The 288,358-nt window shown below is 39.9% G+C and overlaps 1 protein-coding gene across 3 annotated transcripts; it reads right to left on the bottom strand.

Moving 5' to 3' along the window:
• Positions 1-111,820: 111,820 nt before the first annotated feature.
• Positions 111,821-258,916, bottom strand: phf2 (PHD finger protein 2). Of its 3 annotated transcripts, XM_062969955.1 has the most exons (23): positions 257,997-258,916; positions 188,323-188,408; positions 166,013-166,127; positions 161,976-162,136; positions 158,647-158,788; positions 153,678-153,864; positions 149,918-150,080; positions 148,939-149,026; positions 147,674-147,780; positions 146,377-146,468; positions 145,621-145,710; positions 141,428-141,844; positions 140,065-140,184; positions 139,268-139,386; positions 137,980-138,158; positions 137,428-137,501; positions 136,369-136,526; positions 125,601-125,878; positions 122,244-122,339; positions 120,757-120,866; positions 118,722-118,983; positions 118,453-118,475; positions 111,821-116,023 (listed from the first exon to the last, which is right to left on the bottom strand). In XM_062969955.1, exons 1-23 carry the CDS (start codon positions 258,092-258,094, stop codon positions 115,967-115,969), a joined length of 3,222 nt encoding a protein of 1,073 aa, XP_062826025.1. In that variant the 5' UTR covers positions 258,095-258,916; the 3' UTR covers positions 111,821-115,966. The 3 variants fall into 3 exon arrangements, with proteins under 3 accessions (XP_062826025.1, XP_008113777.1, XP_008113778.1); XM_008115570.3 differs by lacking the exon at positions 118,453-118,475 and having other exon boundaries at positions 137,449-137,501; positions 257,997-258,903; XM_008115571.3 differs by lacking the exon at positions 118,453-118,475 and having other exon boundaries at positions 257,997-258,897.
• Positions 258,917-288,358: the final 29,442 nt, after the last annotated feature.

Here is a 288,358-nt window from a genome sequence, read left to right as displayed (position 1 = left end):
CTTGTCCACTTTACAATATCTGGGGCCAGTTCTGTTTAATGGGGGAGATCATGTCGTGTCTTCATAGAAAGCTTTAGCCAAGTTAAGCAACTACATGGACCCCCCTGCTTTACTATATAGCAGGGTAATGCACCTAATTTTTGGAATCTAAAGCACTGACACTTTGGAACAGAAACTTTGTATGACTTGGTGAGTCAGGGGGAAAACCAGATGGAGTTTCAGGATGCCTATCTTCAAACTGAGAAGGAAAGTCATACTGCATAGGTATTCAAACACTTTCCCCATTCCACTCCCCAAAGCAAATGGGAATCAGTTCACAAAGTAGAAGTGTACTATGTTTCAACACTAACCAAAAACGAAATCCACATGCATTAAAAATGGGAGTGAAAGATAAAGCAATGTGCTTAAGTAAAGGTTGCCCTGAGGCAACTTGAACTTACATGCTGACAAGCCAGGTATACATTCTTGCCTGCGCATTCATTCCAGTCTTGACAATTCCCTCATTGAATGGCACACATGGATAATCCTATACATAAACTGAGATTTATATGCCTGTCTTCATGCTCTTCTCTTTACAACGTCATTTCATTTATTATAACTCCAAGCATTAGAAAGACCATAAACGTTTACATAGTTTCCTCAAGTTTTGTTCATAGGTGTGAAAATAAACCTGGTTTGGCAATGCTTATGTGACTAACATATAATGTAAATTAAAAACAGAACTTATCACACCTCATTTTCCTTTTACACATAATCATCTCAACAGCACTAACCATTTTTTATGGTCACTATTGTGATCACTGCTAATATATCAGTAAGATTTACTTTTAAAAGAGGCATTGAGAAGTTGTTTTTAAAATGTGAGGGACGTGGGAGAAGGAAAAATAAAAAAGCAGTATTCATTTTTTTCCATGTACAAACAAAGCTTTGTACATAAGAATGGAACTTCCATAATCATTCTGTGCAAGAGGTATAATGACTTTCTGCACTGTAAGAAGACAAGACACAACAAAAATCAATATAAGACCTGATTTACGGGACGATAATTGACAAACCAACAAAGCATAGAAATAAATAGATACATTTTGTATACAACGTATCTTCCGTATTCATAGTTTCATCTACCCAAAAATATAGTCTTTTTCCCCCTAGAAATATCTATGGACCTCTCTAGGTCTTCCGGTGCCAGGCATGTAGCTGGGGGGGGGGGGGGTTGAGGGGCTTGAACCCCCCCCCCCCCCCGAAATTCTTAGGTTGGTCTGCGAGAAGGCCTTACATTTATTATTTAAACTGTTATGTTTATTCATATCATGATCTGATCACCATGCTCAATATATCCCATATGCATGGAGGTATTGGGATAACAATACAAAAGGTTTGCTAGGGTAGATCCTCTCTCACCCAGACTCAGCCCCCTCCTCCCCCGAACCAAAATCCCAGCCCCTCCCGAATCAAAATCCTGGCTATGGGCCCATCCAGTGCAATTCTATGCTGTGCTTATGGCCCAAGTATAGCCAAAATATAGGATTCACTATTATCCATCGTTTCATAGGCAGTCTTGTAACATATCCTCCATGGATGCTGAGGAATATGACTTCCACATAGGAAGGAAGTCAATAATCTACAATGAATATGTGATCATTAGAGGGTTTTTATCTCATGTCAAGAGCAACTTGAGAAACTGCAAGTCACTTCTGGTGTGAGAGAATTGGCCTTCTGCAAGGACGTTGCCCAGGGGACACCTGGATCTTTTGATGTTTTTACCATCCTTGTGGGAGGCTTCTCTCATGTCGCCTGGAAAAAAAAATAGAGTTTAAAAAAATAATATTAAGGGAACAATAATATTAAGGGAAAGTTGGCTTGGCATTCATTTTTGCACTGGTAGATGATGGATAAGCACTTGAGCAAAGAAGCTAACACTTGAACAAATGCCAGACTGTGAGTGATGAAAGCAAGAGGGTTTTTAAAATTACTATTATATCACAGCCTTTCGATCAGTGTTTTTGGTTCTGACTGCCTGAAAGACTCAAAAGATTTCTAGAAACAAAGTAATTCATAGTTTCTGTACATATTAAGACAATTGTAAAAACATATCAAGTCATGGAACATAATGTTATCCGATGGCCTACTACTTTTTAGTCTACAGATGAAAAACCTGCAGCTATTCATGTTGTTAGATTATCATTCCCACTATCCCTGATAAGAGGACTTGGTGGCTGGGACTAATAGATGTTATGGCGCAGGGATGCAGTTCTCTTGCTGTGTTTTGTCAATGTACTGCTCTGTTATACCAGGTGAAAGCACTTATTTGGAATGAGCATATAACGCTTGGTGTGGGGGAGATAATCTCTGTTATAAAAGGAAGCTGCCCTATTCCATTCTCTGCTACTGTTGGAGTACCTTATTTATTTATTTATTTATTTATTTATTTATTTATTTATTTATTTACAGCATTTATATTCCGCCCTTCTCACCCCGAAGGGGACTCAGGGCGGATCACATTACACATATAGGCAAACATTCAATGCCTTTTAACATAGGACAAGACAAACAACATAGCTCCGAGCGGGCCTCGAACTCATGACCTCCTGGTCAGAGTGATTCATTGCAGTTAATTGCAGCTGGTTTGCTCTCCCGTCTGCGCCACAGCCCCGGGCTTCCCACAGCTTATGGGAATGGTGTCCAACAGGATCACAATCTAGCTTCTCTACCCCTGGTTGACAGGACTAATATAACTGCCACTCCATAGCAGCTATGGTCTAAGTAAAACTAGAACAAGGACTGAACATTTTCAGCAATTTGGTCACTTAAATTGGTCCAGGTATACACCTGCTCTGTGCAATAATGTTTTACTGACTGATGTTTCAATTTATTGTTTTTTCTAATGTGGAATTTTTTATTATAACATGTATGTTATTGTCATTTTATACTTTTGATATTGATGAAGAAATGGTGGTATTGAATGTTTGCCATTTATATGTATGCCAACTGCCCTGAGTCCCTCTGGGGAGAGAGAGAGGTCTAGAAATAAAGTTTATTATTATTATTATTATTATTATTATTATTATTATTATTATTATTATTATTATTTTGTCAGCCAGGCAGAGATCTTAAGTAGCCATCTGAGATCTCTGAGATCTGGCAAGAGGCATGTGCTTTCCAAAGACACCTGGAAATTGTCCATGGCTACCATATAGTTTAAATCCAGTATGGCACCTTCAATATTATTGGGACTCCCCCCCCACACACACACACACACATGTGCGCTCTCTTTCTTTCTCTCTCTCTCTCTCTCTCTCACACAGAGTCTTTCCTGGTGGGGTTTGAGCTACCCAAAAGATGACATGAAGGGATTATCCCTTCTACTTCATGTTACATTTCGTTCTTGCACAACTGGATACAGAGGGTTAGGGAAAGGGTATTGCATTTGCTGAGGTTTGGGGTGCAGGACTCCTGCAAAAGCGGGGAAACTATAAATTTAAAAAAACCTCTTTACCCAAGAGAACACCTCTTTGGGAATCTCTAGGTCCTCAAATTGGTCACAGAGTTCCATTGGAAGGCCTAGAGATTCTTAGAAAGACCATATTAATCAAATCTGTGACTAATCAATCTTCAAAAATTAAACCCACAAATATGGAGGGTCAACTATATATCTCAATCGTACAAATGAGGTATTACTCCAATGTGAACTATGATTAGAGCTGGACTATCTATTTACTCTTTGCACACACAAAAAGATTTAGAATAGCTTATAGTAGTTTTTAATATAATTTACTCACTCTCTATTCAGCTTGCTTCCTTTATGCAGAGCATCTCAGTACTGAAAGAAATACACCTGTTAAATTTTGATTCAGTATGTTCCTGTTTTCGAGAGCTGGCACCTGACCTCAAGCCTTTTTATAGCTTGTTCATGAGTCCACCTTATTCATCTCAGATCCAGAATCTATGGTAATTTGTTACCAACTAAGACCCAGGCCTGATGTTCAGCATAAAGGTTGCTAGTTTTTGCACATTTGTGACTTCTCTAGCACATGTGGAGGGTCACATGGCAGCTGGTAGAGTTATTGTGAAATTCATCGAACTCCTGTCGGTTCAGCTCTGCAAAATAATGCCTCACTTCATATAAATGGCCATAACTTAAAGGCATGTATGTATTACAAAGGTGCTATAATCTGGCCCATAATGGCAGACATTTTGGAAATCTCTTGTAATGTAATTAATGTATGGTTTATGGGCTCTTCCTGTTTTCTTTTTATCTCTCCAGCTTATTCCAATAAACCATTTTTCAAATAAACTGCTTCTCATCACCACCTTCCTCAGTAAGGGAGCAAGGCAGAATGCAGGCTATTATACTCTTGTACGTAATGTTTGTACTAAAGCTGTCATGATTTTTAAAATTGAAGTAATGATTTAGTGTTCTGGCTTTCCCCCAAAATTCTTTGTCATGATGTTAGGGTTTTCCCCTGCCCCTTTTAAAAAGCCAACTCAATTATTATTAAGCATTTCATATTTCTTATTAAATACAATGGAATGGGGCATTTCTAGCACTGAAAGCACCCCCTGATTTATGAAGCTATATAAATCAAATGCAAACAAATGGGGTTAATTATTTTGATAACTCGTTTTCAGCATTTTGAGTAGACTAGAAGGTTTTTCTCAATCTCCTCTGGATCCATGTTACATTCAATAGGAGGTTTATGCAAGCAGATGAAAAAAAAAGTCAACCCTTTGATGTTTATAAGACACCTGTGAATACATTTTCAAAGTGATATTTACCAACAAATCACCCTCTGGAGCAACCCCAGTTCTATGCCTCAAAGTACTCTGCTCAACTTAAAAAACATATCCCTTGGATAGAGAAAACAGGGCTCGGGCCAGGAGGAGAATCCCTTGGGTGGAAAGTGCTTCGTTTGAAAGAAATCACAGCTATACACCCTTTTGCAAAAGCATTTATTAAGTGTTACTCGGAGTGTACAAATGAGTTAATGACCAGAAACAGAGTCTCAAATATATGCTTATTTACAATGACGTTTTTATAGGATTGCAGTAAGTTAGGGAAAGTTTATTGCCATTTGCCAAGGGAGGGGGAGGAGAGCAGAAAAAAAGAATGTTCTAAACAAAAGAAGCTTCCCAGACTCTTTCAAAGGAGGTGGCCCATCTCGGTTTTAAATTAAGTCTCTGTCATATGCTACTGAATCTTGGAAGAATCATGGGCAACCAAAGATTTAATGGAATGGTTTTAGTATTTCAAAGTCATTTATATTCTAAGTATAACCACATTTAAGTTGATATTCATACAGAGATGAAACAGTAGTAATAACACACAGCTTTTCAACTGTTCTATTGACTCTTTCAAGGAAGGACTTGTTATTTTAATCTTCTGAAGCAACACTGAGATTAGTTTTCCAAAAATCAAGGAATAACACAGGTGTATCAAAAGAATCTCCCTGAAAATTCACTAAAGAAGGTCAGAAGTTTGTACATTTTATCAGTTTATATCCTGCCTTTCTTCTGAATGGAACTCCAGGCAGCTCACAGCATGAATTAAAACATGGGCACATGAATTAAAACTTAGTAATAAAAGGTTTTTTAAAAGTTAAATAAGCCACTATTTTAAAACACCAGTGCTTTCAAACAATATAAAACCATTAAAAATATTACAGGAGCAGTAACATTTAGCTGACACCCTTATTAAAGTTCTTTCTGCATAGCTATTTCATCAACAAGAGCTTGTTCAAATAAAAACATCTTTACCTGCTATCAGAAAGGAAGGAGTAGCCTATTTTCTGGCTGGATCCACACTGCCATCTAATGAAGTTTCAGAATGTAATTTAACTGTATTGAACTGGATTATATGAGTCAACACTGCCACATAATGCAGTTCAATGTGGTCAAACTGCATTCTGAAACTGTATTATATGGCAATGTAGATGGGGTCTCTGACAGAGTTACACAGCCTGGGAGCAACCACCAAGAAGGCTCCATACAATGTCTTCATCAGATGGACCTCCAATGGTTGTATAACCATGATAAAGCCCTTCTGTGAAGAACTTAGGACTCAGACAGGTTCAAATATGAATAATATGGTCTTTCTGATCATCTGCAGTAAGTTGTGAATTTTCCAGGCTGTATGGCCATGTACCAGAAGCATTCTCTCCTGACGTTTTGCCCACATCTATGGCAGGCATCCTCAGAAGTTGTGAGGTATCAAAACTAATGAGGATGCCTGCCATAGATGTGGGCAAAATGTCAGAATACAATGCTTCTGGAACATGGCCATACAGCCTGGAAAATTCATAACAACCCAGTGATTCCGGCCATGAAAGCCTTCGACAACACATCTGCAGTAAGTTGTGTAGGTGACCTTACATCCAACCTATATTTTGAGTTAGGGCCCACTGAATTCATCAGAGCTTATTTCCAGGTAAATGTGTGCAATATTACAGCTATAACAATAAATGTCTGCATCACTGAGTTATTTGAGTGTGTTTATCCAATAATTCAACATCATCGGCACTGTTTTTGTAGATTGATATATAATCAATCAACCAATGTCTAGATCTTCATATGCAAATATAAAGTACTAGAATCAAAGAGCAGTACTTGCATCACATATTCTTGGTGCAAAAGAATTTGTACAACACATGCATTAAACCTGAATTGGTGTAGTGCAATCCTTTCGCATCTCAGGGAAGAAGAAACGTCTATTTTGCTCTTTAAATTTATTCATTGGAAAATCTTGCCTAAAAGCAAAACTCATGAGTTCTGAACGAAAGGAAACAAATGTTTTGTTCTAAATCCTATGTTTCAAAGCTCTTGGGGATGAAAAATGGTAGTCCATTATCAGTGTTCAACACAAAATGTTGCTTCTCTCCTCTGATTATCCATGTTTATATCTGCTTTGGTCATTTTTCTTTCTACCACTATTTCAATAGGCAGTGCCATCTAGTGGTAGTATATCTCATCTGATCTAATGTCAGTCAGTGAAGGAAAAAAACTGGGTTACTGCTGAATATTAAGAAAACAAATACAATGATCACAGATTATTTATTTGACTTTGTTTAGCTTTAATGTGGGTAATACAGATTTTGAAACAGGTAAGGATTTTCTATACTTTGATTCAATCATTAATCACAAGAAATAAGAAGAGGATTTGAGGATAAAATTTTTGTGTAAAGTTATGTCAATAAATATCAGTGTTAGTATAATCATCATAATATTTCTGATTTCTATGTACAGTTGTGAGAGCTGGACCGTAAAGAAAGGTGGCAAGAAAAGAAACAACTCATTTAAAATGTTGTGCTAGAATAGAGTTCTGTGGATACTATGGACTGCCAGGAAGACATATACTTTGATTGTGCTTTTCCTGCATGACAGGCAGAGGGTTGGACTAGATCAGTGGTTCTCAACCTTGGGTCCCCAGCTGCTTTTGGCCTACAACTCCCAGAAATCCCAGCCTGTTTATCAACTTGTGTGGGAAGAGAATCCAGGAGGGTGTGAAGGGATTTAACTTGCAAGATGATATGCGCAGCTTTGGCCTGTAAATTAATTTATTGACAACACATTGGATATTAATCTTATTAGAAGGACATTTGGTTAGTTGGTGGCTTCTAGAAGTATATCTTGACACAGACTTCCTTAAATGGGGCCCAAGCCAATGTTCATTAAATCAAAGAAACCAGTTCAATAATAATGAAGTTCATATATCCTTCAACCATCTGTGACTTGCTACACACACACACACACACACACACACACTGCAACACTTCACCTCAAAGGGATGTTATGAATATAAATACAATAAGGATTGTAAGATACTTTGATCAAGTTGTCCAAAGAAGTAAGTTGGATAGTGTTTGAATAAAGATGTTGAATGAGTTTTTGATTGCATTTTATTTCTTCCAGATGTATAAATTTTATGCTGGCCAAGTGGGATACTGAGTTTTCAAAAATTCATAACGTCCCTCCATTATGCAAAAACTCCATATTTACTTTAGTAAACTGTTTTGATTTGTTTTTTGTATTTTCTGAAGTGTCCCTGCCCCCAAGAGGACTCAAATCAATTTCCATACACTCAATGGCTTTCTTTAAAAATGAATTCTTTGTTTAATGTAAAGAATCTAAAAATATCTTCTACTACAAGACGTGAGTGTGTGCAAATAGAAAACAGGCTGAGTTGGTTTGAATGACCATTATAGGCCACTTGATTCAATTCTGGTATGAATTTGCAGCTACCTGACCCCACTCTTGGCTGTTTTAAAGAAATCATCAAAAGTCTGTAATATTTCTGTTTTCCCCCCATTAAATGAAGGTTGCCATGTTTTTGACAATAAGAGAGTTAAACTGCTGAACTTGCTGACCAAAAGGTTGGCAGTTCAAATCCAGGGAGTGGGGTGAACTCCCACTGTTAGCCCCAGCTTCTGCCAACCTAGCAGTTTGAAAACATGCACACATGAGTAGATCAATAGGTACCGCTCTGATGGAAAGGTAATGGTGCTCATGCCGTCATGCTGGCCACATGATGTTGGAGGTGTCTAGGAATAATGCCGACTCTTCGGCTTAGAAATGGAGATGAGCACCACCCCCAGAGTTGGACACAACAAGATTTAATGTCTGGGGAAACCTTTACCAATTACTTGATTCATCAGCAAACAGGAATAAAATGTGCAGACAAGTACAGTTTTGGAGATAAGAAAAATTGATTAATTTACTCTGTGTTATGAGTGGGTCAGTTTTTATGATGAATATTTACCATGTAACAGTGTCCCTCTGCAAAATTTGAGAAGGATAGGTGCGGAAATGTTATGCTTTAATGTTGATCTGTAGTGGGAACTAAAGTCAGATTAATTTACAATCCAAGCATTTTAGGACAATTTATATGTATGCAACATAATGGTGTCCCTGCATAGTTATTAACTTGCAAATTTCAGAAATATAGGGAGAGAAACAAAGAATTATGGATGTATGAATTTAAATGATTAAAGGATTGGATAATTGAGCAAAAATATATGAAAAGTGTGTGCTGTATAATGTGTTATATTGTGCAAAAGGAAACTTTAAAGTTCAGTATAGTTGAAAGGGGGATGTCGTCCTCTACTTCTTTTGTCGGCAATTTGTTGTATTTCTTCTTATGTGATTGCAACTCTATGCTGTCATTTATTTCCAGCATCAGTAGGGCTAAAGGAGATATGGACAAACCACTCGAAAGTATCTCTGTGTCATAGATCTTAATGCATTTACAAACATAAAAGAAGGTTTTCTGTTCAATCGATCTCATGACCTGGAAACTTGATAAGACACATTTCCTAATCACTGAAGTTTAGTGATCAGAAGAATGTGCTTGCAGGGATTTTTTACATGCATAATGTGTGGGATGTTTGAAGGGTTGAACTTCCTTGCATGTCCTTGCACTTTAGATCTATGCACAGTTAAAAGGAAAAATAGCATAGACCTCTTTCTCTCCCCTTGAAGGCATAACCCTCTATAGCAGAGCTTTCCAAACATTTTAGACATGCATTATTTTGTGACACAAGGAATGTATAGGGGACACAGCATATTAAAAATATATGATATGTAGGATAATAACACACATTTCCAAGATTTTTGTCATTTCTCATTACATTCGTGTGACACACCAACACACTACTGTGTCACAACATACAGTTTAGTGCTCTTTAGGATAAAGTTTATCAAGGTGTATATTTGAATTGGAGATTTACTGGAATATTTCAGTTACTCCTATTTTCATGGTAAGTTGTGAAACAGAAGCTTGTGGAGATGTAAACTAGGGATCTGGTCAGAGGTTCTTTCTTAGTTACAGACTTGGTCAAACTAGGCTCACTATTATATTTGCTTTTGATAAATCAAAGAGTAGGGGAACAAATGTGAAAATGCTTTCCATTCAATTCTCCCCAATAAGCTCAGTGGGAGTCATGCTCTCTTCCCCCCTTTCCTATGTTTACCAACCTGACCGCCCACATTTCTGAAAACTGTTGTAGGTCTCCATGTTTGAGAAAGATGATGAAAAGGGGCAAGCATTTGCTCCTTTGGTCCATTCCGGTTAATTTCAGGGCTATGAGTAGTAGCAGCTGCATGTTGCTATCAGACATTTGGCATTTTTTGAGCTAAAAGGGCAGCTGTAATGGAAAAACCACAGAAAAAAATTCCCCATCAATTTGCCTGCTTAACTTCAGCACTTAAACCATCACTCGGGTCAACCTCAAGAAAAATGAATGACATCAGTCAAAAAATAGGATATGCATATCTCTCGGCAGTGATTATCCCCATGTAGCACAAAAACTTAAAATAATTCGTGCTTGGAAAAATGTGATGATTGATTGGCTTCCATTAAGCTGGGAGTTTTAAAACATTCCATGAACTCTTAGATAAAATGGCACTAAAATGTTAATGCAATAACCAAATGAATCATATCTGGCTGTGGTGTAAATAAGTACTTTAAAACATTAGAGGGGTGACCTTTTGTGTATAATAAAAAAGCAAAGAATGTAATCACTGGAGGATTTTTGAAAATCCTTTTGCATTACCCCAGTGGATCATACATTCTTATTTTATGTTTAGCCTTATTGGGAAACCACTGTAATTCACACTTCTGCCACATATTCATACAAAGTTTTTTTTTAAAAAAAGATAACTATAATTTTACTGGATTCTTCACTTTTTGGGGTGAGTGAGATATTTTTTGTTCTTAATCACAATTATCCTGTGCTTCACTGTTTGTCAATATGTAACAAAGGACCCCTTCAGATGTGCCACCGGCATCGCTGTGGATCGTGTCGATTCTGGTGGTACATGTCCAGGGGTATGGTAATGCGTCGCCCCATGCCCCTCACTGTACTGGCTTCCCACATTGTCACACGGTGTGGGGGGGGGGAAAGTTGGCATTGCCCCCCCCCCGATGTGCGACGGGTAGTTGCTGCTAACTGTTAGAGAAATAAGGTCGAACATTGTGAAAGCCACCCACTGCATGACTATCAGCACCCTCCCAGTACACTCAAAGCAAGGAAAAGCTTCATTAGAACCACCACTCCTTTTTAAGTTCCTCCAGCAACAGCAAGAGTATCCCTCTGGGCAGCTAAACCAGGCAATTCCAACTGGATGGCCCCCCATGAGAGTCTTCCTCCAGGGCCAAACCAAGGATGGGCAACTTGGAAGTCCCTGAACAGACTGAGAAGCGGAGTGGGCAGATCAAAAGACAACCTGGCAAGATGGCACTAGCTGGAGGAATCCTCCTCCTTGTGTGACTGTGGAGCAGAACAAACAACTCCTCATATGTATGCTTGCCCAGAATGTCCTGCCTCTTGCACAGAGGAGTTGTTGTTTAAAGCTATGGACAATGCGATTGCTGTTGCTCGCTTTTGGTCCAAAACTATTTAGCTGTTTGTGATTCCTTTATTTTATCACTTTAAAACTTATTTATTATGTAATGCTTTTGACACAAAATAAATAAATCACATGGGGGGGAAATCCACCAATTAGCTTGCCCTTTTGAGGGCAATACAACCACGGGAAGCCTCACCTGTTTCCGCTGCTGGCTTTTTTGGAGACAACTCTGGTTCTGCAGCAGTTTTGGCATGGAGCCGCTCTGGAAGTACTTCTTCATTGTAGGCTCCATGGCAAAGCTGCTGTGAAACCAGAGTTGCCACCAAAATTATCACTAATCCCAGAGAATGTGGAGAAATAGCTGTATTGCCATATTTTTAAAAAGATCCTTCTTGACTAAAAACCAAGGGTTTTTTTTTGTGCGAAAATGTCAGGATATAGGTGGCACCTAAAGAGAAGTACTAGTATATTAGCACTTCCTACAATCCCTTAAAGTGCACTTGATAATCTTCATCTGTACTTTAGATGTATAGTGCCTTTTCTAAATACTTGCATAGTGGATAATAATAATAATTATTATTTATATCCTGCTTTTCTCTTTCACAGGACCCACAGCAGCTTAAAACATATTAAAATCACATAAACAATAATCAGGGCACATCACAATAAAAATATAAGCATAATAGAACACACAGATTAAGAAAAATGACTGTGCCACCAAATAGGTTGGTGAATCTTGAAAAATGAAGCAAACCTGGTGAATTATCAAAGTATGCCATTTGGGGCAAGATTTTCATTAGCACTTTCTTATCGCAGTGTTTATGGAAGAATATTATGTAATGTCATTGAAGAATATTATGTAACTTATGGCATCTCATCATTCTGTTTCAGTAGCAGATCATGTTGTGGTGAAAGATAGGTAACTGATTGTCATTTGATTTGGTCATGTTGAGCATTTGTTTTGACAACTATTTTACTATAATCTTCTGTTTCCCTTGGAAGCAGGCCATATGAAGCTGGATCTACACCTGGATCCCAGGATCTGATCCCAGATAATCTGCTTTGAACTGAATTATATGAGTCTACACTGCCATATAATCTGGGATAATCAAATAATCTTGGATCAGATCCTGGGATATAGGGCAGTGTAGGCAAGGCTGTAGCCAAGGTGGGGGGTTAGGGGTTCAACTCCCCCCCACCAAAATGTTCAGGTTTTTTTTAAAAAATCTGGTTTACTCATGAATTTTAACTGGTTAACCAAATCCCTATGAGTGTCCACTGAACTTTATCTGTCTTCAGTGTCCACTGAAATTTATCGATGGAGCCTGATTTCTAAATTATTTTGTATTACGGAACTACTCTTCACAATTCGCTAAAACAAAGAAAAAAAAAACAGTTTCAACCCACCCCCCTTTTTCTAGCTTTGGCCCTGAGTGTAGAAGAGGCCTGAGGGCCCCTCCAGACAGGTCCTATATCCCAAGATTTGATCCCTGTCTTTCTGCTTTAACTGGATTATATGAGTCCACACTATCAGATAATCTGGGATAAACAGAAAACTGGGATTGGATCCTGGGATATAGGGCCTATCTGGAAGGGCCCTGAGTCACCTCAGAACAAGCAGAGCATTGTCTGGAGTAATTATAACATGGCAGTAGACCCCAGGATTACTGTCTGCCTTCACTCTAAGTATCCATGCACTCAGGAAGGGCAATCCCCTGCCCCCAGCTTTACATTATCAGCAGCCTGTTGTAATACCTTAAGGTGTCAGGCACTGTATATGCCAGCTTTTACACTAGAAGACACTATGATCTTACACTATGATCTGCATGATGATGAGATATTCTTGAATCACATTTACGAGTACAGTTGGCCTTCTATCCATGGATTCGGCATTCACAGATTCAAGCATTTACAGCTTAAAATATATGTTAAAAATCCAAGAAGCAAAAGGGACACAGTTTTACAACACCATTGTTTATAATGGGACTTGAGCATCCATGGATTTTGCTATCCATGACAGGACCAAATCCCCATAGATACTAATGGCCCACCCTACTCTGCTTCTATGTTTACAAGCTGTGCTGCATGAGTTCCAGATTCTAGAGTTATCGAATATCAGAATTAATCCTCAAATCATTGATTCTTTTAAATCAACATTAAATTTTCAGATTCATAGATTCATGAAGATTTTGATTTTGTGGTCCATGAAACCCTTAAAAAGAGTTATCTTATATAGCTGTGTGTGCATAGCTACACCAGGTTTACCTCTCTCCAAGAAGTCATGTATGGTAATTCCCTAATTTTTCAGGGATTATATTGTGTCCTAGAGGAAGCCATTTTTGGAGGCATCCAAAAAACGCCTCAGGTAAAAGAGAATTAATTCAGCACAAAGTAGGAAAACCCTGCTATGTGCCAAATTAGGTACTGGATTAGACCCAGGTCTTCCTGAAAGACCCGGGTCTAATCCAGTTTGGCTGTTGTCTGGACTGCCCCCTCAGAAGTCTTAGGACTTTGAAGGGGGCAGTCTGCACAACCCTCTCACATTTTCTGGGTTCCATGAGCCCAGAAAACCCACAGGACTGTAACCCCCTCCCCCAAACACCCCAGAAAAGCCTTGAAAACTAAAAATTACTTACCCGGACACCATTACCCTGTTGACGACCTTCTCCTGGTATATTACTATGTTTCCCTAAAAATAAGATAGTGTCTTATATTAATTTTTGCTCCCAAAGATGCACTAGGTCTTATTTTCAGGCAATGTCTTATTTTTCCATGAAGAAGAATTCACATTTATTGTTGAACAAAAGAATGAACATTTATGGCAGCCAGGTAAGTACTTTTTAGTTTCTAAGGCTTTCCTGGGGGGTGGGGGGTAGTCATGCTGTCCAGGTGCCTTGCCGGAAGGTCCAGCAGGGCATCTGCGCACCCCCTCCCCCAGGGAAGCAAGTGTTTTCTACCAATGTGGGGGCAGAAGGCTGCCTGGGCTTTTTAAACCTGGGTCAGACCAGACTTTTCCCCTGTGTGGAACCGGCCTTGGTTTACAAATGTTGCATATACTGGCTCTGTTCTCCCATTTTGTACATCAAGTCTTTGTTTTTATAAGGAGACAAAGAAAAAAAATAACAAAATGTGTTACAAAATATTCACTTCCTGTAAAAAGAATAATAATGATTGAACTAACATTTTGTATCTATTAGTAATCATTCTCTCTGGGGTTCTTTTAGGGTCTTTGAAACAGGTTTCACGAATGCTGAATTCTTTACTGTTTTGCTGCTGCAGGCTACATCTTAACTCTGCACAGAAATCCACTTCTGATGGGAATTAGGATAATATGTTCATAGATTACTATCAATGGCTTTATGGGGTGATTATCTGTCCCAGTTGTCTGCCAAATGGCATTAGCCTTAACGTTTCCGCCCGCCTCATCATTAAGCACATGTCAGACTCAAAGTAACAGTGGGTAATTTTTGCAATTAAGTCCCCCGTTATTGTTTCCATTACTTAAAGGGTGAGTCAGAATTGCATGTATTAAATGTAACCACAAGTTGCTCCCACACAAGCAGCAGGATAGATTTAAAAATATAGATACACCTAATTGACAATCAGTTGAATCTGCTACTGAAAGTGGCCAATCTCATTATATAAAAAGAAAGAGAACTAGATACAGAGGAGTATGTTTTTTTGTATTAATGAGATCCACTATTTTCAGTAGCAAATTCAACTGACTGATTGTCAATTAAAAGGGTATATATTTTAAAGATCCCAAACCCTACTCTGGAGAAAAATGATTTCACTTAAAATTTGGACATGTCTTTATTGAACTCATTCAATGCAATATGTATGGGAGAAAGGAAAACTAAAATAATTTTAATAATTTAACCCTTCCATATGCCCCACCAATTTGCATTCTTGTATCTCTCCCCCTTAGTGGCTGCAGCACTATATCTAAGTCTGACCTGGAAATGACATTGCTTCATTAGATTTTGGAGTCGCTTTTAATTGGGGGGAGGGAGTTGGAATTGGTAGGAGAAAGATACTGTATTTCACCACATAATAGTCACACTTCTTATCTTTTTTTGGCTGAACAGGGGGAGTGCAACTATTATGCTGTAAAAAAAAAAAGCCTCCTTTCACCAACAGTGGCATATTTCATCAACTACATGTCGAATGGTTTGGTATGATAAGAAGCGTGGCTCCAACCCAAAGCAAGGCAGGTTTGTAATGTCACCTTGAACAGAAGATCCAGTGGGCAGTGCATACAAAGTAATGAAAGGATGTATTGTGTATACTAAGCATGCCCTCAGTCATGCAGTCCTGTTGCCACTATTGAAGCTGCCCCTTAGTTTCTATAAGGGGGGATGGTTGTGGATGGGCATTTTCTTGTCCTTTGCCTCAGAAAGCAAAATCTCTCTGGTGGGCCCTTTGGAATTAAACATGGGGGAAAAGAAACCTAGGTCACTTGCATACTATCATGCTGAATTTCCAAAGGTTTGGTCTTCACAGCTGAAGTTATCTGATCCTCACCTCAATGGGATCCACATTCTGTTTTCTTCTTATCTCCAGGAGTGACTCTTCCAATTCATGGCTATTTCAGAAATCAAGAGATGGGGAAGAAGCTGAAAAGGAAGCCATGAAAGGTGTTTTTTCACATTGCAGCCTGTTTTTGTCTTGGTTTTGTTACATCCAGTCTGAAACACAAATTGATTGATATTCTGCTTTAGGTATATGTCCAATTTTCTTGGACACTAGGGCACATTTCCCACTTTCTAGAACCCTCCACATAATGATTTTTAAAATCCTTTTTGTGCTACTTTGTAGGTGGCAAAACAGCCTAGTGAAATACTCACTACCATTTTGTCTTAGAACTCCCTTTGCATAATTTGAATGCTTTAAAACTATTCTGAGGAAATGGGATCTCAGCAAACTAGCACTGGTTGACCAGTATGACCACAGAAAGAAAAATCAAACCACCTTGAATGCACAAGGAAATGTTGTTTCATTGAAAGGAACTGGCAAAACCACTTTTGCATATTCCTTGCTAAAAACTCCTATGATTCATGGGATCATCATAAATCAGCAGATGAATTGAAGGCATACATACACAAGGAAATAGTTCATTGAAGCCATTTGGAAGTACTCTTATACTTCCAATAGGGCTGATGAATATTTTGGAGATAAAAATATTATAAGATACCCAGTCTTGTATCTGCAAAATGTGAATGGCAACAGTATAAATTCAGTTCTAGTATCTAATAAAGTGATATGAAAGTTCAAAGAGAGGTCTTCCTAGCTACATTCATATTCAAGTCCAAAGTGCTGTTTTCTTGGTTTACTGAGAGCCTGTTATCTCTCACTTTGAAAAAGCAATGTGAACGTCTTCGAATTATGTTTTCCCCCTACTTAATGAAACAAGTGCCTTGCTAAAGTGGTCTGCATAGTGCCCCTCAGCTTTGACATTGTCATTGTGGTCTGTAATAAATTAGAGCTGTGCTTGAACCCAAAGAGCAACAAATTAACAGTTAATTAGGAGTTGATAAATAACAGTCACATAGGACCTCCGATTGAGCCTGTTTTCGGCAGCACCCTTTCTCTTATATCTTGATGCAGCAAGTGTTTATGTGCTTGTAACAAGTGCCTGAGTGGCCTATTATGCCTGCATTTCGTCATGCCTTGGGATTGTTCTCACATGTTCACCTTCCCCTCTGCTTCTCTCCGCACACTTTGGAGACTCTATCTGTCAGAGCAGTTTTATCTGAATTTATTCCAAGATAAAGAAACATGGCAGCTTTTTACAGGAATTACATCATTCTTCTCCTCTTAGAGAGGGAGACTTTGTTTTGCTCAGCAGACATGGTAGCAAATGTTCTGCTCGTTTCCGGAGGCGGGGGGGGGGGGGGGGCAAAGCTAAGCAAAGAAAAAGACCAAAGGAAAAAGAAAGCAAACTATGTAATCATTTTAGTCTGGCTTGCTCTTATGATAAGATGTTCAACTTCAGATAACAGTTTGGTTTTGAGTGATGTAAATACAAAATAAAACAAAAACAAGGACTTCTCCAGATGTGCTGGGTCAAATGAGGGAGATGCTGGTTTTTACTCCTGTATTTGCTGCTTCTTTTTGTAAGCTGCAGATGATCGTTCCTTCTAGCAAGCTTTTGTTAAATAACAGCCTCAAAAGACCATGGCTCAGAAATGGAAACCCACTGAGAGTTGAAGTTTGGTGAGAGAAGGATAAAGTCCTTGTAAAACCACAACTCCAATGATTTCATAACCTTGAGCCATGGCAGTTAAAATGGTGTCAAACTGCATTCATCATACAGTGTGTTATCAAACTGCATTCATTCTCATAGTTTCCCAGCCAGAGAGGAAGAAAGTGACAAACTCCATCTGAACAGAAACATATTAAAGGTTTACAACAAGCTTGTCCATTACATTTGTGGGCAGATATTGGTTGTGACATTTGATGTGCTTGCCATCTAGTCCAGTGGTTCTCAACCTGTGGGTCCCCAGGTGTTTTGGTCTACAACTCCCAGAAATCCCAGCCAGTTTACCAGCTGTTGGGATATCTAGGAGTTGAAGGCCAAAACATCTGGGGACCCACAGGTTGAGAACCACTGCTTTAGTCCTTTCACTATTTATCAGCTACAATATTTATGTCCTTCTGCTTCTGCCACTTTTTGATCTAAACTAATAATTCTTGAACCCCACAAAATACAATTAAATGGTTCCCTAGCTTTTATGAAACTGCTGAACTATTTTCTCTGATCAAAATAGATAGTTTTTCAATTTCTACCAATTTAAATGTTTTCATTACCCAATCTGCTTGTGTTCTAATTTTCATTTCTTTGCATAAAACAACAATCCTGCCTCAGTGAAAATTTTGAGCATTGCTTATTTTCAGCAGTTGATGTACATTTTGTTTTAATTTGTTGTGTGCTGTTTTGGGTCCTAGATTAGGGGAATGGTGACATATAAATAAAATATGTAAATCTAACTTGAGTCAGCTGTTGCATTTTCAATCAGCAGATCATATGCTGGAGTATTATCAAGTTCTAAACAAATCCTCAGTGGATATTTTATCTACATATACAGATGTCCAAGTCATCTCTTCAAGTCATTTCACATTTTAATTGTGCATTGACATACTTGGCCTTAACAGGGCCCAATTGCAACCTACTCCACTACAACAGTTGCCCTTCCACATGTATGGGTTTAACTTTTGTGGATTTGATTATTCACAGATTAATTAATATGTTGTGTAGACATCTGTTGGAAAGGAAGAAGTTAACCATAGAGCTATGCTGAAGGACCCAGAGATTCTTAAGAGAGCTTTTTTCTCAAAAAGAAAAAGAAAAAAAGAAGTGTGGGGGTGTTATTTGTGGTTTTTCCACTTTTGCCCTTAACTTTAGGGAATGTGAAGGGATGGCTGCGTATATTTTACTGAGTATGATAGCTATTTAGCAATATATTATACAAAACTGACAGGCTCTGTTCTGTAAGATGGGAGTCAAAAATGCCTTGTGGAAAGAAGCCCTGTAGCATGAAAAGCCCTGTCATAGGTATTTACAATGCAAACGTATTATAGAGCGCTCCCAAACTTGCCACTTCATATCCCCTTGTTCTGACACCTAGTTAAGGTTTTCCCTTTATGGTGTTTTGGGCACAGAACACCTTGTTAATGTCAAACAGCACAATCTCCTTTGCTATGGTTGGCAGCTGTTCACTAATTCAGGTTTAAATGTGTTCTCACTTCTTGGAGATAATGATTTTTGTTGGGGATTGCAAAATAAGAAGTTTTTGGGGAAAATGTTTCTGGTTTTATGGCTTTGGATACTTTGATAACATAAAATCACTTGATTGTTTACAGTGCTACTTGACAGGTTGCTGGCATTTTTTATTTAGGGCTGGGGGCTTTCAAAGCCAAAATGACTGTTTTGTTGAGAACTGGAGGGGGGGAGGAAAGCACCTAACTGCAACATAAACACTCATTTTTCTCCAACGTTTCAGTAAAAATACCTCAACCGCTTAAGGGGTGACTAAATCCTGCCCTTCCTCCCTCTTTCACACATGATTAATTATCTGTTTTTGTGAGTGGTGGACCTGATTCAAAATGGAGTAGCTAAGGCATGAGACGAGGTCTGCAGTGGTTCAGTATATGGAGCCAAATAACACCCCTGAGCACGGATTTGATAAATTGCTTAACATTGGAAAGAAACCAAGAGTTAATATTTTGTTTCATCTTTGACAGAATTTTACAACTAAATAGAGAAAATGCACAAAATTTGTAAAATAATTTGGAAGAGAATCAAGTCTCCTTGCAGAGTCTAGCAATCAGCATCCCCATAGCTAATCTACAAGCAGAGAAAACACGCGAGACTTCAAAAATGTTACTTTTGAAGTAAAATAGACTTGGATAGTCGGAGGCAGTTCAATTTATAAGGCAGCAATGGACAAGCCGATTCATCAATGACTCTTTGTGACAAGAATCTTACATGACTTTGAAAGTGATACATTTTTTCCAGAAATTGATTTAGAAAAATATAAGCTGCTACCTAGCTATGCAGGGGTCCCCACTGATATTCAGGAGGATAATGGCATTCACTACAGATTTGAAGTTTATGAAAAGAACATCTAGACTTATTTGATTTAGCACCTCTTGCCTCAACATCACTGTCTTATGCAAAGTTAAATAGCAGTAAACCATGCTGAAGCCCATGAAATTAATTTCCAAACAATACACACAAGGCTCAGGCTGTAACCAAGTGTCTCTCATTCTCTTCCCATCTATATATCTTTCCTTCTTTTTCCTCTGTTTTCAAGGGCTGTTGATGTAGAGGCTTCAACCCAAGAAACACAATATGGCATGGAAACTGCAATGTACAAATTCTATAGAGTTTTGCATATTTCTGCTGAAAATTGCATTTAATGTTTTATCTGAGAGAATAAATAGTTTATAAATGTCAAAAAAGTTACTTTTTTCAGATTGTAACCCCTCAAACTCCCAGCAATTTATTATACTGCCTGGGAATTCCCAGAACTATAGTATAGCAAGTACTTTTGAAGAGACGTTTGTAGATAAAGCAACTCCTGATTTCTGGAAAATGTTTAAGAAAATATTGGATACCGCAAGCAGAGCAATCAAATTGGCAAGGCAGAAGCTGAACAATAGCCAGTCCTACATCCACCCAACTATACAGAGAAAAGAAACAAGCTTAGTCTTCATTGCAAAACACATAAAAGTAATTTTACTTACAAATCAGTTGTTCATAATGAAATACATGGTGTACAGTAAAAGAAAGAAGAGGAAGAAAATGTTTGTGGGCTAGAGGATGTAGGAAGAGAGGAAATGATAACGTAAACCAATAGGAAATATGAAAACTAGCAATTGAGGCATATAGATATAGAAAGGTTGCTAACTTTAACATAAACTATATACTACATACTTGAGGAATATATGAATCTTTTTTGGATAATGGAAAGGCAGTTGTAGCTGTGCCTTCAATCACAGAAGTTGTAGCTGTGATTGAAGGCATATATTTCAGTGTGACTCACTGAGCAGAACCTTGTTTGTGTTACTGTGTAAGTGTAGTTTACATGTCTTAGAAGAAGAGTAGTTGTAGTAATGTCTATTTGGATGGGGTGAAAAGGACTGCTATCTGTCCATCCACAGCTATCAAGCTCTGGTAGAGGCTATTGATGTTTCTTATTGATGAGAAGAGGAAAGAGGCCAGAGGCCAGAGGCAATTCAGGGGAGAAAATACAGTTGGATTGGACTCAATTCATAGAAGAAATGATGGTAAGAAGCTGAAACAACAGCAGCTCCACCCAGGGCCTGACACCTAATGGAAGGGAAGAGGACATAGAACTGCATGGATGGGGGAGTTACCTCAACTGATGTGTGTATACAAAATGCTATTGTCACTAAAGGGACTGTCTTCAAGCCTGAATACTGTTGGTGGAAGCTCAGTCAAAGGAGGACCCAAGCACTCCCAGGCCCCTTCTACACTGCCATATATAATCCAGATTATCTGCTTTGAACTGGATTATATGGCAGTGTAAATAAAAGGTGAAGGTTTCCCCTGACATTAAGTCCAGTCATGTCCAACTCTGGGGGTTGGTGCTCAACTCCATTTCTAAGCCGAAGAGCCAGCATTGTCTGTAGACACCTACAAGATCATGTGGCCAGCATGACTGCATGGAGTGCCGTTACCTTCCCGCCAGAGCGGTACCTATTGATCTATTTACATTTGCATGTTTTCCAACTGCTAGGTTGGCAGAAACTGGAGCTAACAGCGGGCACTCACTCCACTCCCCAGATTCGAACCTGCGACCTTTCGGTCTGCAAGTTCAGCAGCTCAGTGTTTTAACGCACTGCACCACCGGGGCCTCCCATATGGCAGTGTAGAATCATATAATCAAATTCAAATCAGATAATGTGGATTATCTTCTTTGATAATCTGGATTATATGGCAGTGTAGAAGGGGTCCCAATCACAAAGTCCACCCAGACCTCCAGTGACAGCAACAGATCCAGGAGTACTCATGTTCCGTCCCCCAGGACGATGGTTTGCCTTACCTATTGGTCGTTTGTTTGTTTTCCCTCCTTTACATTTTGTTTGAGCCTCTGGCTGCAAAAGCCTAGGAAAAGTGGCTTGGAATCTGCAAGAACTGGCTGCAGTTTTCTTTGCAGTGATTGGTCAAAGAATGCAACATCTTAGGACCGCCCTTTTTACCAGGGTCTAGTCTCCATTTTGGAGCTTCATTCTGGCTATAGTCTTCCAACGTGCTGGAGCTGTGCAAGGCTAACTGGGACAAATCATCCTCAAAACCAGGCCAATCTAAGCCTATCCAAATTAGATAAGTATTGAATTATATTGATATGGAATAGGAAATCTAGTTAGAGGAGCAGGATTATTCTGTCGCTTCTAGAACTAATCTTTGCTGTAAAGATAGGGAAGGAAAGAGTTTCTCCTTCTAATATAGGCAACGTGATTAGGGTATAGTGGTTTTATAATCACCTTTGCCTTCTGGAACCAGGGATAATTCTGCAACTAAAACCTATGGAAATTTGTTTCATTTTCTGCAACTTTAAGATCTGTGCCAGGTTTACAACCTTGTATGAATAAATATCCTTTTTTGAAGTTATCCAGACTCAGTCGTTCAATATCTATAGGACAGCTTATAGGGATTTGCAGTTCGCCCGGATAAAGGACAGCACGTTTCAGTTTTATAGTTTTTTATTGTCCGGCGGACAGCACAGTTTTGAGGTCGATCAGCGGTTTTTCCGCTTCAGCTAGCTTGCACGGCTTTATAGTTTTTTATAGTTTAGGAAGTTTTAGTATAGGCTGCGGCTTTTCCGCCTGAGCTCAGTCTGCATACCTAAAGACTCTACCAGCGTCTGAGGCAGTGGAGCCCGCTCTCAGACCTGAAGGAGTCAAATAGTGGGGCTCTATTTCCTTGCTATTTGGCTCGCGTGTGCGCACGTAGCCCAGTGGCTTTCTGGGTTTGCACAGGCTGTGCAGTTCCCAGCAACGTCCAGGGCTCCCTCGGCGGTAGACCTCGAGCCGCGGAGCACCAGCGACAGTTCTTTGGCTGGCTCTGAGGCGTGGAGCCCACCAGAACCAGGCTAGAACCTGGACAGGCCTGGCAACGCTGCTGCGAGTTCGGCCGGAGCACTCAACCGGCTTTGACAGCCTCTTCATCAGGAGTTCGGCCGGAGCACTCGGCCAGCTTTGACCTGCCTCATGGTCCGGCGGTGGTGACCTGCCTCATCGTCCTGCGGTGGTGACCTGCCTCATTGACCTGCGGCGGTGACCTGCCTCATCGTCCTGCGGTGGTGACCTGCCTCATCGTCCTGCGGTGGTGACCTGCTTCATCGACCTGCGGTGGTGACCTCCCTTCACAGCGGGGAGGAGGCGTCTCTTCTCCTTTCCAAAGCCAGCCTCGGTGCTCCTTCGGCGGCAGGCCTCGAGCCGCAGAGCACGAGGTGCTTGAAAATTTGGCGAAGTCGCCATTTTGGCAGTTTACGTCACTCGGGCAAGGGAGGTATCAAGTGGCAAGTTGCTGTCAGTTGACATTTTGCAGCTTGCCCACCAAAGTCTGGCGCCAAAGGTCACAATCTTTGTAAAGTATAGTTACTTAGTGATATATATTGCTATGGTTAAGTGCTGTGAATTGTATTATATATTGAATTTGCTTTTATTGTAAATTTACTTGCTATTAAGAATACATAATGTCTATGCAATTTCAAGATGATACAGATGGCGTACCTCCTTCTGAGGCTGAAAATAGGAATGAAAGGCCCCAAAGGATAAAGCACCCTTCAGCCAAGATGCTAGCCCATCTAATAGATGAAAAGGAGCTCCTCCATGTGAGGTTAGGTTCGGCATGGGAGCGCATTGTAACATTAATGGACAGAATAGAGAGCTTGGGTATCACAAGGGTGCCATCCATATTACAGACAGACCTTGAAGAGACCTTCGGTCTTTGGAGGGGTTTGGTGTCTAAGATAGTCCAGGTCCTCGAGCGCATTAACGCCAAGGATTCAGAGTTAGAAATAGTGAGTGTTTTAGCTGACACTAATGAGAAAGAAAATAGGGTGAGGGCAATCCTAGCTTCCTTATGCAGCCATGAGACCAATCTTTTAAAATCACCTGCTGTGGCACTTAGTCTTAAGTCCAACCGCTCTAGCCAGGTATCTAAACTAAGGGAGCGTGCATCGTCTAAACACAGCCACTCTAGCAAGTCTTCTGCTGCTGGGAGTGCCATCTCTTCCCTAGCTGCCTTGCACATTAAGGAGGCTGCACGTCTGGAGCTAAAGAGCAAGGTAGCGGGGGCGGAGGCTGATGCTAAGGCAGCTGATCTCACCCTTCCCTTTAAAGAAGAAGAGCAACGACTGCAAATAGAACAGGCCCGTAGACAAAGCGAAATGCAAATGGAACAGGCCCGTAGACAAAGCGAAATGCAAATGGAACAGGCCCGTAGACAAAGCGAAATGCAAATAGAACAGGCTCGTATAGAGATGCTTAGAATAAAGATGGATGCCGCAGCCAAAAGGGTAAGGGCTGAGACTTTGGCCAAGGCCCTAATTGAGCCACTCACAGAAGAAAATGTAAGCCAGTTACCAATACAGGACCCTTCTGCCAAAGTGTTTGCGCACCTTGGCAGCATGTACAGCCAGTTTTCGGATGAGGAACAGGGAGACTTCTCTCCTTACCCAGAGCAGGGCCCCAAAGTCACTTTTGAGTTTCCTGCAGAGCAGAGCGTCATAGCGGGGAGCTCACCTTTGCTCGAGCTACCTGTGCCTCCTGCTAAAACCCTAGGTCAGTCAATCAGGGCCTCAAGGCCGAGCGCTAGTTGGCCCCTACAGACAGCTGCACAGGGAACCATCGATTCGTCAGTGGTCGATGTCATCCCTCCAAGAGGCCAAAGGTTGACGCAAGGTACACGGTGGGAGTCCACTCCACAACAGCAAACTCCTCAATTGTTCCCTTCGACGCCAGAGTCCCAGCTTGTCTCCATCATCAGAAGCCCCAGAAGAGATCTTAAGGACAAGGGTGTCGAAAAGTTTTCGGACAAGCCTGAGGAATTTCTTCTCTGGAAGGCCACCTTCCAGAGAGCAATCAGAGACTTAAAGCTATTGCCTGAGGAAGAACTGACTCTTCTGGCTGCATGGTTGGGCCCAGCCTCATCCTCACAAGTTAAGAAGATCTACGCAGCCCACGTAGCCGATCCCGACAAAGCCCTGGAAAAGGCCTGGGCCAGGTTGCAGCAGAGGTATGGGGCCAGCACAGAGATTGAAGCATCTCTTATGGACAAGCTCCAAAGGTTCCCAGCTTTGAAACTCAAAGACTTCAAACTCTTGTGGGACCTCAGCGATCTCCTTACGGAATTAGAGTCGGCCAAGGAGAATCCAGAACTGCCCGGTTTGAAGTGCCTCGATCAGCACCTGTCCCAGAGGCAGATCTTGACCAAGCTGCCCTTCACTTTGCAAGAACGCTGGGGACAGGAGGTCTTCAACTACAAGGAGGCCCACTCCCAGGCATACCCTCCATTTTCTCATTTGGTCCAGTTCATCACCAGGGCGGCCAGAGAAAGGAATGACCCACAGACGGGCCTCCCCACCTTATACCAAGGGACCCAGCCAGAGAAGGCACCTGAAGTGGACAAGAAACCACCTAGAGAGGCCAATAGACCTGTCAGCGTAAAGGCAGTCGAAACTCAACACAAGGCTGACGAACCCAGGTCGGAGGTAAAAGAGTTGCTTTGCCCTATTCACCAAAAGCCTCACAGCTTGGCCAACTGCAGGGAGTTTAGTAGAAAGACATACAAAGAAAGGCAACAGCTAGTTCAAAAGCAGGGAATCTGCTTTAGATGCTGTGGAGCAACTCCACACTTTGCATCCAACTGCAAAGAAAACATCAAGTGTGAGAAATGCAACAGCCTCAAGCATTGCACCGCAATGCACAACTCCAATATCATCTCCCACCCCAAAGGGAACGTTTCACCAAAAGAAAAGTCAGCAGTCGAAGACACCGACAAGCCAGTCGTACCAGAGATGCAGGTGGAGGTTTCAGCAGTCGCCTGTACAGAGCTGTGTTCTGACTCGCACCAGTACAGAGTTTGTCATCCTATCTGCCTAGCGGATGTATATCCAGCCAAGAGCCCTTGGCTTAGAAAGAGACTCTATGTGGCCCTGGATTCACAGAGCGACGCCTCCCTGGCTACTCCAGAGTTCTTCCGCATGTTTGACCTTAAAACCAAGATGGTTGACTACACTATGACTACGTGTGCAGGAAAAAAGAAGTTGCAGGGTCGCATAGCATCTGGCTTTGTTGTCTCCTCTTGCGACCAGAAGAGGCAGTTCAAGTTGCCAGACCTGATTGAGTGTTCCTCCATCCCTCGGAACAAAAAACAAATTGTAACTAGAGAAGTTGTGGAGGCTCATCCACATTTGCGACGATTAAAGAATGCCATACCTGCTTTCTGTCCAGATGTGGACATTGCCCTTCTGCTTGGTGCGGACTGTCCGAACTTGTTCTATGTGAACGACCAAGTTAAGGGACCTCCAGGGGCGCCCATTGCTCAGCTGCTACCACTAGGCTGGACAGTTACAGGCCCAGTGTGCATAAACAAGATGCACCCACCATCGTCGTTGGACTCCAATCAAGCACAGGTGCTTAAAGGTGGACGTCCTACACTTGTGCGCAGTTGCCTAAGTCACATCTCAGTCTACTGCCAAGCAATAACTCCAGAGTATTCCTCCATCTTCAAAGTCTCTGAGAGAGACGAAGCCACAGCGCTCTCGAAAGATGAGCAAAGGTTTTCGGACATTATGAATGCTCAAGTCTCACGAAGTGCAGAGGTGAAAGCCTGCAAATCAACCGCAGAAATCAAGATGGGCCAAAGATCTTGTCTGGAACGACACCATTTTGAACGTTTTTCGGAATGGCACAGTCTTCTTAGAGCAGTTGCTAGGCTTATACATCGCTTAGTCTGCAAAGATAGTCAGCCTTTGCAAGTTCAGGACATGTTGAAGGCTAAGGGAGTAATATTCAGGTCAGTTCAGAGGCATGAGTTTAGTCTAGAAATAGCCAGGTTAGAACAAGGGCTTGACACCCCCAGCCGGAGTTTCTTGCGTGAGTTAAACCCATTTCTAGACAAGGAGGGCATTTTAAGAGTGGGAGGGAGGTTAGCTAAGGCTAAACTCAAAGTGTGTACAAAGAACCCCATCATTGTACCCCCCAATAGCCATATTGCTTTGTTGTTGGTTCGTCACTACCATGAGAAAATCCATCATCAGGGTAGAACTCTAACTGAGGCAGCCCTTAGAAATGAAGGTCTGTGGGTAGTTAATGCCAAAAGGTTGGTCAACAGTTGTATTTTCAAATGTGTTAAATGCAGGTGCCTTAGGCGAAACTGTCAAAGTCAGTTGATGGCAGAACTACCTCAGGATAGGACTTTGACAGACCCACCCTTTTCCCATGTGGGAATCGATGTGTTTGGTCCTTGGGAAATTGTTACCAGAAAAACCAGGGGTGGTGTTGTAAATAATAAAAGATGGGCGGTTTTGTTTACTTGTTTGTCAAAACGAACTGTCTATATTGAGGATGTAGAGGGAATGGACACTTCATCATTTTTAAATGCATTGAAAAGGTTCATAGCCCTCAGAGGGCCAATTAAGTCAATTCGATCGGACTGTGGCACCAATTTTGCATGTGCAGACCTTAGCCAACCACTTCTGGAAGAGGTGGAAGGCCGAATACTTAAGCCAGCTTCCAACCAGAAGACTCTGGCAAACCCCAGAGGACAATTTCAAGGTGGGAAACCTTGTGTTGCTAAAGGACAAAGACTTGCCCCGCTATGCCTGGCCTATGGGCATTACACTAAAGACCTTTCCTTGCCCTGACGGTAAGGTTAGAAAAGTTCAGGTAAAGACTCATAGTAAGGACAAAATGTCTGTCCTGGACAGACCAACCAGCAATCTCGTGTTGCTTGTCCAAAGTGTGTAAGTTTTATACTGTTTTATTGTTGTGTATACAAAGGTGTTTGTATGTTTTTGATTGGTAAATTCCCACATCCTGGGAATTTAGCGGGGAGTGTTCCGTCCCCCAGGACGATGGTTTGCCTTACCTATTGGTCGTTTGTTTGTTTTCCCTCCTTTACATTTTGTTTGAGCCTCTGGCTGCAAAAGCCTAGGAAAAGTGGCTTGGAATCTGCAAGAACTGGCTGCAGTTTTCTTTGCAGTGATTGGTCAAAGAATGCAACATCTTAGGACCGCCCTTTTTACCAGGGTCTAGTCTCCATTTTGGAGCTTCATTCTGGCTATAGTCTTCCAACGTGCTGGAGCTGTGCAAGGCTAACTGGGACAAATCATCCTCAAAACCAGGCCAATCTAAGCCTATCCAAATTAGATAAGTATTGAATTATATTGATATGGAATAGGAAATCTAGTTAGAGGAGCAGGATTATTCTGTCGCTTCTAGAACTAATCTTTGCTGTAAAGATAGGGAAGGAAAGAGTTTCTCCTTCTAATATAGGCAGCGTGATTAGGGTATAGTGGTTTTATAATCACCTTTGCCTTCTGGAACCAGGGATAATTCTGCAACTAAAACCTATGGAAATTTGTTTCATTTTCTGCAACTTTAAGATCTGTGCCAGGTTTACAACCTTGTATGAATAAATATCCTTTTTTGAAGTTATCCAGACTCAGTCGTTCAATATCTATAGGACAGCTTATAGGGATTTGCAGTTCGCCCGGATAAAGGACAGCACGTTTCAGTTTTATAGTTTTTTATTGTCCGGCGGACAGCACAACTCACAAACTATGAATCTCATTCAGTGAGCAGGTTATTTGCCTAAATAACAATAAGGCCCCCATCTTATTAAAATTCTGTTTAAATTTCTAGACTCTCATCCAGCCCATTGCTGCATCTGGTCATCTGCATGCATCAAACTAAACGAACCCAACAACAAGATGTAAAGCCAAGAGTTGCCAACCCCAAAACTCTTAATGACTTCACCTAGTGGCTTCATACAGATATTAAAAACTATGAGAGAACAAGGTAAAACCCAATAGCATGAACTTGGATAGGATCCCTCCAGTGCCATTCTCTGTAATTGACTTGGTTGGTAAGAGCAGAACCAACACCACATAGTGCCTCCTATCCTCATCTAACCAAACCATTTAATGATCAAGACTATGTCTCTTGCCCACTGCAGTGTTTATAACATTTAGCATGTTTATTTGTATTCTTTACTTTCTGTATTTAGCAACTTATGGATTTTGTATTAATTTTTGTATATTATATTGGTTTTGTGTTACTTCGTTGGGCACACTATATTTGTTCATTCAATAATATGTGTTGCATATTACAGTTTTTAGACAAAAGTTAGTCATTTCAGCATTAATAGTTATATGAGATTTTGCATGAAACAGAAGCTCCAGTTCTCAGAATGTTTGGAAAAATTACTATTTGAACAGTAACTCTAGAGTGATTCTAGAATTGTAGTTCAGGAAATTAAACAAACTGATAAGATTTAGCAATGCCATTCCTGACCACTATTCCCAAAATGAAATTAAGCCCTACTCCAAAACAGGTTGATTTCATATATTGGACTAAATATTTAAGTTTTATTTTATTTTTCCATACACTTTTAATTTATTTTTCCACAATTGTATTACAGGCAACACATGTTTTTTTTTCCAAAGTAAAGTGTAATACAATAGTACAATTGCTTTCCCTCCCTCTACACTCCCACATGTCTTTTCTGTTGACTTCCCATTTCCTAGGTAGGAGACATTACTACTCCGAACATCATCCAAAATGACAATGCTAAGTTAAACACTCTAGCTGATTGTTGTTTCTATATATTTTTACTATAAATATTACTCCTGCTTCATACTTATTTGAAACCTTCAGTCCATAGTTGTGTGTTTTTTTCTTTTTCAAATAAAGTTTAAAAATGCTTCTCAGTCCATTCTGTAGTTACTTTTATTTTGTTCTCTGACCATCACTGACAGTTTATCAATTTCTGCCATTTTAAAAACTTTTATAATCCACATTTTTGCTGTTGGTATTTCAATTTTGTGGATACAACAATTATTGTTTTGCATTGTATTGTAATGTTTTTGCGTTTATTGATTTCACCTGTTCATCTTGTAGTTCTGACAAAATGTGTTCAGAGTCTAATTGGATTGTGATTTAGAAGATTTTTTGCAGTGGCTTTTGTATACATTCCAAAACCTTTGCTTTAGTGCAGGTCCACCATATGTGAAAGAAAATTCCTGTTTGTTTGCCACACTTCCAGCAAGTTCTGCTCATGTTTTTTGCATTTTAGCCAAGCTGTCAGGAGTCAAATGCCATCGGAACATCATTTTGTTAAAAAAAAACTTTTAAATCTTTACATAAGTTTTCTTTTAGTCCTGACTTACACATCTTTTCCCATCTTTCTAGTTCAATATCATCTGCAATGTTTTGCACTCATTTTACCATGCATTGTTTTACCAATCCTGGTTCTACTTTCAATCTTTTTGTATATTTTTCTTATCAAAGGATTCCCATTATACTGAGTGGTTTATTTTCAAATTCTCATATTTCTTTTTCAAGGCTGTTGTTTTTATTAACTGTTAGAAATTTTTCTTTTAATTGTCTAGGCTTGAACCATTGCAGTTGGTATGCTTCTATTTTTAATTCTTTCTGTGTTTTAAATATATATTGACCTTCTTTCCATATGAGTAGATCTCTATATATTAATCATTTTCTTCCTTCCTTTTATCAAATTTGGTGATTTTGTAAGTAGCAATTTTGGATATAATTTAAATTTATATTTGTTCCAGATTCTCAAAATTGAGTTTTATAAGACCTTGCCTCAGGTTTTAAAGGCCAGATGGTTTCAAATATATTACATTATTTTAAATTGTCGATGCTTTAATGTATCTTATTTAACCTTTTTTAAAAATCCCTTTAATATTAAGATTTCACCCATATACCTTCTTTTGATTCCTCTGTGAGTTCCCTGGAGTCTCATTCAGAATAAAAGTGAGATGTAAAATAAATAAACAAACTCCTAGGAAGCAGGTCTCCCCTTTTTATAATTAATTTTTATTTAAACAAATTAATACAAAACCTACATATAAATGTACAAACTAACAAACTAACTTAACAAAAATAAGAATAAAAGAAAACATACTGCTATTACATCCAAAGCATCAGAAAACATTAACTACATACAATCTATGTATTGTCGAAGGCTTTCACAGCTAGAATCACTGGAGTGTTGTGTGGTTTCTGGGATGTATGGCTGTGTTCTAGAAGCATTTTCTCCTGACATTTCACCCAAATCTGTGGCTGGCATATTTGTATCTTCAGAGAATCTTCAGAGGATCCTCTGGAGATGCTCGCCACAGATGCAGGCAAAACATCAGGAGAAAATGCTTTCCATACATCCTGGAAAGTACGACACCCTACATACAATCTACATTATCTAATCTAAAGGCTTTACATTATCTGTCCGATGGTTATAGTCTCTCAATATTCTACACCCATTAAATGTAAAAGAATCATTTATACATCCTTTCCCCACATAATAACCCTCTTATGGTCCAAAAACACCAGTGATTGAGGTCTGACCTATCTTTGCTAGAGATCCCAGTACTTCTTAAAGTTGGCTAGAGATCTCTCCTTGATTAACATAGTAGGTTTATCCATTTCTGCAAGTTCGCTTATTTTCATAAGCAAATCATTGAGTCTTTCCATCTTTGAGCATAGATAATTCTTGCTGCCATTGTCATGTATAGCAATAACCTTCTACATCAGTGGTTCCCAAACTTATTTGGCCTACCGCCCCCTTTCCAGAAAAAAAAATACTCAGCGCCCCCGGAAATTATTTTTAAAAATTTTTAAATAGCAATTAAACAGAAAGATATATGTATTAATGTTTCTATCTTTTTTGTAAAATATAGTAAAGAAAGGTGTAAATTAGTTTGAAATTTGAAATTATGAAAGTATTTTTTGAACTCAGAATAGAAGGGTAATACAAAAAAAGTTAAATCATTTGAAATCATCTTAATGAGAAGGATGAACCTGATATGCTGTTACCAATTTAGTAATCCTCGGCTCTATTTTTGTCAGCAGTAATCTTAAATCACCACGATTGACTATTTGCAATCAGTTTCTTTCTCTTTTTTGTTAATAAATTGGTTACCGTGCTGAATCCACATTCCACTAAATATGATGAAGGAAATGCAATTAAGAACTTTTGAATTACAACCCATATTTCAGGATAAGCCATAGGGATCTCCTTTTGCAGCCAGAATTGTTGGTAGCCGCTTTTGAATTTAAATTTCAATTCATCATTTGTAGGTACTTCCATCAGTTCTTCTTGTAACTATGGAGATTCTTCTGTGTTTGCACTTGAAAAAGGATCCAAAATCCAATCAGGTATGTTCATTTTCAAAATATCATCAAATAGTTGATTAAAATCTGAATGGAGAGCATCCAAGTGCTCACAATAAGAAAATGTCTTTGAGTTGAGTTAGTCTGCAGTGCCAGGCTGTGGCACAGGCTGGTGACCAGCCTGCTGCAATAAATCACTCTGACCATGAGGTCATGAGTTCGAGGCCAGCCCATGGCGGGGTGAGCACCCGTCAATTAAAAAATAAAATATAGCCCCTGATTGTTGCTGACCTAGCAACCTGAAAGATAGTTGCATCTATCAAGTAGGAAATAAGGTACCACTTATAAAATGGGAAGGCAAATTTAACTAATTTATGACGTTGGAATGAGGAAGTGCCGGCACAGTGGATGATGAAGCAGCTGCTCCCCCCTGTGGCCAGAAATGAACATCCCCTCAGGAGAAGGTTAAATTGCCTCTCTCTCTCTCTCTCTCTCTCTCTCTCTCGGTTCTATGTGTATATGGGCATTGAATGTTTGCCCTATATGTATATAATGTGATCCACCCTGAGTCCCCTTTGGGGTGAGAAGAGCAGAATATAAATACTGTAAATAAATAAATAAATAAACTCCAGCAGAGACTACGTTCAGCGAAGGACAAGAGAGATCCTCTCACCTCTGCAGGAGTCTACCATATACCATGCAGCTGTGGATAAGTCTACAGAGGTCTCCACTGACAAGAGTTCTTCTTTCACCCTGGACTTCCCACAGATATATAAACCTTCCTTGCTTAGTTTCTCCATATCTCAGAACCTCTGAGGATGCCTGCAATAGATGTGGGTGAAACGTCAGAAGAGAATACTTCTGGAACATGGCCATACAGCCATGTTCCATACAGAAAACATGCAACAACACAGTTTCCCTTTACTTGGTTGCACAACCACTGTTTTAATATTATGGTTTTGGCTGAAATATCTTTGGAATTTCTCCAGCATTGTGGTGAATCACAAGAGTCACTTTGCTGTCCTTATCCACTGACTATTTCAAATATCATTTTTTTCCCATTTGGTAGTCCCAGTCTGCATGCTACGCATGCGAATAGTTCCACATAATTTCCGCAGTCATGTTTTCATGCAAATAATTTAAGAATATTATTTATTTATTTATTTATTTACTACCTTTATATCCCGCCCTTCTCACTCCGAAGGGGACTCAGAGTGGCTTACAAACTATATTTACATACAGTACATTATATTATTAGCATAGTACAATACTAGCTTTAAATTACTATATTGTACTATATCAATTATATTGTAATATTATTAGGAATATTACATTTAATATATAATATATAATTAATATTATTACATTGTATTATTATCAGTATTATATCATAATACATTATAATATTATCAATATTATATGTACAGTAGAGTCTCGCTTATCCAACATAAACGGACCGGCAGAACGTTGGACAAGCAAATATGTTGGATAATAAGGAGAGATTAAGGAAAACCCTATTAAACATCAAATCAGGTTATGATTTTATAAATTAAGCACCAAAACATCATGTTATACAACAAATTTTAAAGAAAAAGTAGTTCGATACGCAGTAATGCTATGTAGTAATTACTGTATTTACGAATTTAGCACCAAAATATCACGATGTATTGAAAACATTGACTATAAATATTTGTTGGATAATCCAGAATGTTGGATAAGCGAGTGTTGGATAAGTGAGACTCTACTGTATATACAATATATTATTACACACACACACACACACACACACACACACACACACATAACCAGCATAGCATGCTACTGGTGGAAGGGGCTTCCAGCTGATTTATAATTAAATCTGATTGGAAACACAAACCCTTCTTGGCAAACCGGTCTAGGCTTGCCTCCATCTTTAGGCCTCCTCCCTCCCTTTCTGTTTGCGGACACCAGGCCTACCTTCAAGGCCCAGCCCAGCCTCGCCTCGTTCTCACCCGACCTTCCTTCCCTTCATGAGTTGTTATACCCCATGCCCTGACCGACGCAACGTAGGCATGCACGTACCCCAAATGCACCTGTGGCCTTCACCGCCCCCCTTGGATCGCCTCAATGCCCACCGGGGGGCAGTAGCGCCCACTTTGGGAATCACTGTTCTACATTTTCTATCGAGTTGATCACCTAACATCCCAAGCAGGTTACATTTCACATTTGACTTCAACAATTTCTTCTAAAATTGTATGTATTTGTGCCCAGTATTTCTGGGCTCTTTTACATGACCACCACATATGGTAAAAGGTGCCCAGGCTTCCCCCTTGATGCAGCTCTTGGTGTAACAGTGGTGTGGTTTAATGGAAAAACAATTAAATAGCTTCATTTAAATATATATTGTTAAAAATTGATCAGCTTTCAAATATTGGAGACCTTGGCAAATTGGTCAGTTTATTTAGGTTGTCTTGCAGTCTTCCTAAACTATTTTAAACTGATGTTAATTGGTGACATAATTTGAGATATAATAATAAATGATATTAGAACAACAATGGAAAGAGATTTAAGGGTTATGGACTAGTGGAATGATTTTTCAGAATTGTGGCCCATGTATTGACCTCTTCACCCTCTTTTTATGAATGGTGAATATAGCATTGACTTCCTACCATATTAACAGGACCTCACATGGTAAGATGTATATTTAATCATGCAGTGAAAAACAACTTAATAAACAAATCATGGGGACCAGTAGGGAATGACATCAAAAAAGTTACTTGTATTTACTCAAATCTAATGTGCAAAATTTTCAAAACCATAAAAGGTACTTGCTGTCGAATGTAATGCACAGCAGCAAAAAGTGCACTCTTTGTAATTATGCCATTAGTGTTGCTGCCTGCTTAGAATTCCTTCTTTAAAAGCAAAAGTTTTAAGGCACCCAAGCTTTCAGCAATGGAACAGGAAACTTTAGAAAAGAAAACCTTGGAATGCATCTATGCTGTAGAATGAAACCATTTTAATTGCCTAGGTTCAAAGCTGTGGAATCATGGGGACTGTAGTTTTACAAGGTCTTGAGTCTTCTTTTCCAAATAATGCTGATGCCTCACTGATACCTCACCAAACTACAAAACCCAGGATTGCATAGCATTGAGCCCTGGCCATTAAATTAGAGATTACATCCCTCTAATGGGATCTTTAATTGCTCTTAAAGCAGCTTCTCCTTTTGCTTTGACTCAGCACTAAGTACTGTATTACGAAGATCTGATGTGTACCCTAGTTTTTGAGAGGTAATTTACCAAAAAAAACAAAAAAAAAACAGGTGAACATTAAATTTGAGTAAATTAAATTTGACCACCTTGCCCTGTCCTAAATAATTTGATAAAGTAACTTTTGGATAAAACCCTGAAGAACAAAATGATTGTGGGAGCAGGAAATGCCTACTCATCTGAAATGCAAGCCCTATCCTTTGTTTTAATGACATTTTGAGCAGAAGTAGAGACTTACATCCTTTTGCATGCACCTGCATGGGAATATGGGAGATGTGAAATAAATGCTATGTGTTCAGCTGCCTTTTCATGTTACACATTGTTCTTATGCTTGGAGTTTGTGTGAGAATGGTTTCTCAATGACATATTCTGAACTGTGTATGTAAAGGGGTGGGGGGGGTGTCAGTTAAATGCCTAGACAAATTAATCTTGATTGGTTGATAAGCTCTATGCACTGATTGCTTGGCTATTGGCTCACAGTTCAATTTGCTTTTTTATTCAATAAAAATGTGTTCTTTCTAGGGTGACATTCAACAGTTGGCAGTCTCTGTCCCAAGTCCTTGTTCTATTGAATATGGCCCAGTGTTTCTGCTTCGGAGACTTCCCCTAGGTAAACATCCTATGAAAACACAGAGGAACTTTATATTCTGACCAAAACCCCTTTTACACAGCAATATTATGTACCAGGTAGTCAAACGGGATACCTTGGCTGCCCAATCATTTGGGTAGCTGGTTCCACAGCAGTGAGTGCACTAGTTTCCCAGTTGTTGATCAGCTGCCACCCACCAAGTCAAATGTGATAAAAAGGGTTACAGGTGTACTTGCAAAAATGATTGGCTATATTTGGGTCCACATGTGTGCAACTTCTGAGAAATTCAAACATTTGTGCAACTATTTTTATGCTAGCATAATGATACATTCATATTTCAGTCTGTGTTGTCATACCATAAGGATTAATTTTAATACAGGGTAAAATGTATTGGTGATGTATTGCCTTCCAGAGATAATCTTGTTTAGTGTAATATGCACTGAGTTGTGAGGTATAACAATATGTTACACATTAGAGGACACTGGAAGATAATTAGTAGGGATGTGTGATTTGTCAAAAAACCATCCTGTTTTTGGTCCTGTTTTTGCTTACCTCCCCCTTATGTTTGCTGGGAAATTCCCGAAATCGAGAGGGGGAAAATACTGTTTCATGATCCGGCAGCCAGAGGTTCGATTTATATTCCAGGAAAATCCGGCCCTTTGGCAACAATGGGAACTTGCGAGGCTCCTTTCTCTGTCATTTTCATGGCTATCAGGTTGAAAATGGCCACTCTTGGAGGACATATTTATGACTACAAGCCCCACAAGTTTCAGAATATTTTGAGCTTTTTTGTAATTTTTAAATTTGGAGGCGGGGGAGGAAGTCTGCTGGTGCAGAAGAGAGTACAGAAGCCAGAAGATAAGACTAGGGAGGGATTGAAATTGAAATAATATTTTCCCCATAGGGACTCAAGGGATGTAGGCTATCCCTTCCTTCCCTAAACCTATCTTCCATCATAGTCTTTAGAACCAAGTTAATGATCTCTTTTAAAAAGTACTTCCCTGAGAACAAACACAGAGGAATTCTTCACATTTAATTTCCAAACGGGGCATTCCTGTAGGTGGTCTGCTAATGCCCCTTCAGCCAGTGTGACTCCCATTGAAATACGTATTTAAAAAGGGTGCCTTAACTCTGCTTCAGTGGAAGGGTGTTGAGGGCAAACAACCGCAGAGAGAGTGGTGCCTTAAGACTGATGTCTTAACTTTGCTTCAGTCGAAGACCAGCTTTGCTAAAAAAAAAAAAAAGTGATCCGCTTTCTTCTTCTGATTGGCTTTGGCAAGGATAATGGGAAAATACCTTGTCAATCACAAGGCAGCCAAATGCAGCCGAAGGATCCGGCGCCACATATTCCATTCCGGCTGAGCCTTCGGCTGCCCTCCACTGGTCCATTTCTGGTGGTTCGGCTGCTGGACCGAATTTCTCTGAATTGCAAAACAGAATCCTGCACACCCCTAGTAATCAGAAATGTCCAATTCCATATTGTTTAACAACTGCATTGATCAGATGGTCTCTGTGCTCATCCTAATTTATATTGCTGAGATTAAGAAAGCTGGAGTAAACTACAATGGATCTTTATGTGGAAGAACATTGAACTCCAAAATATCTAGCTCCAGAACCCTTTAATTCTAAGCGTACAAACATCTGGCTCCAACTAATCTGATATAATGTTCCAGTTTTTTTAAGCAGACCCTGAAAGCCTGAAATTTGATAATCAGAGTAAAATGGCAGCAAAATCTCTACTATTTTTGCCAAAACTGATTCCTATATAGTGTCAATTCACTTGAATATGTTTTTCAGCTAATAGAGGTACTTTCATTCTCAACCACAGACAAATAGAAATGTGTAAATCCTATTTAAAAGGTGTTCTGCTTTTAACACTGTCTCCTTTGGATATTTTCATATCAACCCATGATTCTCTATATTTTATACGGAATAAAGTAGATTTCTTTCAGGAAAAAGTCAATGTGGAAATTGTCAGATCTGGAAACACTGTAAAATTAATGCAGTTTGACACAACACTTTAACTGCCATGGCTCAAGGCTATGGAATCATGGGAGTTGTTGTTTTACAAAGTATTTAGCCTTCTCTGACAAAGAATGTTGATGCTTCACAAAACTACAACTTCCGAGCTATGCAAGCACTGAGCCATGCAGTTAAAGTAGTGTCAAACTGCATTAATTCTGCATTATAGCTATACGTGTGTTATATTCTAATGTAATTGCTGATGTAGGGTCTCCCCTGTTCTTTACTCTTAGAATTCTAAAAGTGCAAAAATACGTAAATATCACAGCATAGAAAGCAATTTTTAGACTACAAGTCCATACTGGCTGAGGCATTTGAAGATTTACAATTAAAAATAGAAAAAAATATTCCAGGCTCTGATATAGTTATGGAAGGCATTATCTAACCTATGGAAGAATATGAAGGTCATTGAATTTTCTGATATTTTAGATCATTTCCCATCCCTGAAGTACATCATTTACAACTAAAAGGAAAAACCACAAGCAATAGCCCTTGTCTTCCTCTGCCTTAGCTGCCCAGATCCCCAGCATGCTTCCCATTAATGTGTTAGGTTGACAATGAGCTGCAGACAGGATACAAAAAGTGAGCTATGGTCAAATAAGCTTCTAACTAGGTCTGATGACAGCAGCTGTCACCTTAATGGAGTTCAGGACATCTGAAATGTAACTGTTGACAGTCATGCATTTATGATTATGGAACAATGGTACTCCCCCATCTGCGCAATTTCTACTGACTAAATCAACTCTTATCTTTTTCCAGCTTTACACATTCATTCAGCAAGTAAGAGTCCTGTAGCTAAGCCACCACTGACATCCATCACCCACAGAGTGTGTGAGAAAGCAGGTAAATTGTTACTGAAACTTTCTGTTTTCTAAAATCTAATTTTGTCTGTACATTGTTCAAACATTTATGAACATGTCATATGCAAGATGTAGGACATTGCTATCCAGATGGTGGTTTTGAAGTATTTGAACACGAGATTTACTTTCCCATCACTCCCCTACTCAAAGGTGCTTGTTGTGTATCCAACTCTACCTTAAGGTGAACCTGTAATAGCTAAACAACAAGGTGTTCTCCAAAGTTTTATCCTCCTCCTGCACAAAAGTGCAGGAGGAGGATAAAATTATCTACAGAAGAATGATTCATTCTTGTTTAGATTCAAGGAAACCAAATCCTTATTTCCACTTATTTCATAGTGGTGTTGATGCCTTATTGGTGAATTCCCAAAAATCATTTAAAAATCAAATTACCTTCCTAAAGATAATGTCCTCAGTGCAGTTCATAAGTTTTCAACACTGTTTCTGTAAAAATTAAGCGAGATGTGGAGAAAAATAGTCATTAATTGCATAATTAAAATAAATCTTCATAAAATGTTATACAGTCATTCATTTATCCAACACTGTTCCCATAGTTAATGATATTCAGAATTAAAAGCAATACTCAGTTAGATCACCTTTCCCAAAAACATGGATTAAGGTTGGTGATTACCTCAAGTCAAATAATTATTTATGGCCCAATTAAACAGTCTTTCATGTTATTTTGGTCAGACCTCATATCTAAGATATGACCCTTTCTACACATTTTGAGCTACATTTGAAAGCTGCTTTTAGATTTTTCAGAAGTCTTTTGAAAAAACATACAGTTATCTCCACCATCTTTGTTCTACCTTTATCACCGTTTCAATGAATCAAACATGTTATTTTGTGACTCCTCTCAACTTGTTTTTCGGTTTGCCATCCTTAAAGAAAGGACACTCTCCTCTGTTAAGTTGTTGTTGTTGCTGCTGAATTTAATCAGAACTGAAAGTAAATAACACTTTGCAATTATGAGTGTTTAAATTCCAAATTTTTCAGGCTAATCACTTTCAGAAACAAACAAGAGATTGAATTTATATCGCCTGCAGTTGTTATTGGAAAGGTACAGCCCGGGATTGCTAAATGAACTCAGTCCCACTGCAATTATGACCACTCAAGCGTGCTTTCGATGTATCGTGCCAAATTAGGTAGATTTGAGCAATTTGACTTCCTGTAACAAATCTCCAGGGCACCTTTGAGAAAGTACAGACTGTTTACAAACACTCTCGGATTTCATGAGTAACTCTGGGTAAGAACCGTCTCAGCAGCGCTGGAGCACACACCTGTCAAACCATGACAGCATGAGTTTTCTATGCCACATGTGCTGCAGAAAGACCCCCCTTCTTCTCTCAAATGTTTTGTTATCTTTTCATAACTATTTGTGAACAAAACAGCCACCAAAGCTTTTGTGAACTTGTGGCAAAAAGAAAAAGAAAAGAAAGAAAAACACATATAAAAGACTACAATCAACAAAATATAAATGAAAAAGCTCACAAGATTGCAGTTTGTAATTGCAACATTAATTGCTGCTATTTTGAAATCCCAGACATTCTTTAAGTTATCCTAATTGAGGATGTTTCCTTGCTTGAAAAGCCATTGCCATTTGGAATCAAAACTACTCTCACTCTCATTTTCTCTGGAAATAGAAGGAAAAAATATGCCAGAATTAAGATCAAGTTACACAGTTTAAATGTTTTTTTAATTGATGGGATTTAGTTACAACAGAAATGCATCATCATCTCTAATGGCAAACTCACCTATAGTGCATCCATCAGCTTGCGGTCAAAGCCAAAGCCTTCTACTGTCTCAATTTGTCAGAGTGTTGCACTAGGGGTGCAGCTACACTGTAGAAATAATGCATTTGTCACCACTTTACCTGCCATGGCTCAATGCTATGGAATCTTAGCATTTGAAGTTTGGTAGAGAAGGCTAGTGGCCTTGTAAAACGATACGTCCACCTTGTTTCTTGGTCAAATATATCATGGTTTTCTTCTTGTAAATGTTGGAGGATATCTAAAGCAGGCCCGCTGAGAAACAATAGAAGCGGTGTCACTGTCAATATGCTCAGTGGCATAAGGTTTGAAGAAGTACAAAAATACTTTGTGAAAAACATTTACTCAACATAATCAAGTGAGGACTGAGTATTAGAAGTGTGATGAGGTCCTTCAGGGTAGAAACCAAAAATGTAAGGAAGAGAGAGAAATAAAATGGAGTATGCTGGGTTGTCGTTTGGCTACAACTGAAACTGAGACATTTCACACTACAACCTTTTGTTGTCGGTCCTAACTATAAATAAATTTCCCGTTCAAAGCAAATTTTTTCCAAGTGTATTCTAACAACTTGGATATAAATTGTAAGTACAACAATCTTAGGTTGTGGTACTAAATTTTGTATTTCATAGGAACATTTAATAATACAACATAGCTTGATGATACAGTGCCTGGAGCTCATCTATGGTAATCGCATAATTTCTGGATTCCTAAAATGTACTTTAACAATGATGGAAGTTGAACTCTCTTTGACCTCCCATCTCATGTTGCACATGTAAATGGAACCCACCTGCAAGCAAACCAAATGTCCAGAACAGTGTCTGAACCAGCCTATGGAGAGAGGAGATGGAAGAGGTCTGCATATTTCCACAGATAAAGAACCAAGAAATAGCTAGTTCTGGAGATATTTTCAAGATTACTGCCTCTTGGGGGACATCAACCTTTGCAGATCCTGGTTTATCAAGTGTAGACTTTGGGGAAATTAACTTTTCAGGATCAAAACTTCCAGAATCCTTTAGCCACTGATCATGCTGGCTGTGAGAATCTGGGAACTGTAGATCAAAAGTAGCTCCCAAAGCTCTAATGAAATGCATTATTATACTCAATAGTCATACATGCATACATCCTTACAGAAGAATTAAAAAATAAATAAATCAATAAACAATGGGATGAAATTAAAGAAGAAACAAGCTGTGATATATCTATCCAAACCAAAAATGCATGCATAGCTGACACACTGATCATTTAGGCAAATTGTAGTTTATAGAGTCACAAGCCTATATTATGTCAAGATGTTTTTGTTGTCAGTTAAGGTAGTCTGAAGGGATCAATTCAGGTTCCTCTCCCAATCCAGTCATTCTCTTCTTTGACCACAGGAGTACTGGGAGAGTAAGGGCACATCTACACTGACCATTTAATGCAGCTTCAAGGCTCCAAGCTGTGGCAGCTAGAAAACATATGCGGCCAAGACGCACTGCAGCGTGGATTCAAGGGTTTAAAGTTCATTTGATGAAACTGATGAAAAGTCCCAGTTAGACCCCGGAATGTGCTTCAGTGAGCCCCAAATTTAAACCATGTTGGCTAACAAAATCAGCTTTGTTGAATGAGGAGCACTTTGTAGAGAGCCGTGTGTGCTCAAGTGTTTGTAAAATTTGGAACACAGTGGTGGGGTAGTGGTGAGCTGCCAGACCTCAGCGCCCCCGCCCCCCCGGTAAGGGTATAGTTAGCAATGGGCTAACTAATCACCTCCACTTCTGACAGTCAATTTCCCTTTCACAAGCCCCCTGTAAGAAGCAGACATCCCAGGCACTTCTACAGTTACCTTCCAGCAGCCCATGATGACCCACAGTAGGCAGGCACCCTGAAAATAGGCCACATTTTATATATGGAAATAAAGACATTCCGAAAATTAAGAAAATAAAAAAATCATAAAATATCTGGTTCCTAATATTGTGGATAAGAGAGATTCAAGTTATGGTATATATAACTGGCTAGGTGGCAGGTGACCCCTCTCATCCACCGCGTGTCTCCTCCTCCTGGCATAAGGACGGTGTGAGTGGCCCCATCCTTAAGTCAGGAGGACAGCTTAAGGAAGGCATGTGGCAGCTAAGAGCCCTCTGGAGCACTCTCAGCCAGTGCCTGTCTCACCCTCCTCCTGGCTTAATGCCAAGAGGACAGCCTGAGGATCGGGGGAGGAGGAATGGGGCAGTTGCCACATGATCCACCTTCTTCCCGTAATAAGGATGTGGTCAGCAGCCCCATTCTTATGCTGGGAGGAAAATCTGAGGATGACCCAGACCCTGATTTGCCCCCTCCTGGCCCTACCTTGTGGGCCCGCCCCACCCAGCGTGCAAACCCAGCCCCTTCCCAGCCCAGCCTTTATGGTCTGCCATGCGGCCCCAAGGCAAAAAAAAGTTTGCCCATGCCTGGTCTAGCAGGAGATCCAGGAGAATAACATTTGCTTTCTCTTCTAGACTGGAGAATTGCAGTTTGTGGCTGCCTGAATGTCTCCTGATTTTCCAAACCACAGAATGGATGTGGCCAGATAGTCCTGGGATTACAATTAATCTCCTGGGAAAGAAAGTTGCACAAGGAGGCATTTAATACCTCTTTTTTACAATGCACATGGGGAAAGGCATATGCTCATGTAATCCCAGGTTGCATATATGTAATCAAGAAGATACCAGCCAGCATGTCCTCCTCTGTTCCTGAAAACTACAGGCTAATTTAGGAGATACCATCCACACGGTGTTCTTCTATTGTTTGATAGTTTGCTGCTATAATTGCAACATTCTGTTTAATGACAGAATCAGCTCTCACAAAATGCCAGTTTTGAATAGATGGGACAGTGGGATTACAAACATGTCTCTAGTGTTCCTCACACCAATGTGGAAACAGTTTAAGATATATCTATACTCTATTAAAATGCTTAATATATCTCAATCCTAGAATGCAAACCTGTGGATTCATCAGCACATCAACATAAGTGTTTCCACTGCCTATGAATTTTCCAGAGGTTGCCTCTGAGATCTCCTGGACCGTTATAGAGATATGTTGAGCAAATTTGCTCAACATATCTCTATAAAGGAAGACAATATGTGACAGAGGGAGAGCTGGCATATATAATTTCTTTCCCATTGCAACCAGTGGACAGAAAATCAAAAATAGGGGGGACAGGAAAGGAATGGGGAAAAAATCATTTCTCCCTTCCTTGGGATCACTTTCTGTATCCATTTACATAATTGTGTTGCACTTATCAAACCTTATTCAGCCAAACAGGTCTACCATTGAATCTCTAGGATATATATACATAATGTACATTTGCTTACATACATGTTTGGATGTGGATACATGGTCCCATGAATCAGAATGGGCTCTAGCATCAAAATACCAATGAGTAGGGGAGTGGTAATGTGTCCATGTCTTTCTGGTTGGTTTCCCATAAGCATTGATTCACATCATAGCTTTTGGTCTTTAATTCCACACAGAGAGTTCTTAATGGCTAGGGTTGCCAGATTAGATCCAGAATGGGATTCTTGTAACTGTATATGCGCCTTCCAGTTGACTTCTGGTGACCCCATAGTTTCCATAGGCAACTAATTTTGCCAAGGCCTTCTTCTGAAATATAGCCTATAGCATACAGATCTGTAGCCAAGGAGGGGGGAGGGTTAGGAGTTCAACCCCCCCCCCCCCCGAAATTTTTCAGTTTTTTTTAAACCTGGTTTACTCATGAATTTTTACTAGTTAACCAAATCCCCATGAGTGTCTACTGATGGAGCCTGATTTCTAAATTATTTTGCATTATGGAACTACTCTTGATGATTTGCTAAGTACAAATAAGAGCTAACCATCTTCCACTTCCAAGATGAGTCAAGATCTTGTGCTTTTGGAGCAACTTAAAAAATCTTGGAGCAAGACAAGGTACATTAAAGCTCCATCAAATGGGTTGAAAGTACCTGTCCTCCCTCACTTTCTGAACCCCAATTTTCAACCTTTTCAACCCAACTATTGCCTGGTGGATGCAGGGAAAGGGAGTGTGAAGGAACAGCCAGCTCTGTTCTTATCACTGAATGAGAACTCACATACTTATGTCTAATGATTTCAGTACATCCATATTAAAAATGTAACAAAACCCTTAATAAATCAGAAGTCATAATATCTTTTTCAATGTGTGAAGCATTAATAGTTTTACTTTGGGTCGCTTAAATGTTTCAACCTCCAGAAACATCTTGTACACACCAAAGACAAGCTGAAAACATTTTCCTGTGAATTAATGAACTCATTTATGGATTACACTCAGGGCTGTTGGTAGAGAGGCTGGTTTAGTTCATTGTAATATATTCTGATAGTCCCTCTAGAAGGAATAAAGGAAGTGCACAAACTACAAAGAGTTCAAAGCTTTTGATTGCATACAGGTCCTTGAAGCTTCCAATCAACTGCTTTCTCGTATGCTTGAACTCAGTTGTGAAGGAGCACCCACATGACAGAAGGCTGACTCCAGACTTGCGAGAAGGGCAGCTCATGCAATTCTTTCAAGATGTCTGTAATCAGCTAACATCAGTCACTGAATCAATTTCTCACAGTTATTGCTGAAGAGGTTTTATTTCTTCTGTGTTCCTTTAGAAGCCATTACAGTTAATCTCAATGCTTTGGAACATGAAGCTCTCTAAATGTTTCAAATAGAGAGCCTCTAATAAATAGTTCCTAAGGGGAATATTTCCAATATATTTTCCTCTACAAATCTAAGAATTCTGTGGTTCTGAAAATTCCCATGGCACTCTTGGAATTCCCATAACAGATTCTTAGAATGTTTATAATAATTCTTAGATTTCTAAACAATGAAACCCAAGGATATTTCCATATATATTTTCTTGCCATTGGTATCATAAAAATATAAAGATTGTAACTGCTGGAAGTTTTATGCACATACAGCTAATGCTTTTGTACAAATTAGACTTGTGCACAGATTTGTTTTAGCTGTTTTCCTTCGGCCAATCAGGCTTCTTTGGCTTGGTCAGCCATCAGGGTTTCCCATTTGTAATGAAACCACACAGCAACCTTTCACGACTCCTCCTCCCTTTTCGGGAGCATGCAGCACGCAAATAGACTGCCGCCATGTGGTCCTTCTCACACAGGCTTTCGCTGTGAGCCCTGTCTGTTGGGCCAATTGGAGTAGAAGAATGTCGTGACGTGTTTTACACAAGCTGTGTCAATGGGGCAACCGCTTCCATTGCTCTCAGTTGCATCCTGGCTCTAGAGAGGTGCTTCAGTCTAATTGCCTTGCCCCTTGCTCTCAGCAGTATTTTTTGGCTTGCCCTGACTTGGCTTGGCCTCTCTTTCTCTTTATATATCTCTCGGTGCTGCTTGTCTCTGGTTTCTGAATTTTCTAGTAAAAATATAAGTATTGGTTGGCTGACTGTTGCCACTTGCCTGTAATACAAAAAACAACCACAGCACTTAGCTGGGCTTCAATCTGTGGAGAAACATGGCCAGAATCTATTGTCTCCTCTCATCTCTGTCAGAAAATACTTCTTAAATATAATAATAATAATAATAATAATAATAATAATAATAATAATAATAATAATATAAAAATAAAAATAATAAAACTCAGCCGCTATCAGGACCTCAAGACTGAACTTCAAAGACTCTGGCAGAAACCAGTGCAGGTTGTCCCGGTGGTGATGGGCACACTGGGTGCCATGCCAAAAGATCTCAGCCGACATTTGGAAACAATAGACATTGACAAAATTACGATCTGCCAACTGCAAAAGGCCACCCTGCTGGGATCTGCACGCATCATCCGAAAATACATCACACAGTCCTAGACACTTGGGAAGTGTTCGACTTGTGGTTTTGTGAAACGAAATCCAGCATGTCTATCTTGTTTGCTGTGTCATACAACGTCGTTGTGTCAATAATAATAAATAATAATTACAGCAAACACAAAGAAAACCCCCATTCTTAGAAAACTACTACCTACAGTTACCTACCTACCCTCACCCTAACCCTAACCCTAGTGACAGGACGGGGAGTCTGGGAAGCCCCCCCCCCCATTGTCACCAATGGGCCATATCTAGTTGTATTTTTTGGCTGCAGTCCAAAAACAGTAATCTGGCTACGCACTCATTTTCAGGACATGGGAGAAAACGGATATGGAAGTCTACCGGTATCCGGCCAGCAGAATTGGATCAAGGTTCAGCTGAAATGCACAAGCCTAATACAAATAGTTATTTTGCCCCCCACTCATGAAAATGTGCAAGCAAGGTTGTATTGGGATGGGCCAAGACTTTGTTCTGCGTACAGGAGAAAAACAAACAATGCCACCGTCATCTGCATACACCAAGTCAATGGGCAGAGTACCCAATGCCTAGCAAGTTATTTTAGTTTATGACAGATGAACTCCAATAAGAACCACTCCCAGTAAAAATGTACCCAACTTCAACCGAGTTCCACACTGAGCCATATTAGCATAGGTTACTCAATACTGCTGAATAGAGAAAGGATTAAACTAGAAGAAAATTCAGAAATCTCAAATTGTGTGACTTGATCAGAACTGGTTTTAAAAGTCACTGTTTTAAACATTGGTTTGAACAAACCCAAGTCATGTACCAAACTGTAGTAGTTATTTGGAGATCAAATAATACCTCCACAATGAAGAGAACTTCATTGTGTGTTAGGAATCTATGAGCAGTTAGACTCAAAAATAACCCTCTCTTGGGGTGATTCCACCAAAAATATAGCAGAGTGCCAGAAGCACACTTCACAACCAGCAAAAACTTACGTGTGGTGAACTGGGATATGCCTCTGTTGCTTAGGAAGGCACAGGATTACAGAGCCACAAATATAAGTGCAAAAGTATTTACTGAAGTAAAAGAAATACATTCTGGATAGGAAATTTCTTGGAGCTAATTAACTTTCTAAATCTCATATTCTAAGGAAGGCAAAAGGTAAAGATATCAATAATGTGTATGCAGCTACATCTTGCCTGGACAATGGCAAGATGCGTCTTCACAGGAGAAGACAAAAACAGAAGAAGAGGAAAATGAAGGTGGACCATGTGGTCAAAGCCTAGGCCCAAAACAAGATGGCAATACAGAGGAAGTTACCTCATACCTCAAAGAGCTCACATTGCTACATCAACAAATGGGAGAGGAGATAGTAGCTAGCAGGAAGAGAGGAGTAGAGACAGACAGCCCTTTCTAGGAAGGCATGCATAGGAAGAGAGAAAGGAATCCCTCATTCTAATCCTGTTTTCTTAGTCTAGCTACTCATTGAGGACTGAAGACTTGTGGAGTCCAGAATGACAACCAACATTTTGATGGACTTATTATAACTATCACAATAGTCTTCAAGGGGAAGTGAACACTGAAAGACTTCTGCTGCTGACTCAAGAGCCTTCTGCCACTTATAAAATCTTGACAACTGATTGTCAAGCATTTTTAAAATGCTACAACCTGAGTTTATTTTTTAAAAATAAATATAGCTTCTGAACTACACAGGAATTGGATGGAGAAATTATTTGCAAGCTATTTTTGTCAAACATATAGACACCTGAAATATGCTATTCTGGCACACATGTTCGATTGAACATGTGCAGGAGCTAGAACTAATAGAAGAAAACAGCATTTCTGGTTGTAAGAGAGGAGAGATAGATCCGAGAAGCATAGTTCTGATTTGAAACAGACATTTTGTGCATTTGAGTATAGTTTGATTCAAGCTCAGATCTATTTCATATGCTACTCTATCAGCTACTAATTACTCTATGCATCAGAGTTTATGACTGCATCTTAAGATTTGCCTTTGATGGTGGCTTTCTATTTGCTCTTTTGTTGAAAGCAGCATTAATTTTCCCAGTTCTGAAGGATTCTCCTTTCAATCAAAGGACTTTAGCAAGAAGTTATTTATATCCAATTGGTCCCTTAAATGGAAAACAATGCTGTTGCCTTTGTGTAATGCATTTATAATTCCTGTCAGCTGGTGCAGTGTGTCTGGCTGTATGTGTTTGAACAGTATAAACCAACTGCTGATAAATAAAGCCTGCATTTTGTATATGCTTCGGAATATACTTTTTTTTTTTTTACCAAGAGTTTGAAGTCATACGATTGGTTTGGTTTGCAATTCATTCACCTTGGAAAGCTGGGCTCACATATAACATCTGGTTTTCAGTGTGTTTCCATTTTTTGCTTTGTTTGGGAGCAAACTGATTGAGACATAAGGACACCAGTTGACTTAAGGTCACATATTGGGAATGAGACACAGCTGGTATTTAAACCTAAGATGCTTCCAGTCTAATCATTAATGGCCATTTTTGATTCCCCTCCTGACACCGGAATGTAATTACTTGCATAAGCAGTACTGATGGAACCAGTACGTTCAGGCAGTGTGGCAAATAATCAGTGTGGCAAGTAAAATACGTTATGTCTTTGACTATTTCTTTACATTTTAATGTTTTACATTGATTGATTGATTGATTGATTGATTGATTGACTGATTGATTGATATCAAGGAATAGAATGTAATTGTGCAATCTAGACTTTTCAGGGCAAGGTAAAGTATGTTGTGAAACCTTTCCATACAAACTCTGTGATTATTTTTCAAGAACTTTTCATCTTTCTTATGACCTTTGTAATTGTTGTATGCATTGTGGCTGTGTGTGATGGGTACACTGTGGGAGAAATTTGTGTTGTGCATCTTCCTCAATAGCTTCCTCAATAGCTTCCTCAATAGTTCTTTCCAATGGGTTGCTGTCAACATTTTGTAATTTATCACTTATTTCATCTGGTTTTCTTAATGCAAATAATTTATTTTATAAAGTTATGGGAATAGCTACTTGGCTACATAATTATCTGAACATTCATTGTGTAGCCAAGTAGAATGTTTCTGCCATTTCCTTCAGATGCCATTTTTGGATTATTGATAAAAGAAGAAATACATGTCCAGAACAGAACATAGAGCTGCATTAAAAATGGCATAAACTGATTTATATACATGCATATTTACATATACATTTACATTTATATACGTAGATTCATATTTACTTATTAGAAACAAATGTGGTGGAAGCTCCTTCCTTGGAAACTTTTAAACAGAGACTAGATGGCCATCTGTCAGGGATCCTTTGATTATGCTTTTTCTGCACTGCAGGACCCATGTGGTCTCTTCCAACTCTATTATTCTATTATTCTAATGGGGAAAACTTTAATGGAGTGACCTGTGTCTGCAATCCAGATAGGACACAGCATATGTATACCAGTGTGGGAGCACCAGAACAGTCTCAAGGGCTCTGTTCTTGCTCTTTTTCTTTAAGTAGTTCTGGACTGGACAGCCTTCCAGCAGAGACTACCTCAGAGCTCTTCAAATAGAGAACTGCCTTTGCTCTCTGTAAAGCAGGACATATTTATGTATTTATTTATTTCGTGTCAAAAGCATTGCATAATAAATAAATTTTAAAAGTGATGAAATAAAGGAAATCACAAGCAGCTACATAGTTTTAGACCAAAAGCAGGCAACAGCGCCTGCATTGTCCATAGCTTTAAACAACTCCTCCTCTGTACATGAGGCAGGGCATTGTGGACAAGCATATATATGAGGAGTTGTTTGTTCTGCTCCACAGTCACACAAGGTGGAGGGTTCCTCCAGGTAGTGCCACCTCGCCAAGTTGTCTTTTGATCTGCCCACTCTGCTTCTGAGTCTTTTTAGGTACTTCCAAGTTGCCCATTCTTTGTTTGTCCCTGGAGGAAGACCCTCATGGGGAGCCATCCAGTTGGAATTGCCTGGTTTAGCTGCCCAGAGGGATACTCTTTCTGTTGCTGGAGGAACATCAAGAGGAGTGGTGGTTCTCATGAAGCCCTTCCTTGATTTGAGTCTGGTGGGAGGAGGGTGATAGCCATGCAGTGGGTGGCTTTCACAATGTTCAACCTTATTTCTCTCACAGTTAGCAGCAACTTACGGTCGCACATCAGGAGGGGCAATGCCAGCTAACTTGTAGAGTTTATCAACAGGTGTAGGTTTAAGGCATCCTGTGATGATTCTGCATTTTTCATTCAGTGCTATGTCCACCTGCTTCGCATGGGCAGACTTGTGCCAGACAGGGCAGGCGTACTCAGCAGTTGAGTAAGACAAGCAGTTGAGTAAGACTGATGTTCTTATTAATTGTGGGCCTGCACCCCATGCGCAGCCAGTAAGTTTCTGCAGGATGTTGTTGCGTGCAGCTACTTTGTGCTTGGTGTTCATGCAGTGTTTCCTATGTTAGTGTTTGATCTAAGGTGACACCAAGGTATTTAGGATGGAAACAGTGTTCGAGTTCTTGGCCTTCCCAAGTTACTTTCAGTTTCCTGTTGGCTTCATAGTTATGTAGGTGGAAAGCACACACTTGTGTCTTGGAAGGGTTAGGCTTCAGGTGGTTCTCTTTGTAGTACCTGGAGAGATATTTCAAGGCATTAGTGAGTTGCTTTTCAACTGTTTCAAAATCTTTTGCTTGTGTTGTTAGGTCAAGGGCCTAACAATACAAGTAGTGGTTGTGGCTGATCGTTTGTGAAGATATTAAATAAGGTCGGTGCAAGAACGCTGCCTTGGGGTAGAACATATGATCACCCTATTTAGATAGCTGATAACACTCATTTTTTTAGACTTTGTCAAGGAAACAATTGAAAGATTGGTTTTTAAAAGTTAGCCCTTCCCCCATTATTGGACTGGAAATGAAAACTGCTGTAGAATGTACTATATAGAATCATAAAGTTGGAAAAAACCTCAAAGACTGAGAGGGGGCATGAAAGCCATTTGAAAGGATGTCAAATTGAAGCTTGTTTTATACTGATCTGGAGACTAGGGACCTCATCACATGGATGGGGCCAGTGTTGTGATTTCCAGCTTCCATGGTGAATTGCGGTGGCAGTGGGGCAATCCTGGTGTCCCGGCTGGCAGCTGACACTTCCCCATCACATGTGAGGAAGCGTCACCGCATGGCTTAATCCCATGGTAGCCCCGTTGTTCCTAATGGAACATGAATCATAGAATCATAGAGTTGGAAGAGACCTCATGGGCCATCCAGTCCAACCACCTGCTGAGAAGCAGGAAATTGCATTCAAAGCATCCCCGACAGATGGCCATCCAGCCTCTGTTTAAAAGCCTCCAAAGAAGGAGCCTCCACCACAGTCCAGGGGAGAGAATTCCACTGCCGAACAGCCCTCACAGTGAGGAAGTTCTTCCTAATGTTCAGGTGGAATCTCCTTTCCTGTAGTTTGAAGCCATTGTTCCGTGTCCTAGTCTGCAGGGCAGCAGAAAACATGCTTGCTCCCTCCTCCCTATGACTTCCCCTCACATATTTATACATGGCTATCATGTCTCCTCTAAGCCTTCTCTTCTGCAGGCTAAACATACCCAGCTCTTTCAGCTGCTCCTCAAAGGGCTTGTTCTACAGACCCTTGATCATTTTTGTCACCCTCCTCTGGACACATTCCAGCTTCTCCTTTCAATTGTGGTGCCCAGAATTGGACACAGTATTCCAGGTGTGGTCTGACCAAAGCGGACTAGAGGGGTAGCATGACTTCCCTGGATCTAGACACTATACTCCTATTTATGCAGGCCATGAGGAGGCTATGTTATTGGCAGTGCAGCGTCCTACCATGCTGCTGTCCCAGTTCACCCACTGAGCCCTACCAGAAATCAGTGTGGGTCATCTAATGTGCGGTGTGGGGCTCTGTGAGTGAACAGGGGCAGAAGCATCCTAGAACAGTTATTTTTTTTTATTATGATGAGGGCACAGGACACAGAGCAATGGAATCAAATTGCAGGAGGAAAAATCCACCTAAACATTACAACAGCTGTTTGGCAGTGGAATATGTTGCCTCAGAGTGTTGTAAAGTCCCCTTCTCTGGAGGTTTTCAACAGCGGCTGGATGGCAATCTGTCAGGGGTGCTTTGATTGTGTGTTCCTGCATGGAAGAATGGGGTGGGACTGGATAGTCCATGTGGTCACTTCCAAATCTATTATCCTTTATAAGTCAGACAGGCACTTTGTCTTTCCCCCTTATGTGTGGGCCTAATAGCAAATACAGAGCCGTTCTTGGAAAAGTTACTTTTTAAAACTATCTTTTAGATTTTAAGGCATAATCCAAAAAAAGGTAACATTTCCAAACTCTGGTTAGTGCTGTGTAATTTTGACTGGAGGAAATGGCACAGCAGGAAAAGATTAAGTATATCCTCCTGGTTTCCTTCCTGATGCCAATTCATCACTATTATTTATTTATTTATTGTAGTTCTAAGGGGGACTTCAATCAAAGGAAGAGTCAGATACAACTAGGAGGCTAGTGATACCCCAGTGAAAGTAGAATTAAAATAGTTAAGCCACTGCAGAGACCCTCATTTGGCTCCTACCCTCCAAGCATTTTATCCCCTAACCCTAACCCCCTCCCCAATCCCTTTAAATTATGCTCTAGATTGTTAAAAAGACAACACAATTTTTCCCAGTGGAAGTATGCAGATTTACACACTTATTTCATTATCTCCTTATGGCCTTGATCTCTGCCAATAGTGAAACAAAATCATGCTACTTTCCCAAATCAACACATTCAGCCATTGCACTGTATCTGCAACCAATTAGCCCAAAATGGTACCAATTTGAGCTATAATCATCTTAATCTTCCTATGCTAGTAAATTCCTAAATCTCAATTCAATATTTTGACAGTTCATTTATTTTATTTGAGGAAAATTAGCATTCTGTATAGCAGCCATGTGTGACAAGTAGTGTCTTTTAATGGAAAATAGAATTAGTTTAGTGACCTTTTAAAAAACAAATATAAATATGCAATAGTTTAGCATGATCTCAGTTTAAGAAAATTATATTATTTTCATTTCTGCCCATTGCTCCATTCCAGTTTTAATTCCCTTTACTGTGTTCCCTCACTTATCGTGGGGGTTACATTCCAGGATCACCCGCGAAAAGTGAAAATCCGCAAAGTAGGTATGCTATATTTGTGTTGTTTGCAAGTAGCATCTCTGTCCCCTCTTTGTTTCTCAAGCACGTGCATGCATGCTCCTGCCGCTGCCGCTGCCTTGTGAGGCAAAAACAAAGCTGCTTCAGCCTCCTTTTCTCTTCCTTCCTTAGGCTTCTCCTTAGGAAGGAAGTAGAAAGAGGGATTTATAAGGGATTTATAATATTACTAGCTGTGCCCAGCCACGCATTGCTGTGGCGTTGTCTGGTGGTGTTGGTGAGAACTTGTTGAGGTAGTGGTGGTATTGAATGTCTGTTGTATGGTTGTCTTTATGTTTAGTATGCATTTGGTTATTTGTGTACTGTGAAAGTGGTGAGGGTAGAGGGGGGTCTATGTCCCTGTGTAGTATTGTATAGTATTTATATGTTGTCCATGTGTTGTGAATGCTTGGATTGTGTCCTGCTGCATAGTAGAAAGGGTTGGGCTGGATGGCCCTTAGGGGTCTCTCCAAACTCTTGGATTCTATGCTGCTATTATGATCATCATCATCATCATCATCATCATCATCATTATGTAGAGGCTGGATGGCCATCTGTCAGGAGTGCTTGGATTGTGTCCTCTTGCATGGTAGAAGGAAGTTGAGCTGTATGATCCTTAGGGGTCACTCCAAACCTTAGGACTGTATGTTGTTGTTGTTGTTGTTGTTGTTGTTGTTGTTGTTATTATTATTATTATTAGTAGTAGTAGTAGTAGTAGTAGTAGTATTGAGAGGCTGGGTGGCCATCTGTTGGGAGTGCTTGGATTGTGTCCTGCATGGCAGAATGGGGTTGGACTGGATGGCATTTAGGGGTGTCTCCTAACTGTCTGATGCTATGATTCGATGTGTATTAATATTGTGCTGATATTGGATGTCCATCTATCAGGAGTGGTTGGATTGTGTCCTCCTGCATGATATAAGAAAGTTGAACTGGGTGATCCTTAGGGGTATCTGCTAACCTTAGGATTGTATGATATTCTTATTCTTATTGAGAGGCTGGCTGGCCATCTGTTGGGAGTGCTTGGATTGTATCGTCCAATGGCAGAGTTGTGTTGGACTGGATGGCCTTTAGGGGTCTCTCCTAACTGTCTAATTCTATGATTCGATTTGTATTATTACTGTGCAGATCTTGGATGGCCATCTGTCAGGAGTGCTTGGTTTGTGTTGTCCTGCATGGTGGAAGGAAGTTGAACTGGATGATCCTTAGGGGTGTCTCCTAACCTTATGATTGTATGATGTTCTTCTTCTTATTATTATTATTACAGTAGAGTCTCACTTATCCAACATAAACGGGCCGGCAGAATGTTGGATAAGTGAATATGTTGGATAATAAGGAGAGATTAAGAAAAATCCTATTAAACATCAAAATAGGTTATGATTTTACAAATTAAGCACCAAAACATCATGTTATACAACAAATTTGACAGAAAAAGTAGTTCATTACACATTAATGCTATGTTGTAATTACTGTATTTACGAATTTAGCACCAAAATATCATGATATATTGAAAACATTGACTACAAAAATGCGTTGGATAATCCAGAACGTTGGATAAGTGAGACTCTACTGTATTATTATTGAGAGGCTGGGTGGCCATCTGTTGGGCGTGCTTGGATTGTGTCCTCCATGGCAGAATTGGGTTGGACTGGATTATCACAGTAATTATTTCATATTACAGTAGAATCTCACTTATCCAACATTCGCTTATCCATTGTTCTGGATTATCCAACACAGTCTGCCTTTTAGTAGTCAATGTTTTTGTAGTCAATGTTTTAAATTCATTGTGATATTTTGGTGCTAAATTTGTAAATCGCCTAAAGCATCTTGGATGGAGGGTGATTAATAAGTAATTAGATGATGATGATGATGATGATGATGATGATGATGATGAAATTTGTTGTATAACTTGATATTTGGTGCTTAATTTGTATAATCATTACCTAATTTGATGTTTAATCGGCTTTTCCTGAATCCCTTCTTATTATCCAACTTATCCAACGTTCTGCCGGCCTGTTTATGTTGGATAAGTGAGACTCAACAGTATATTTATAATCTTATATTATCTGCTTAGAACTGGATTATATGAGGCCCCTTCTACACAGCTGTATAAAATGCACACTGAAGGGAATTATCTGGCAGTGTGGACTCAAGATAATCCAGTTCAAAGCAGGTAATATAAGATTATAAATGGGTAATATAGTTGTGTGGAAGGGCCTTGAGTCTACACTGCCATATAATCCAGTGAAAATCAGATAATCTGTATCTTATAGGCAGTGTGGAAGAGACCTGAGGCCTAACTGTGCCTGTCCCCTGGGCTGAGTAGGTTGCTAGGAGACCAAGTGGGTAGAGTTCTAACTGGCAGCAATTGGATAAAAAGCAATTATTCCTTTCCCTCTAATTAGGACTTTATTTTTCTTTTCTTTTTGTTGTATGAACATAGAGGCATGAATGAGGGGTTGTGTTGCCAAGTTTAGTGTTTCTGGGATGTGTAGTTTTGTTGTTTTGTCCTAGGCTGAAATTTGTTTATCCTTTTATATATATAGACTAGCTGTGCCCAGCCACGCATTGCTGTGGCGAAGTATGGTGGTATGGGAAATAAAGTATTGAGGAATTGATGGTAGTTAAGGTAATGGGTAAAGGTTTTCCCCTGACATTAAGTCCAGTCGTGTCTGACTCTGGGGGTTGGTGCTCATCTTGAGTCTACACTGCCATATAATCCAGTTGAAATCAGATAATCTGTATTTTATAGGCAGTGTGGTAGAGGCCTGATTGAAGTGGCCCTGGGCTGAGTGGGTTGCTAGGAGACCAAGTGGGTGGAGCTTAGCCTTCTAACTGACAGCAGACCAAGTGGGCAGAGCTTAGCCTTCTAACTGGCAGCAATTGGATTAAAACAATTATTCCTCTCCTTCTAATTAGGACTTTATTTTTCTTTTCTTTTTGTTGTATGAACGTAGAGGCATGGATGAGGGGTTGTGCTGCCAAGTTTAGTGTTTCTGGGATGTGTAGTTTTGCTGTTTTGTCCTAGGCCGAAATTTCATTACCCTTTTATATATATAGATTTTATGATTTATACTATTATTTTAGTGTTTATTAAAAACCCGCAAAAGGGAGGGAGCAAAAAGTGAACTGCAAAGTAGCGAGGGAACATTGTATTTTGTTCAGTGGTGTCACTCTATGGAGCTCCAAGTGTTATGGGACTCTTGTTCCCATCATCCTCAAAAGCCTGACCAAGAATGATGAAATGTAATCCAACATTATTGGGAAGAGCACAGATTGCTCACCTTTTCCAGGGTGATGGAATAAATGGGGCATTTGTTTTCCTTTTTATTGTTTGTCTCATTTTCATTCTCAATCTTTTGTCTGGCCATTGTCAAAATTTTCATAGGCCCCATGACTGTTCTGTGTTCGGTAAGAATATGTAGTCCTACTGCAAAAAGACTATGGCTACCTACATTGGAGGTCTGTTGATCTAAGGAGGTCCTTAGATCATCTGGGGAGGCCCTGCTCTCGGTCCCACCAGCCTCGCAGGCACGGCTGGTGGGAACGAGGGACAGGGCCTTCTCGGTGGTGGCTCCTCGGCTGTGGAATGCCCTCCCCAGCAACATTCGGCAGATTCCAACTCTCCAGGGCTTCAGAAAAGCCTTAAAGACATGGTTGTGCACTCAAGCATTTAATGAATGGAAACATTGATTTCACATGGTCTGGACTAAGATTTATGTATGAGGATTTTGGACAAATGGATTTTAACTTGAGTCCCCTCGGGTGTGAAAGGCAAGGTAAAAGTGCTGTAAATAAATCTGTCAACAGGGGCACAAGGATGGTAATGTTTCCAGGCCCTCCTGCCATCGAGAAGATGGTGACAATCAGAAGCAGGACCACTGTTTCAATTTCTCATTGCAGCTTTGCTCATGTAAGGGATTCAGAAACATACTCTTCCTTGTGGACTAACTGGCAGCTGAGCAGACCTCTTTCATTTGATGCAGCTGTCGATTCTGAAGGTGGGTTGATGGGTGGGCCAAGATCTGTTGCTTTGTTTGCATACACAACTCAGTCACAAATGTAGAATATTGATCATTATGTTTATTTACACCCCAGCTTTCCCCCCAAAACTAGGCATTATGTGACCTCTTGATTCAATAAACAAATAGAAAGATTAATAATTCAGAATGATAGCAACTCAACATTTCTTTCATTCACTTTCTTTTCTGACTGTAAAATCTGAGCTTTTGATCATTTCCCCTTCTCTCTGTAAGAACAGAGGATCATGACAAGAAACTTTTTTCCTCAGGACTTTGAACTCCTTTTTGATGGAAAACACTTTATACACTTAGAGCAAGAACTTGCATCCAGTCCAATGTGCACCACAATTGCACATATGTTTATCTTACAGTCTGTACAAGCAGTAAAATACAGGCATATGTGCAAGGCATGTGTGGTGATCTAAACACAAGCTGTATGCAAGTGAAAATGCCTGCAGGAATTTCACTGCATCTGGAAGAAAGAATGCAAAAATAAACTCAAAAGAATGCCATATTTGTTTTAGAAATTACTTTCTGAGGCTGCTTGATACTTTTGGCTGGGCTCAACTTCCTACATTTTGTAAGGGCCAAGCTACACATTATATGGGAGATCTGCCATTTAGTCTCCAGTATTATTATTTTTTTACTTTCATTCACTCACTGGACATCTGCCAGTATGTTCCCAGCATCATTGCTATGGAAAAGAGTTCTTCTGATGTCTAAGCTCTTTCCTACAATGAGTTTTCCTGAATGAAATCTCCCTTCTACTCTCTCTGTCACTGAGTCTAGGGCAAGGACTTGGAGAAATATTTAGAGTCTAATAAGGAAAAGAGGAGGCGAATGAGACACCCTTACCTTTCCTTGGGAGATCTATCTGCAGAGTTGGCTGGTGATTCTCATGTCAGTGGAACAGTGGATCTGATCTGAGGTTTTGTATGAACTTTAAAGGAAGTATCCAAGGTGATTAACTCAGTTTTCAAAATAGGTTCAGTAACTTGGATAGCTCCTCAAAAGTTTAGACTGAAATCTGGAGCAGATTCACTGCTCTCCAGACTTGTGAGGCACCAATTACCATTGTCTACCTTGTCATTTTCTATCTATGGTTCGACCTGCAGCTATCATGAAAAGCGGGTGGGGAAGAGACACTGGAAAAGCATAATGTTTTACAGCAGTATGCTACCAATTACTTTTGCCAGGAATCACAGTAATTATAAGTAGACAAATAAGGAAGGAAAACCCTGCTCTTTCTTCTCAGTAGTGGCACTAGGACAAGGACACTGGGAGACTAGGGTTGAATCCACATTCAGCCATAAAAACCTACCATAGACAAGTCTCACTTTCTCAGGCTCAGAGGAGGCAAAGGCAAACTTCCTCGAACAAATGTTACCAAGAAAACTATGATAGGTTCACTTTAGGACCACCATAATTTGGAAATGACCTAAAGGCACACAACAACGACATATAAGTCTAAATACCTACATGCAATTGCTGTTAACTTTTCTGTGAATATGCATTTTGTCCTTACATATATAATATGTATCTGCACCCACAACTACACACACACACTGTAGTAGCTGTTATGAGAACAGGAACATCTTTGCATTAGAGTATGCAAAGATATGCCTGGTAGATACTCAGATCCAGTCATTATATGTTGTGTTCCCATCTGTCCCAGATTTGGTGAGTTTACAGTTAATTTAATAGACTTGCCACTGGCTTTTCAATTCAAGATTTGTGGTATTTGTCCATTTTCTTCAAAAGCATGAAATTATGCTGGCACAGTGTGACTCTCTACAACATAGCTATAGGCATTTGGCAAAGTGACTGCAGTTGTGTAAGGCAGCCAGAAGAACTTGGACACAGCTCCTACTCAGCCTTTTGGGGGCACCTAGGAGCTGTTCTTTGACACCTGGGAGAAGTGGGGAAAGCGGCAACTGCTTCTCTCCAACACAGTCTTGCTTTGAAATTTCAAAATAACTCTGGTATCTGGTAAACATTTAAAAGTCAAGAAAATAAACCAACTTCCATATAGGACACATTTTCCAGTAATTTCCAGTAATGCAAAATTGACATGTATTTATACCAATTTTGGAATCAATATTCTGTAGGTGTTTCCACAGTTCCAAAAAGAAATATATTTTTTGCCAAGATCCCTTATAAATTGCAACGATGCATTCAAATGCCAAGTGTGGGTTTAATTTAGATTTAATAAGGTATTTGTAGTGTAGCACACTGACTCAATAAAAATTATTCCAACCTGTTGGGAATTAGCACCTCTATGACATTTTACTGAGGATATTATCACAATTCAGATCCACAAGCAATATTAAACCAATATGCCTTTTTATTTTCATCTAAGATAAAATTCACCCTATTTATTTACACACAATCAAGGTTATGTAGATTACCTGAAGAAGGTTGTAAAGAGGAATATATAATCAGAATGAATCCATCATTTTTATGAGCTTGTTGCAAAATGGAGCAAAATTCATATATAACCACTATAGAAGTAGAAATACTCACATACACACATAATAATAATTACTCGATGATGATGATGACGACGATGATGATGATGATGATAGCATTTGTTACCCACCTCTATTAAGCTTGGGATACAACATAATTAAAATACACAGATAAAATATAATTCCACTAAATACATATATTAAAATGCACAGGACAAATATTAGCACCAATACTAATAAAATGTAATGTTAAAATTCATAAATTAAATGTGGCTGGGTAGGCTGCTAGAAGAGATAGGTTTTTAATTTTATCTTATATTTTGACAGCACAAAAGAGTTGTCAAGGCTCTTCCAGCAGGTCATTCTGCAATTTTGGGGAGGCCAATGAACATGGCCTCTGGGTGACAGTCACCAGTCGGGTTCTGGATGGTTGGAGTAGCTATCCCACAAAGGACCTAAGTGTCCAGGGCAGATTGTACTGGAGAAGGCAATCTTGTAGGCAACCTGGATGCAAACCATGTAGGGTTTTAAAGGTCATAACCAACACTTTATACTTTGCCCATGTAATTTATCTGGATTTCAGTAAAGTAAGGTCCTGCATGATATTTTGATTAGAAAACCAATTAATATGGAATAGATATATCACATGGATCCACAGTTTGTTAGAAAATTCTAGTCAAAGACTTGTCTTCATTGGATGTGCTTCAGATTCGAAGGAGGTCACCAGTGGCATCCCCCTATAGTTTGTCCTGGTCAGGCCGGTCATATTCCGTTCGAATACTTAACAGACTATAGGCTTCAAGATTACATCACAGAAAGGAAAAATAAATTTACCAATGGATAACCCAGGGGGAAATGGGAAGAGAAATGGAGAAAACTGATAGCCAAGGCAAAGGGCAACAGAAAATATAAGAAATTAAAACAGACTATCCTTACGATCCAACAAACAGAATGAACAATAAAGGAAATGTATTACTGTTCCCGGAAGGAGGTGGGTGAACGGAAGAGGGATGGAAGGAGGGAAAATAGTGGAAAAGGGATGGAAACAAGTAGGGATGAGGGCGATTGCATATGAAACTTTTAATCTCTTTTTTGTTAAGTTGTTAAAATATATATACTTTATAAGTCACCTATGTTATCTTCTAAACTTCCTCATGAGGAAAAGTAATTATGTTATACTCTACTTGTTTGACTCAAATAGCTAAACTTAAAAAAAAAGACATTTCTTGTGCCAGGACATATTACTATATAAAGTTCTAAATTGTTTTTCACTGAATAACAAGTATTTCTTTCATTAGGAATCTAGCTTTAAGAATAGCAGTGAAGTGACAATCCAGAATTGTCTAAATAACACAAATCTGTCAACTGTTTAATGACTAAGTTGCGAGTTGCCAAATAGATTATATTCTGCTTGTAAGAGACCCACCATGCTTAGACAAAACATTAGGACTATCAGACAAAACAGTGGAGCAAAACTTACATTCCCCCCTTGCACAATATCTGTTTTCACTGTTGATCTTAAACTGACAACTTCTTTTAGTTTGCTGCTTGAAAAATGGAGATTTTTTTTTTTTTTGCTCTCTTCACTGGCGTGGGATATGGCTCTTCTATATAAATCAAATAAGTCACAACATGCAAAGCTCCACATGACCATTGATAACATCAAGCCATTGAGTCTTCAAAATACCTGCTAACAAGTCAGCAACAGGAAGCTGTGTGACCACTGAGTGAAAGACGAGAGAATCACAGCACGATAAATTATTATTTTAACCTGACTCTTTTCGAAGTGGTATTTCACTAATGAAAAAGGAAATAAAAGAAGGCTTTGTTTCAAATCTGGAACAAAGTGTGTAAATCATTCTTAAATTATAGCCTGGATATGATAGGTTTAATCCACAGACCTTCAACAATTGTGTCTTTGGGTTTTAAAGGGGCTCTTTTAATGGCTATGCTGCTATACAGTTTTTTCAAGCATTAATAATAATAGGACATGATACTCTCATGCTGGCTTCTGAACTTTTAACCACTTTCTGAGTTATTACTAAAACCTCTCTGCAATCTGCTAAGTACATGTCATTATTTACTGTGCTCTGCATAATTTTTGCAAAAGAGATTTAGCACAGATTAACAATAAAATGTCCTTTAAGCACAGTCTATTTAATATAATAATAATAATAATAATAATAATAATAATAATAATAATAATAATAATAATAATAACTTTATTTATATACCACCCTATCTCCTCGAGGGACTCAGAGCGGTTTCCAGCATACAAGGAAATATACAGTCAATTTAAAACATACAACAATTAAAACATTATACACATATCCAAGAATACTTAAAACTAATAATCATAAAACACATAACCCAAGTTAAAACCTAAAATGTTGTTGAAAGATACTATGAAACTATTTTGGGTATTAGTGTCTGTAAGAAGTGTTTTTATGGTTTCCCAGCACGTAATGTAAATAGCAAAATTATTTCAAAGTTCATCGCTTTTCATAGCTCCAACTGGATTATATGACCCTGTGACAGCATTTACAAATGTGTGTGAATGTTCAATATCCTTCAGCTGTCCTGGTTGAGCAGAGACTATCACGGTTAATCTTTTGCTGTCTCACTTTCTTAGCTGCATTTAAAATGCCCCCGTTTATTTCTATCCACTTTCCCCTTCACTCTCATTTTACTTCCAATTGCTTTAAGCTGAGTTCAAAGTCCAAAACCAGTTTGTGTTTAACTCAGCAGGGGGAAGAAGGGAAGAGGAAGCAGAGTTTTACCTTCCCTAAACTAAGTATAGTAAGACTCCCCAAATCCATGGGGACATGTTCCAGGATGGACCACATTTATGTGAAACCATAAATATGACCAAACATCATTGAATTACCTCACTTCTGGTCAAAGCCTACCACAAAGTTGCATTGGAGGATCTGGAGATTCCTAGAGATGATTGGAGAACCTAGAAATGTATAGATTCTCTAACACAATTCTATGGTAATTAATTACTGGGGAAAATAGTCTCTTTAGGAATTTGCTAGGTCCTCAAATTTACCCGGAGAACCTAGCAAATTCCTAAAGAGACAATTTTCCTTTGGATATCTGAAACCATAGATATGGTTTCCATGGTTATAGGGTCTTACTGTATATAAATGGGATTTTTTTCTGCTTAAAGTATTAGTTTTGAATGTTCGTCTTCATCGATAATGTTTGCTACCCTGTTGTCTGGATGCACCTTTTGATGTGATTCTGATTCATTTTGCAGTTTTCTTATGTGAAATGTTGGATGGTAAGGTTTTTTGTTCCAAATGTTTAAAACAAAATGTTTGTTACTGAAGCACTTGGATGTCGCACTGGAATGAATAATCTCAATCTGTTTTTGTAGGTCATTTACAAGAGGAGCACAGACAGGAAGCGTATCTCTGTACTGGATGACAGATATTTTCAGAGGGTGGCTCTTTATTCGAAGGCCTGTCAGTTTATAGGTAAAATGTCTTCAGAAGAGAGAGCAGAAGAGTTGTTGCACTCAACCATCAACCACCACCCGAACAAGAGTGTGAGAGTTGGCAGACCATCTAACTATACTCTCTCTTGACAGCAAAATCCATACATTTAAATTACATTTATCTTCATAAAACACTATGTACATTTTTGTTAGGCAATAAAATTCTAAGATGTAATTTTTAGACAGTGTTTCTCAAACTGTTCTCCTCCAAGTGTTTTGGACTTCAGCTCCCAGAAATCCCAGCCAGGGGAGCTAAAGTCCAAAAGAGCTGGAAGAGCAGAGTTTAAGAAACAGACAAATCTGTGCTCTGCGTGTTTTTTGCTTCTCTTGTTAGATGATGTATTGCTTCTACATTTGGTGGTGTTGTAGGCCCATTCTACACTGCCACATAATCAAATTATCAAAGCATATGATTCACATTATCTGCTTTGAACTGGATTATATGTGCCTAGACTGCCATATAATCCAGTTCAAAGCAGATAATGTGGATTTTATATGGCAGTACAGAAGAAGCCTCAGTTGCCTCCTGTCTGTGTGACAAGTCTTCTGATGCCCCATGTCTGCAACAATCAAAAGAGAATTGTGTGGACTATCTCTTAAAAACCCAATGGAGTATTTTCTTTTCCTTTCAACATTAGGAAGACAAACGAACATGTGCAGAGCTAAAATGTGCCAGAGGGCTGGGCTAAACCTTGGGAGGCCTGCATTTCACATACCAGCCAATCACCACAAGTGAACTCGAATGATTGTATTTTCTCTTACCATAACCTATCTCATATGAATCATTTGAATATAAATGGAGAATGAATGCATACCCTCCAAACTTTCACAAATGAAAACTGGGACACATGTGTCCAAGCAACATTTGAATATGGTCAGGATGGCAAATATTATACATAAGGAAGAACACACAAGCTAGGAAAAGCCGAGTAGCAGTTTGCTTTTGCCTGAGTTTACTGGGAAGGGCAAGATTCTGCCTCCACCTTTCCTCTCCTCACTGCTAACTTCTCCTATACACTCATGTATAAGTTCACATCTGTCAGATTGTGAATTCCTCCATGGCAGGGTATGCAACTAGATGGCACTTGTGGTATCTTCCAAGTCTATGTGATATTGTGATGAACAGAAATCCTGTTGATTTTAGTAGGACTGCTATAAGTATAACTAAATCTGCATCTGACATGGGAAAATGAGAAGCTGAGAAGTAGTAGTGAGCTTGGGAGCACTAGAAACAGCTCTGACACTCAGCCATATCCCTTATCCTTATCATTTGGACCAGCTACTATGTTAAAATGTAAAACTTTGGCAAAGAATGGGGGGATTGCAATCAAGATAAAGTCTTGCTATATCAATTAGTTCTGGGTCTCTTAGAACCTGATGGGAAAGGGTGGATAATGCCACATCACATGGCATCTGTGCAAACCAGTTTGCAAGACCTGAGACTGCTGTTTCTTTCGGTCATAACAAATATTGATATGAAGTCCTAGCAAAAAGCACACTGTGTACTTGGAAAGCATGCCACAACTTGGACAATGTGCTAACAATTGGAGAATTCCATTTATTATCACATCTTTATAGTCTGTTAGGAACCATTCAGGCATATAAGTTCCTTTCTTTTATTTGGTAATTGGAGCTGCTTCAGAATGTCATTCCAGTACTCTCTGTCAACCTTGCTGAAAAGCTTAAGGAGGTGGACAAGCTTTTACCTTTTCATTTAAAAAAAACACAAAGAAAAAAATAGAACCATTAAGCTATGTGACTGAAATTAGTATATCTGGGTTTGGAGTGACCTTATCCAGCTTCTTAACAACAAGTTTCTTTCATTGCTCCAGCATGTCAGTGATCATTCGAACGCTGATGCTTGATGGGTAAGACTGAATAATGACAGCAGGTACTTGCTGGAGGCAACTGTGTTCTTTAAACTGGCCTCCAAGTAATTATGCTCAGCAGGTCCAAAGGTCAAAAACATGGATGTCTGTGATTGGGTACCTTGCTGAAAATGCCTGAACCTCAGAGGAGCAGTTGACATCTTTGATTTTTCCCACACACAAACTGTTGGTACAAGATTCAGTCTGTAGTATGAAAGGGTTGGGCATGGCAATGGGGACAGGTCTTCCTTGAAGGCTAGAGCTGCTAACTGCACCGCAGTGTTCCCTTTCCGTGGCCCCAGGACAGGTGAGGTGTCAGGCTACAAAGAGGCACACATGGAAGCAAATAGGATTACGCTGCCTTGATTACAAATACTATCACTGCTGGAATGACAGTGGGGTTGAACAGAGGAGGAATGACATCCTAGTTAATGTTCCATACAAAAAAAAATTAACTAGAACACACAGAATTTTTTTTCATTCCATTTCTTTTTCTCTGTTTTTAAAGGGTGGTCTGGCTTTTGCATGCTTAGTCTCCTTTATGGACTTTTTGGTTCATTTCTTTCTTTCTTTACATATACACATCTTGCTTATTTGAAATCTAGTACTGGAATTAATATCAAGATTCACTGGCTTCCAAAATGTTGAGTTTTACTGGATACCAAGTAGTGTTATTCAGTCATGGTGTTCGGCTCAGTTTCAATGGATTTATTTAAGCAGAGAATAGAGAAGGGGAAAAAATTAGAGCATCCAACAGAACCCATTTAAAAATGGGAGATAGTATTCAAGGTACCAAAGGTTCATTTTATACATATATACACACACATTACATACATTACATACACACACAGAGGTAAGGTGGAATAAGAAATCACAAAACTGTGAAGTGTGAACCTGGTCTGTTCCACAAGGAGTTTTCAAAATCACCTCTTAGGTTACCATAGAACTTCCTTCCAAAGCTGGCTATCTTCCTGAATTCCTTCCACCAACAGGCAAAGAACTTTTTATGTAGATGGGCCTTTGGCAATTCAGTGAAAGGAGCTTTTAATCCAGAAGGATGCTGGTTTGCTGTGAAATGAGCTTTTAATCCAGAAAGATGCCTTTTGGATATCATTTTTAAATATACTTTTTAAAATGTACTTATTTTATAATTTTATTTTTAATGTTAATTACTTGGTTTTCAACTGTCCATTTTATATTTGATTTAATTATTAGTTGCCTTGAGTCCCATGCAAGGGGAAGAGGAAATGAGATGCAAGTTAAATCAAATAAACATTTATAGTATACACATTTATACTACAGGCCAGTCCTACACCTCCATCAGCAGACATACTCTAAAGTCCATCACAGTAGAACTATAAAGTGTTCCCCTACCTTTCCTCCCAGAATTTGCCTTCCTGTTTTACCTCACCTCCAAAACCATATAGAGCAGTGGTTTTCAACCTGTGGGTCCCCAGGTGTTTTGGCCTACAACTTCCAGAAATCCCAACCAGTTCACCAGCTGTTAGGATTTCTGGGAGTTGAAGGTCAAAACATCTGGGGACCCACAGGTTGAAAACCACTGATATAGAGGCTGGTGAAGCGTGGAGAGCGAGGGCACCTGGGGAGCATAGCCAGGCACACAACAAGAACCAGATCTTCCAGGACCCCAGGCAAATCTAGAAGATGCTTTCATTGTTACTGGGATGATATAGACACCCCACCAGGAAAGCCTGGATTTTTAGGGGGTGTGAGGACTTTAACCTGAAACAGTAAGGACTTTAACCTGAAGCAGGTTTTTAAAACCCTCTTTGGTGCGAGTTAAAGTACTGTCTGGAAGCGTCATCTGACTGACAGTTTCACACAATACAGGATTAATGGACAAGATTCCTGTCATCTCTAAAGTTACTGATTTGGTTCCGTTTTGCACAGCACTTAAATGTGAAACTAATTTAAGTATTATATCTACTACTCAGACTAAAATTCAAATATAAGCAAAATCCTTGTGATGAACACTTGAGTGTGAGTAAATTTCCTATTACCTTCAGAATATGTTTTCCTGAGCCATCCTTGTACAATTGTGCTTTGATGGAAATAACGTAAAGATGAGATACTCCATTGCTTTAATTCTAACATTTCACACACACTCAAGAATGGGAGACTTTTGTCCTTGTGAGAGCATCATTCTTCGTCAATTAGCCATGTGAATGTTTAAAAGGTTGGCCTTTACCATGTTCCACCTGGAATCTATTTTTCTGGCTCCCCTTAATGTCATAAGCATTCCATAAGGAGGAAATAATAAAAGGGATTTTCAGTCTGTTTTTATTTTTTATATTTTGCTTTACAAAGATACAGTAATCTACATTTTGATAAATTGGTACCAGTATGTCTGACATGCCAACTCGAAGTAAAAGCAAGAAAGAGGTCTGAAAATATCATTATTTAATCATTATTTATATAGCCAGTTGAATTAAACAATAATATTCTTGTTAAAAAGCAAACACAATTTTTATTGAGCCAGGATCAATGCCCAAATATATGCTGAATTTGAAATATGACTGAGCACAACCACTTAAATCAAAAAATTCATTTTAAAAGAAAGAAATTAGCATCCTAAATATGTGCAGTAAAAGCAATTATAGCTCCTAAAAACTCAAATTATATCCATAACAATATTAGCGATTTCAGCAATATCTAAAGGCACACTAAAAAGGGACAAAATCTGTTTTGAGTGCAGACACAAAAAATACTGTGCACTCCCAAGTACTGTAAATGAGCAGGTGTTTATATGGCAATTCCTTCTGCATTAATATTTACACTACCATCCAATCTCATCAGGATTAGTAACAACTTCCCAGAAATAACCAATCAATCAAATTGGATTTTTTCTTTCTTTTTGGTTTTGACTGGATTATATATCAAGATTTCTAAATGAAATGTATTTGTTTTGACATCAATTTCATAATATGCCCAGTGATAATGTCTCCCATATTTTGATATTTAGTATTAATACGTCATTTCCCTTCCCTTATAGTGGTAAATTTAGTTCTTGTGAAAGCATACTTTTACAATATACTCCCAATAAAAAGCCCTCAAAGGAGATAGAGAGTGGATACATAAATATGTCTGAGGCCTGATAACAACAGACAAAATTAGTATAAATTTTAAAAGTATATGAAAACATACTACACTGATAGTGGGAGCTCAGTGATAGCACATGGTTTGCACTGAAATAGGTTGGGTCCAGATATGGCAGCTTAAAATTACCAAGATTCAAAGTGTTCTCATCAAAAATCATTCTATACCAGTTGTACAGAGTTGGTCTAGGAACATGGATAACTTTTGTAAACATATCTTGAGCAGGCTGTACCAATACCAGCTGGCGTAAACTGGTTTTGCCTCTGGTGGACAATATATTTTAAATCCAGTAGAAAAATTTAATTCATGTGATTTTCTACTGTATTATTATTATGTTAGTCTCTTAAGTTTTGAAATTGCTTAAGGAATTGCTTAAGAAATTGAAATTGAATGTTTTTATTTTTGCCTTGGTTTTTGTAGTGTTTTATTTTCTGTTAGGTTTTTGAGATTGCTGTTTATTTATTATGTTTTATTTTTGCTTTGGTTTTTGTACTGTGTTTTATTTTCTGTTAGGTTTTTGAGATTGCTGTTTATTTATTATGTTTTATTTTTGCTTTGGTTTTTGTACTGTGTTTTATTTTCTATAATCCTCCCCAAGTCCTTTTTGGAGAGGGGGCGGGATATAAGTAAAATGTATTACTATGAGTATATTATATTATATCATATTATATTAAGGATATGACAGCTATAGGACTGAACAGAGGTAAGAAAACCATAAGTTTGTATCATGCACACATATATGAATAGTAGACATGAGGAATGATGGACCCAAGTCAAAAACCTTGAATGTTTTGGAGTAACTTGGCCTTTCCTCTCTGTCTCTCTAATACTGATTACTTCACAGATGGCAGCCATTGTCATATTAGACAGAACCTATCTTTCTGTTATGCCACTACTGTATATTAGAAGGCTTTTGTTTCCTGATGCTGTTTCCCATATGTTACTAAGAGAGAGCTGCTACATATTGTCTGCAATTAGTAATCCGTGTAAGCTTTCTCAAAAGGCAGCTTTTTAGAAAACAGGTGTGTTGCAGGCATTTCTCAACTGGGTCACTAGGGGGATTGGGTTTCAGACCAGCATCTATTAGGATAAAGCACTCTGCCATGTTAAAGAATTCCATGTGTCATTTCTCTACTCCCCTGCCTTAACTTACTGCTTTTCAGAAGAGTGAAATAAGCAAGCTAGGGAATTTCTCAGAACCGGAAAGAGCCCTCACATGGAGACAAAACTGCATGAAATGTTTTACAGGCAAATCATATAAATTATTATTTTTGTATTCTTTATTTTTTTAAAATCACATTCCCTTCTGAAACTGCAATCTCCCAGCTTTACCTGCCATTGCCTGAACTTTATCTTTTAACAGGAGAAATTGTTTATTCATGCTGCCAAATCTAGCTGGCCAGTTGACCAGCTTTTCAGATTGTCTAGGGAAACTATTCACCCACAATACACAGTGGGAATTAATTGTCTAATAAATAAGTGGAGATCAAAGGACTATAAATCTGGTGCACAGGTGCAATCAATTTAAACCACAAGAACTGCTACCTAAAACTCAAAAGTACAAAGGAATAACACCAGAGTTTAAAAGTAGGTATGTATGTTGGAAGGGATGGAGATTTGTGCCTCTTCTTGGTATATATTGGAAACTGACAAAAGTATGACACAAAGTATATAAACAGGTCCACTTTCTATGTTCCCTTTCATTTTGTAAGCAGGGTTGCAAGGGTTGAGAAGTGAGAAGGTTGGAAAGGATGGACTCCAGATGTTGACTTTAAAAACAACGATCCAGGTTAATCCCAACAGGGAATGTTCTTAATCAATAACCTACAACATATTCTGGTGCCCCATGAAACGTACATCAGACTTTCAGTCCCATTTAACCCTGGCATTATCCGTGTCAGCAGCTATGCTTTTTTCTGACTGTATTTGTATTACAACCTTATTCATATTCAGAGGAAGTGCCCTAGGTCAGTAAGTGTTCAGCTAGGTAACCCCAAGGTCGGGTTTAATTGCCCTAAAAGGTGGCACATGGCAATGAAGGCTCTCTAATGATTTAGATAGTATCTATTTCACATCAAGATGTTGGGACTCTAAAGAGACCTCATCGAAAGTAATCTGAAAATTAGTGTAAATAAAAACCATGCACACTGTTACCTAAATACCCATTTCCTTTCATTATATGCCCTAAACAACCTTGTCAAAGGGACATTACCTCCCCCCCCCACTAATATGCAATTGCCTGAGAGAAACGTTAGCTGATAGTTCCTCATTATCAAACTCTGACACTAAAAATATTATTTTTCCAATTAAATGTCAATGTGAAGAAAGGGGGAATTGTTTTGAGAACATTCACTTCTGAATCCCCCACTTAGAGTGCCTGCTGTAACTGCAGTCATCTTATATTCAAGACAGAAGATGGAAACTCCATGAAACCTGTGAAAAGATACAGTGCTTAAAGCTGTCGTTTTATCCTCTGTGACAAATAAAATTAGCAATTGCATTTCTGATGAAAATGGAGTGCCGGGGAAGAACAGCCTGGGAAAAAAGTTTGGATTTTCAGCAAAAAGTTGCCTCAAGAGTTCCAGTCTTGTGAAATTTAGTAGGCAGCAGTAAGGCGTAGGGTATTTTTAGTGGCTGCATCAACTTTATGGCAACACAGATTCATTTCAGGTCCAGGCCATTTGAAGGATCAAGTCTTCCAGTACAAACCTACCTGATTGCGGGGCATGGGCTTTGGAGCTTCTCATGATCCACTCACTTTTACAAGCATATTTGGTGGGAATGCTGGAGAAGGCTATCTCCATAAGTGTGGGTGAGGGGGCAATATAATATTCTGATGGGGAATTCTAAATGACCCTCTTTAAACTGCTAATCTTAAACAAAAATTAAGCAATTTCTTAATTAATTGGTAGACCTAATTAAGGGCGCTTCCAAGCAGCCCTAAAACCCACATTGAAATGGGTTAAAGTAAATCGCTTCAGTGCGGGTTCCCGTCCCCACTCTCCAACCCAAACCCGGGCTTTCCCAGTTTTGGGTTAAAGCTACCCTAAAGCCTCCATTTATCCCCTAAAACTTACTTTAAAAGGTCCCTGGTCACCATGAAGTCTTTCCTTGCATCCTCCTGGCATGAGAAAATGACATCTGAGGAGATGGAAGGGTGAGGGGGAAAATCCCTTCCCCCCCCCCCCCCCGTCTCCTCATGTGGCATTTTTTCGAGGAGAGGCTTCATGGTAATCAGGGACCTTTTGGGTAAGTTTTAGGGGGTAAATCAGAGGCAGGGGGTGGATGCCTTCCTGCACATTTGGGCTTCAGGAGCCCAAAAGGTGCACGATGGCTGTGGGGACTCAGTGTCACAGAACATGACATCAGAAGTCAGTCCCCACAGGCCCATTGTCTTATTAGACCTGGGCCTTTCAGGAAGGTCCAGATCTAATGATGTATTTAATTCAGACATTTTGGTTTATTCCAAATTAATTTGTTTTTACTTGAGGAGTCCTGCGTTTTGGGCTTGTCTGGATGGGCCCCAAGTATAAACAGAACTAGGGGTTTGTCTGCACTGACACCAAAAAAGATAATAATAATAACAACAACAACAACAACAACAACAACAACAACATTCTCTGACTAACACTGTCCAAATTTTTAGCACTGATATCGGCATGGAGTTTGGTTTGGACAAATGTTTGACAGTGGCATTGAAGCAGGGAAAAATCACTGAAAGTGAGGGCATAAATATGCCTAATGGCCAAATGATAAAGTGTCACCAGCCAGAGGCCTATAAATATCTGGGCATATTACAGCTGGACAACATCAAGCATGAACATGTGACAACTGTGGTCAGCAAAGAATACACACAAAGGGTCAGAAAAATTCTCAAAAGCAAGCTCAATGGAGGCAACACCATCAAGACCATAAACACCTGGGCCATACCTGTCATAAGATATACTGCTGGCATCATAAACTGGACGCAGGTGGAACTGGACAATTTGGACAGAAAAACAAGAAAACACATGACCATTCATCATTCACTGCACCCTCGCAGTGATCTTGACCGGCTATATCTGCCTAGAAGATCAGGTGGCAGTGGACTCTTACAAGTAAAACAAGCAGTCAAAAAAGAAGAACATGCCCTGGCAGAATATGTAAAGGAAAGTGAAGAACCTGCTTTGATTGAAGTCAAAAATCAGAAACTCCTCAAAGCACAGTAGACAAAGGATCAGTACAAGAAACCCACACTACAAACTAGAGCTGACAGCTGGCACAACAAAACATTGCATGGGCAGTTCCTTCACAAAACTGGAGGAAAAGCCGATAAGGAGAAGACCTGGCTATGGCTCATGAATGGGACATTGAAAAAGAGACAGAAGGCCTGATCCTTGCAGCCCAGGAGCAAGCCATCAGAACAAATGCAATTAAGGCCAAGATCGAAAAATCAGCTGATGACCCAAAATGCAGAATGTCCAAGGAAGCTGACGAAACCATTGATCATCTCCTCAGCTGCTGTAAGAAAATTGCACAGACGGACTACAAACAGAGGCACAACTATGTGGCCCAAATGATTCATTGGAACTTATGCCTCAAGTACCACCTCCAAGCAGTAAAGAACTGGTGGGATCACAAACCTGCAAAGGTAATGGAAAATGAACATGCAAAGATACTGTGAGACTCTGGCAGAAACCAGTACAGGTGGTCCTGGTGGTGATCGGCACATTGGGTGCCGTGCCAAAAGATCTCAGCCAGCATTTGGAAACAATAGACATTGACAAAATTACGATCTGCCAACTGCAAAAGGCCACCTTACTGGGATCTGTGCCCATCATCCGAAAATACATCACACAGTCTTAAACGCTTGGGAAGTGTTCGGCTTGTGATTTTATGATACAAAATCCAGCATATCTATCTTGTTTGCTGTGTCATACTATGTCATTGTGTCAATAATAATAATAACCTAACTTTATTTTTGTATTCCTCCCCATCTCCCCGAGGGGACTTGGGATGGCTCACATGGGGACCAAGCCCAAAAACATACAAAAAAATACAGCTGTATAATATGCACAGTATAAAATACAGCAATGTAAAATACATAACAAGCACAACAGATTAATATATCTAAAACACAGCTTCACAGAATTAAAGCATGGCCATTGAAAAGAGGCGATATCATGGCACTTCAATCCACGATCTTGAAGGAGGAATAATTATAATTTGCAATGTATTAGGAGAACTGATTGTAAACGTCTGCGATAAAGTGCAGAAGACTAGGATGTAGGGACAGGTAGGGACTTTATCAACTGTTCATTTCAGTCGAAGGTGGCTTGAAAAAAACAGGTTTTCAAAGCTTTTCTAAAGGATATCAATGTAGGGGCTAATCTGATTTCTGTCTGGAGTGAGTTCCAGAGCCGGGGGGGGGGGGGGGGGGGGAGGATGACCAAAATGTCCCCACCAATCAGGTTTGAGGCGAGGGTGGGAACGAGAGTAGGGCCTCCCCGGTGGATCACAGAGTTTGTGCAGGTTTGTAATATGAGATGCGATCACAAAGATAGACTGAACCTGAGCCATTTAGGACTTTATAGGTAATAACCAGCACTTTGAATTGGGTTTGGACATTTATCAGCAGCCAGTGGACCTGTTTCAATAGGGGGGATAGTCCTCTCCCTATAGTTTGCTCCCGTTAACAACCTGGCTGCCGTTCGTTGCACTAGTTGGAGTTTCCAAGTTGTCTTCAAAGGCAGTCCCACATAGAGTGCATTACAGTAATCCAATCTGGAGGCAGCCCATTTGTTTGGTATTCCGTTTCCTCGGTTTGCTTACTTCAATTGCTGCAAAGTATAAAATTTCTTAAAACTCAACACAGCAGGAGAGAAGACAGAAGGAGGAAGCTCTTGCCATGCCAATAGGGTCAGTTAAAAGCAAAATGCTGCAGCCTTCCTTTCTCTTATCTCTTTGTCTTATCTATTTTTGAAATGTGTTTACTTCCTTGAAATCCCTTGCAGAGAAACAACCAAAATAATGAAGTTTGAAAGAGAAGGACAAAAGAAATCCAGCCTCTTCTTACAGGCTCTATACAACTGCTGCTTGCTTGCAGTTATTTTTGTAGCTTTTTTTTTAAGACTTAAATTTGAAAATTATTTACATAAATTTGCTCTTTCAATATTTATTCATAACTGACTTCTTAGAAGTCTGGAAAGAGGGTTTTTATTGTGTCAGAAGCAACTCATTTCTGGTGTGATAGAATTGGCCGTCTACAGAAACATTGCCCAGGGGAAGCCCAGATGTATTATCTGGGAGGTTTCTCTCATGTCCCCACAAGCTAGAGCTGACAGATGGGAGCTCACCCCATTTTGAAGATTTGAACCAGCAACCTTCAGTCAGCAACCCAACCCTCAGGTCAGCAGTTCAGCCGGCACAAGTGTTTAACCCATTGTGCCACCATGACTCATTGGAAAGAGGTACAAAACTGGCAATCACTGTGGAAGCAAATCGACCACATGAGGGGATAGCATTTAACATTATTTTCTATCACCTTTAATCCCTTGCCTCCAAAAACTAAAATCCATTCCCACCAAATGTTTGTGTACAAGAATGTCACCGAAAGCCTCAGAAATGTAATTTTCAATGAGGACCATCTTATGGTTGCCCTCAAAGGGCCAGTTGTAATTGTAAAACTGTATAAATGTAACTGTCTTGCCCTGGCATTGAAAGCTTCATGGACCACATAAAATTATGTGAAGGGACAAATGTGTGCTCTATATGGTTTGGGAGGCAATTTTGTCAAAAGCATGTCAATATGAAGAAGCCCTGTCCTATGCTTAAAAAACCTGGGCATTAAAATATAGAATCATAGAATCATAGAGTTGGAAGAGACCATGTGGGCCATCTAGTCCAATCCCTGGTCATATAGGAAAAGCACAATCAAAGCACCACCAACAGATAGCCACCCAGCCTCTGTTTAAAGACCTCCAAGGAAGGAGCTTCCACCAATTGCTTCCCATACCCAGTGGAACAGGGCTTTTGGGGATAAAAACATCCAGAACCTTTCTTCTATATTTTGCGGGGGGCCACATGTGACCTGCGGGCTGACCCTTTCCCATCCCTTTTCTAGATTGATAAGTTCCTCCCACATCTGAGGATTGGTAAATAGATTCATTGATGAAAATGTATAGATTCTCTCTCTCTCTCTCTCTCTCTCTCTCTCTCTCTCTCTCTCTCTCCCTCTCCCTCTCCCTCTCCCTCTCCCTCTCCCTCTCCCTCTCTCTCTTTTAATGATTATATGCCATAACAATCAGATACGAAGAAGGACATATGTGTAGCCAAGGAAGATCAGAGTGTAAAGACCACAAAAGTTAAAAATGTGGAAGAACGGACAAACTAGTGTCCCTTCTACACTGCCATATAATCCAGATTATCAAAGCAGATAATCCACATTATCTGATTTGAACTGGAATGAGTCTCCACTGCCATATAATTCAGTTTAAATCAGATAATCTGGATTTTATATGTTAGTGTAAAAGGGGCCTAGAAAAGGTTACAGAAGATTGCTTTTGCCTGAACCTACTGAAGGCAAAATATTTGCCCCCGCTTCCCACAGAATATACTGTTTTCATTTCTATGGCAATAATTTTTTCCTGACAATGATGATTAATATTTGAGGAATGCCAAATTCACATCTGAAAAGTTCCAGCAAGCAAGTAAAGAGCATAAACCTTTCTCTCTCTCTCTCTCTCTCTCTCTCTCTCTCTCTCTCTCTCTCTCTCTCTCTCTCTCTCTCTCTCTCTCTCTCTATATATATATATATATATATGAAATACATGCCCTGCTAACTATGAAGTTATGAACCCTGCAAAAAGACAGGCAGAAGAAAAAGGGAGGAAAGAACATTGAACTCATTTAGTGTGCTTGAATTGTAAATTATTTGAAAATCAAACCATTTAATGTGCTTCAGTGAGTTCTCTGGCCCTCGAGCATTAGAGAAAAAGTCTCAGAAATTCCTTGAAGATGCCAAGAAATGTTGAATACAAGAAAGCAAGAATGTCAGACAGTCCATCTGAGAGAGGAAAAGTAAAGTAAAATAGAAGCTGTCATATTTACACAGAAATGGACAGTTGTGTATACACAGGACTGCAAGACCATTGGACTCTTGTTACATTTTTCTTCCTGTAATGCTGAACTGATTTCAGGAGAGCTTTTTTAGCCTTCCATTTGTTGCCAATGTTATTGCATTTCTTCAAATTAAAGAATAAGTATTCATAATTGGCAAAAGTAAAGCGTAACTTATGGTTATTATGATGTATAGAGGGATATAATGCTATGTTGTCTGGCTGCCAGTGAACTTATTCAAAAAAAGTTTCTCTCCATCTGCTGATGGGATTTCAGTTGGCTGATTCACATCAATGTGAAATCGTTTTGTAGAAATTGCCAGCCTTTTTTCATGGTAATTTTTGAGGGAAACTAGACACCATTATGTTTTACACCAACATATACATTACAGTAGTAGTTATCTATATTAGATAATGAGAATATAATAAAGTTACATGGAAAAAGTAATGCAACAAATAGAAACAACGTTGCTATATTGGTGTAATTAGTAATTGTTTCTGGTTTCTTTCAAAAATTATCTTTAATGGGCATTTAAGTCATTTGTGAAAGCATCTTGACAGGATTTTTCATAGATCATGTTATTCCTTTATCATTCTAACTTTTCTTTTCCATTAAATGCCAGAAAATTAAAGAAACCCAGTTTGACAAGTAATATAGTATCTTTTCAAACACTATTAAAAGTAAATTGAATTGATTACTTTTAAAAACTCTGCCATTACACCAGATATGGTTGGAGCAGTGCGGACTTGCATCATGAAAACCAAAACTTCCACTTTAGGGTGCCAAAAAGGACCTGAGTTTGGTATGCATGTATAATATGTGCCTTCAGGTTGCCTGTCAATTTATGAAGACCTCATGAATTTCATAGTTTTCTTAGACAGTTCCTCTGAAATATAGCCTGCAACACTGGTGATCTCCCATCCAAGTTGTAACCAGAGCTGATTTACTTTATTCCAAGATTAGATGGAATCTGGTCCCTTTAGAACATTTTGATCTAGTTTGGACACATTGTAAAATTATTGTAGCATTCTTTAATTTTGACTTCATTCAGCCAGATTATAGAACTGTTTATAGTTCTACGTGAAGGATCAAAAACTAGCCCTTTCATAGAACAGGTTGGGCAGCTAATCCAAAAGACACTTGTAGGATCCCTGTATGAACAGCCAAGGATTATAATTTGCCATATGCAGTGCTTCCTTAGTGTTAGCTATTAATCATGGGTGATCACTCGTGGGCACGTATTGTCTTCCAGAGGTAGAGTCTTGGTGGTGGATCTGTAAATGACCGTGAAAACGTATTCTGGATTCACATGGTTTTTCACATTAAGGACATAGAACAGGCGGATGATAACATGGTGCTAGCTATTAGCTACATATCAAAATGCATCAGACACATTCTTATTTATGATTATTTATTAAGTGTATTTGAATACTGCTTTTCTCACCCCAGGGTATAATTCATATAACTATGAATTAAAATCAATAAGACCATTAAACATAAAATATAAACAACATTTAGATATGAAAACATAGAATTAAAACATAAACATTAAAATCACATGATCCAAATTCGTAGACCAGTTCCAATTGTCAGTTGCACATATTCCATATTTATTTCTTGCACTGCATTACTTTAATGGCCAAAAGCTTGGTCCCATAACCATGTCTTTACTTTCTTTCTGAAGGCCAGGAAGGAGGGCGTTGATCTAACCTCACTGGAGAGAGTGTTCCAGAGCTGAGGAGCCACCACTGAGAAGACCCTATCTCTCATCCCCACCAACCACACTTGCAAAGCAGGTGGAGCTGAGATCAGGGCCTCCCCAGAAGATCTAAACTTCTGCTATGGTTCATAGAAGGAGATACGTTTGGACAGGTAAGTTGAGCAGGAACCATTAAGGCTTTATAGGCTAAAGCTAGCACTTTGAATTGCGCTCAGTAGTAGACTGGCAGCCAGTGGAGATGACGTAACAGGGGGGTTGTGTGCTCCTTGTATGCCGCTCTGGTGAGGAATCTGCCTGCTGCCCTTTGGACCATTTTAAGCCTCCGAACAGTCTTCAAAGGCAACCCCGCATAGAGCGCATTGCAGTAACCTATTCAAGATGTGATTCTTCCTGCTGAATCACACTATGCTACATTTTCCAGCACATTACAGCATGATCCACATATCTGCTGGACAGGTACCCATGGTTTCACTTACCTGCACATGAAATATATATTATCTATAAGCATTTTCTAAGTCCTCCAGCACAATTCTATGGTCTGCTTTCCCTAGGAAGTCATCCGTTTCTATAGGGTTAATAATTATCCATGGTTTCTCATTTCCACAGTAAATCCAGGAATGTTTCCCCTGTGCTTTTGGGGGTTGTACTGTGCATTACATTGTGGCACAGTGCTCAGACAGGTATAGTCATAACTGCACCACACAGATTCATTAATAGATGTCAGGTCCAAGTGGATGGTATCACAAATAAGGAAGATTTGCAAATTTGCTGTTTCATGACTTCTTTTGCTTATTTGTTTTATATTTTAAACAGAAGAAAACATGACACAACTGTGAGAACGAAGCTACAAACTGAGGGCATATAATATATGCTTTTTGTGCAGAAGGTCTCAGGTTGAATACCTGGCATTAACATGTAGAAATGGAAAAGATTCTTGTCTGATACTCTGGAGAGCTGGTGCCAATCAGCTTTATCTCTGTGACAACAGAAAGAATGTGACAATATTATATTTCATTATTGACTAGCTGGAATGGATAGGAATAGGAGTCCAATGATATCTGGAGGTCCATAGATTCCATAGCTAGATAGATCAATCGCCTGGCTCCTACCCATTTTCCTAAAAAAGATGAATAAGAGTTGGATGAATGGAACATCCCAGCCATTGGTGATAAGAGGGATTAGGATATATCTTTCTCCTTTCTCTAATCATTCAGAAGAGTGAAATAATCACCAAAAAAGAGCAGTGAATCCTTATCCAGAGGTTATTATTTCATCTAAAAAAAACCCATACCTGCTGCTATTTCTGTCTTTTATGTTGTGAGTATTTGAATGCAAAGCAAGGACACTGTAAAATATAATTTGCATTTGTTAAGATAATGATCCCAGTTGTACCACTTAAAGCCCACAAGTTTCCCCAAATTCAATAACTATGTTTACATGCAGTAGTCAAAGAGGAAATTGCATGTGAAAGCACTTTCTAAAGAGATGGTATTTTGTTGCAATTATACGTAAGCGGTATGTTTATATGGGTTTTTTTAAAGAGAATTCAAAGCATATCTCCTTTTCGTGATGCATCAACAAGCATATCAAATGAGTGTTCAAACGCTTTTTCGTTTCATAAAATAAGAACCAAATGGCTGAGTAATTTCCAGCCTGAAAAATTGCTACAGCAATTCCATGGTCTATTTAGAATATATTTAGAAAACCTTTTAAATAATAAAACTCTACACTCATCTTTTAAAAACCTACGAGATCTATTGGGTTCACATTTCCAAACAGGGTCCATTCCAGAACCATTATGTTTAATGTAATTGTTTCCACCACAGATTGTACAGGCCACACTTTCTCTTCATTATGCCTTTGATATCTCTAAAGAAGGCTTTTTCCTCCTTTTTTCTCTCAATGACTTGCTTGAAGGGGAAATAATTTATAATTCTAACTTTTTGCAGAAAAAAACAACCCATTTTGCCCTCACTAAGGCCTCTTCTACGGTGTCAGATATCAAAGCAGGTTATCATAGCAGAAAACCCACATTATCTGATTTGAAGTGAATTATCTTAGTCTGCACTGCCATATAATCCAGTTCAAATCAGATAATGTGTAGAAAGGGCCTAAGAGATAGATGGTGTCTTAGTATTTATTGCTTCTTGGCTACAAGCATGTTGTAGTAGAACAAATAGTTTGTCTCAATAAAAGACAAGCTAACAGGCATTGCCTCCTCCCCATGTGAAACAGGAAGTTTCTGGTAATTGGGAGAGAAATAAGGTTGAACACTGAAAGCCACCCACTACATGGCTATCAGCTTCCTCCCAGTAGACTCAAATTAAGGAAAAAACTTCATGAGAACCACCACTCTTCTTAATGTTCCCCTGGCAACAGCAAGGGTATCCCTATGGCAGCTAAACCAGGAAATCCCAAATGGATGGCCCCCCATGAGGGTCTGCCTCCAGGGGCAAACCAAGGTTGGGCAACTTGGAAGTCCCTGAACAGACTCAGAAGCGGAGTGGGCAGATCAAAAGACAACCTGGCTAAAGGACAACCTTAAAGAATCCTCCACCTTGTGTGACAAACAACTCAGCATCTGTATACTTGCCCACATTGTTCTGCCTCATGTACAAAGGAAGAATTGTTGAAAGTTATGGACAATGCAGTTGCTCATTTTGGGTCAAAAATTATTTAGCCGCCTGTGTTCCCTCTATTTTATCAGTTTTATATTTATTTATGCAATGCTTTTGACTCAAAATAAATAAAAAATGAAAGACAGTTTCTTATCTTCCTGTTCCTCATGTTCGTTTTTCATTTAACATTTTCAGGTTACATTTTTGCCAAATTTAAACTTCATTGGGTTCAACATTAAGATGTGTGCTTGTATCTATGGTTGCATCTGCAATGCAGAATTAATGCAGTTTGGCATCCCTTTCACTGCCATGTCCCAATGTTATTTAAGGATGGGATTTGTCATTTTACAAAGTCTTTAGCCATAGCTGTCAAAGAGTGAAAGTGCCTTCTCAAACTACAACTCTTATATCATAGGGTTGGTGTGAGTTTTCCGGGCTCACATATAACTGCCACCACTACTCTATCACATTACACCAGTTTTGAAACAGCTTGATTTTATTGGCTGCATTTCGTGAGATCACCAAGCCTTGATGAAGGTCTCTAGTTTGTCAATCTGGTTTAGAGAATGCCTTGACAAAAACAGTCAATTTCTCAATCTTGGCCTGTCTTGTTCTCTATGTGATGTTCAGATTGATCACAATGGAAAATCACATTTAAAAAATCAACTTTTCTTCAGATTGAGAAGTACAGTGCAGAGGTTTAAGAAAAAGAAGATTCCTTTCCTTTCTCATACTTATAAATCACTTGAAAATAATCTATAATCAGGTGTTGTTATTGAGAGCTGGATTTTTCCAGAAAGGGGGAAGGAGAAAGAAGGATAGCAACTTGCTATGAATCTGAAAAACCTTGCTTCCTGGAAATGCTTGTGAACAAGACCAAACAGGAAACTTGAGGAGCTTATGGTTTGTTTTTTTTAATGAAATAAAAAAAGAATTGTTTAAATTAAAAACAAAGGGGGAACAATGTTCAGGGTTGTATGTCTGACAGGTGGCTTATCTTTTATCCAGCCTAATGTCTGTTTGATTCAGAGGTGTTTTTTTTAAAAAAAAATCTGCTTTAAATAGATGTTTACACAGACACCTCTCTTAATAACATATCTGCATTTACTTCTAATAAACGAATTACTTTCTTTCTTTCTTTTTTAAAAAAAGCAACAAATGAACGTGCTTGTTATTTCTTTGCCTGAACGTCTAGGAATGTAACAAAGCTAACATTTTGCATGGTCTGTTGGGTTTAGGACTACGGTTGTGAAGTGTTTTCAAAATCACATTACTTGCTATGTGCTTAACAGAAGAGGATCCACAATTGATCTTGGGGATTCCAAATGGCTTGTACAGTCTCTTCCAAATGCCAACCATCCTCTTTCACCCTCAGGTAAGGTGAAAAGGTAAAATTTTATTGTCATCTTTTTTCATTACAGGGATAATAAGCCTTTTCATAAAGTATTTTAAGCAAATGATTTTTGGCTTGCAGTCAAAAGCTGAAATGCCTACAGATATCTGTCCATTTGAACAAACACAAAGGGGGTGGAAAGAGACAGACTCCCATTACCAGCAGCAGGCCCATAGCCAAGATTTTGGTGCAGGAGGGGCTGGGATTTTGGTTCGGGGGGAGGGCTGAGTCTAAGCGGGAGAGGGTCTACCCTAGCAAATCTTTTGTATTGTTATCCCAATACCCCCATGCATATGGGATGTATTGAGCATGGTGATCAGATCATGATATGCATAAACATAACTGTTTAAATAATAAATGTAAGGCCTTCTTGCGGACCACCCTGAGAATTTCAGGGGGTGGCTGAAGCTCCTCAAGCCCCCCCCCCCCCGCCTACATGCCTGACCAGCAGCAATATAGCCTTTTTCACTGCTAGTTAACCATGAATTTAAAGAGAAACCCAATGCTTTGCTTTCTTTTGTGACAGACATATTGTGGCTCTCATTATTCTTGTTCAACAGGTCAAACTCTGGCAGATCGTCTCTCCTTGTATGAGCTGGGCCAGCCTCTGATGTCCCCAGGAATGGCCTTTCTCTCATTCTCACTGCCATCACAGTTGGTGGGAACACGAGAAAGGACCTTTTCAGTGACTGCCCCTCATATCTCAATGTCCCTGCTCAAGGAAGTCAAAATGGACCCTTCATTGCTAGCATTGCATTGATAAACTAAAATCTTTTTGATTTCAGTCCCAGAAAATCCTGTGATAGATTGCCTCAGGATTGCTATAAGTCAAAAGTGACTTGAAGGTACACAATAACAACAAAAACAATGACAACAACAACAAATGAGAGACCTTCAAGAGATCCTGTTATTTCCATCCCTGCTCAGGTCTTGAAAGGTCAGGATAGGGGCTTCCTTGAGGGAGTCTATCCATCTTTTTCTACTGCCTTGCACTGTACCAAGCACACACTCCTTTGAATCCACAACAATTTACCAGTATATGCTACAGACAAATCACAGGTACAGTGACAGCAGCTGGGAATGTAATGGTACATTGGCCAGCATAATGTTTTTTTAATTATGTGGAAAAAAGAATATTCACATCTGTTTCCAGGGCTCTTTCCTTTGACAGCTTTTTAATCCTTTGCTTGAATAGGGTCTGAAGCCACCAAGGGCTTTTGCCAGCATCTGCTGAATTGTTTTTGTGGCTGCTTGTGCTGAACAGTGGCCAGAGAATGGATTCAGTTCATAACCTTTCATAGGATAACAAGGGTGGTTAGAGTTTATATTTCCCTGTTAAGTAGTAGGGTCTATTTTAGCCATGACAGGTTTTTTCTTCAGGAAACCAGAAGCCAATGGTAGATCATGTATGAAGGAAGATGTTAATGGAATTCCAGAAACAAAAGCTCAACCCAATGGGTGACTTTTCATTCTCCAGAGAGGCAGGTGTGAGGGAAAGAGCCTCCATCTCTTTTAGTCTCATTTAAGGCCACACAAAGTGGTAAATATCATATTACATTGCTGGCACAATTAATATTTCATTCCATCATTCTACTTCATTTCATCAAGAAACCCCTTGAGAAAGGTTTTCAGGTTTGAAGTAAAAAAGCTGTATAGGCCTCAGTGTATTAATATAGATGCTAGTAGGAGGAATTTGAGCTGTTGTTTTTGTGAGGTTAGAACAAAAGACAAAAGATCAGTATTATGCTATGCAGTTTTGCACCTTATCCCATGTTTTATTTCATGAGTTAGCTGATATGTTTACTATAACTGTTGAAGAAAAAATATCCATCGCTCTCTTTCTTCTCATCCTGCCCACAAATTCCACCTTTCCTTTCTCAGAGTGTGTAATATTTTATATTATATTGGGCTGTTCATTTTTCACTCAATTAATACTCAGTCATCAACATTTCCAGCTACTTTTAAAATGTCCCAGTTTTTCTCCCCTTCCACCTCCCTTTTTTGTCCTTAGCTTACTTCTATTGGTGCAAACTAATGTAAAAGTAGTTTGCACTCAATCATTATTCATACCTTTCACTGTAGGTTCAAGCAAAAGTAATTTGCTGCAGCCCTCCAAGCTTGTTTGTTCTTCAAACAGGTAGTGATTTCTCCTAGGACCACAGTTAGAGAGGTCCATGTCTAGTGAGCTATGCACTAAACAAGATCAGCCAGGACAGCTCTTCGGGTTGAAGGCAAAACCACAAAGGGTTATTACAATTCTTCCAAAAAGGATGCAAGTACAAGCAATACAATTGAAAAGGTACAAACATTAATATTGTACCATTCTAATAGCTATTCAGACTTCCAGCTCCCTCCCATAATTGGCTGAAAAAGAGCCAGACTAGGATCCACACCCATATTGGCCAGAAGTTCCCTTGGCATCATAGTCTGCAGGAGGAAATTCCCACGGCAGGAAGGAAGACAGCTGGTCAGCTTAAAGAGTCCATCAGTTGCAGTGACGCCCCTTGGGAGGGTGTGGTCCGGGAGGAAATAGTGACATGGGTATGCTGATGAGTCCTTGATTAACTCAAATGTACAGTGCCATGTAAAACAAAGGGTGTAAGACCTAAGAGACAAAGGTTGAGATTCTAGACAATCAAGGGCTTGACTGAATAGAGAGTTAATCTATTCATATTTGCTGAACCCCTCTCTTCTGTGGGAGTGACAGAGTTGCAAGTTGAATTATCACCCTGAACTTATTTTGTTGACAAGGAGTATCATCTATCTACTACACACACAAAGATTCTAATAGTTATCTAGCTTGGGAAATAGCTGGAGGGATCCAGGCCATCATCTCCTTTCTCAAAGTATTATGTAAACTGAGGGCACAAAAAGGTGTTTGCCTTCAAAAGACATTTTGATAAATGCATTTGATACAGTTTATATGCTTCTATACTTTTAGAAACAGACCCAGTACATAAGCGATACAAGTTACACATAAATCATCACGTTGAAACATTTTATTAAAGGGTTAGATTTAATAGCATTTGTAGGGTACAGCTGCTGCTAGGTCCATTCGGGAACCTCTAGCGGCTTTGGTATTGGGCAATTCTGCAGGAATTGTAGGAGTTAACATTACTGCACAATGGCATAATTGTCTAAAGTAATTTTTTAAAATGCATGACAGGCATTATGACACTAAAGAAGAATCAGAAATGTGATTAGTACTCCTAATATATTGCACAATTATAATGTTATTCCTCTCTTCTAAGTTTGAAGATTGAAGTGCCATTAGGTCACCTGTGGCCACTGCCTACACTTTTATTTTATGATGTTGTGTTTTATAATTTTAATGGATTGCTGTGATTGATACGCATATTACACTGTTGTGTTTTATTGTATATTGTATATTGTTGGGCCTGGTCCCCATGTGAGCCGCCCTGAGTCCCCCCAGGGAGATGGGGCTGGATACTAGAATAAAGTTATTATTATTATTGACACAACGACACAGTATGACACAGCAAACAAGATAGACATGCTGGATTTCATATCACAAAATCACAAGTCGAACACTTCGCGGATGATGCGCGCAGATCCCAGTAGGGTGGCTTTTTGCAGTTATTATTATTATTATCATTATTATTATTATTATTATTAAATAGAGTGGAGCCCTTCTATATTACAACACAGTCCTCTATCTACTGTTGTTTGACTGCTACTCATAATCCAAGCTTTCATTCAAAAAATAAAATAAAATAAATTGGTGAGTTAATTTTAATGGAATCTCCCCAAAGTTTAACAGAAAAGAAAATAATATTTCCTAAAACCATGACATTTTTAAAAGAAGAAAATCAGGACATTAATTTAATTTTTCTTGATATTTTTCACATAATTTCCTTCAAACTGTTTAATTTTTAAACAAAAAATCACTTCACTTGCAGAAAATAAGGAACTCTAGTTAGTTAATTGCTCTTCTGACATTGATATAACACTTATTTTCATTCTCTTGGTCAGAGATATCACGAAGATGTCTCCGCAGAATCAGACCCCTGTAATGCATCATCCGATTACATTATCCATTCTGTTATGCTAAGTGGAATACTTAGGCTGAAATTTATGTTACAACTGTATAATGTAAGCCTGTCCCATAAACAAAATTATTTTACTAATCCAGGCTTCAATCCCTGTAGATGTTTATGCTGGACATGGTTTGTTCTTGTGAAAGCTCAGCTGACTTCAATAGGACGAAAGCTAGTTAGACGCACTGAGAGTTTGAAAGATCAAGTTGTTTGTGATGTCATTGTCATCATTATTTATACCTAAGCTATCATTCTTGTTAATGTTAGTGTTCCCTAATGACTCCTATTAATCTAGTGTTTGGTTTTTGATCTACATATCAAAGCATCTGGGCAGTTTATACTCTGATTTTGTTTCTTTTAATCAATCACTACCTACTTAATGCTACCAAATGTGGTGTCTGTTTTTTATTGTTTTTGACAAGAAAATTGGGGCAGAGAAGTAGCTGGTGTAAAAAAGTTCAGAGCAATAGTACTTCTCAGAAAAACCCTCCTTCCTTCCTTCCTTCCTTCCTTCCTTCCTTCCTTCCTTCCTTCCTTCCTTCCTTCCTTCCTTCCTTCCTTCCTTCCTTCCTTCCTTCCTGTGTAAAATCCAAATATCAGCATATAAAAGTTGCAGATGAAGTGCAGTTTTTTACTTCTTTGTGGTTTATGTTTAAAAACTTGGGAAAACGTTTTAAAATATCAGGTAAGAAATGATGCACTATGGTTTTCAGCTGTGAAACAAGTGTCATTGATCAAGTACTGAACATTAGGACTTTTCAACAAAAATAGATCAAACGTTAAGAGCAAGCTCACATGTTTTTCTTGGCCTAAAATCAACTGTCTCACCTCAGTAGACCCATTGAATTAATGGGGATTTGATAGATGGGTCTGTTCTAGTTGGAAGTAACAACTGGATTTAGGTCTTTACCCTTGGACTATACAGAACATTCCCTGGATTGTTCTTATTTGCTTGCATACACATGCACACATACATTTAGAATGGATTATTACCAGAATAACCACCATCATATGGGAAGAATCCACTTCCCTTGGTCATGGAGTTAAACTAATGGAAAAATGTACTGCTTTTAAACTAAAGTATAAAACATTGACTGAACAACAAATCACTTTTTTGATATGCATTTCCTGGTCTTGATTGCCATATTCTTGTATTTGGCAAATAATGCAAATATCCATAGAAGTATTCTTGATCATATTAAGGATGGTATCTCTCACGGTTCATCTATATGGCCCCAGTAACTTGGATTCTAACCCACCACTGCAGCAGGTTCAAGACAATGCATGGAACCACATTCAGGGCCAGGTTGAAGCATTTCCACTTTGCTCTAGCTTCAGATTAACCAGCCAGTGTAAATGAATCATGTTTATGACTGAAAATATGCTGCTTTTTTACATTGTTAATTGTCTATTTGTTATTTTTTTTTCAATTGTTGTTTTTAAATGCTTTAAATTTTATTGATAACTTAACTACAGTTTACATTCCTATCAATGCTTGTTTAGATGTTCTAAGCTGCCCGGAGTCCCAAAATGGCAAAAAGCTGGATGATGATGATGATGATGATGATGATGATGATGATGATGATGATGATGATGATTGGAGTTCTGTTGAAGTTAATATCTCAATGCCCTTCCACACAGGTCCAAAAGCCATGATGGATTTCAGGTTAAACTGAGGCATCTAAATGACTCCTCAGGTTAATCCAGATAAATTCAAAGTAAACCGGTGCTTCCTGATTTATTCTGGATTTTAAAAACACCTGAAAAGATCTAGACCTTACTGTAAGGTCCAGATTTTTTCAGAAGTTGGACCTATAGGGATTGACTCACGGGACTGTGTTCCGCAATCCCAGGGGCCAATCCCCACAGTCATCCCAGTTCTTTGGACTCCTGGAGCCCATAGGAGCAGGAGGGTGCCCACCCTTCTCCACATACCCCCCAAAACTTACTGGGGGGGGGCTGTCAGCAGCATAGGCCCCTCCGTAGAGACCTCCTAATGCTTGAAAATGACACATCAGAAGGTGGAGGGGAGGTCCCCCTCCCACTTCCTGATGCGTCATTTTCAAATGTCTGGAGGTCTCTATGGAAGGGTTTATGCTACCAGCAGGCCCCTCCAGTAAGTTTTTTTTTGGGGGGGGAGGGAAATGGGGGGCTGGAGAGTAGCTGGATGATAACTTTCCCTTGAGGGAAAGCCCAAGGTTGTGGGAGGCGGTAAGGACTGAAAACCAGAAAGAAGAGGGTGTTTTAACCTGCTTCCTCTTGAGATTTAGTTAAGTGTAGAAGGGCCCTAAGTTGACCTCATATAAAAGTCAGTTTTGGGGCCTAAAATCATGGAATTTGATATGACCCGTGGATAAGTCGAGGGTTATTCTGTGGAGAAGTCATCTCATGGGTCCAGGTGCCCCTGGTCACTACTCCCATTTCCCCACTCAGGCACCCAAAAGGCCAGGATTGGTGCCACAGCAAGGAGAGTAAATGGAGTCAATGTTTCTTTTAGGTTCTCTTAGGATAGACTAAGAGAAGGGGATAGTTCCTTTTCCGATAAAAGTTATCGTACAATACTCACATTGACCCATGGAGAAATTGACCCCAGGTTTTTGAGATTGTTTTTTTAAACAAACTTTCTAGACTTATACATGAACACATAATGGGACTTCTGGGCAGTTCCATAATATCTATATAGTAAAGGGCAGGACTGCTGTTATATTGCCACATAGAGGAGCCAATAAAGTCACCGATGAACAATGGGACCAATATGCACCAGTGCATTGCGAGCTGTTGTGCATTCATAGAATCATAGAATCGTAGAGTTGGAAGAGACCTCATGAGCCATCTAGTCCAACTTCCTGCAAGAAGCAGGGGGACATCACTTAATGATGCTCATTGGTAGAGCCCAATACCCAGCAGGACACATATTCCAGTGTATTGTCGAAGGCTTTCATGGCCAGGATCACAGGGTTGTTGTGTGTTTTCATGGCCAGGATCACAGGGTTGTTGTGTGTGTACATCTGTATGGCCATGTTCCAGAAGTATTCCCTCCTGACATTTCGCCCACATCTATGGCAGGCATCCTCAGAGGTTGTGAGGTTGTAAGGAATATACCTCACAACCTCTGAGGATGCCTGCCATAGATGTGGGCAAAATATCAGGAGAGAATACTTCCGGAACATGGCCACACAGTCCGGAAAACACACAACAACCCCACTTCTACCAGTGTCGCATTACATATATTTGCAATTCACTAACAGGCTTTCTCTGCTATGAGGCTAAGAATTTTTAAAGTTAGATAAAATACACTATGATAGAGGAGTCTATTGTTATTATTGCAAATGATCTTGTTTATATTTGACTGCACAACACACAACGTCTTAAAAGAAATTGCTAGGAGCTTAATTTGTGCGCATGTGTGTATATGTGTCCTGATCGGATAAGAGCCCATTGTATATAAATCTTTAGTGAATGCAGTAATACAAGAGAAGGATTACTTTGATTTTGAAATAACATGACTGTACAGTTTGCTCTACCTTATACATCTGCAGTCTCTGAAAAGCCTAAAGCATTATAATTCATTATCACTATTACACATTTTGAAAAAAACACAGATCATCTGATAATGTACAGAGAACAAGTTTAAACTGTTTACTGAAATGCTGTGAAATCTACTCTTTCAGTATTCCAAACCCTTGTCAGATGTTAATGGAAATCTCATCATTTTTATGGCAAAATGGCTACATGCCATTATTTGAAATAACAAGCATGCTTTCTTTAATTCAGCTGGACTGCAAAGATGGATGCAATGTCTGCAAAACTGATGTGATATGGTGCCAAGTGTCATTTTTGGAATGGTTCTCATTGGCCTAAAGAGAGAAACAGTAGAAACAAAAATTTTATTAGTTATAATTTATTTACAGTAACCGACAGCTCCACCACATATAATCCTTGCAGAAATTACCTCCTCACTAATGGCATCCTTTGTTTAGAAAGCAGAAGATTTATGAAGTGTTTCCAGTTGCTGGTCACCATAAAAGTCAATTGCAAAGTGCAGTTTTTTCCCTCTAAAATGCTGCAATTTCTAATTTAGCAAATAATTAATGAGTAATTATTTCCCTGAGAATTTAAAGGCCATGTTCTTTCCCTGAAATGGAATGTAACTAAACTAGTTCTCTGAAACTATTATGTATAAGGCAGATGGACAATGTGGGAGGAGTATTTTTCTTCCAAAATAAGATAATCCTATTTTTCCTCTTACTGTGCTTTGCCACTATTTCAGTGCCTTGCACAGATATACCAAAATATAGTATCTTAAGAGAAATGTTCAGATGCGATGAACAAGCAATGATTAGTGTTTTGCTACTGAAATTCATTTGGAAGCACTAATATAATTAAGAGAGGTGATAGGTCCCATCAACATTTCTAAATAAAATCCAGGTCATCTGTTTTGAATGTGATTATGTGGCAGTGTAGACTCATATAATCCAGTTCAAAGCAGGTAATCTGGGTTATCTGATTTGATAAGCAAGGGATTCATCTGCCTTATCTGAAGTACAGAGAGGAAGAGCAACGTCTCTACTGCATAAAAAAGACTGAAGCAATACATCATTGAACAAGAGGAGCAAAAAACAAGCCAAGCACAAATTTGTCTGTTTCTCAAACTATATTCTTCCAGATGTTTTGGACTTCAGCTCCTACAATTCCTAACAGCTGCTAAACTGGCTGGGATTTCTGGGAGCTGAAGTCCAACACACCTGGAGGAGCAGAGTTTGAGAAACACTGATGTAAGGGAATGCAATGCATATCTAAGCTTCTTAATTGTGGAAACACATAGTAATCAGAGTGCTATATTAAGACTGGAGAAATGAAGATTATTGTTCCCTAATGAGCCACAAAAACTGACTGATCGGGAAGGCCCTTTGCACAGTTAAAACTTGTGTGCCAGATGCGACTGTCTCTCGAGAAGCCTGACTTGGCCATGGTGGTCCATGCCTTGGTTGCATCTAAATTGGATTAATGTAGCACATTCTACATGGAGCTGCCTTTGAAGATGGCCTGGAAACTGCAACTGGTGCAAAGATCGGCAGCCAGGTTTTTAACTGGAGCTAGTTACAGAGAGCGGACAACATTTCTACTGAAGCAGCTCCATGTCACGCCCAAGGCAACGGAGCACTAAGAACCGACACACGGAGGCCAAAAACTATCTAATATCTTTATTAAGGAAATATATAAGAATAATAAAAACAAGTAGGAAATGTAGTCCAGTAAAAGACCTTTCAGGGAAGGTCAAATATAGTCCAAGATTATTTTGTCCAATATTTTATATTAGAGTCCAAAGTTATAATCCCAAACCGAAACACATTCTATTTACAAGCAATAGAGTGGGGAAACATCCAACGATCTTTCCAAAGTTCAAAGTAAGTCCACGGCAAGAACTGGGAACAAGGCTTGATACTAGAAACAAGGTCCAAGGCTGGAAGCAAGGCAAGATAGTTCTTGAATACTTGGCTAGGCAAGGCAAGGCAAGGCGAGGGAACTGGAGTTGCAGACTTTGCGAAGTCCACACTTGGCTGGAAACACGAAATCACTCCTGAAGCTGATCTGTTGACTCTGCACGGAACCCTCCGTGTCGGGCACTTTTATCTAAGTCCCATTTCTCTGCAAAGCAGGTGTCCAGAGCTTCCTTTCCCAAGGGAAAGGGAAGCGAAACACATCTCCCTCCAGATGCGTTCCTCCCTAGAATTTCCCAGGGGAACATAGCTAATTAACATCTTGTTTAGCTGCTAATCTCAAGCTTCTCCGAAACTGCTCTTTTTCACCCTGACTCGCAGCATAGGACTGTTTCCTAGCAAAGGAGGGGAGACAGTGGGAAAGGCCTGCTCAAGGTCTTCCTTAATGGGCTCTTGGGTAGAATCATCAACAACAGGCATCTGGAAAAATTCCGCCTCTTGCTGAGCCGGCAAAAAACCCATGTTGTCGTCATCATCAACCACGATGGCGCTGGGATCAGAACTCCAAGGCCCATGGGACATCACACTCCACTGGCTGCCAATAAGTTTTCGGCCCAATTCAAAGTGCAGATTATTACCTATAAATCCCTAAATGGTTTGGGTCCTGCTTATCTTTGTGACTGTATCTCCCTCTACAAACCGGCACGAGCTCTAAGATCTGTTGAGGAGTCCCTCCTCTCAGTCCCACCTCCCTCATAAGCACGGTTGGTGGGGATGAGGGAGAGGGCCTTCTCGATGGTGGCCTCCCAGTTTTGAAACTCTCTTTGGAAGGTTAGGGAGGTCATATTTGGTTGTTAATTACTGTAAATGTGAATTCCAACACTTATATGATGGGTAAGTCCAACCTAAGACCTCGTAACTACAGAACAGGATGCCAGCCAACATTTACAATAATGAAATAAATTTAGTCATAATTATTCATAGTGTGCAATGCCATTGCACTCACTTAATACAAAATTGTAAGATAATGTAAAGGTGGAATTACAATATCTGATTTCAGAAAAAGACACTTTGGAGAGTCAGAACTTAAACTATAGGAGCTCCTATAAAATAAGCAATTTCTGGCCATCTTACTAAAAAGTTGCCATGTGCTTCAATCTGTTATGTGCTTGCCTGTTTTCCAGATGTTGGAAAGCTAAAGGGAGTTCAGGGTTAGGGAAGGTTAGGAAATATCTTGGAACTAAATACAGGTTGTCCCTGAACATATCTATGAAAAGCAGATGGCAAGAACAGTTGACTTGTGTATTATGTTTTGCCACTGACAATTCTGCATTTAATATAGTGCTGTCAAGTTCATCATTTTTAACTGCTTTAGTTCTGCAGAGCACAACAGTGCAAAGACAGATTTTTGGTCATTCAAAAAATCAGTTATGATCGTAATTCATTTCCTTGCCAAAATTCACCAAAATTATAGTATAAAAGCTAAATAGTCTCTAGATACTTCATAATATTTTCACTCAGTAATATATGGGATATAGCAAACATTTGATCATTTATGTATGAGCAAATTAAATAGACTTTATTTGTTAGCTGAAATACAACTGTATTTATTCCATTAGTTTGTTGTAGGAATATTTTGTTAAAAAAAAAAAAGAGTATCAGGAAGAAAGGAGACTCATCACATGCATCTGATGCTATGGGATGGAGTCCATATAAAGCTATCTATCTTATCTATCTATCTAATTTCCATCTATTTCTTACTACATTGTATTAAAAAGTGTGGATTTTAAACAAATTTGGTGTGATGTCTCATGGGCCTTGTAGTCCCGTTCCTAGTGCTATTGTGGCAGACGAGGAGGAAAACATGGGATTTCCACCGGTTCAGTTTGAAACGGAGCCTCTCCACCTGGAGGATGTTTGTCCTCAGGAAGTTACCCAAACAAGCTTTGGGCAGAATTCTCCCCCGTTTTCCCGAAAGGACAATTATAATAGAGATAGAGGAGTCAGGGAGGCTAATCGCCGGAGTCTCAGAATCGCTGCCAAACAACTAGCTGATTAAGTCTGCTTCCCTTGGGAAATTCTAAGGAGTCATGCATCTGGACAGAGTTGGGTTTCGCTTCTTGTTCTCCAGGGAAAGTGTTCTGTTGGCGGGAAAACAAGACCCTATATAGGGGTTTTGCCGCAAGGGGAACCTTGCGGAGTCAATTGATCAGCTTGAGAGAGAGATCGTGTGTGGACTTCGTACTCCTTGTTCCCTGCTTCCCGGATCTAGTTTCAAGTCTTGCCTTGTCTCACATTTTGCCACGGACCTTGTTTCATGCTCAAGTTGCCACGTTTCAAGTCTTTGATCCAGCCAAGAATCAAGCTCATGATCCAGCCTTGTTGTCAAGCTTCTATGGACTAAAAGACCTTGTCATCTCCCCACACTATTGCTTGGCAAAGTGTGTGTTTCGGTTAATGGATTATAACTTTGAACTCTAATATCTTATATTGGACAATATTTTCCTGGACTATATTTGGCCTTTCCTGAAAGGTCTGCTTCTGAACTATATTCTTCACTTGTTTTTATTGACTTTATATAATTCTTTAATAAAGATATTAGATAGAATCTGGTCTCTGTGCATGGTTATTGGTGCTCTGCAGCCTGGGTCCTGACATTTGGATAGTCTGGCTTAAAACGAGTCTGACTTACATGAAATCCTCCACCAACACTCCTTTCTATTGGCTTCCCACTAACTTTGGAGAGGTTGTTTTTAACATATGTGACACATATTATATTCATTTTGGTGGGGCCCTAGGAAGCACTCCAACAAGGTTTTTCATTTTCACAAACTAGTTAGTTGGTGACCAGTTGAAAGAGGCATGTTCTCTCAAGGACAATTGAAAATAATGCAGAATGTGAGGAACACTTGGGTCTCCAAATTGACAGGCACTCTTTCTCCAGAGCAGATGAAACTGAACAATTATTACTTATTAATAATTGTTAATAGTTCTCCCAAGCCATGCTGGTTGCAACAGGTTGTCTGTGTATATGTGAATTGGGGAATGATCATTTTGCTCTGTACCACAATTTCAATTACCTTCACTACTCCAGCTACTATTCCATCTGGAAATGAAACTGCTATTTAAGAAGTTTATTTCCAGAGGGACTTATGGTGTAGGAAGAAAATGTTAAATATCTATCCCGTTGTGTCCTGTTCCTGATGATGATTATGTTTTTCTTACCACAGTGCTTTTTTAAAAAAGGAAAAAAAACTAGCATGTAGGATTTCATCACACACTTAACTATCCTCTGGCTTAATACCTAAGGTCAACTGTAAATAAGAAGCTACTTAATTTAATTACTTTGAAGTTGCCTTGCTTTCTGTGGACCATCACAACTGAGACTGGGTAAGCTATCTAACATATGCATGTCCACCCTTTCTAAAACAACACTAATCCTATTGCTTCCTAATTATCTTTGTTCAAATTCTGTTCAAGAACAAAAGATTGATTCCTTTCCTTTGCTAAATAGAAACTGTATGCTATCAACCGGAAAGTGTTCACATCAATAGACAGCTTTGATAAGACACTTGGTGACATGTTTTCTGCCCGCAGATAAAGTGTCCTCACTTTGCTCTGTCAGAAAGCTGATCGAGGGCCACTCAGGTTGACATTTGCTGCCCTTTCTGACTTGTCTATTCATTTGCAGAATGAGTGCTTTCACATTACCTCAATAGATTTGCCAGCTCATTTATTGTGGAGCTCAGTGCTCAGCTATATCCTGCAGGCTGATGAATGTTGTGAGCAGCAGACAATTGGGTTTGAAATTTCAAGACCCTTCTTAACTGTCAGTCTCACTCTGTGGATGATCTTGGATATGAGGCACATATGATTTTTCACTCTGATCCGGTGGGGAGGGTCCAATTGGATGATCTGACTCTTTTGTGTGCTGTTTAGAGCTTCTGCGCTAGGATGCAAATATGATAAACATGAAAGAGATGTTTTTTCTCAGCATTTTTCATATTCTAAAGCTATGTGATCATTCCTAGGACAAGGTCAAATAAACATCCTGTACTCCTATCATGACCATACACGTGCAAAATCTTTTGTATAACACCTATGCAGTAAAACGAAGAGTGCAACCCAGTGTGGTTTAGTGGCTTGCAAAGTGGGTCCGGTTGTGGATGACAAGGTTGCAGATCCCCACTTGGCCATGAGAACTCACTGGACAACCTTGGACAAGTGACACCCTCTCAGCCTCAAAGCAAGGCAATGGCAAACCCCCTGTGGATAAATCTTGAGCTCCTTGATAGGTTTGCTTAAGGCAGTGGTTCTCAACCTATGGGTCATCAGGTGTTTTGGCATACAACTCCCAGAAATCCCAGCCAGTTTACATCTGGGGACTTAGAGGTTGAGAACCACTGCCTTAAGGTTGCCACAAGCTGGAAATGACTTAAATGCAAACAACAACAACATGGCAGGGAACTTATCCCCTATGAATACAATAGCCATACTGTATTTTCATTTTAAAACAAAGTGTGCAGAACTCATGTATTTTATTTTAAAGACTCCTAGAGGTACTAATCAACCTCGAAACCTGGTATGCCTTCTTCATCAGCTTGTGTTAAAGTTAGAGCACTCCATTTTATGAATTTTAGTTTTGTTTTGTTTTTTTCCTTTTTGCTACTATTGCTCTCTGATCAACATTTTGAGCACTATGGAAGTGTTTTGTGTGTGTGTGGTCATCAGTAAGCTGGAGGGGTGGCTAGAGCTGTCATTTTTCCTCCATGTATTTGTATATGCATCGTACACATTCTATTTGTCTGGCTCATCTTCCAGTCTTCAAATCCTTTTCATTCTGTTTTCTGTTTCCTGGCTCTCCCTCCTTCCTCTTCCTGACTGCTAGGTTTGGCTGCTGCTGAAACTTTACCTTGATTGAGAAGAGCAGCTTTCACTCTTCATTCTTAAGCCTGCAATCTTAAACCTACTATTAAGCTCTATTAATGGATATGGGGAGTATACAATTTTTAAAAATGTTGCCACACACACACACAAATAGACACCCAAGCTTCTGAGAACTAACATTGAAACTGAATTTCAGGCTGCCTCCTGCTGTTCAAAGGCTACAAGACTGTTATTTTGAAACAAATGGGCAAAGGCAGGAAAAGTAAATGCATGAGAGATTAATTTAAACTAAATGGGAACCTTCATATTTGGCTAATTCACATTCCAAGAAGAAAGACATCACTTTTGAAAGGCTTCAACATTAGAGTGGAGAAAAGGTCTTCTGGAGAACTATTGCAAAGATCTCTAGTGATAATGTGAATCACTATGAAGTAAATATGTGCAATGAATCCTTTATGGATTAAAATATTATCAGATGGACAAATCTAAACCACAATAAAAGAGAATATAATTGTGGCAAATAAATACCATTGCTGAAATGAAGTTCTAATTTTATATTTGATTTCTCTTCTTTCTTTAGCTTTCTTCATGTAATAATAAACAAAACTTGCAAGATTATACATTTAAAAATATAAATATAAGTATATTCAAATCTATAAGTGTCAACTTCACTTTTTTCATTTCCTAACATTTTGTAACTGATCCTTTTGTCTTCATTCTGTACCAGATTAGAGGTCTCATCTCCTTGGTTTGTATATGTGTGTTTTTAAGTGCCTTTCTATACTTTTAAAAATACTTTTTATACTTTCCAATGTATATTCATTTTTAATTTATTTCCACAGTCTGAAGCATTTTTGTGTGCCTTTTTAAATTGTATACGTTTTTTATCTTGAGCATCTGGCGCATCTGACATACTTTATTTCCTTTGGGACAAATCACAAATCTCAGAAATGTGCAGACTCTCTATCCAAGAATATTTCATTCCATTGACAGCTTCAGAAAGGAACTGTAGCAAACTGAATGTGTCACATGCCTTTATGCTGTGGCTATGGCATTCGCATTGTGAAGAAGATATCAGTCTTTGGAAAAGTAATGAGATTGCAGTATTTATAGGTCAATGTAAATATTGTTTGAAAGTAATTACTTTTACTAATGTACTGTATATTCACCTTTATATAATTATTTTAACTGTTAAAGGATGATAAAATGACCATAGAAAATCATGGAAATAACCATCTTGTGATTGGTTTTGTTTGCTATTAGTTAAATGATCCATATTTCATAAGATTTGGATGCAGACATCGATGAAATTTTGCTACAGAATTTTTCCCGCAATCTATAATTTTGTTTTAAAAAGCTATTAATGCATGCAGAGCCTGGTTAACTTTTTGTTGTATGGTTGCCTTAAATGCATTATTGCCTTAAATAGATTAATATGGGATAAAATTATTTTAAAACATTAACAAATATCAGTTTTTGACCATTTATACTACACTTTTCTGGTTTAGCTTCAGAAATAATGGGGGAAAACACAGAAAGGAGCTGAAAATGAATGTCTCACACTTCTCTAGCCCATGTTGAACCAATAGTCAATCATTTTCTGGCAGGATGAAAGCTGCATCTTGTTAGACAATTGCAATTAATAAACTGATGGCCACAAACTAGACTCCCTGCCATCATGTTTTGTTTTTGGAAGATAAATGTGTCCAGAGAAGACTGAAAGGCTTTAGATGAAAGATGCACACAAGCACCCATCAGCACTTTCATAGACGGAGCAGCTATCCTACTTCAACCAATGATGCCCTTCTGTAATTACCCGATGAAACACTTGTAATTGACATTTGTAATCCTAGTGCTGAAAACATGGCTGAAGTTACAGACAACAAAAGATAAGAACAGCCTTTGAAAGAGACTTTTCAAATGGATCAGTCATGACCTTTATCCAATTAGGGCCCAACAGGAAACATTATCTCTCTAGTAATTAATGCTGAACATCCTATTGGTCTCTTCTAATTTATCCATCATTGTGTAAGGATGATAAGACTGAGTATTTTGTAAACCACTCTATTCATTGTCAGGTTTTTGTGTTGCTTAAATGCAGAGAATTCCTGTATTTTAAAAAATCATAAATTTCATCAGGTCCTAATTTCTGATTGCTCAAAAATATATATCTTGAAATATAGTAGTAGAAAGGAGAATGTTATTATTATTAGCATATTAGAAGACTAAAATACATAGATTAAAAATCTTATGAGTAAAGTATTCAGGAATAGGTCAGGGACACAATTACTGAATGAGAAATATACTTTTAAAAAAACAGTTTGAAAGTGGCAAGTCATAACTAGCCGGTTACTTGTAATTATTCTATTTGACAATAGTAGTCACTGAAATCTTATACGATTATTGTGTACTACGTAGAACTGCAATAATGCTTCTCTGTTGTGAATTCCATCATGACCCCTGAACCAACGTTCATTGGGACACTCACAATTTACCAGGAAGGTTCCTCGGCATCTCTGCTGTGTAGTTAAGTATGAATTAATATTATGCAAGTAAACAGTTGCTATTCCAGCCTATTTTAGTTTCATTTGAGAAGTGGGGGTTACTTTTTAAACACTTCAACTTAACTAACTATTAGGTGATTTGAAATTATAACATAATTTTTTTTTAAAAAAAATCTGTTTTGAAAGTGTTATTCCTGTTTAATTGTACAGTACTTACTTAGAAAGTTGTTACACTCCAGAACCTTCATTTTTCTGGCTGCCACAAACTACTTTGAAATGGTTGAGATTCTATAAGATAAAACTATTACAAAATGTGCTGTTTAATAAACTTTTTCCACATTTTTTATGATAGAACTGATTAGGAAATGACATTTATAACCCAGGAATAAAAATTGTGTTACACAGTATAATAGAAACAAATTACATTTAAACGGCAATTTTCAAGTTCTGTGAAACAGCAATATAACTACTGAACAGACGTTTTGTATCTGACGTTCATGAGTTATTAAGCACACACGCCAAAATAGATTCAATTGCAAGCGACACATCCTAGTTTTTTTAAAATATAAAAAATAGGATATTTCAGAAAACCATGGTATCTAGCTGGCATTTGAACACCAACACAATTCCCTACTCCACCTCTGAATCTTATCCATAATTATTTTAATAATCAAAGAAAAATATATGGTGCCCTTGTGATTATGGCCATGCTTTTATGTTGTTTCTTTTATGAGCCAAAGTGTGTGGTATAGTGGTTCAAATGCTTTACTAGAACTGGAGCGGCTTTAGTTCAAATCATGACTCGGCCATAAAATTCAGTGGACTGAGCCTGTTCTTAGTCTAATTGACCTAACAAAATTATTGTGATAGAATTGGGAGAAGGGGAAAGAACCATGTATTCCAAAATGAACGTCTTGAAAGAATATGTGAAATGAAGTAAAATTATTCTTGTTTTATATAAAATAATTCTTAACAACCACAACTAAGTACTTCTACAAAGTTAGAAACAAGGGCAGTGGGAAAATCAGTAGTGAAGGACTACCTGCCCTTGGCATACTCTATGCCTCCCTCCAATACGTGTGCCAGCAAGTCCCACACAAGAAGTCTGGGCTACTATTTTATTTTACTGTAGATGAGCTTTGCCACCCAGACAGGGTGAGGTAAACTGTAAGACTGCCCTGAGGCCATTGCAAATTGCCCATCATGGCCATTTTCGGGTGAGAGTGTAGTTGAGCAAATACAATGCATTTAGGTCTGAAGCCATTTAATACTGTCTGTCATCACTTTGAGGAACCTCCTGCAGGAAAACGTGTGCCAAACATGTGTGGGTTTCCTACCTCAAAGCGCTGCCTGACCTGTCAGTTATAATAAAACAGGCTCAAGACCTTGAGAGGCAAATTGCATACTGATTTTGGTCTTTCAGTTCTGACAATGCAATAGTGGCTATATGAATGTTATTAAACCCAGGGAGCCAGTCTAACTCACACACCAAAGAAAGACAAGGCCCTGAGGAATAGATGCCATAGCATGAAATATCTGACAAATGGACAGGATCCATTCGCTTATTGAAAGAGGTTTTTTGTTGTTTACATCCATATTTCTTATTTTATCAGGTTTTATTTATATACACATAAATCAGGAACTTTGGTTTATTTGCTTTAATTACACTACAAGAGAACTTAAAGCCCTCATTTAATGAACAGTGTGGGACATCAACTGCATTCAGCTTCATGTTTGACATGCTAACAGGCAGCCTCAAACATTAAAGTCCTGCCAAGTTGTGCCAAAGGACTATAATACCCCACACGTCTTCATTTTGTTGGGCCAGCCTTGATCTGCACACACCACAGAAGGTGTCTCTGTCAATTCTGGGCCATTTGGTATGCCTTTGCTTCTCACAACCATGCCATGCCAGCAGGTTTCTTTAATTTCTACTTGGGAGACTCAAGATATATGCCATCCAGCCACGTTTGCTTCAAATCTACTTTCAGTTAAGACAAGCAGATGCTAACAGCTTTAATTCATTCACTGTTGACCTGCGCTGGATTCAGATGGGTGACCTAAGGCGAAAAAGCAAACTCTGGTATCATTTTACCATTTCATTCAGCAAGAGCCATCCTTCCCTTTTTCTCATGCTTTGTTAGCAGATCCTGTAAAAATGGAGTAATGTTGTGAAAAATGCAGGTATAATGTGCTCATAAAAGTAGCCCACATACTCGGCAAAAATTGACGCAAAGTATTAATAGTAATAATAATAATAATAATAATAATAATAATAATAATAATATATTTATACCCTGCTTTATCACTTCCAAAAGAGACTCAAAGCGGCTCAAAGAGACAAAAAAAAAAAAACTGTATTGGGCCAATGTCATTACTATATGGAATCTATATGTATGGAAGAGTTGGAAGAGATCCCAAGGGCCATTCAGTCCAACCTCCTGCCATGCGGAAACACCCAGTCAAAGCACTCTCAACAGACAGCCATCCAGCCTCTGCTTAAAAACATGTACAGTAGAGTCTCACTTATCCAACATTCACTTATCCAATGTTCTGGATTATCCAACGCATTTTTGTAGTCAATATTTTCAATACATCGTGATATTTTGGTGCTACATTCGTAAATACAGTAATTACTACATAGGATTACTGCCTATTGAACTACTTTTTCTGTCAAATTTGTTGTATAACATGATGTTTTGGTGCTTAATTTGTAAAATCATAACCTAATTTGGTGTTTAATAGGCTTCTCCTTAATCTCTCCTTATTATCCAACATATTTGCTTATCCAACGTTCTGCCGGCCTGTTTATGTTGGATAAGTGAGACTCTACTGTACTTTAATACTTATCAGAAAATGAAACATCCCATTATCTAAGTAGAACGGCAAAAGGGAAGAGCTTAGTCAATCCTGAGAGAATTAGAGGACCTTCCCTCACAGCCATATACCCCAGAATATCAAGGCAGATAATCCCAAATATCTGCTTTGAACTGGATTATCTGAGTCCACACTGCCTTATAATCCAGTTCAATTTGGATTGTATACAGCTGTGTGGAAAGCGCCTAAAAGAAGCGCCTCTGTTTTCTCCACCTTTGTTCTGATTCTCTTTTGAATGTCGGGGCAGGGAAATGGAGGTGGTGGCCAGAATGAGGAATTAATCCATGGGTTATATCAAAATCCATAATATTTGGCCCCTAATCTTTCCCTTGACTGTTGACCTTCTGTATACATAAGTATAAATGGTACATAGTTTGAATTATATGCAAACAAGAGTGAATCCATAAAGTTGAACGGGGCCATTGCTTTCCCCCTCTCTCAAATGTTTAATTTGTGCTATTTTTTAAAATGCCAAGTTGTATATTAATGTAATAATAATAATAATTCTAAAACTAGCTCCATCCACACATGTCATTACACTGAACAATTTTTTCACTGTAATTGCCAGGCGCCAGAGCTTGGCATCCTCCGCCAGGCCTCGGGGTGAGGGGAGGAATCATAAGCCAAGTGCTCCTTGAAAATATTTTTTACTATGTGTTGGTGGCTGCTTTGGCATGACTGCTGCAGGCTCTCAAGGAGGCAGAGGCTGACCTCTTCAATTCTCTAACTTTCAAAGTTTTCTAGTCTATTGTCAGTATTAAGGATCACAGGCAGGGCACAGGAAATTACTGAGCTGCCTCAGAGATCAATGCTTCAGGAACTGATAAATACAGTACAAGCTTGCTGGTTTGTGACTTTTCCTATCTCATCCTTACCTTTCCTAATTCTGATTCCCTCTTTTCCTAAATGTTGAAGTCATTTCCTACTCTGAGGTTATCATTGCTAGTAAAAACCTAGTACAGGTTAAGAATCCCTTATCCAGAAATCCAAAATACTCCAAAACCTAAATTTGTCACATGGTGGCTGAGATAGTGACACATTTTTTTATGTACATTATTAAAAATATTATGTATACATGCTACATGTGTAAGTTATATATGAAACATAAATGAATTTAGTGATTAAGCTTGGACCCCATCTCAAAATATTATGTGCAAATATTCTAAAATCTGAAAAAGTCTGAAATCGAAAACACTTCTGGTGCCAAGAATTTTGGATACGGAAGACTCAACCTGTATCATAGTTTCTCTTCTTTGGCTCCACAAGTCACTTCATTATTTTCTATTTTAATTTTTGGTTTCAATTATCTCTCCTTCTTTTTGTTCACCTACCCACTAACGCTGTTGAGACCTGGTCTGAGGGGGGGTGGGCTTTGGTGATGGGGTCTGTTACTCTTGAAGTTGAGTCTGAATAGGAGCCCACCATTTCTCTAGCACCTCAGGGAGAAAGCAATTCTTCTCGGGATTATGGGAATTGCTTCACAGATCTGACTGTGATGAGAATGTTCCACATGAAAGACAGCCAGAGGCTCATCCTGACACTGGGAATGATGCAAGGGAGGAGAGAGAGGCTGGGTTGCGGCTTATATCTCAGCGCCTTGTTAGGGCGAGATAGCGCTAGGCAGAGGCAATTAAGGTTCTCACAGAGTCTAAAAGATAAACAAAATGCCAAGTGGTAGATCATTAGTGTCCCCATGGAAGGTTTCTTAAGTCAGCTTCATGAGTTGTTCTTTGTGAGAGCAACTTTGCATTTTCAAGAGAAGGTTATCCTGTTTTGATGAGCTCCAGAATAGATTTTGGGCCTTGCTTTCATGTCATGTTGCCTGGTTTGAAACTGGAAAGTCATGTTTTGAATATAGCTTTTAGTCTAGGTTCTGTGGATTGCTGGCTTTACTTGCTTTAGTGATCTGTGTGGTTTGCTGCATCAAGAATATTATGACCGTAACCTGCATTTTGGAATGTTTCTTGAAACCAGTATTTGGAATGTATTCATGCTTCTGCCTTTTATGTATACTTTGGAGAGACTTTTCTAGTTTTTACTTGGGAATGTATTTTTGAATGAGCTTTTTCTATATTACACTTCTTTTTACAATAAAATTTAATTCAGTTGACTGCTTCCTTGTTGCCAGAGTGTTATTTTGGGTGCAGAGGTTTCAGATCGGTGGCTGGGCTTCAACAAACTCAATCCTAGCTAAATTTCTTCTCTTCTGATTCACTGGGGCCCGTATCCTATAGCATGACCTGAAGCTGTCCTTAAGTCTCTGGTTTTGGCCCCAAAATCTCAGAGCCTCATATGCTTCTGACAGAACAATCCAATTTTTTATTATTCTGACTATTGAGGCATCTTTATTTTCACAGTAATAATAATAATAATAATAATAAAACTTTATTTATACCCCGCCACCATCTCCCCAACGGGGACTCGGGGCGGCTTACATGGGGCCATGCCCAAGACAATACAATAAACCATAACATAATACAATTAAATAATACATTACATAAAATAAACAGTACAACATAAGATCAAAACAGCAATATAACACGAGCGGGCCGCATGAATACTACATTTAAAAACTAGATTAAAAATTAAAACTCTGGGTGAGAAAGGGATCAGAATAAAACCTCGAGGGACGGGACATCAGATAGTGAACCAGTCTAGAGGATAAATATCGGGGGGGAGTAGCATAGAACATTTACTCTCCGAAAGCACACCGGAAGAGCCATGTTTTTAAATCTTTCCTGAAGGCTAAAAGGGTGGGGGCTTGCCTGATTTCAATGGGCAGCGAGTTCCACAAGCGAGGGGCCACCGCAGAGAAGGCCCTCTCCCTTGTTCCTACAAGGCGAGCCTGAGATATAGGTAGTGGCGACAGGAGGGCCTCCCCCGATGATCGGAGAGGTCGGGCAGGTTTATGATAGGAGATACGGTCACGAAGGTAGGCGGGTCCCAAACCGTTTAGGGCTTTATAAATGATGGTCTGCACCTTGAATTGGGACCGGAAGATGAACGGCAGCCAGTGGAGCTCCTTAAACAGGGGAGTAGATCTCTCCCTGTAACTCGCCCCCGTTATTAGTCTGGCTGCCGAACGTTGGACCAGCTGTAACTTCCGGGCCGTCTTCAAGGGAAGCCCCACGTAGAGCGCATTACAGTAGTCCAGTCTAGAGGTAACTAATGCATGCACCACCGTGGTCAAGTCAGACTTCACGAGGTATGGTCGCAGTTGGCGCACAAGTTTGAGTTGTGCAAAAGCCCTCCCGGCCACCGCCGACACCTGCGCTTCAAGCGTCAGCGCTGAATCCAGGAGGACCCCCAAACTGCGGACCTGTGATTTCAGGGGGAGTGCAACCCCGTCCAGCACAGGTTGCCACCCAATACCCCGATCCGACGAGCGACTGACCAGGAGGGCCTCTGTCTTGTCAGGATTGATCCTCAGCTTGTTCCTCCTCATCCAGTCCGCCACAGCGGCCAGGCACTGGTTCAGCACCCGAGGGGCTTCCTTGGAGTCAGGTGGGAACGAGTAGTGGATTTGTGTGTCATCTGCGTAGAGATGGCAACACCCTCCAAAACTCCGGATGACCTCTCCCAGCGGTTTCATGTAGATGTTAAAAAGCATGGGGGATAAAATAGACCCTTGCGGGACCCCACAGGTCAAAGGCCAGGGGTCCGAGCAGGTGTCCCCCAGCTTCACCATCTGGGAACGGCCCTCCAGGAAGGACTGGAGCCACTGCAAAACAGTGCCACCGAGTCCCATCCCGGAGAGCCTCCCCAGAAGGATACCATGGTCGATGGTATCGAAAGCCGCAGAGATGTCCAGGAGAACCAGCAGGGTCACACTCCCCCTGTCCAGTTCCCTGCGGAGGTCATCCACCAAGGCGACCAAAGCCGTCTCAGTGCTGTGCCCAGGCCTGAAGCCAGACTGCGAGCGGTCCAGAAAATCAGTGTCATCGAGGAACTCCTGGAGCTGCGTGGCCACCACCCGCTCCAGAACCTTGCCCAAAAACGGGAGGTTGGAAATTGGTCTGTAGTTGTTACATACAGATGGGTCTAGCGAGGTCTTTTTTAGTAACGGTTTTACCACCGCTTGCTTAAAACAAGATGGAAATGACCCCTGACCCAGGGAGGCATTTATTATAGCCACAAACCAATCCAACAACCCCTCTTTGGCCTGCTTAACCAGCCAAGAGGGACAAGGATCCAGAGCACAAGTGGTCGCCCTCACAGACCCAAGAATCCCCTCCACGTCATCCGGAAGAACAAGCCGGAAAGAATCCCACAAAATCGGACAGACAGGTGCCTCGGTTACCTCCGCTGGAACTACAATTAAGCTGGAGTCCAACTCATGGCGTATCTGAGCAACTTTGCCTGCAAAGTGGTGCGCAAAATCGCTGCACCTAGTTGCCAAGTCATCAGGAAGCCCCTGGGTCTCAGGAGGCCGCAGGAGCTCCCCAACAACTCGGAACAACTCCGATGGCCTGTTGGCCGCAGACGCTATGCGGGCAGTCGTGAAAGCTTTCCTGGCTGCTCGCAGAGCCACGGAGTAAGCCTTAATAGCGGCTTTAGCCCGTGCTTGGTCAGACACATCCCGAGATTTCCTCCAGATGCACTCTAGTCCCCTCCTCGCACGCTTCATCACAGCCAGCTCCTCAGTGAACCAAGGAGTCGACATGACTCTACGCAGCGAAAGAGGACGTTCGGGAGCGATCGTGTCAAGTGCCCTTGTCAGCTCACTATTATAGCGATCAGCCAGGACATCGACAGGATCGCCAGTCTCCAGAACAGGAAGATCCCCAAGAGACCTCAGGAGTCCATCCGGATCCATCAGCCTCCTGGGGCGGACCATCTTAATGGGTCCACCACCCCTGCGGAGGTTAGAAGACACGGCGAAACTCAAACAGATCAGATGATGGTCAGACCATGACAATGGAAGAATATTTTGCTCTTCCACTCTGACTGTCCCACCGTCCACAATGAAGACGAGGTCCAGCGTGTGTCCCGCCTGATGTGTGGGCCCAGATATAACTTGAGTCAGCCCCATGGTCGTCATGGCAACCATGAAATCCTGAGCTGCACCTGTCAAAGAGGTCTCGGCATGAATATTAAAGTCCCCCAAAACTATGAGTTGTTGGGAGACCAGGGCCGAATTGGAGACCACTTCTGCTAGCTCGGACAGAGAGACTGCTGGGTCGCGGGGTGGACGGTACACCAGCAGAATCCCCAAGCTGTCTCGGGCTCCCACCTTCAGGAAGACACACTCAAACCTCGAAGACTGCGGAACGGCGCATCTGATCAGGGCGATGGACTGCCGAGCAATCACCGCGACTCCTCCTCCCCGCCCCCCAGCCCTGGCCTGCTGATGCACCCCGAAACCTGGTGGGCACAGCTGAGTGAGATTCACACCACCCTGCTCGTCCAACCACGTCTCGGTGATGCATGCTAGATCCGCCCCCTCATCCAGGATCAAATCCTGGATAACAGCTGTTTTACCGTTGACGGATCTGGCGTTCAAAAGCAGGACCTTAAGGCTGGGAGGTCTGTCCTGAAGACTACCACACCTATTCCTCTCCAGGGTCGCAAAAACTCTGTTGCGCTTCTCCCTGGGTCGAAAGTGACAGTAGTCAGGAAGTGTTAATTACATAAAACCATCTGCCAATGAAAGAAGAAAGAACAAACATATTGGCATTATGGCTTTGCTGATCATTCCCTCCACAGGAAAACTCCTACCAAAACCCCACAAAATTATGACAAAACATTGGCACTGCTTTTGGGTAAAAAAGATAATGCTTGTTGGGGGCACTATTAACTGTGGATATCTATTTGATCTCCCAGTTACGCAGCTGAAATGGGATAACAAAATACAGGTTTTGAACTACAAGACCACAAGAAATCCAACCAAACTGCTATCAAACTTTGACATTAGTTTGAGCGTGATAGCAAATTTCAGAATTCATAGATAACAGCTGTCTTAACAACAGAGAAGAAGGTAAAGGAAAACTCACAGCAACCCAAAGGAGTTAAACATTTCTTAATTGAATATTCATTGAACAAACTAGAAATGGAAATCCCTTTCTGGGTGTGTTGTGTGATATGATGCAGCTCAGAAATGTAGGCTATGAGGCAAATTAGGAGCATTGCTGTCAATAAGAATTCTGCTCTTCCATAACAACTGAAACTATATTTGCTATGTTAGTAACTTTGTTTGCCTTATTTCTTTGGATGCTTAAATTGTATTTCTAAGTGCTCGACTGAAGTTTTAAGTTACTCTAATGATGCTGCAAGTCCTCCCCCCTACTTTTACACTTTTGTAGAATGCAATGTTTGAACCTTTTTTGAAGGGAGAATGGACATTTATATTGGAAAGAAATGAACCTCCTAGCCCAAAGTGTAAAATCATCATTCAATCAATTGCAAAGATTCCCTTCACTTGCAATTAGTGATGTGGAAACTTTCAGAAGGTTGACTTAGAAAAGGAACAAAAATGACATTCCTTATGTGGAGCTTTTCTACACTGGTACTGTGAATCTCATCAAGAGCCCCATCCATCTGTTTTCAGTGAAGTTGGAGGCTGGAACCTTTCATGGAACTGCTGGGCTCATCAACATCGCTTGCTTCTGGGCCAGATCTACAAAGGAAACAATCAACATGAGAGAAACGCCAATTCACTTTCGCTATATTATCTAGTCTCTCTCTTTCTCTCTCTCTCACACAGATGCACACACATGCAGACTCACACATTGCCTTAGTGATTATGATCCTTTTGCTTATGATTTGAATGAAACAAAGGTTTTACTGGTAGTGTCTATGCTTAATAAATATTATTTCACTTGAAAGGTCAGGTAAAGTGGACCAAAAAATTGCAGTCTTCTGGGGAGATGGGGGACAGGGATTGATGTCTCTCCATTTGTCATATTTAATGTAGCAGACGGAGTCAGAAGAACACTTAAACTTAAAATATACATTGAAGATTTGTGATTTTACAGCCACAAGAAAACCTTCCATCAGTACTGACCTTGCAATGATTCAGTGCCTTGTTGTCTACTTTACAATTCCCACAATTGAACAGGATTCCAAAAATCAACTCTTCCAGCCTCAGAATTTGGCACATTTTTGCAGACTGAGTCTAAAAACAGAAATGTGCTTCTCTTTACACTCTACTTGTAGAATGCCCTGATTTAAGGCCATTGTTATATACAGGCCCTTGAGCTTGTGTGTTTGATTCCATGGTTTCAATTTACTTTATACCATGCAATGCCATTTTCTTCCTGGAAATTGTGAGGAAACATAGAAGACTCCTAATTGTGAGAATTTTAATGTAATACAACTTTTAATCTGTCCGATAGTAAGCCAGGACTTATAACAAGTTTTGAGAACACTTGAAGACCCTTAGGAGCAAGGGGACAAATCCATCTTCCCTAGTCCCATTGATGGAAGCCGTTCTGTCTGTGAAGCAGTCTTGTTGGATCCTAGCATTAATATTCAAATGAGCAATGTTTGTGTTGTGTTGTACATAAAAGCCATAAGTGGTTAATAAATGATCAGGTCAAAGAGGAGCCAGCCTTTGGTTTACAACAGCAGTGCTTTGACCTTGCAATTGGGCATTTGCTATAGTTATGTTTATCAAAATAAAAAGCAAGAACAACCACATTCACATATACAAAATCCAGTCTTGTCACTGAACATTAGATGTGCTCTGCTCTCATTTTCAGTGTTTTATCATTGCACACAAATTCATATATAGATAATGCAGAGGTAGAGCCCCATCTTGTGGCCATTTAGTTTCTGCTTTTATTATTTGTTTTGTTTTGTTTTAGAAAATTGTCTCATTTGGGGAATAGAAAAAGTGGTATTTAAATCTACTATTTTGTTGTTGTTTTTCTTTAAAAAAAATCTCCAGGGCTATATATTTAATATGTTTTGCAGTTCCAAGATAACTGTTTCTATCCCATTTTCTGACTACAAAATCTGGAACAAGTCAAGACCCAGGTTGGTAAATGCAGTCAGATTATATTTCCTGAAGGGTACTCATTATCAGAGGAATAGTCACACTTTATAAGCCACTGCTTTCAAAATGCTGAGAAAATGCGCAGACACCAGTTGTGAACACACAACTTAATCCTCTGCTTATTTACCTAGAAGTCCCACCAAGTTTCTTGGATCTTACACTCATGTGAATTTGCAGCCTTTACATTTGTCAGAAGGGCTCTTCTTTCATGGGAAGCTTTCAGCGCTGCTCAATATTTTGTACAGGCGCAAGGTGTTGACAAAAGCATTGATCCAGATACCCCTGTCCTCTTCACCTAAGGCTCTACATTTCCCCTTGACCTCCAGATAGTTCTACTTGTATTCCAGAAACCCCTGTTTCTTCAATATATAATTCCACCCTCTGGGGGGTGCAAAAAAGACTTTAAACATAATTAAGGAGAACTATATTGAGAGGGTAAATCATGACCCGCACATAGGTTTCTGAAGGATGCAATTTGCCTTTTGAGAACTGAAATATGACTGATGATCCAGAAAAGCCAATTTATTTGTTGCAGAGATGTCTGTTCTATAAATGTCTGCAACAAATAGCTTTAACAGTGGTTAAAGCAGTAGTTCTCAACCTTCCCAATGCTGCGATCCCTTAATACAGTTCCTCATATTGTGATGACCTCCAACCATAAAACAATTTTCATTGCTACTTTATAACTGTAATGAATCATAATGTAAATATCTGATATGCAGGATGAATTTGCATTCACTGGACCAAATTTAGCACAAATATCCAATATGTCCAAATTTGAATACTGGTGGGGTTGAGAGGGGATTGATTTTGTCATTTGGAAGCTGTAGTTGTTGGGATTTATAGTTCACCTGCAATCAAATTCTGAACTCCACTAACGATGGAATTGAACCAAACTTGGCACATACAACTCCCATGACCAACAGAAAATACTAGAAGGATTTGGTGAGCACTGACCTTGAGTTTAGGAGTTCACCTACATCCAGAGAGCACTGTGGACTCCAAACAATGATGGATCTGGACCAAACTTGGCATGAATACTCAATATGACCAAATTTGAACACTGGTGGAGTTTTGGGAAAATAGACCTTGACATTTGGGAGTTGTAGTTGCTGGGATTTATAGTTCACCTGCAATCAAAGAGCGCCTTGAACCCCACCAATGATAGAATTGGGCCAAACTTCCCAGACAGAACCCTCATGACCAACAGAAAATACTAGAGGGATTTGAGTTCCTAATAGCATCAGAAATATGTGTTTTCTGATGGTCACTGGCAACCCCTCTGAAACCCCCTCGTGACCCCCCCCCCAGGGGTCCCAACCTCCAGGTTGAGAAACGCTGGGTTAAAGCTACTTGTTGCTCTGCTTCAGTCAGATATGTGAATGAGATTTAGTTCTTCATTCCTTCTCTACTTACCTGCTCCTGATCAAGTAGCTTCAGGACTAAATGTGTTGCTCCTGCAATAGGAAGCTTTGGAGCAAACAACAATTGTAGCATAGCACAGCATGTTTTTTGGTGGCACGGAGGCACACCACTTAATTCACCTTGAATAAACAAACCGACACCAACTCTATACAAAACCTGAAATATTTTACTTTTAAAATTTTGATCTAAGTTTACTTAGATTTCATGAACTTGATACAAGAGCATTTGATATGAATCAGTAAATAAAACACTGTAATAGATAGCCACAATAAACTTTGTTAGAAATGTACATGTTGCGAAAATAATAATCATAATAATAACAATAATAATAATAAAAAAACCAGCATGATGTTTGCGTTATATTATAGAAATGCTTGACAAGAACAAGATACTAGGGAAGCTTAAAAAAACCTGCTCGCCATAACCCTGGGGCCCTATTCAACTAACGTTTTTGTCTCCTAGAGTTCTGACCCAGCCTCAACATCATTACTGTAGAAAGGTTAGTTAATAAGGCCTCAGTTGTCTTCTGTAGCTGTTTTTTTTCCTCATGGACATCACATCCAGGTAATGTGTATATAAACAAAGCTCATAAGAAATGTACAAATATAAAAAGCTACAAACATTAATAAATTACATCATCACAAAACACAGAAACACTTCACAAGGTGCTAATAAAATAATTGTATCCCCTCATAATACAAGAATTGAAACAAGGAGCTGGTATCATAAAGTTGAAGATTCTTCTTCATAATGTGTCTTAAATAGATCATTTTTTATTTTGTATGAATAAGTGATTCTTTATAAGGCTGCACAAAAGTTTTCATTGTTTTTCAGGCAATGCCAAATTTTAGTTTTTAAGAAAGGAAATATAACACAACAAAAACAAGGACTAAACCCAAAGTTTCTCTGTTAGAGTCAAGAACCTAAAATACAACTGTTCATAATACTCAGCAAAAAACTTGTATAAAGGTTAATTAATTATTCTATAGAAAGAAATGCCTAAAGATAATTTGCTCTTATAAAAAGAAGGTATTTTAAAAAGCTATTTACAGGCTACATTCTATGAAAAATATGCTTTAGGAAACATATCTATAAATGAAAACCTGAGATTGCCTGAGAAACAAATTTAACTCCTTAAGTGTTGATATGCAGACAAGCAGGTTTGATTTCAAATAACACACTCTGCACCAAACACTAAGAGAGTGAAGAGACAACAAGTATCCAGTTAAACTGTCAATAAGCTTGGCTCTCATCTTAACACTGCAGCCTTGTTCCTTCAGATGAACACATCTGATAGGAAGTGCTTTGATATGGATGCCAGAAGCCTTAGGCATATTGCTGACAGAACCACACAGTCTGTCCTTTCATCACATGCCTTGGGCTCAATGCTTGCCCAGACGGTGAGCCATTTTGTTTCAGGTATTGAATGGGTTTATGGGCTTTCCTCTTCTTTTTTGAAAAAGCCTCAAAGAGCTTGTGCTCAGTCATCTCACATTTTTGCTGCCTGGACATCCTCCTCCCCAAAGAAGGATCAGAGAATTGAGAAGATGATGTGCTTGCTTGTATTCTTGGTTGTCATAAGACAACTTTGCTTATTTATTTCTTGGGTTTATACATGATCAAGGCTGAATGGAAAAAAGGAGGAGAGGAGGAGGCTGGGAGTACCTGGCTAAGTAGCTCACATATGTTCCCTGTAACATACTGGCCTAAATCCAGTTACTAGTCCTGACTAAAGGAGGCCCACTGAATCAATTGAACTTGCATAGGAGTTACCATGCAGCAAAGTATTCAATGGATCTTCTCTACATTCGACTAGCAATCAGTATAGACCTTGGGGGTGGGGTGGGGGGTTAATATGGTGCTTCTTTTATTTAAAAATGGGCATTACTTTGCTTTGGTGCCGGGGGTTTAAACATTCCTTCCATCCACCACAATAATGACTGACTTACTCATTTCTTGGGAGGAGGGCTAATAATTCTGTCATTTTCTTATCTTTTTAAAAAGTAACAAAACAGCAGACAACAAAGAGGGGTTGCAACGTTGTTTTGTAACCAATTAAATCATTAGGTACATATTGAAAAATACCATAGCAAGTTCTGGGGGGAAAGATATCCTAGTCAATTAGTGCCTTTTTGAAAATGATTGCATCAACGATAGTGCACTCATGAACTGCTGTGTGTACCATTAAACACAGTTCAAAAATCATTGCAAGGTAATAGCAATCTAAGGAACAAGTTTCCAAAAAGCTAGAAGCTAACCAAGTAACATGGCAATCTTCTACTTTCTTACTTGGGATTAAACTCTACTGAATGCAGTAGAACTTATTTCTAAGTCTTCATGCATAGCGCTCTGAGCAGAAGATATCATATTTCCTTTGTGACATCTTTGCCTTTTCTACTCAGTGAGATCTCATGCTAATGTGATGATAATAATAATGGAAAAGGGGAGGCTAAGGTGTTGGTAGTGGCAGTGGGTAGTGAATTTGCTCTGGATTTTGTCTGAATTTAAAGAAGCTGTCCAAGGTGCTGAATGTACTCTGGGCCTAGTTTCACCACCTTCAATAGTGATCTTAAAGTTCAAACTATATAACCCATCCAACAAATATCAAAGCAACCAACTGCCATTGCATGTGGGATCCAAATCAGGAGATAATGTTGCAGAAAAATCACAGGATCTGCCTGTAGTCCAATAAACCAGTCTTTGTGAGAAACTGAACTATTGGCTTCTCTTCCACAAAAGTTTTTTTCCCCATGATTTCAAACACTGCAAGCAGAGCATGGGATCTCGGCATACAAATTGGTTTCAATATAACATGGACATCTCAACTCTAGTTAACAATGGACATCATTCCAAAACAAGAACCCTGACCTACCAACATCTAGGAGGAGAGAACAGGCCTCTGCTTCCACTATCATGTAAATAAGCCCACTTAGTACAGCTGATGATAATTTCTTAAAACTGCCTCCAAACATAGTCACTGTTTTCAGATCTTACAGTAGGCCTGTAATACCCTAGCCAGTGGGATTTCATTCCATGATCCTTGTGGATACCTAAATCCGTGGAGGATTATCGTTCTATTACTCATATGTACAATGGCATAGTAAAATGGTATATTTTATATAAATTGGCAAAATCAAGGTTAGCTTTTTGGAATTTCCTTTTTGAATATTTTCAGCCCATGAATAGTAGAACCTGTGGATGCAGACTCTGTGGATACAGAGACCTGACAGTGCTGAAGTGCCAATAATTCCCCTCCCCAAGTTATGTGTATCAGTTTGTGAGATATTGTTAAAGGGTATATTTTTTAAAAGCTTCGACAAGGCTACTTTTATTACATATTGATTTGCAGTGATGAAAGCAGAGATGAGCATGGACAACATGCAAACTAATGCTTTAAAAACTGCAAACCCCTTACAAATAAGAACAAGGAAGATTGGAAATCTATTTGTGAACATGTAGTCAAACATCAACAGAAAAAATCCCACTGATTTCTCAAAGAGCTGCATGAGAATATTTGACCTTGCCCAAATCAATAGTCAATTGGATCTGATTTGTGATCCATTATGTTCCAGAAACAATCTTGGATTGCACATAAAATAAATAAATTCACTCATGGCCATTTGATGTCTGGTTACAGGGGACATTTTTAGCGGTGATGAAGTGCAATTTCAATTCTTGTTTTGAGTAAAAACATATTTAGCATGATCTGGGTAAAGAAAACTGAATATTGCATTATGCAATTTCCTTCTTGAAGGTATTATCACACAATAATGGCAAAAATCACTTTTCTCTACAAGTCAAGTTAACTAGAGCTTTTTTTAAAAAAAAAAAATCTCTCATCTCTTGCCACTTAACCAGATACCTCTTTAAAACTGGTACAGCTTTGATAAATGAAGTGTAACTGAAAATTAATGTGCATACTTTTAAAAACAACTGCTTTTTCTTCACTTATAAACAAGTTAAAGGGATACTTTCCTAAAACTGGAATGATCCTCAGCATCTCGGAGTATTAACTTTTTGCGAACTAGTCACTCTCAGCAATTTGAGAAAGGACATCTATATTAAAAAATATTTATAGCAGTATTCTGTACATGTTTAACTGCTGAAAGTTAAAAAGAATTTGTTAAAGTGGTGGCAAAAAGTTAACTGGTATTGTCCCTAAGATGTCACCCAATACTACTGCGGTCCTTCAAGAGTTGAAGAGTTAGTGTCAGCTCAGGGAATTCTGAACTCGGATACAGTCCCAACTGTGGCTGCGTTCTAAAGGAGAAGCTTTCCATTCCGATGGATTTTCAAAATCTTCCCAAGCCTTTGCTTAGCCGTGGCCATGCCTTTTTTTGTACGTTTCCCTGGAGGCAGGAGAAAAAGGGGGGGATTAGGTCACATAAACCACATTTATGATGAGAAACGTCTAAAAACAGTCTCACTAGGAAAGATTAAACAAATCGTTTAGAAAGTGGTCCATAACATTACCACTTTCTAGGGACAAATAAACCATATTTCATGTTCTACAGACAGTGCATGAGCTATGTAAAAAGAGCATTAACAAATATGTGGTTAATGTGTGCCTTAACCAAAGAATTACTCTGGCTTCCAATTTGATTCCAAGCTCAGTTCAGGATGCTGGTGTTGACCTACAATGTGTTTTTTATATTGTTTTATTGCTTTTTATTGGCTCATTGTTTCAGGGGCCGCTCTGGGCTGGGAGGAAATACAGAAATATTTTAAATCAATATATATTGCTTATATATTGCAATCTCTTTATAGGTATGATTGCAGCTTATATTGTCACCAGTTAACCATGAATTCATAAGTGAGAGAACAGTGGAAAAAGAGACCTCACAAATCACTACTATGTACTTTTATCAATTTCACTACTCTTTCTCTCTGATACGATTGAAATTTTTGTGCTTAATTGTTGTTGCCATTATTTGCTGTCACATCTGCTTCAACATAGTGACTATACAACTAAGAAATCTGGTCATCAACAGCTTGCAAATTTTGTGAAGAGTGTGAAGACTGTTGCCAATCAGAGCCATAGCGTCCTTGACTGTTTACCTACTTGTAACTTGGTCTTCCTCTTTTTCTTTTGCCTTCCATTTTACCCCGAATTATTGCCTTAGTTAATTAAGATAATTTAACTTCAGTAAGTGGTTCAAAAATAGATTCCAGTGCTAACAGATACAGGGTTGTAATAACTAAAAAAAATCTATCAAAATAGTGTCATTTACTATTGAGGACACATTAGTTCCTAACTGTAAAGAAAACTGGTGGGGGTGGGTCACTTTTTTCTTTCTTTGTACTCTGACTCTAGATGGAAGGAGTATTCGAAATTACTTACTCCATTTTTACTCCATTTTTTATTCATATAGGGATTCAAGATGGCAAAAAAGTAAAACGATTTTACAATATTTTCTTCAAGAGTAGTAAAACTATTATGAGAAGAATCCTGGATTGGCAACAATCTTTACACTCTCACAAAATTCACATGAGGTTGCTCTACACACACACATTCGAAGGAAGAAATAGTAGTTTCTGCACAGGAAATAATATTCCACATCAAAATGTTATTCTTAGCAGAGAAAATGCTGTAATTGAGGATTATTCTCCATTACATAGTTGGTGTGCAAAAGGAAACAAAAATTTCTATGCATATAACAGCATTTTGTAACAGAAAATACTACTTCTACACTGTAATATTATCTTGGACACCGAAAATACTGCTTTCTGCCCAGATAATTTTGTACAAATTAAGCCATGAATTGCAAATATCCTTTGAAAACTGCATGATTTTCTATAGGTTTCTCACAACAGGAAGAAAATGGCTAAAATATTTCTTCCTTCCTTTGAGAAAAAAACTTAGTGAATCCTTAACTCTGGATGTAGGAACTGTGTAACTAGATATTTGTTGTGTGCCTTCAAGTTTGACTTTAAGGCAAACTTGTCACTGCTTTGCCTTTGCTTTCCTTTGAGGACAAGAGTGTATAAGTCACCCAAGGTCCTCCAGTGGTTTCATGGCCAAGAGGGAGTTGAACCCTTGCCTCCACAGTCCAACATTCAAACCACGACACCACACTGGTTCACTTGTGTAGCTGTCATTAACACACTGTCAACTGTGATACGTGTAATATTCTGGAGGAAGTCTATTCAGCTAGCTTCATACAAAAAGCCATATTATTGAATGTTCCAAAAACATGGTAGCTAAGAACAAATGTCTTGAATATTTACAGCCGTTGAAGAAAAAACAGACTAGCTCAAGAGACCAATCCGTAATAATCAACTGTTACATTTTTCAAAAACAGAGATGGACTTGTACTACTGTAGCCAGTTCTCTTTATTAACAAAATATGTGCTGCCTTCTGGACAGTTTTCTTTCTTGTGGTTTCTAAAGGGAACTGTGGGGTGGTGAAGATCTCAGTGGCATGCCTTTCCATTTATCATAGGAATTATAACAAGTGTTCAACACAAAACTAGTTCTAAACTAGGCTTGATTATATAGATAAACAACTTGATTTTCATTTTCCTTGGTATTATTTATCTTATTGCTCTCAACAAATATATCTACAGGATGATAAATTCTGCACTTTCTATCTAAAATCGATGAAAATTAGTCATACTGGTGAAAATCACCACTGGATTTGCTGATACCAAACAGGATCAGATTTTCTCTGTTCCCAAGTGACAGAATCTTCACAATCCCAGTCTGCCTTATGTCCCTGGAATCTGGGTGGAAAAGGTATACTGCCCTCATAATTTACAAAGATATTTACATACTTGCCTGTGGAAAATATTGTGTTACTTCTAACAGTGATGGAGAATGAGGAAAGACATAAGGGGAAAAGAGGGGAAAACAAGAATCACTTTTTTGCAAATACATACGCATATATGTGATTTTGTATTAGCATGCCTTATAGAAAAAAAAAATGATTATTTTGTGTATTATTTCCAAAAACCACTAGTGTGGAAAAAATCTGAAAGGAGTACTTTACTGATGACAGAAGAAAATGAAAGATTATGTTTGATTTGTACATCGCTCATCAAAATTACCTTTGGCAGCTGCATTATTCTGTGATGATGATGATGGCCTCCGCTGTGTAAGGAAAACTCCTGGAGCCATGGGCTGAGGCCCTCTGTTTACTTGGGCCACCCCAAATGTGCTTGCACCAGCTGTGTACTCGTGGTCTGCTAAACTACTGCTGTGGGACTCCAGCTTGGGTTCAGGAGAGCTGCTTTCCTGGGGGAGTTTATTTGCATTGTTGGGTGATAATTTCTTTTTGGCGTTCTTTTTCTTCTTGCCCTTTTGTTCCTCCTTTCAAAAAGAAAAGACCTAACATTATCTTCTGAAGATCAGGCATTAGGATATTTCACACACACCATAACCAATTAATGTCTCTCGGTCCCCTCTGTGAGATAAGACATAGCCAAGAAATGTCAGCAAGGAAATAAGGACTAAACTACAGAGTCCACCCTGTCTATATTGTTTGTTTTTTACTTGGCATTCTTGTAATTGCTTTTAATTCTATTGTCTACCTAATTACATATATCTTTTATATGAAATGTATATTTATTATTTAAATATATTTTAAGTATGCTAAATAAACATATCTAAAATGAATAATATAGAAAAACATCTAATCACATCACTAAATACAGCAAAACACAAATAAGAAAACAGGGGGGGGGGGGGGGAGAGATAAATAGTGCTATCCAACACAAAACCTATGTTCCTCCATCCTGTTAGAGAAAGTACTGCTATTAAGCAAATCTACCTGTACTCACCCTTATTCCACATCAAACTCTACTTATATCAACTTAAAAAGTTGATTTCCTATTTGTCAGAAAAAAACATACAATTTTGTCCTCTAATTATTATTTTCATACCTCACATACTTATGTTTTCATTTTTAATTTCTACCTTTTCTAATTTCAACAACAAAATAAATTCACAAATGCCTTCCTTACAATCCCATCTTTTTCTTAAGTGTACTCAAAAGTCAATTATTCTTCAAAACTTGCTGAAATCACCTCCTTTTCTTTTAGTATCAATCAGAATAATGTATGAGTTGTGCTGATCTTAGCCAAAAGGCCAAATAGCTTTCTCTTTTTTTGGTAAGGCTTTAACCTTTGAAAAACCATAAACATATAGTACACGTGAAAGGGATTTAGGAGTCTTAGTAGACCATGTTGAACACGAGTCAACAGCATGATGCACCAATTAAAAAAACAAATGTGATTCCAGGATACATCAATAGGAGTAGTGTCTAGATCAAGGAAAGTAATAGGACTACACTATTCTGCTTTGGTCAGATCTCATCTGGAAAATACTGTATCTACAGTACCACAATTCAAGAAGAATATTCACAAGATGGAATATGTCCAGAGAACAAAACAAACAAAGGTTTGGAAGCCAAGCTCTATGAGGAATAATAATAATAAACTTTATTTGTGTCCCGAGGGGACTCGGACCAGTTCACAACAATATAATTATACAAATCATCTTGACAACAACACACATAAAGATATCCAATTTAAATTAAATCATCAGTTAATATGAGGGAAACAATATAATATAAAATAAAGGAATGGCTTGGCTTAAGGAACTGGAGAAGAGAAAGCTGAAAAGTGACATGATAGCTTGGTTTAAATATCTGAAAGGATGTCACATTGTGGTGGGGATAAGTTTGTTTTCTGTTGCTCTCAAGAGTAAGACATAGAGCAATGGATTATTGTAGGAAAAGAGATTCCACCTAATAATTTGGATGCTAAGAACTGTTCAACAGTGGAATATGCTGCCTCAAAATATGGTGCTCCTTCTCTGAAGGTTTTCAAGCAGAGGTTAGATGGCCATATATTGGGAGTGCTTTGATTGTATTTTCCTTGATAGCAGAGGGTTGGACTGGATGGCCCTTGGGGTCTCTTCCAATTCTATGATTCTGTGATTTTGCACAATGACTACTTTCAGTTCTTAGGCCAGGGCCTGCAGGATTCCTTACAAAAAAAGTAGTATCTTTTGTGATTATGTGGTATCCCTCAACATGCACAAAAAATGAATGTATGAAGAGTACAGCTTTCTAGTTATCACCTGCTGGGATAACTTGGCGGCGGCAGCTGCCAGTCCAGTTTCAATTGATGCAACTCTTGTGCCTTCTCGGACAGGTCTATCTTGTCGAGGAACTGATGGACCAACTCTTGCTAAATACAGAAAGAAAAAGAAAAGGTAACATTACAAAGAAATCAATGTATAGTTGGATACATATATATACACTGACAGTCAATCGACAGTTAAGCATAGTTAACTGATATGAGTCAATTTTAGTGAGCTTGTCTTTACTGTGTAGGACAGGGTTTTGTGAGCCCATTCATACTAGAGAATTATAGTGTAATTATCCATTGTAACTGCCATGGTCCCATCCTATGGAATCCTGGGATTTGTAGTTTAGGGAGTGGCTTTTAGAATTCTCAGCAACAGAAACCCAAAGATTTTTATAGAATGAATTACTTGAATTAGAAATCAGTAAATACAAATAACATATTAGGGACAACATTTCCACTTAACAAGGTTAAGTACATTAAATTTCTGACTTGAGAAACATTATAGAACAATGTGATTTAGGAACTTGGATATAAAGCATCAAAAGAAGGGGATATTCTGTTTGGAGTTGCTGCACAGAAGGACTAATCCAGATCTTGCAGTCTGCCCTTGTACCGTGTACCGTAAATGCAATGTAAAGGCCACCCATTAAGCTAGTGTTAGCCTTGTTAGGGGGAGTGAGTTTTGATGTTAAGCTTTCAAACCTTCCACTCCACACATAATGGAAACTTTGGAAGAGGTGTGTGTGTTTTAGAGTGTGATTTTAGTCAGGAAAGTTGTACAAGATCTAACTATTTCCCAGTTGCACCACACTTGTGACATAAAACTTCTCAACCCACACCCATCCCTGTTTTGAATCAAATCAAAATTTATCTAGGGTTTGCCCCTGAGTTATTCAAAGCAACTTTGGAAAACTTAGCCTTACGGACCCGCAGAAAATCCCAAACTATATGCCATATGTTTAAAATGAAGGCCAATTGCTGCCAGTTACACAACCTGGTTTGTGAAGCCTGTCCTTAAGCCTGTCTATGAAATTCCTTCAAAATATTATCTCTAACAGCCACAAAAATTTGGACAAGTAAAACTAAAACTGAGTGAGTTCAATGGGAATTGCATGCCAAAGCATCTTGAAAACCAAAGGTCCCGCACTCCTGGATTACAGGAATCCAGTCAAGATAAAGTTCTGTTGGGACATGAGGAATAGTAAGGACAGCAAAGCAAAGAGGAAACATGCTACTAGCCAGGACCACATATTTTCAACAACAAATAAATACTTAAATACACCTGAGCATTGTCATTTAACTCATCCAACCCTAACAGTTTGGTGATTGCCATATGTTCTCAGTGACTTATAGATATAACTTACTTTGTGGCTTCTTCAAACCTGTAGTAATGAAGGGTATAGTTTCTGCATGTAAATAATGTCAAAATTGATTTTACTGTATGCCTAAATTTAAGATATACTGTAGAAACATTACCTGTTGGACTATATGGCGCATCATCCGAGCTTTTCCTCTTCTTTGATCGGGACTTGAATACTGGATTATCTTCATCTGATTCAAGGGAGGGATACACTAATTGAGAGAACAAAAACCATAAGAGACTCTGATATGGCCATGATGGTATCTTTCATATATGTAAAAAATGATAGAACAACAGCACAGGTCTTAAACAGCCCAAAATATGAAATACCTGAGATCAAATACCAGATGAACCTTGTGGTCAAACAGAAATGAGCAATTATGGCAGGCCATGGGCCTGCATAGATTGCCATACAAAAAAACCTCACAGGACTAGAAATCAACTTTTTAAAATTGGGTACCAAAGTTAAGCATCACAGGAAGGCCTTACAGCTGATTTTCTGGAGGCTTTAAGAAACAAAGCAATCCACCTTCTTTCTTTGGCCAGAAAAAGAGTGGTCTGGGGATTCTGGAAGTGCCAAGGGTCACAAAAACATCCTTGAGAACCTGTATGGAGCCCTAGGGCCACAGTTTGCCTATCCCTGGTGTAATATAATTTTGGCACTTCCAGCCAATACCCAGAAGCTGAATATAGGACAAAGGCTCCTTTGTTAGCACCTCTGTATAAGCTTATGAAAGAGGACTTTAACTCTCACATCATTCCTATGCTGAAATCGGAACATTTTGTCAATACAAGTTCCTATTTACCTATTGTGCACTTCAAAAATTTCTGTCTGCATTTATTTCCCTGGTTCTGAAGTCATCCTGCAATTTCATTTCTGGAACTTTCATAGAATCATAAATTTGGGGAGAAGACTGATGAACTGAACATTTTTTTTACTGATCTAATATCCGCATCTTAGAAAGGTCTTAATTCTATTAATCTTCTGTGCTTGGGAAGGCATCTGAAAGCTATCTATAATTTCAGCCGTGGCTAAAATTGTCCCAAAGCATGTGTGGAGATTTACACACAGATAGATTATTATATAATGCTGCAGTCTTGTAGCAACCCACTTTTACTGAGCAGTCCTCAAGGGACAGAAATATGCTACATTCATCTTGTACCCCAGTAATGACATTTGTGATGCGCCACACCCTTGAGCCCTTTCATTTTCGGTGAATCCCTCATTCCTAGGCTAGATAGCAGCAGGACTGCTTGCATTAAACCCAGTTAAGTGGGACAGCCTATAAAAATGTGGATTTCATTTTCATTTCTTTCTGCCAGGGCAATATATGATTTTAAAAGTAATTGCATCACTTTAGCCATTGACTGAAAATGTGCTGACCAGATGTAGAACAAACGGAGCCTTGGTGAACCAAATCATCTTAAAACAAAGGGAACCTATTAAATGGTAGCATAAATATATACTTAGGGAGAATGCTGGTCCATGTAATACAGCCCTCTCTTCTTTCAGAATGTCATATTTAGATCGTGCCTATACATTACACTTTCACAAAGTTTTAAAAGTCATTTAATTTGAGTGATAGGCCTACAGGTACTGTAATTGTAACTCATGCTTATGTTTTGTCAAACACGTACAACTTTTCCAGAATGGAACAGAGTCTTGTTTTCTTTGAACTTCAGAGGACTTCAGTGTGTATTTTTAATATTCAGAATGTGAAATGCTGACAGCAGAGATAAATTATATGTTCTTAAAGGGTCAGGGCCAAAGACAACATTTTGGGGGGAAATGACATTGTATGTATATTACTAAACTTTTATATGCATTTTTTCAATGGATTTGTCAGTAATCATGCACTAAGTTCAGTCCTATTGAAAGCAGTGTTGCTATATAAATGGTGTAAATTTCTCATAAATCCCACCTTTAATGTCTTTAATAACTCTGTGCTCTTACTTAAAACAGCAATGGGCAACTGAGGTAGGGCTAGTGGAGGCCAATCTTCTACTTCCAGGGGCCACATGAATTAAACAAAATGCCATAAAATAAAATAAAATAAAATAAAATAAAATAAAATAAAAAATCTCACCCACCCCCACTCCCACCCCCCCCCCCACCCCAATGCAAATCTCATTGGAAATGACAAAAATCTACTTCTGGTTTTAAAATTTTGGTTTTTTGAATTTTTTACAGTAGTAGATAGGCTGCAATCTATTGAAAAATTAAATTGACTGCAATTTTTCTTAGGTTTCAAGAATTAGTAGAGATATGCTTATGGTGGATCTTCATTTTAAATAAATAGAGGATGTTTATGGTTTTGACAATTATAACTACTCTTGGGAAGGTGAAAGTCATTTGTTTTCCCCTGTATGTAGCAGCAGTTTAGTTTAGATGGAAGTTAGTGTTGTAGTTTAGTTAGATGTACTGTGTGTTATATGTTTTATGTTTTCTTCTTTGTATTGTATTCTGTCTGTGTTTTGTTAAGTTTCCCTAAATATTGTGTTATATGTCTCAACAGCCAATTTACTTTTTAAAATAATATTTATATATATTAATTAAAATATTACTTAACATGTCAATTAGCTGTTGATGGTCAGGGCTCATGTAAAACTTTTATTTATAGGGTCACCATAAGTCAAAACCAACATGTTTATCTTGCCACCTGACCACCACATAAAGAACACCAGCTGAAATGGGATTCTATTCCTGGCAAGAAAGGCTAAAACATTCAGTCTTTCTGCTGGTCATACACTATTTCTATCCAAAATCTACAATGGCCCATAAAATAAAGTGCATTAGAACTCTATTTGAAGTGCATTTCTGATTATCCAAGGCTTTCTAACCATACCACCTACAAAAGGGGCTCAAAATAAACCTGGGAATAGCTGAATTGGTTGTTCCAGAGCTAATATGACATCTAATTTCCATGTTATACCACAAAGACTCTTAGTGGTAGTCATTCTTTTGTCCACATTGCTTTAATGTAAACTTTAAATGGGCAATCAGATGTGCTGGAGGCAGTGTACAGCACCCTAGATACCACCTTTAAAATTCACACTGAAGCCCAGAGTGAATTCCCAATCTCACTGAAAAGGGTCATTTGCCACTATACTGTGTTTGTGACCCAATTCCTTTCACAAACATTACTTAGTAAATATGAACGATAGTTCAGCTGCAAAAAATTTTTAATAACTTGCACTGTGAGGTCACATAGATTTTAAAAAAGTGAAATAGAATCAATGGAGAGGTACAGATGTTGTTACTTGAAACATCTCTCAAATTGTACAACTTTTGTAAAAACAAAAACAAAATGCAGACCACTAAAAAATATTCAGGTATCTGGTTCATGATTAATTGCTAGAAGGCACTTCTTTTGCCATAGGATCCCTACCCCACCACCGATCATAAATATAATTATACAAGTATATTTTAATAGTCCCACAGAAAGAAATGGGAGGAGCCAGGTTTTCCTTACCATAATCAGAATCTTTAAAGCAGGCATCTAAATGGTCCTGGTCCTCGTCATAGTCTTCAATTGTAATGTTATTTTTTGCGCTCTTCTTGAGTAACCTCTTGCCTGCATTTTTGTTGTTGCTACTTCCAGTTTTTTTGGAGTTTGGGGCAGACATAGAGTTATTCTTGGCTTGGTTGGTGCCCCACGAAGGCTGTAGGCAAGAATCTGAAGACTGGAGGTTTGCCATGGACAACATTCCTTGGATGGCTTCCTGTGTGCTGGGAGATGCAGGTGGCTGACTAAAGGAAGAAATCAAAAACAAAAAAGAGACCTTTCAGCTCTAAATGAATACAGCAAGCACAGAATAAGCACACAAAGCCATTTACATTATAGGACTTATTTCCAATTTGGGGTAAAAAAAATATTTATTTCATTCTCATGCGTATGTGGAAAGTTTCAAATGTTTTCCATTTGACTTTCCCATAATTTTCCATTAAAAAGGTATTAATATGTGTATGTATGTGAACAAGATAGACTTTTGTGCAAAATACAGAATTTTGTGCTTAAAACATTATATTATGCATTACACAATTGTTGTGTGAAAAATATTTCACTTGATCAAACCCTTTAAAAAAGACTGGCCTTTTCACTCTTGTACAAAGTTATACAATTTCACGGCTGCTGACCTTTTTTTTCAGAAACATGTGAAAAGATTATGTTTCAACAAGGAAGAGAATGTTTTCAATTTTTTTACATTGCTACTTTAGTGTGATAGATAGATCACTTACTGACAGAAAGGTGATATATAAACAAAAAGTAGATAAAAAGTAAAACTGTCACCTCACTTTTTATGTAGTCCATATAGGATAGGCTCGCATATGAGTTTGGATATTGCAGACATGCATAATAGTTGTCAAGTGGGAGAAGATTTCAAACACACCTTATTATGTCAATTTTAAAATTCCACCAAAGACAGGCTCGATTGATGTTTTATGCTGTGCTAATGTATCTCATTCCAGCTATTAGTATGGGTTTGTTGAGTATCCTATGGACAACATATGGATGCCTTACACTTACTCTTCTTCTCCATATTTCCCTGAAAATGTCTTGTGGAGGGTTGTGGGAGTCTCCAGGACAGTTTGTGTTGCTTTGTTGGTTGTTTCAGAGGGAGAAAGTTGATGACAATTCTGCTGTTCCTCCTTCCAGAAAAAGCATCCAGTTTGCAGAGTTAGAACTTATGCTCATTCTCTACAATTCTCTACAACACAGGTATATCCATTACCCGCCATCTCATTGGAAATGGCGAAAATCTACTTTTTAATATTTTTAATATTTTTAATATTTTTTAAAAAAATTGTTTTTTGGGGGGGGGGTTTGGAAATTTTTACAGTAGTAGATAGGCTGCAACCTATTGAAAATGTAAATTGTACTTTTCATTTATTGAATGAAAATCACAAAGCAGGTAATGGCTATACCTGTGCTATAGAGTATATATCGAATTTAGTAAAGTGAGGGAATGAACACAAACTGTTCTGTAAACAGAAGGCAAGGTCCATCTACACCAGACTTGCACAACCTATGCCCCTACTGGTGTTTTGGACTTCTGCTCCCAGAACTCTTGATCATTGGACAATCTGGCTAGAGCTTTTGGGAGTTGGGAGTCCCAAACACTTGGGAGGGCCAAAGATTGTGCAGGCCTGAACTACACTGAACAGATTGACCCAATGTAAATCTGCCCTCATAGCAGCTCCATGTTCAGCATTCATATGGTCAATCTGGGGCCATCGTCCAAATGAGCCAGATTCCATCCACCTTGCTGGGCTGCCTGCCACTTCATTGATGTTGTCATCATCACCGCTCTTAGCTAGCCACAGAGATCATCTGAGCACCTGATTGCCACAGGCATCTGCTGATGCATGTGCAACGAGTGCCACTGACAGGGACATGGGCACAATCTACAGTGAAACCTTGAATTATAAGGGAACCAACTTACAGGTTTTTGATATACGAGCCATTGCTCAGTTGATTTTTTGCTTTGACATGTGAGTCAAGATTTCAGTTACAAGCTAGTGCAAGAATACATCACCCATCATCTTAAGCAGGGCCTTAAGGGAGCAGCCAGGAAAGCTCCTTGCTCTTGTCCTTTCTGTTATTTCTGCAATCCCAGGGATCTGGGAGAATGTAGGAAAGCTGAGGGGCCAGAAGTCTATTGTCAGTAAATTTCTATCCTGACTAAAATAGGAAAGTTACACAGATACACCTCAATCATTGCAGAACAATTTTACTGGGAGGAAAAAACAAACGTTTCTAGACAGGCTTTTATTGAAACACCCTGCAAGTGAGGAAAGTGTGGCAAAGACAAATGTCAGTAAAGAAGATTAAGTGAAGTCTGATCTTGAAGGAAAATACATACTCTTCACTTGATGTATCCAGTTTATTTCTTTACATTCTCTTTTATTATGTATTATTATTTTTATACATTATTTGTTATTTAAAAAGTACATTTTTCATATTTAAAATATGTAACAAAAATTGGTATGATTTTGGGGGGGCTGAAATAGATTAGTAGCATTTCAGTTCATTATTATTATTATTATTATTATTATTATTATTATTATTATTCCAACAGAGAAATCTGATTTGACATAAGAGCAATCTGAGTTAAGAGCTCGGTCACAGAACAAATTGAACTCATAAGTCAAGGTATCACTGTATTTCCTTTCCCTGCACTGGTCCTTTTCCCCCAGGGAATGAAGGGGATGGGGTTTCAAGACAAAGTTTTCCCTCTGAATTTTTCAATTTTTTTCTGGGCATTTATATTTCTCAAGTCAATGGCAATCTCTGGTTTTGTACCTTCAAAGTTCAGATTAATGGACTCACCACCAAAATGACAGGCAGGCCACCAGCTACAGCTGGTTTGAGAAATCCCAAACAAGGAAAGCCCTATAAAGTACTGACATGTGTAGCCGTACCATGTATGTCCTTTCATATCACAGGCTGATTTTAAACTTCCCTAATTGTCCTCTGGAATTAGAAGATCTCTTTTACCAGCTTAGTTTCATTTTTTTCCCTTCTAAATTTGAGTCTTGGGCATTCAACCTCTTGCCATGTTAAACAGCAAGTAGAAGACATTCCTGTTAAGGAATTAGTTGGCTGGCATGCTCTTCCCATCTAGTGCAGCAAATGCCAGGGAAAAGGTGATTACTTTTGGGGGGTTGTTTTTTCCTGACTTGAAATATGGAAGGATCAGATCCAGTTTTTCCTCAGCAGGACAAGGGATCGCTGGGAAGTTGCCCTTCCTAGTCAGGAAAATCAGTTCAAAAGAGGGAGCTGATGCTAACATTAGTCTGTTCCCATCAGTCTGCTCTGGCACACATTAAAAACTGGACAGATGCATCCCAACATATTTCAAAATCTGAAAATGTCCACATTGGCAGTTGAGATAATGACACCTTTGCTTTCTGACAGTTCTATATACGTATTTTCTTTATTCATAAAATTATTTAAAATATTGTTTTAAGTTATAAATGAAATATAGATTTCATATTTAATGTATAACTTAATACAATATTTTAAATAATGTTATGCATAAAGTCCTATCTTCAATAAAGTCCTATTTCCAAGAAAACTAATTATGTATGCATGTATATGCAAGTGCAAGTACTCTAAAATACCACTTCCTCAAATATCTGAAATCTGAAACACTTCTGGTCCCAAGTATTTTGGATAAGAAATACTCAACCTGTATTCATTGTTTCCTTTTGGAATACTAAGACAATCTATTTCGGTGTGATTTGATATTCCTTGAAAGTGCCTGGAAAAGTTACGTTTTTGGATGGCAATGCCCAGAATCCTCCAACCAGCACAGCCATGTTGGTGAGTGGATTCTGAAAGTCTCTGTCCAAAATATAAACTTTTCCAGGCTCTTTTCATTGCAAAGTAATATTAATATTATACTAATAACAAACAGTAAGCCTGCAAATAGTAATGCCTTTTAGGAAACTAACATTATGTGCTCAACAAGACTAGTTCAACTCATGATTTTATACCTGAATTGAGCTAACTTAGCTTTAGCAATTATCATTTCAGACCACTTGCTTGCTTTCTCCAACAGCTTCCTTAAAGCTTTGAGCCACCGATACAGTGCAAGTGGACCATCAAAAGCAGCCTGCTAAATGGTCAAATTAGAACGGAACTGCCTGAAGCAAGAGAGCTTTAGCAAATAAATGGTGGGATCTGATCAAAACCAGTGGCTCTGGGCAGGGGGTGGCAAGCCACAGATGGATTGTTTAATCAGTTCTTAAAGTGGTAAAACATTCAGGCAAAATCTGCTGGCAGTCGCTCCTGAGCAAACTCATTCATTTCAGCAGAGAATGAACAGAGAAGGTTGTTGATGCATTGTGTCCTTTAATTCGGCATTCTGTCGCTTTGACTTTGGTTTAACACTCAGTCTCCCTGTGATGGAATAACTTCCTTTAAATATGTGTTGGCTTTCCCCTCCCCGTGGGAGGTGTTTACTCTGGATGGTGCCCAATGTGTTTTCCATTAGGCAACATTTGCAGCTTAATAATTCTGGATCTGCTCATAGTGAAATTTGAAACAGGAAACAATTATTAACATCTGGAAAAATGCATCCTCCTTTTGTGGTTTCAGTGATTATTGACTTAATTTTTTCCAAAAGAGAAAAAAAAATCAGTGTGAATTTAAAAATTATGGAAGAAAGCTTCCTTAAATGGTGTGTGTGGTTGATGCTGGATCTTTGAACTGTGTGTGAACACATTACACTGAAAATATTATAATCTTATTAACTCCCAAACTTCAAATGTTTCTTGATCCTTTAAATTATATTCAGAAGAAGGAAATATAACAACACCGCAGTGCACATCAAGCCAGAAAATCTTGAATAAGCCAGATAGTGCGCTAGAGTTGACCACATGCATGGCTCAAAACCAGCACTGGAAAATGCAGAATATTGTCAGGACACTGCTAGCACTGAAGCATTAAAAAAACCCACCAAAACATGGCTGACCAGAAGGCAAACACCCTCAGACAAGGACATGCAGAGAGCCACTTACTTCCCTGGGAGAGCAAACTACATCATTCCTAAGGGAACTCTAGAGTTCCACCCCTTTGTTCTCATTTTCTGTGCCCAGCGATGGTCCAAATGAACATGTATATGTGCGTTAGCACATCTCAGCAGGTTAGTTGGGGGGGGGGGTGTCACATTTTCTAACAGCTGTTTAATCATGGATACTACGATTCCTAGGTTTGGTTCTGATCTGCAATCAGGAGATACTGTGGACATGTCCCATCCTCGAACCCATTCCTGTATTGTTTGCACTGCTCTGGAAAAACAGTTCTGCTTAAGCCTTCAAAATGAAAACTTTCAAAATGAATTATAGCATAAGTGTAGAATTAAATCTAACAACGTCTAAAGGTAAACGTTCCCATAGAAACAAATAAAGCAGGCAAATAATCTGAGAATACACCTTGATATGAAAGTGTCAGGGTTGTATCAATGTTCAAGAGTGCATATGCACAGCTACAGCTGGTTTGCCAGCACTGGAAGATCCAGAGCACCAGGTGACATTTGACCATGCTCTTATAATGTCCTGTTTGTGCAATTACAGTACTTCCCAGAAGACATCACAGCCTTGTTTCACCATTGCCTCACCACTAGCTACTTTCAGTGGGACAATGGATTCTATGAACAGAAAGATGGAGTGGCCATGGGGAGCCCTCTCAGCCCAGTAGTAGCAAATTTCTATATGGAACACTTTGAAAAACAAGCCCTAGAAACAGTACCAAAAAAGCCAACTGTTTGGTTCAGATACGTAGATGACACCTTCACAATTTGAAGCCATGGAGAGGAAGAACTCAGCAAGTTCCTGGACCACCTTAACAGCATCCACCCAAACATCCAATTCACCATGGAAAAAGAAAAGGAAGGAAAACTGCCATTTCTAGATGTTCTGGTCATCCGCAAACCCAATCAACAATTGGGCCACACAGTTTACAGAAAACCTACACACAGAGATAGATATCTTCATAAAAACTCCAACCATCACCCAAGTCAAAAAAAGAAGCACAATCAAAGCCCTGACAGACCGTGCACAAAGAATCTGCGAACCTCATCTCCTCCAAGGTGAACTAAACCACCTAAACTGGGCTCTACAGGCCAATGGATACTCCACCACAGACATCAGAAGAGCTGCAAGGCCAAGAACAAGCCATGAGAGTCAAGACAAAGATCCACCCAGAGGAAAGGTGTTCTTACCATACATCAAGGGAACCACTGACCGCATAGGCAAACTGATGAAGAAGCACAACCTACAAACTATCTACAGACCCACAAAGAAAATCCAACAAATGCTACGGTCAGTGAAAGACAAGAGGGATCCTCTCACCTCTGCAGGATACCATGCAGCTGTAGACAAGTATACATAGGGACCACCAAACGCAGCGCCCAAACAAGAGTCAAAGAACATGAAAAGCACTGCAGACTAATTCAACCAGAGAAATCAGCCATAGCAGAGCACTTGATGAACCAGCCTGGACACAATATATTATTTGAGAACACAGAAATGCTGGACCACTCCAACAACTATCATGTCAGACTACACAGAGAAGCCACTGAAATCCACAAGCATGTGGACAACTTCAACAGAAAGGAGGAAACCATGAAAATGAACAAAATCTGGCTACCAGTATTAAAAAAAACTCTAAAATCAAAACAGTAGATGGGAACCAACACTCTACGGGCAGAGGAGCCCCAAGGACGGCTAATGACTGAACAAAGGATGGCCCCCAGGCAAGAGACAAAACCTTTCCAATGCTAATTAGGGTGATTAACTGAAACATTAATGCTGGCTTCCCAGTGACAAAGGACTCTTGCCACACCCTGGACTCTCCACAGATATACATTTTTTCCTTTCCTTGCCTAGTTTATCCATGCCTCACAGCCTCTGAGGATGCCTGCCATAGATGTGGGCAAAACGTCAGGAGAGAATACTTCTGGAACATGGCCACCCAATTACAGTACACTTTCCACAGAGCCTCTGTTAAGACAGTCCAGTTTGCTACCAGGTCCAGCTGAAGGTGTTAACATTACATTCCAAATTCTGATGAGTCTGAAGTTGAAATTTGGCCGGAGAGCTCTGATTCTCATGCCTTATTAGCTTCCAAATATATGGCGAAGAAGTCTTCTCAGTGGCAGCAGCCTGAACTCTCAATAAAGGCTGATCTTTCTGCTTGATTCTATTGTCATTCAAGAGCAAGTTATAACTACAGATTGAGCATCCCTCATCTGAAATAATTGGGATCAGAAGTTTTGAATTTCAGATTATTTTTATGTTTTATAATACCTATATTTGCATGTACCCACACGATGACAAGAGTTCATCTAATCAGTTCAATGCCATAAATCCAATGGAGTGCCTACGTGTGCTTGCATCAGATTTCTGAGCTGAAACATTGGGACCCAGATAGTACACAACACAGAGAAGGTTGCTCTAATTAAAGAGCTGTCATCTATCACTGTGGATGAAATACATATCACTTTTGAAACCCTTCTCTTTGTAAACACTGAAATCTATGAAGTTCAAGTGTGAGTCAGAGAGAAAGGGCTCTTGGAAATTGTTTTCTCAGCAAGCCAGATGACACAAATGGAATGCCTCAGCAACAATATGGGTAGAATTGTGCAATGCAGAAAGGTTCTATCAAGTGATGCCTCATCAACAGACTAAAGTATTAGTGACACAAAAGATTCCAGAAGTACACTCATAAGGATATATCATTCTATGAAGTGTAGTTCATGGTCCTGCCACAATGGGGGGAGGGGGGTGGCGGCTCTGCTTTCTGCTTTCTATTGCAAAGCAAAGCTCCACATTCCATGCAGGCTGCTCTCTACCCATTAAATGACCATGATGCCCACAGGTTAGATCAACCATGTCACAGGGTGCATATACACTGTAGAATCAATGCCATTTGACACCTTTAACATGATATGAAATCATGGGAGTTATAGTTTCACAAGGTCTTTAACCGTCTCTGACAAAGAGTGCCAGTGCTTCACCAAACTACACACTCCAGGATCCTAAAGCAATGAGCCATGGCAGTTAAAGTGTGTCAAGCTGCATTAATTCGACAGTGCAAATGCACCCAAAGGAAGATTCAACTACCAGTAGTCTTGTGCATTTGTATGAAATCGCTTACTGTTCCTGTTTGTTTCATTCGTATGGTCCCGTTTCTGTGTCTGTCCACCACTTCCGAAACCATTGTCCATACGAATGAGCTCTTTCGTTTTACCATCCGAATATACAAATGCATTTGTCCCATTGGCGGCAGTGGGCAAACTGCCCACACTCCCCTCCCCCTCAATTTTCAGACTAGAGGGGTGAAATTTGCCACACATGGAGGGCGTATCAATCATTTTTAGCTCACCAACTCCTACAAGGTTTGGGTCATTCCCTGAACTTTAGGGATTTTTTTTCTATAAATAAAATCTCCTTGAAAACATTCCCTCTTTCCCTGCTGGTCCTGCCCTCTAACCTAAGAGCTTAAGATACCAATGATTCTGAGACTTTTACTCTCAATCTGCAGATGAGACCTGAGGTTAAAAGCAGGGTGTAAGGAACCACTGATTCTGAGACGTATCCCTCTCGATCTGCAAGGAGACCTGAGCTTAAAGGCAGGGTCTTAAGCACCACTGATTCTGAGACATCTCCCTCTCGATCTGCTAGGAGACCTGAGTTTAAAGAATAAGCAGGCTGCAAGGCAGGCACTGAGGCAGGCAAGAGGCAACAAGAGGCAGGCAGAGAAATGAACAGCAGCAAAGCAAACTGTTTTGTGCTGCTTTCACTTTCATTTCACTACTTCATTCATGGGGGGGGGGGGCTCTGACATACAATACAAATGAATGGTATGGTACAGAAGCACGGATGAAACATATGAGACAAATACTGGGCCCTACTCTAACTGCCAATCTAGTTCTGTAGCTGGAATGGTGCACTGAAGGCCTTGTGTCCTTTCCCTAAAATAGTAAAATATTACAGACCATTTGGACATTAGGTCAGTAGTAGTGTGTAACATTTTGCTTGACTGAACTAACATTCAGGTCAGATTTTGTCAAACAAGGTTGGTGAGGAAATTCAAAAGAAAGGAAGAGAAGGGATGGGAAGGGAAGGAAGGGGAAGAAGAAGGGGAGGGGAAGAAGAGAGAAAGAAACGGAAAGTTACAGAGAAAATACAAATTAAAGTGAAGATTGGTGAAATGAATACAGATGCGTGTCTGCAATAGCCTGGTAATGAGAAAATGGAACCCTTTTGGCCTTACCCAACATTGGTTAACCAGAAGTTTCATAAGCAGGGAATGGTGGAGAATGAGACCTATGCAATTTAATTTTGTATAAAGAAGGCCCAAGAAAGTTGAGAAGAGAAAGGAAATCTGAAAATTGGATTCATCTAGAGCTCTATTCTATGCCTCAGTGGACACGACAGGAATCTTAACTGCTTCTGCAAAAGAAAAACTGATATGACACATTGATGCCAAACTACCTACAGAATGCATTGAGACATTTAATGCAAAGTCATAAATGCTGTGAAACCACAAGTCAGAGGATACACCGGCTAAAGGATCTCTAAAGCTGTTTTTGGAAAGACTTCAGTTTCAATTTAAATCTGTTTGTAAATATAGTACATTGAATCTGTAGTAAGATGTGTTAGCTTGGGAAGCAATCACAGAAATTGCATCCATCCATGTGATTCCTAGTTTAATACATTACCACAGCAACATGGAACTGAAACATATGGGAAAAAAATCCCCTTATGCAACAAGTTAATGCATGAAATCTTAAAATTCCAGGGGAAATCAATGAACAAGCCCTAGAATAGCTTGAGGACTGCACATCACAGACTCCTGGTGCAAAACCTAGCCTCTTGCCTTCACATAATGTAGAAATTCACTGCTTTGTGGTTTTCCTCCTTATTTCAAATTACATTCTATTTCAGCAAAATTGTTACAAACTTTACTTTTCACTTAGAAGACTTCATTCTGCATTCTTACAGCATGACAAAGTTGATGGAAAAAGAGCAATGTGATGGTGGCAAATGAGCAAATAACCAGTCTATTGGGAGTCCCAGTTTATTTGTGTTGCCCTTTGAAATAAGTAATTTTTCAAGCATCTCCTCTTTAAAAACCCCCAAATAACAAAGAGATTAAGCAAATGAATCAAAGCTTTTTAGTTGTATGAATGAAATGGTTCTTATTTTCTCTTAACTGAATCATCTATTTTAAAATAAATAATCCTCACTATTATTAACACTTTGATATCCAGCATTTTTGTAGGGAATGTTCCACGCATATTCTACACAGTATTACTGTGCACACATATTCTACAGCTGCTTTCCTGCAGGCCATGAGGCGACAACAACAACAACAGCAACCACAGCTAGCATTTATATGAAAGAAAAGCATGTTTGCCACTGAAATACATGACTAATATGCATATATGAGACAACAACAGCGTAAGACCAGATCCAGCAATACAGTAGCAGACAACTACAAATGTGACAGGACCATTCATTAGTTTGTCACACTTCCCAAAAATCTGCTTCCAGAATGGGAATTCTCAGAAGGTAGGCTTTGAGGACAAGGTGGAGTACAAGAGGGAGGGGAAATATCATTCTTCCCCACAGTTCCAGTGACGGAAGCCATTTCATCAGCAGAACACCACACCAGTGGATTATAACTCTATTGTACAAAGACTGATGTTGACGTTCTTTATACTTACCTGTTGGTGTTATACTCTAAACCCCCAACTTCTTTGCTTGCCTGTAAAAGATCCAGGATGCCTGCTGAGCTTCCAGTTTCTTTTTTTCCTTTTGCATTGCGCCCTGGCTTGGCCTCCGTGTCAATGTGGAGGGAATCTTCATCTGAGGAATCATCACTCTATAGAAGCCAGCAAAAGAAAATCTTTAAAAAACGAATAGACCATGCTTGTCAGAAATGAATTAACTTGTGATGTGATAGTATAGTTTATTTATTTTCTCTCCTCTGCAATTTAAGAATGTATTTTGATAATCTAGAAACAAAGCTAACTGCCTTACAGCATATCAATGCATTAGTTCAAAAAGCCCTGTGTTGTCTACAGCAGTGGTTCTCAACCTGTGGGTCCCCAGATGTTTTGGCCTTCAACTCCCAGAAATCCCAACAGCTGGTAAACTGGCTGGGATTTCTGTGCATTATAGGCCAAAACATCTGGGGATCCACAGGTTGAGAACCACTGGTCTACAGTAACTACCAATGGCTCTTGGGACTCAACTTGGGACTTTTGACTGCAAGTTGTGTTCTCTGCCACCAATTCAAACCTAGGAACATGATTAATTACCAGACAGACTGTTACTGTTTCCTCCTATATAAAACTAAAACAATATTTCATATAATTCCTAAAATAAATACTTACAATAAGTAATAAACATTAACATACTATAACCAATGTTGTTCCTCCACCATCAAAATTACAGACAACCTGATCTGGGAAGGCACTACATTGCCTTTCCAGATCAGTGAAATAAGTTTCAAAAATCAACTGGATCAGATTTAGAGAAAGGGGAAGCGGTGACCAGAGAAAAGGAAGAGGGGGAAATGCCATTGTGTAAGCAGAACTCTGCTTGCAGCACATTGAACATAATACAAAGGATTAAGCTTGTAAGTATGTTAGACTAAACACACAAAGCTGTGACACTAGAACAGTATGTCTCAAACATTGGGCACCATGCAATTCCAAGTTCAGCATTTGTGATGTATGCAAGTGCTCATCTAATATCAGAAAAATACGATAACAGAATACCTTATACAATGCAGATTCTACCTTTGGCTTCTTCACTGGTGTGGACTGTGCAATTTCTTTTTTGTCTGATAAAACTAGAAAGAAATTGAAAGAGGGTAATGTGTACAGTGCTGGTAAAATTATTGCTATTTATTTAACCACTTATGCATCCTTTGCCAAGAAACCTCTATACAAATCACATAATTTTACTTTCTAAAATATAAAAATATAAGACAAACATGGGATCAAACAACTATCCTTCTCAGTCCACCAAGAAGTCATCTTCAAAACAAGGGATTTGTTTTATGTCCACTCATTTCTGCTGCATATGGGGAACTGCAGTGAGCTCAACAGTACCCTCTTGCTTTAGCCATCCAAGGATCACAAACCCATAAGTGATCATTGTGAATGGCCTCCAAAGGGTGCTGGCTAACATACTACTCTTGTTACAACTGGAAAAATCACTAGTTTAGGTAACTACTTTCATGGGTCCCCCTGGGGGAGAAGAGCGGTATATAAATAAAATAAATAAATAAATAAATAAAAAATAAAGATAAGAAAAATTGGTCTTACAGGACAAATCTCTTTTTGTGGTGTTTTTCTTTCTTCTAATTGGAAATTCATCTATTTTCAGTTCTCCATCATCCGAAACATACTCATATTCATCTTTCACAGGCTTTGTTTTATCTTCTTTAAAATTTTGCAGGGATCCAAATATGCCAGGATTCAATTGAGGTTTCACTCCCTTTGAACTATTTAGACAACAGAAATTATCATCTTGTATCTTTTCGTATACAAGAAATAGTAGGTACATATAATCAATCGGTATGTATAGGCATGGAATGATGCAATGTTCTGCATTTTTAATATTACTCATGTAGGCAAAGGGATTTTGTAGTGCCTTTGAGACTAAGACAAAGAAGTTGCAGCATAACATTTCACACAGTCTGCTTCCTTAGATACTTTTTTCCTCAGTCTCAAGGGTGCTACAAGATCCCTTTGAATACTGATATTCTGATTAACATAGATATGTCTCTGAATGCATTATCTGTAATAAACACAAACTAGAACTACACATCATCACAACTAGACTACAGAGAATTTATCCAAAAATAGCAGTTAATATATTTTTGTATGCTATCCTAATTTTCACTCATTTGTCTTAAAATTAACAGCTTCTGGGCATTTTCATTAACTACACAATCAATTAATCAATTCAAAAACTCATTGCAAATGTTTGAAATGAAGGATTTTTCACTTTTCTATAGAAGTGAAGAATCGAATTCCAATGAGAAATAAACACATAAGTTGTTCCTTATCATGGCCTGTGAATGCAAAACAGGGTTGGATGCAGATTCAGAGGATGGGAAACCAACACTGCCTGTATAGGAGGCATACTCAGCACAACTGGAGAACCTGAGACCCTGAGGGCTGAGACCTTGGAGAACTAGACTTGTTAAGTCTGAGACTCAAGAGCTGAAAGCAACAGTGACAATCCTGAGCCTATTTCCAGATCTGGAACAGGACACCTTCCTCCAAGAGTGACACACCTCCAGGGCTGATGCAGCAACATCTACATAACAACATTTTCTTGAAGATGTGAGAAAATCATTTAATATTTTCACTGGAACTTTCAACTGTGTGACAAAAGTCTTTTGTGAACTGCCTCATGAGAAGTAGTGCTGCTGTGCTTACATCTTGCCCATGTGCCAACAGAGGGGCTTCTTATGTGTTATTTATCATATTTTGTTTCCCAACTCTCATTAATTTTGTTTCAGGGAGAATTTTCCATTCCGCTTGGTGTATCCAGCCAAGAACAACTGAATAATTAGTCATTGCAAACCATCAAAAATACACCTACCCCAATAGTTTCTTGTTTGAAAATGAAAACATAAATTTATTGTCTTTGTTTCCAGATAATGGTGTTTTCTCCAACTTGTGTTCCTCCTCCATTTTCAATAATGAATCAGGTTTACTGTTCTGAAAATTAGAAAAACAGAAAAATATGTCAGGATTACAATGATTTTATCTGTGTGATATTAGAGTTTATTTAGTGCTTCAGGTAGATGGTGCATCAGAATGCCCACATAGGTAACACCTACATTTTGCCATCATAAAATCTGCCTAGAAAGGAAGGTAATAAGATAAGTGTATTTTCTGAATTAGCATTGAGTATGGATGTGAAAGTCTTATCATTACGCAGACTATTAGTCAAACATTTTCCAACCCCCTCATGAGATCTTACCTCTAGTGCTGAGAATGAAGCAGCAAGCATTTTTGTTGTGCAAAATGCTTTCATGCAAAACAAATGCCTTTTTCCTTTGTAAAGCTAACCACAGTGTATATACACACTCACAAGGGAGGGGAAGCACAAAAGGATAGCTCATGAAGACACAAATTGCCTATCCAAATGTTGCTGCTACATTTACCAGTCCATACATTTACCAGTCCATGCAACGAGGTTACCATGATCATGTTCATCAGTTTCGTGAATTTTTCACAAATGCACAAAATATATTCTCAAAAATGTACAAAATTCTCTAGAACCAAAAATCAAATCTCATTATCTTGTGACAAGTAACCTGACTAACAAAATGTTACAATTTCCACCTTCTTCAGTTACATATGCATACGAATATAAGTGAAGATAGTCCATACCTTATATTTCCACTTTGCTTCTGTTTTGGTCTTGTTCTGCTCCCGAATTTCAAACTTTTCCACCTCATTTTGCTTTTCTACTGGTTCTTTAGTAGGGGGACTCACAGGATTCTTAGCAGCCTAATTCAAATAAATGAATAAAATCAAAAGAATAAACAAATCAACATATCTCAAATGAAGAAGTCTTATTTGGACATTTGGACATAAATTTAAGAGAACAGCCTCTGTCATAGTTTTAGGTGAGGGAGAGCCTTCAAGAATCTTTAAGATTCTCCCTCTCCTAAAAGCCATGAAAAAGCAGATTTCTTGTGGGTGAGAAGGACCCTCACAAATGATGCCTCTGCATGATCCACTTTACTCTCCATGTGTGGAAAGCAACAAGGAAATCAATAGTACTAGTACACTTCCCCTTGTACATACTTACTTTCAGTGGTACTGTACCATTATCTGGGCAGAGGCCACAAGAAGGTGCTAGAGATAGAAGGATAGTCCATTTTACAGGGTGGAGGGTGGGTTGTAGGAGAAAACCCATTGCCTCACCCATGTCCCTGTGGCGAAAACAACTCTCATTTATGACATGGGAAGTGGGGAGATAGAAAAACCAGTGAAAATGGGGGAAATGGTTTTCCTCCTTCAACTCCGCCATCCTTCTCTCTCTAGCACCCCTTGTGGTCTCTGCCCAGATAATGGAACAGTACCCTTTCAGCTGTGTTCCTAACACATGAATTGCACTAGATACACAATAACCAGTTTATTTCTGTTAATTACTATGTGCTTATTTGGTCAGTATGAATTATCTGAATAATAATAGTTAAGATGTATCAGGAATTTATAGACAGCTCAAATGTCAAATTTGGAGAAAACAGAAAATGATTTTCCTGAATTATGAATAACCTGCCAAGACCAAGATAATAATGAAAACTTGTCAGCCTACCTGCTTACTATGAACAGTTTCTCATATTGAAGTACATATAAAACTTTTCTATGTCAACAGAATTGTTGGCACTTTCTCACTTTGTTATACATAGTTTTATTTGCCAAATTCTTTTTTCTCTTTATATTTATTTATTTTAATTCAAATATACATACATTTGCGAGTGTTTGTTGCATACAAATGCCAAATTCTAAACCTATACACTGTTTCCCAACCAGAACGATTCATCACTATTATTATTATTATTATTATTATTATTATTATTATTATTATTATTTTCAGTATTTACAATACTGTGTAATCTGTGTAAACAAGGGCAACAATGACAGTGGCAGAAAGAATAACAGACATGTCTCAGGTGATTTCACAAATAATTGGGCATGAATTGTAAATTACTTTAAGACACACAACTAGAACATCTCTGCTAACCTTTCCCTTCTTTGGTGTTTCGATTTTTGTTAGGGCTTCTTTTGTGTGAGCCTCAAGAAGGTCCAAGTTAGGAATGGCTGGTGGAGAAGGAACTTCTTTTACTTTTTTGCCTTTTTTCTTTCCTTCCCCCTTTACTTTTGGTACCTTCGGAGGTTTGGGAGGCTTGGGAGGCTTTGGAGGTTTGGGGGGCTTTGGAGGTTTGGCCAGTTTGGAGGGCTTAGGTGTTTTCATTGCTTTTGGAGTCTTCTTCTTAGGAACTTTTTCAATTGGTGGAGAAGGAGGAGGTGGTGATGGTGGGGGAGGAGGCGGTGGGGGCGTCTCTGGTGCTGGCAATGGTGCTTCTTCTTTCTCCACTGGGCTGACCTCTTCAACATTCACACTGGCACTCACTTCAGGTTTAGTGACTTTCAACGCATTCTAGAGAAGAGAACATGGACAAGAATTTAGTGCTAGCTTTCAGAAATGGATACGTGACTCCTGCATAGCATGCTCTGAATTCAGTGCTAAGGAGAGGAAATTCACTGAATCAATGGAACTTACATAGATGTTGACTCATCAAATTTCCATCAACATCTACATACTTTCAAGACACTTTGTTTCACTAATGATGAAAAGAAGGAAACAGAGGAAGGCACAAGATCACATGGGAAAACTCACATTGTGATCCAGGCTCTGATGCTGATGAACCAAGTGATTCTCCTTATCTCATATCATTTTAAATAATACCATATTGTTCCTAAATTGTAGTGTAGAGAGGGACAAGTCTAGGTGTAAGGAGAATATTGACAGTATTGTTCCTGAGTGGTAAGAATAGGGTTCACAAAGTGTACCTGTAAAAAGAGGCTGCTTTAGAATTTGCAATGTCTTGAAAGTTTTGTCTTATTCCTAAACCTGAAAATTCAGTTGATTAGCTCTGAATGCTTCCTTGGGAAAATACAAGAGAAGATCTCCAGAAGAACTGCTCTCTGTGAGCTTACTTTGGAGTTTTGTCCAGCTTAAAAAAGAAGAAGCAGAGTGCTATGAAATGAAAGCCAGTGTGGTGTAATGGTTTGAGCCTTTGACTATGCCTGTGAATACCAGAGTTTGAATCTCTTCTCAGCTATGGAAACTAACAAGGTGAATAGGACATGTCGGTGTCATCTGTAAGCAGATGACATACAACTCTTTCACTCCTTTCCACCTGCTACTAAGGAGGCTGTTGAGGTCCAGCTTGGCAGCTGTGACAGTCTGGATGATGGTGAACAAATTGAAATTGAATCCAGACAAGAGGTACTCTTGGTCAGTCACAAGGCTAAACAGGGTATAGGGTTACATCCCCCTGAAGACACAGGTTCACAGCTTGGGAATTCTCCTGGACCCATCTCTGAGCCTGAAACCCCAGGTTTCAGCAGTCGCCAGAGGAGCATTCACACAATTAAAACTTATGCACCAGCTGCACATGTACCTTGGGAAGTCAGACTTGGCCACGGTAGCCCATGCTTTCGTTACATCCCAAATAGACTACTGCAACACGCTCTACGTGGGGTTGCCTTTGAAGACTGTTCCAAAGCTTCAAATGGCCCAATGGGTGGCAGCCAGATTGCTCACGGGAGTGGTGTACAGGGAGCACACAACCCCCGTTACGTCAGCTCAACAGACTGCCAAACTGCTTCTGGGCATAATTTAAAGTGCTGGCTTTAGCCTATAAAATCCCAAACAGTTCCAGCAAAGCTTACCTATCTGAACAGATCTCCCCCTATGAACCATCTCAGAGTTTAAGATCGTCGGGGGAGGCCCTGCTCTCGGTCCCGCCTCCTTCACAGGCACGACTGGTGGGAATGGGAGAGAGGGTCTTCTCAGTGGTGTCTCTTTGGCTGTGGAACTCTCTCCCCAGGGATATTAGATCAGCCCCCTCCCTCCTGACCTTCCAAAAGAGAGTGAACACATGGCTTTGGGATCAAGCCTTCAGAGAACAACTGCAGTACAATAGATGGATATGAAATTATGTGCAATGACTACTGGAATGGCTCAGATTATGATTGCGGATAGAGTGTTTAATAATGAGTGTAATGGTTTAAATGTTTAAATGTGTTTTAAATTCAGTTTTAAAATGTTTATTTTAATTGCACGCTGTTTTAAGGCATCAAATAGTTTCCTATATGTAAAGCCATCTTGAGTCACCTTTAGGTTGAGAAGGGTGGGATATAGATCAGCCCCCTCCTTCCTGACTTTCCACAAAAAAAGTGAAAACGTGGTTGTGTGACCAAGTCTTTGGAGAACTTGTGCAATAAATAGATACAAAATGATGTGTAATTGACTATTGAAACGGCCCAGGCTACGTTTGTGGATCACGTGAGTAATTGTGATGGTATTGTTTTAAAATGTTTTATTGTTGTTAATTGCTTTTATAATTCCATTTTAAATGTTTATTTTATTGTACTCTGTTTTTAAAGGCATCAAATAGTTTCCAGTATGTAAAGACGCCTTGAGTCCCCTTCGGGGTTGAGAAAGGCAAGGTAAATAAATAAATAAATAAATAAATAAATAAGGTAAACAATAAATAAACAAACATACTCTCTCAGCTTCAGAGGAAGCAAAGGCAAAAAAACCCTTTAAACAAATCTTGTCAAAAATTCAATTATAGGTTTGCATTAGGATCACCTTAAGTTGAAAAAGATGTGAAGACACAAAACAACGTTATAATTCTGACAATTTTATTAGCCTTTCAGAAAGAACCCCATCCAGATAAGCCAGCTATATCAGTTTTAAAGATGCCCTGATAGTGAGCATCAGCATGTACTTATTTTCTTACATACTCTAAAATATCCACAAATTTCAAAAGCAATGTAGGCAGTGCAATGTAGAAACTATACAGCACTGTGCAGATATAATAGTCATACACTTGCATAATTCAGAAATGCAATCTGTGTTAGGAAAAATTATTATCCCTTAGTTATAATTATAAATCCAGCAATGAATTATTTGCCTGGCTTGTTCTCTTGTTCTTGCTTTTATAGTCTCTAACATCTGAGTAGTCTCTCTCTCTCTCTTTTTTCTTTTTGCTAAAATAGGAAATAAAAGAGATGAAGGCAGTGCTTTGTTTAAAAATGCTAATCACTTTTAAGAGAATGCAAGTCAAATTAATTTGCATGGGAGAAATAAAACAGAATTACATTTTCTCCCCAAGGTAAAAGGAAACACAGTAAAATATGTACAATAAAAATTAACAGCGTATGACTAATAAAAAAGCATTATTTTCATTTATCCTGTTATTTTAATAATCATAAAAAATCATATTTTATATGCTAGCAATAAAAAGTAGAGTGCTTCCACAGCTCAATCCTGACTCCTCTGCATTCAAAAGAAACAGTTCACAGTCAGCCAGTGAAACTGAGTGACAAAAAGACAGATTTCTTCACACAGTTCCCAATTAACACTATAGAATTCATTTCCACAAAATGTAATAATGGCTATCAACTTTGACTCCATTAACCCTTTTAATTACTGCTCAACATGGATGCATATTATATTATTTATACTATCAGATGGACTATGACTATTTCACTTGTGTCTTACTTTTTGGCTTCCCGTAGGTCATTGGTTAGCTACTATGAGGCAAGTGAGTTCTTGCTCTGATCCTGCAGGACAGTCCTTATGTCTAAGACCATTCCAACTTACTGACAGAGTAAGCACAATTAATTTCCATTGGTTTCAGTGAAACAAAGGCTACTATGCTACACAGTTCTATTTGAGAGTAATTCTTATTGTACTCAGCAAAGCTTACATCTGCTTTCTCCCAGGGAAACTTGTTCCACTGTTCTCTGTTGCCCAATAAACCACCAAATTAGGTCCAAATTCAGGATATGGTACCAGGGTAAAATGTACTTGAGATATAGAAAATTCAATATATAAAATAAAGTGGATTGCTGTTGGAGACTACTACTGAGGTCATATATATGCATTCAATTCAGCCAGCTGTAATTACTTCCCAATACAGTTTGTAGATGTAAATAAATATATATCTTCATAAGGATGCATGCGGCCTCTTTTTATTTTTTACAGAATCACAGCTGCATCTATATTTTTGAGGAAGAAGAATACTGCTAGTCTTATAAGGAACATTTGGATTTGAATTAGTGTCATCAATTCATCAATTAGATATAGGGGTGTATAACATTTGACAGTCTGTGGAGAAATAAAAGAAGAATACCAACCTCACTTAATCTTATTTCTTTGGCAAGGTCCTTAATGAGTTGTGCTGGTTTAAAATGTTCTGGGAGTTCATCTTCATGTTCTACTAAAGCCTTGAAGACAATAAAGCAAAATACAAAGGCTTAAAAGTGTGTCAAGAGATATTATAATATCACACTGTTAAAACCATGTGTGACAAAATGGTACTGAGTACTTCATTCAAAGGAGCCTCAAATACAGCAGGGCTGGTTCTACAGACAGAAATTGAAATGGGTTAGATCTGTGAATAGAAATGGATTAGATCCATTTCACGGTGGAAACATGTTTCCCCCATGCTTTCCTATTTACTGCAGGGACCCATGGCACACACACACACACCACACACACACACACACACACACAGAGTTCTGGATGGTTTCCCACACATCCCTTTTTCCATTTAGAGATTCCCAATTCAAACTCTGCATCAGATTCATTTTTATTAATACGTAGGCAGGTCGGTGTGCTTCTTAAAATTATTTCTAGTTTGGTTAATGTGTCACTAAGGCTATCCTCTGGCAAGAATTGGACATGAGCCCCCTTTCACTCCAAAACCTTATCTGCAGCTTATATTATATTTGCTATTTCTGAGGCCACGTAAACCATGATGCAAAATGTGAGGTATAAATAGTTTATTCTATTTCTTTTATATTCTAGTTTTTATTACTGCCAATAAGGTTGCTCCAAATACCATCCCTATAAAGTACCCTGGACAGCCTATAATTCAAAAAGAGACTTACCTGCTTTTTCGTCCAACACCTGAAAGCGCCATTGAGAATTTTTGCTCCTTGGACTAAATGAGGAGCAGGCTGCTTTCCAGCTTTGTGCAATCCTAAACATAGAAAAGAATTCAATGCTATTTAATGAAAACCAACATACTTTTACTACTGTAGATTCATAATAAAAGAAATAAGCTTTTAAATTTACAATGGAGAGATTTACAAGTATGCAAACAATATGACAAACAGATTGCAAGGAGAATATGCATGGTCATAAATTTGCAGAATGAATTTAGAAACTAAATCTGAAAACTGTCAAATTATCATTTCCACTCAGTACATTTATTTTAAGGCTAAATAATGAATTTCTTATTTAGTGACAAAATGTAAAACATCTGGAATCTCTGTTGAACAAAAGCTGAAGTTGCCATTCAAGATATTACTGTTTCAAACTTATTGGTTGTCTTTAGCAGTATGAGATTGGGAATTTGCTTGTCCACGTGACCTTTTCCATTTTTCCTTTCATATAATAATAATAATAATAATAATAATAATAATAAGAAGAAGAAGAAGAAGAAGAAGAAGAAGAAGAAGAAGAAGAAGATTACTTAATTTGTATGCCGCCCTACCTCCCCAAGGGGACTCAGAGCGGCTTCCAAAAAAATAACAGACAAACATTCAATGCTATACAGACAAAAAACTAAAGATATAACAAAAACAATAATCAACATTGTACAATAAGGTAAAACAACAGTGAGATTAGCTTTAAATGATTATCATTAAAACAGTTTAAAAGACCAGCTGAGGTTGAATAATAACTCATGATTCCTATAGTCTTGAAGAGATGGCCTATAAGAAATGTTGAGCAGAGATAGCTTCCATGAATAATATTGTACTTCCATGAATAATATCGTACTTCTATAAATTTCCTTTACTATACTTTTACAAACCCAGTCCCATTTCAACCTTCTTTACCATTCTGTACCCACCCTGCAGGGAGAATAGGTGGATAAGCAACTTGCTCAGGCAGCTATTTCACTAGCAATACAATATGAAATAATCAATGTTTGCATTTAGCAGCAAACACAACATATAATCTTAGTATCCTATTGGACACCGAATCTAAAACTTGATAATTGTTCATAAAACTATTCAAATTCATTTTTTAAAAGTTACTTCACTGAGTTCTATTTGAACCCCAGAACCTCATTACTCAAAACTGTTAGGTATGACTGTGAAGTTAAGTAAGCACTAACATGAAGTAATATAAGGGTTTGGGCTTTAATGAAATGGAAACAGAAGGCACCCTTTTATTTACCTTTGAATGATTCAAGCATGTGTCTTCCTGTGTACCAGCATGCCGTTTCAAAGTTAGGAAATTGGGTTAAACTGACAATTTTTAATCGTCTTTCAACTTCATAGGCTCTATGAAACATAGTAAAAAGATATTTCAGCTGAACAGATCAAAAGAATCTTTGTAAAACAAAAGAAATGTTTGTCCCACCACTGCACTATAACACATATGTGTGTCACTTTGAATTTCAAATGTTTCTATCTACCAAATTACTGGGAAAAGCTATGAAAATGATCAGCATAATTAAAAAAACCCTTTATATAGTTCTTCTCGATTTTAAGTATAGTGCTATCACAATATGGCATATTTTCTAAAGATTCACTGCTCATTGCAAGTATATTAAATATCACATTCATAAAATATATGTGAAGAGCAATAAATGTATGCATAGAATTAAGTCCTATTTTATTAATGACGGGATGACTGGGAGGTTTCTCATTCATAGGATCATCGTAAGTCAAACCAAACTTGACACCAGCTAAGAAAAACAATTCTGCATAATATGGCAGCTGAACATTCTTATTCAGCTGATGTCTAATGTGAAAATTTTACTCAGCCATTCTGCGAGCCAAAATTATGATTAATAATTAATATATATTTTTCAAAGTCTATGACAAAGAGAAATGTCATTATTTGTCTTGTAACATTAATTCATTTTTACTAATTTTATCCTAATTCAACATAAAAAGTATGGTAAGATTGAGTTCATGATTATAATGATCACAGAAATCAAGAAAATTGCTAAGTAATTCAGTGTAGTTTTACATTAGAAACTGAGAAAATACTTGGTTGTTTTCACAACATATTAAACTAGGACCTAGATGGAGGGTCATGCAATAAGCATGATGGAAAACATACTTTCCCAAACTGATTCCACATGGCAGCTTTCCAGGCCACCACATCCTACTCCACAATTTTTAATGTTGAATGAAACCTTGCTGAACAGGGCATGTGTTATTGTGGGTTGATTGGGGAGAGGAGATCTGCTTAACTTCACACACAGTTTTCACAGATTTAATTTCCATTGTCAGCCAGCACCAGAGGATATTCAGTAGGCTTTCTTGATGATTTGGTTAGCACTATAAGGGAACTAGAAGGAAGCCATAAGAAAAAAGAGCAAGGCTTTCTCCTCCATCAACCCCAGCCTAAGGTCTGGATCCAACCGATGATATCATTATATTATGATATAGTCAAATATTATCTAATTAAAATGTCTATATGTACCTTACCTCATCTGCATTTCAACACTTAAGCTATGTAGAAAATGTCCTGCAAAAGCTAAGCAGTCAACAGGAGTTAAAGTTGCATAAATCCATCCTGAAATAGAAAAAAAACATTTCACTTTTAAAAACAGAACTAAAACCAATCAGGCTCTCAGCTGTTCATGGTCTACTGTTAATACATGTTTATTTCTTCAAATGGGATTACAACACCTTTTCTCTAGAGAGTTATGAAAAATTGTTTTTTAAAGCTCTCTCAGGTTTCATTATAATAGTTGTATCAGACACACCCTTCCATTTTTCAACAGAGATCAGAGTATCAGTTTAATTCCACAGCTAAACTAAAAGGTGGATTAAGGGTAGTAAACTTGAGGACCCACTGAAAGCTATAGCACATGGGCACTGAAACCTAAGTGGCCATAAAACAGTAACAAAAGGGCAGAGGGTGGTATGATGTGTATCAGGGACAGAGCTGCACAGCTGGGCAGAGTTACTTGACTTCCAACAAGCGCTTTTCTTTCTAGCATTCTAACTCCAACTTTCTTTCTGCACAGTCTAGGACACTAAATTTGGACAGAGGTTTTAACCACAAGGTTTACAATCCCACAATGGATATAGTGGACTTGAAGACACAAAATAGCTACAAGAATAGCTCATCTGGGTTTTTTTAAAAAATATCAAGAAAGATTTGACTACATTATCTTCACTTAACAGGGAGTTCAGCACCATTACTGGCAGCAGGAGACTGATCGCTAACTAACCTTGTGGCAGAATATTTGAAGCAGGGCCTCCACAGCTTACCAGGCAAGGATCAATACGGTCTAATACATGACATGCCATTTCTAGTACACTTATAGATTCCACATCTTATCGTGTATCCATGTGCACACCTTCATTGAAAATGACATGCAGTTTCTACTTTCAAGATTCAAATCAACAAATACATTCAGTATAAACATTACATAGTTAATTATAACAACATCCTTACCTGATGGGATAAAAAGTGTTTGTCCTTGTTTCACTGTGCATTTGTAACATTTATCCACTTGATCAGCAAAAAACATCTCACTATTATTGGCTGCTGACTGCCAGCGTTCATAAAGGGAAATGTTTGCAGAGGTTGGTTTGATGAGATAAAATATTTTTTCTCCCTGAAACAGAAACAGTGCATTTGTTATCCAAATCAGCTGAAACCACATTGAATGTATTTTGAAGTCTTTCAATCCCAACAGTTTCCAAAAAACATCTGGGGAGGAGAGATCTTTTAAGGGGCTCCCGAATTACCTTCCATTTAGTCTCTTCTCTACCTTTCTTTGGTTAATTAAGATGAACTATGTCTTTAGCTCCATCATTTTTGAAATTATGACTGTGCTGGGTTTCTGTACCAGAAAGTGATGTTATCACTTGTATTTTTAGTCAACTGTGTGTTTTATTATACATTATTTTTAGCCAACTTGGATGTTGTGCATGGGGAGACAGTGTATATATTTAGCTAATAAGGGAATAGCAACATTGGAGGTCATTTAAACCAATGCTTTTCAAGATATCTGAAGGGGATTGGAATTGTATTGTACCACTGGAACACTTAATTTGTTCTTTCCTGGAAACTTATCATGGAGAAGATTAAGACCTAGCATTTTGCATATCATCAACAATGGCTAAAATAAGCTATTTCTAAGGTCTATATGACATCTTCAATTACTCTATTTATATTTAATAAAAGTAGCCTACCACTTCAGACATGACTCTGCTGCCACAGTGACTGCAAGAAGATGTACTGTATTTCCTCAAGTAAAAGTTGTCACCACATAATAGTCACACTCTCATTTTGGGAAGGCAAAGTTGGCATTTTTGTGTTCATCACATAATAGTCACACCCTTCATTCACTTGCCTGCACATCTGTCCCCTTGGAGCCATGGAGCTTCACTCAACTAATAGTTGAGGAAAACCCCAAAATGGGGGCTTGCAGGTGAGTGAAGTTTCACACTTCCACATGCCTGTCTCCTTTTCTTGGAGCCTGGCTGAGTGAATCCCTGCAGATGGAATTATTTTTGGCATGTATTAGCCACAACCCATTTTTTTGGCCAAAAAGGGATTAAAAAGTAGAACCATTACACTGTGAAATACAACTTGCACGTTTAACAGATAACTATGCATATTAAAACTAGAATTGTGGTTACAAGTAAAGTCCACTGTAAATAGCTGTACATATTCCTGAACAGTGAGGAAACCACAGAAATAGAAGTCTTATAATGCAGTTTTTCACCTCACTTGGCTAAGACAGCAATGGAGTCTGGCAAGTTACATGCCAATGGACCAGGGAATCTATGTTTAATCTGAATTTCAATGAAACTGACTAGGGCCCCATATACATTGCCATATAATGCCATTTGAAACTGGATTATATGTTCAATGTAGCCTCATAGAATGTAGTTCAAGGCAATTAAACTGCATTATATGACTCTACAATGGCCATATAATACAGTTTCAGATTGCATTATATAGCAGTATAGATGGGGCCTAATACTGAATCAAATAGATTCAGTTATTTGGAAAGCTGTTTTACATCTTGTACTGAAAATCTAAGTGGATTCATGGTCCCATTGGCATGGAGCCCACCACAGAAGCCTCATCTAGTGAGGGAACATAGAAGAACCCTCATGCTCTGCTTCTGGAAATATTCCCATCTCTCTTCCTGGGATGTGGGGACACTCTCCAAACTTCTACCCAGTTATATTTTGAACACAGAGTTGATTTGCCTGTGAGTGTAAATGGGCTGTATTAGGAAACAGAATGTATTTCAGTATAGGAATACCAACTATGGTATTTGGTTACAGCAGTATATTATTTGCAGATGAAAACATTAATGTTTGATTAAAGAAACGTGGCAAAATGGAGCAAACGCTTAGCAAATGTTGGGGGAAAAGTTTCTTATTACAGAAATAGTTTTATTTTTAGTACACCATGACAGGTCTATCAAACACTGTTCTTAGTATGCAACATGTGACCAGGCGAATTGATGCATTTCTATCAAACATTTTTTGATGGCAGGGAAATAGTAAATGAATTTCTCAAAATCCTAGATAATTAACCTCAGTAGCATCATACCCAAAAAACTGAGGTAAAAAGGCTTATTTCCCTGTTAAAGTATAAAACAACTCAAGAAACAGACTTCATTTCCCCAGAATTTTTAGTAGCTAACATTAACTGGTGACTTCTGCTGCTGACAGCTACAGTGAACTATCAATTTACTAAGGAAATTCAGTAAAATATATGGTTGAAGATACAATGTACAGTGGGTTACTATTTCACCAACCAAATTACATCTACCAAAGGGGTCAAAAAAGAATGCATTATTGCCCCTGTCTTGTGCAATTTGTACTTCAATTATATTGCTGATTTCCTTCCATGCCTGAAAGACAGCTACATAGATCTCTATCCTGTTGTAGGTAGAAGATACAGTAATTCTGTCACAGACTGATAAAATTATTTGGTGCATTTTTGGAATACTGTAAAGGAAAACACTGTCCAGTGAACCATAATAAAGACCAATGATTATGCTTTTTTCAGATATTCCAAACCTCAGAATAACTTAAATTACTCAAATATCTGAGCTTATTATTAAAATCTCCTCATATGTAGTCAGCCAGCAAAACAATGTGTCAGAAAAAATATAAGAAGTATTCTAAACTTACTGTACGTTTTTGGATGCAGGAACACTACTTCATCCTCATTTTGGTTGAAAATTTAAAGCTAAGCTCACAACTCAGTTGCTTTTTAAAGCATAAAAACCTGATTAATAGCAGTATATGAACATTAGAAGCTGTGCAGCCTACATTTATTGGACATTTTTTCAGTATCAATCAATGTTTTGACTACGGTTTGAGATGTGTTTATATACAGGCTTGGCCAAGGACATGCATTTCCTGGTTGTAGCTTCATTTAGCTCTAATGGGTTTGTTCCCTTTTGTTCAAAAAGATTAACACAAAAGAGGCAGGGTGCAAATTGTTAATCTGAAATTGAACATAATGACTCTTTCTAGTCAAGAGTTTATGTTACATATCAGCAACTCAAAGAAACGTTTAAACAATGGTTATTAAATGCTGCAGGCCAAAATAATTTGCCTCTTAGAGCAAAATTCAGCCCTTGGTTTGGACACAGTTTATCTAGTTTTCTTGATTCCTCATTATTCCAATTATACTATTTAACATAGCTGAAACATTGGAAAGTGTTCTCAAGCACACATTTAAATGAGCTTCTGTCATCAGTACTCCACAGGCTCCACAGGAGAATCCCATTTGAGGGCCAGGAATGTGTAACTGCAGATAGGTGTATCAAAACCATGGCCCAGAGTTTTTTCTCATTGTGTTCCTTGCATGGAGACTCACATTTATTACTTTCTCACCAGAATGCTCAGCAAAGTATTATGCAAATATGACAGTATTTGTACAGTGACAGTATTTTTACATTGGCTGTATTTGCACTGTTTTATGCTAGTCATGTTTACTCATATGCATTGTAGTTGTTAACATTACAATGGCCGGTGGCTTGAGGTAAATAAAATTTGACTTGATATTATGATTATAAGATGATTGGTTAAAAAAAAACTATCTAAAGCATCTTTATATGTATTTTTTAAAAGTCAGCCTTTCACTTTAGCAGTAGAGCTGATATGGGAAATGAAGAACGCCTAATGAAAACAGCTACAATAACATTTGCTGTTAAAAGAGGAATGAATCATCTTACTTTTAGGACATGGTACCAGGCAGAGGCTCCACCGGAGTCTATGTGAAAATCTGTATAGCTGTCCTTCACACAGATCAGGCAGTATTTGGTCACTTTGGGTTTTGCCAGCAAAGCATCATCCGGCCAAAAATTGTGTACCCAAGAGAGTTTCTTGACTATGTCAGGAGATTCTACAAAACTGGACATTCTGTTTAAAGATAAAACAAAATGTAAAAGATATTAATTAATTTAAGGCATACTGTTAGAAATCGTCTTGGCTGACAAATTTCCAGGGCTAGTTTTACAACATGTCATGATACTTGACAAATGGTATGTCATGATGCTTGTAAAGAAAGAGCATTTGTAAAAGACATCTTCAGGCCTTATGAGCACTCCCTCAAGTTTTGATATTCAGTCTGTGATATTCATTGCTTATATGGTCAAAAGAGCATCCTTAAGACATCAGATCTCACCATAAGTAGTTACAACTTTTTTGGACTACTATAATATGCTCTGTTTGGATATACATTTGAAAATTGTTCTGAAACTTCACTTGGTCCAAAGAGTTGTAGCCAGACTGTTTTCTGAGGCAGGTTATGGAAAGTATACAATTAAAACAAGCTCCGCTGCCAGCCAGTTTAATTCTGGGCACAATTCACAGTGCTGGTTATGCCGTATAGAGCCCTATATAGCTCAGATCCAGGATATTTAGCAGACTGTATCTCCCTGTATGGGCCAGCCCAGGCTCATGAGGAGAGGCATTTCTCTCAGCCCCACCAGCATCACAAACACAGTTGGTGGAGATGCAAGAGAGAGCCTTCTAGCTACCCCTGGGATCTGGAACTTGTTGAGTTTCCTTTGAGATGTTAAAAACTTTTCATTCCAACAGAACAAAACAGAAAGTTTCTAAAAGGATTGGCTAGTAGGAAACAGTATGGTGTAGTTGTTTTGAGTGTTGGACTACGACTCTGGAGAGCAAGGTCTGTATCTCTGCTCAGTCATGAAATCCACTGAGTGATCCTCTTTCAGCCTCAGAGGAAGGTAATGGCAAACCTCTTCAAAACAACTCTTATCAGGAAAACCTGTCATAGGTTAGCCTTAGAACTGACTGGAAGGGACACCCCAACAAGGGGGATGTTGTATTATTTTAAACTGAACTGATTGTAATAGCTCTTTATCATTTTTAATTGCATTTCATTCTTTTTACTTGTAACTGTGTTTTAATGCTGTGAACAGTTTAATTTTGTTTTAATGCCCATTTTTTCTGTGTTTTTAATTGTATTGTTCTTTTAAATTCTGAACAGCTTTGAGTCTCAATTTCGGGGTACAAATAAATATCATCATTAACAACAACAAGAAACAACAGCAACCTCCATACTCAAATGAATGTTCCACTGCTCCTTGAACATCAGTAGATTGTAGCAGCTATTGTGGTGAGAATCCAAGGAAGGTGTAGATCCACTGACCTCGGAGGGTGGGATATTATCAGGTAACACATTGGAAGCTACCTATACTGAAGCAGATAGTATAGGCCAGATTATTCAGGTCTCAACTCTGTGCTGTGCTCATATGACTTTAAAAAGTATCACATATAGAGGATAAGGTTTAGTGCAGACAATTAGATGCGTGTGTCTCTCTCTGTGTGTGTACATGTGGAAGAAGAAAACTGGCTACAGTACATGAAAGCCTGGAAAGAATACCAGAGGTTCTGAAATATAAACAAGATAATGAAAATACCTGTGTATTTGAAGCATTTGAACCATCTGTACTAAAAAAGGTGGGGTAACAGGTTTGGAAAAAAGAAAACCCAGGGTATGTATGCTAGTTGCACTAATAAAGACATCTACCCTGTCTTAAATCTCTTTTCATCTGTATATCTCAATGTTGGTCTGCAAACTAACAAAATGGGCACAAGAACATAAAAAGAAACTGAAAAAAAGCTCTTATCAGACTGCTTTTGATATAAGTCCAACGTAGAAGACACTGTTTTATAAACAGCAATAAACTGCCCTACTGCCCTAAATGTTGATTAATGCTGGCACAGCTAAAGTAATATTAAGGTTAGATATACTCATGCTGTAATGAGTGATGTTAAGATTTAACATGGAGACTAACCCTTAGATACCTGTGTCAGACAGAAGCCTGTTCAAAATTTCTCAAAGAGATGACAATGTATACCTGAATGGATTATAGAGCAAGTTATTTTATTAAGATAACTAGCTGTGCCCAGCCACGCATTGCTGTGGCATTTTCTGGTGGTGTTGGTGAGAAATCGTTGAGTTAGTGGTGGTATTGAATGTCTGTTGTATGGTAGTCTTTATGTTTAGTATGCACACTGAAGTGGATTATATGGCAGTGTGGAGTCAAGATAATCCAGTTCAAAGCAGATAATATAAGATTCTAAATGGGTTATATAGCTGTGTGGAAGGGCCTTGAGTCTACACTGCCATATAATCCAGTTCAAATCTGATAATCTGTGAAAAAGGCCTAAGTGAGGCCTAACTGTGCCTGTCCCCTGGGCTGAGTAGGTTGCTAGGAGACCAAGTGGGCAGAGCTTAGCCTTCAAACTGGCAGCAATTGGACAAAAACTATTATTCCTCTCCCTGTAATTAGGACTTTATTTTTTCTTTTCTTTTTGTTGTATCAACCTAGAGCCGTGAATGATGGGTTGTGTTGTCAAATTTCGAGGTTGGGGGGCCTGTAGTTTTGTTGTTTTGTCCGCTGCCCTGATGCCATCACTCTTTTATATATATAGATTAAGGATGATAAAACTGATAGAAATCTGTACATGTATATGTAAAGGCCTTTGGAGATAGTCTGCATAATGCCTTAGCAGATACTATGGAAAATGTGAAGAACCTGATGCTAAAAATGGATAGATGACTATACTAAATAGTTTAATACTTACCAACCTTATTAAAAGGCTGAACAGAGAGATAAAGGTTCAGTCTCTGTGAAAGTCCTGATGAATATGTAACAATTTGATAGCCATAAAATATAATAACTGAATATGATGCCTTTAATGTCATGGAATGGTTTGTAATGAAGCTTAAGCGCCCAGATTCTTTGAGTCTCTTCCTAAGGGCAGAATCTGTATCTATATCTATGAATGTTTATAATAAATAGCTTAAAGGAATACTAAAAGATATTTATTCAGTAGCTGATGATTAAATCAGCAGCATATGAGGATAGTTCCAAAGGTTCTTAAGAATAAAATGCTTCCTGCCATTACTGCTTCCCCAGTAGACACCAGACCATAAAATACCTATTGAAATATACCTGTAATCACGGTGCTTTGCAAATGCTTTTGATCCTTTTGTGCACAAGAAATGGGTTATATTATTAAAACAATAAATACAGCTTAAAGAGCTATGGATACTACAAAAGAAATGATCTTGCAATTATCCTTCAGTCTTTTTGCAATCTGCATTAATGATCACCTTAATGATCACCTTTTTTCCTCTTATCCAATAAGATGGAACCATCCTCTAAAACAAGCATTGTTTATTTTATTGGTGCCAGAGCATATTGGTTTCTCTGTTTAAAAAGGAGCTTCCTCCTTCTCCATAATAATAATTGTTTCATTTGTGTGAAGATTACCTAAGAATTTCACAAGAAAAAAGAAGTTTAAATTATATGGTTCAGCAAATAATAAATTAATCACTTCCCACACACCGTATAAACTCAAGCATAAACGTATAAACTGTGGCGCAGGCTGGAGAGCAAGGCTGGAGAGCAAGCCAGCTGCAACCAGCTGCAATGAATCACTCTGACCAGGAGGTCATGAGTTCGAGGCCCGCTCGGAGCCTATGTTTGTCTTGTCTTTGTTCTATGTTAAAAGGCATTGAATGTTTGCCTATATGTGTAATGTGATCCGCCCTGAGTCCCCTTTGGGGTGAGAAGGGCAAAATATAAATGCTGTAAATAAATAAATAAATAATTTTTCAGCCCTTTTTAGGGCTGAAAAAGCCCCCCTTGGCTTATACTCAAGTGAGGGTCCTGGCTGGCTTATATTTGGGTTGACTTATACTCAAATATATATATAATTAGAGTCGGACAGTCTTATCTTATTAAATATTATTATTAGTATTATTATTAATATCTTCAATTAGTTATATGTAAATATTCAAAAACATTTAACCTATTGATGCCTCCATTAATGTAATTTTATTGGTATCTTTTATTTTTATTTTTGAAATTTACCAGTAGCTGCTGCATTTTCCACCCTCATCTTATACTCGAGTCAATAAGTTTTCCCAGTTGTTTGTGGTAAAATTAGGTGCCTCAACTTATGTTCGGATCAGCTTATACTTGAGTATATATGAGTAAACGTCATCTTTAGAACAAAATTTCAGAAAATTAAAGTTGAAATGAAATAATTTATCTCCAAGTAATTGTTTTTCAGTGTATGTGTGGGTATGTGCCTTCAAGTCACCTTTCAACTCATGGTGACCCCATACGTTTCAGAGAATTTTCTTAGTGCAAATGACACAAAAACTAATCTTATATGTGGTGCAGAAAAATGTTCTTCAAGCTGGTGACACTTTGTAACTGCATTATTCCATTAGAAAAAGAAGAGAGAAAGAAAGAAAAGGAAGTATTTTGTGATACTATTAAGATATATTTATTTTAGCACGGACTCTCCTACATTACAGTCTACTCCCTCAGATGCATGGATGGAGTACAATATTCAGGGCTCACATATTATCCATGAACCATTATATGGTTGTGGGAATGGCATCATAAACTAATACAGAGGTCTACTATGAAGAAAGCTGTTAACTGTCTCTTTTGAGGCAATACATTCAGTTTTCCTGGAAAGTGGTTCGATTGAATACATAGTCTTTTCTTGAAGAACAAAAATATTTTGATTGTACACATGAACAGTAATAAAAAAGATCATTAATACTGTTACTGTGCTATTATATCTGCTCAGACTGGAACATATAAACATATCCTAACCCACATATTTTCCCCTCCATTGTCTTACCTTGTATCTGAAAATTCCAAGTTAATTACATTGAGGACTCGTTTCCTGTTAGTGCTGTAATAGTAATCAACAAATTCCTTTAGCTTCATCTTGCAGTCTTTCTGTTTGGTGACATCTGTGACATCTACACTCCTTTCTGGTCCTGAAAAAAAGGAAGAAAACATTTTTAAAAACTGGTAATGTTACATTTGATCTCAAAGGAATTAAGGGATGAGAGAAGGCTCAAACAAACACCATGCACATTGTTTTCTGAAACCACCTTGCAACAATGGCAGCATATAAAATAAATCAATAATTTGCTACATTTGTTGTTTATGGGTGATGTCAGAATCTCTTTCTCACACACTCCATAAAATAAAGCACATACTTTCCATTGTAAATATGGTTGGATGTTTTAAAAGTGGGCAATCACTTATTTCCCCCGTTGTTATACGTACCCTATTTACATGGAGATCAAAGCAAACCCCCTAAAATGGCTTTTCCTTTCCAACAAAACAAAAGGGTCTTTGATATAAAATAGCAGGTAATAGCAGTGCCTGAAACATGAGCAATGCTATATAAATATTCTATGACTTAAAAGACTTCCCATGGTATGAATTAGTCACTAAGCTAGTGGTTTTCAACCTGTGGATTCCCAGTTGTTTTGGCCTTCAATTCCCAGAAATCCTAACAGCTGATAAAATGGCTGGGATTTCTGGGATTTGTAGGCCAAAATACCTAGGCACCCACAGGTTGAGAACCACTGCCCTAAGCAAAATGGAGACAGTTGTCAAGAAATCAGAATATGGCTAAGACCTGGAAGGGCAGCCATTAAGCAATAAGTCAAGATCCTCAAGGGTCAATAATATATATCATTAAACACCAAAGTTATTATCATCCAGATGATAGTACTGCATTTAAAAGATTGGAGTGACAGGAAAAAATCAACTTATTTGAAATGTTATGAAAAAGAATTCTCTGAATACTGTGTACTGCTCAAAAGTGAAACAAATGGGTCTTAAAGCAAATAAAGCCTGAACTCTCTGTCTTAATAAATGTGACAAAACTGAGAATGTACTTTATGTGATTTTAAAGTATATGTTGCTTCATTTTTATATGTACTCAAGCATCAAATTGTGCTTTTGCTATGAGCCGCCCTGAGTCCCCTTCAGGGTGAGAAGGGAGGGATATAAATGTGGTAAATAAATAAATATCATGAGACATGATTTGAGTCCCCTTCAGGAGAGAGCAAGTGGGGTATAAATAAATGTCATCATCATCATCATCATCCCATAGATTCTAGTATCTGCTTTTAAAAATGAATCTGTTCGTTTTCCCAGAAAAAAAACAGGTGACTGGACAATGCCACTTGCATCTCAGCGTGGAACTCTCTGTGCCAGTTATGATGTATAAAATGTAGGCAGAATATAAGAAGGGCAGAGTAACCTTGGCAAGGGAAGCTTCAATTTTGTTGGGAAAATCAGAATTCCATTGGAAGATGCCAAGGCTGTAACATCCTGCCTGTCATTTATAATCCACAAATCCCATTTTTCCTCTTTCTGACCATATTAAAATAATGTCATGTTCTGACATTGTGTACCAAATGTTGGGGCTGTCCCAAAAGGTACGACACATACAGACACTACAAAATGCCACAGTCAATGGCAGTGTAGGTCAGATTGCCAGTCTGTTCTGCTTTTTTGCTCTCAGTTTGAGCACTGCTTGAGATGGGTGCAATGAATTCAGCTCTAAGGCAGAGAAGGAGCCAGCAGATGTTATGGAGTGCCCAGCTCAGGCAATAAAATCTGTGAAGGGCAACAGATGGACAAGTAAAAAAACCGTAACGAAACAAGTACAACACTTCCCCTAGGAATGAGGAGGTTGAGAACTTCTATAAGATTATTTTGAAAGGGTGGGAATGTAAGTAAGTAAGTAAACTTTTATTACGTTCAATGACCAGCTCGTAACAGGGGTATCCAGTTCTGTACATCCATGTCAGACTTTGTTAATAACAATAACTTTATAATAAAAAAAATTTAAAACCATTATAAAATTGAATTATTTGCCAATTTAAAATCTAGGCTAAAGACCACATACAAATAACTATTGAAGCCCAACTAATCCCACAGGATCCTCTGGGACAGTCTCAAGGGAGGGGTGGGAATGGAGTTGAATGTTGTTGATGCCATTTTAAGATATACATCTTCATGATATACAGTTGTTGAGCCATGGAATCCTGAGAGAATAATGTCCCAAAATATATTCAAATACAATATAAGTAGACTTAAATACAAATGTACCATTTTTGGAACTAATCAATCTCCAATTGATAATATGCAAAAAGGGTAGGATGAAGCTAAGAAATAAGGAATGAATCTAGTTGGAAAAAGTGACAGAAAAAATACCAGTGAAGACTGTTTTCAAGAAAGGTAAACTTTGGAAAGTTTTTTTTTTAAGATTTTAGTTGTCAGTCACCCCCAGCCAGCATGAATATTATCAGAACCCATTGAACTTCCTATGCTTTCTCCTAATGCAGTGAAATCTGATGGCTTCCATGGGGTGATGCATCTTCTCTAGGTTTTGGTCCAAACTTTTAAGGAGTGATCTGAAACTATTTGTTTGATAGATTAAACATCATGGATAGCTCCCTGAAATTCAAACAATGCCCTGGAGTCAATTCACCATCTAACTCACATGGAATCTCCAGTCACCATTGTCCTAATTGTAGCTAATACCTCCATCTAAAGCAGTGGTACTCAACCTGTGGGCCCCTAGGTATTTTGGCCTACAACTTCCAGAATTTCAGCCAGTTTACCAGCTGTTAGGATTTCTAGAAGTTGGAAGCCAAAACATCTAGGGACCCACAGGTTGAGAACCACTGATCTAAAGGGAGTGATTCCTGCCAGCACTGCATGTGTGATATAATTCATCGGACCTGGAAGACACTAAATTAACCATGCTGGTAAGGAGCCTCCAGGGGCACAATGAATTAAACCCTTGTGCCAGCAGGACTGCTGGCCAACAGGTTGGAGGTTTGAATTCGGGGAGAAAGGGTGAGCTCCATCTGTCAGCTCCAGCTCCCCGTGCGGGAACATGAGAGAAGCCTCCCACAAGGATGGTAAAACATCAAACATCCAGGTGTCCCCTGGGCAATGTCCTTGCAGATGGCCAATTCTCTCACACCAGAAGCAATTTACAGTTTCTCAAGTCGCTCCTGACACACACAAAAAAACCCATGCTGGTAAGCAATTCATCTTTAGTTTCCATATATACCTTCCCATTGGCTCAGGTTGATCAGGCTATCAACTAAGCATGTTTATTACAGAACCAAAAGTACAGTTGATACATACCGACATAGTTTTCGACATCACTGACATAAAACGTTGGTGCAGGAACTGATATGCCCAAACCGTCCTTCTTCGGAACAAGAATAGGCTCCGTGAATCCATTTTCTTCCATGTACTCAACTGTTAACTGGCTTCCAGTCACTTTTATTACCACATCTTCAGCACTAAACATTCAAAACACGTTTCAAGTTGTCAGCTACATGATTGTTTCATACAGAAGTTAGTAGTTTCTTTCCTATGTAACTGATAAAAATAGCATGCAGATCACGGAAATTAAATATCCTAGGATCTTTGAGAGAAATAGCCACATAAATGTTCTAGGGTGCAATTACACTGCCAAATAAATGCATGTCTTGATGCTAAGAAATCACGGGAGTTGTAGTTTGGGGAGGCACCCACTCTCTTTGGCAGAGAAGGCCAAATATCTTTAAAAACTACAACTCCCATGATTTCATAACATTGAGTCATGGCAGCTGAAGTAGTATCAAGATGCATTAATGCTACAGTGTAGATCCACCCTTAGGCACCAGGGAAGAACAGTGGCCTTACAAATAAGCTGCTGCTATTCCCACCAGTTGTTCAAGGTAAATGGAAAAGGAGGTGCATCATGGGCTGAGTTTCAGAGGGGCCCATATACAAAGGAATCAAAGTCTTATTGCCTTGAATTTACCAACTTAATAGATAAGCTTCTGAAAGCCTAGGAAAACAGTAATAATCATAGTAAGTAGATTCCATTTATCTGTTTCTCTCTATATAATTGTATATGGCATTTGAGGTCTTGACTGAGGTAGATCAATGTAATATGTACAAAACTGTCCATTGATTTCTATAGCACGCAGGCTCACATTGTTCTCCAGATCAGTACAATGAGAAACAAATAATGGAAAATTAGTTAATATACCATATGATATCATTTCCATATGCTGATGAATGTAATTATCTAGTTATTACATTCAGAAAATAGTAAAAACAAAGTCATAATTTTCTTGTCCATTCAGTGCTTTCTCTTCATCTAAAGTTTATTAGACTAAATTGTGTTTCCATATCATTAAAGTTGTATCCATTAATCTAGAAAGGCACACTAATTACTTCACAATTTAATCAATGTTTAATCATTAGACGTGATTAGTACAAGGCTATAACGTTAACACATCCTGTACATTATTTTCTTTAGGAAATGTTAACTGCCCTATTTGTGAATTGACTTTTTCTTTTCCCATGAGAAATATGCTGACTTTGATAACTTCTGAAAAACAGAAGTACTATTCCCATGTATTTGCAGGCAAAAGCCATGTTTCAAGCCACAAATCACCAGGGCTAGCAACATATATGGGGTTGTTCTGGGTGGAATGATTCTTGAGCAAAACACCCTGATATAAATTTACCCCTCAAAATTGTACTGAAAAAACACGAGACCATATTTCTGTAAAGAATAAAATTCCAAAATAATTTTTTTTGGGGGGGGGGGTCTACAGATATTATGTATCCATTGCAGAGTATGTTTTACGTAAAGAGTTCTGTGAGTATGTTATACTGATGTTCAACAGGCTTTAACACTTATGTGTTGTGAGAGTGTCAATCACAACCAAATCGGTACAGATGGCCAAAACTTCTTCAAATATGCTATTTAAAAGCCTATAAGCATACTCATACAAGCTACTTACTAGATGTTTAAAAATGTGTTAAGATATAATAATGTGTTGACTTGAAGTGGCATGAAAGGAAAATTGTGACAATTCGATTAAATCAACATGGGTTTTTGTCATCTGTATATCTGAAGAAAATCAGGGAAAACAAGATATTCAGATAACTATGACCCACAGTCTTCAAAGCAAGCATGTTACTTAGTAACCAAAAGTCTTGAGTTATACAATTTTATGTCCCTTTCAAAAGAAGGCTTCCTAAGGTAATTTCCCCCCCCCCTTAATGTAGGCATTTAAAGGGCATCAAGTATATTTCAGATAATACACGGCTGCCCTCTTCTGTGCTTCTTTTGAACTACATCTCAATTGGAGGGTACCAATGGCTTCCATGGACAACCCAGGAAAATAAGTTTCAGAAACATGCTGAAATAGGAAAACATCCTCTATATTAAATTTCACTCTAAAGCAGTGGTTCTCAACCTTTGGGTCCCCAGATGTTTTGGTCTTTAGCTTCCAGAAATCCTAACAGCTGGTAAACTGGCTGGGTTTTCTGGGAGTGGTAGGCCAAAACACTTGGGGACCCACAGGTTGAGAACCACTGCTTTAAAATCTGTGGATTATTAAAAGCTTCCCTACTATTTAAATAACAATCTATTTGCAATTAGAACTCAGTGGGAATAATAGGTCTGATGTTGAGTAAATCTAGCTTTCTTCCAAAGGTGACCAAAGGTCTCTTGAGTGCAGATTTTTCAGTCTAACAATGCTGAATAATCAACACATAAAGACATTGAGGAACTGCGTTATTCGTTTTTTAAAATTTAAAGCTGTTTTGCTATGAATTTCACTCAAGCCAAAAAAATTTAGCCCTTTTAATCTATTAGATAAAGGCTCAATGGAGGATTGGAATAGATGTGGAATTGTACTACACTACCCCATACCAAGATATTAATGTACTACCCCATACCAAAAGATACCTGCATGGAAGACACATCAAGCCAGCCTTGTCGGGACTGCCTTCCATTTGGAAATCAATGCCTTTACTGTGAAAGAACATGCAGATCCAGAATAGGTCTCTACATTCACCTATGGACCCACCACCAACATTCAGAAGGCAATCATACTCGGCCACCAGTGATAGCTTACACTTAGGCTTCCAGAAATTCAGGATCCCAGACCATACAGAATGTGTCAAGGCAGAAAGGATTCCTTCTTGCAGATGACCCTTCATTGGGGTTATGGTGAATTGGTCTGCAAGTGTAGCACAGCTCCATAGACCTTCATGTGAAGAACATGTGAGCAAGGTTTTTGCTGGTTTGAAAGCAGGTTTCAATCAAGAAAAGGAAGGCAGTTTGCTTTCACTTGCTGACTACTTTGTCAAAGAGCAGAGGCAATGACTCTTCTGATCTCTCTGTGCCTCAGTTCTTCCATACTGGAATCACTGGGATTATAATGTACAGCATCTGGCAGTTACCAAGGCTGTTTCATACAGGAAAATGAGCAGTTAGGCACCACAAAAACCATAAGGTTTCTGGATGAAAAGCCACTGCAGATTACTCTGTGGTGCTTCTGAACTTGTAGAGTGCCACTTAAAATGCAACTGAAGCGTTAATCAGTCCAGTGAGGATTTGTAAGGCAGAATGACTGGGACTTTTTGGAACTAGTGTGCCTTTAATAGGAAACTTCCCATTTGCAACTTCTTCCTTTTTTGTTTTGCTTCTATTTCAACTCAGTTTTAATGGAGAGGAGCATCCTAACTGGACCTTAATTAGCTCCTGTTCATTTCAATGAACTACTGGTTTGTTTCTTGTTTCTTCTCTGTAACAAAATAGGCCTATTTTGGTTCAGTAGTGTATATCACAACGAATATAGGCCAATGAAAGGCAGAAGCTACAAGAATAAAGATTCTAATTAAAGTTATGAGGGATCTTTATTGAGTGGTACTTCCCTGTAAGTAAACAATATAGAAGTATCTTAGCTGTTGGCATAGATTGCTAGATAATTACATTTTGTGTTAATTATAAAAGGATTTTGGCTATGGGGATTTGGCATTGTTCAATGATTACATTAAGCATTGTATTACATAAAAGATGGCCCAACTGATTTCAGGATAAAAGTTTTTTAATAACACAAAGAAACCACTGTTGCAATGTTTATTGCAGAAAAGGAAATACTGGCCCAAATTTGTTAACAACAGGGTGCAAAATCCGTTGTGGTTAGTAAACCCCAGAATGTGTCTCTTGGAAATCACACACAGAGCAGTTAGCCTAATCTCTCATTATTGGCTACATAAATCTGTATTTAAAAAAACCGCCTGATTGAAAAAATATTCACATTTTCCTACTTTACATGATGGCCTAGCAACAACCCCACAAACAATAACAGAACTGAGCAACTCACCTTGGGAATGTTCGACTTCGGAGTTCCTTGATGAAGACCTGACTACCATTTTGTACAGGTTTGACTTCTGTAGTTGGACCTGTGTCATGCTTATGCCAATTTCTTTTCTTTTTCACTGAAAGAGAAACAATTGGATAGGATTATGTCTAACTTGGTATATGACTGTGACTGAGTGCCTGATAATAATTTTATTGGAGATATGATCACAATTTTAACATCGGAAGACAGAGTACATTTGTGTTGCAGTGAGAAGTCTAATACAGTAGAGTCTCACTTATCCAAGCTAAACCGGCCAGCAGAAGCTTGGATAAGCGAATATCTTGGATAATAAGGAGGGATTAAGGAAAAGCCTATTAAACATCAAATTAGGTTATGATTTTACAAATTAAGCACCAAAACATAATGTTTTACAACAAATTTAACAGAAAAAGCAGTTCAATATGCAGTAATGTTATGTTGTAATTACTGTATTTACGAATTTAGAACCATAATATCACGATATATTGAAAACATTGACTACAAAAATGGCTTGGATAATCCAGAAGTTTGGATAAGCGAGGCTTGGATAAGTGAGGCTCTACTGTATTCATTTATTTATTTTCATTTGTTTTTAAACCTCAGCACTGTAGCCTAATGAACTTTCATTTACAACCTGCCATAAAATTAACGATCAAATTATGCAATTTTCATAAAGCTGTATATACACCGGGGATAAAATTCAGGTTGATCATGCTGAATCTCCAGTGTAAGAACAATTACATCGGCAGTGTAGAATATTATGAATATGACAATTTTCAAAGGTCAATTCAACCCAAAATAACATCCTTTTGAAGGAGTGGTGTGCTTCAGATGAAAAACAATCCCAAAACCAATTGAGGTGATTCAGGATAATGCATGAGAGATCTGAATCAAATCACAGCTTCTCTGCAACGGCCTCTTCCAAAACTCTAGACTTCTGAAGAGTCTGTGTGGCTTCATTAGGACACAAAGGTGAGATATCATATCTAAAAAAAAAGATACCCCCTCCCCTCCCCGAGGGCTTACTAGATAAAGAAAACATGGGTGGAGGAATGGGAAATGGGGAATCAAGGGATGTAGTTTTTTAGTAAATTGATAGTGATTAACTATATTCATCTGAATGAATTGTTTTATAAGAGCTCTGCAACACCAGTGTTTTTGAGGAAAGGTATTACAGAAATGTATCGCAGGGCTTTTCTGGTGCTTAGTATGCATTAGTAGTTTTTTTACAGAAAAAGAAACCTTAAAAGTGTTTTCATGTTTTTTGTGGAATCTGCTGAAGTTCATGTTATTCTGCCACTGTTTGCTCTACATTCATCACCTGCTCTATACCAAATCTGGTGCCAACTGAACAGACTTCAAAAAATAATAATCTAGTTTTATTCACCATTACTCCCATGGTTTCCCTAATTTCAAACTGTACCTGGAAAATTGGTTTTCCTACACCAGAGGACTATTTTGACCCCTAATTGCTCTTTTGCTTCCAATTCCCAGACAGAAGGGATCCCCATCTAAAAGTGAGCAAAAGTGACTTCAGATCACTGTTGGGTGTTCCAAGGGAAATCTGTGAACAGTCTGAAAATGGTCCTCCAATGGTCATAGAATCGTAGAATCATAGAATAGTAGAGTTGGAAGAGACTTCATGGGCCATCCAGTCCAACCCCCTGCCAAGAAGCAGGAAATCGCATTCAAAGCACCCCCGACAGATGGCCATCCAGCCTCTGCTTAAAAGCCTCCAAGGAAGGAGCCTCCACCACAGCCCGGGGGAGAGAGTTCCACTGTCGAACAGCCCTCACAGTGAGGAAGTTCTTCCTGATGTTCAGGTGGAATCTCCTTTCCTGTAGTTTGAAGCCATTGTTCCGTGTCCTAGTCTGCAGGGCAGCAGAAAACAAGCTTGCTCCCTCCTCCCTATGACTTCCCTTCACGTATTTGTACATGGCTATCATGTCTCCTCTCAGCCTTCTCTTTTGCAGGCTAAACATGCCTAGTTCTTTAAGCCGCTCCTCATAGGGCTTGTTCTCCAGACCTTTGATCATTTTAGTTGCCCTCCTCTGGACGCTTTCCAGCTTGTCAACATCTCCCTTCAACTGTGGTGCCCAGAATTGGACGCAGTATTCCAGGTGTGGTCTGACCAAGGCAGAATAGAGGGGGAGCATGACTTCCCTGGATCTAGACGCTATTCCCCTATTATGCAGGCCAGAATCCTGTTGGCTTTTTTAGCTGCTGCATCACATTGTTGGCTCATGTTTAACTTGTTGTCCACGAGGACTCCAAGGTCTTTTTCGCACACACTGCTGTCAAGCCAGGCGTCCCCCATTCTGTATCTTTGATTTCCATTTTTTCTGCCGAAGTGAAGTATCTTGCATTTGTCCCTGTTGAACTTCATTTTGTTAATTTCGGCCCATCTCTCTAGTCTGTCAAGATCGTTTTGAATTCTGCTCCTGTCTTCTGGAGTGTTAGCTATCCCTCCCAGTTTGGTGTCGTCTGCAAACTTGATGATCATGCCTTCTAACCCTTCGTCTAAGTCGTTAATAAAGATGTTGAACAGAACTGGGCCCAGGACAGAGCCCTGCGGCACTCCACTTGTCACTTCTTTCCATGATGAAGACGACGCATTGGTGAGTACCCTTTGGGTTTGTTCGCTTAGCCAATTACAGATCCACCTAACCGTAGTTTTGTCTAGCCCACATTTTACTAGTTTATTTGCCAGAAGGTCGTGGGGGACTTTGTCGAAGGCCTTACTGAAATCCAGGTAGGCTACATCCACGGCATTCCCTGTATCGACCCAACTCGTAACTCTATCGAAAAAAGAGATCAGATTAGTCTGGCATGACTTGTTTTTGGTAAATCCGTGTTGACTATTAGCAATGACCGCATTTGTTTCTAAGTGTTCACAGACCACTTCCTTGATGATCTTTTCCAGAATCTTGCCTGGTATCGACGTGAGGCTGACCGGACGGTAATTGTTTGGGTCGTTCTTTTTTCCCTTCTTGAAGATAGGGACCACATTCGCCCTCCTCCAATCTGCTGGGACTTCTCCCGTTCTCCAAGAACTCTCGAAGATAATTGCTAGTGGTTCTGAAATAACTTCCGCTAATTCCTTCAATACTCTTGGATGTAGCTGATCTGGCCCTGGGGACTTGAATTCGTTTAGAGAGGCCAGGTGTTCCTGGACAACTTGTTTCCCTATTTGGGGTTGGATTTCCCCCAATCCTTCGTCCATTCCATGTTGCTGAGGTTGAAGATGGCTTTCTTTTTGTGAGAAGACCGAGGCAAAGAAGGCATTGAGCAGTTCTGCCTTTTCCCTGTCCCCTGTCGCCATCACCCCATCTTCTCCTTGCAGAGGCCCTATCGCCTCCTTTTTCTTCCTTTTTCTACCAACGTCCTGGAGTATTTCCACTCTTGCTACTATCCACATAAAATTTAGCAAATTTCTTACCTATGGATTACATAATCACATGTGTTTATTTTCAAATAAATTTCTTTCCAAAATCCAGTGACAGACATGTGAGAAAATAATCACTCTATGTGGATTTGAGTATCCTATTTTCACAAAAAAGTATCCCACTAGTCCTTTTGATATTGCTCAGGATTCTTAGTTAAGACAACATTTGTTTTGTGTGAAATTTTCATAATAATTGACTACAACACAAAACAAAACACAACTTAGGGTGTGTTTATTTTTGGGAAACCCCAAACTTTAATTCCATCTCTTCCATAAAACTCCCTGAAAACTGAGAAGCCTGATTTACCTAAGAAGAGCAACTTTCCTAGCAGAATGGCCTTTGATTTTGCATAAAAAGAAAAATTCTCATATATCCGTCTCTATGCCAGCCTTGGATCACTGTTCTGGCATACAAATAACTGTAAATGAGAAATGTGTATGCTTTTGAATGAAATATATAGCTGAATTTAAGTTATGTTGGCTTCAAACAGCTTAGCAGAGACATATTTAGAATGTAATCGGCAGTTTCATAGTTTTAGAGAAAAGCAACCGAACATTTATATTTGAGTAAGAATTCCACAACAATTATTATGGCATTCTAAAATATATCACATATTAATGTGTACACATGTATACAATTGCACATATATACACACATACATTATACACACATTTTAAAGAGTGAAAATGTGTATACTGAGTGTATTCAGTAAATGGGGGCAGATAGTGAAGAGCATGTATCCACAGTATAACACTTTATTTATTTATTTATTTATTTATTTACAGTATTTATATTCCGCCCTTCTCACCCCAAAGGGGACTCAGGGCGGATCACATTACACATATAAGGCAAACATTCAATGCCTTGACATAGAACAAAGACAGAAGACAAACGCAGGCTCCGAGCTGGCCTCGAACTCATGACCTCTTGGTCAGAGTGATTGGTCTTAGCTGGCTGCAGCTGGCTGCTCACCAGCTTGCGCCACAGCCCGTTATGGCTCTTATGTAAAAGAACACTGAAATATATGGTATAAGAAGTGTAATATTAATTTTGTAGAAATGCAAAACAAAAAATATAACAAATACACATACACTGGAAGCAAAAAAGGAGTAATGTCAATAAATTTAGATGTTACAAATCCTATTGCTAATCCCAGTCCAACTCTTCATGACCTCATGGACCATTATTTCCTGGAGGATGGACTGGTTGGATCGTCTTGCAGTCCAAGGGACTCTCAGATTTTTCCTCCAACACCACAGTTCAAAAACGTCTACCTTCCTTCGCTCAGCCTTCCTTATGGTCCAGCTTTTGCATCCATAGGTTATTATGGGGAATACCATTGCTTTAACTATGCGGACCTTCGTTGCCAGTGTGATGTCTCTATTCTTCACTATTTTATCGAGGTTGCCCATTGCTCTTCTCCCAAGAGGTAAATGTCTTCTCATTTCCTGGCTGCAGTCTGCATCTGAGTGATCTTCGCACCTAAAAACATAAAGTCTGTCATTGCCTCCACGTTTTCTCTCTCTATTTGCCAGTTATCAAGCAAGTCTGGCTGCCATAATCTTGGTTTTCTTGATGTATAACTGCAATCCAGCTTTTGCACTTTCGTTTTTCACTTTGGTGATAAGGCTCCTCAACTTCTCCTCACTTTCGGCCACCAGAGTAACTAGTCTAAATTTGATGTAGGTAAAGGTAAAAGTAAAGGTTTCCCCTGACATTAAGTCCAGTCATGTCCGACTCTGGGGGTTGGTGGTCATCTCCATTTCTAAGCCGAAGAGCTGGTATTGTCCATGGACATCTCCAAGGTCATGTGGCCAGCATGACTGCATGGAGTGCCGTTACCTTCCCGCCGGAGCAGTAACTATTGATCTACTCACATTTGCATGTTTTCGAACTGCTAGGTTGGCAGAAGCAGAAGCTGACAGCGGGAGCTCACTCTGCTCCCTGGATTTGAACCACTGACCTTTCAGTCAGCAAATTCACCAGATCAGCAGTTTAACCCACTGCGCCACCAAGGGCTCTAAATTTAATGTAAATCCCAATAATAAAATGAGTAGAATTCAGTAGATATGTAACCATTCAGATGCATGTATCTATCACAGAAGAGTCACTAGCTTATGCGTTCTCCTTTCTAGTGAAACTACCCTTCTTGCCTTATTTTATTGAAATAGAAAATAGATTAGTAAAGCCCCATAAACTTCACAGAAAGCCCAGAATCCTGTATCCCTTGGCACAGCATACTAGTTCTGCAAGCAGGTCTACACTAGGCGGAGCTATATGCCACCCTCATGGACTTCCCATACAATTTCTGGAGCCACATCTGCATCTCTATTCCCTTCCATTCCTTGCCTGGCTATGTCCCCAAAGACAAGTGCAAAATTATTCCATCAGCACTGAAATCAGCTGGAGCTCTCCAAAAATCTCAGCCTTGTGTAGTCATTTTGCATCTGTTTATGGCTAGGTGATTCTCTGAAGCCTCAGAGACTGGACAGTAAGTTCTGAGGGGAGGAGACTCTGAGGGAGGGAATGCCAACCTTCAAGACACATACACAGGTGTACGGGAGTGTGCATTTACTTCTAACAGGATTCTAGCCATGACTGGATGTGTGATCTGTATGTGATTGGAGGTGAAGAAAACCAGCAAAACAAATCCTCAAAGTCTAGGATTTATGCAAATCTAAGAAAGAGACAGAATGAAAGGGAATAGAAATATATTTTCAAATCCTATTTTAGGGAAATTAGATATGGATTGAAGAGGCAATCTAAAATCCATTAAAGAAATATACTACGCATCTTCAAGAGAAGGTGAAATATCAAGAAGCAGCATGGTGCACAGTTCTGGGGATACTGCAATTCAAAATCCTTCTTAGTGCATAGCTGTGTAGACTTTTTGCTTAAGAAAAAAAGCAATGGGGCAGAGAATCTGCAAAGCTTGATTTGAGGTTTGGTGGAAAGTAGTTATTTGGGGGGTGCGGTGGAAAGAGGAACATGGCCATCCTTAAGACAAACTTAATGAGAAACAAAAAGAAGCCAGTTTGGCAAAACTAAATAATTTTTTGGGTAGCGGGAGTGTTTATTTTAAAATGCAAAAAAAATCCTGTTTTTATCTCTGTAGTATCATACCTTATACTCCCAGTTGGAAATGCCCTTCATATCAATGTGGGACATTTTGGATCCAAAAGAAAATGCTGTTTGATCCCTGGGTAGCGTGGGAGTCACAAAACGATCCTGAGGGGGGGGGGGTCAGAAAAGGACCAAAGGCTGCAGTTCGTCCACACTGCGTTAAAGCCTCAGGAACATTGTCCAGTTTTCACTCTGGCAATCTTAGAAACACAGACTCATAGCACCCAACGAAGGCTTATGTGATTAATGAATAGGATATTCCACTTTAAATAAATATATATTTAAATTGTTGCTGTTGCATGACTTGTGGTGACCCTAAGGCAACAGTATCATGAGATTTTTGGGGGCAAGATTTGTTCAGAGGAGTTCTGCATAGAAGTTGCATATTTGCAAAAGTCAATTTTTTGCTATGGGCTATAACAACTGCTGTCTTACATAATAAAACCTGTGAATGTTTGCATGCTTTTCATCAATCAGCCCGTCTTTCCCTGTTTGCTGTGTGCACTTAACTTTGTTTTTGAAGGGTGTGTGTGACTTCTGCACAAATTTAGGTCGAAATGTTGAGATCTTGAGCAAAATAAGTACTTGTCTCATGCTCACTCAGGAGGGTTTCATGAATTCTCAATGGGCTGTCTCAGTGTATCAACACAGCTTTCCAGGAGTAGGATAAGACAGTTAATAAGATTTCTTCAGATTTCTAAAAAGGAGCTGTCAGGTCATGGAAAATGAAGTGGGAAATGTAACTCTTTCCTCTTTACTATTTTCCCAGTTCAATTCCCTCTCCCCAGATATTATTTGTCTTGGGGGGCAAGGACAACAGACAATACAGAAATAGTTTATTAAAGGGCTTTGCACTCATCACAGATGCTTTTAAACTTTAAAAAATTGAGATACTGAGCACAACACATTTTCTGCACTGTATCTAGCTAAGTGAGACCTTAGAGAAAATACTATATTTACAGATACCTTTAAGAAAATGTACCATGGAAATGATCTGTTATACATATTAACCTCCAAGATCAGATATGATCTGGTGCATTTAAGGTTATTTAGGCAGTTCCTGGGGAATTTCATCTGCAGTGTCTTTATTAGACATAAGATGAACATACTGTTTCATCTGTGTTTTCGTACTGTTTTGTTTATTTGGAATGCACGAAACAGTACACACACATACACACACACACCCTCTGGTACGAAAACATCAGTGAAACAAATGAAAATTGGGAATGATAACTATTTGTCATCTGGTTTTCGTGCCTGCCCGGGCTGCAAGTTCGAAGAGGCACGGGCACTTCTCTTTTCTCCCCCCTTAACTGTGTAAAGCAAAGGAAAAAAATCTTACTGTAACTCCATTGGCATGTGGGAACACAGCGCATCTTGGCGTTCAGCATTTCATTTCAGGGTCTGATACATGCACGTGTTTTGCGCCTGCTCGCCAGATACACTCTACTTGGAAAAAGACTGCATATGGCAAACAGGCCTGCCAGCAGGCCCTGAAGCGGAGCGCCGAAATAGTGCATCTTACTCAGAGCTCTGCTTACTTGCACACCAGACCCTGAAGCGGAGCACCGAACGCCAAGATGCACTGTGTCCACACATGCCAATGGAGTTACAGTAAGGTTTTTTTTTTCTTTTGCTTTACCCAGTTAAGGGGGGAGAAGAGAGAAGTGCCCATGCCTCTCAGGGCCTGCAGTCCTGGCAGGCACGAAAATATTCATTTTTTCAGACCTTTTCCAAAATGCCCATTTGTATAGGTGCACATTTTCGGAAGGAGCACCTGAAAACGAAAATGGGGCCATGTGAATGGAACATACAGAAATGGATAGCAATTCCATACAGGTGCACAACCCTAGTCTTTATACTGTTCAGATCTGTTCCCAAAATCTCCAAAAGGGACATGAATCTTCCTGTTTTTCTATTCTGTTTTTATGAAGCACCTAGCAAAATCTCCTGACAGTAAATAATACTAGGGATGTATGTGAAGCTTGCCAATTGTGAATTGCATAGTGCAGGATGACTGATTAAGAAGAGGCTGGTGCTGTTGTAAGATGGGAACAAAAAATTAATGTTTCTAGCAATCTCCCTCCTCTGATTTTGAATTTCAACTTGCAACTGGGCATTGCGACTATGAAAACTACTGTGAACACTCTTCCATATTTTGAGACATCTGGCATAATGTCTCAATTAGTTATGGATCAACAGACCAACAGTCCCTTTTATTATCATGCAACATATATTTCACAACTCATATCATTCCAAGTAGTGAAAGGACTCATAGATTTTAATGCCTTAAAGAATCTAGTTGCTAACTAATGTTGCTGTCCTCAAAAGGACAGGTTGCTTACCTGTAACCATGTTTCTTCGAGTGTACTCTGTGAATTCACACTAATGGAGAAGCTGCGCCTGCGCAGGTTCCGACGGAAACTCTTCCAAGCTGAAGTTCAAATTTTGGCGGTAACCACGCCCCCCTTCCCAAGGGGCATATAAGGCAGCCCCGGGCGTCCGCTCTCCAGTTCCTACGCCGCCAAGGCAACGAGAAAGGGAGAGGTTTGCCAGAGGGGAAGGAAGGGCGGGTTTGTGTGAATTCACAGAGTACACTCGAAGAAACATGGTTACAGGTAAGCAACCTGTCCTTTTTCTTCGTGTACTCTGTGAATGCACACTAATGGAGACTGACACGCTAAGGTCCCGGATGGTGGGACAAGGCAAACTCGACAACCAGTGAATGTCCAAACATAAGTTTATTAGGACACATTGAGATAACAGTCCCAAGAGACCAGTGCATCAGGACACATTGAGATAATAGTCCCAAGAGACCAGTGCAATAAGTTGTCCGAAAGGACCAGTGCAATGTCAGCATGAACATAATATAAGAAACGGAACATATCAGGAAATACTGAATAAATGTAATAGAACACGAAAATTGAGTACAGTGCATATGAACGCTCTCCCAGGGGAAGAGGGGAAACATCATATAACTTGACACACCCATCAGGGTCAATAAAGTGTTACAGAGCAACGGCCCAACACAATCAGGGAAAAACATGTCCCCGGAGGTATAGGTATGGGGAGAAAACTGGCCCCATAGCTTGAAGGAGAGGTATAGAGAGTCACCTGCGGGTGAGTATAGGGAGAAGAAGGCCGTTTGAGAGTCAGGATAAGCAAGATGAGAGTACCGATCTTGCGAAGGCCGAGTCTTTTAGGGCTTTGTTGTCTAGCCTGTAGTGAGAGACAAACGTAAGTGGGTTCGACCAGATTGCCGCTTTGCAAATGGAGTCGAGCGGGATACCCCTGAGGAAGGCGGTCGAAGCCGAGAGGCCCCTCGTTGATCTCGGACGGATAGAGGGAGGGGGAGGGCGCTTGGCCAGCTCGTAAGCCAACTCAATGGCCTGAGCAATCCAATGGGACAACCTTTGGGAGGAGATGGGATTACCCAACTTGTCCGGGGCATAGGCGACAAAGAGTCTCTGAGTCTTACGGATGCCCCTGGTACGGTCCTTGTAGAAGAGGAGCGCTCTGCGAACGTCGAGAAGGTGCAGTTTTCGCTCGAGAGGAGAGGAGGGATTAGAGAAGAAAGCTGGTAGGACAATGTCCTGATTGAGGTGGAAAGCTGACACCACCTTAGGGAGAAAGGTAATGTCCGGGCGAAGGACAGCACGGTCGTGGTGGAAACGTAGATATGGCTCATCGACCCTGAGAGCAGCAAGCTCGGATGGCCGTCGTGCTGAAGTGATTGCCACTAGGAAGGCTAGTTTCCACGAAAGCAAGCGGAGATCAGTTGAGGCCAGTGGTTCGAAGGGAGCAGATGTGAGTTGAGAGAGTACAAGTTCAAGGTTCCAGCCCGGCGTAGGCGGCAGCGACGGTGGGCAGATGTTGTTGTAGCCTCGGAGAAATGTTTTGATCAGGTGGTGAGAGAAGAGAGACGGCTGACCATGGCGTTGAAAAGACCAGGAAAGGGCTGCGAGGTAAGCCTTAATAGAAGCGAGAGAGAGTTTTCTCTCGACGAGAGTCATGAGGAAGTCGAGGACCACCGGTACCGAAGTTGGAAAGGAGTCGATATCACGGGATCGAAGGAAGGCGTGAAAGCGAGAAAGCTTGTAGGTATAAGCTTTGGTTGTAGCCGGCTTATGGGCTGCCCGAAGAACATCCTGGAGGTTTTGTGGAAGGGAGGTTAGGTAAGAATCTTCCACGCAGTGAGATGAAGAGAAGGAAGGTCCGGGTAAAGAATGTGACCGTCCTCTCTGGAGAGAAGGTGTGGCGAGGGAGGCAGAGGGCGAAACGTTCCTCTGGAGAGACGAAGAAGGGCTGGATACCACGGCTGGCGGGGCCAGGCCGGAGCTATGAGAATCGCTGTGACCGAGATCGAGAGGAGTCTTTCGAGGACTTTTGATATGAGGGGAATAGGGGGAAAGAGATAAAGCATCTCTGCTGACCAATCCAGCAGAAAGGCGTCCCCTAGGCAGCCTGGAAAGGAGTGCGGGGGAGCCTCGCTCCGTAGCGGGGTAGTTGAGCGTTTTGGGGAGAGGCAAAAAGGTCCAGAGTAGGTCGCCCCCAGTCGAGGAACAGATTGTGGAGAATCTTGGGATAGAGCTTCCACTCGTGGGAGGAGGATGTCATCCTGCTGAGGGCATCCGCCAAGTCGTTTTGGGCACGCGGAAGATGAATCGTGGAGACTTGGACGTCGTGGGCTATGCACCAAAGCCAGAGGCGAGAGGAGAGGTGCATCAACTTTCTCGAACCCGTTTGTTGATGTAGAAGACTGCTACTAGATTGTCCGAATGAATGAGGATGGATTTGTGGCAGATGAGGCGGGAGAAAGCTTTCAGGGCTTTGAAGATGGCGAGAAGCTCGAGAAAGTTTATGTGGTTGGTCTTCTCGGATGGGGACCAAAGATCTTGGACAATCAGGCCGTTCATGTGGGCTCCCCAAGCGTAGGTGGAGGAGTCCGTGGTTATGGTTATTGAAGGTAGGGTTGGATGAAATGGAAGACCCCTGCACACGTTCCGGTGAGACGTCCACCATGAGAGGGATTGGCTAACGCTTGACGGTATCGACAGGTACTTCGAGTTGTGGTGATAGAGCGGCTTGAAAGTGTCTATAAACCACCTTTGTAGAACCCGGAGACGCAGCCTGGCGAAGGGGATCGTGAGAACCGTGGAGGCCATGTGGCCTAAAAGGACTAAAAGGCACGGGCTCAGACCCTCCGGGCGGATCGACATAGGGCGATCTGGTGGCGGAGAGCTAGGAATCTGTCGAGCGGTAACGAGACAGTCTGTGTGACGGAGTCGAAGAGAGCTCCGATGAATCGAATTTTGGTCGACGGGGAGAGATTTGACTTCTCGGCATTGAGTTGGAGGCCGAGAGAGTTTAGGAGACGCAGCGTGAAGGAGACGTGGCTTTCGAGAAGTACAGGGTCGGGCCCGACCAGAAGCCAGTCGTCCAGATAAGGAAAGACCGTGATGCCATGTAGCCTGAGGTGGGCCGCTACGGCGGCGACAACTTTGGTAAAGACCCTTGGAGCCGTGACTAGGCCGAAGGGTAAAACGGTAAATTGATAGGTTTGGTCGAAGACTTTGAAACAGAGGAAACGTCTGTGAGCCTCCCTTATCGCTACGTGGAAGTAAGCGTCTCGTAAGTCTATGGAGGCAAAGTAGTCTCCCAGCTGCAGCATCGGGAGAATAGAGGCAATAGAGACCATTCTGAATTTGGAAGGGCGAATGAAGATATTGAGGGCCCTTAGGTCTAGAATGGGGCGTAGCCCGCCCCCCCTCTTCGGGACCGTGAAGTACCTGGAGAAGAAGCTTTGCGGGTCCAGTTCGGGAGGAGAGGGACGGATGGCCCCTTTGGCCAGGAGGGCATCGATTTCGGCCAGTATTTCTGGAGAAGGAGTTGAAGAGAGAACGTGACCTGTAGGTGGGAGCTCTGTGAACTCTAAGGCGTAGCCCTCTTGGACAATGCGAAGAACCCAAGCATCTGAAGTGATGGACTTCCATTGATTGTAAAAGGGGGCCAGGCGGTCGGCGAAGGCACAGGAGCGTCGAGGCAGCGTGGGTTCTACATCGGTAGCGGACGAGGAGCTTTGGCAAAAAAGGATGGCGTCAGGTACGCCGGTGAGCCTGTGGAGGAGCGGGGGTGGTTCGACCCCGTTGCTTTTGCGGATGAGGCCCCCGACGGGGTTGGTGATGGCTTTGATTGTTCGAGCCCGAGGGGTGTTTGAAAGATTGGTGCCGGAAGGATTGCGGCGGGAAGCGACGGAAGCGATGAGGGAACCAGCGGGTACGCTGTGGCTGCGGTTGGTCGCCACATTTGGACGCAAGAATCTTAAAGTCATGATTGGACTTGAGTTTATCATCGGTACCGGAATTAAATAGTCCAAGTGCATCAAAGGGGAGGTCCTCAATGACCTGTCTGGAGGATGAGGAGAGACCTGATGACCTCAGCCAGGCGTGGCAACGGATGGCAATCGCGTGGGCAATCATCTTGCCCGCCGTGTCCCCGGTATGTTTCGCCATCTGGATTTGGTGATGGGCGAGCGAGTCAGCCTCCTGTTGGAGGGTGGTAAGAACGGAGCGGTCTTCGTCCGACAGTTTAGCGAAGAAGGGTTGTGCCTTCTCCCAGATAATCTGCTGGTAGGCACCCATGCAGGCTCCGTAGTTCGCCATCCGGCAAAGTAAAAGGGCTCCAGAGTAAAGCTTTCGACCCACAGCGTCGAAGCGCTTCCCTTCTCTGTCGGCCGGAGTGTTCGACTGACGACCTGAGGATTGGGAGGCCTTGACGACCAGGGAGTTGGGGTCGGGGTGGTGTTTCAGCCACTCCAGTGTATCGTCGTCGGTACGGTACCAAGTCTCGATTCTCTTCGAGGTCGGGGGTATGGAGGAAGGGGTTTTCCAGGAGGCCTGGATAACGTCCAAGAGATAAGGCAGGAAAGGGAGTAGCGTGGCCGGCGGAGCTTGGGCCTGCACCCTTTTGAAAACTGGATCAGACACTGCTTTGGAAGTCTGCTTGATCTCCATACCCAGGGCGTCAGCCATTCTGACCATTTGATCAGAGAAAGCACGAATATTGTCAGTAGGAGAAGGCGGGTCCGCCTCATACGCATCGTGAGGAGGAGAGAGGTCGAGGCCAAGAGAGACCACCGAAGCCGAGAGGACAGAGTTTGGGCGGTCAATGTCGACATCTTCCTCCTCAGCCCCTTGGGGGGACTGAGGGGGAGAAGAAAGCACAGTCTCGGGGGGAGGCATGGCCTCACGGGAAGAGACGGCCGGGAGCCGAGGGTCTTTAGAGGCTGAGGCCTGGGCTGCTCGAGCCAGGCGAGTCGTTTGTCTGCCACGCTCCGGTGTCGAGGTGGGAGGGAAGAGCTGTTGGCGCGATGAGTGAAGCGGTGCAAGAGGCTCCGGCACTGGCACCCTGACCACCGTTTGGGTAGAGTGGTGGGGTGAGTCCTGCAGCTCCCCGACAGACAGGGGGTGTAAAGGGGATTGAGAGACATCTCTAGGCCTCTGGGCCGGCACAATCGGAGAAGACCTTCTCGAGGAGGTTGCCGAGGAGGACGGCGGGTCCCTCTTTGAAGAAGCCGAAGAAGAGGAGCGCTGAGTCAGCCTTTTTTTGTCAGCGGTTGCTTGGACGCAACCCTCAAGGATTTGCCTGGTGTTGGAGGAACCACAGCTGAGTCAGATTGCGCTCGACGAGACTCCTCGTGAGCCCTCTTAAAGGCTATTTTGATAGCAGAGGAGGACGGAGGGGAGCCGATACGAGAGCGGATCGAGGTCACCGAAGCCAGAGAGCTCGACGTCGAGGAAGGCCCCACCTTTCCGGAGCGGGTCGACACGGTAGCCGTCATCACAGTGCACGGTGGCTTGACAGGCTTAGCGGCCCTGGAGGTCCTAGACGCCCTGGACAAGACCGAGGAGGCTTTAGCTGTCGGAGCCTTAGCTGTTGGCGCTGGCATTGCTCTCAGAGCTGAAGACGACGACGCACCCGACGTCGACGGAGTCGGTTCTGGCGCGAGGGATCTTTCGTAGAGCGCCGCTCTGAGCCTAGCGGCTCTGTTCTTTCTGGCCTGAGCCGTGAGAGCTAGGCAGAAGCGGCAGGTACCGACCACATGAGCCTCGCCAAGACAGAAGAGACACTTGGCGTGGCCGTCGGAATCAGGAATTTTAGCAGCGCACTGCGTGCAGCGTTTGAAACGAGTAGTAGACATGCGAAGAGTCCGAAGTGAACCTTGCGGCGGAAAAAAAGGAACTGGAGAGCGGACGCCCGGGGCTGCCTTATATGCCCCTTGGGAAGGGGGGCGTGGTTACCGCCAAAATTTGAACTTCAGCTTGGAAGAGTTTCCGTCGGAACCTGCGCAGGCGCAGCTTCTCCATTAGTGTGCATTCACAGAGTACACGAAGAAAAAGCTTTTGTCACCAAAGGCTTCATAAATCCACTTCTGTTTAGGAGAGAAAATTCCAATGGTGTTTCCCACTGCTGTACTATACAAGTCTGACTTCCATTCAGCATTTGGCTTCCCTTAAATTATTCAAGAAATACATTAATGAATGTACGTATATTTCTTCCACATAGCAAGTTTGACAAATAGCATTAAATCAAAATTACTGTAAATGTCATCCAAGGAGAAGCAATTTTCTAAAAATATATTCAGTAGGCTACCATGGTAAAGCAGAAAGCACAAGAAGAAAATTATTTTTACATATGACATCTGGAAGGCATCCATCACAGAATATGTGTGCCAGACATCCTTTCTTTGAAAAAGAACATTCCTACAAGTTGCATAATAAGAACAATGAGTGCTTATCTTGCAGTAAGTAAGCCATGACAGCAGGTTCTCAGATGAAGCAAAACATCTATTTTGTACCCAAAAAATTGTAATCTCCTCACTAATCCTAGCCCATAACATTAATGAGTGAATAATACCAACATCCTTCTGTAAAAATTCTTACAACCGTACTCATTTCTTGGAACACATTATACCTCCAAGTACACATTTCTCAGAGTAAGTTCACAATCTGGATGGAATCCATTATTTGTAAAAACATTAACCATATCATCTCCCATTTGTTGAGGAATGAGACCAAACAAGATTTATTTTGTTAACATTCACAACAGGCAATTTGGGAATCTAGCAAGTAGTGTGAAGTCATTATCACAAGTGTTTGTTTGTGATGATCCAAGACCACTTTCTGGTTTTTTTCCTGGTTGTTTAAATGTGGTGAACAGTTTCTTCAGGTCCTACTGACAAGCAATTCCTCCCTCCAAAAACACCTAGAAACTCACTCTTCCTCCCAGGCATGTAGCCGGGGGGGGGGGGGGGGGGTTGAGAGGCTTCACTCTCCCCCCCCAAAAAAAATTCTCAGGGTGGTCCGTGAGAAGGCCTTACATTTATTATTTAAACTGTTATGTTTATTCATATCATGATCTGATCACTATGCTCAATATATCCCATATGCATGGGGGCAGGGCCGTAGCCAGAAAAAAAATTTGGGAGGGGTTTTGAAAATTTCAGGGGGGGGGGGTTGAACCCCTAGCACACACCTCTCCCCGCTACAAACCTGTCAATATCTGCTTGAAATAGTGCCTGGAGGGACTCTTAATGTTTTGCGTCTCATAGACTTAGCATGGGGATTTGGTTAACCAGTTAAAATTCATGAGTAAACCAGGTTTTTTTAATAACCTGAAAATTTTCGGGGGGGGGGGGTTGAACCCCTAAAACTGCCCCCTCGCTACAGGCCTGCATGGGGGTATTGGGATAATGATACAAAAGGTTTGCTAGGGCAGATCCCCTCTCACTCACACTCAGCCCCCCCCCCAAAAAAAAAACAAAAAAAATTCCAGCCCCACCCGAATCAAAATCCTGGCTACGGGCCCGCTTCCTCCAAATCCACTACAGCTGTACTAGCAACTTTTTTTCATTTTCTCAAATAAAGGCACAAGACAGAGTTGGAGCCAGTGTCCCTTGTTTACAAATCTATTAGCACTTCCATGAGATTTCTTGGAGTGCTCTTATCCTTCAGAGAAACATATCCTCACATATATCACTGCTCCTGTTTGGCTTGAATTTCTGTTTGAAAAAGGTCAATACACTATGCATGTATAAAACTATGGTTTGATGAAGCACTACAGCTCTCTTGCTGAAAAATCTAAAAGCTCCTCCCTCAAGTGCCATTCCCAGGAGTCCATAGGATGAAACTATGGCAATTACAGTGGAATCATTGTGTTATGACTCTGTAGTGTGAAAAGGTATTTGGAAAATTGTTTCCTTCAAGAATTACAAACAATGGAACCAGGCAGCTACAGTAGAATCATAGTGCCATAACTCTGTAAAGTCAAAGGGTTTACAGTAAATTTCACAAAGTTCACAGTGAGAGATTTGGAGACTGCATGCAGATCATGGAGTCCCCCTCGGGGTAGAGAAAGGCAGGATATAAATATGGTAAATAAATTTTAAAAATGATACAAATCATACAATTGTGTCAAATAAAAAGAATGAACAATGCATTACTCATAAAATAACATTTAGGAAATAATGCTTTACCATCATGGTGCTTCCAAGCTCTAGAGAGCCCTATGCCATAATTCTCGAAACAACTTAGAATGTAAAATTAGGCATGCTTATTCATAAGTAAGTCACATTGTGTTCTGTTTTAGAGACAGAAACCAGAATGTGATTAAAATATTCAGTATTCATTTTCCACACCCCAATATGGTTGTCATATGATTTAGTACACTTCACTCCATCTCCAAAAAAAAAAAAAACGTTGAAGGATTCTGATTTTGAGCAAAAAAGTCTTTCTGTGTATTCTACACAGACAGTCAACAAAGTATCTGATGGGTCTGTATTTGAATATGGTTATATTAGCACTCGATTAATCATATTTGTCAGTAACAGATGATAAAACTGCTCTAGCAAACCACATAATGTAGGGTTGTTGTGAGTTTTCTGGGCTGTATGGCCATGTTCCAGAAGCATTCTCTCCTGACGCTTTGCCCACATCTGTGGCAGGCATCCTCAGAGGTTGTGAGGTATATTGGAAAAACTAAGCAAGTGGGGTTTATATATCTGGAAGATACAGGGTGGGAAAAGGAACTCTTGTCTGTTGGAGGCCAGTGTGAATGTTGTAACTAATCATCTTGATTAGTATTAATGGCCTTACCAGGTTCATAATGTAAATTCTTATGTATAAATTTACCTCATGTACAAGTCAAGAGAAGGTTTTGTGGTCAAAAATATAGATTTTGTTTTGCCTCATGGATAAGTTGAGGGCAAAACTTAGGGGCATGTAACAAACAAGTATCTTCCTATCTTTTGAAAACTGTGTAGTGGCAACATACTCAAGACTTTCTACAGAGATGGAGATGATCTGTTTATCTGAGCAGTTATGATGGGAAGGAAGGTTAAATCATCTTGCTGATCTTAAAATGCATATATCTACACAAAGCAACCTGCTTCTATTGGTACCCAGACCTTTTGTCATTGCCTTTTACCTGAATCCTGCTTCCTCTACTGATGTATGTAAGTCAAACCAGATTTTGGAGTGAATTTCTGTCCAAAAATTTATCAAAATCCATAAGTATACAGTCAGTCCTTCACATATGCTAGGGATACGGGCAGAGGACCACTGTGAAAGTGAAAAATGTTCAAGAAATATAATACTATTTTTTTACCTGAGAAAACACCTCTCTAAGGAACTTCCACTGGAATTGCTTTGGAGGACCTAGAGATTCCTAGGGATGTTCAGAATTTTCTAGGTTCTCCAGCATGATTGGAGGAAATTTACCATAGGGTCACACTGGAGAACCTAGTGATTCCTACATATAACATTTTTAATCAAATCCATGCTTTTGTGGCTGCCACAAACTATGCTGAATTGGTTGAGACTATGAGATGTTCATTGAAAAACTATAGCAAAATGTGCTGCAGGATGACCTGCAAAAACAGGTGTTTTTTCAGTTTAATAAACCTTTCCCATGTTTTTATGATAGAACCAACTAGGAAATGATATTTATATCCCAGGAACAAAAATCGTATTACATAGTATAACCAAACCCATGAAAGTCAAAGCAACAAATGTGAAATGAAAACTGTATATGGTAAATATTAGGCAGAAAAGTAATTAAAAGTTGCAAATTCTGTATTGCAGTACATATTTTGCTGTCTTTCTCCATACAATAAAAGCCTAATCTTGTATTAAAACAATTAATTATAATCTGGGACTACTCTGATATGCTGGCATTTCAATTTTGTCATTTCTCCTAGTTCTTCTGCCTTATAGTCTTAGACAGTTCAGTTCATCTTCACATCTAAAATTGTGAAAAATTAAATCTCACACATGTTGCTGTGTTGTTATGAATTTCATCCGAGGAGTCAAAACGAAGATTAATATTTTATCTCTTATGGAAAGGTCATTACTACCAAGGAGAATTTTCTCCCACACTTCTTTTTTTCTAGATAAGTTATTCAAATGGAAAACAATTCCCTTCAGATAAAACTTATGTGATCCTTTTTCTTTTAAGGGCTGAGCACTTGAAACATTTAACTGAGAAAACAGAATATATTGAAGCTTTTCAAGATATTCTACTCTTTATTTAACTTGGCTTGTTGCACTATGTCAAGAAAGTATTGGAAACAAAAGGGTATCAATGCTTGTAAAGTGATAAGTGGGAGAGAGGGGTCTATAATGCTGTTTTTTTTTGGTTTCACGTCTACATCTTTCTTTAGTCTATTCATTCAAGCCTTTAGTTTCCTTCTTACCTGCAGGTGCCACTTCTGCCTTCTTTCAAGGAGCTAGTTAGTCACCTTGTCTGGGAAGGAGCACCATGAAGCTCCAACCCCATGAATGGATGCTAGCTTATACTCACACACAAAAGTGAGCCTTTAGGGACTCTTGTAACCAAGCATGAATCAGCTGCTTTTGCCTAGCTCCTTTCCTATCCTAAAATGGATTTCCTAAGACGAAAAACGTATTTTTTTATCTAGTCAATACCAGAATGTGAAGACTTTTCTTTCTAGCATAAGCCCATATTGCACTAGCCCTAGTGCATTCTGTGTGTGTACATGCCTACAAGCCACCTGTCAACATATTGCAAACCCATTAATTTCACAGGATTTTGATAGGAAAGGAATACTCAGAGGTGGTTTGCGAGTTCTTTCTTCTGAAATATAGCCTGAACCACATGGTACTCATTAACGGTCTCCCATCAAAGTAATTACCATCTCTGACATGGATTAGCTTCCAAGATCAGGCATAATTTGGTATTCTTAGAATATTTAGGCCTACAAAAAGCACCATACATCTACTCAGATACCAATTCTGCTTTTTGCAGTCTGATCGTATGCAAAATTGCTTTGAAATATGCCCACTGGAATCAGTACCGCTTGCTTCCACATAATTGGGTTTCCCCTTCCAGCCATGCTGGATGGGGAGGCCTATTTGCCTGCCCTGATTAATGAGACCAAGTTCTAGGAGCGGAGCACACATATAGGCACCTGCCCTTCTCAGCTCTTAACACTGGAGCAAAAAGCATTGGATGGAGAGGTCTTGTTATGCCATTGATAGGTGGGCAAATGTGTATAGAAGTTAAATCTTCGGTTTATTATACACATGGACATACATGAACACCCCTATAATATCTGATTTTTCTACATTTGATGTACACCTGAAGACTGGTATTAGAATCCATAGACCAGGACAATTAAACAGCAAGTAGTTTGTGATGATGTGTGGAAAAGAGTAAGCCCCATCTCTATTACCCCATCTACATGACCATTTAATGCAGTTCAAAGCTACGTAGCTTCAAACTGTGGCAGACAGATGACAAACTCCCATTAAAGTGCACAAAGGAAATCCCTTAATTAGAGCGCTGTAGTTTGTGTAATCATCATCCAGGTCTCAAATTGGTTCCAGGATTTCCTATGTAATCACCTGCACAGAGAAACCACTTTCTTCAATACCAGTTTGAAACTGCATTAAATGGTCAGTATAGATGGGGCCAATGTGATGGCCTACTCACACATGATGGTCTCAGTTGTCATATGATGAACATGCAAGTTTGATTCAGATCTTCAAACTATAAATTTTAATTTAAGAGATTTAGCTATTCCAACTAATTTAGTTCTTGTTGTTTGAATATAGCAACAACAAGTATATTATACAGACAAAAGGATATACAGTGTTTCCTCACTCATTGCGGGGGTTACGTTCCAGGACAACCCACAATAAGTGGAAATCTGCGAAGTGGGGTCACTATTTTTATTTTAATAGCTCAACATTATTTTAATAGTTAAGTGGACCTTCTCCCCCTTGCAAGCCCCGGGGAGAATGAAGCCTTTCTTACCAGTGCCGGCAAACCCCTTGCTTGGTGCCTGCCATGTTGCTCTGGCTGCCTCTGCTCCTGCAGCCAGGGAAGAAGACACCACTTTGCCCGGTAAGCAAGCGAGCGAGGAAGGGTGGGTGGGTGAGAGAGTGAGGGCGGGCAGCAGCAGAGGAGCCTAGAAGAGGCGGCCAGGCTCCTTTTTCTGCCGCAGCTCCAGCCGGGTCATGCTGTGAAATGTGGAGGACTCGGAAGAGGGACTTGGAAGTCCCACCCCCTCTTCCGAGTCCTCCACGTTTCCCAATGTGGCCAGCTGGAGTGGCCACAGAAAAAGGAGCCTGGCCATCTTTTCCAGGCTCCTCTGCTGCCACTCGCCCTCACTCTCTCCCATCCTCGCTCGCTCACTCACTTACCTGGCGGAGCGGTGTCTTCTTCCCTGGCTGCAGGAGCAGAGGCAGCCAGAGTAACATGGCAGACACCAAGCAAGGGGCCCTCTGATGCTGGTAAGAAAGGTTTCACTCTCCCCGGGGCTTGCAAGGGGGAGAAAGGCCACTTATGTAACTATTAAAAGCAGCAATGGGGTGGGTAAATAAATAAATAAATTTCCATGAAATAGTGAGTCCGCGATAAGCAAACTGTGAAGTAGCGGGGAACACTGTATATTCCAATGGATTTTGTCTGTACAGCCAGTCTCCGGATTACAAACATCTGACCTGCTAATTGCTCACAGTTAAGAATGGAGATAAAGACAACAAGAAGTGAGAGAAATCTGCCCCTCAGAAGGTAAATTAACTCCTGGAACTTATCATGGGGAAAAGGTGTCTTCACAGAAGCTTCATCATCAATCCTTGTTTCCACAACAAGCCAAATTTTTCAAAATCCAAGTATCACAGGGAGAGAAAGTGAGGTGAAATCTCCTGAACAGGGGCACAAACAGTAAAACAAACACTACAGGGGTGTTAACCCTTCCCCATGTTATCCAAAGTGCACTCTCTTTCCCTCTCTCTCTCTCTCTCTCTCTCTCTCTCGAATATATATATATATATATATATATATATATATATATATATATATATGACTGCAGTTACACTTAGAATATGTACCTGTTTCAACTTTCAAACAAAATCAACTTGAGACCAAACCTACATAACCTATCTTGTTTGTAACTTAGGACTGCCTGTATGTGACTGAGGAGGAAGGGAAAGGTATAATACAGCTGTGGAAATTGTGTGGCCTTACAAATGTGGTTGAACTTCGGCTCTTAAAAGCACCAGCCAGTTTAGCCAATGCTCAGGAATTATGGGACATGCCCTCAATGACAATAAGAGATGCACACAATTCCCATACATGGTATAATAGAACTCTTGTTGAGATGCTGGGATGTCATAGAGGAAGTTAAGGAATTATACTTACAAGTTGATTTACCATGGGTTTTCTCACAGTTTGGACAATGATAGATATCAATATCTGGTGCCTCATCTTCTTCTACACCAACACAGCTGCAAGAAATTAAAGAACAAAATGTCATTGGGAATCTTTTCTCAAATGCTTAAACATCTAAGAAAAGTAGCTAGGCATTTCAAGATATTGTAAAACTAACCTCTCATGCCCAAGGTCCCGTCTACCAGAGTCAATTCTGGGGACCTTGACTGATCCATTACATGATTGTGGACCTTATGTCAGCAAGAGTCGTTCTGATTCACTGTCTGACTTAGCAGGAGAGTATTGTGTTTCTATGTCTCCCCCAAGTAATTGTGTCTGATTACAGCTGGTCATCTGGACCTGGGTCATGAGAACACAGTGTGACAGCACACCTTTAATGTCTGCAGAATTACTCCACCATTCTGCTACAACTGGGTAAATCATTAAAAACAACTCCAAGGTCACCCAGCTCTTTCCTTTGAGCCACACACAGGCAATAAGGACCTAAAATTCACATAGACAGTTTGAACCCCCGCCCCAACAATATGCCAAAATGAGTTTCGTTAAATTAGAACGAATGAGGATTTAATACAATCCTGTCTTTCCTTGGCTTTGTTCTTCCTTCACAAATAACACTACATTCAATTATGTACTCCTAACTAAGGAAGCAAGAAAAAGGAGGAACTGAAATGTCCATCAAAGCTAACACTAGATGAAGAAGCTTCTTGAGAATTCTGAAGATACATTGGCCTTTCTTTCTTTCTTAAAAGGATCTTAAGTACTCCTTATGACTTGAAGACACACATATATTTTCTGCTAAATAAATTAAATAGTGTATGGACAAGATTTCAACATAATTACAGCAGGCCTTCCAGTTTTGCAGATGTGGGGTACAGAACTTTCAAGAAAATGGAAAAACTACAATAAAACCCACTTTTTACCTAAAATGATAATACTCTAGGAATCTCTATATCTCCCAATACAACTCTATGTTCAGCCCACCAGATGTTGACCATAGAATTGTGCTAAGGGGCCTAGAGATTCCTAGATAATGTGTTCTCTTTTCTTTGAATCTCAAAGTCCTCCAACATGATTCCACTGTCAATTTTGGGCAGATGTTGACCTTAGAATTGCTTAAAGAACCTTGAGATTTGTATGGTCATTTCTGTGTGGAAGTTAACCATAGAGGATCCTGGAGAACTTAGATATTCCTAAAGAGAACATAGTGATCAATTCCATGAATAATCAAATCTGCAAAAATACAACCCACAAACTTGAACAGACAAGTGCATGGCACTATGATTCCACATTCACTGGCATAGGTGCAGGTGTACCCTGAGTGATCCCAGGGTTTGTAGTCTGATAAGGCACTAAACAGTTCCCTAGCTGAGAATTCTAAATATCCTGTCTTAAACTACAAATCCCAGGATTCCACAAAATGCAGGAATTGTAGTTAAAATGGAATCATATTGCTATAGTTGTATAATATCAAAGACATCTCAAGCTGCTAGGATTCTCACCATTGTGCTGCTTGAAGCTGATGGGATCTCCTCTCCAATTACATTTGGAAACCTACCCAATTCCCATCCCTGACCTCTCTTCATCACTGCTGCAAAAGACAGTTCAGCGTGTAATACTACATACACAACTTGCTTCTGTGGGACCTTTAAGTGGAAAGACCAGATACCAGGAGACACAGACTTACATGCACACACATGCACACCGCTTCTCTTTATCAGTTCACATAATGACATATGGCAGCAGCCAACCAATTACACCCTAGAACTCTGTTAAAACATACATACCAAATACATATTACAATATTTTGTTTCAAGTCTCAATAATAAAATAAAATTTGGAATACCAGAGTAGTTTTGTGTGAAATATGTCAGTTTTGTTTTGTTTGTTTTTTTGGTTGAAATTGTCATATAGCATTACAGTGTATATAGAAAAGCTCAGCACTGAAACAAATATCAAAGTATTTTCCTCTTTTTTAGTACACATATCTCTCTCTTTCTTTACTCTCTCCTGGTGGACAAAAATAGCTTACAGCCAGATTAAGTGAATTTATATTCATCAATAGTGAATATATGATATCCCAGTATGGATATGTTTCATACATGGAGTCTGAGAGGTTGTGATGATAATAATAATAATAATAATAATAATAATAATAATAATAATAATAATAATAACAACAACAATTCATTTGTAGACCATCCTATCACCCCGAAGGGACTCGGGGTACATCGATGCTGTAGATTTATGCGGTCTGACAACACTTTAACTGCCATGGTTTAATGTTATGGAAGCTGTATTGTACAAGGTCCTTAGCCTTCTTTGCCAAAGAGTGCTGGCACCTCACCAAACTACAACTTCCACAATTTGGGAGTCATTGCAGTTAAATTGATGTCAAAATGTATTAATTCTACAGTGTAAATTTGTGCTTCCCAAAGAAGGCGATACTGCTTTCTGAGGGTGCTGGAATGATCCAGGCAGGTGGTAGTAGCCTCTGGTGCAATTGGGGTGCATTGATTAAAAATAAAGGGGCGGTAGAAACAAAGAAAAACATTTGAAAAACCTTTTCTACATATTTCATCTGTTATATAACATAGAGATAAAGTTGGAGTGATCACTTTATTTTCCAAATGAACACACAAAATGCAAGTTATAATGGATCTGCCAACAAGTCTTAACAAGCAAATGTTGGCAGCCAAGCAGGTTGTGCATTGTTGGGAAGGCCAGCATGCATCGGCAAGAATATGTGCGTATAATGACTTGTTTACAATACAATATTATATATAGATGATATGAATGAAATTTAATTTAGATTGTTTCTGAATTGTGCGACAAATGTTAATAATAATAGTATATGTGCAATAAGTATTTAAAGATCTTAATTCACACTCCTGACAAAAATAGAACGGAACACTAATAAATTGATAGCATCACACCACATTCATTCTTCTCCTTGGGATTATAATAACTACCTTCAATTCGCTTCTGACACGATAAATAAATAAATCCTTCCCCTTGGGATTATTTTATTATTATTATTGCTTTTATTTCAATATTATCCTTCATTAGCTTAATTTTCTATGGGTCATGTCAACGTTATTATGGTCGATCTTAATAAATAATTTTATAATTTCAAGCTTCAAGATGTCTTATTTCTTTCTTTACCATGTTATAGAATGCATCTTTCTTTACCATGTTATAGAATGTAGATAGAATCATAGATACAAAAAGAACATAGTTTTTTCACTGCATATTTCTATTTGTATGTGTAAAGAATGTAGATTTCCAGGAGAGCATTTAGTAATTTTCTTTTCTGAAAAAAGGGCAGTAAGCCAAATAAGTTTGGGAAATTCTGGTGTAGATGCACTCTCAGGCACCATTCCTGAATCTTACCATAAATGTGTTGCCATGGTTCATATCTCTCCCATATCTTCCCATTTGCAAAGACTCAAACTAGTGATCCTGATATCTAATGTAAGTTAAGTATCCCTTATCTGAAATGCTTGGAACCAGGTGGGTTTTAGATTACTGGGTGAGTTTTTGTTTGTCTTCTTTGAAATTTTAAAAATTCTGTATCTGCATATGCATAATGAAATATCTTGGAGATCCAGGTGTAAACACCAAATGCATTTGTTTGATATACAACTTATATCAGTGGTGGTAAACCTATGGCACTCACCCACCAGCTCACCCCGCTTGCCATCCTGCCCACCACCACCTGCCCACTCCCTCCCTCACTTGCCTGCCCACTTGCCATTCCAACTATCACCTGCCTGCCCACCCCTTGCCCCCGCTCGCTCAATCCCCACCCATTTGCCCACCCCACTTGCTCACTTGCTTCATATACATTAAGCTAGTGGTGTCAAACATGTTCCCCTCCAGGTGTTTTGGACTGCAGCTCCCAGAATTTCTGGCCATTGGACAAGCTGACTAAGATGTCTGGAAGCTGGAGGCCCAAACATCTGGAGGGCCACAAGTCTGACACCTCTGCATTAAGTCTTCAGAAAGCAAAGGCTATCTCAGCCATCCTTGTGAACAATCTTGGATTTAGGAGTATTTTGAAATTCTTGATAAGGGATGCTTAACTTGTAACAGAAAACAATGGTGGCATCAGGTAGTGGTTGTCAATTAAAAAGGCAAGCACATGCTGGTGATGTACTGTGATAACAAAATCCTGAACACTTGCATTACAAAATAGCGAGGGAGCCTTGGCTCACTCTGTAGGAAGTTTAATATTCTTCCATAGCCATGTAGAGTATTTGTATGTAGGAAGACAACTCAGGGAAAGGAAACTGATGCCTAGCACTGCAGGGGAGCTGAAACCAGAGGTTTCCAAGGTGCAGTCATTTATGGCAAAACATCCTTAATACTATGAATGTTATTCATTGATCACTATCCCCATGATCATCCAACGCAATGCTGTTCTTCAGAATATACTGACAGTGCATTTCAGTAATATGTTTAGTGAGACAAAATTTTCACTGAGTTCAGAGGGATCTATTCCTCAGTAAATCCATGAGCATGGGATTGCAGCCTAATTGCCTATTGCTTCCCACAGCAAGCAAGATAGGAAACCCAGATCCCTTTGTACTTTGATGAAACATCACATCTAACCCAGTTTCTGAAGCAATCGGCTAAATCTATATATAGAAATCAGGACTTTTCAGTGTGGAGAGAATTGTAAGTACTTTCTATGTTTCAACACCCAAATGGCACTCCCCATTCATTTGATCATATTTTTGCTGCATTTTCTTAGGGAGGCATATTAGACATATTAGACATATTAGAGTATAAATCCTATTGTCCTCAGTCAGAAATGGTGGCTGGGGCGACTTTAAACAGTCACTCTCCTGCTTCATTTCTCAATTCTGGGCCAAACTATTATTCTGTTCTGTTTCTTATTTTTTGTATTCCAAGCATCGATGATTATCAACACATCTTGTTTTGGTGTGTGAATCAGGATTGCAGAAAACAGGTTTGGGGGGGGGGGGTTGAACCCTTAACACCCCCCCCCCCCCAATTACGACATTTTGTGTGATGAATGCATTGACTTTCATTTTTTTTCTTCTTCTGCCTCTGTAGTTGGGAGCATGAGCTTGAATTATGGTTATATTTGTAGGCTTTCCCTTAATTGACACAGCTTTTACACCAGTTTTGATTCATGCTAGGTAGGAAGTGATGTCTAAGTAGGATGATATTTGACTGGAACAAATGAAGACTTGTAACTCAGTTCTGAAAATGATGTAAGGACATTTTCCCCAGAATGTCACAATGTCAAGTGTCTGTCCAAGTTACTTGCATTAGATATGACCTGGCATGATTGCTGAGTGTCAAGCTATTTCCTCCTGGAGCACAAAATAATCATCTTTACTCAACAAAGGAGAGAAATAAATTGTTTTATAAAGGTTCTGCCATTTGGAGAGTAAAGCATAATGAAAATATTGTGACAATATTATCTAAAAGCAAGTACTTGCTTGAAAAAACTGTCGGAGCAGATGGGCTTCTAAAATCATACGTATGGTAGTCAGTGACTCCTATGATCAAATTATGACATCTGGAAATACAATAACCATATGTCAGACAAAATAATGGAGACAAGTCATGTTGTAGGGAGCCAAAAAATGAAGAAAAATAATAGTTCCTGTACAACTGCAGAGCTCTAGGTGTCAGCTCACCACAGCCGCTCCTGAATGAACACACGAGACTCTCTGTGATATCACCAGAAACTTTACTGCAGGAAACATAAACATCCGAAAAGCCAAGAATGGGAGACTCCGGCCAACCATCCTTTATATACCCTCCCCCTCATTTTGAAAGTCTCTTCCCGCTCAGTAAAACCCCGCGCAAATTCCCCGCCAAGTCCAGCAGACGTTTCTTCTCCGAGTCCTGAGACGCAGGTGTCTTATCAATGTCAGTGACCCTGAAACTCAGAGCCACATACAGGCTCTAGTAGCAGGGTTCTGACATGGCGTCCTCCTCCCCTTCGTCCTGGAAGGAAAAGATTAAACACAACTATTGTTCTCCGCTGTCCAGAGTTCCTTTATACTTTTTTAACAGGCTGCAATGGAATACCGGGTGTACCTTTCCTAGGTCCTTGGGTAGCCTCAGCTCATAGGTCACTTCGTTTATTCTTTTCGCTACCCTGAACGGCCCTATATAGCGTGGAGCCAATTTCTTAGATGGGAACCCCAATTTCAGGTTTTTTGTGCTCAACCAAACCAGATCTCCTTCGCCCAATTTGTCCCCCTCTCGGCGCCTACGATCTGCAAAGAGCTTGTACTTCTTTTGTGTTTCCCTCAATGCCTCCACCACGGTCTGCCACCCTTGCTTAATTTTGGCCGGCCATTCCTTGTCGGTCTGGCCCTCTCCTTCCTTCCACTCGGGTAGCCTGGGGAAAGGTGCCACCTCCTGTCCGTATACTATTTCGAATGGGGCACGACCTGTGGCCGAATGTACGGCCCCGTTAAAAGCCATCTCAGCAAACGGAAGAAGGTCCGCCCAATCGTCCTGTCTATAATTGGTGTACATCCTCAAGAATTGGCACAGTATCTGTTGGGTACGTTCGACCCCCCCGTTGGTCGCGGGATGAAAAGCCGAGCTCAGATTCCTTTCCGCTCCTAACAGCTGTAAGAATTTTCCCCAAAATTTTGCAGTGAATTGGACTCCCCGGTCGCTAATTATTTTGTCGGGGCACCCATGTAGGCGATATACATGCTTCACATACAAATCAGCGAGCTTTTCAGCCGAGGGGAGTTTTGGCAGGGCCACAAAGTGTGCCTGTTTTGAGAATAGGTCCAATATTGTCCAAATGTATCTGTGGCCTCTGCTGGGGGGTAGTTCGCCTACAAAATCCATTGCCACGCATTCCCATGGCCTCATGGGCTCCACCACCTTCTGCAATAGCCCCTGGGGCTTCCCAGGTGGTGTCTTGCCCTCTGCACATAATTCACACTGCGTGACGTACCCCCTGGCGTCTTTCCTCATTCCGGGCCACCAGCATTGTTTGGCCAACAGTTTAATAGTCCTGGTGGGGCCTAGATGACCTGCACCCTTGTTATCGTGGCATTTCCTTAACATTTCTTGTCTTAAACATTCAGGAATATACAATTTCTTATTAACAAACACCAAATCCCCACACAGTTCTCCCTGTTCTTTGTTCGTTTGTAACCATTTGTCCATTCCATATGCTCGCTTCAACTCTTCCTCCCATATTTCTCCTCCCCCCGTGGAAATGGCAGTGCGTTTGTTTTCTTTGGCTGCTTGTGCTCGAGTCAGTACTGCCAGGCCCCATTGCTTATCTAGGAAAAGGCTCCCCTCAGATTCCTGAATTCCTCCCCCGTGCTGAGGCATCCGAGAGAGAGCGTCAGCGAGTATGTTGTGTTTCCCCTGGAAGAACTTGAGTCTGAAATCAAAACGGCTGAAATATTGGGCCCATCTAATCTGCTTCGCTGATAGTTTACGAGGGGATCTCAGATACTGTAAATTTCTATGATCAGTCCACACCTCAAACGGTGTTCCACTTCCTTCCAGAAAGTGTCTCCAGCACTCTAGTGCTTTCAGAATCGCTAAGGCTTCTCTCTCCCAAATCGGCCAGTTTTTTTCTGTATCGCTAAACTTTTTCGACAGATAGCCACATGGCTTCAGGTTCCCCCCCTCGTCTTTCTGCAGCAGAACTGCCCCATATGCCCGGTCTGACGCATCGCAATGTAGTACAAAGGCCTTAGACATATCAGGGTGCTGTAGGACAGGCTCCTCAGTAAAACGCTTTTTTAGGGCTTCGAAAGCTTCCTGGCATTCTATTGTCCAGGTCAGTTTGGCCCCTGGGGCCTTCACTTTGGCTGTTTCTCCCCTGCCTTTAGTCTTTAACAAATCCGTTAATGGCAAAGTGAGGCGCGCAAAGTCCTTGATAAATGTTCTATAGAAGTTTGCGAATCCCAGGAAGGATTGCAGCTGCTTCCGTGTTCTGGGGGCTTCCCACCCCCTTACGTCTTCCACCTTCGCAGGGTCCATCGCCACTCCCTGGGAGGAAATCCTATACCCCAGAAAGTCTATCTGGTCTTTATTGAACTCGCACTTGGCAAGCTTCGCATACAGCTTCGCTTCCCTCAACTTTTGTAGGACTTCCCTGACTAGTTCTACGTGTTGCTCCTTGGTCCGAGACATTATCAATATGTCATCTAAAAAAATAAAGACTCCCTTGTACAATAATGGATGCAACACTTCGTTGATTAATTGCATGAACGCGGCCCCTCCCCCGCATAAACCGAATGGGAGCACACAATAATTGAATAATCCGAAGGCGCAGGAGAAGGCCGTCTTCCACCTGTCCTCTGGTTTGATCTGCAATTTATGGTAAGCCTCAATTAAATCCAATTTAGTGAATATCTGTCCCTCCGATAACTGGGCGATCAAGTCCTTCACTAAGGGTAGAGGGTATTTATTTACAGTACTGATTGCATTCAGGCCCCTGTAGTCAATGCAGAGCCTCAGCGTTTGGTCCTTTTTCCGCCTAAACAACACAGGTGCCCCTAAAGGGGAGTTCGAAGGTTCTATGAAACCTCTCGCTAGGTTTTTATCAATGTACTTTCTCAGTTCCTCCTTTTCCCTAGCCGACATCGGGTATATCTTTGCCTTGGGAAGCTCTGCTCCTGGGACTAGCTCTATTTTCACTTCAACTCTCCGCTTCGGTGGGAAATTGTCTGCTTCCTTCTCGTCAAACACGTCCACAAAATCCCGATACTCTGGGGGTAATTTATCTGCCAGTTCTGCTATTCTGATAGAGTCTTCCTCCCCCCTTTTCCCCGGCTCCCTCTCAACTTCCTGGCTCCCTTCTTCCAAACTCATCCCGAAAATCATGCTCTTATCCTCCCAGTTGATTTGCGGGTTGGCCTGCCCCAGCCACGGCATGCCTAGTATAACATTATAGCTGGCTATTTGTGATATCACAAATGACACCTTTCCTTCCCAACTCCCTATCTTACACTTTACTTCTTCGGCACTGTACCTAGCTAACGATCCTGATGCTGTGGATCCGTCCAACTGCGAAAATGCTATTGGGGATTCTAGGTTCGTCCTTTCGCATCCTAATCCCTCGGCTAATTCAGGGGAAATGATGTTCCTGGAACATCCACAATCCACAAACGCTTTGCAGGTTGCTTGTTTGCTGCCATTTTCAAGCTGAATGGGGACCACTATCATAGCTTTGTCCTGACTTACCAACCCCCCTGAATGGTGCCTCATCGGTGTTTCTTCCTCGGCGCGTTTTCCTGCCACGGCTCTTGGTTTGGGCTGGCCTCCGCTTTCCCCTTTTCTCTGCCAGCACTCGGCAGCTCTGTGGCCCAACCGGCCGCACACAAAGCAGCCACTCCTGCTGGCGCTCACGTTCCCTGTCGGCTCCACTCTCCTCCCGGCTGGGGCTGATCCCTCCTTCCGGCTCCCCTCTTTCATCTGCGGCCGTTGCTGTAGCCCTCCTCGGTGCCTCCTCGCCTGGGCCAGCGATGTCTCGACGCGCCCCGCCAGCTGAATCCATCCGCACAGTGTGTCAGGCTCATCACGATGCACCGCCCAGGAGAGGATCTCCCGCCTGAGCCCCTCTTTGAAGAGTTCCATCTTTGTCACTGCAGAACATTCCGGCACCTTTTCGGCGAGGCATTGGAATTCCTCCTCATACTCAGATACCGACCTCTGCCCCTGGGAGACGGTCTTCAACTTCTCCCTTGCCCGGATCTGCTCCAATGGATCTCGGAAACGGGTCTCCAGGGCCCCCATAAAGCGTCGGACTGACCCCAGACATGGGTCGCGCCGCGCGTGCAGCTGAACGTACCAGCTAGCCGCTCCCCTCTTCAACACTGCGCCAATGGCCCGTATCCGGCTGGATTCCGTTCTAAAAGTGTGAGCATTGTCCTCCATATAGCCCCTCACCGTGGTAAGGAAAAAATCCAGTTCAGAGGACTCTCCCCCAAACTCGATCCTTAGTTCCTCTCGTCTCGGTAGGGGTCCCTGTGGTGGCAATCCCCAATTCTCCGCCCGTCGCAAGCCCCCTTGCGGACCAGTGGGCCCCGCTGCTGTTTCTCTTGGCCCTGTGCCACGCCCGGCATTCGCCAGGGGCACTAGGGTCTCAGCTGGGAGCGTAGCCGGGATTCTCGGAGGCTTTTCCCCTTCGTCGTCACTCTCCTCCACCCGCGTCAGGCTTGTTTGGGTCTTGGGCCGGGCGCCGGGCTCCTTTCGCATTTCCCTTCCCTTCGGTGCTGGGAGGTCTGCAAAGCCCTGGCTGCTTCCCACGCTCACGTCCCACATTGAGCCAGCCCGAAGTTCCCTTCCTCTCTCTGGCTCCGCCAAAAACGCCAGGCGCTCCATCGCCCTCGACATCACTGCCAGGGTGGTCTCCATCGCCGACATCCTCTCCTCCAGAAACACCATCCTTTGTGGGCCTGGGGAAGGTGAACCTTCCTCTCCTCCGGTGCTGTCTCCCCGCACCACTCCACGCCTCTGGGTTACCCCATTTGGCTGGGCATAAGCGGTGGATGACGCCAGGGCCGCTAGCTGGTGGAACTCAGCGTCCGGCTCGGGAGTGGCCCTTCCTCCTCCTGCGCCCAAGAGTTCTTCATCCTCCACTTGCATGTTACACCTCACCGCTACGGCGGGATGGTGTCTAATTTCTTGGCTTAGTGTCAGCTCACCACAGCCGCTCCTGAATGAACACACGAGACTCTCTGTGATATCACCAGAAACTTTACTGCAGGAAACATAAACATCCGAAAAGCCAAGAATGGGAGACTCCGGCCAACCATCCTTTATATACCCTCCCCCTCATTTTGAAAGTCTCTTCCCGCTCAGTAAAACCCCGCGCAAATTCCCCGCCAAGTCCAGCAGCCGTTTCTTCTCCGAGTCCTGAGACGCAGGTGTCTTATCAATGTCAGTGACCCTGAAACTCAGAGCCATATACAGGCTCTAGTAGCAGGGTTCTGACATCTAGGTATATGAAAAGCCTTATTGTGTTCAATGGTACTGCTTAAAAAATTCACATTAAGTCTGTGCTTACTCTAACAGTCATCCTGAAAAGGGGAGAAAGAACGAGACGAGAGAAGGTCATTTTCACGTATTTTAGCTAAATGTTGATCAGGCTTGATAAGAGACATCCACAGGGAAAATTCTATATTTGCCCTGAACAACTGTAAAATATAACAGAATGGGTAGAATGCGGCATCATGCTACTAATCAATCATTACTATGACATAAATGACTTCACTTCCAATCCACACCACCCCAAAAATGGCTAAAGAGAATTTGGCAGGAAAAAAGACACAGTAGACACAGCTCCATGATCTTTAGGAGCAGAAGCAAATGAAAGACCATGCCTCAGTCCCAACTGCCCTTGCCTTGGAGGGAGAGAAAAAAAGGCAGGCACAGTTCCATCATGTCTAGGCCTCAAAGTAGGGGAAAGCCTTTCTCTTCTTTTCCAACTGCCACTGCTTAAGGCCACGTCTACACTAACCACTTAGGTCAGTGTAGAGGTGGATCAGCTCTATTTTGGCCAAATGCTGAACGAAGCTGATCCAGGGCAATAGGGGGCATTACTTAACACCGACGTAATGGGGGTCAAGGCTTTGCTCCACATTAGTCAAAGTTGGAGAGAAAGTCCCAACTTTTGCACTATCCCCCAGCCTGGTGTCCATGGGAACACAGTTAGGCCTGTTTTGAAATGGAACCAACCACAACTGTCCTTACTGCTACCTTGTGTTTCCTGGACTCACATGAAGACACAGGATAGCAGTCTCCTTCTGCCCCATCCTCTGTGTTGTGGTGGTCTCTGGTTTCAACATGGGTCCTATCTGCTCACTGTCATTTGCTGTGATGTCTGCCATGGCAATGGGGCATGTTGTGTAGGGAAAGACATAGCAACAAAGACTAGCAACAAAGGCAAAGAAGAAAAGGCAGTGTCTGTTAGATGTAATCCCCTACTACATTGCAATACTCTTTTCCTTTTGTGTCAAAAAGGAAATTGACACAAAGCCTGTGGCAAGGAATTAGAAGGGGGTTTTGTTGGTGCTTTAATTGTAAAGTGCCATATATAGTTATGATGTTAATGAAACAGTGGGCCTTCTGGATCTGTGGGGTTCATTTCCAGGATGATTGTGTCCCATAGTATTAAATGGCAGCAACATGCACATGGACATTTCAATACATCAATATTCATATTGCTGTCATTTTATTATAGATCGTGGCAATCTGTGGTCAGTGGAAATCACAGATTTGGAGGGCTCACTGTAAACAGCTTAAATCCATACATGAGAAGGACACTCTGCTCCCAAGGCTTGAAAAGAGGCATCTTGCGAATATCATGGTAACCCAGGATCTTCACAAAGATCTGTGAATGATGCAATATGGGCTACAGTTCTGTCCATTTAAACATTACAGTTTATTAAGATATACTTTTTTGTTCTCATAAGATGTTTTTGAGAGGCCAGACAATTGAAACATGTGGATCTTTCACAAGCTGAACAGAACATGATAAAGGTGTAGATAGGACTTTTAGCACTGAGACACTCATTAACAAGTACGGTGTCTTGCACTTCTAAAAACCACCTTAGGAAGACTGCCTGTATGTGCCTTAATAATGAATGAGAATCTTTTTGCTAATCTTGTCTGTAGTAATGCTGTTAACCATTCAGTCAACCCTTTACAGCCTATACAAAAAGTATTGGATGTTATGTAGGTTTTATGCCTCAGGCAAAGCTTAGAAATAAATAATTATCAATATAAAACTAAAAGCAGTTATTTCCTTTTTCTTCAACTAAGCCATAACAAAGTTAAGTATTATTGTGTGACAGAATTCAACTGTATCTAATTATATTCTAATTTACAACACTACCCTTTTGAGACCACAACTCTACCTTTCTGCCCAATTTCCTGGTGTGCTTACTTCTGAACCTCATTTATGTAAGGCATGTCTTGTTTGATAACAGGGAGAAAGATATGGTTTGGACTCAATTGCCCACTCTTTTCTACAGATCAAAAAAAGACCTAAAAGGCTGCTCTCAATGCCCAACTGATCAGAAATTCAGGTTAATTGTGGCTAGACACTAACGACCTCATCATCCGGGGCTATATTCGGTGGCAAACACCAATCTAGCCCCAGTCACCCACGCTGCCCAGGAAACACGAGAGGTTTCCCGCATTGCCCAATCTATGGGGGAAGCTATGTTCTCCACACTTCCTCTCATGTGATCGCCCTCCTGGTGGGTTAGGCAAGGCGTGAGTCACCCGATTCCACATGCCCCACAGCAAAGAGGAGCACTGCCACAAGTATGATGATGTTGTAAAACTACATCGAAGTAGTTGCTGATTTATTTAATTTGCCTGAAAATCAGTGCATTCCAGTTGTTACTGTACAATGATAGGAAATCAGGTGTCAAGTTCAAACGCACATTTTCACCAGAGGGCTTTGGACTAAACTCTGTTTTATCTCCAGTGGACTAGAATTAAAACAGGACCAGGAAAGGATTTCTCACAGCTGCAATGAGAAGTGAGTAAAATTAATGAATGGCATATTGGCGGTATCTCTACTTGACACAGTCAGATCAGACCATGGTGTTTTATGACTTAGCTATACAGGCAGTCCCCAAGTTACAAAGATCCAATGTACAAATGACTCATAGTTAAGAACAGAGATGAGACAACAGGAAATGAGAAAATTCCACCTGTTGGAAGGGACATTCAATCCTGAAAGAGTTATCATAGGAAAAGGGTGTCTCTACTGAAGCTTTCTCACCCATCCTTGTTTTCACAAGCCAATTTTTTCAAAATCTAATTATCACAGGGACAGAAACTGAGGTGACATCTTCTGAACACGGGCACAGAAAACAAATCTATGTTATCCAAAGCTTATAGATCAGACATGGCCAAACCTTGACACTCAAGGTGTTTTGAACTTGAACTCCCACAATTCCTAACAGCCGGTATAGATTATAGATATATAGACAGAATATATTTGGCTCGAGTTACACTTAAAAATGAACCTATTCCAACTTACATACAAATTCAACTTAAGAACAAACCTACCAAACCTATCTTGTTCATTATTTGGGGACTGCCTGTGTTGCAAGTAAAGGTTGCTTGAAAAGAATTCAGATGACCTCAGAAAGAACAATGGAGCCAACATTTTGAGCAGGCCCAAGTGGCCAGATTATGTAACTCTTTACTGTATCAATGCACTGAGCATCAGTTTGTTTCCAGATGTAATTCAGTCCATTAATGCCCTAAATAGCCTGGAACCAAAGCCATGCAAGATCTCCCTCATATAGATCAGCACACCTTTTGGGATCATCTAATATGGACTTGTTGAGTATGGCAAGAGCTTCTGATATATGATTGATATCAATGTGTAACAGGCCTCTGTCTGTGGCAGCTCTTGCAGGTAGAAATCATTGCCCCAAGACCTTGTCCCAATTATCTCTGTGTTGCAGCAGCCAGTTGACAGGGGCTAATTACAGGGAAAACTTAACTCCTATACTGCAACAACTTTTCTGGCTACTGGGCACATTCAAATTGTTGATTATTATCTTTAACATTCAATGTGGAATAGGTCTAAACATCTGCCAGTACTTTTAAGGTCTTCCAGGGAAGACGTTCTCTTTGAGCCACAATCATCGAGAGCCTTCTCAGTGACTGCTTCCAGACTGAGAAATTCCTTTTTATGGGAGGCTTATATGTCTTTTCCTCTCATCAGTTTCTTGTTGTTCTGTTTACTTACTCTGTGATTTTAATGCTGTGGGTTATTCTTTTAATTTGGGATGTTTCCTGGTTTTAGTAAGACACTTTAAATGGGGCAAAACCAGCACATACAACTTACATACAACATATAGTTACAAATGGTGGGGGAGGGGGGGTCAGACAACAGGAAGTGAGAGGAAATCTACCTCTAGGAAAGGAAATTCAGTCCTGTAAGAGTTATCATGGGAGGAAATGTCTTCACTGAAGCTTTATCACCAATCCTTGATTCTACCACAAGCAAAAGATTTCCAAATCCAATTGTCACAGGGATAGAAAGTGAGATGAAATCTTCTGACCAGGGGCACAGACAAGAAAACAAATTTTACAGAGGTGTTACATTTTTAAAATGTACCTGTTCAGACTTACATACAAATTCAACTTAAGAACAGATCTACATAACCATCATATTCATAACCTGGGGACTTACCACTACAGTAGAGCTGATGGGAGTTGTAGGCTAAGAGCCAAATCTTCCCAACCTCTGGACTACAAAATTATTTTTCTGTGCTGAAACCAGTACTGACTGTAGAGTGTCAGCAAACCATAACCATATTTCTGGCAATTACTGAACACTCTTCCTTTAAGCCTCTACTTGCATCTGGCCTTAGGCAATACTGCTGACTTTGATTTCCATGAATAAACGGCAGTCATGCCATATGCCACCAAGATGGATGAGACAACTCATCCCTAGATCACAGAAAACAGAACACAAAAAGGATCACTGACAAGCAATTCTACTAGTTTTAATGCTGAATCAATGGGGAATTTAGTAGAGGACATGAAGCACAGCAGCTAGATGCCTTTTCTTTATTTAAAAGAGTCGTGCCCAAGAGATTAAACAACCTGTTCTCTAAAAACATGCAGTAGCAACTTAATTATTTTAATAAGTAATTTCTATTCAAGAAAAGAAACATGTAATAGAACAAACAAGCAAATTTTGGGGAATACCATATATACTTGAGTATAAATCAAGTTTCTCAGCCCTCTTTAGGGCTGAAAAAGGCCCCCTCGACTTATACTCGAGTGAGGATTCTGGCCAGCTTATATTCAGGTCGGCTTATACTTGAGTATATAGGTAATCAGAGTTGGACAGTCTTATTATGTTAAAGTCTTATCATTATCTTAATTTACAGTTTTATGTAAATATTCAAAAACATTTAACCTACTAGCGTCTCAATTATTATAATTTTATTGGTACAGTAGAGTCTCACTTATCCAACATAAACGAGCCGGCAGAATGTTGGATAAGCGAATATGTTGGATAATAAGGAGGCATTAAGGAAAAGCCTATTAAACATCAAATTAGGTTATGATTTTACAAATTAAGCACCAAAACATCATGTTATACAACAAATTTGACAGAAAAAGTAGTTCAATACATAGTAATGCTGTGTACTAATTACTGTATTTACGAATTTAGCACCAAAATATCATGATTTATTGAAAACATTGACTACAAAAATGCATTGGATAATCCAGAACGTTGGATAGGCGAGTGTTGGATAAGTGAGACTCTACTGTATCTATTTTTATTTTTGAAATTTACCAATACCTGCTTCATTTCCCACCCTTGTCTTATATTCAAGTCAATAAGTTTTCCCAGTTTTTTGTGGTAAAATTAGGTGCCTTGGCTTATATTCGAGTATATATGGTATATAACACTAAAAACTATACAACTACACTCCACCTACTACTACAGAATTACAACTAAATACCTATTAAAATAACACAACTGAAACACTAAAATGAAACATGTGCCCACAAAAGCACAACAAACATTAAAAAAACAGATCTATAAACTTCCCACTTACTATCTGGCAGTTTTAATTCCTTAGTAGTCAATTCCTTTTACATTGTCAGTTTTCCCCATCACTATTATTAAAAGGCAATAGACAACTCCCAATCTTTCTTAAAGATTTCTCCTTAAATAGCATAGTCAATGTGCCCATCTCTGAGCATAAACAATTATTGTTACAATTATCATATATCTTCCAAAGTTTATCCATAAACCTTTACTTGTTCTTCCTCCATTTCATATTTTAACAGAAATTCATACTTTATCACAATCATGAAATCAGTTTTATCCATCTTAGTTTGATATCACTAACTGTCAAGGCCCAATGTTATGGAATGATGGGTGTTATAATTTTACACAGACTTTAGCTTTTTCTGCCTAGAAGTGCTGGTGCCTCACCAAACTACAAATCCCACCATTCCATAGCATTGCAGCATGGCAATTAAAGTGGTCTCAAACTGCATTCATTCTACAGTGTTGCAGCATTCCATATCCCACAGCAATTTGGGCTTCAAAACAGCATGGTCAACATAACATCCAAGGCAAACTGAGCAGCCACTCAGTTTGTGACCAAAGGGCCACATATTAGAAAAACTGCAGAAGGTCTTCCTGTACTTTTGGGGTATATATCATGCATTCATAAAATTAGGCTGATAGATCTTGAGGTGGAAATAGTCTGCTATGAGAACAAATATACCAAAACAGAAGAAATTGATTAAACTCAGATGAACAAAAAGCAGCCATCAGAGCTAACCAGTTTCTTTTCGATCCTTGCAACGTTCAGTAGGCCATCAAAACTGTCAAACAGTACCAAAATGGGCATATATTGATGATACAGATGCTTGCCACTTAAAAGCTGGATCAAGGTCATCAAATTGTTTAATGGAGCATGGATTCATCCTCCCACAGCCTGGGGATGCATCAATTGCTGCTACACTATTGCAGAAAGACAACACAAATGACTGTGTATTTTTATGTGCCAGCTAATCTTCAATTACAGATTTTTTAAAAGAAAAAGAAAATCTTAATGCTCTTTTACCCTCACCTCCTGCTCCTCTGCACTTTTTCAAAATTGTGGTTTTAACAGCAGTATACAGGATTCTCTTCTGCAACCTTTGTCTAACAAATGAGGATGTTCATTAAATTAATGTTAAGCGATGATAGCTATAATTAGAATGTTATTTTCAAAAATAGCACATCTGATTCAAAGACTATGGTATTCAAGATGTTACTTTTCCTATTAAGATGCAATTTGAATAAAGTTTTACACCTTGGTACAAATATTTATAATTATTCTACATAAGGTGAGCTTGCAGATTTAATGAGTGGCCCAAAGTTTTATGCATTACAATTGATGACTGGTTCCTGCTGTTATTTTCCCAGATTCATTGTGAGATATAGTAACTTAGAGGAAAACTAATTTCATGTAGGAAAAAGTCTGCAGTTCATTGAGTGTAGCTTTCTGAAACCAGTAGGAATTCTTTTCAAAAGGCAAGGTAAACAAACGCATGCCAAATGCTGAATCCATTATAGACTGAATTTCTAGTATGAGTGAATTTAGGGAGGCAACATTAAAATATCTATGCATAGCTTAAGTATGAAAAAATATGAAATTTGCCTTTAATGGGGTCATATCATGAATCTGCACAGTATTATGAGACAGCCATATCTTTTACAATACCTCTGCCAAAATGTATATGTGTATATTCTAAAATTTAACCTCTCCGACGCGCTCACTTGGGAGAGCTGAAAAGGCCTCTGGTCAAATCCTGTGCTAGCACTCATACTGAACTCTATTATTTAACATTGCAGGTTTACTGAGATTCCCGATTAAATTACTGACAATACCTCATCTCACATAAGATTCTTTCAGCCAGTGGCTCTGGAGTTGGTAAGAAAAATTCATTATAGTCAGGAAATGCCAATGATAGGAAAGGTCACCTTTGGTGCAAGGACAATCAAATTCTGTGATGTCTTTATGTGGGTGTTTGTCTGAGACATCACTACCTTCGCTACCTCTTTAGGTTGTCTTCCTGTTCTAGCCATAAGTGTCAACACAAGAAAGGTCCATCTCAAACTTCTATCTCAATAATTACTTTCTATGCACATTGCAGCTCCTCAATACTGTCCCTTCTTTCTCTGGTGTGAGTGGGTATGAGTGGGATGTATGGAGGAGTATCATATTCTCCTTAATTCTGAACCTATTTCTTTTTCTTGCCTCCCTTCTCTTAGCAACTCTTAGTTTAATGATAATCCCAAATCCTCAGATCTTCACAAGTTTGCTCATTTTTTGTTTGTATTTCTCCATCCTAAGGAAACTGTGTTCTATTAGATACTTACAGTAGAACCCCGCTTAACTGAGCTCCGCTAATCCGAGCGTCTGTATTATCCGAGGCGCTGGAGGAAGTTCCAATGCAAGATTTCTTCCCCCCACACCTTCCTTGTTTACCTTTGAGGAGCTCAAAGGCTCCCACCAGCTGCTTTTAGGCAGCAGATGGCAGGGCGGGTTCCATGCAGAAGAGGGCGCAGGGCTGCAAGGAGGCCCGAGAGGAAGCCGCCACTGCCATCACCGCTGTGCGGAGGGAGCTCGAGAGAAGGAGAGGGAGAGGGAGGAAGACTTTTCTCTCCCTCTTCCTCCAGCTGGAAGATGTGAAGGAGGAGGAGGCGGCAGAGGGGGATGCAGAGGCAGCCATGAACGCCGCCGCTGCAGTGGCTTCCTCGCGGGCCTCCTTGCAACTCCGCACCCTCTTCTGCATGGAGCCCGCTCTGCCGTCCACCGCCTCAAAGCAGCTGGTGGGAGCCTTTGAGCTCCTCAAAGGTAAACAAGGAAGGCATGGGAGGAAGAAATCTTCCTCCGGAGCCTGCCTCCCTCCCTCGAGGCACCTTCTCTGTGGCCTGTCCAAGCCCCCGGCTTGGATAATAGGTCCCCCCTATTAGCCATCAAATTCAGTTATCCAGGATTGGGCCTGCCCGTTTAACTTGGTTAAGTGGGGCTCTACTGTATTTGTATTTTGGTATATTGTTTGCCATTTAGGAAGTTCCATCATAACAAGAAAGAGATAAAATAAAAATCAACTTATCTAAAATGTGGTGCTGAAGAAGAGTTCTGGTGATAACTGGACTGCTGAAATAATAAATCCATGGGTCTTAAAGAAAATTAAGCCTAGATGGATGGGCTCAATCAAGAAGGTCACTGCACTGAGTCTGTAAGACTTGAGCAGGGCTGTTGAGGACAGTATGACTTGAAGGTCTCTCATTCATGGGGACATCAACAGCAATAAACGTAACATTATTTCACAATGCAATTATTGTGTATATCTGGACTGCTGTCTTCAATAAAATTACAATTTCAAAGAGATCTGTGTGAATGTAAGTACTGACTAATTTTCACTAGACAAAATCCTTTGCAGGCATATGAACTCAGAACACGTATGAGTTCAGTCATATGCTCCTAGCCATACCAGATAACAACAGCATTAATAAGAAGACATTGTCAAGAGCCTCAAGAGTGTCTTGACTGCTATTGCACCTAACTCTCTAGTAAGGATATGGGCTACAATCTCCTTGGAAACACTTCAGTATTGGCATCTGACCAGAGCTCATTGGGTCAATTAAAGAAGACAGAAAAGTTAGCTGGAAGTTTAAAAAGCCAAAAGAATAGCTAGGCTGCTAATTTGACACCATTATCTTCTAGTAATGGCATCTTCAGAAAGGAATTTGTGTTAATCTCAACCTATTGCTAAGAAACAAATTTATCACTGAATTCTGCTGTGGCACTTTGGACAGTAGGAATCCTGCAGATGAACTACTGTGTATTTTAACTGTCACCAGGATATGGTATTTACTAGCTTATAACAACCAAAACACTGTGCTTATGTTCCTTAGATTTCATAGTATTTATTAGGGGCAGAACCATAGTCAGTTCACTGCCTATCAGGAATGCCCATTTTCACTGCATTAAGATGTTGTCTTATTACAAAGGTAGGAGACAGTGTTCTTTTCCATAAATGATCACATATCTATGTTCATACATGCTCTAAAATGTACATTTTAAAAAGAGAGAAATGACAAATATATTTGATAATTTTTTCTTTACATTGTTATGCTTTGTTTAATTCCCCTTCAAATAAAATTCACACTTATTTGCACAGTTTCTGAAGTCTGAGGGAAATTTCAAGATTTGTGTAAGTTACTGAATGCTATTTATGTACAAAGTTGCATACAGTCAGTGGTTTTGCATGCCACTGACAACTACAAATAGCCTCATTGTAAGATTACAATAGTTAACCGACTTTGTGTTTGTAGCGAACATCATTTGTTACCCATTCAGTTGCAGTTAAATTAAGTTGAAGCTTTCAAGTTTTGAGCAAGATTTAGTAATATCTGCTCAATACATAACAGGTCTTTGATGAAGTATATGTGGATCATTTTTTTAAAAAAACCAATGCTTGTGTTATTCAGCCAGTCCTAAACTCCAACTAAAATGAAAGCAAATGCAATGGGCCCTTGGTTTCAGGGCTTGTTTCCAGGACCTCTGTGGACAAGCCTGTAGCCGGGGGGAGGGGGGTGATTAGGGGTTGAAACAAACGCCAATTTTTTTGAGTGTTCACCAAAGTTTATGGATGAAGCCTGATTTCTGTCAAAGTGTAGTGATACCGTTTTCAAATGTTTCCAACAGGCATTGTAGTATTCTTTTGTACTGATTAAATTACCAATTAAGAGTCATTTTCAGGGTTGTTTAGACTTAAAACTTTGTCACAAAAATAGAGATTTGATTTAATTAAATCTATATAAAATAGCCATAAATAAATGAGTAATAGAATTTAAATTATTTTGTGTTATGGACCTCAAGGTTTGCTAGAAAAGTTTTAACCGCCTCCAATTTTTTTTTCTGGCTAGAGGCCTGCCTGTGGATACCGAAATCAAGGATGCTCAAGTCTCGTTATATACAAAGTCATAGTAAAGTGGTTTCCCTCATATCAAATGGCAAAATCAAGGTTTGGTTTTTAGAGGTTTTAAAAAAATATTTTTTTTCAAGATGTAGATGGTTAAATCCATGAATACAGAATCCACAGATAAAGAATCCATGAATAGAAGGCTGACTGTACTCAGGAAGATCATATGGAACCAAAGTAGTATTTTTTCTCAAAGCCCCATATCTATGATAACACTTATTTACAGATGGGAGTAGCCAAACCTGGACAGCATTCCAAAGATTCATTGCTTTCAATTAGCCTGGACATTCCAGCTATACTTGGCCAACGAGTTCATCAGCTCTGTTAAACTCTCCTGCTGACATTCACAATTGAGAAAATGAATGTGCTTAAAAGAAAAATATAGAATAAAACTACTTTGGCTCCAGTTTTAGGCAGAATGGACCCACTAAAATGAATGTATCTAAATATGACTATGTCTGGCATAGTCTGGCATGATGAATGTAAAAGCTCAACAAAGAACATTGCTTAGTAATTTTGTTCTTTCTGCAACTCTAGTAATCTCTGTCAGTTAACTATAAGGAATACCTTGGCACTAAACAATATTGTTAAACACAGTTTAGTAGTAGCACATTGGTCTATCTCACACTAAAAAGTGCAGGAAGGATTGCACGAACAAGAAGGAATGCCTTTAGTTCAATAAGAGAAAACATTCTTTATATGATCTCAGGTTCAGTTCCTAACATGTCATTTTAAAAATTCAGACAAAAGAAACCTTTACTGGTGAGACATAGTGAACACAATTTTAATTTTTTTAAATCTAAAGAAAAGAAATCTTAAAGAGTCAATTAGTTTAATAGTAATGGCCTATCTAGGCCAACCTGCATTGAAAGACAATAATGTCACTATTTATTATAGCCTTAACACAAGATATGAAGGCTGCTTTAAAAAATTACTTGTGCTAATCATTTGTTGATGTCAAAAAGAATAAATTCATATTGCAAACACATGTAACATTATGTAAAGGGCATAATGTCGCTCATCTTCCACTGGATAAGCTAAGATAAAGCATAACCTTTCAATCTTCTCTTCACAATAATAAAAGAGAAAAGGGCAGCACAGGGCATGAGTTCGCCCAAGCTTTATTTTCTTTTGGGAAAAATATTATCATGCATTTGGCATACAAGCCTGGGATGCTTCCTTTTTGAACTAAAGTTTCCAGAATTACCACTCTAAAGAACTTGGAAAGGGGGGGGGGGGTTTCTAAAAAGTAACTTTTCCAAACTGTGCCATATATAACCCAATAAAACCAGTGGCAAATAGGCTACAATCTCATGAATTTGCATTTGGTTTCAAGTTAGTCAATATCAAGGAGAGCGCCATTCTGAGCACTTTCCTCTTTGATCAATTTGCTCTGTGAATAGTGTTGGAGCAGCCCCTCTAGAGCAAACCAAAGACAGTGGCCCATCAGATGCCCCTTATAAACCCACAGAACAGTATTTATTATTTATTTATTTACTTACTGTATTTGTATACTGCTTTTCTCACGCGGGGGGGGGGGGGACTCAAAGCAGTTTACAACATAATGGCAAAATTCAATGCCAAATATACTTGTAAAAACTGACTCATAATATCTAAACAATAAGTATATACCTATATGTTAAAATCAAGACCATTAATACATAAGACATAGACAACATTTTAGACATTAAACACCTAATATAAACATTAAAATCACATGATCCAAAATCATGAACTGAGGTCATTCCAATTGTCAGTTGTACATATTCATTATTTATTTCTTGCACTGTATTACTTTAGTAGCCAAAAGCTTGGTCCCACAGCCATGTCTTTGTTTTCTTTCTGAAGGCCAAGAGGGAGGGTGCTAATCTAATCTCACTGGGGAGAGAGTTCCAGAGCTGAGGAGCCACCACTGAGTAGCCCACTGAGGGTATTGATTCTTAGAATCTAATTTTTAAAAACAATGGACAAGTTGCCTCTAATCTTAGAGAAAGCAGGTGGTCATCCTTACTGGTAACAGACCAAGGCAGAGTACAAATTCTGTGCATTTATCAATAAACAATAAAGAATATAGATGATGTAGAACCGATTGACAAAAATCAGACCAACTAAATGCATATAAATATTTTATATACTGTCATGGTTTGAGCATTGGACTGCGACTCTGGAGACCAGTGTTCATATCCTCATTTGGCCATGAAACCCACTGGGTGACCTTGGGCAAGCCACACCCTCTTGGCCTCAAAGAAAGGCAATGGCAACCCTTTTCTGAACAAATCTTGCCAATACCAAGGTTGCCTTAGATCAGAAATGACTTGATGGCACACAAGAACAAAAATATAACTGTCCATGAACTGCTGTAATTTGTGAGGAAAGAGTGGTTTCTATTAGTGCTCTTCTTCCTGACTGTTCTGTGTGTGTGTGTGTGTGTGTGTGTGTGTGTGTGTGTGTGTCCAGTTTCTTCATACCATTCTATTACAGACTTCCTTGTATCTAAACAAAAAGTACTCATAAGCTGTAACCTTTCCAGGTAGAGGAATAGTTCCAGTCATCTCATCACCTGGCTGCACTTTTCTGCACATCTGCTAGTTCCTAATACCTTTTTATTATGCAGAAATAACATCAGGCACAGTATTCCCAGGTTTAAATAAAAACATTACAGTTCTGGTAGTTTTATTTTCAGATCCCTTTGTTATATGCAATCCTCTGCATGAAATTTACTATTTTCACAGCTGCAGTATACTAGGTCAACCTTTTGAGGGTACAACAAAACAGACAGGAGAAACAGGTGTGGGCTACCATATCTGTATTTTCTTTGAGTTGCACCTGGCAACCCTTTGATTTCACTTGGAGTGGACGCTTACATAGACAGCCTCTCCCACTGTCATCAGTCTCTTAGAATTGCTGTCACAGCCACCTGTAGTTATCTTCTAGGTGTTGACAAAGAACAAAGTTCTCTTCTAGTAGAAAAATAAAAAGATTTGACTTTCTAGGTCAATGACACCTCAATATTAAGTGCATAGCAGACACTGGAAGACAAAGAAACAAGAATCCAAGTGTCAGATTTGTCTGTGAAGCAGCTGCACTACACCTGCAAGAACAATGCCATCAATAGAATAAATATCAGGGCAGTTTGCTGAACAATCCTTTTCATTCCTAGCGTCTGCAAGAAAGACATACATTACATTATTATCCAGTTTATCTCCCCTCAAAGAACCCCTTTGTTGCTTGGATTCTGAGGAGCAAGAGCCTTCAAAATCAGTGGGAGGTGATAAACAATGATATAGCTCTTAATACACAAAATCAGAGATATCCATGATTTTTGCAATACGGTGGTAAGATCCCTATCTCCATGGGGGATAAGATTCTGACTGGACTGCAGTTATGAAAAATTGTGGATATGAATGCCACTGGGGGGGGGGGGACTTCTCTCTGAGTCTTCCAATCCACAACCTGTCTCTGGTCCTTTTCTCATGCTACTGTAGGAATAAAATATGCATATTACTATAATAACTTTAATAATAATAGTAATAACTTTATTTTTGTATTCCGCCTCCATCTCCCCAAAGGGACTCGGAGCAGCTTACATGGGGACAAGCCTGGTCAACATCATAAAATATCATATTACATCATATTAAAATACATACACAGTATCATAAAACAGAATGAAACAACAACAATTAAAAACAACATAACAGTTGTGATAGAATAAAAACAATCTCAAACCAACCATCAGTGAGCCTGTAATGAAGTCCATTTATAGGCATGGATGGGAGTGCTGGCACAACTCACTTTTGAAAATAGGGCTAATGGATAAAGTGCATGAATCCAATAAGTAGGGGTGGGCAATGTAAGATAGGGGATAATATCTTTGGTGGAGCACAACAGGAGAGTGCCAGGACAGATTACAAGACTTGATTGGAGCCAGGTTATTTAGGGGATTGTCTAGTCAAATGCACAGCAGAACATCCATGTTTTTAGTTCTTTACGGAAGATAGAAAGGGTGGGTGCTAACCTAATCTCCCTGGGGAGGGAGTTCCAGAGCCGGGAGGCACCACTGAGAAGGCCCTCTCTCACGTCCCCACCAGCCATGTTTGTGATGGAGAAGGAAGCAAGAGAGGAGCCTCCCCAGAAGATCTTAGAGATCACACAGGTTTGTAGGGGAAGATGCTCTGTTCTGGAAAATCTGATAATATCGATAGAAAACAGTAATGCTTCTGAATATGACTAGAATTAATTAATTAAGAATTTCTATGCCACCGTTCTCTTAAACCTGAAACCCAAATTGGAACACAGGGATATTATGACATCTTAAAAGGTACTCTTTTGCAACTCTCCGGACAGCATAATCTCTGGCTGGGGCATTTTGGGGGCTGCAGTCCACAAATGTAGCTTGGCCAAAGTCTGAAAAAAATGGCTGTCCACACAATCATTATAAAAATCCTGCAATAAGCACAAAAACACTGCTTTTAGAGCAAGATTTCCATGCTGATCTCGGGAGCAATGTAGTGTTTTCCAGATAATATAGAACACTTCGAATTAAGCTCTGAAACTTAATAGCAACCAGGGTCACTTGAAAATGATGATTTTATCTGCATTCTCAGATCTACATCAGTGAGGAGATATGCCCACAAATTCCTCACCCCCAGCTACAATTTGTTAATTGTCTTTGGGAAGTGCCATTCTATAACTTCACTGCATATCTGTCTGTGATATTACAAAGGGAAGTGTGCCTTTGTAACAAATTCTACATCAGTAACTCTATTATCTATGTCTGTGGTTGACAAAGCAAATGTTAACATCCAAAACAGTTTCACTATATGTGCATCTTTAAAAGCTTTTGAAACATTTAATATTACAGTCAGTAGTTCTTAACACCAGTGGAGCAATGTGGTCATTGGAGAAAGATACAAATGTTATCTGCTTTAGAGTTTGAATCAGAAGTGTAAAATTTTTAACCTTTATCCAAAAAACAAAATAAAAAAACCCCAAGAAATCTAGTAGTCACCATTTGAAAGTCTGGTTAATTTTTATCTTTGAATTTGAATCAATTTTTAAATGGTTTCAATTTTATAAGGATATTTTATTACATTTTGAAATAACTTTTATGCATTTTGGTGATGTTTTCACATGTATTTAAATCCGTATTTGTTTAAGTGTTTTGTAAACTTTTGTGTGTCTCAGTATTTGGGAGAGAGGCGATTAATAATAATAATAATAATATCATTCCGCTATCAGGACCTCAAGATTGAACTTCAAAGACTCTGGCAGAAACCAGTACAGGTGGTCCCGGTGGTGATCGGTACATTGGGCGCCGTCCCAAAAGATCTCAGCCGGCATTTGGAAACAATAGACATTGACAAAATCACGATCTGCCAACTGCAAAAGGCCACCCTACTGGGATCTGCATTTATCATCCGAAAATACATCACACAGTCCTAGACACTTGGGAAGTGTTCGACTTGTAATTTTGTGATACGAAATCCAGCATATCTATCTTGTTTGCTGTGTCATAATAAAATAATATCATTGTATCTCTTCGATTCTAAGATGCACACTAATTTCAGTACCAAGAGGGGAAAAGGCCACACACATACATATATGTATCCACAATTCTAAAACACACCTTGTTTTTAGAGATGTTTATATGGGGAAAAATGTGTCTAAGAACTGAAGAATACAGTAATTGACATGGATGGACACACAAGTGCACACAGATGCAAGAAAATTGTGGTTTCTCTGTTGATTTATATTATTTGATTACAAAACTCACAGGACATTTATGAGAGGGGATAAAATTGCCCCCTTGTTAAAACACTGATGAACATTTACGAACTACTTTCTCTAGCCCGCCAAAGGTAGTTTTTTTTAATGAAGGAAATAAAGTATTAAACCAGCTGAGTAACACTCCATAGTAATTCATACTTAAGAAGAACAATAGCCAGCTTCTGTATCTCCATCTTTGATTTATTATTCCATTCTCTGACTCTCTACGTGATCCAAATCAATCTTTGTTGTTTGTTTTCTCTATCAGGGGTAAGGGTCCCTTCCTATGGTTTGAACTACAACTCCCACAGCCTTCACCATTAGACATGTTAGAGTGATGGAAGCTGTAGGCTAAATCATCAGGGGAAGCCAATACTACTGTATTTTAAATTTATTGAGCCTTCTCAAATGTACAGCTATGTTTTTAAAACTGCATTCAATACACACATCATTGCCCTCCATCCTTTTTGAGCCATAATGAATACTTAATCATGCTTAAGTGGCAGCATTTACAAACCACTTTCTCCATCCCTTCAATGAAAGAGTTTTATGAAGACAATAATTTTAGTGGGAGGGGGCAGTTTCAGATTTGATTGCTAGTACAGGCATATCTCATAACTCGGTTCCATAAAAACAAAATAAATCCTATTTTGCTCTATAAAATCTCACTGCTGAATCAATGGTTCTTTTGTTGAATTATGAAAGGACTTCTCCATAACCCAGTTGGCTTTCATTTCACTGTTACTCTCTTGTTAACAGTATTTTTACATTTTTAAAGTTTAATGAAACCACTGGGAGAAATCATTCGGTGATGTGGGTGCTTTCAGTATGCTGAAGACACCCAAATCTATGTCTCCATGCCTTCAAAAACAGCTTTCAGGAAGGACAACATGAATGAATTAATGTTTGGAGGAGGCAATGGGCTGGATGAGAAAAAAACAAACAAACTGAAACTGAATCCAGACAAAACAGATGTGCTTGCCATTAGGGGTCTTAATCTGGGGATGGAGGTATGTTAACCAGTTCTGGATGGGGTTACACTCCCCCCTGAAAGAGTATCAGCAGCTTGAAAGTACTCCAAATGTCAGCTCAGGTAGATGAAATGGTCAGGCGTGCTTACTACCAGCTTTGGCTGATATGCCAGCTGTGCCCCCTCCCACATTTAGAGGACCCAAAGATGATAGTGCACGTCACCCAGAAGACTTTTTCATCACAGCCCCAAGACTGTGAAATGACCTGCCAGAAGAGATTTGACATTCAAATGAGCTGTCGAAATATAAGATACAATTAAAATCTTATTTCTTCCAGCTGGCCTCCCCAGTCAATTTTAAGTTGTGATTTAAATCTACCTTTCATTTCTAAAATAAGTTAGAAGAAATATCAGGATTACAAATTTAAAAAAGTAAAATACCTAGGAATAACACTCTCAAATAAGAATACAACACTATTTCAAGACAATTATAAAAAGACATGGAAAGAAATAAAATCAGAAAATATTCTGGGGAGAATATCTACTATCAAAATGAATATACTACCAAAAATGCTATTACTTTTTCAGAACAATCCAATAATAATAAACTAGCTTGGGTACCCAGCATTGCCCGGGTTATTTGAAAAAGTCAAATTTTTAATTTTACAAAATACATAAGGTTATGGATTAACTACAACTGACATCATGTCAGGTTAACCCTGAGAAACTCCATCAGTACTTAGGGTCATTCCAGACAGGCCCTATATCCCAGGATCTGATCCCAGGTTTTCTGTTTATCCCAGATTATCTGGTAGCAAAAACCCAAAAAAACTCAACATCAACACTGAAATACAACACCGCCTGAGCTCTGTGAGTGCAGCATTCTTCCGAATGAAGCAGAGAGTGCTTGAGGATTGTGACATTCATAGGGACAAAAAATGATTGTTTATAAAATTATTTCCTCCCAACCCTACGAAACATGGACCATCTACAGACCTTTCATACAACTCCCGGAACGTTGCCTCCAAAAAAAATCTGCAAATCTCATGGGAAAACAAGCAAACAATCAGCATGCTGGAAGAAGGAAAGACCACCAGAACTGAAGTGATGATCCTTTGCCATCAACTCCACTGGACTGACCGCGTTGTACAAATGCCCAATCACCATCTCCCAAAGCCGCTACTCTACTCCCAACTGAAGAATGGAAAACAGTGTTGGTGGACAGGAAAAGAGATTTAAAGATGGGTTTAAAAACTGTGGCACAGACACTGAGAACTGGGAGGCCCTGGCCCTTCGGAACTCAAACTGGAGGTCGGCTGTTACCAACAGTGCCCTGGAATTAGAAGAGGCACGAATGGAAGACAAAAGGGAGAAATGTGTCAAGAGGAAAGTGTGTCAAGCCAACCCTGATCAGGACCGCCTTCCATCTGGAAACTGATGTCTTCATTGTGGAAGAACATGCGGGTCAAGAATAGATATCCACAGTCACCTACAGACCCACCGCCAAGACCCTACACTTAGAAGATCATCCTACTTGGACATGAGTGATCGCTGAGGATGATGATGATAGATGTTAGGAAGTATTGTATTGGTTCATATATATACACACACACATATATATATATTTGTTTCACTATTTTTTACGAACACAGTATATAAATTAGGAGTATATAATCTCCCTTTCATTCATGGATTTCAACTCTGTGTATCTTGTTGTATGTGTTTACTTGCGTTATATCTCTTGTTTTAACGATGTGGTCCCTTGAGCCACAGGAAGAGGCAGGTAATACAGGTGTTGTTGTTGTTGTTGTTGCTGCTGCTTTTGTTATTTCAGATGACAAAATACACAGTTAAAATATTTTACTACTTCTCCTTTATGTTTATTAATGTGCCCTGAGGTTTTTATTATATTTATATAATTATATTGTTGATTTTAGATAATCATCAGTGTTCATAATTTTATTAAGAATATTATTAATATTAAATATTTAATATAAATATAGGAGCCTCCGGTGGCCAAGGGGATAAAAGCCTTGTAACTTGAAGGTTGGGTTGCTAACCTGAAAGCTGCCAGGTTCGAATCCCACCCGGGGAGAGTGCGGATGAGCTCCCTCTATCAGCTCCAGCTCCATGCGGGGACATGAGAGAAGCCTCCCACAAGGATGGTAAAACATCAAAAACATCCGGGTGTCTCCTGGGTAACGTCCTTGCAGACGGCCAATTCTCTCACTCCAGAAGCAACTCCGGTTGCTCCTGACATGAAATATATATATATCTTTTATTATTTACCTATTTATTAATTCAGATATTTATATCTTGCCCAAGGACGGGCTGTTCTCTCAAAATATGAATGATATACTAATATTAACTTATAAAATTTTCATTTATTCCAAATTGTAATTGGAAGAAGACATCTCTCCTTGTACGTTGAAGGAAGTTTTAGTGAATGGGAAACAGAAACAGTGTTCAAACCTGTCACATTTAAGATACTTAAGTAAGATACTTCCTATCACCATTACTGTACATTTGAAATTGTACTTATTTGAAGTTGGATTTTAAAGCTTTTATTACATCAGCCAATCAATACCTATTGCATTTTCTTCTTGGGACAAAATCTGCACATAAAAATACTTTATAAGGATCCTACCATTATACCTATTACTACCTAAACAATTTACCTACTAAACCCATTAAACTATGTAATAATTATTTAGAAAGGGGGGGTTATGTCTCTTTATATTTTTTGCATTCATCTAAACTCTTTTGACTCAGACATGAATCCACATGCAAATGGTTTTTAAATTGCATAAAACAGAATTTGAGAAAATGGGAACATCTCAAAAGGGCAGAGAAAGTGCTAAAAGTGCTAAAAAGTGTTTAGAAGGGACTTCAAACTACCGTAAATAGGTGTACTGTACATTAATAAGTATATTACATCCTCACTTCCATAACAGAGTAAATTAGGACTGGAAAGTGACCAGCAAGTAATAACAGTAATTACTGACATAAGAGAAGTGAAAAGATACAGAAGGTTTACAGATAACATGTATAACGAACTTGCGTTTGTTTGGTTCTTATTCTACTTTGAGACTCTGTCCTTGTTGTGTCCATCTGCTTTTAGGAATTGAATTTTCTGCAATAAATAAAGTGAAAGACCTTTAAAATATTTTTGAATTTTTATTTTTGAAAGGAAATTGAGGAATATCATTGCTGAAAAGAGACTACAGTAGAGTCTCGCTTATCCAACGTTCTGGATTATCCAACGCATTTTTGTAGTCAATGTTTTCAATACATTGTGATATTTTGGTGCTAAATTCGTAAATACAGTAATTCCTACATAGCATTACTGTGTATTGAACTACTTTTTCTGTCAAATTTGTAGTATAACATGATGTTTTGGTGCTTAATTTGTAAAATCATAATGTAATTTGATGTTTAATAGGCTTTTCCTTAATCTCTCCTTATTATCCAACATATTAGCTTATCCAACATTCTGCTGGCCCATTGATGTTGGATAAGTGAGACTCTACTGTATTAAAAGAATGTCTGATGCATTATTTCTGAAGACAATCTTGCTACAGAAATCTGTAGAAAACCAAAGCCCATTATCCTCTCTTATGCTGAACAAAAAATGAAGTATTGTATTACAACACACACACACACCACAGTATCAAAGAACAATTTAAAGCAAGGTAAAAATGTTTGCAAAATAATTAACATAAGCTACAATGAAATGTAATACACAGAAAAAGCAGTATTACACCACATAAATATATAAAAACTTTAGCCAGACAACATGGAGACAAAACCACCACATTCCTGGGCTAAAACCAACAATTCTTGGTGCAAGCATTTTCGATTTGGATTCTGTAGGAGAAAAGACTTGGCCAGTTACTACTTCAATTATGCAGGTCTGGGGCACTCAAAACAGCATCCTTCTCTAATAATTTAAAAGAATGTGTAACTTCATGTGTGTGGGGGCAACCTTCAAGTTGTCTGTTGATTTATGCTGACCCCATGAATTTCACAGGGTTTTCCTAGACAAGGAATACTCATAGGTGGCATTGCCAATTCGTTCCTCTGAATAAAGGACTAGAAAAGCTTCGAGGTAGCTTACAACACAATTCAGGACTTGCAACATAAATGGTATACATTAAATTGAAATTAGAAAGATACAGGACATCAACAGGGCTGTTTTAGGAGTTGTTTAAGCCACTACTTCTTAAAGTGTGGGTGCCAAATGGGCGAATCTTAGCTCCATCTCAGGGGTCACAAAAAAGTGATTAACAGTTTAATATTTATTTTGAATGCCATCTTGGCATTTACAAGAATCTCTTAACAACAATGTCCAGTGTTTACAATGGAGTCTGCAGAAAATGCTTTAGCTGTACTCCACAGAAAGGAAAATTAGCCTGTTTAGCAGTTCTTGCAAATCCTACCTTATTTTCAGTAAATGTTTTATTTTTATACCTATTTTATACAGCTATATACCTGGAGTCACATAAAAAATTCAGTCACGAGTGGAAAAGTTGTAAAAGCCATAGTTTAAGCTATGTTCCATGTGGCCAATGCCAATAACGTAGATATTGTGTTCAGATGAGGGAGAATTGTCCTTTTTCAAAATTAAGGAAATCAAAATGATCTTTCACTATCTATAATTCCCAGCTATAGAGTAAGGTGCAACATTTGGTCAGAATAGTGACAACCACTTCTGATCATATGCTGCAAACATGAGGTTCTGGAGCCTGAGGCTGGATCTACACAGCCAAATAATGCAGTTTCAGAATGCAATTTAACTGCATTTAACTGGATTATATGAGTCTATGTTGCCATACAATCCAGTTCAATGCAGTTAAGCTGCATATGTGGCAGTGTAGATCCAGTCTGAGTCAGGCATTTCTCTTCTTTCTTATATTTCATGAGTTCTTAATCTGGGTATATAATTTTGAAAGTCCTGGGAATCACAGCTCTATGGTTTACTTACAACAGTGTTTTGCATTGTATTATAATGAGGGTGAAACAGATCCCTTTTGGCTGCACAGTCCCATCATAATCCCATGCTGAGTTGCAAAACAATTGTGTTACAGAACTGCAAACCTCTATAAAAAGCAAAACTGAAAATAACGATCTAAAATCTTAATATATTTTAAAAGCTATGCTTTCAAATCCATGCTATTTTTCAAACCAAAGGTAACAGCAAAGTGTTCTGCTTAACACCCTTTAAGTCATGAATCTGAGCTATCTAAAATTATACTGTAATACTGAAAAATAAAGTGTTCCCAATTCTACACTACTAGAAAGAATACAAAGTAGGGGCCATATACAACTATATACAAAATAATTTGTTGCTCTGTGCAATGATTCCTAGTAAATAAGAATTTTAATATCATTAAGGAAAGTCTCTTTTTTGCCACACTGCTTGTCAGAATTACTGTATTAAAATGTTGCTTGCTGTGCAGCCGGTGGCACTTCTTCCTTCTACAGAAACAAAGATTATGTTGTTTTCTAAATGAAATATTAGATCATATTAAGAAAAACACAAAATACACACAGCTGCTAAATCACAGTAATTTAAAGTTACTACACCATCATTTGCAGAATGCGCTGCTAAGTGCTATGCCTAAACTAGTTTACTCCAGAGACAAAAACGTATTTCCAGAGCCAAAAAGTGAGAATCCCCAAATCAGCAATAACAACAGTCTTTTTCTTCCTTGCTGTTGAAGGTCACCATTCTGAAGGACTAGTTTAGTCTCTGATATTTATTTTTAAATTATGCATAAATAATAGAATTATCCTGTCAATTCAGATAGTGAGTCAAACATTTTATATATAAAGGCTAAAAGCCCAAGCTTGGATATCTATTTTCATGCTTCTGACCTCCAAAGGGTTGGCAATTTTCTCTCTTTCTTCTGAGAGAGCCAAACCTGCAGAAATTTAGGCAAGTGATCCTGTGTGTGATGCCACTAAACTGGCATTGCCACTTCATGAGAAACTCCAGGGGCCTTATCACAAAGACCAGGTGAATTGTCCTCCTTTGCCTGCCTTTAGTGAGAAAACAGAGGGGCAGCGGGGCAAATCCATTGCCCTGCACACAGTTCCCTCTCAGCGATGCTTTCCCCATCACATGGGGAAAATATCTCCCTCCTTGTGATGCCCTGTGCTGGCTCCATTGGAGTCAGCACAACATCAGGAGCCTCCCCATGTTTGAGGAAAGTGTCCAGTGACACTTTCACCCCAGTGGGGGGTGGGGTCTCTGCTTAAAGTCACACAATGTTGTGTGATGGCTGATGTAGAGCTTTGTCGCTTAGATAGGGTGAAAGCATCCTAGGACACTAAAGTCCCCGCATCTGATGAGGTCCTAAGATCTGAAGGGCCTGTGTTCATTTGTAACATTATATATAAACTCAGTCAAGACCTGGCGGTGTCATGTATAACCATAACCAAGTAATTCATTGATGGAGAACCATTTCCTTTTGTTCCTAATAACTGGTTACTTGAGCTAACAACTGAAGTTCAACAGGCCAAAGATGGCAGGCAAGGACAGAAGATCTCATGTGTATCAAGTATGGTCAATCCAAACGCTCTGAATTTTCTGATGAAGTTCTGTAACCTTCAATGACCTCCTATCTCCAAAAGCCTGAATACCAGTGATCACATGATAGGTAAATGACTCATTAAGTTATGTTGCAACTTCAAAAGTTTCAGTTCAAACTGCCAGGCCCAAAACCTACTCGCAGACTCCCAGTGAATAGTCTGCATAGCAGATACATTCTGGCTTAAACTAACGTTTCACTGCAGACTTCCATGGCCTTGGGTCATGGGCCAAATTTCAATTAGAAGATCCACTACAAAGGTTGTTCCACTTAGAAGGTTTGCAAGAACAAATGATGTCTGAGATTTTTTTACTTCAGCTAGCTTTTTTCTCCTTCCCTGGATCCTGTAGGATCGAACCATGAAAGCTGAAGGAGACTACGGGTGTTATCTCCATTAACAAAAGAGTTTTGTTCCTGGGAATTACTTCTTTTGCTGAAAATTTGATACCAGATACAGAAATAACATGGAAAGAATAGGAATGGATCACTAAATCAACATAAAGAAGAGCAATTCAACATTTAGCAGCAAACCTTTTATCCAAAACTATACATATGCATGTATGAAGTGAAACAACCAGGTCAGGTAAGCTTGCATAAATCAGTAAAATGTGCTGAACTTACCAGAGAATGCCACATACACCCAGAGATTACTTTTCTTTCACCCAACTCCAATTTTCATATGATTTCCACATTGGAAATTGCTGAAGTTATCTGATGAATCAGATTTATTATTTCTCCTGTTCTCTCTGCATGCAGTTCATGCATCCTTACATATAGATTCTGGAGGTAGCTACTGTTTACAATGCCTGCTGTAGGCAACCACATACAGGTCCAGATTTGACTACAGCAGAACCCATTTCCCCCCAGCTGCAATTGTATTGCATTGTTTACCTCAGAAATATTGCTGCAACCCAATACTGGAAAAGTTTTCATTTCCCTCGACCAGCTTTACAGGCTGGATCTACATTACCCTATATCCCAGGATCTGTTCCCAAATTATCTGCTTTGAACTGAATTATATGAATCTACACTACCAGATAATTTGGGATAAGCAGATAATCTGGGATCAGATCCTGGGATACAGGGCAGTGTAGATTCAGGCACAGACCAATGTAGTTAAAGGCCTTGTGGCTAGACAGAGGATGGCAAAAAGGGGGGAACTGGATGAGCACAAAAAGACTTCACAATAAAGGAGCTTCTTTGTCAGAGGCTTTGTTCACTGAGGTATGCGGGTTTTCAGTTTTTTCATTGTGTTCCAAGTCAGTTCCATGGTTGGTAATATCAGGATTTTAGGTCCTCTCCTTCCTGCATTTCCAGGCAACACTGAGAAGGCTGGCAGATTATCTGGAGCAGATTGGAGAGAGGGCATGAAAAACCTGGTGCTACATAAATATCAAAATGTATTATGGCCACAGCCTGTAGAAATATATATTTTGAACTGGCCTAACATTTAAGTAATTTTAACAAAACAATAGCCGTATAAAAAATGAAACCATCTTCTATACGTTTTTAATGTTTAAATACCATTTTTGCTTTGTTTTCTTTTTTTCTCATTCCTAATCCCAATTCTCCTCTACAGTGTCACCATCACTTCATTTCATTGACTCAGAAAAGCAGGCAAACAGCTGCAGCTGAAACGAACAAAAACGCTGCCTCTTGGCTAGACATTAAGATGTGCTCTTGTGTAAAACAAACAGCTGCTTTGCTCTAAAACAAGGCTGGAGCATTAACTGCACATTAAAAACAAAGAGATTTAAGGGCACACTTTTCTTATTTTCTTATTTTTGGCACAGTAGTGCAGCTATGTACAGATGGTTGACAAAACTGTTTCTGGATCAGCCTGGCACACAGCTACTGGTTTTATTCTGGCTGTATATAGCATCACTAACTACTTCACCATTTTGCATTAGGAGAAAAAAAATGTTACTATAATGTCATCAGTAACATATTGATCTTGATTAATTCTGGAAACTAAGTAAGGTCAGGATGGTCAGTTAATGGGTGAGAGGCCACCAGCATTTACACTGCAGTGTGTGTGTGTGTGTGTGTGTGTGTGTGTCTACTCAGCCATAAGTTCTATCAAGTTTAACTACCCTTACTCAAAGGTAAACTAGCAGAGGACTGTAGTCATAAGCAATTGCTCCATGCATACTCAGACTCAAAACATATTTGAAAATCAATAAGACCTTCATTGAGCCAGAGTGTGGCAAATCTGCCTATGCTGCAAAGCATCCAGATTACTAAAACCATGAAAAACCAAGCATAATACCTTGAAAACATCATTTATTTTTGTCAAGGGTAAATTCTGAAGCAATTCCCACTTTTATGCTCAAAATAAGCCAACTTTTCATAAACTTCTGATCCCTCTACAATTCCCTCTACATGCTTTTTGATGTTTCCCACAAAAAGAAGTAGCTTTAAACAAAAACAAACATACCTTCACAAATTAGGAAAAAACGAATAAAAAACTGAAAATGGACATGAATTACAACTGTGATTTTTCTACCCAATTTTTTCAAGTCTGTTTTCATTTCATATTTTTTCCAGTACTGGTTTGGACTGGATGGGGTATGTTCTCAGCCTTGCAAAGATTATCTGCCTGACTCAGTCTAGAACACTGCCTTTTCTGTTTTAGCAAATATCATGTGCTTTCATATTATGTACATGGCAGAAAAAACTTGATTGTTGAATGCTAAAAATATTCATCTATAAAAGATATTAAAATAAACAAAACAATAAGATAAACAAAGCAGGCCACTGTCTAAAGAGTGGTCTATATTAATATATTATGGTAGATTTTTAAATATATATATATCTAGTAGAAAATTAGTTTTAGGATTTTAAATGACCAGCTAAAAACTGATCTTAAACTGATTGATCAAGTAGATCAGATTCTTGTATGAGCTCAGAAATTCAAGACAAAATTGGTAAATATTTGAAAAGGCATTAGCATATCATTGTCAATTGGACAAGTATTTATTGCAAATTCCAAAGACGGTATGAAGCCCAGTACAGTATAGGAGAAAGGCAAACAACTGCACTATACTTCATCCATAATTCACTGTCATACAATAATTTCTCTACAATTACAATTTACTTTAGAGTAAACATGCTTGTTTGTTTGTTTACAATATATTTATACTTTGTCTTTCAAACTAGACACACAACACATTTATAAATATATAAAATACATATAAAATTAAAAGAATGGCTCCTCTGAAAGAATGCCTGGAGGAGATATTGGGTTGGATTAAGAAAGGCAAACTAAATCCAGACAAGACAGAGGTACTTGCCATAAAGTGTTCTATCGTAGGGTTGGAGGTATTATCAATAAGTTCTGAACTGGGATACACTTCCCCTGAAAGACTGTGTTCGCAGCTTGGGAGTACTCCTGATCCATCTCTCCAAATGTCAGCCCAGATAGATAGTAGCCAGGAGTGCTTACTACCAGCTTTGGATGACACTCTAGCTGCACCCCTTCCTAGAATCAGAAGACCTAAAGATGCACGTGCTGGTCACCTCAAGTTTGGACTTCTGCACTGCACTGTACATTGGGCTACCTCTGCACCAAGTTTGGAAATTCCAAATAGTTCAAAACATGGTAGCCAGATTGATTATGGGAACATCCAGGAGTGTACATATTACACCCATATTAAAGTCAATCCACTGGCTGCCAGTTAGTTTCCAGGAAACTGTGATGACTCATGGGCCTTGTAGTCCTGTTCCTAGTACTATTGTGGCAGACGAAGAGGAAAACATGGGGTTTTCGCCGGTTCAGCAAGAGCCGGAGTCTCTTCACCTGCAGGATGTTGATGTTTGCCCTCAAGAATTCAGCCAAATAGGCCTTGGGCAGAACTCCCCACCGTTTCCCAGAAAAGAATCTTATTCCAGAGAAAGGGGAGCCAGGGAGGCCCAACGGAGGAGTTTACGCTTAGCTGCCAAACATCAAGCTGATTAGGTCTGCTTCCCTTGGGAAATTCTAAGGAGTCACACATCTGGACAGAGTTGGGTTTCGTTTCCCGTTCTCTAGGGAAAGAGTTCTGTTGGCGGGAAAACGAGACCCAATATAGGTGTTTGGCGCGAGGGATTCTTTGCGGAGTCAATTGGTCAGCTTGAGGAGAGAGATCGTGTGTGGACTTCGTAATCCCAGTTCCTTGCTTCCCGGATCAAGCTTCAAGCCTTGCCTTGTCTCACGGTTTTACCACGGACTCTGTTCATGCTTCATGCTTGTCTTGCCTCCAGTCACGGATCTAGTCAAGAATCAAGTTTATTTCCAGCCTTGTTGTCAAGCTTCATTGGACTTTAAAGACTCTGTTATTTCCCCACACTATTGCTTGGCATAGTGTGTGTTTCGGTCAAGTGGATTAAAACTTTGAACTCTAATATCTTATATTGGACAATACATTTCTGGACTATATTTGGCCTCATCTGAATGGTCTGCTTCTGAACTATATTCTTCACTTGTTTTTATTGATTTTATATATTTCTTTAATAAAGATATTAGATAGAGACTGGCCTCTGTGTAAGGTTATTGGTGCTCTGCAGCCAGGGTCCTGACAGTAACATACAAAGTGTTAGTTATAACCTTTAAACCCCTACATGGTTTCAATCTAGGTTATCTACAGGATCGCCTTCTCTCATGCAATCTGCCACTTAAGACACTTAGGTCCTCCGGGTGAAGCTTACTACAACCAGGTAGAACCCAGCTGGTAACAATCATCCAGATGACTTTTTTGATCCACTGTCCCAAGACTGTGGAATGACCTGCTGGATGAGCTCTGACAGCTAGATGAGCTGTCAGCATTTAAAACACAACTAAAGAGCTATCTCTTATGGAAGGCTTACACAGTCAATTTTAAAATTTAAATTTACATTCTACTCTGTTGTATTTTAATCTTTGTATCAGGCATTTTAATACATGTATGTATTTTATAGTAGTGTGTTTTAATATATGCAAGTTATTGTATGTATTTTATGATTATGTGTTTTCACTGTGTTGTGCCCTGCTTTGAGCTGTGAGGAGAGGAGGATAACAAATAAAACATACTGCTGTTGTTGTTGTTGTTGTACAAACAGAATTTAAAAGAAAACTATTCAGTTAACAAGTAGAATAACCAAATGTAGGTCATTAAAACATAACCAGACTGTTGAAGGGAGTCAAGTCATAGCAAATGTCTGGTGAAAAACTTCCAGGACTTGTCATCAAAAGACAAGAGATCAACTAACTGATCTTCTGAGGAACATTTAACAGACTGTGTGCTGTAATTCAAAATGCTCTGTATCCTAACCTTTAGACTACACAATTATAGCATATTTCACATGAACTACATCTTATGAAGTTCTGGGGTTTGCAGTTTGCTTTGAGACACTAAGGGGTCTCTAGTGAGAACTCTAAACAGCCCTCCCTAAATTGCAAATCCAGAATTTCAGGGAGTTCCCGGGGCAGTTAAAGTGGAATCACCAATGTGTAGTGTGAAAAGTGGAATCACCAATGTGTAGTGTGAAAAGGCCATGGAGCAAGGCCTCCAATGACAAATACACTTGGTTTACAAGTTCCTGTAAGGCTTCATTCACATGACTGTCGTGTTCACGTATCAGGGTTGAAAAAACCTTTTAAGACTATGAAACCCTCTTCCAAGAGAGGCTCAGTTTGTTCTTCCTATTTAAAGTTTTCACTCTCTGTCTCAATTTTGCCTTTCTCTAAATCCAAAGATGGAAAAGGTAGATGACTATCAAATTGGGGAAAAGGGTACAAATCTGAATAGGGTGAAGTCTGGGTATAAATGCAAGAGATCACGTGTGGGAAATTGAAAATTAATATTAAAAACTTAATAGTAATTGCTTAGTTTACACTTAAGTTCTTATTAAAACCACATCTCAGAATATGTATTAATGTTAGATTAAACAAAAACATACTTCTACAAAAAGGCAGTTAAATAGAATCTTTGCCACTACTGATTTAAATAATTCAAACCGAGTCCTTTGAATGCTGTGATTTGGAAAATGTTGATTTAAATCAAATCAACTATGTAATATTTTAAAATGAATATTATTTCAAATCTTAGTTTCAAAACTTAGCTTATTGGGTTGCAACAATGATCATGACAGATGCTCTAAGATTATTTTTCATCACAATTTAAAGTGACAATCACAGCCATGCACATTTTACTCAGGAGTGCAACAGTAAGCTCATTTGTATTCCCAATGCAATTGTTTGCAGCTGTCTAAATAAATATCCTAATAACCACTGCCTATTATGGAACTGAAAGTGAAGGCAGCACAATCAAATAGACAGGGAGAAGGGCTGCATAACATCACACAAACATAAAAAGGGAAAGTCTGCTTAGAATAAAACTCATAAAAAGGCACAACTAGAATACAGTAGTAGAAGCAATGAGGAGCAGGAAGGAGGAGAAATATCTGTCACATCTTTAGTTTAGTTGCTCTTCAAGAAGAGGTGATCAACTTCTGTATCAGTCTGCATCAGTCTGTTCTACCAACACTGGTCTTTTCCTAATATAGTGTATCCCACTTGCCAAAGTAGCCTAGGAAAAAACCTGTGTAAAGACAAAGAATGTTAATTTTAAAACAGAAGAACTCACCTTTGTGACTCTTTGAAGCTGTTTTTGGCTATCTAGACCCAATATAAACAAAAATAATGATCTCAGCCAACTAACAGTCTAAAGCAGTGGTTCTCAACCTATGGGTCCCCTGGTGTTTTGGCCTACAACTCCCAGAAATCCCAGCCAGTTTACCAGTTGTTAGGATTTCTGAGAGTTGAAGGCCAAAATATCTGGGGATCCACAGGTTGAGAATCACTGGACTAGAGCTTGAACTTTTCTTCTCTCTACATTCCCCTATTTAGCATCTGCTCCTAATTCCCCTAAATGTAAGTTCCCAAAACTTAGTGTTTCTTGTTGTTAGCTATAGCTACCTAAAAGCTGGCTGCAACTTACAACAGTGCTATTCAAAGTGATGTCCCATAGACCAGGACAGAATATGATGTCGAAGGCTTTCATGGACAGCATCACAGGGTTGTTGTGTGTTTGCCTCACAACCTCTGAGGATGCCTGCCATAGATGTGGGCAAAACGTCAGGAGAGAATATTTCTGGAGCATGGCCATACAGCCCAGAAAACACACAATAATCCAGGACAGAATAAACAAACAGCTGGTCTATGACGTTTCCAGGACAGAAAGAAAAAAATGTAGCCAATGGACATAAATATGGTATATGTTTTTGGACAATCTGGTGACCTTTCTGGATGTGATGAGATGGGATGAGCTATTGCCCAAGATGGATACATAGGGGTCACCAGAAATCAGGCTGTGAGCCCATTTACCCCTCTTCAGTCTATTGTGCTGCAGCCCATCCAACTGAGCAAGATCCAAAGATCATCAGACGCATTTGAGGTTGGGATGAAGGAAATTATAAGGAAAGGAGGGGAAGAAAATTCAGGGAAAAATACTTCCTTCGGGCCTTTTGCTGGATCCAATCTTGTGCAGAATTTGTAGTGGATCCTGTCTGTGCACATATATGGCACTGGAGAGATTAAGTTCTGTACATCTGTCCTCTTAAGCATTAAGACTCTTATGCCTTAGGCTAAATAGTAGTCTATGTGGAAACATGTTTTTGGCAGAGTCCTTCACTTCCCCCAACTTAGGAGATTTGTGTACATTATCCTTACAAGCCCATCTGATATTTTTCAGCTGTCAGCAGCACACTCTGGGTATGTGGGCAAATTCAAGGAGAAATTTCATATGACAAAGGCCATGGTGCACTTGAAGATTTAACTAAGTGTCTATCATAAACAGTCTCTTGTTTTCAATAGATGTGCCTGTATTGATACAAAGGTGAAATATTACACTCATATTAAAGTTTATTTCTCTAAGAAATATGATAATACCAAAATAAAAGAATTCATTTTTTGTTTTGTTTTTACCAAAAGTGACATTGTGAGCCAATTCTACATCATCAGTTCAGCTGATTTTGCCACTGCTATATTCCAAAACCACATTTCTAAATATTTCTTCATGTGAAAATCTCTTCAGCAATATTGAAAGGTTACCACAAACATTGAAAGGTTACCACAATCCATTTAATAACACCAAAGAAATGTAGAAATAAGCATTCAAAATTGCACCTCCAAAAGCAGAGAGAAAATGTGAGTGGTGTTTATTTAACATTTTGCGTGGAAGTAATTGTTCCCAGGAGTAAAGATAAAAGAACAATCTAAAGGGCATGTTATTACATCCAACCAATACTTTCTTTTTCTTTGTTTCAAAAGCCAAAGGTTGTTTTCTTCAAGTAAAGGAGGCAGTTTTGTAATAAAGTTATTTAAAGGGGGAAAATATAAGGGAAGTGGTGAGTGGATAATTAAAAAATCAAATACCACTGAGTACCATAGATAATGCGATAGGTACAGACTATCTGTCTGTCTAGTACAGATTTTGTGGTGTGTCTATGTGAGTCTTGTGTGAGAGAGAAAAGCAGAGAGAGGCAGAGACAGAGAGATGAAATATGGTCATCCTTACATGGTTGTTTCCTAATCATGTTTTTTGTCTTGGCTATCAGTGTTGCAGACTTGCTATGATTTTTCAAAGTATAGTGTAGCAAAAAACATCTTGTGCAAATGTTCTCCACTGCAGTGGCTCTATGCTGCAGCTTGTCAGTTCTGTTCTGTTCACCAAGCAGAAGAAATTGCTCAAGAGACCAGGCAGCCCCCTTCGCCCTACTGAGAGCAGTATGCTACTTCCACAACACATTGGATCCAAATACAGATCTCGCCTTGCAGGAGTGATGCTTTCTGCCAACAGAATTGGCCAGGCCAGACACTGCTTTTTTTTAAAGAGTGACAGTTCTTCTTGAAGGCTCTGTGAATAGATCATGTGCATGGAAGGAGGGGGGAGAGCCTAGAATTTGCTTACTAATAAGCAGAATTGACTGTTCTCGTTGCACAAATTAATCAAGAGGATGTATACTGCAGCACTACAGAAACTTTTTATAACAGCTCACAATGAATAAGTTGGCCCATCCAAAGCTTGCATGAAATAGGGAGGTCTGAAGTGATGCCCAATCTGTTACGTAATGTTCAGCTCCACATTTGAAAATCAGCAGTTGGCACAAGCTGTGTAGCATTTGCTCTTTGCTTCAGTTCTCCTTTGGCTTAGTCACTTAGCTCTTAATTTACTTTCTCTGTCTTTCTTAATTTGGAAACATCTTTCAAAGATTTCTGCTTGAGATGGCAAATCTGTAGCCTATTAGATGCTATTATATACAATACTCTCTTCCTTTAGGGATCACCCAGAAAACTTGTCCAGGTGCCCATAAACCTCCAAGTAACCTGCTACTTATTGATTTGTAAAGAACTATGGACTCTTTTTCATAAACTTGGTTTTGTAATTCAAAACAAGCATTATTCCTAGAAGTCATGCATACCAGATCACAGGTAATCGCATCAATAATAATAATAATAATAATAATAATAATAATAATAATAATAATAATAATACTTTATTTGCATTCTGCCCTATCTCCCCTAGGGAACTCAGGGTGGATTACAACATACAACGACAAACATTCAATGCCTCCATAAAACAAACCGATATTGACATAAAATCCCACACATATGAATATAACATTAAAAACCTAGCATCAAATTAAAACCTAACATCAGTAGATTAAATCTAACATCAATAAATTAAACTAGACGTGGCCAAACAAAATTATATAATAGCATAAAATCTAAACAAAAGTCCACATTAATTTACAACAGCCAACTGGAGTTCACAAAACACTGTGGGTTGGTTGTATAGTCAAATGATGGTCAATAAATATATATGTGTTAAAACATAAGTAAGTTAAAACACTTAACTATCTAAAATACGAAAAATAATTCTTTATGACTGCCTAACACAACGCAACTGACATCAACTAGCTCTTCCTTCTCCAAGTTCCAACAACCAAAAGCTGCTCAAAACAGGATCAAGAAGCCACTAATGCTATGATTAATAAGAGTTTCTTAAAGACAAGTAATGCCAAACCCATTTTCAAGATAGATAAATAAAAGGTGCTAAAGACAGTAAAAATTAAAATGATATAAACATAAGATAAATGATATCCAGCTCAAAAGTAGTGCATGTGGAAAGGATCTCGGAATCATAGGACACCACAAGCTAAAACATGAAGAGTGTGATCCAGTTGCCAAAAAGTCAAATTCAGTTATATGCTATATCAATAGGGGTACAGTATCCAGAACAAAGGAAGTAGTGGAATTCTGCTTTGGTCAGACATCATCGAAACTACTATGTCTCTAAAGTTATGTCATTTCAATGATGGAGCATGCTTATTTTCTACTGCTTCAGAGACTAAAACACAAAGCAATGGATTCAAATAAAAAAAGAGATTCTGATTAAACATTAAGAAGGACTCATTTACACTAAGATCTGTTCAATAATGGAACGGACTGCCTCAGAAGATGGTGGATTGTCCTCTGGAGGTTGTTAAAACAACAGTTGAATGGCTATCTTTCAGGAGTGTTTGAGGTGTCTCTTCTTACTGGGCAAGGCATTCATGCTGTCCCTTTTATGCACCATTGGTGTTCAAGGACACTGTCCTATTGGTGACATCATTGAGGGCTCAAGTAACAATTTCTTTAAGTCCGGATTGCAAAGTACAATTATTTGTGTGAGTAGCATTGAATTATTGCCAGATTTTGTAAGCCACCTTGAGTTCCCTGTGAGGTGGGAAAGACAGGGTATAAGTAAAGTAAATAAATAATAAATAGCATTGGAAATGCATTGCTTTTTTTCTCATTTCAAAATCTGTAAATTGTATTACAAATTTCTAAGATTACAAATCATGCACTTCACCTTCTGCTTCAAAATATATGGTGATGTTGAGTTGCTAGAATGAAACTTTGTTTATTTTTTGCTTAAGTGAATAGGGTTTGTTTTTTTTTTGTAAATTTCTTACATACCAAGAATGAGCTATCTTTGTTTCCTTTTTTGTCCCTCTGAAATATGCTTAAAATTCAAGTGTGGTGCACCTCTTAAAGTACTAAAAACTATGTAGCTTGTCTTTAGTACTCTGCAATTACAAAATGAAAGTTATACAGAAAGTTATGCTTTCTGTATTTGTTCACTATTACTATCACTATTACAAAAATAGCAACTAGCACTGGCATCATGAAAAATCAAATTTAAGAATTAAGGAATGCCCTCAAAGTTGCTAAGAATCAACTTAATATGATGAAGAAAAATAAACATTTTTATTCAAGACTAAGAATACGCTCATATGAACTAGGCCAGGGGACCATTGCAAAAGGGAACAAACCAATTTTGAACCTCCTGGAGATCACCAGAAGGCTTCTACCATAATGCATACAGGGATGGGGTTTTCTTTCACCAGCATCCACAGAGAGAAAGGGGGAGAGCAGATAAGTCTGCCTTGACAACTCCCTTAGTATGTGTATAAACACATATGCCTGTAAGTTTGGCTATCAAAATATATGCTACAGGGAGTTGTCAATGCAGAATTATCTACTCTCCTTCTTTGTTTTACTGTTCAAGCTTGTTCAGTAAGGGGTTTTGGAGGCATCTGCTGTTTACCTTACCTGTTGTGAACAGGAACATAGCTACAAGAGGATTAGCCTAGAGTAGAGTCTCATGCACTGCTTACTGCAGGTGTCCTACTGCAGGCTGACCCTGAAAGTTTGTCTGTGTTTCTCCAGATCAGTGTTTCTCAAACTCTGCTCCTTCAAATGTTTTGGACTTCAGCTCTCACAATTCCTTACAAGTGGTAAGCTGGCTGGGATTTCTGAGTGCTGAAGTCCAAAACATCTGGAAGAGCAGAGTTTGAGAAACATTGCAGACTATCTTCACTATCATCCTAAAACCAATGTAACTAAAACCTTCCTGCTAGGCATAGAACAAAGAGAAAGGGGCAGCCATAACAAAACTTTATTAAAAACTTGTTTGTCAGAAACTATTCACTGAGGAATGCCTATAAAGAAGAGATTTAATTGCATATTTATACACATTTCTTGGTTTCCATTGGAATTGGTTCAGTTATCGGGGGGGTTTTTGTGTGTCAGGAGTGACTTGAGAAAAATATCAGGTAATAAGCAGACAATACAATTATTACAGTTTCCATGTTAACTGAACACCATTTTGGTTTGAGCTGTGGTTTGTTACTACTTGTATTTCTTTAAAAATGCAAATTAACAGTAGTATCTTAATGGGTTTATGGTTATTTTTTTCTTTGCGTAGCAAACTGGATGGAGATACAGTAGCTTAGATATGTGATATCTTTAAAAAGACATGTGAACACTGAAAGCACTATACTTCTGTGCCATTTGTCAGACTTAAAATAGCTGTTAAGTGACAAGCTAATTAGATCTTATGAGGATGTGTCAGAAAATGCAAGCTAATATGATGTATTCTATCAGAATCAACAAATTCAGACATAATTATTGTTTCTGAAAAGCTGCTCTATTGCTTTTTATGTATATTTTAAATTCTGGGTACTTTTATTTCAATTCTGGAAGCTCTTTAAAGTAAGAAAAATATTAACAAACAAAAGTCTTATCTCCTTCATTTTTTACTTGTGATGTTCTTGAAAAACAGGTCATTTTTTCTTAACATTAGGGAAATATGCTTAAAGGGTCTTGAACCAGTATTCTGTACATTTGCTTTAAATGCAGTTTGTGTGTGAACATTGTCCATTGTTGCTACAAATGGTAATTTGTGAACTGTAAAACCAGGCAAAAAGACACGTGAGAACTGTGAACTGCACCTATAATGGGCTGATCATAACTGCTACTAAGGTGAGTTTCTGGTGTAGCCATTTGTCACTTAATCTCCAGGGAAAGTACAAGTGAAAACAAATCAAGCTTGCAAGACAGCAGGCACAGTAGAATGCCGAACACATGCTGTTCTACAAGCAGACACCCACCATCTTTTATAGGGAATTGTGTAGGAGTTTGTAGAGAAATATTAGGCCTGGACTGCAGCTTATTTTAGCTCCTGCATTTAGGATATCAAGATAGTTCTGCAAATAACTTCATAGGATCCACCTGCCCTATTATCTGCTTCCTGCCTCTTTCATCTCTATTCCCACCTTTCCCATCCTCAGGGTTCTTCCAGACAGGATTAAAACTTGAAAGAAACTGGCATTTTAAATGCTGATTTCTTTCGGATTTGTGGCCAGATGGCCTGATAAAACCCGGCCATTTCTGAAATCATCCCAGCTCTCTCAGGCTACCAGAGCCTGAAGAAGCAGGATGGTTGTGGAAATTGACCCTTGGGATTGTGGGTTAAACTGGATTAGCCTTAAGCATTGTTTGTTTACCTCATGGTAATCTGGGGGAAAAACACCAGGTTTTGGGTCTGTGTGGAAGAGCCCTCATTATTTCTTTTAATTGTTCACCTTTCTGCTGAACATTTCTAATTCTAGGGCTAAAATTAGCTCAAGCGCATTACTTTTATAATTCAGTGATCTCCTACACCATTGTGACATTATTTTTGGCCTGAGGTCTGAATGTTGTCATATTAGATCTTCCATGGCTTTTAGCATTATGATAGCACCACTAAATTAATCCTCAACATGAGAAAGAGAGCTAAAGCCCTTTGAACCTGACATTGGCTGCAGCATTTATGTACAAGCACTTTCTCAATCTGTGTTGCATAGTTTCCTTTTCTGCTTCAAAATCTTTGTTACTGTAACCATAACGAGGTGAACTAGTTGACATAAATCCAGAGTCATACTATCCATGTAATGTTGGTGAGCAGATAAGCCTTTGGATGCTAGACTATATTGTTCTACAGAGGGTGAATTTTAATGACACTACCAATGAAATATTTTTGTAAAGGGTGCATAAGTAACTTGTCAACAAAACAGGAGACATATGTAAGACACATGTAGCTACTTCCCCACCTTACAAAGCTGGAAGTATTACATCATTGTTGGACTAGTTGTGGGCAGCTGCTGTTAAGCTTATTTCTTCATTTCTCTGGATGGAAATAGCATTTTACAAAACGACCATAAAGCAGAATGATAGATAACCTCCCTTCAAGTAGTAGTGATCAAATATAGGATGAAAAAGGAAATGTTTTACTTCTCATATTATAAATCAATAGCTTGATAGATATACATACTTCTTTTTTACTTTACATTCTCCCTCCTACTCAGGAAAAATCCCATTGTCTTTATAAGACAGCATTTTTTAAAACTATGGTATAGTGCATATTATGTTTAAATTATAGAGAACACCACTTTATTGCTTAAATGTCTATGTGGGATCGCACATGTCATTTGGAAACCCTCAAAACCTTTTCCAGAGCTGCCTTGAGTCCCTATATTGGGAGAAAGGTGGGATAAAATTATCCCACCTTTGATAAATGTTAAAAGTGGTAAGGAATTATTTAATAACCCTGGAAATGTGAATAAGAAATACTGTAGAATTCTTACCATGAATCCTAATGTGTGTGAGTATGTGCCAGAAAGTTGTCCCACATACAGTAATCCTATGAATTTCATAGGGTCTTCTTAGGCAGAGATGGTTTTGCCAGTTTCTTCCTCTGAAATACTCACTCAATTCAGGTAGTCCCCCATCCAAATACAAACCCGGCTCAGGTGTGATTTCATGCCTTTGGGATATTTAGGCCATCCGGTATGGGGTTAAAATTGAACTTCTGCTTCAGTTTCCCACCCCTGATTTAGAGCTACATGGGGATGTGCCATAATTCAATCCATGGTGTAGACCTGATTTAAGGACACACAATAATGATTTGCATTTTATGGCTATCATTCAAAACAAATGACAATGGATTCTATTAGCCAATTTTCAATAAGCTACATTTGAGTACTTTTTTCTTAAGAAATATTTAGCAATATTTGTCTCAGCTAAATTAATACCGTGGAAAGGAATGAAGATTGTTAAGTGTAGAAAGCAGCTCCTATATTTCAGAAATAAATCAATATACACCTTGTAATTAATAGTACATACACCTTTGGTAAGCCAAAAGAAATGGAAATTTAAGTTATTAATCTTGTCCTTTTATTAGTACTTGTAAATTGTGTTCTAGGGTCAAGTATACCAAATTCAAAGACAGATAGGTTGATATGATTCCCAACTGAATAACTCTCAAGTGAAAGGTTTATTTATCCTTCTATTTGGGACAGAATATCTTGTTGTACTATCCCAAACTAGCATATGATTGTGTCCCAAGTTGTTTACATTAAATATTTTTTAGAATTCCCTAAAGAAAGAGCTTTTCAAAATATGTTGGCAATTACACAGACCCATACAGTTGCCTGATCTTCTGTGTCTGTGTCCCAAACTCCTGCGGAAAAGGGCAGGTTTCCTTTTCCACTTCAGGGATGAAACATCTCCATGCATTGAAACACAGTCCTTCTCCACTGACTTGGGGATCTCGGAAGACATACATGGACAGTTACTGTGTGATTAATGAATCTGCACTGCAGGTACATCAGGGAAACGGATAAGACCAACTATCACTTGGATGCAAGGAATGTGGCGTTAGTTTGCCAAAGATAAGAGCCATGAATTATATGAGGTTTCTTGAATGTTACTGTCACATAGTTTGGTTGCTTCAGTTAATGCCAGAAAATTCTTAGTATGTCTTTTAGTTCAGTGACCGAAGCCAGAAATTTCACAATGCCAGGTAGAAAGACAGTATATTTGGGAAGGATGCATTTTGTTGAGTTTGGAAATGAAATTATACATTCTGAAACAAAGACCAGACACAAGGCCCTTTTATACTATATAGGTATAAAATTATGATTCCACTTTAACTGACCAAGCAACATTCTAGGGAATTTGGGGATGTGTAGTTTGTGAGGGGACATTAGAACTCTTAGCCAAAGAGCTCTAGTGCCCTGCCAAACCACAAACCTCAGGATCCAAAGGCATGGCAGTGGAGATTGAATCATACTGTTATAATTATGTGAGTGAACAGGCCCATCATTTAAAGCTCCACTTTTTTATTGGGCAATTTGTTGGACCTCTGAATATTTTTTAGATTATAACTGTCCCTAATCATTGGCCTTAGTGTCTGATAGTGTGCAGGACTAGCCATCTTAGTGGGGAGGCGAGACAATTTGCCTTCTCCTGTGCTACTGAGAAAAGATAGGACAGAACACAAACAACAGATTCTATCCAAAATGCTGACGCAGATTAAAGAATGATGAAGTACTCAGGGCTGTTAGTTTGCTCATCTGAAAACAGATGGTGAGTAAAAGATGCTAAACTAATAAGATGAGATAGGTACACACCTGCATTTAAAGATCTTTGCCTGGTAATACCAAATTGACCACCTGACAATACCATTCATTTACTCAGAACAATATTCCTAGTGGCTCTTTGGAGTACTGAACAGCTGGGCCATAGCTATAAAATGTTAGTCCCCCAGATCTGCACCTGTATTCAAGGCCAGGCTTGTCTCCTACAAATCTCTTAATCATCTCTGCTTCCCTTATGTTGCTTCCCCCTCTTTTCTTACATATTATTTCTGTATCTGGTACAAACTTTTCTGTTGAACAAGCAATGCCCAGCAACAAATCTACTTCATTAACTGAGGTATAGTTCACATCTTTAATGTTCTGTGCTTGCACCACTGAAAGTTCCCTACAAAAATAATCAACTCATTTTTTTGGTTTGGTCAACTTTTAATTATAAATAATTGCCTATTGCACTTTATGGCACCTTGTTTATTCAGCTGTTATGGTGGTGACTCCTGTTCTTTTTTTAAAAAAGCTTCATTTATATATGAAGAAAAAGGCCAAACCTCAATTAATATATCTGGCCACAGATAGCACACAACTTCTCAGATCAAAAAGATGAATATCCCGCCTGGCAGGACTGCTGTGATCTCCAAGGTTAATAGCTTAACGTTGTCTATTACATTTGCTCATCTGTACCATAATGGCTGGGAGAATGCTTCCATTACCATCATGACAGAATGAACATAATTGGTTTTTTTTTTAAAAAAAATCACACTATCCATTCAAGTTTTGTAAGGCTTAAGCTACACACAGATGTCCAAGTCTGTAAATGTGACTGCTACCTGACATAAAAAACAAGTTACAATTGGAGCAAGTATTAGAATGCATAAAATATGGTCTGTTCTAGATCATTCTAGTTTCCACATTCTTGATGGCTATTCTGTTCTGCATACAGTAATATGAACAAGGAATGTCAGTGGATCAAAGCAAGATCCATTAAATAATTTTGCAAGAGAAAGATCCAGAACAGTTTTACACTGAGACATCATCTTTGTGTCTCTTTTACTTTGACTTATACAACAGCTAAATCCATAACAACTACACTATTGGGAGTTTTGGTTCTGCTGATATCACGTTGGACCTACACCAAAGGACCAGGTTCTAAAAATGCATAACCCAGATCGTGCATAATACAATCAACCTAACATGCAAAACCTAAATAAAACATAGTAAAAATGCAATATTATATGTTTTAGGGTGTGTTTTCATCCTGATAGATATGTTTGTTATAATACAAACTGTTTTTACATTAATTATTTAAATCCAAAGTTGTAGAACACACATTATAGGAACACGGAATGTGAGAAAAATGAATCAATGCAAGCTATACCTAATAAAAGAAAAAACAAACTGTAAACATTGCAATACTTGAGGTGAGTGAGGTCAGGAATGGGACATTTTGAGTTAGATACTGTGATGAACCATGGGCCTTGTAGTCCTGCTCAGGACATTGTAATCCCTGATGAAGATGAAAACTTGGGTTTTTTACCTTCCCAGTCTGAACTGGATTCCTCTCAGCCAGATCCTTCCCAGGCAGATCTGGAAACCTTGCACCTGCAAGAAAGTTGTGCCCCAGAAGTATGTCAAACAACCCCAGAGCCTACTTCTCCCGTGTTCTTGCGCCGGGAGTTTTGTAAACAACAGAGAAGTTTGGATTCAGCTTCGCGCAGGAGTGCGAGGATAGCAGCTAAGAATGTTGCCAATTAACATTGGTTCTCGTGAGAATCTTTAAGGAGTTTAACATCTGGTCTCAGAGTTTAGCTTTCGTTTCTGATTCCCAGAGAACCGCTTTGGTGAGAAAGTTGGACTCTATATAGGTGTTTTGCCCGCGTAGCAACTTCGCGGAGTCAATTCGTCAGCCTACGGAGCGAGTTGTGTCTGGACAGCGCGCTCCGATTCAAGCCTCGCTTCAGCTCAAGCCTTGCCTTGCTATCCAGCCTTCGCCTTGCTTCCCAGCCTTTGTTTACCTACGGACTTTGCCTTGTTTCCCAGGACTAATCCTTGCCTTGTTTCACGGATTTTACCAAGTTATTCCACGGACCTTGTTCTTGTTCTTAGTTCCTTGTTCCACGTTCAAGCCTTGTTTCAAGTATCAAGTTATTTCCTAGCCACGCTCAAGTTTTATGGACTAAGGACCTTGTCATCTCCCCTCACTTTGCTTGGCAAAGTGAGTGTTTCGGTTATTGGATTACAACTTTGGACCTTAATATTTCTTATTGGACATTGCTTTTTTGGACTAATTCTGACCTTTCCTGAAGGGTCTAATTCTGGACTATTTTCTATACTTGTTTTTATTAACTTTATATATTCCTTCAATAAAGATATTAGTTAGATTCTGGCCTCTGTGTATGGTTATTGGTGCCTCTGCCGCCTGGGTCGTGACAGTTTGACTCCGCCACCCATAAGCACCAACTAACCGAGGCCAGGATGTCTACCGGAGCCGCGCCGGCTGGACAGCCGCTCAGCTACACCATCAGCAAGGACGAAGTGGACCGCATCCGTGACAGACTCAACGCGCAGGATGGAGAAATAAAAGGGTTGAGGGAGCGCGGAGTTCGCCTCCCGGCCATGGCGTTGCCTACCAAGTTTTCTGGAGAAGCTGCTAAGGTTCATGTTTTCCGCCGCCAATGTCAAGCTTATCTAGAGGCCCGTGATGCCGAGTTTCCCCAAGAAGACATCAAGGTGGCGTGGGTCTACAGTCTTCTAGACGGACCAGCGGCTAGCTGGGCGACGGCCCTGTTTGATCAAGCCTCCCCCCACCTAAGTTCAGCACAACGTTTCTTGGATCACCTTAAGGAGACCTGGGGAATCGAGGACAATTTGGAGGCAGCCGGTCACAAACTCCGGCGCCTCCTTCAAGGAGACAGACCCATGTCTCAGTACATAGCCGAGTTCCGCGTGCTGGCCCACAACACCGGCTGGAACGATGTAGCCCTCAGAGGACAATTTCGGGAGGGTCTCAACATTGAAATGCTGGAAGAAATCTCCAAGGTGGATCCTCCCCAGACCCTCGAGGCACTCATTGATCAATGTTTACGGGCTGAAGTCATGATTGCCAACAGGAAACAATGGGTTCGAGGCCAGGGCGGTAGAGCCGGGGCAAAACCCCCCGCTCCCGCCAGTGTTCAGCCACGTCCGGTGTGGAGACCCCCGCCGCCAACCCCATACCCCAGAGGAGGCGAGGAGGTGCCGATGCAGTTGGGCAATGTGCGTCCCAGACTAGATGCCGCCGAGAAGGCCCGTCGTCAACGCTTGAACCTCTGCTGGTACTGCGGGAACGGGGGCCACTTCGCCAGAGAGTGCCCAGCCAAAGGGAAGCCTGCCGCCCGTCTTGCGGCGGCGTCCTCCACGGAGTCGAAGGCGTCTGAGCCGACTGGCACACAGCCGGCGGGGGAAGCCAACGACCGGGTGTAGAGAGGCTCGCCAACCCGGTCAAAAAATCCATCCAAGAGCCGCCAACCGGGGTCCTGTTCCTTCTCGTGGTCACATTATGGTCAGCAAAAAGGGGACCCGTCATGATCCACGCCATGATAGACTCTGGAGCTACCAACAATTTCATCGATAGAGAGTATGCCGACTCTCTGGGATTACAATATCATGATTTCAAGAATGCCCGTGTGGTGCAAGCCATAGACGGCCGTCCCCTCAAGACGGGCCCCGTAAGCCAGTGGTCGGAACCCACCAGGATGTGGATAAGGGAACATATGGAAGAGATTTCCTTCTTTGTTACCGAGGTTCCCCATTTCCCTGTGATTTTGGGAATTCCATGGCTGACACTCCACGACCCTAACATCTCCTGGTCCAACAGAGAACTGCAGTTTGCTTCACCGTACTGCCAAAACCATTGCCTCGTAGCCAAGGTATGCCATGCCACAGACTCCGAGCCCATCATCACCTTGCCAAAGAAGTACTCCGAGTATTGGGATGTATTCAATGAGAAAGAAGCCGAAAAATTACCCCCACATAGACCTTATGACTGTGCCATTGACTTGGTGGAGGGGGCCCCGATCCCGCGAGGGCATCTCTACTCCCTGACTGAACCAGAGCAAGAAGCTCTCAGGGAATTCTTAGAGACAAACCTTCGCAAGGGGTTCATCAGACCCTCTCAATCCCCAGCCGCCTCCCCAGTGATGTTTGTGAAGAAGAAGTCAGGGGAATTACGCTTGGTGGTGGACTACAGAGCATTGAACAATATCACCAAGCGGAACAGCTATCCCCTGCCCTTAATCTCGGATCTACTGGACCGACTTCGAGGAGCCAAGGTCTACACCAAGCTGGATCTTCGGGGGGCTTATAATCTAGTTCGCATCAGAGAAGGGGACGAGTGGAAGACCGCCTTCCAGACTAAATTCGGATTATTCGAGTCCCGAGTTATGAATTTCGGTTTATGCGGAGCTCCCGCAACGTTCCAGCATTTTGTCAACGATATTTTTCAGGACTATCTAGACAGATTCTTGATAATCTACCTGGACGATTTTTTGGTGTTTTCCAGATCACAATCAGAACATGAGAACCACGTCAAAATGGTGTTGCAACGACTGCGGGATCATGGACTTTATGCCAAGCTAGAAAAATGCGCTTTTGATCTACAAGAGGTAGATTTCCTTGGCTACCGCATCTCGCCTCTAGGGCTTTCCATGGATCCAGCCAAAGTTTCAGCAGTATTGGAATGGCGGGCGCCAACTAACAAGAAAGAGGTGCAGCGTTTCTTGGGGTTCGCGAACTACTACCGCAAGTTCATTCCAGATTTTGCCCGCTGGTCCGACCCCATCACTAGCTGCATCCGTGGAAAGCAGCCTTTCCGCTGGACTGATCAAGCAGAGAAAGGGTTCCAGCAACTGAAGAAACTATTCACCTCCCAGCCAATTCTACAGCACCCAAATCCTGGAACCCCTTTTGTGGTGCAAGCGGACGCCTCTGATGTGGCAATTGGGGCTGTACTCTTACAACCGGTGGGAGATCACCTCCACCCCTGTGCCTTTTATTCTCGTCAACTAACCACACCAGAGAGGAATTACACCATTTGGGAAAAAGAACTACTGGCCATAAAGGCAGCCTTTGAAACTTGGAGACATTGGCTAGAAGGGGCCAAATTCCCCATTGAAGTCCACACTGATCATCGTAATCTAGAACATCTAAGAACTGCCCGCAAACTAAATCAGAGGCAGCAACGTTGGGCTTTATTCTTTGAACGTTTCAACTTCCAGATCCATTATGTGACCCCAGCTCAAACCAAGCAAGCAGACGCCCTGTCACGTAAACCGGAATACGCTGCAGGACGCAAGGAGACCTTTGAATCCCAACTGCTACAACCTGAGAACTTTGCCACGCTCACAGTGGGGAACACCAAATCCAGTCCCATTGGTTCAACTTCCCCTACTCCAGGACCCATCTGTGCTCAAGAAATCAGGGCTAGTCAGCAAGCAGATGCCTGGGCGCAGGACCAACTTCGCCAAGGTCTGCATTTTCCCTTTTCGCTTAAAGATGGGCTGCTCTGCTATAGAAATCATGTTTATATCCCACCCGGACCGGGCAGGGAAAAGGCGCTTCGTCTGTGTCATGACTGCAAACCAGCAGGACACTTCGGACTATTTAAAACCATGCATTTGATCCTAAGAGATTTTTGGTGGCCCAAGATCCGCAAGGATGTGGAAAAATATGTCAACACCTGCCCAGTATGCCAGCGCTCCAAGATACGAAGGGAGAAGCCCTCAGGGCTTTTGCACCCCCTTCCTACCCCATCTCGCCCATGGGAAATAATTTCCGCGGATTTCATCACTGACCTACCACCTTCCTGTGGATTCACCACGATCTTAGTGGTGGTGGACCTATTCACCAAGTTAGCCCATTTCATTCCCTGCGAAGGCCTCCCCACGGCCAAAGAAACTGCGGATCTATTTCTTCAGCATGTTTTCAGACTACATGGATTGCCCAAGAGTTTAGTCACAGACCGTGGATCTCAATTCACCTCTCGTTTTTGGAAGGCACTACAAAAACTACTGGGCATAGACTCTCGCTTATCTTCAGCTCATCATCCCCAAACAGATGGGCAAACGGAGCGCACCAATGCCACTTTGGAGCAGTATCTTCGCTGTTATGTAAACTACCAACAGGACAATTGGGCTTCTCTGTTACCACTGTCTGAGTTTGCCTACAATAATGGAGTTCAAGCTTCTACAAAAGAAACGCCGTTCTTTGCAAACTACGGTTTCCATCCACGTTTCTTTCCCCCTGTCATTGAAACTTCAGAAGTTCCCGCAGCAGAGGATTGGCTGCAGGAACTCACAGCGGTGCAACAACTTTTGCTCCAGCAACTGGACCAAGCCAAGGAGGACTATAAACGCCACGCTGACAAACACCGCCAGCCGGGCCCCGAAATCAAGGTAGGAGATCGGGTTTTCCTGTCCACTCGCTTTCTGCCCTCCCACCGCCCATGCCGGAAGTTAGATGCCCGCTTCATTGGCCCCTATCCAGTGGTGGCGCAATTAAACCCCGTGACTTTCAAACTCCAACTTCCGCGTTCAATGCGCATTCACCCAGTGTTTCACCGTTCCCTGCTCCTTCCGGCGGATGGTGTGCGTCCTGATACAGACCAACCGGCCCCCCCTCCTGTTTTGATGAATGGGGAGGAGGAGTTCGAGGTTGAGGACATTTTGGATTCTCGCTTTCATCGCCGCCGCCTACAATATCTCATTGACTGGGTGGGTTTTGGGCCTGAGGAACGCTCTTGGGAAGACGCCTCCACAGTCCATGCTCCTGATCTAACCCGTCGCTTCCATCTGACCTATCCCACCAAACCGCGACCTCGCGCCTCGGGGAGAGGACCCCAGTTTGGGAGGGGCCCTGAGGAGGGGGATAGTGTGATGAACCATGGGCCTTGTAGTCCTGCTCAGGACATTGTAATCCCTGATGAAGATGAAAACTTGGGTTTTTTACCTTCCCAGTCTGAACTGGATTCCTCTCAGCCAGATCCTTCCCAGGCAGATCTGGAAACCTTGCACCTGCAAGAAAGTTGTGCCCCAGAAGTATGTCAAACAACCCCAGAGCCTACTTCTCCCGTGTTCTTGCGCCGGGAGTTTTGTAAACAACAGAGAAGTTTGGATTCAGCTTCGCGCAGGAGTGCGAGGATAGCAGCTAAGAATGTTGCCAATTAACATTGGTTCTCGTGAGAATCTTTAAGGAGTTTAACATCTGGTCTCAGAGTTTAGCTTTCGTTTCTGATTCCCAGAGAACCGCTTTGGTGAGAAAGTTGGACTCTATATAGGTGTTTTGCCCGCGTAGCAACTTCGCGGAGTCAATTCGTCAGCCTACGGAGCGAGTTGTGTCTGGACAGCGCGCTCCGATTCAAGCCTCGCTTCAGCTCAAGCCTTGCCTTGCTATCCAGCCTTCGCCTTGCTTCCCAGCCTTTGTTTACCTACGGACTTTGCCTTGTTTCCCAGGACTAATCCTTGCCTTGTTTCACGGATTTTACCAAGTTATTCCACGGACCTTGTTCTTGTTCTTAGTTCCTTGTTCCACGTTCAAGCCTTGTTTCAAGTATCAAGTTATTTCCTAGCCACGCTCAAGTTTTATGGACTAAGGACCTTGTCATCTCCCCTCACTTTGCTTGGCAAAGTGAGTGTTTCGGTTATTGGATTACAACTTTGGACCTTAATATTTCTTATTGGACATTGCTTTTTTGGACTAATTCTGACCTTTCCTGAAGGGTCTAATTCTGGACTATTTTCTATACTTGTTTTTATTAACTTTATATATTCCTTCAATAAAGATATTAGTTAGATTCTGGCCTCTGTGTATGGTTATTGGTGCCTCTGCCGCCTGGGTCGTGACAGATACCGTATGTACTCAAATATAAGCCAACCCGAATATAAGCCGAGGTACCTAATTTTATCTCAAAAAACTGGGAAAATGTATTGACTCGAGTATAAGCCGAGGGTGGGAAATGCATCAGCTACTGGTAAATTTTAAAAATAAAAATAGATACCAATGAAATAACTTAATTGAGGCACCAGTAGGTTAAAGGTTTTTTAATATTTACATAAAACTGTAATTTAAGATAAGACTGTCAATAAGACTGATTAAATCATTATTTTAACCTTCTTCAATGTAATTGTGCTTACTTATCCTTCCAATAGTAGAGTAAAATAATAATGACAATAATAATAATAATAATAATAATAATAATAATAATAATAATAATAAATGGAGTAAAAATAGGTAGGAAAGAACAAGTGAGAGGGGGAAACCAGAGCCCAGAGGGAAGCAAGGGAGCAGATCTCCCAGCCAGGACTGAAGGCATGAAGGAAAGGGAGGGGGAGAGAGAGAGAGAGAGAGAGAGAGAGATTGAGAGAGAGAGAGAGAGAGAGCGAGCAGAGGAAAGCATCGGAGCAGATCTCCCAGCCATGACTGACGGCAGTCAGGAAGGGGGGAGAGAGAGAGAGAGAGAGAGAGAGAGAGAGAGAGAGAGAGAGCCCAGAGGAAAGCAAGGGAGCAGATTCCCCAGACAGGACTGAAGGCACGAAGGAAGGAGGGGGGGAGGGAGAAAGAGAGCGAGAGAGAGCCAGAGCCAAGAAGAAAGCAAGGGAGCAGATCTCCCTGCCAGAACTGAAGGCAGGAAGGAAGGGGGAGGGAGAGAGAGAAAGAACACAAAAAAGAGGAAGGGGCAAGGGAAAGGGAAAGAGGGGGGTGAGGATGGAGGAGGCTGTGGCAGTGACAGAAGAGGAGGAAAACAATATTAGGGCCCCATCTACACTAACCATAAAATGCAGTTTCAAACTGCTTTACAGACAGATAGGACTTAGAAAAGCACCTATGAAGAAACCAGACAAGATCCTGAAGTGTCAAGATATATCATTAAATGCTTAAATTAGGATTGTCCATGCTTTTACATTCCCTTTCTATATATGGCTTTGAAAATGGAACAATGAAGAACACTATTTGCAAGAAAATGAACTATTATGAAATTTGGTGCGGGAGAAAAGTTCTACAGAGGCCAAGAACTTCTAAAAAGACAAATACACAAACCTAGGAACAAATCAACCCTCCCTAAAAGCCAAGATTCCTACATGGAGGTTGTCACGTTTTGGGCATATCATGAGAAGGCATAACTCAAGAGAAAAGTTAATAATGCTTGAGAAGGTAGAAGGCAGTAAAATAGAAGAGGACCACATCCCAGATGGGGCCGACTTAATCAAAAAAGCCACAGCCCTGAGTGTCAAGATGTGAGCTGAACTCTTGGTGAGAGGGTTATTTGTAAGTCTTTCATTTATAGATTTGCCATAAATTGAAATTCACTAGACAGCAGTTAAAAACAACATATTAATGCATAAAATATGTCTCCTACACTGCAGATTTCCATAGAAAACATAGGTGTGGATAAACATTCAATCCCAACAGGATTCAAATTAGATTTTGCAGCTTGTGTAGATGGTGAAACTCCTTTCATATGGACTATAACCAATATCATTAAAAGAATGTTGACACAAACATGATTCTAGTAAAATGAAATATGCTATTGCCTCCAGTAAGTGTCTTTTCTAAACAGTTCCCAAAGGTTTTCCATGTTTTGCTTCTAGGTCCATTCTTTTAACAAGGTTTGTCCTTTGTTTTAAAAACATTGTTTCTATTTGCATAGTAAGACATTTTGAAATAATTTGTTTCTTCCCTGGCTTTTATAGAAACAAGTTTAAAAACATACACAGTAACTGATTTCTAATGAAGTAACACTCTTTAAACACATTGTTGCCACCATGCAATAATATTAATCACCGCATATTATTTTGATATGGGGTAGTAGCACATCAGCAGTTTCTTGGATTCAGTTTGCATAATTTTAACTAAAGAACATCAATTTTTATCATAGAAATATTAAATTCATTCCACATATAGTTTTTTTGTACAAACACATCCGCTAAACTTCCAAGAGCTTGGCTTACTAGGGGTTGTGCATTAATTGAGATTATACTGTAATGCAAGCATTATGCTACTTGTCATTTTACATGAAATTCACAAAGAATAGAAATGTTCTTGCAAGCTATAAGATATTTTCGCTTTCAAAAATGTTCCAGTAAAAATGATAATTTTCATTGAAAGACATGCCATTCTGCAAAAAAAAAAAAAAAGAAAAGAAACAAGTCAAATAACAAACTGTCTTATTAATAAACACAACAAAAGGAATTTCCCAAACCATCCCTAAATTAGGAATATGAATAAGCCCCCACATACACTTACATGGAACCATATCTGTTAGCACACTTCATAGATATTAATACTAAGAAATGCCACCTTTCTTTAAATATTTCCTTGTTTTGTAAACTCAAGACTAAAGCTAAAAATTGATTTGTTTCCAGTGTTAGCTTTAATACACCTTCAAACTGGACTTAGATTGTGACGATATCATAAAATTTTCTGGACAAGATTTGTTCAGCTGGGATTTGCCTTTGCCTTCTTCTGAGGCTGAGAGAGTGAGACTGTCCAAAGCCACTCAGCAGGTTTTCATGGCTGATAGGGGATTCGAAACAAAAAGTAAATTCATCTCTCTTTCTCTATAATTGAGATCAATTTCATGGAGGAATAGAAATCAAATTAAGCTAAAATTGTCTTTACTTGTTCTTTTCATCTTTATTATTATTACCATCACATCTGCAGCAATCAATCTCTGACTGCAAGGGCCAGACATGCATTTGCAAAAGCAAGAAAGGTGCACAACCTAGCTGAACCTGTGCATAGGGCAAACAAATATATCTCTATTAGGTAATCTACGCCTTACCTTGGGACTAGATCTGCAGTATCTCATCAGATCTACTTACATTATCCCCATAACAAGGGCCTCATATACAAATTTATAGATATTTTAAACACAGTGTGTTAAAGCGCTGAGCTGCTGAACTTGTGGACCAAAAGGTCCCAGGTTGAAATCCCAGGAGCGGAATGAGCACCCACTGTTAGCCCCAGCTCCTGCCAACCTAGCAGTTCGAAAACATGCAAATGTGAGTAGATCAATAGGTACCGCTCCGGCGGGAAGGTAACAGCGCTCCATGCAGTCATGCCAGCCACATGACCTGGAGATGTCCATGGACAACGCCGGCTCTTCAGCTTAGAAATGGAGATGAGCACCAACCCCCAGAGTCAGTCATGACTGGACTTAATGTCAGGGGAAACCTTTATTTTTACCTTAAACAAAGCAGAATTACCTCTTTCCCTTCAGTGTAGAAAATGTATATCCATTGTTTACAAATGCAACCTTTCTGTCTCCATTAAAGTGAATGGAAAATGTCTTATAAATGTAACTGCAGAGGAGAATGAATGGGAAATGAAGCCATCACACTACTTATGTGATTCCACCCCCACCCCCAATGAATGCCCATAATATCCTTATTTTCTGTGTAGTATACTGGACCAGATTTAGATGCAACCTTGCAGGCATAAAGCAGTTCTTTGAAAGTATTACACAGACAGTCAGGGATTCCAGTCAGAGGAACTGAGAGCTATATGATGAATGGTGGGATCCCCCAATTCAAGTTGCTTCTGCAAGCAGACTCTTTTTGTCCATTTATTTGCAGTCACATGTGTGTGTGTGTGTGTGTGTGTGTGTGTGTGTGTGTGTGTGTGTGTGTGTTAGCTATTTGAACTCCTAGGACAAGACACTACAGATCTATTATTATTATTATTATTATTATTATTATTATTATTATTATTATTATTCAGAACATATATAAACTTGGAAGATATTTCGGAAAATCAAGTTTTAATAACAGTAATGCTGACTCAAGAAAGAATTACACAAGAGTGCACACACTCCTGTTAAATCTCAGGCTGTCATGCTAAAAGTCGTTCCTTGATGCATGTTTCATATCTGGGCAGGCTTTCAAAAAAGTACAGAAGATACTGGAGTAATAAGAGAAGACTTTTATGTATGTCTGAACAGAATAACCACACTGTAGTAATGAAGTCTGCAATAATTCATTATACTGTATTGTTATCAGATCACACAAAACCTTCCGCAATCAGAGGGTAGACACTATCCACCCTCTTTCACCCTGATATGACACACACTATTAAATATCAACAGACAAATAAACTAACCAGCAAGATCCTCCATTCACTTTACATAAATGAAAATAGTTTAAATGATCAGAACAGTTAATACTGCATCATGAATTCATGCTCCCCACCGTCAGAGATCTCTATTTCTAAATATAGAAGAAGAGGGCAAAGAACTCAAATCATCTCTCTTTTCTTCATTATTTCTAAAATAATCCCAAAATTTCATCTGCTTTTGTTTACATTTTCATTCACCTGCATCTAAAAGTTCTGTCCTTTGAAGCAACAGGATAAGAATGATCTTCATCCTATCAAGGGAGCTTGAGGATTTGCAGGAAGTTCAGGACAAGCTATTTTCTTAGTTATGGTTTTACCAGATAACTGCTCTTCAAATTAAAATCACAAAAACATTGTGTTACCATACAGATCAAGTGGCCACCTAACCTCTAGGAATGTTATATATATCTTACCCACTCAAGGTTTTGACTGATAAAATGACACTCCCTTCCTTCATAATGAGTATTGTTGGTAAATATGTCTTTTTCTTTCTTGGGACACATCACTAGGTATATAAAACACAATTAAAGAAACAGGCACTAAATATAACAATGCCTCATTCTTTCAAAAAGCCCATTTTTACCCTTGACCCACAGCCCCTTTTAAGCATCATGCATTTCATTTACATGCAGTAGAAAGGATCCATTATGATCCCACAAACTGCATTATGTTATACTTTTGTATTTCTTATGGTAATTCATTATACAGTAGAGTCTCACTTATCCAACCTTTGCTTATCCAATGTTCTGTATTATCCAATACTGTCTGCCTTTCAGTAATCAATGTTTTGTAGTCAATGTTTCCAATACATTGCAATGTTTTGGTTCTAAATTCGTAAATATAAGATTCTTCATAGCGTTATCGTGTTTTGAACTGCTTTTTCTATCGATTTGTTGTAAAACGATGTTGGTGCTTAATTTGTAAAATCATAACATAATTTGATATTTAATAGGCTTTTCCTGAATCCCTAATTATCCAACATTTGCGTTTATCCAACGTTCTGCCAGCCCATTTATGTTGGATAAGCAAGATTCTACTGTATTTCCAGAATATTCTAGAAAGCCAGATGGAAGACTATAGCACTTGCTGAGCTATTATGCTCTGCATTTTGAAGAAGCCAATTCAGCAGGAGGAGTGAGGATGCAGCTTTACTTCGAACAGCATACAGGTAAAAGTCTGCATGATCTCATATTAAAACTCATATTAAAATAAATCAGTATTAAATGTGCTGGTAGATTTCTTCTCCATCACTTTCCCTTTTATGCTGAAACAGACAAACAGCTTGAAAATAAACTCTTACGTTAACCATGGCTAAGATAATGAATCCACAAACCCTGAACTGTATGAGCTGAAAGGTTATGACCTAAATCCTATATGATGTTTACAGTACCCTTAGGATTTAAAGTTCCTCCTCCCCACCGCACACCTCATGCTATCCTCAGTACCTACAATTCATACTGGAGAGTTTTACAGATCACTACAACATGCATTTATGGTATGTAGGAAGTGCAGCACAGAGAGCGATCTACCTTTACTTCCAGTGGTGGAAGAAGAAACACACTACTGGATGTGTGTGCCTTCAAGTCATATATTGATTTATGGTGAGAACATGAACTTCACAGGGTTTTCTTAGGCAAGGAATACTCTGTGGTGATTCTGCCAGTTCCTTTCTCTGAAACATAGCCAATGTTGAATTATAATGTTCTGTGCATCTGTTTTACTATGTGGTGTGTGCCCTTTCCCTCTGTCTATACCAGGCATGGACAAACTTCGGCCTTCCAGCGGCTGTTAGGAATTGTGGGAGCTGGAGTGTAAAACATCTGGAGGACTGAAGTTTACCCTTGCCTGGTCTATACCTATTAATAAGCAAAACTTGTAGCAAACTTAAACATCAAATTGTATTTGCCAAATTAATGTAAGCACAATGCCAGATTAACTTGCAAATCACAAAAGGGATACATTTTCAATCCCTGTCCTCAAGGACACCCTGAAATAAAGTTCTCATTATCAGTAAAATTGGTCATATTTGATGTCCCTTTCCTACACATACATTGCCTGTACCCCAGTAAATGATGAAGGTTTGCTAGATAGAAAAGGATCACTTTCTTTTAATAAAACTACATTGCAACATCTTCTGTTTGTTTGTTTGTCTGTCAATTACATGTTTCCAATTTTCTATATGTACAACTTCTTATCCTGGCAGTTTTCTGTGATCAATTAAAAAAGCCGCAACAACATATCTTTGTCTTTATTTAATATTTATGGTTTCCAAATAAATACACAGGGGGAAAGGTTGCATCTGCTATCTCATCCTTTTCTGCACAGTTTTTTATTTGCTATACTTCCTTGTCATCAATTACTCACAGAAGGTAGTTCACACAAGGCTAATGTAGGATAAGCACTGGCATTGTAATATAGATCCATATATGCACAAAATGTGCAGAAGATAAAGCTGAATCACCTTATTTCCTTCCCAAAGTACATGCTAAGAATTGGTTTGGAATTAGTTCACAAAATCACTGGCCTAGATTCGTGTGCTTCTAATGGGGCAGCAAAGCCAACCATCTCTTCCTCCTGCCCCCACAATCTTGTGTCTATAAATATAACATGTAATGGAAGAATTGATGTATGCTTTTATCATTTATATAAGTGGTGAATGTATAGAAAAGTCACAGAAACAGACATTTACACAGTGTGGTAGGGAGCCACATGGTCAGACTTCACAATCAACTGTTCACAGTTCCCATCTTACATTGTATACAACTTTATAGTTGGCTCGCATTATATTTGTTTTGACATCACAGGTAGAGAAAATATATAATCTATATTATATCCCTCATGGGGATGTTTATTTTTCATATTGCTTTTTTTTTTTTTTTTGCATCTCATTGTTGCCACACTGAGCGCACAGATGGCAGAATAGAGGATTATAAAGGTAACGTGTGCAAGTCAAATAAGGTGAAATATAACCCAATGAATTACATACCAGTATATTTATAACAGGACCAAGGACACACCTATCAACTCCTGCATCTGATTCGGTTCTCAAATAAGCCACAAGCATATGGATACTCTGCTGAGCTGGCAGAGCCAAAACTCATTAATAATAATGGACTCAGATGGGCCAAATTCTGTGGCAGAATGAATTGAGGTTCCCACAACACAAAGTAAGGCATAGGAAAGACTTCTATAAATTTAAAAATGGTTTACTATTTCAACATTAAATGCCAAAAATTACCTTCATATTCCCTTGTTATTGCTGAGGAATCTCCCTTGCTAAATTCTGAATTACCTCTGGCAGACAAAGCTCTTTAGCCAGACCTTATTTGAAAAAGGAGCTCTGTGCCATTCAGAAATTTCAAACTGTCCATCAGAGCTGGCCAATCTAACTGATGAAGCTGGGACACAAAATATCTGAAAGTCACCAGTTTGCCTAGCCTGGGTTTATATTCTGCCTTTTATTATCACAAAGTTCAAAATAGCCTACGTAGTCCCACAACTCATAAGCACATGAGCAACACCCTGTAGGTAAGGTACAAGTAAATGACAATAACCAGGCAGGGGCTAACTTTGGACCTCTAAGTGTTTTGGACTGCAACTCCCACCATTCCTAACAGCCTCAGTGCCCTTTCCTTTTTCCTCTCAGCTGCTTAAGTGGGTGAGGGGGGAAAGGAAAGGGCCTGGGGCTGTTAGGAATGGTGGGAGTTGCAGTCCAAAACGCCTGGAGGGCTCACATTGGCCCATGCTGCAATAACCCTACAAAGTTCAGCCATGGAATCCTTTTCCTCTTCAATAGTCTAACTATTGTAAACATCAACCAAGACATATCAAATATGATCAAAATCAAAGTTGTTCAGTTTTTTCGCAATGATTTTAACTTCATCAGATTTCTGCAATTCAGAGTGAGGGACACCACGATGATGCAAATGAATAACTTGCTGACATGAAAGCATTCAACTCTAACAAAGCAGATGTAAGTTGGCATGAGAGTTTATTGACTGATACTACTTTCTCTCTTCCTTCCTTCCATTCATCTGAGTTTGGACACTTCACCAGCTGCTCTCCAGAAAACAAGTTGCAAATCAGTTCCACCTTACTAAGGCAGTGAGTCACGGCAAAAGGATGCAGGGAAGAAAACCTACACACCACAGCTTAAACAGCCTGAACACACTGGGGTGGATCCAGATTTAGTAAACCCATTCTAATCAGTGGGGGACAAGGTAAGCATGGCTAAACTAGTACAACATCCAAACATGGGAATCCAGCTCTAGTACAACATCCAAACATGGGAATGTCCAAATGAGAGCGAAAAGCTGCATGTGAGGAGGCATACAAAAAGGTCCAGAAGTGGGCTCAGCCAGGGCCATAGCCAGAAAAAAATTAAGGGGGGGGGGGTATTGAAACTTTTTTTAGTGAATCATGAAGAGTAGTTCCATAAGGCAAAATAATTTAATTTCCATAAGGAAAAATAATTTAAAATAATTTAAACTTCAGTGGACACTCAAGACAGATAAACTTCAGTGGACACTCATGAGGATTTGGTTAACCAGTTAAAATTAATGAGTAAATCAGGTTTTTTTAAAACCTGAAAAATTTGGGGGGGGGGGGGAGCTTAACCCCTACCCCCCCCCCCCTTAGCTACAACCCTGGGCTCAACCATCTGGGTGGCTTCCTTCCATTTGAAGTCCTTTCCCCAAGATCTCCTTTCACCGAGCTGCTGGGAAATCTAGCTGAAGTCTCCCTAACCTCTCCTCTCCTTGTGCCGGCAAGACTGCTGACCGAAATGTCGGTGGTTCGAATCCGGGGAGAGAGGTGAGTTCCCGTCTGTCAGCTCTAGCTCCCCATAGGCAACGTCCTTGCAGAGGGCCAATTCTCTCACACCAGAAGCGACTTGTAGTTTCTCAAATCGGGGGGGAAAAGCTCCAGATATTCTTTTATTTCTCTCCCTTTGAAACGAACTAAGCAACAAGAAGGATCGGGGCTCGGGTTGGCGGCGCTTCTCCGAACGAGACAACCGGGAACGACTCGGGTGAGAAGGAGGAGGAGGAAGAGGCGGAGGAGAGATCCGATTTCCAGCCAAGAAACGCGACAAAGGCGGCAGAGGAGGAGGAAGAGAAGGCGGGTGAGGGGAGGGCAGAAGGGAGGCCCTCCTCTTCCTCCTCCTCCCCCTCCCTCCCTCCTCCCACAAACCCAATACAAATCCACAGCGAGGCTGAGCGTGTGGCCCAGGGAGTTTCCAACCCCTCCGAGATACATTGTCTCGCCGCTGGCTGAGGAGGCGGCGGCGGCGGCTTGTTGGAGCCACCTTTGGGGCTTCCTCTGGGGGCTTCCTCTGGCCGAAAGGGACGAGCCCAAGCCCCTCTCTGTGAACCCCAGGCCTCTTTCCTCCCGCCAGAAGCGCGACAAGGACAGAGAGAGAAAGAGGAAGACGTGGCAAAAGCTCCTCGGCGCTGCCTCTCGAAAGCCAGCGAGCAGGCGGCTGCCTCGTCTGCGGCCCTCTCCTCCGAAAGACACACAGCACAGCCCCCACCCCCTTCCTTCCTTCCTTGCTTCCTTCCTTCCGCCAAGGCAGGCAGGGAAGGGAAGGAGGGCCCCTCAGGCCTGGCCAAGGGCTGCCTCGGCTTCCTCCTCGGCAAAGAGAGGCCCCAGTGGCGCCAGTGCAGCCGCCAAGGCAGCGCGGCGGGGATTCCCTTCCTTTTGGGGGGAGCCCACTGCGCGGGAGGACGGGGCGTGGAGGGAGGAGGGTCTCTCCCAGGCGCCCCGGACCTGCGCCGCGTCCTCCCGGCCCTTGGGGAGCCTTCCCGGGCATTGGGAGGGCTCCGCGCTCCGGAGGGAGTGAAAGGCTGCCCTTGACCCTCGCAGACCCCGCTATAGGACCCTCATTGAGGGCGAAGCGGAGGATAAATAATGATAATAGACCGAGAGCGGGAGGAGGAGGAGGAGGCGGGCGGCCCTCCCCTGCCGGAGGGAAGGACAATAGCTCTCCGCCGACTCTGGCGCTCCCGCCGCCTCGCAGCCCCTGACACTGGAGCCCCAGAGGGCGGGAGGGGAGAGGAGGGGAGGGGGGCAGGCAGGCAGGGGGGGAGAGTCCATTGTGTGCACCATTTACAAAACAAAACACACACCGAGGGGGGGAAAGAGAGAGAAAGCTGCAAGGAAGCGTGGCTCCTCCTCCTCCTCCTGGGCTACGAAAAAGGCCTGCTGGAAAACTGCACAGCGAGCCCTTCCTTCGTCTCCCGCCCTCTCCCTGTCTCTCTCTCTCTCTCTCTCCGGCCGAAAAGGGGGGAAAGGAAGGGGGGCCCTTTCGCCCAAAGCGGGGCCTGGGTGGAGGAGGAGGAAGAAGAAGAGGAAGGCACGCCAGCCAGCAGGCAGGCCGCCCCGCTTTGTGTTACCTGCCGTGGAACCAGTCCTTGCAGGCGTCGCACTCGATCATGAAGCGGGTTACGTCGTAGGGCAGCCGGCAGATGCAATAGACGGGCACCGTCGCCATGTTAGCTCCCTTCAAAACAACGCCGGACTCCCGAGGCGCGGAGGGAGGGAGAGAGGGAAGGAGGGAGGGAGGGAGCAGAAGGGGCGGCAGCGCCAGCCGAGGCGGGGAAGGCAGGCAGGCAAGGAAGGCGCCTTCTCCTCCTCCGATCCAGGCCCGATCCGAGGCAGAAGGGGAGGGGGGGCGGGAGGGAAGGAGGGAGACGGCGACGCCGCGGCGGCAGGATCAGCAGCAGCAGCAAAAACAAATCCAAGGTGCGCGATTCAAGGACGAGGGGCGGCCAATGTCAGGGCGAAAATCCGCCCGAAGTTTGCCCGCATGGCTCCCCTGCTTGGCTGCCTTTGGCGTGGATTTCCCCCGCCTTCCCTTCTCTCTTCTCGGTCCCGATCGGCTGCCGGATGGTCCTGATTCCCAAATGCGGGGCGCGCTGCTTCTGCCGCCTCCTCCGCCGCCGCCTCCTCCTCCTCCTCTTCCTACGGCATGCCCCCTGGTGACAGTACAGTACCGAGGCTGGCTTTTTCATAAACACGCCGAAATGTAGCCCTCGCCTCGCAATGTCCTTACGTCAGCTTGCAACATTGTAATATTTCCTCCTCGCTGCCGGGGCTGGATGGATGGAGGGAAGGAGGCTGCGAGGAAGGAGACAAGAGAGAGATTGAGAGAGAGGGGAAAGCGGGAGGCCAGCAAGCGGACGCGTGCGGAAACTCCCGGGCGAAAAATATCCAAAGAGGGGGTGAAGAGAGAGAGAGAGAGGAGGGGGAGATGGAGAAGAGACCCGCCAGTCTGCGAGCTGGGCATTCAAGGGGGGAGGCGTGCAAAAACGAAGGCGATTTGAAGGAGGGAGGTTTTTAAAAATGACAAAACGAGTCCCAGGAACGACCTGAAAGGGGGGGGGGGAGACGAAGACACACAGAGAGTTTTGCAGAAATAAGGTGGACTTGCCAACTCCCCACACTGTCATAGGGAAGTTGCAAGACAACCTGATGGTCCTGAAGTGGAAGGGTTCAGGAGCGAGAGAAGCCTCGCTTCAGGGAGAAGGCGAAGGCACACAGAGAGACGTAGAGTTTTGTAAAAATAATATGGACGGTGTTGTCGAAGGCTTTCATGGCCGGGATCACAGGTTTGTTGTGTGTTTTCCGGGCTGTATGGCCATGTTCCAGAAGTATTCTCTCCTGACGTTTCGCCCACATCTATGGCTGGCACCCTCAGAGGTTGTGAGGTAGGACTCTCCAACTCGCCACCGTCATAGGGAAGCTGCAAGACAACCTGATGGTCCTAAAGTGGAAGGGTTCAGGCGCGAAAGGAGCCTCGCTTCAGGGGGAAGGCGAAGACACACACAGAGTTTTGTAAAAATCATATGGACGCGTCAACTGCCCACCTTCCCAGGGAGCTTGCAGGAGGCCCTGATGGTCCTAAAGTGGAAGGGTTCCCGGGCAAAGGACTCCAAAGGGGACCCGGGCGCCAAAGGGCCCTCCTGCCATGTTCAACATATTGGAAACTGGAAGCGAGTTGGAGGAAGTGCCCGTTCCGGTCGTTGGCTTTCCGGTGTCGGGGCTTCCCCTGAAAGCCTCGCTTTTTGTTTTGTTTTCTTTTTCAAGCCCTTTGTAGTCAACTTCGGGAGCCACCAAGCTGAGCTTTCAGTGAGCCCGGCTGCCCTCCTCCCGCCTCCATTCCCAGCCCCAGCTCCAAAGTTTTTGAAAAGACCACGTGCTCCCTCTCCTTTGAATGCATTCTCGGAGACAGATGTTTTATGTTAAAGCGGTCTCGGGGCCATATTTTTCATTTTAAGGCAGTATCAGGACTGTGGGGAGATTGTTTGTCTGTCTGCCTTGATGGTGCCTGTTCCCTTATGGAGACCCCATGCATTTCATGAGGTTTTCTTAGGCAGGGAAAACCAGGGGTGGGCTGCTGTGAGTTTTCCAGGCTGTATGGCCATGTTCCAGAAGTATTCTCTCCTGACGTTTCGCCCATATCTATGGCAGGCATCCTCAGAGGTTGTGAGGTATATTGGAAACTAGGCAAGTGGGGTTTATATATCTGTGGAGGGTCCAGGGTGGGAGAAATAACTCTTGTCTGTTGGAATCAAAGAACATGAAAGGCACCAGAGAGGTCAGCCATAGCAGAGCACTTGAGAAACCAACCTGAACACAACAAATTATTTGAGAACACAGATATGCTGGACCATTTTAACAACCACCATGTCAGACAACACAGAGAAGCCATTGAAATCCGCAAGCATGTGGACAATTCCAATAAAAAGAAGGATATCATGAAAATGAATAAAATCTGGCTACCAGTATTAAAATCTCTAAAATCAGGACAGTAAATAAAGAACAACACTCTGAAAACAGGGGAATTCCAGACAGAAAACAATAAGGGTCAGCTAACACCTTCCAAGAAAGGATTCCCCCTGGCAGGAAGCAGCCAGGCCTTGAAGCTGCAAGGCTTTTCAATGCCAATCAAGCTGATTAATTGCAGCATTCACACTTGCCTCCAATAGTCAAGAGTTCTTTCTCCCACCCTGGACCTTACACAGATATATAAACCTCCCTTGCCTAGTTTCCAACATACCTCACAACCTCTGAGGATGCCTGCCACAGATGTGAGTGAAACATCAAGAGAGAAGACTTTTGGAACATGGCCATACAGCCCGGAAAACTCACATCAACCCAGTGTTTCCGACCATTGGGTTATTGTGCTGGGAAAGTGAAAAAGCATGAAGAAAGACATTACTTTTTTTTTTTACACCTCTAGGAATTTCTAGATTTTCCAGCATGGCTCTGTGTTTGACTTCTGCCAGTGGCATCACGGGACTGATCAATGATAACTGGAATGACCTTGGACCGTGATATTGGATTATATAATTTTTAATTGATTTTCATGTTTGGTATGTTTTTAGTGGTTGGTTTTTAATGTATGGAGTTATTTGCTGATGTTTGTTTGTATGGCATTGAATTGTTGCCAATATATATGTGTGCCGCTCTGAGTCCCCTTTGGGATAAGAAGGGTGGGGTGTAAATATGGCAAATACATAAATAAATAGACCACACCGGGTGATGCCCCAAGGCTGGACTTCTGCAAATCATTGCACCTCTGTACCAAGTTCAGAAACACCTGTTAGTTCAAAACATAGCACTCGGATTGGTAAAAAATAAAATAAAATCCAGGAGTGATTATAGTATGCCAATACTAAAATCACTCTACTGCAGTGGTTCTCAACCTGTGGGTCCTCAGGTGTTTTGGCCTGCTGCTGCTCAGTCGTTTAGTCATCTCCGACTCTTCATGACCTCATGGACCAGTCCACGCCAGAGCTCCCTGTCGGCCATCACCGCCCCCAGTTCCTTCAAGGTCAACCCAGTCACTTCAAGGATACCATTCATCCATCTTGCCCTTGGTCGGTCTCTCTTCCTTTTTCCTTCCATTTTCCCCAGCATCGTGATCTTTTCCAAGCTTTCCTGTCTCCTCATGATGTGGCCAAAATACTTCAGCTTTGCCTCTAATATCCTTCCCTCCAGTGAGCAGCCGGGCATTATTTCCTGGAGGATGGACTGGTTTGATCTTCTTGCGGTCCAAGGCAGTCTCAGGATTTTCCTCCAGCACCAGAGTTCAAAAGCGTCTTATCTTCCTTTTGGCCTACAACTCCCATAAATCCCATCCAGTTTACCAGCTGTTAGGATTTCTGAGAGTTGAAGACCAAAGCATCTGGGGACCTACAGGTTGAGAACCATTTCTCTACAGGTTGCTAATTAGTTTCCAGGCAAAGTACAAAGTTTTGGTTATAATCTTTAAAGCCCAGTGGAGCCACCTTTCCCCCATGATAACTCTTTCAGGGGTGAATTTCATTTCCACGTCCTGTTTTCTCGCCCCTGTTTTTAACTATGAGTCATTTGTAAGTCAGATGTATCTAACTCAGGATCTGACTGTATTCTGTTTTATCTGGGTATTTTATCTGTGTTGTACTGCACCTCAGTCCATGAGAAGAGGTGGGTAACAAATACAATTTTTTATTTTTTATTATTATTGCTACTCTCAAAAGGAGTGATACCAACATGACTCGGCTAAACATTTCTTGTGCAGTGTTTTGGCAAAATGTATTATTTTTATTAGCAATATCCCTCTAATTAGATATAATTGCAAAAACATTTTTCATCAGCCCAACTCACATGTATGGTATCAATATACCTACAAGGCTAAAACTGTGCTAATTTGGTTTTTGAACCTTTTAATAATGTGCATGAGCTCCAGTCAAAGTTGTCATTATTATCCAGTTACAATGATGCATTTAATCAATTGGTTTCATCTGCATGCATTACAAGCACGTGCTGTCGTTTTTGTTTCTGCTGGTTTTAATAGGCACTGATGTTGTCAAATTATCTGGTATTTTAACTACAATATTATGATATGTTCTGATATGGAAGGAAGTCCATGGGGAAGACGCTATGAGTAAATCCACTGGGTGATGCCAGGCCTAGTGCTGCCACTGTAGTCTCCCATCTAAGTATAAACCAGGACTGGCCCTGCTGAGATTCCAAATTACACAGATCTGGTGCTTTTGGGGTATTTTGGCTTGTTATCCTCCTCATAATTTTATAGCTTCAAATGTGATGCTGTTCCTAGCTCCAGGCTCCTTCCACATAGCTAAATAAAATCCCACATTATCTGCTTTGAACTGGAATATATGTCAGTGTGGACTCAGATAACCCAGTTCAAAGAAGTTATTGTGGGATTTTCTGCCTTGCTATTTTGTGTTATATGGCTGTGTGGAAGGGCCCCCAGTCAGGAATTCAGCATTCTGATTGTAACTGTAGAAAAGAGACTGGGGAAGTCATCTGTGAGGCAAAATAAGATAATAAGGAGACTTTGCTTTTAGTACTCACATCAAATTGTCATTCATTCAGAATGCTGTAGCTGATTGGAATAAAATAAAAACAGTTCTTGTTTTAAATTTCCTAATTTTAACCCAGCAGCTATATTGTGTTGTGTCTCACTCTGGACAAAAAGTGGCATATCAATGAAATTAATAATTTTTCTCATTAATGTCTACATCTATATAGAAAGTGCATACTTCTTAGTATTGCTCAGTAGCACACTTGGAAATAAAGACTTCTGTAGAGACGAGTACAAACAAATTAGGTAAACATGGTAAGTATGTGAATTTTGCTCTGGAAATAAAGTCACACACATCTCTCAGGCAGGACTGCTTTGTATGTACAGTATGACTCCCTTATCCATAGTTCCTGAACTTACTGTGGACATAGAAAACGTGGATAATAGTGAACCCTGTTGAATGAATGACTTCTGCTAGAAATTACCACACAGAAGGACCTAAAAACTCCTAGAACTGTTTCCTATCTGGTAATTTGCTAGGTCCTCCAGGATGACTCTGTAATACCATCCAGTGGAAACATACCATAGAATTGCCAGAGGATGTATAACTTATTTTGTTGGATGTGGGTAGGTGAAATCATGCCTATGCTATCTTACCTGGCTTTTTAATGGTTTAAATCTTGATCATTTAATTATTATTTAAATTACTTGGTTTAACTTGTGTAATGTATTTGTTTGTTGTTTATATTTTTACTTCTGTTTTATACAGGCAACGAATGTTTGCCTTTATAATGTTTGAAGCTGCCCTGAGTTCCCTCAAGGAGATAGGGTGGGCTACAAATAAAGTTATTATTATTGTTAATATTATTACTATTACCGAACAGCAATGGGTTAAACCCTTGTGCCGGCTGAACTGCTGACCTGAAGGTCAGCAGTTCGAATCCGCAAGAGGAGACAGGATGAACTCCCCAGCTTCCCATGTGGGGACATGAGAAAAGCTTCCCACAGGATGGTAACACATCTGGGCATCCCCTGAGTAATGTTTTTGTAGACGGCTGATTCTCTCACCAGAAGCGACTTGCAGTATGTTCTCAATTTGCTTCTTACACGATAACAAAATAACAAATCCTCTATGACTTCACTGACATCTCCAGATTAACTCCTGGCTGAGACAGTGGACCACACATTGCAAACTTCTAATTTGCAGCAGCATTCTCCAATCTTATATCCTCTTATATTGGATTACAGCTCCCATTATTTTAAAGTAGAATTTCTCCTATATTTAAATGAGAATACAGACAGTCCAATTAAGCCAAAATGCACAGCATTGAATAATAATAATAATAATAATAATAATAATAATAATAATAATAATAATAATAATAATACTTATTTGTATCCCTCCCTAGCTTCCTAATGAGGACTCAGGGCAGTTTTTGAATATAGTGTGATATCTAAAAGAAAAATCTAAAGATTCCAGCTAGAAAATATCCATCATAATCTTTTTGAATTATACAGTGTGGTGTAAGCAGAAGTACTACAAATATGAACCAGGTCTCATATCACAAGCTTCTTGTGCTGAATGGCAATGCTTCTAGAAAATGGAATTCAGTCATTAAGGTGCCATTACTGCCATCAATTCCTATGAGAAGATTATTTTTTTTAAAAAAAAAACCCAACAAATGCCACCCCTATGCTAGGAAGTAAACTAAGATGGGCAGAATCCAGAAATGCTGAAGAAGGCCCAAAGCTCTCAGGAGTGAGTTTATGGACAAATCATAACTGGACTGGGAAGCTGCACTGTGATGCTGGGGGTTTGAGCATGTGATGAATGGCCATATAATGGTCTCTAGCACACACTAAAGAGTATTAGATAAATTCATCCTGTGATTTATGGTCTGGTGTACTGTACTAGGAAATCTTGCACAAAAGCTTCAAGCTTTAAAGTTAAATAAAAACAAAAGTGAGGAGGAGAACAGTTACCTAAACCTAAGTCTAAACTTGAGCCACAAATTAATGTATCATTAAACATCAGAAGATTTAAACTACATTCAGAACAGAATATTTAAGAAGTTTACCAGGCTGGTGAGAGGAATAGGAAAGCCACAACTCAGGGAAACAAATAAATGTCTTTTGGATAGCACAATATACCTGAAAATATATCCAGAAATTTGATTATCTAGAGCAGTGTTTCTCAATCTCTTCTTCTCCAGGTGTTTTGGACTTCAGATCCCAGAAATCCCAGCCAGTTTACCAGCTGTTAGGAATTGTAGGAGCTGAAGTCCAAAACATCTGGAGGAATACAGTTTGAGAAACACTGGTGCAGATGGTTAGTTTAACACAGAAACTATTAAAGTCCTATGTAGATGAATTTTTCTTTTCTTAGGATTATGCATAAAACAAGTTTGGAAGACATTTTGTTCAAAATCAAAAGCATTAAATGTTCTATTTCAGCAAAAGCTAATGACATGTTATATGATAAATTAATAAAGGCCAGGCTGTGGCACAGGCTGGTTAGCAGCCAACTGCAACAAATCACTCTGACCAAGAGGTCATGAGTTCGAGGTCAGCCCGTGCCTGCGTTTGTCTCTGTCTCTGTTCTATGTTATGGCATTGAAAGTTTGCCTTATATGTCTGCAATGTGATCCACCCTGAGTCCCCTTCGGGGTGAGAAGGGCGGAATATAAATACTGTAAATAATAAATAAAGACTCACTAAAGTACATTGGATGAATCCTGCGATACCTAGTACCCTGAAAGCAATACACAGGGCCTTTTGTGTTCCAATTCATCACACTAGTTATTTTAACTAGGAAATCTTACTAGGATTTACCTCAGTTATTATTATTTCCCATTTCTCTCTCTCTCTCTCTCCCCCCCCCCCCCCCTGCTTTAAAAAAAATCTCAGGAATCCTAGCAGCAACACCTTAACTCACTCCTGTTTTCTAGTCTTTGTATATATATTTTTCACAATAAGTTAAGGCAGGTTTCCCCTTTACATTTCTAAGAAGGGCTCCAAGAAGACGTTGTGGATTGACATTTCAGATTCAAACTTGCCACTTTTTACTTTGAGAAAGCCCCTCATTTGGATTTTCATCTTTAGATTGGCCACTGCAATTTGAGTGACAAATGAAAATATTCTGTCAAATTTTGAAGTGGCTAGCTATCATAATGTCTTACTGATTTTTTTTAGCTTCTAGCAAACCCCCTGCTTGGAATTTTGACTTGAGATGTGGCACTGGAGAATATAACTTGGACAGAAGTTATATAACTATAACTTCCAGCATGCACCCATTTGGTACCTGACATAGTAATTTGAACAATACTACATAAGGTAAAGATTTTCCCCTGACATTAAGTCTAGTCGTGTCCAATTCTGGGGGTTCGTGCTCATCTCCATTTCTAAGTTGAAGAGCCGGCATTGTCCATAGACACCTCCAAAGTCATGAGGCTGGCATGACTGCATGAAGCGCTGCTATCTTCCTGCCGGAGTAGTACCTATCGATCTACTCACGTTTGCATGTTTTCAAACTGCTAGGTTGGCAGAGGCTGGGGCTAACAGTGGGAGCTCACCTTGCTCCCCAGATTCGAACCACCAACCTTTCAGTCAGCAAGTTCAGCAGCTCAGCCGTTTAACCCACTGCACCACTTGGAGGCTCCTTCAATGCTAAATAACTCTCTTTCAAATTCAGACACATCTAGTATAATGCCACAATGGGTTGTGGCTGCCACAAGCATATTGATGTCCTCTTTTGTTATATATTCCATACAATCTGTATTTATGATTTTATGGAATTTGCCTTGTTGACTTTTTCTTTACAAGTAAAACACGGTGACCCAAAATCAAAGTGCTGGATTCTGTATAATTGGGCTGGATGGATTCAGAGATACACATGTAGTATTTTTTTCATTAACATTACCCTGACATGTTTGGTCCATTTTGTCCTTAAAAAAAAAAAGCTCAGCAGCTTGGAAAATTGCCAGGAACACCACTACGACCTTGAAGGCTGCTTTGGTTAACTGCATATGTTTTCCCCATGTATCAGATTAAGTAAAGTTATCCCATGTAGGATATACATAGTAGGATCAAGCAAACTAGCTGACAAGGGTACCTTTACATGGCCACAATCAACCCTGAAGCATTCCAACCCCAAAGGACAGTGTTTCTCAACCTGTGGGTCCTAGGTGTTTTGGCCTACAACTCCCAGAAATCCCAGCCAGTTTACCAGCTGTTTCTGGGAGTTGAAGGCCAAAATATCTGGGGACTCACAGGTTGAGAACCACTGCCATAGGCCAACAGGTTTAGAATCTGCATGTGCTTCTCTCAGGAATCAGATTCATACATCAATTCATCTGTCCATCCATCCATCCTCTACTGCTTTTGCCATGAACAACCCCTTTGATTAAACTCAAGAAGGAAGGAACCATTTTGCCAAAGGCAAAGGCTCCTTTTGGATCCATATTCAATGATCAAACAAGTGATTAAGACTACAAGGTTTTATCAAAAAGCAGGCAAAGTATCAAAGAGAGGGCAAGCTTACCCACTAATCAGTCTGTTGGGAATCCTGGCTGGGTTGCCCCAGCGAATTTATAGCACTGGTGACTCTCTTTAGTTGAGTTCAATTTAAAGCTGAATTGTCCTGATTTATATAGACACTTCAGTTAATTAACCACTTTGTTTTACTTAGTTGTCTCATCAGCCAGATGCATGAAAATTAAACAATTCTTCTACCATTCAATTGGGCTAATCAAAATATAGCAATGATTGGGCAAGCGAAATGAATGGTCACCCAAGTCACCCAACTGGGTAGATGACAGCCAAACTTAATAATAGGGAAAAGGCCACCCCTTCCCAATTAATTCTGACTTTGAACTATATTAAGCAAAAAATAGTCCTTAAAGAAGTTTTTACCCTTGAAGTATATCAGGGTAATAGACAGGACAATTGTGCCATATGAGATCAATCTCTTTGATATACAGTGGTCTTTTGCAATGTTTCCATTACAGGAACCTCCCTAAACTTTCTTTTTTGTTTTCTTTCCTCTGTTCTATTCCATCTGTGATCCAATTTCAGAACCTCTGAGGGCACATCTACATGCACCACTTAAAAGGGTGTAGGAGAAAGTGGTTTTGGTGTACGGATGATTAGACTGGTAATTCTGGAACTGGTTTGAGGCCTGGATAGTGATTACACAAACTACAGAGGCTGCCCTCAAACCAGTTCCAGGATCTGCCATATCTCAAGCTTGAATACTATAGTTGTTCTTTCTCCTAGACTGCCCTTGCACTTTCAGATCAAAGTTCCAAAAATAACCTGGGGTTCTAACAGGATTCCAAGACCATCTCTTTCTAGTGTAATTCTTTGTCCTGTCAGGTTTCCTAGGATGAATGTTCTTGCTTTACATGTTGGGTTCTTCAACGGTCAGGAAATTCTTCTATGAATAGCAGAACAGTGAGAATTGCACATCTGGGCTGTACAATTTGTGGACACTCCAACCTTGAGTCTGCTTCAGACTGCATTATATGGTCTGTGTAGAAGCACCCTCAGTTTAGTTCACATGAGAACAAACTGGTCCTGTGACCCTCTAACAGAGCTCATATTTTGATAAACCCCTTTGCTCTAATAAAAGGAACTATTTTATGATTACTGTTCTGCGTATTTTCAGATGCTAAAATAAAAGTATAATTTTCTATGCTTTCTTACCATACAACATCCAGGTTTGAAGAAAAGGAGCCTAACTGGCAAATGCCTTGCCAGTTGAAACTCGAACTATCTGAGACCTACTTGCCTTTCGCCTGCAAAACCTTTCTCTTCCGACAAGCTTTCGATGGGTGAAAAACTCGGGGCTATGTCTGTTTTTATTGTTGTTTTTATTGTTGTTTTTATTGTTTTTATTGTTATTTTAAAGCTAATTGTATTGTTTTAATCTATTTCTGTAAACCACTCCGAGCCAAACTGGGAGTAGCAATATACAAGTCTAATAAATACATAAATAAATAAAAGAAAAATATTTGGCAGGATCAGTTCATAAAATAGAAGCATAAGTCTCTGGCTTCAGAAGCCCTTCTAAAAGCATGGGGCAGTCTCAGAAAAGCTTCCTATTTTTTCCCTACAACTGTGTACACAGGGATATAAATGTATTATTTGCATAGAGAAATATTAACATGAACTATGGAGCCAGCTGGCAGCTCTTTCCGAAATCACAGCTGCAATTTTCCAGCCAGTATAACTACTACAGAAATTATTGCATATTTCTCCTACCCTAGTATTTTGGTTTATGACGATGCTCCTATAAATTATATCTGCAATCACAAAGGATGGGACTTCCATTTGTGAATGGTTATCAAGGAATAACACCCATAAACAACCGAACTTCAATGGAAATGACATCTAATACAAAATGTAGGCTTGTGGGTTTGCTTTTCTTGTAAAATTTTATAAACATATTTTGCCTGATGAAAAAACCAGTGGAGCATCAAAAGCCTACATGATGCATTTTCTATATTTTGGTTGGCCAATAAACCCATCACTCTTTTGTGGATTTTATTGTATTTTGCTGCATAGCCACACAGCTACTCGCGATTATGTGACCTATAGTCAAGATAAATTTTGATTTCACTCTACCTCCATATATACATGAAAGAAGATCACTATTAGAACACAAACACAACTGGAACCTGCAATATTTTGTTATATGAGATGTGCCTGCTTAGAATTATAGCCAACTGCTGTGGCAATTGAATATTCTCATTCCAGATTAGACCAATATTTTTATTTGTTTGTTTTCTCAGTTTTGATAGGGGGAACAGTTTTGAACCATATTTTTGTATATACAAATATCAGGGTTTATCCCAGTCTACTAGTATCTTCCTTCTATGTTGGTGGGCAACTTAAGAGAGGTTACTTGTTTGGTAAAATAACAATTGGGTCTTATGCCTGAACATCAGAATCAAAGGAAATAATATTCCCATAAACCTCAACAGGAATCCAAGCTAAATACATTTGGTCCTCCATATCCATGTCAGCTGTATCCAGTCCATGGATTCAACCAAACTGCAGCACATACCAAGAACCCAGTGTACAAAGCTTCAGCATTTTTCTAAATACCCAGGACAGAATACAAGTATCAAATAGATATTATCTAATGTAGCTTGTGGGGAGAAGTGTTTTATTGGGTGGTTAAATCAGAGCTTAGAAAAAAAAATTCAGACGACAGCTGCCTGAATTCTCTCATTAATATAGCCGCAATATGGCTGTCTAAAAAAGTTATATTTCTAAACTTGGGCTAGTAGACATTTGACTACTTTCTAGTGGACTGCTTAAGATCAAATTAGATGTGACACTAAACATGTGATTGATTCTTATGCTGTTGGTTTCTTAAATAGCATTCACAAGGAAAGAACAAATCAGGACTATGGCTGGGGTAAATGAACAAATGTCTTCTTCCCACTATAACAAAGTCTGATCCAGATCAGGTTTCCTATAATTGCTATTAATTAGACTAAACTTATGCATAAAAGTTTCTTTTGAGTGTTTACTGTCATATATACTTTCACACTTAGGATACTAAAAATAAAAAAGTAAACAAAAATCATCCTTACTCGGTGCTGTTAGACTAAATGACATTCCTCCATTTGCAAAGTGAAATTGCTTCTTGTAGGCTTTAATGCATTTTTAAAAATTCGCCATTTACTTAACAGTTTTAGGGGGAAAGCAACTTTTTAACGCATGTTTTGGGTTTGGGGTGAAATCAGGGGGCAGGGTGATTGTGGGCAGGGGATAGTCTGGGTGGGTATGTAATAATAATAAACTTTATTCACATAGCAAGCACGGTTTCACCATTTTTAGATGCGAAATAAATGTCGTTTCTGTTTGCTTGATAGTTATTATTAAAAATAGGTCTTGCTAATACTATACCTTACACTATGCCTTACTATTCATTCTATGTTTACTTGATATTAATATTGAAATACAGTAATTAAAAGCAAATAAAGACAAACTTAAACTAAATTATTGTAACATTTTCACTGAAATTGATTTTATTTTTCAAAAAAATGACATACCTATTATTATTTTGATTTTGTTTTGCGTGAGAAGTCCAATTGCTTGAGTTCCAGTTAACTGAGAATCAAGTGTGTGTGTGTGTGTGTGTAATGAATTTTCACTGGGACAGGAGGGGTGTAAGGGAGGAAGGAAGGAGGAAGGAAGGAGGGTGAGTGCATCTGATCAGATTGGGAAAAGGCAGAAATTAGCCTGATCCAGCAAGTTGCTGATAGTTATTTAGAGGAGTCAATATTTAGGATCAATAACACAGCTGCTGCTTAAAAACTGCCTAAACTATTAAGAGTTTGTGTATACACTTTTGTATACACTTTTGTATACCCTTGTGTATACACTTTTGCTCAGAAATCTGAAAACACATTCTTTTAGAAATTGTGGGTCAGAGTTCTTACTACAATTGTTGAGAATCAAACAAGTATCCTGCGGCAGAGAGCAAAACACCCTCCATTTTCTGTAGTGATGAAACGGATAGCACTGAACGTGAATCAATGTGTAATAAAAGTAACTGCAAGTAGCATCAAAGCGAAATTTTAACATTATACCAGTAGATTTAGATATTTGCTAGGGTCACTGGAAACAGTACTTTTTCCTTCATGGAAATGTTTAAAGCAATACTCAGCCAGTTAATAAGTGGGCATCAGCTGTGCTATTGTTGTCCTTTGAATAAATATAATTTTCACACTGTTTCAAAGAAAAGACTTCACAAATAAAGAAATACCCCGCATTAATCAACTGAGCCAGGAAATGACACTCTGATTCTCTAACAATTGCTTGCAATTATATGAACTGTAGTCACAAAAGCCTGGCTGTTCTTATTCACTAACTGTTATGCCTGGCTTTATACCTAACTCCTTTTTTGTATGCTGAAATCATCAATAAAAATTTGCTTTGTTATTAATTACTACCCGCAAGCAAACAACTGAATAGATTTGGAAGAGTGTTCTCTCCTTTTAAAAACAATGTTTCCCCTCTAACATAAACAGGCAGCCATGCCCTTGGGAACAGCTAAGTGGCAGCTGTAAAATAATGATCTACCACATCTTAAACATTAATTTATTGTATCCCCTCTCTTCTTTTTTGAACCATCAGTTTCTCTACTTCCTGCTTCATAAAGCAGAATCCATAAAGCAGAAGAGGCAGCCCTCTTCTGGTTCCATGTGCAAAAGAACCGTTTCTAATCCATGATTCCTTAACACTTTACTGATTAATAGTATTTTATATCCTGCCCTTCAGGAGTATCAATGGGTATCTCACAAAAATTACGACCTTAAGTCTCTTGAATTAAAGATGGGCCAGAATAGCTTTTCAACTCATTTTTAATTTAAAAATTGCCAAAAAAAGAAGTAAATCTATATATATAAAAGAGTGATGGCATCACGGCGATTCACAAAACAACAAAATTACAGGCCCCCCAACCTCAAAATTTGACAACACAGCCCATCATCCATGCCTCAAGGTTGATACAACAAAAAGAAAAGAAAAATAAAGTCCTAATTAGAGGGAGAGCAATAATTTTTTTATCCAATTGCTGCCAGTTTAGAGAGCTAATCTCTGCCCACTTGGTTGCCTAGCAACCATGGGACAGCCAGGTTTCAGTTCGGGGACAGGCAGATTTAGGCCTCACTTAGACTTCTTCCACAGATTATCTAATTTGCACTGGATTATATGGCAGTGTAGACTCAAGGCCCTTCAACACAGCTATATAACCCATTTATAATCTTATATTATCTGCTTTGCACTGGATTATCTTGACTCCGCACTACCATATAATCCACTTCAGTGTGCATTTTATACAGCTGTGAAGAAGGAGCCTCATATAATCCAGTTCTGAGCAGATAATATAAGATTAGAAATATACAGTACAGTCTCACTTATCCAACGTAAACAGGCCGGCAGGATAAGTGAATATGTTGGATAATAAGAAGGGATTCAGGAAAAGCCAATTAAACATCAAATTAGGTAATCGTTATACAAATTAAGCACCAAAACATCATATTATACAACAAATTTGACAGAAAAAGTAGTTCCATGCGCAGTAATGCTATGTAGTATTTACAGTAGAGTCTCACTTATCCAACACTCGCTTATCCAACGTTCTGGATTATCCAACGCATTTTTGTAGTCAATGCTTTCAATATATCGTGATAAATACAGTAATTATTACAGTAGAGTCTCACTTATCCAACATAAACGGGCCGGCAGAATGTTGGATAAGCGAATATGTTGGATAATAAGGAGGGATCAAGGAAAAGCCTATTAAACATCAAATTAGGTTATGATTTTACAAATTAAGCACCAAAACATCATGTTACACGACAAATTTGACAGAAAAAGTAGTTCAATATGCAGTAATGCTATGTGGTAATTACTGCATTTACGAATTTAGCACCAAAATATCACGATATATTGAAAACATTGACTACAAAAATGCGTTGGATAATCCAGAACGTTGGATAAGCGGATGTTGGATAAGTGAGACTGTACTGTATATAGCATTACTGTGTACTGAACTACTTTTTCTGACAAATTTGTTGTCTAACATGATGTTTTGGTGCTTCATTTGTAAAATCATAACTTAATTTGATGTTTAATAGGGTTATCCTTAATTCCTCATTATCCAACATATTCGCTTATCCAACGTTCTGCTGGCCCGTTTATGTTGGATAAGTGAGACTCTACTGTACTGTATTTACAAATTTACCACTAAAATATCACAATGAATTTAAAACACTGACTACAAAAACATTGATTATGAAAATGCAGACTGCGTTGGATAATCCAGAACATTGTATAAGCGAATGTTGGATAAGTGAGATTCTTCTTTAATATGAAATAATTACTGGGATATAATAATGCAGAACAATATAATCTCTAAAACCAGGACAGTAAATAAACAGGGGAATTCCACACAGGAAACAATCAGGGCCAGCTAATACCTCCCAACAAAGTATTCCCATCATCAAAGTCTGGAAAATCCTCTGTTTTCTCAGGGCCACAGACAGTAGAAGCACATAAAATATCGCAAACAACACCACTCTGAAAACAAGGGAATTCCAGACAGGAAACAATCAGGGCCAGCTAACACCTCCCAACAAAAAATTCACTCAGGGAGGAAACAGCCAGGCTTTAAAGCTGCAAGGCCATTACATCCTAATCATTTTTCCTAATTGCAGCATTCATACTTGCCTCCAACAAACAAAAAAACCCAATCAGAAATATTGTATATTCACAACCTTTAGGAAATAATATCCCCTGATGGCGCAGCGTGTTAAAGCGCTGAGCTGCTGAACTTCTGGACCGAAAGGCCACAGTTTTGAATTGGGGGAGCGGAGAGAGCCCCCACTGTTAGCCCCAGCTTCTGCCAAGCCAACCCAGAAGTTCGAAAACATGCAAATGTGAGTGCATCAATAGGTACTGCTCCGGCGGGAAGGTAACGCCGCTCCATGTAGTCATCCCACATGACCTTGGAGGAGTCTACGGACAACGCCGGCTCTTCGGCTTAGAAATGGAGATGAGCACCAACCTCCAGAGTAAGACACAACTGGACTTAATGTCTGGGGAAAACCTTTACCCTTGACCTTAACTACCACCAATTCCTCAATACTTTATTTCCCATAACACCATACTTCGCCACAGCAACGCGTGGCCGGGCACAGCTAGTGTATCTATAATTGAAATGACAGGAAAATTGAAATTTAGAAAATCTAGCAGAATAAACAGAAATTCATAGACTCATCCATCCAAATGTATTGCTTTGATTAAGTTATTGAGATATTACTTCAAATTCAAATTCAAGCTCGGAAGAGTGGGATAGTACCCACCCTCTCTTCTCAGCCTCCCATTCTCTCCCCCAAATTCACCTGGTGGGCCTGCTAGACACGCAGGCCCCTCTGGAGAGCTCTGTAGTCACATCAGAATGACACCTTAGGAGGTGGGAATGGGGAGGAGGGACATTCCTGCATCCTTTAGAGCAGTGGTTCTTAACCTGAGGTACCCAGATGTTTTTGGCCTTCAACCCCCAGAAATCCTAATAGGTGGTAAACTGCCTGGGGTTTCTAGGAGTAGTAGGCCAAATACATCTGGAGACCACAGGTTGAGAACCACTGCTTTAGAACAGTGTTTCTCAAACTGTATTTCTCCAGGTGTTTTGGACTTCAGCTCCCAGAAATCCCAGCCAGCTTACCAGCTTTTAGGAATTATGGAAGCTGAAGTTCAAAACATCTGGAAGAGCACAGTTTGAGAAACTCTGCTTTAGAGATCTGGCTAGAATTGGATGAGAGAAGTTGTCCTGCTTTCTATGGTAAGGCATTATATTACTTTGACTGGTTGTTTTGATTATTTATAAAGTGACATGACTCACTGCAACTATGGCAGATTACAGGTATCCATAGAAATGGCTTATCCTTTTCAGATTTTTCTCATATAAAAGACTTGCAAGAAGGAGCACTACAGGGACATCCTTTATGTGAAGGAAACTTTGTCATCCAGTTGTATAAAGAATTTGTTTCAGAGGTAGAACTTCCATATGGTGGGCAGTACTCTTTTGTTAGACCAAGCCCATGTGTTCTAAGTCACAGCTTTTCTGCTAAGAAAATAGATATATAAGAATGAAGCCTAAGTGAAGGACTCTCAGCTCAGAGTGATAAAAAGGCCTCAAATGAACTTTAGACTGTATCACAAGAAAGTGGTTAACCGAATAATCCCAGGTGATGTATCATCTGGCCTCTGTTGCCACCTATGAAGCAGGTCTGGGAATACTGTGACCATCAAGATACTGTTGGCCAGCAAATCTACAGCCAACACAGATAATGGTGAAGAATGCTTGAGTGTAGGCCTGTCTGCTCAATGAAGAAAATGTTTCAATATTCATTACTAAATTAGGGACAGCAAAATATTTCTAAAATGTTTCTAAAATATTGTAAGGAGTCTGTATTGTAACTATAATGATATACAAAATTTAGTTACTTTCTTGTTATGTAATTGTACAAGTAGATAAGCTTTCGGGGCATCTTCTTCCCTCTTTTTAGATCTATTGGGATGAAACCTGCTACAACGGTAGAACACATCTACCACTGCCCCCCCCCCCAAAAGTTTCAGAATATTTCACACATCCACTGATTTTTGGGAATTTAAAAAGGTTTTTATGAACAACATTTTAAAAAACAGCTGCCTCCTTGAATTCCTATTTTCAATGATACAACATAACCAGGGCATCGTTCCCTCCAAGTTTCAGAAAGATTTGCACATCCACTGATTTTTAGGGAATTTTAACCAACATAAATTTAACAGACCAAACCCCTTCTGCCAGGCAGGAAAAGCACAGTCAAAGTATCCCCAATAAATGCCCATCCTTTGAAATAATAATAATAATAATAATAGAAAACCTACTAGGTAAACTTTGGAGTTACTGCCTCTCAACTTTGCCTACCTCACAGGGTTGATTCAACTCCCAACAATCCACTTTTATCTTAAAATCCCGAGAGAATGAACACCAACATTTTCATGGAGGAGAAGGAGGCACAAGGTGGTAAGCAGAATTCTGGGAAATGTAGTTTAGGAAGGTTTTGATCCCTGTGGCAAAAAATTAAAAAGGCCTCACTCTAAACTACATTTCCCAGAATTCTGTTCACTTCCCTCATTAAAGACTCAATGTTATGGTCTCTGCCTGTCTGGACATGTGCCAAAGAGACTTCTTCCTTGCTTGGCCATCTAGTCACTGTGGGGCATCCCTCCCTCTCGCCCACAGGCCCAGGCCCCTTCACCGCCCCCTTTGGGGAAAGAGCAGGGCTTCTCCCTCCACTAGGGCCTTGCCATCTTCCTCAGGGCCCTTTAAGGGAATCAAACCTAGCCCTTTTTGTGGGAGAGCGGCACCCGCAAAAGAAACCTAGAGCCATTTGTGAAACTTACATACCATATATACTCAAAGATAAGCCAGGTTTTCCTGCCCTTTTTATGAGCCGGAAAAGCCTATCTCGGCTTATAATGGGGTCAAGGTCAAGTTGAGCAGCAGAGCCTGGAGGCCATTGCTTGCAATATATGATATATTTCTCTCCTCCCTTATCAGCCACCTGGGGCTGATTTATATTTCACGCCCCCAACCAATTGTCATAATCATGAAGCCCATTTTGTTGTGGGAGATTTCAATAGCCATAGCTGTGTCTGGGGCTATGACAAAGATGATAGAAATGGTGAAGTAGTTCTAACAAGGGCCGACAATAGTAGAATGAGCCTCCTTCATGACAGTAAATTACCACCATCATTTAATAGCGGCTGATGGAAGCGTGGTTATAACCCTGATCTGATTTTTGTAAATGAAAGCATAATCCACCAATGCATTAAAAGGGTATTAAACCCGATACCTAATACTCAACACAGACCAATATTCTGCGTAGCATATGCAGCTGTAAGACCAAAAAGTGTCCCATTCCGCAGAAGATATAACTTCAATAAAGCTAACTGGACAAAGTTCACAGAGACCTTGGAAGCAGCTATTTCTGATATAGAACCTTCTATAGAAAATTATGACCTGTTTGTAGAAGCTGTGAAAAGATCCTCGAGGCTCTCAATCCCTAGAGGCTGTCACACAAGCTACCTACCAGGCCTAAATGAAGAATCACTAAATCAGCTACAGGAATATCTCAGACTATTTCAAAAGAGTCCATACAGTGATGTGACTATAGCAGCAGGCCAAAAACTATCTACAGCCATAGCTAATGCTAAGAAAGACCGCTGGATAGAGCTACTTGAGAACCGTGACATGTCCAAGAGTAGCCGAAAAGCCTGGCAATTGCTGAGACGCCTGGATAGTGACCCTCTGGTCAACCATGGACATGCAAATGTAACACCAGACCAGATAGCTCACCAGCTAATTCAGAATGGGAAAACCAACTGCAGCAGAGTAAAGATGAAAATCAACAGGGTGCCAGAACTTGAAACCCACCAGTTGTCATCTCCTCTAAACCTGAAAGAACTCAGAGAAGCTATCAAGCGATGTAAGACTGGTAAAGCACCTGGCCTAGATGACTTAATGGTGGAGCAAATCAAACACTTGGGGGCCAAAGCTGAAAACTGGATTTTGAAATTCTACAATCAATGCTTGGCACACAAACAGATTCCCAGAGGATGGAGGAAAACTAAGATCATTGCCATTTTAAAACCTGGTAAAGATGCCTCCAATGCCAGGAACTACCGACCAATCTTCCTCTTATGTCATCTATATAAAGTATATGAGATGATGCTGTTAAATCTATTAGGACCTGTCATCGAACCTAAGCTTATTGCACAACAAGCAGGTTTCAGACCAGGGAAAAACAGTACAGGTCAAATTCTTCATCTGACTGAGCATATCGAGGAAGGCTATGAGAAAGGCTGCATTACGGGAACAGTTTTTGTGGACCTTACGGCAGCCTATGGCATGGTGCAACATAGAAAAATGCTGTATAAAGTCTACCATATCACCTGGGACTTTGACTTTACAAAAACTGTCCAGACCCTCCTGGAAAACCGCAGCTTCTATGTGGAGTTTCAGGGCAGGAAAAGTAGATGGAGGAGGCAAAAGAATGGTTTACCCCAAGGCAGCGTTCTTGCACCGACCTTGTTTAACATCGTCACGAACAATCAGCCACAACCACCACTCACAAAGAGCTTTATATATGCTGATGACCTTGGCCTTAAAACACAAGCAAAAGATTTTGAAACAGTTGAAAACCAGTTCACAAATGCCTTGAAAGATCTCTCCAGCTACTACAGAGAGAACAAACTGAAGCCTAACCCTGCCAAGACACAAGTGTGTGCTTTCCACCTACGTAACTGTGAAGCCAACAGGAAACTGAAAGTTACTTGGAAAGGCCAAGAGCTCGAACACTGTTTCCATCCTAAATATCTTGGTGTCACCTTAGACTGAACACTAACATATAGGAAACACTGCATGAACACCAAGCACAAAGTAGCTGCACACAATAACATCCTGCGGAAACTGAGTGGCAGTGCATGGGGTGCAGACCCACAAGTAATAAGAACATCAGTCCTGGCCTTGTCTTTCTCAACTGCAGAGTACGCCTGTCCTGTCTGGCAAAAGTCTGCCCATGCGAAGCAGGTGGACATAGCACTGAACGAAACATGTAGAATAATCACAGGATGCCTTAATCCTACACCTGTTGATAAACTCTATAAGCTAGCTGGCATTGCCTCCCCCCCCCCCCCGATGTGTGACAGGAAGTTGCTGCTAACTGTGAGAGAAATAAGGTCGAACATTGTGAAAGTCACCCACTGCATGACTATCAGCCACCAGACTCAAATCAAGGAAGGGCTTCATGAGAACCACCACTCCTCTTGATGTTCCCCCAGTAACAGCAAGGGTGTCCCTCTGGGCAGCTAAACCTGGCAATCCAAACTGGGTGGCCCCCCCATGAGGGTCTGCCTCCAGGGGCAAACCAAGAATGGGCAACTTGGACATCCCTAAACAGACTGAAAAGCGGAGTGGGCAGATCAAAAGACAACCTGGTAAGATGACACTACCTGGAAGAATCCTCCACCTTGTGTGACTGTGGAGCAGAACAAACAACTCTGCATATGTATGCTTGCCCACAATGCCCTACCTCATGCACGGAGGAGGAGTTGTTTAAAGCTACGGACAATGCGATTGCTGTTGCCCACTTTTGGTCCAAAACTGTTTAGCTGTTTGTGATTCCTTTATTTTATCACTTTTAAACTTTTTTATTATGCAATGCTTTTGACTGATCCCAGAAGGGCAGTTGGTTCTCGCAGAAGCAGAGGAAGCAGGAGGACATTTTTGCTCCCTGGCTTCAGGTAGGATTTGGCTAAGATTTGGCTAAGATTTTAAACTGAGTTTGGGCTTGGCTCCTGTGGTCAAAGTCTAACTGTTGTGTGACTGTTGTGTTGAAAGAGAGCCAGGTACTTAAGTTGATTGACAGCAGGCATTGTCCCCTGTTAATTGAGTTTCTGGGAAAGCTTTATTTGCCAGTGTGAGTTTCTGCCAGAGCCTGATCCCAGAAGGGCAGTTGGTTCTCGCAGAAGCAGAGGAAGCAGGAGGACATTTTTGCTCCCTGGCTTCAGGTAGGATTTGGCTAAGATTTGGCTAAGATTTTAAACTGAGTTTGGGCTTGGCTCCTGTGGTCAAAGTCTAACTGTTGTGTGACTGTTGTGTTGAAAGAGAGCCAGGTACTTAAGTTGATTGACAGCAGGCATTGTCCCCTGTTAATTGAGTTTCTGGGAAAGCTTTATTTGCCAGTGTGAGTTTCTGCCAGAGCCTGATCCCAGAAGGGCAGTTGGTTCTCGCAGAAGCAGAGGAAGCAGGAGGACATTTTTGCTCCCTGGCTTCAGGTAGGATTTGGCTAAGATTTGGCTAAGATTTTAAACTGAGTTTGGGCTTGGCTCCTGTGGTCAAAGTGTAACTGTTGTGTGACTGTTGTGTTGAAAGAGAGCCAGGTACTTAAGTTGATTGACAGCAGGCATTGTCCCCTGTTAATTGAGTTTCTGGGAAAGCTTTATTTGCCAGTGTAAAGGCACCTTTACTAACTATCCTTTGCAGTACATACAGGAAACAAAGCAACATAAACAAATACACAAAGACGTGGTTTGTTGCAGTCTGCACATAAAGTGCGTGCATATTACTTAACTGTACAAAGATCCCACTTGGCCACCACGCTCACCAAGAGATGCAACAAAAGCAAAACATTCCCATCACATGCACCAGCTGTGGCATGTTCCGCTTTTTCACACAAAAACTAGACAACTACATCTGCTCCAAATGCAAACAGATGACTCTGATGGAGCAGAGGATCCAACAGCTCGAGCACCGTATTAAGACCCTTAAGGACATTCAGGCACTCGAGCTCTTCTTGGACACTGCACAACACGCTGCTGTAGATCAGCAGCCTGCATCACACCAACACCACCAAGACCATGATCAGGAACCTTATGGGGAGATCAACTCAAAGGTAGACAACCCTCAGGCTTGGAAGGAGGTCACCCATAGAAGGAGACGCAGGACCAGGCAGCCTCCACAGAACTCCTCTGCTCAGCTGCATTTACACAACAGATTTGAAATTCTTACATCATTAACATACAATCAGGAAACACATCTTGTGGAGGACCACAGTTTCTTAGATACCACTCAGTGGACCATCCTGGATCAATGCGCAGGGGATAGCCCTGACGGGGACAGTGCATCACCACAGTCACACTTATGTAATCATGCAAATGCTCCATCCCCAATCATAGACCAGGAGCAACAGGAACATCCTTGGGAGAGTAATGGGCTCTCGGATGTATCTCAATGGATTGTCATTGATGAATGCACTGGGGATGTTGAGGAGGAGGACAACACTTTACACCTACATGATTCACTTCAACAGGAACACTCTTCAGGGGACATACACACTGTCTTGCACAAAAGGGACCCTGTCAATCCTCAAAGGAAACAGGTCTTGGTAGTAGGTGACTCCCTCCTTAGAGGAACGGAAGCCATCATTTCCAGACCGGATGGGATGGCTCGAGAAACATGCTGCCTCCCGGGGGCAAAAATACACCATATCACTCAGAGGCTCAGCAGGCTCCTAAAGCCCCATCACCCTCCCCACCTTATGTTGATTCATGTAGGTACCAATGACACCGCTAGGCATACTTTTCAAAAGATCACAAATGATTTTCGAGCTCTGGGAACAAAGCTAAAACTGTATAATGTACATGTGATCTTTTCATCCCTCCTCCCCGTTGTAGGACATGGCTCTACAAGGGCCGGAAAAATAGTACAGGTCAATAACTGGCTCAGAAAATGGTGTCAAGAGGAGCATTTTGGCTTCCTTGACCATGGTCTACTCTTCCAAGAGGATGGACTACTGGCAAGCGATGGGGTGCATCTCACACAAGTAGGAAAACATCTTTTTGCACACAGACTCACAAACCTCATCAGGCGCACTTTAAACTAAATCCACTGGGGGAGGGGAACAACAGCCTGGCGAACACTATATTACCCACGACCACAGGGAACTGCCGTAAGGCTAAACGGAGGGCTGCACAAACACAGCAAGGACCAAGTACAGAGAGCACAATAATCCCAAATAAACAGTTCGAGGGGAGGTCACAGGGGCTTACATGTCTTTACACTAATGCTCAGAGCATGGGAAATAAGCAAGACGAACTCCAACTCCTAGCACAGCACCACACATACGATGTCATAGGCATCACTGAAACCTGGTGGGATGACTCCCATCACTGGAATTTAACCATTGAGGGCTATAACCTCTTTCACATAAATAGAACAAAGGGGAGAGGAGGGGGAGTAGCTTTATATGTCAAAAACAGTTACGTTGCAGAAGAAATGCAAGACTGTAATCCGGGAAACCAGCTTGAAAGCATCTGGATAAGAATCAAGGGAACCGGGACTCAAAAAGATCTTGTCGTGGGTGTCTACTACAGACCTCCGAGTCAGGATGAAGGACTTGATGAAGCCTTCTGTCAACAGCTGACCAAACAGGCACAAAGAAGAGATATAGTAGTCATGGGCGATTTCAATTATCCCGATATCTGCTGGAAAACAAACTCAGCCAAGAGTACAAAGTCCAACAAATTCCTCACTTGCCTTGCAGATAATTTTATGGTCCAGAAGGTAGAAGAGGCAACAAGGGGATCAGCAACTCTTGATCTAATCTTAACAAATGTGGAAGACCTGATCAATACAGTTGAAGTGGTTGGATCCTTAGGGGCAAGTGACCATGTGCTCCTGCAGTTTGCAATACAAAGGAATGCTGAAACTAAGACAAGTCAAACACGCATTCTGGACTTTAAGAGAGCTGACTTCCAAAAAATGAAGGAATTACTGAGCGGCATTCCATGGACGCCGATATTAAAAAACAAGGGAGTTAAGGATGGATGGGAGTTTTTCAAAAGTGAAATACTCAAGGCGCAAATGCAAACAGTGCCAACAAAGAAGAAAAATAAGACAAGTGCAAAGAAGCCAGAATGGATGTCCAAAGAACTTCTAACTGAGCTAAAGCTCAAAAGTGACATGCACAAGAAGTGGAAAAGGGGAGAAATCACCAAAGAAGAATTCAAACGTATAGCCAACTCCTGTAGGGAAAAGGTTCGCAAGGCTAAAGCGCAAAATGAGCTCAGGCTTGCCAGGGACATAAAAACAACAAAAAAGGTTTTTTTGCTTATGTTGGTAGAAAAAGGAAGAAAAAGGAGGCGATAGGGCCACTGCAAGGAGTAGATGGGGTGATGGTGACAGGGGATAGGGAAAAGGCAGAACTGCTTAATGCCTTCTTTGCCTCGGTCTTCTCACAAAAAGAAAGCCATCTTCAACCTCAGCAACATGGAATGGACGAAGGATTGGGGGAAATCCAACCCCAAATAGGGAAACAAGTTGTCCAGGAACACCTGGCCACTCTAAACGAATTCAAGTCCCCAGGGCCAGATCAGCTACATCCAAGAGTATTGAAGGAACTAGCGGAAGTTATTTCAGAACCACTGGCAATCATCTTCGAGAGTTCTTGGAGAACAGGAGAAGTCCCAGCAGATTGGAGGAGGGCGAATGTGGTCCCTATCTTCAAGAAGGGAAAAAAAGAACGACCCAAACAATTACCGTCCGGTCAGCCTCACATCAATACCAGGCAAGATTCTGGAAAAGATCATTAAGGAAGTGGTCTGCAAACACTTAGAAACAAATGCGGTCATTGCTAATAGTCAACACGGATTTACCAAAAACAAGTCATGCCAGACTAATCTGATCTCTTTTTTCGATAGAGTTACGAGTTGGGTCGATACAGGGAATGCCGTGGATGTAGCATATCTAGATTTCAGTAAGGCCTTCGACAAAGTCCCCCACGACCTTCTGGCAAACAAACTAGTAAAATGTGGGCTAGACAAAACTACGGTTAGGTGGATCTGTAATTGGCTAAGCGAACGAACCCAAAGGGTGCTCACCAATGCGTCGTCTTCATCATGGAAAGAAGTGACAAGTGGAGTGCCGCAGGGCTCCGTCCTGGGCCCGGTTCTGTTCAACATCTTTATTAACGACTTAGACGAAGGGTTAGAAGGCACGATCATCAAGTTTGCAGATGACACCAAACTCGGAGGGATAGCTAACACTCCAGAAGACAGGAGCAGAATTCAAAATGATCTTGACAGACTAGAGAGATGGGCCGAAACTAACAAAATGAAGTTCAACAGGGACAAATGCAAGATACTTCACTTCGGCAGAAAAAATGGAAATCAAAGATACAGAATGGGGGACGCCTGGCTTGACAGCAGTGTGTGTGAAAAAGATCTTGGAGTCCTCGTGGACAACAAGTTAAACATGAGCCTACAATGTGATGCGGCAGCTAAAAAAGCCAATGGGATTTTGGCCTGCATCAATAGGGGAATAACGTCTAGATCCAGGGAAGTCATGCTCCCCCTCTATTCTGCCTTGGTCAGACCACACCTGGAATACTGTGTCCAGTTTTGGGCACCGCAGATGAAGGGAGATGCTGACAAGCTGGAAAGCGTCCAGAGGAGGGCAACTAAAATGATTAAGGGTCTGGAGAACAAGCCCTATGAGGAGAGGCTTAAAGAGCTGGGCATGTTTAGCCTGCAGAAGAGAAGGCTGAGAGGAGACATGATAGCCATGTACAAATATGTGAGGGGAAGTCATAGGGAGGAGGGAGGGAGCTTATTTTCTGCTGCCCTGCAGACTAGGACACGGAACAATGGCTTCAAACTACAGGAAAGGAGATTCCACCTGAACATCAGGAAGAACTTCCTCACTGTGAGGGCTGTTCGGCAGTGGAACTCTCTTCCCCGGGCCGTGGTGGAGGCTCCTTCTTTGGAGGCTTTTAAGCAGAGGCTGGATGGCCATCTGTCGGGGGTGCTTTGAATGCGATTTCCTGCTTCTTAGCGGGGGGTTGGACTAGATGGCCCTTGAGGTCTCTTCCAACTCTACTATTCTATGATTCTATGATTCTATGACACGAAATAAAATAAACTAAATATTTGTTTCTGGCTGGAAAAAAAATCGGAAGATTGTCACCATGAATTCCAAAATGATGTTAAGCCACCTTCACCTAAATTCTCTTTGGATGTCTTAATACAATTTGTCTACAATTGAATATGAAAATAATAGTTTGTGTTATAAGCTGAAAAACTTTTAAGCAATTTAAGAGAGACAAGTGTGACTATTATCAACACCAGGTAAATCCCTGGTCCTCAAAACTGGTCTCTATTTGGTTACCCAAATAAAGATATGGATTTTGTTTTGGAATAGAATCATAGAGTTGGAAGACCTGTCCAGTCCAGCCCCTGCCATGCAGAAAAACACAGTCAAAGCACCCCTGACAGATGGCCATCTAGCCTCTGCTTAAAAGCCTCCAGAGAATGAGACTCCACCGCATCACTGCCTTTACTTAGATGCTATCTTCTGTTAGTAGGCATGCACATGCACACAAGCATGATGACCAGCTCATCATTGAAAGGTACCAATTTTTGGGATTGTCTTTTTGATGTGGATGTCGCCAGTGGGGGGAACATGTTGTTTGCAGCTGTGAGTGAGGGTCGTTCATGGAATGTCTTCCTCTTGGAAAGTAAATCTATGCCAATGTTGTATGTGTATTATTGAGATTTCATGATATGGTAGATAAATAAAAATATCTAGAGAAATAAAATGATTAAGAACCAGAAAATTTATTTGTTAGCTGAGCATGTCTAGACTAAATATATTTTCAGTGAATAATCCCACTTTTTGTTTTAAAGAGGGGTAGACAAATTACATGTCTCAATATGTTAATAGAATGTAGGTCCCAGCACCTCTTATCCTTTGGTGTCCTAGCTGAACTAATGGGGGTTGGTGTTCACACATCCCAGCTTAAAATTTAAGTTGCTTTACAAGGCAATGTCCTGCCTAGGGGGCTTAGAGACATATAACAACATCACAAAGTGATAACACAACATATTACCAGAATATAACTAATAAAGCATAGAAGCAACAACATTTCAGAAAGCTGGTAAGACGAAACAATAGCTAACCAGACATTTAGAACATTACTTAGTCCAATGCAAAACAAACAAACAAACAAAAAAACACCTTTGACATCTACTCCAGCTCTTCTGTCTAGTGCCGACTTTGCTCTTTCTCGGCATCAAAGGATCTGGGTCCTGTGTCAAACATTGACACACGATATATTTTCCATCTTGAGAGAAAAATTCAATAAATAAAAATATCTAGAAAAAATAAAAATAAATTAAAATAAATTAACAAGCTTCTTTGACATTATGAATGCATACACACACACATAAAATTAGAGATGTGTTTCCTGAAAAAAAATCAAAAAGTATAAAATATAAATATAAACAGTTATTATTTTGAAGAGGGAGTCACAGTGGGTAGATTTGTATTGGCTCAGACCACACCTAAAATTGCTTTCAATGCATAAATCCAACTGTACAGCCTTGACTAAATATATACAATCAAAACTCTGAACTAAAAGCAATATTGCATGAAAAGCTACAAAATGATGTCTCAAAATAAACCAGTTACTCCTATTTAGTTATTCTTTTTCTCCTTCACTAATGCAGTCACACTGGAAGAAAAATAATAAGTTAGCATTGTAAGGCATCTTGTTTCCCCCCCTTACACTGCTCATCTCTTCAAGCATTTGGATTTTTTAAACTCATCAACCTCTGCTTCAAGAGTTACCACTTACGGAAAGGGATAAAAATTATGTAGCCCTCCAGATGTTCTGGAATTGTAACTCCCAGCATGCCTTATTGCTGGATATGGAAGCTAAGGCTGCATATTCCCATTTCTCCAGTGGGATCTTAACAGGACCTTAAATCATACACCTCATTTTCAGAAGTCCATGCATGATTCAGGCACTCACTTCTGGGGCTCATTAACCTAAAATTGAAAACTGCTTTAACATAAAATATCTAATCACAACAAAGATTTCTAGATTTATATATAGCTGTGCAGTGCGCAAATACATATAGATATGAATAGGAAACAGGGATTATTCGCTCCCCTGATTAGCTTCAATTGTAATTGCATGTCCTTCCTTTGATAAAGCCAATACCTTTGTTGCTATGTTTTCCATTAGTTTAGCAAGAAAGTGGTGTCTCCACAGTAATCTCGTAAGAATGTTTCTTCTTATGAGGTTTTTGGAAATAAAACAATGGGGCCTTTATTTCAGAATGAAGCAAAGCAATGAAGTGGGGATTGGATACCACCAACCAAATGGTAGAATATTCCTTCACCGAACGTAGGGAAAGACTTCCATTGGTAGGAATGAAGATCCTCCCCACACCCTTGTTTCACTAAACACTCTTTTCAACTCTATTTTTAAACTCTGGCTGGATCTACTCAGCCAAATAATGCAGTTTCAGAATGCAATTTAACTGCATTGAACTGAGCTGTCTACACTGTTATTTAATTCAGTTCAATGCAGTTAAACTGCATTATATAGCTATGTAGATCCAGCCTTCTCTACCAGCTATCACACCTTGAGCCAGTAGGTGTTGCCATATTAATCTAAACCGAGTTTAGCCTTCAGAGGAAAATATGGTACATCAAACAAAAAGGTTTCAGAATGGCAGATAACAACCTTTAGAAAGGACTCGGAGAATTCACATAGGAGATTATGAAATTTGCCCATTAAATGTGCAAGGGGGTCAAAAAAAATATCCATTCAATTGAAAGGCAAACATCACTATGGCATAGCATTAAATTTATATATCAACTATACAATCATATATCTGAATCTAGTCTCTGTCTTCCTCCTCTTTCTTTACACCACCTTTCCCTACTACTGAGATTCAAAGCACTTACAAGCCATTCAAGATTTAAAGCATACAAAAATATCAGTTTATCTATGTATGTATTTAAAGATATGAGTTAAAACTATTGAAAATTAATTTTTAAAACGTCTTTACTATTTCCTGGGAAATTATTGCTTGAGAATTCTGGGAGTTATGGTTGAAAAGTAACATTTACAAAATAGGCCAGATACATTGTTTTACCAAAAGAAGACTCTCTAAGCATTATTTTAAGACCTGGTAACAGATTGCAGTATATGACTGACAGCCTGCCAAATCTTCCCTCTCCTACTTCACAAGGTTGAAAAGGAGCTGGAAAAGAAAACAGAACATGTAATAATTAGGAAAACAAGCCCACCTTTCGTGTTGTGGACCACCAGTTCCAGGAATCGAATCAATCAATCAACCAACCAACCAACCAACCAACCAATCAATACAAAAATGCACACCAAGAAGCTGAATGAAACTGTACCTGCAGAAAAATATGTAGACTAGACATCTTTCTCCCAAAGCTGAAAAAACAGAAATGTCAAAAAGTTTCTGGCAAATACCTTTAGCAAACCAGTGTTAAAG

The sequence above is a fragment of the Anolis carolinensis genome, chromosome 2, assembly GCF_035594765.1.
Source record: "Anolis carolinensis isolate JA03-04 chromosome 2, rAnoCar3.1.pri, whole genome shotgun sequence".
NCBI classification, from domain to species: domain Eukaryota; kingdom Metazoa; phylum Chordata; class Lepidosauria; order Squamata; family Dactyloidae; genus Anolis; species Anolis carolinensis.
The sequence above is the reverse complement of the archived record's forward strand: the minus strand, read 5'-3'. Positions and strand labels throughout refer to the sequence as shown.

What these genes read in the sequence shown, in the direction of transcription:
- phf2 (XM_008115571.3), bottom strand. Translation starts at nt 258,094, where the DNA reads ATGGCGACGGTGCCCGTCTATTGCATCTGCCGGCTGCCCTACGACGTA. An exon ending in AAACACCAAAGAAGGGAAAG is followed by an intron (nt 140,185 to 141,427) that starts GTTAGCAGAGAT and finishes TATTTGAATTAG; the next exon opens with GCTGCTAAGAATCCTGTGAG. An exon ending in GAATAATGCAGCTGCCAAAG is followed by an intron (nt 116,024 to 118,721) that starts GTAATTTTGATG and finishes TCCTGCCTCCAG; the next exon opens with GGAAACGTACAAAAAAAGGC.